This window comes from Chiroxiphia lanceolata, chromosome 6, assembly GCF_009829145.1.
Source record: "Chiroxiphia lanceolata isolate bChiLan1 chromosome 6, bChiLan1.pri, whole genome shotgun sequence".
Classification (NCBI taxonomy): Eukaryota; Metazoa; Chordata; class Aves; order Passeriformes; family Pipridae; genus Chiroxiphia; species Chiroxiphia lanceolata.
The window spans coordinates 41,420,989-41,675,289 of record NC_045642.1 but is presented as its reverse complement, the minus strand read 5'-3'; the positions used below and the strand labels follow the sequence as shown (position 1 = coordinate 41,675,289).

The window sequence follows — 254,301 nt, the reverse complement described above, 5'->3', positions numbered from 1 at the left end:
ATTTCTTTACACGTGACTAAAGAAACAACACACACATAGACAAATCTTTAGCTATATGGGAGACAATTAAGAAACACAAGTTTGATCCTTTGCCTCCCACCAGCCCTACTCCAGACTGGGGTCAGAAACAGTCTATCATCTTGTGTTTTGTTTTAGCCCCACCTTGAGCTCCTAAATTTCTCTCAAAAATCCTTTTATTCGTTACCAACATAGTCTGTAGCAAGTCAGAGCCTGCCAAGTAAGGAGTCATTTGCTCCAATGTCTTAATCCTATCAGAAAAGTAAAATGGTAAATCAAGAATGACTAAAACACAGACCCTGCTGAAAATAACACCTGAAAACAGATGCATGAAAGTGCCCAGCCTGTCAATTGATTTTGAGCCAGACAGGGAAGCAACCCTGGCTCCCCAAAGCCTATTCAGACAAGTATTTTTCATGCCTATAGGCCTACGCTTCCCAGAACTCCTGTCCTCTGATTTCAAGGCTGATTTGTTTTGTTTCTGGTTCTGTGAACTGTTCAATCACCCCTTTACACAATTTGCCAATTTCTAGACTAAAACAAAATCCCTGTGCTTTGCATTTCTTCCTCTCCCCATTGCCACATCTGTTTCTACTCACATGAGCCTCTTTTCCTTCTTGAAGCAACAGAGCAGCTGCTTTTGGATTTCCCTCATCAGAGCATCTTTATATAAAAATTTCTTAGCCATGAAAAATTATTTATATTTCAGGACAACCCCTTGAAGTGGATTTTAAAGCTAGAGAGAAATCTCCTTTACATGGAGATAAACATAAGTGCTAAAAAGCTTATAGAATCCTGTAGCCAAAAGTATCTGTGAAGGTTGGAAGGCATTAAACCAGAGGCAGAAGAAAGACCCACATTAAATGTAATGGTACAGGCCATCAGATAGAGCCTAACCTCTCTGTAATCTTCCCTACTGATGTCAAGAAATCCAACATCTGACTCTCTTGCAATATATGCTGCCTTTATGACCAATGAGTATATGAAATTCCTTTACATTCTGTAAGGACTGAAGAACTTGCCTTCCAACAAGCTCGTTATTCTCAAAGCCCACCCAATAAGTATAAATGCTGGGGATAATGGTGGCAATGATAATCCAGCTTCCTGATTTCTGCATGGCAACAGGGCTCAATGACAAGCAAGACAATATGAATGGGTGGTGGAAATTGGCTTGGAAGTTGTGCAGAAAGCACTGTAGAAAATTATTGTGAAAAGAATAATTCCTTGATGTCTTTTCTACCCCATACTGGATCAGAGGTCCAAGGAGTAGATGGAAAAAAATGAAAGTTGCTAGGGAAAAGCAGGTATTTGAGGATCTACTGAATCTTCCACTTATGCAGTTCTTTAGGCTCCATTTAAATGCGAAGTATCTAAGCTCAAAGGATCACAGGATGTCCCTTGCTTTCAAACTTGCAGCCTTGTGATTTCTGTCTCTAAATTTCATCATTGCACTTACAAAGCCTAACTAGTGCAGCTCTTGGGCAGCTCTATTGCATTTTGACTGATAGCGTTTAGGTCTAGAGGAGCTGTCAGCAGATATCCCATACAACCTTTCACAACAGACATCACAGGGTTAGTGGAGGGAAAAGGTTTCATATTGGGTTCAACACCCAAACTGCTTTAGTGGAATTCTTCAGAGGTCAGGTAGTTGTATCATAAGACCAAATGGCAAGACTCAAATAGCTGGCAGAGCTACTTACTTCTGGGTCACACTTGGATGCAGTCCTCAGCTGGAGACACACGGTGCAGTCCGTGGCAGGGCTGCGGTGCTGGACAAAGCCAGCAGTGTTCCCCTACGGAGCAGGGAAGGCTGTGAGCCCTCTGCTGGCACCTATTCCTTTCTGCATCCCAAGTGCCACCAGAAAGCAGGACCCAGTATACAGCTTATAAATGCTGTGGATTAGTTTATTACTGTAGATTAGATACACCCTAAACCCTTAAGAATCTTTCCTGTTACATTTCTAGTGTAAAGATCTGGGTACATAGACAGTGATTAACAACTCCACTCATTGCAATGCAGTATGCAACCTCTTCAGCAGTCAGAATTTTGCAAAAATTACCTTCCTCTACACAAAACACAATGGCTTGGTTGCACACTCTAAAATCTCATCTAGAGAAGACTGCGGACCTCAGAACCACCAAAGTTGTGCAGGCGCTGACTTTGAGCACCAAACATATCCTGTTCAAAGTTTAAGGCCTTTCAAAAGTATAATTCAAGGAAGGGAAATAATGTTTTGCTCCCCTTCAGCATATTTCATGTGCAGCTCTTGCTCTCTAAGAGCTTCACTGGGGATGCATCACCTACATCCATTTTACAGGGGCACAAGGAGTTACGGTAATTTGCCTGGGTGATTTGCCTGTGGTCCTGCCAGGGGCGTGACTGTTTTTCCAGTCTGATACCTTCCAGCCTGGGCTGCAAGGGCTTTCCCAACAGCAGCCTGAAATACCACCTCTTTGCAAATCCAATCTCCCTGTTCAGAGCCTGGCTTTAACACAGCAGTGACCTTAATTTAACTCTGTCTAGTTCAGGTGTGATGTTTGTGTGGATAAATCATACAGGTCTGAACTGCAAAGAGTACATGGGAAGGCATGACTGAAGTGCTAATTCACTGCTGCCTTTTTGCAGCAAGAAAAAGGTGTAAAAAGGAGTGTGCAGCATGGAAGAGCACTTGCATGCATGGTACCTCTGAAGTGCCAGTTTTTGGTTAGTGCACACCTTTCCAGAGTCAGGGCAGTTACGCTATCTCTACATGGCTTTCTGCGAACAGATATCAACTTGCTCTGCCCCATCTCTGATCTGGCCGGATGAGAACCGGCTCTAATCCAAAAACTGTATTAACTGTTGTTAGTCTGCTGTGCTTCTTGAGCATCTCAGCCCAGCTCTCAACTCTTGCTTTTGAAAAGTTGTGGAGATATAGACAGCTGTGTGGAAAGCTGTGCATAAGCTCTGTCGTTTGAGCAAACCCACCTCACTCCTCTGCTGTGTACCAGGCACACACATGAGACATGAAAATCAGAGTAAAAGAAGTGAAAAAGATCTAGTTAGACTTAAAACTCAGCCACAGTCTAGATTTTCATCCCCAGTACAGATCAGGGTCACAGATTAACCCCAAATACCAAAGCTCTAAGTTTATAAGCCCTTCTTACTCAGCATTCTCCAGCCTCCATTTCAGTGAGTCATATTAGTTCATGCCAATGACATAAAAAAAGGTTTTCATCTTCTATTTCTTGCAGTTGACATCAATTGATAATAAAATGTGCTGGAAATGTGCATGGTCTCACTGCTAAACTCAGGCATGTGCCTCTTCTTTCTCCCACTCACACTGCAGCAAAAGAGACAAACTTGGGAAAAGTCCTGAGGATCATGACACCAAACCATCTCTGTTGTAAGGGCAGAAAAGTTGATTGCATCTTAGGAAAAGAGCACAGAGCTGGTTGGTGCAGAAGTTGGGAAGAATGTGTGCTCTCTCTGCATGGATGTCTGAAGCAGTAGGACTTTCAGGAGCTGCTGTCTGCAACCTCAGCTGCAAGAAAAATTACAGTCTCATGTAATTTTGTAGCTCTGCCCTGGTAAGCAATGAATACACATTCCCTACCATTTAGTAGGGTAGATTTTTTTATTAACCCAAAAAAACTTTATGTATACCCATGTTGCTCAAATCCCCTCCGGATTGCTAATCAATGAGGTGCCAAAACCATGGCAGAACCCAGACAAAGTGAGCACAGTGATGTTTGCTAGGAAAAGTCTCACCATTTCATGCCGTGCTTTGCTTTTTCTCTTCTTGACAGCTTGTGATTTATAAAAATGCTTTGTCTCTTAGCAGTGATTCCTGATCTTCTTTGATGTGTGTGTGCTGAAATATTAGCATCCAGGCAGCAATTCTTGTATGACAAGTGCTGCTTTGGACACTATGATCATTGTAAGAAGCAGAGAGAGGGTCTCTTTTGTGGGCTGCTGCTTTGGTCCAGTATGCAGCAGATTATCCTCTCGCTGATGCAGGCTGGCAGCTCTAACAGAAGTGAATTCTGAGATGGGATTTGTAAAACAAGTGCATAAATACTTTGGAGCCACAGCAAAATGGGCAACAGAGCTGCTTATTCTGTCCTTTGCCAAATGGAAGATGTGCCTCTACTTCTGACTCCATGCAAACTGTGCTTGGGTATTACCCTTTTTGTACCCCTCAAGAAGAAAAATTCACATGTGAATCAGTTTAGAGAAAGGGCATCACAGCGATGACAGCTAAGTTCATAACAGCCTCATACTGTGGAATGAATGCACCTTCCCCTGGACTGGCTAGCTCTGTGTCTCCCCACCTTGGCACCTGCCACACGGAGAGCCTGCAGCTGAGCTGAGGAGTATGAAGCAGAAAGGGAATACCAGGCATAAAAGATTGCCCTGGGCTTTGCATCGGGAGAGATATGTTAAGATTGTGTCAGCACTGAATGTCCTGTCTTTATTTATCTTACCATAAAAGCATGCCTGAAATGCTGATACGGATGGCTTGGAAAGTGCTGAGCCTGTGATTTTAGGGAGACGGAAAGAGAGAAAGTTACAACACCCCCTGTGCTTCATGACTTGCTATCCTTCTGCACAGTTGCCAGGATGCCTCGATCCATGGGAGATATTGAAATTTGGTAAAGGCCATAAAGGAAAATGTAACTCTCTTGTTCCACAGTTGCCTTCTCCATCCTCTGCTTGTGGCAGATGTTTGCCACACATCTCTGTTTTCTCTGCAAAGAAGACACCAGTCAGCAAGTGAATGTGCAGGCAATGGTCACTAAGGCTGGAAAAGCACCCTTGGCAGCTGCCTCACAGTGCCACATTACACCTGCGCTCGGTTCCGGCTGGCTTTGCCCAGTATGCAGCAGAGCCCCAGGGACATGGCTGCTGGGCACAAATACAGCTCAAGTGCTTCTACAAAAGCCTTTCTGGATATCAAAACACTGAAATCTACCATTCTTATCTCAGGTCTTGGTGAAGGTGATTATAGTTAATCAGGGCTGCAGTCAGATCTGTTTATTTTAGCAAGTAGCTCCCTCCACCTGTGATGCTTTTCAGGCTCAGCCCCCACATCCAGCCCAGTGATGCCTGCAAACACCTCTGCAAGCCCCTCGGGAGCTGGGGAAGGTGGGGAACACCAAGCCAAGCTCCCCATACCCTCATGCAACAATGGAAACATGCTGGGACCACAAAGCAGAACAGGTCCCTGGGCCAAGAACAAGATCCTTGGCTAAGGGAGACCGTAGATTAGGTCTTCCACTTGGACATGGACATCCCCTTCAGGCAGCGTTACCCAACACTTGCCATCACACACATTAGCCTTGAGCCGCTCAGTCCTCCCTCTAGTCTGGCAATAGCCAGGCTAACAAACAACCTTCAAACCGACTCTACCAAGAAGAGTGCAGGTGCAGGCTGGGAGCGCTCAGCTTTCGCCCAGCAGAGGCCAGCACGCAAGCAGTGTTTCGGCAGGCTGTGCTCGCAGAAGAGCTGTCTCCCTCCCTGACTGGCCTTCCCCGGCTGGGAAAGAGTCTCTCAACCTCCTGTGACCCCTTATCTATGTACTGCTTGGAGAGAGGTTTTCAGTGAGGGTCGGGTAGCGCAATAGACAGGCGCTGACATCCTGCTGGGTAGGGACAGGCTGCCACAGGACCAGCTATCACCCGGTTTATCCAGTTGTGTTCCCAGAAGTATCCCCTTCCCTTGGAATAGCCAGCAGGACAGTGGTCCTGGAGGCTGGGCATGGCCAGGTAACACAGCACTTGAGAAATGCCAGACGCCGTGGAAATGAATGTCGAAAGGAATTGCACTGCTGGTAGGAGCAGACAATCGAAAGCAATCGGCGATAATTGCCCTGGCCACCTCCCTGCCCTTTGCTCCTCTTTTAGGCTCATTTACAGTTCATTTGAGGACAGCGAGGGCCACACCGAAGAACAGGCACTTGGCTACTTCGAAATCTAAAAGAAGTTGCTTGAAGAGTGGAGAGTAGAGGCCCGGAGCCCAGGAAAAAGAAGCAAGAGACAGCGCCGGTACAGAAGTGAAAGAATCTCCTCACACAGCCTAAATAAGCAGCTTGTGCAGCTCTGCAAGTAGCCTCAGGAAAAGATCTCTTCTCAGCCACTGGTTGAAAGGGCTAATGGTTCTGAAAGGATATGTTGTCCCATGCTGCTTGGGTGATAAGGACATTCCCCCAGGAGAATCATTCTTCATAACAAAGAGAGACTGCCTCCGACACCTCACAATCACTATAAGCAAACAGAAGTCAAAACAGGCTTGAACCGTGCAGATCATCCTCTGTGATCAGGTTTTTGAGGGCAAGCCTGGGGCAAAGACAAGTCAGATTGGAAGATATGTCTCCTAGCACCAGCAGAACACCCAGTGTTTGGCCAAAATGGCTGAGCATAGTGCTGCTGCTAGGAGGCCTTCCAGCTCACATCCAGCCATGCAGAGGAGAGACAGCTTAACTGATGATGCCAAGAACATTGTTTAAGTTTTGGAGAGGATGTTGTTGCAAACCTGTCTTCCAGTCTCACCACTTACCGCTTATTTTCGTTCTGAGTCGCAGTAATAAGTCTGAGACGTTACCAGTGAGTAGTCTAGCAATTCTGTGGGCATTATGTGAGCCCCACCCAGTATGAAGGATCTCAGACCTCGACAGCTCTGCAGCAAAAATATTGGCTTCATGTCTGCGTGGGCATAGTTGACATATACATCAGTGTAGGACCTTCTCCATCTGCAGTTAAAACCAAGCTTAGCATTTTATAGGCATGAGAAAACACAAAGGGCACAACAAGGATGGAGATCTCTTGTTCTAGGTGACACTGTGTTGTCAGTGCAAGCTGTGCTAGGATTCTGTTGCATCCTTCAGTGAGGAGTGTGAGCCTGCAGTTCCCTGCACAGCAAACCCCAAGGAAGGTAGCCAAAGCTTTTTTCTGTGACTGTAACCCAGAAAATATGGAACCATCAGAGCCCTGAGGAACACCAAGTGAAGAATCCAGGAGAAAATCTACCAGAAGCTGAAGGAGCAGAAGCAGAGCCTGTAAAGACAAAGTCCTCTAGAGCTGGAGGACAGTTGTCTCTCTCAGGCTTGAAAGGACAAATCCCAGAGAAGGGATTTGGGAAGGGCCTGTGTAGCCTGGGTGACTCAAAGCATGGCCTGTGCAAGGATCGGCAGCTCTATTTGTTGAATCAGTGGATGGAATGAAGCCTATTGGTGTGAGATCTAGCACAGAGGGCTGGTGTAAGACACAATGAAATTGTTCTTGTAGATGTATTCTGCATGTCCTGTACGCAGAAACCCAGCTGCCTGCCTGGAATAACCACCATCCTTCCCTATGTGTGCACATCCTCCTCGGGGCAAGGGGCAGACCTGCACAGACAGGGAGGGCCAGTGCAATTGCCCATTGCCTCAGCACTGGCAGATGATGGACCAAACCCCATGAAATATGCTGCTTCCCTGTGCCTGAAAGAAGGATATCTACGAATTGAATCTATTTCTCTCATTTAAAAGCCTGCGTCAACAGCACTGCTTGTGCTGAAAAAATTGCAGCTGATGTTCCTTTAAGATGGCAGCAGTCCTGAGCCACCATTAGCAACAGGACCTGCACCAGCAGGTGGGCCTCAGCTTTGTGTATAGAGTGGGGGTGGTAGGTGACTGCTGGCTGGTATAAGGTGTAGAGACCATCTGTATGGACCAGTTTGTGTTTTCCAGTAGATCATACCCAGCAGTACCAACCTAATCTTCTCTGACCTTTCAGGTTTCATCTGTTTCAATGCATGAGGTAGTGCAGTAGTCTTCTGTAGAGCTGTGACTGGTGGGCAAGGGGAAACAGCATAGGCTACAGCTACATACCTTAGCAGGGTGCCTTGAAGCAAGAGTCCTGCTAGGTCCTGCTTCTCCTGTGCACTCCAGCACAGCATCACCACTTCCCTCCATGCCTGAAGGCTCCACCAGCCCACCAAAAGCTGCATGTGAGCTACCATGATATGGCAGTGCACCTCCACTCATGCAAGGGGAACATGTGGAGGTATAGCCATCAGTAGCAGGGAGCCAAGAGGGTCAGCCGGGAAGAGACCTGTGATGTTACATGGCACATCAGATTCATTAGCCAAGTCCAGCCCTACAGCACGGAGGGACCCATCCTCCCCAGGGACCCCATCACTTCACAAACCATTGCTCCTCAGCCTGCCTAGCCTATGCACATGGGCCCCCATTCTAAATGTGAGGCTGCAGTTGCTGGCCCTGGATTAGACCTCTGCATATGCAGGGCTGTTTCTTGGACTCCTAGCTCTCCCTGTCCTGCCACCTGTGTCTTCACTGTATCATGCCAGGATTCACTCAGACCTTATTTTGGAAACAAAGAGTTAAGAATTTTCAATCTTTATTTTACAAAAATAAACCAGTTTTCCCCTGATACTCTGTGGCCCCCAACCTCCTCCACCCCTGCTCCCATTCCTCTTCCTGTAGCTCCAGCTGTTGCATGTCACATCCAGCCACTCTTATGGAGGCTGTCGGTGCTGCACGCTCTTGTGAGTGTGCCCAAACAAGCACCACAGAAGGGGGTTGGTGCCCTTTTGTGACTGCCTCCTCTTCTCAGGATCCAAGCTGGAAACTGTCCCAAGATGCTTTGTGGTGGCTCTGCCATTTCTGCACAGGAAGTAAGTCTTAGGCAAGTCACTCAGAGTACACACTTTAAGAAGGAATGTCCACTTGTCCAATTCCTTCCCTTGGATGGAAAAACGAGCCCCATGAAGTTACTTCTTGCCATCAGTGGAGCTGGCAGGCTGTCGTCCTACTTCCAGCTCAGTGCTGGAAGCGTGGGGAGCTAATGTGGGGCTGGTGAAAGGAGTGTGTGGCGTAAAGCACTTCTGGGGGCGGTGGAGGGGATGTCAGGATGGAGCAGAGTGGTTCATGGGAGCTCAGCATCGAGGTGAAGTGCTTCATCTCCTCTGTCAGCTGCTTGATCTCCCGGCGCAGGGCAGCGTTCTGCCTCTCCAAGTCTTCGCTCTCCTGAGGACACAAAACCACGGGAGCTTCCTCAGTGTGGGAGCCAATGAGCTAGGGACAGGGGGGTTGTGGTCCTGCGCCTCTCTGCCCCACAGAATTTCCAGAATGACATATTTCTGGTAAATTCGTCACAGAGCCCTGCCTGGGCAAACCCTCCTCCCCCAGCTGGCCAGGCCGGGTGCGAGTGCGATGCTGGCGGCCCCAGACACGCTCCCCAGTGCTGACTTACGAGAAGTGACTGTGGCTTGCTCCCGCCCAGGCTTTCTCGCTCCCTCTCATGCACACGCACATCTCCGGGTGCTTCCCGGGCAGCCCAGCCCCCGGGGGAGAGCGAGCTGAATAACCGCCGTCTTTAACCAGAAAACCACCTGTCACAGGAAACCTGTCATTGCCCTGGAAAGAAGAGACTCACTGCTTCCTGCTAGCAGCCGGGGAAAGCAGTGGCACGGTGGGGAGGAGGGGAAGACACTTGAGTCAGAAGAAAAGAGAAACTGAGGCCTCAGAAGAACTGAATCAATACTGTTATTAATGAGAATAACAACAAAGGGGTTAATAAAGATGCTCACCCTCATCTCAAGGATACTGAGAGCATCGAAGCCTTTGCTGCCTCACCTTGTGAAGTTCAGCCAGCTCCAGGTTGGAGCATCGCAGGCACCAACTGACCATGGAGCCAGAAGCCTGGGCAGGACCAGAGGAGGGAGGGAGGATGCAGCAGCAGGCTTTGCAATCTCAGCCGAGACAGCTAAAGCAGGACTCAGCACTTTGAGGCCCTGGAAAGCTGCACCATCACCTTGGCAAAGTGAACATGTCATCCCTCTGCTCACCCCTCCACTGCCATGCTGACTTCTGATGGCTCTCTGCACACGGGTGAAACACACCTACCAGTTACAGCTGCTGTCACTGCAGGAGTCACACAGCATGTCAAGGACATGACCAAATGCTTTGGAAATCATGACTGCTATGGAACTCAGGAACTGATGGGAATCACCCAGAGGCTGGGAGCTCCAGCCTCCCCATGACTCATTCCTCTCAAAACACAAACTACAAAACCCTGGGTCAGATGGAGCTGCTGGCTCCTTTCATACCACCATAGCTTAAGCTAAGCCATGCTTTTCTGGGCAGAACCACTTCAAGGAACCAAAGTCCCTGATTCAGAATCGACCAAAGGCAAAGAGCACTCAGGGAATAAACCCAGGAGCAGCAGGTGTTCACTATCCACCAGGAAATGGAAAAAAAAACTAGCAGAAACTCACCATCCATCCTCTACTTGCTTCTCTGCATTTTTATATCTGTCTGTCAGGATCCAGGACTTAGCTCTGCTGCTCCCATCCCCATGGGAAGGCAAGGACTGTGTGCTATCAATGCCAGCTGAGCAGTAGTAATCTTATATGATTTGCTATCTGCTCTAAGAAAAGCAGTCCAATTCTCGGTGCACAGCTAGGTGGGATTTTCCTGGGGAAGGAACAGAGCCCATATCTACCTCTAGGATTACCTTGGAGAGAGCACTGACCCCAAGGAAAGGGTATTTCTTTACCCCTCTCAGGCACAGTCACCCAGAGCCACTGCTGCTGGCAGATGTAATGCAACCAGCCTAGAGCCATGTCAGCTCTAGAACGATCATCACTTACTGAGAAAAGAGTGAAATCTCTGCCTTAAACCCAACTCCAACCATGCGATGGGGCCACTATGTGAGGAGGAAGGTTCAGGACTGAATTCTCAAGAATTATTCCCAAAAATTGGGATATGGGGGAACATGAAGATTGCTAAGTCAAAGGATGGTTTTTTGAACATGAGCTCAACTACCACTTTTCAAATGACAGCCAAGCCAGTGCAGGGATAAAGATGGTCTCTGTCCACTGCAGGTTGTGTGTTCTTCATCCTGCCCGCCGGTAGCCCAAAACATATGGGACTGCACTTATCACCGTGCAAAATTCAAAGGATCTCAGCCCCTGTGCTCTGACACTGACCATATACTCCTGCCCAAACACACACAGCCAGAAGTGGCCATCCCTTCTGAAAAGCAGACATCTAATTCTTCACACCAAGAAGAGCTGCAAGGGTGCCCAGAGTGCCACAGAAAAGCATCCTTGTATGCTGTTACATCTCTGCATAAATGATGGCATGAATCATAAACCCAGGGAAATTCAGCCCAGGTGAGACTGTGCTTTCAAAGAGCTTCTGAGTGACTCAGTCAGAAGAGACTGGAAAAGGAAATCAGTAATGAAAGACTGAGAGATAAAGATGGATTCAAAACTAGATGCAAAACTAAATGCTTCAGTGGCAGTTGTCCTGGGCTGTGTGCTCTTGCTGTGAGTGCTAACTCCTACATCCTGCCCTGGCCTCAGTTCTCCTGTCCTGCTTACACTGAGCATCTCCACACCAAGTCCCAGGGGAAAAGCACATTGTGTCCTATGTAAGCCCTCAGTACTGAGGACAAAGAAGAGTGGGAGTGCTCACCAAGTGCAGTGTGTCTGCTTTCTGAGTCTGCCTCAGGCGGCTCTTCTGGGCAGCAATACGATTCTTCTCCCTCCTTTGGACTTTTCTCATGTCATCAGAAGAGTCCTAGGGAAACAAGCCATAGAAATAACTGGGGCATTCCCTCCCTCACCCTTCTCCTGCAGGGCAGTAAGTGGGAAGGGGACACAGCAGATAACATGATTGAAGCACAGGACATGAGATACACACCCTCCATACCAGGATAAAGCCATAGCCCAGGGACGTGATGGTTTTGGCACCCTCGTTGTCCAGGAGGGGCACATCTGATACCCTTAGGCATCCCAGTACTGCTAGGAAATGACTACTCTCCCTTCACCAACACCCAGGCCTGGGATATGGATTGATGGACCAGAGTAAGGACCTCCTTCTGGAAGAGAGACAATTTGAATTCTCGTTCAGAAAACCTTTCCCTTCCCTGTCTCTCTGCAGGGTAATGGCAATGTGGACATTTCAGATCCTCAGATAAACCGTTTTTTCCAAAGATACAGTCTGTGTTTTCCTCCTTTCACCCCTGTAGGTCCCTCCTCTCTCCATCACCCTTCTCCCTCAAGCTTTATTTCTTGTGGACCCTCCGAATGCAATGTGGCCTTTGCTTTGTTTGACTAGACAGACTCAGAGCTTTTGTTTTTAACTCAGATCTCATTTGCTTCAGCTCTCTGATCTCTGTGCTTGCTCTTTCCTGGATTCCCTTGATAGCAATGCCTGCAATGCTGACTGCAACACTTCCTTTGGAAGGGGAGAACAGGTCTCCAGGCTCCAGATCATGAGCTTCACAGACCAGCCATTCTCTGCTGAGATCTGGTCCTTCTGCTGCCTTCTGACAGTTGAAACTGTCAAACAGTCTCTTTCATCTTCTATTTTCATATTGCACTGCCCCTTTTGTGGACTCTTTAATATTCACACCACCACTTCTCCACAAGACTACAAAAGTCAGCCACAAAAGTTATCTTCCCAGCCCATCAATCTGTCCACATCCTCTCCCCCCTCCCCCCGCCCAAGATTTTTTTTCTTTGAACCTAACCGTTTTGTCCTTGCTTTCAAGACCCTGAAAATGTCTCAGATACAGCATCTTGCAGGTTCTTCATGAAGTCCAGTCCCTATCCTTTGGCAAACTCTGTGCTTTATCCCTTTCTCTACAAGGATGCCTCCTCATCCTTGGTTGTAAACCAAAAATCATCTGCCCTGATCATCTCCAAGATTTCTGAGCAAAGTCTCAGGTACTTGCCATTGTTGCCAGCCTTAGAGAAATGGCAAATGACAGATATAATAAAGCTTAGCCAGAAAAGGCAGTGGGAACATCTTGGATTTGTGTCAGTATCTGCCAGCAAAAGACCTGCATTAAAGTACACCATGCAACAAACCAAAATCCCTCTGTCAAGCATTACTGAGATGAAAAATCTCTGAGGCTGAACAGAAGAGAAAGGAGATCCAAAGTGTCAGGGCCCTGAGCTGCCCCAGTTCATGGACAGGAGGTGCCTGCACAGGCTCCTTGCCAGAGCACCAACTCTCACGATGAAGCTTCCTGCCTGCCTGGCATGTGTTGCAGGATCCACCATGCCTGGGGTCCTGGCCCCCCAGTTTCCCTGGCACAGCCACAGGTAACCAGGTCTTCTCTCTCCTCCTTTACCCACCTCAGTGGCTAGGGCTCCTGCCAGGGCCCTCGGCTGAGCCCTGGATCCCTCTCCCCACAGCCGTTCTTAGAAAGCTCTGCCATATTGTGCTGTGAAAACAGCAATGGTGGGTGCCACCCTACATCCCACCCATCCATGGCCCACCCCAAAGGACTCTCCATCTGGGGAGACCTGGGGAAGGTCCCTGCTTTACCTGCTTGCTGGGAGGGGGAGACTGGCTGAAGCTGCTGGAATCACTGCTGTCGGAGCTGTGGGGCATGGCTCCTGGCTCTGGCTCCCAGGGTCTCTTCAGCTTCCTTTGTCCTCTTGGTGTGCCTGCCTTCTGTCTTGCTTCTCTGCCTCTCCCCACCCTCCTCTGTCACCCCTGAGATAGCCCCTGGCTTCCCTGCTCTCACCAGTCCCAGAAGCACACTGTCCTCCTGCCCAACACTCCAACACTTTCGCTGCCTCTCCTCTCAGAGGCTCTGCACCTTCCCTTTAGGTCTCAGCCTCCTGTGGTTTCTCAGAACCTCGGGGATGTAAGCTGAAAGTCACGTGGCCGGAAACTTTAAGGCAAAGAAGAAAAGTTACAGAAGAAAAAAAAATTAATAAAAAAGAAGAAGAAAAAAAAGCACATCTGGGAAAAATGAGCTTCAAAATAGCCTGAAAAACCCCCGAAAAACACCTTCAGGCAGTTGAAAAACAACAAGATGGGTTTTCTCTGATACAAACAGCAGAGATGGAAAGGAAGAAAAGCCCCAGCTCTGGCTGTGAAACTTGGACCCTCAAAGGAGGGCAGTGCGGAGGAGGTGCTGCTGGGAGCCCCAGAAATTCCAGAGGCACTGCATGCCATGCCAGCCCCATGCAGGTAGGGGTTCAGTCCAGGCCCAGGCAGCTTCGGTCACCCCAAGCCAGCTGGGGAAATTCCCAGGCAGCCACACATCTCCCCAAAACCCATCGCCTCCTGCCATCCCCGACACCATTAACGTGGGTCCTGAGGAGGGGACGGGTATCCTCAGCAGGTGCCACATAAATGCTGTTTGTGCAGATGGCTCGATGAAGCACCAGTCCTATGAAGGCGGCTCAGGATCATAGAATATTTGGACTGGATTTGGTAGGACTAGTATTTTCTATAAAGCAAAGCTATTTAGCACTTTAGAACATTCATCAGTATGTCACCACTGGCCCATAAGGGGAATATTAACCCTGGCAGACAAATTAAAGTGCCGTAAATGTAAGGATCTATGGATCAGCCCATGCAGACAGCAGCAACGAGAAGTTGCTTTGCATCCCCTTGTTTGTCCCCTGGCTGTGCTCTGTGGGACTACTTCCATCCTTAGCATGAACCTTGGAAGACTGTAGACATGCAAGCAGCCCTTGGGACAGCAGTGCTTCAGTGCTAGTGGCTCTGGAGATGACAATGCAGGAGAAGGGAGTGCCAAAGCAGGGACCATTTATTTTCTCATCTGCTCATGTTATCAGATCCAGCAGGATGAACCAGGACCACACACCAACATAGGCTCTTTACTCTCAGACAGGAGCACATATCTTTGGAGTGACTATGTTCTCACATGCGCTGTAAGGAGCACATATAAAAACAGGCATGAACCCATCCACAGCAACCCTCTCCTGTGGAAAACAGCAATTCACAGTTCCTCCTTACTGGTTTTTGTTGCATATTGGTATTCTGTTTGAGTTTCTCCTGCCTAAAGAAGGAGCAGCTAGCAAGTCTCAGCAGCAGGGCATCAGCAAGGGCACTTGAGATGCAGTGGTCACTACAGCAAGAGTATTGGCAGCTTTGGGTTTGCAGCCATATTGCAGCACAGAAAGTACACATGCTTGGAACGCAGTGCGGACTTGCATGGGCATTGCTGGCATTTCTTCCCATCCTTGCCACTACCCTAGAGCCAACACATGGGTGAATGTGGGGCTGAAAAAGGACCACATGGGGCTGGCTGCAGGCTGAGCGGCTTGGTGAAATGGTCTGGCTTAGCTCCAGTAGCAAAACTGCTCCAGTAGCAAAACTGCTCCATTTTGACCCATTTCCCTCTTTAGAAACATCCTGTGGCACTGGTGCCCTACCCTTGGCTCTACTATCTGAACATTTCACAGCCTTGAGTGTATTTTTTCTCCTGGTGTGCTGTAGAGAAATGTTAGGATCCACCACACTTTCTAACATGGCTGCAAAGGTTTGCTTGCTTGGCATGAACCACCCTGAGGGACCTGATCTCCTGGCAGTACAGCCTCCCTGTAGCAGGCAGGGCTCCTCTGGTGTGGCTGGCTCCAGGCATGGAGTAGCTAAAGGCATTGGTGAGATGAGGGGCATTGAGTTCAGGTTTCCCAAGGCACCAGATAGCAGCACAACTGTTGAAGGATCCATTCACTTGCTGCATTGCTACACTTCCTCTGAACTCTGCAAACCTGAGCAGCACTTCCTTTCCAGGAAGCACAGTGCTGGATTCCCACTCTCCTGAGGAAACCACACTCTTCTGCTGGTGAGTGGGTCTCAGAGACTGCCTGGCCCATCCTGCTCTGCATGCTGCTGTTACTCAGGGCAGGATGGAGGGAGCTTCTTCCTCAGAGAAAAATATCCTTGTTCCATTATTGGGCAAATAAACTGAATTCCTTCCTTTGTATCTAGCAAGGCCAGTATCTGAAGGGAGGCAATCGGGAAGGTGGCAGGTGTGTTGGCAGGAGGTGGTGCAGGGAAGCTGGGAGTCCTGGCAGGAGCTGGACAGTCTGTGCAAAAGTGTCCAGAACATGTCTATGGCAAAGGCTATTCTTTGATCCACAGGAGGAAAGTTTTGAGTTGCACCTTGGTTTGCCCAGAGCTAGGCTTTTATTAACAACTGATGGAGACACCTCAGGAGAGAGCAATAGCAGGGGAGAGGGTTTGGACACTTGGTCTTGCTGAGTGGGACTAAGAGAACATCCCTTTTTCTGCCTTGCCCGAATACACTCCTTGCCCTCAAACTGGCTACAGTGCTGATGAATTCCTGTCACTTATGAGTGAATAAGTGTGCTGTGAGACAGTATCTCCTGGTGGGAAGATGGCAGAGCCTTCACAATGCTCCTCTGGGCTGGGCAGGACCCATGTTGTCTCCTCACAGGCAGTGCCCCGTGCCATTCCTCTGGTCAGAGATGCAATCCCCCAACCCAGAGCAGCAGAAACGACCAGTATGGCTCCACCAGCACCTGCTCACAGCTCTGTGGGAGCTGCCCTGGGCACCTGCTGCAGGCTTGGGAGCTGGTTTCCTGCTGCCCCTCCCCAGGCTCTCCCCTGCTATGAGGGGGAGCCTCAGGAGGCACTCTCCTAATCTTGGTGCTTGACATAGGTGACTAAATTTACAGTGAATAACATCCCCCGAGTTTCTCTCTGGGATCATTTAGGTTTCTTGATCTCGATCATAGTAGCAGTGAAATCACCAGTCAGTGGCATTGGATGAACTCGCAAGTGTTAGGTTACTGCTGGACCAGCAGCTTGATGGAGAAGGTCTAGTTCCAGAGAGTTTGAAAGGAAGTATGCAGCCATCCAGTCCTGCATTTGTCCCTTCTGAATAACAGCACGCTTAAGGCAGTCCTGTTCTTCCGGGACGGAGTGGCTGCAGGGACTTCGGAGGTTGGGCTTAATGTGATCTCAACTGCTGAAGAAATGGTTTGAAAGCAGCAAGATGCAGTTCAGCAAGAACAAATGCAAATATAAAGCAAAGCAAGATGTAGATAGAAGATCTGGGGAATAACCGACCAGGGCAGCAGAATAGCAGGGAAAAATCCAGGGGCTGCAGAGCATTGAAACAAAGCTTTGCCAGCAGCACAGAGGTGTCGCAAAGGAGTTGGGTACAGGTCTAGGGTGCTGGGACAAGGCAAAGGAGATCACTGTCCTGTACTGCCTGTGCAGGGCCAGTACCCATTAAGAGTCCCAGGTCCAAAAGTGGAATAGTCCAGAAGAGAACAATATAAAGGATAAATACATAGAAATATTGCACTAAGAGAAAGGAGTGAAGAAGTTGGGTCCATTTAGCCTAGAAAAGAGGAGTCTTGGGGGTGGGAAGTGGGTGGGAAGGAAGGAGCAGTCTTTCATATGTTGTAATGGAAAAGGTGGTCAGTTGGTTTCTGTGCAGCCAGAGCAGGGTAAGAAGCAACAGGCTCCAACTGCAGCAGGAAAGGTGCAGATCTGAGGTTCAAAGCAAGATGAGCATAGGAAGACCTTGGGATGGGCAGTTCAGGAAAATTATTCAAGCCTTCCATATGAAGTGGCTGGGAAAAAACCTCTATTGGAAAGGGTAGAAGTTGAATCCTGCCTCTGTAGGATGTTATGTTTCCAGGGTTTAAATAAGGAAAAAAATGAAATTAAAAAAAATAAATTAAAAAAAAGGGCTCCTCAGAGAGCACATGGGCCATTTCTCAGCCTTAGCTGCAGCCAGCACCTTTGCCACCAAAATCCATGTCCCCCTGTGTAACTAGCTTCCTCAGCAAGGGTGGGTGCAGGAGTTTCCTTTCAAGCCCTCTCGCTTGCTACAGGCTTATGACAGTAACATTCAAAACTACATCTCACCCCATCCATCTCACTCATCTTGTTTGCACAATCATTCAGTGCATAGCGCTATTTAAAAATCAAGGCTAGAGCAGCTACCAACTTCAGCCTCCTGTAAACCACTGAGATTGCTTCTGCTTCGCATGTAGCATTTTATGCAAATAATTTCTTATAATATTTGGACAATTGCAGCAATTTTCTTATCATTCCCCACATGGGTTTGAAGACCTTTGTGTAGAAATCAGTGCTGATAAGAGATGTCAAGCGAATGTCTGTGTTGAACAAAGTCCCTGCTCTCTACCAGATACTTCTGCCATGTCCTGCTCTGTCAGCATGTATTGGTCCTGTCTGTGATGTGGGCATCTTCCCCAGTTTCAGTCACCAGAGCTATTTCATCCTGGCTGAGTTGAATGAGTGTGAGAAGGAGGTCGTGTCAGGAGAGCTCAAGCATAGTCCCAGCAAATTCATCCCACCCAACAGAGAGCAAACACCCATCACACCAACACTTGTAGTCCTTACTGGATGCAACCTGCCAATGTACAGGAAACAGGCACTTTACAATCTGAATGTCTGATAAATTACCAGTACTGTAAATTAAGCACTCAAAAGTATGGAAATCCCAGAATTAACTCCCTTAAACACACTGTAATTACACCCTCATGCCAAGCAACATGCTGTGCTCTGTAACTTCATGACCCGGTAAGGTTTCTTCCCTGGGAAGACTGTGTTACCTTCATTGCTGTCCTGCAGTCAGAGACTGCTCCAACATCCTGCTTTTCCATTTCCTCATGGATTCTTTCTAGTGCTCATTGCTTCAGTGCTGAGTGAGTTCTTCAGGGTTATTAATTAATCTATCTTCTCAGCCACCTTTTCAGGTTCAGGGTTGGGGGTGGAGTTATCCCTATTTAACAGGTGCAAAAGAAGAGACAAAGAGAGATTCAGGTTGTAAGTACTTCTTCGTTTTGTTTTGAACATGTTTTGAACCAACCAGGATCTAAATTTTTCAGTGGTTTTGGCCCTATATAACACTTAATTTAATCAAACCCCAGATCCTCATGTCTGTGACTGCAGCTGCAAACTTTTAGCACTTCTGTAAAGCAGCTCTGGCAAATGAGGAAGGCACGGCTGCTCCTGTGAAAGCTCTTGCTTATGTGGCTTACCAACTCACAGAGTAACTTCGAGGCAGGGGTAGACACAAACCCAGCTCTCCAGGGAGGCATCAACTGTCTACCAGGAGACCCTCCTTTTCTTTCTGCAATCCCTTGCTTCACCAATTGCATAGGAGTTTCCCAGACCTGCTAAGAAAGGATGCAGCCTAGCTGACCAGCTCTGGGTGCTGGGTCCAGTCTGGGTGCTGAAGAGGTGGCAATCCAGGGCAAAATGCAGGAAGTAATCATACACACAAGACAGCCGAAGTTAGGTTGCCCAGGCAAACCCATTTCTGGCAATTTCTAGCTCTTTGGTACTTGGCTTTGCCAGTTTTAAGCGGGAGGGGGGGTTGGGGGGGTGTTGAATGTCATTAGTAATGCTTTCTTTGGTTCCTATTTTAAAAGAAGAAAGATATAGAAAGGAAATGCCAAATATGTTAGCTTTCCAGATATGGACAACAAGCTCTAGGTAGCTGGGGTACATCTGACCTCACTGGAGGGGGAAAGCAAGCCCGGCTAGAGCTCTCAGTTGAAGGATTGGTAAGAGGTTGTCAGGGTCAGAATTCCAGCATGTACTGGAGTTTCTATGTCAAGACACAGACTTACTAGAGTTCACCCCAGGCTATTTTGAAGAGGTGAACCACATTCTCCTGTCCTATACAAATAAACTGGTTGGGTAATTAGTTGAGCAACCTCTAATCTTCTCCTGGCAAGGACTTTGCAGCTCATGAGCAAGTACTCAGATGTGCACTTACAGGAGTCTCCAGGTTAGCAGATCCCAAACCCTGGTAGAGTACATCTGTTTAAGGCAAAACTTTCTCTCACTGCTGCCTCCATAGGCCCTGTCTAGCTTCTGGGATCTTGTCAGAAATGGACCAGATCACCCAGCCACACTTGGGACACTGAAAAGGCTCAGCTGCCAGACGCCCCCCAGTCAACCAGGGTTCCTTTGCTTCCGCTGCCTGGGCTGAGCCCACCAGTTGAACTATCCAAGCGCATGGACGGGGTGTGCGGAGGGTGCAGATGTTGTCTGACAGTTTGACTCATCTCAGTGGCAGTCTCGTTCGGTGATGACGGGGAAGGCCCAAAGAGGAAGGGCAGTGACCCGTTTAACCAGAAGTGCTGATCCACCCAGGGGTAGACTTACTGGTGTTGGTAAGTGGCTATAGCCCCAGCTTCCTTCATGCTGTCCAGCATGTGCATTTCCAGGCTACCACAAGAGCAGGAGAGGCGCATGTGGCTGTCCAGCCCTGCCACAGTGGCAGCAGGACCCAACCCTGGGCCCCTGCTAGTGCTGCAGTGAATCCAACTGCAGCAACCAAGCAGCAAAAATTGTGCTCCCAGGGGATGACTACAGCCTGATAGAGGATTTGATGTTTACTAGGTATTGGTTGCACCCATGATGCATGGCATGGGGGTGGACGGTGAATGTGTTACTTGTCTCTTAAATTAATACATGATTCTTGAGCATATTACGTTGCTGCTCCATGATGCTATTCAGAGGAAAATGTTCTTCAACACCACCCATCGCCATAAAACATGTTCTTACAGCTAGACTCCAAGACACCCACCTCAGCAGAAGATGGCTGTGAACAACACTCATACTAGTACTGTGTTCCCACCCCAATGGGATCTGCTTCAGTTTTGGATTACATGGATGTATACACTAGTTCTCCCTTCTGCCCACCCCATTTGGTGGGAACGAGCTTCCGCAATACTTCAGCTCATGCAGTGTAGCTGGAGGAGGTATTCAGCACAAGTAGCTGCACTGATGGGTGCACACGCAGTGAGCTTGCGCCCAGGCATGTGTGAGGCTTGTACAAGCAGTCCTGGAGCACAGCGTGTCAGAGGCAGCACGGGGGAGCATGGAGCAGACGAGCTGTGAAGGAGAGGACAAGGGAGCTGTGCAGAAGGTACAATGTGCAAGTAGTGCTGATTGGCAGTACCACACTGGCAGAGTTATCAAAACACAAATATGTGTCCAAGCCCCATCAGCCTGGATGCTCTGCATTGGCGCACACTGGCACACCCACGGCTCTCTCATGCTGCCAGCTCCCTGGGAGACAAGCTATCCCACAGCAGGCTGCCAGGGGAGGCAGCAGCAGGGCTGAGCCCCTGTCCCACACCTGGTCCATCCCTCGGAGCCCCTGCCCAACTCAGGGCTCTTCAATGCCTTTTTGAGAGAAACACGAGGAGGGAGGGAGGCTCATGGTCCAACATCCAAACACAAGGGAGGACCCATTTAGTGCTGGCTATTTCAGAGGGCTTACGAAGTCCCACAGGTTTCCTCAGGGGACTTAGAGCAGCAGAGGGAGGGACGGAGGGAGATGGACAGTTTCACATGACCATCAATCCTGTGCTTTCCATCCTCACACTTCAGCACCCTGGCACGAGAGACAAGCTCCATAACCAGCCTCCTGGGGCATGGCTACTTTTCCCACAGCTTTGGCAGCGGCTGCTAACACCAGTGCCCAGACACAGGTGACCCGCACCTCATCCCTGATAGTGCTTTGGAGGTGGGATGAGGGAGAAGTGCTGTACTCTAAGCCATGCCAGTGGTGCTGCTGCAAGGCCCTGACTTGAAAAGTCAGTCCTCCTGACATAAATAATACTGTCAACATCGGCTTCAAAGAGCGGACAGAAAAAAGATGGAAACTCCTTCCCGCCATTCTTTACCAAACTCCAAATTTGATGTCCAAGAATCATGCCATCTTCTATCTTATTTAAGCCAAACGTTTTAACTTCAGTTTTGGGTATCCTTGTTTTTCATGTTAATACCTGGTTCCTTGTGAGCCCTCCGAAACTGTTGGCCAAAAGGGCATCTTGTCCACCTGCACAAACCACTTTGCTGGCTCTGTGAGAAGTATGTCAGTTTACCAGTCTGAAATGAGTTGTCTTTCCATTTCTTTGAACATCTTGTGAGGGGGTGAGCAAAGGAACAGACTTATCTCTGAGCCAGGCATTGCTCTGTACATCTCTATCACATGGCATTTCACTAGTTTCCACTCTAAACTAGTGGGACTTTTAGTCCCCACATGGGGAAATTTTCCTGCAGCCCTAATTCAGGTCAGTGCCTATCTTTGGATGTCTCCCAACTGTCTGCCACAGTGGGGCAGACAAAAGCAACCACAGCATGCCAGGGAAGCTTCCTCCCTTGTACCATGGCATTACAGTTATAAAGGATGGATTTTCATCCCATTCGTCATGCAGCCTTCCTCCTTTTCCTGCTGCTGCACAGTGAGAGGGACCCATCAGGTAGTTCTATCCTGAATTTGGAGCACAACCTTGTACCCATTGGCACTCTCATCTAAACCACCTAGGTGCCAGCTGGCACTTAGGCATGCTCCAGAGCATGGCTGGGAGAAATGCTGAGGTGCTGCTACCCCAGCATATGAGTCCAGCTGCTGAGCAATGCCAGACTTTGTGGCTGCAGCAGATGGTTGCTATCAGATGTAGAAATGTGCTCCAAAGTCCTGCCTGAGTGAGGTTCCATCTCACGTGCAAGTGGCCAGGTAGGGTACACTGGCAGTTTGCATTGCTCTTAAAACCTGTGCACGTGATCGAGTGACCCGAGGTGTCCAATAGGCAGCAGAACAGATGTCTGCTTCCGCAGCACAGACACAGAGAACACCTTGCACCTGCAGCCAAGGGATTTTGTTTGAACCAATGAGTTTGGTTCTGCCAGTCTGTTACACTGGCAGCATGGGGTGCCATCATCCTGCCTGGTCACATAGCAGTGCCAGTATGCACTAGCACCTATTAGCTACTCATCTATTATCTGCTGGCTGAAGCTGGTGAGTGAATCAGGTCACTTTGCTTGTAGGGAAAGTCTGCACAGAAGAAAAGGGATGCCTCACTCAGTAAATGTCTCCGCAACGCAGCAGTGCCTCTGTCTGGCACCCAGAGAGCTTGCCTCTGTCACAGAAGCCAGTAGCCCGTGTACTGAGAGGCACTTGCAGATACCCACACGTTAGCTCTAGCACAAACCCCCTCTTGCTAACTGGTCACCAGGTGTTCAGCATCACCTTGCAATGAGCTGTCAGTAGCCATTTTATCCTCTATCAGAAACTATTTGTTAGCCTGCCTAGTGACTTGACTGGATTTTGGAGCCCACAGGCCTGCAGCACAGCCTTGCTGCCCACTTCCTCCTGACAACTCCATGCGATTTCAGGACAAGCAGTTGTCCAGCAAATCCAACCAGCCCAGATGATGCTGCTGGAATTGGGGCTATGGCAAAGCAGAGGCAGGAACTGCAGTGTCAGGAGTCAGGACTTCCCCTGACAGTGCCACAGATGACAACTCAGCAAATTCATTCTGCAGAAACTAGATAACATCAGCACAAGGTAGTGGTTACTGGCAAACGATCCTGTTCCTGAAGCTTCATCTGAGACGTGACAGGCAGCAGTGAAACCTCGTTGTCAAACAGTCCCAACCTCTGCTTTTGCTGAAACCTGTGCAAGCTTCTGGAAGTAGCTTCTTGCTGGTATTTCTTAGGAGCTCTAGTTTGCAATTCTGGGAGGCAGGGTTGGAACGGGGCCTTTTTGTCTAGCAGAGTCCCTTGGGCTAGACAGGGATGTGGAGCTATCAGTCCTACCCACATCCTGCCTTGAATGGCAGGAGCTTTTCCTCCTCCACAGGGGCTAACCTTTCATCAAAACCCGTGGCACCCTGCTCACACACTGCGCACAGACAGCAGGATACAGGGCTGGAGAACCAAGAGTCAGTCTGCACAGAAACATTCAGAACAGCTAAGCTGTATTAAAGTTAGAAGTGATTGAAGTTCAGTAAACCCCTTGGCAGATGGTCTTAATCAGAATTAGAGCAGTCCTGATACAAGACAGCTCACTCCCTCCCCCCTTAGGAGGCTTTGCTCACAAAGAGCTTATCACCACAGGCCATCATACCCACTTGCCCACTCTGCTAAATTCATCCCTGGTCTGGAGTCCACTTGAGTTGGTCACTCCAAAACACCAAACCAAAGTAAACCCATTTTAATGCAGCAGCAGGACATCTGGAGGAGGGTTTTTCATCACCACACCAGCCCATCACTTTAGCTAATTGGGAATAACTTCTTGAACACCAGATGCAGAGAAAAGGCAAATCCCAGCCATGCTGTCCGAGGTGCCAGCCCTTCCTGGTGGTCCTGCCCAGCGAGAGCCAGGGAGATCTCCTGGCTGTAGGGAAGGATCTTTTCCTCAGATGGAAAGTGTTGGTGGCAGAAATGCTGGCAGCAAGTCCACTGCCAGTGGGTCCAGCTATACCTCCGACAGCACCTGCCCTGCCTGCCTACATCCCTCAGACGGGAGATGACCCTGGCCACCCCACCAACTGCACGGTGTGTGGAGAATCACACCCTTAATCAGAGACAGGTAACCCAGCCTGCTTTGCCCTCAGGGCAGTTTCCGGAGCCCAGCAGGAGCGTGGTGCCTCCATGCAGGCCCAGGGCTTGTACCTGTGTCACACTGTCTCACGCCCATGCTTCAGTCATCAGCAACCAGTGATCACAAATAAGCAAAAAGTGCACAAAGGCATGGGGAACCAAGTGGTACTTCCAGGCTCAGGGAAGCACTAGTTAGTTTTTCTCATTTCTCTGCAAATATCTTGGCAACATAGTTTTCCCTGGCTCCAGTCCTGCACTCAGTCATGGGCCGTGCTGGTGCCAGTACTGCTCAGCACAGTCTGGCATGCATGGTAACCAAAGCAGTTTTCACGACTCTTGGTAAATATCAAAGCTGGGGATTTTTGGGGCTTATTTTACAGCAAGTTGAGTAGACGAATCAATAAGGACAAAGATAAATGAATACCTGTTGCCCTTGGCTCAAAATGAAACAAGAGAGGCAGGTCACGGGCAAAGGTTAGTTAATACCACTTACCACAGTGTCACGGAGTCACCCTTGGCCCCTGACGAGAAAGGCAGAGGAGGCAGTTTTTCAAATACAAAGTGAGAACAATACTGTGAAAAACTGCAAAGTAACGGCCTCCAAGCATCCTTTGCCTGTGACCAGCTGCAGGCCAAGGGAGATGTTGGATGCGTGCGCTGCTCATGATTGCAGGAGAGAGAGTGAAGAGCTGGCAAGACCAGGGACCCTTCTAGGGAAACTGAGTTCCTGCTGCCCATGGGCCCTGCCACTTCTCAGGGGTCCAGCAAGAAGAAGGGAGTCAGACGTGCAGTGTGGAGCACCCACACCAACCTACTGTAGCTGGATCCTCAGCCCAACATACCTGCAGTGCCTCAGGCCTGGTGCTTTGAGGCAAAGTGGCACCAACCTTTCCCTGGGAGAGAAGAGGTAAGACTGGCTTTGCAGAGGAAACTGGGGTAGTATGTGAAGGACACCAGGGAGCTGCGACAAGCATCTAAGCAATGGAAAAATGATGGGGCTCACCTGCTTGGGATTCAGGAAAAATATTGTACCACATCACCCTGGGGAGAGCTCTGGTCTGAACTAGGGAGTGTGGGAAGGAGCACAAGGGTTATGACCTGAATGTAGATCTCACAAAACAGGAGTTAGGCATGTGCTAGATGAGGCGTTTGGCACATCAGGAGTTCCTGCTGGTGGTCCTGGTTGTTGAGGCACCTCAAGTATCTCAGAAGCAGAGGGATCTGCAGGTGAAATGACCGGGAAGCACCAGTGTTGCTGAGTGGGGTTATGTCTGACAAGAACCATCTGACACCATGAGGTGGCACCATGAACCATAGAATGACAGAAAGGTCTGCGTTGGATGAGATCTTTAAAGGTCATTTAGTTTCAACCCCCATCATGGCCAGGGACACCTTCCTCTAGACCAGGTTGCTCAGAGCTCCATCCAGCCTGACCATGAACACTTCCAGGCTGAGGCATCCACAACTCTGGGCAACTTGTTCCAGTGCCTCACCACCCTCATTTTAAAAAGTTCTTATATCCAATCCAAACCCTTTTCCAACGTAAAACTGTTGCCCCTTGTCCTGTCACAACAGACCCCGGTAAAAAGTCCCTCTCTAGCTTTCTCATAGGCCTTTTAGGTACTGGAAGGTCTCTACAGTCTCCCCAGAGCCTCCTCTCCTCCAGGCTGAACAGCCCCAGCTTCCGCGGTTTTTCCTCAAAGGAGAGGTGCTCCAGCCCTCTGCCCATTCCCGCGGAGCTCCTCTGGACCCGTTCTGACAGCTGCCCGCCAGGCCGAGAGCGGTCAGCACTCGCAGCGCCCTCCTAGGCCGCGCAGCACGCAGGGCGGGCGCTCCGAACCCCGCGCCCGGCCGTGTCCCAGCTGGAGCGGTGCCGGGGTCACCCGCCCGGCCCCGCCCCGCCCGCCCCGCTGCTCCTGCGGCCGCGCGGCGCCTCCTGCCGGCGGTCCCGGCTCCCGCCGCCTCCTCCCGCCCCGCCGGAGCGCAGGGGCAGCCCTGCCCGCGCCCAGGGCAGCAGCGGGGCCGGGGGCAGCCTAAGGGGCACACGCGAACGGGACACGGCGAGGCCACGAGAGCGGCCGGCACGGGGGCACAGGGAGAGGGAGAAGAACCGGCCGCGCGGCCGCTGCCCGGTGCCCGGGCACTGGAGCACCCCGCCCGCCGACGGGCTCCTGCGTGCCTGTCTCCAGCCACTTCGTGTGCGGATTTGCGTGAGCACTAGCGAACCTCTGGTGGAGCAGCCAGCGAGCGAGACAAGAGCTGTGTGCCAGCAGCGGCTGCCGTCTTCAGGGCTCCTGCACCCGGGGCCAGCAACTGCGGCTCTGCCTACAGCCAACTACAGCCACTCACGGAAGGGATCCACGTGTGTGTCTGTGCGCCCATCAGCATGAGGGGTGCAGCCCCCCATCTATCAGGCTATCGGCTCCAGCACCACCATCAGCATACGAGATCCCATCAGCTCCGCCCGGTAGTGGCCCACAGCGCACCTAACACAGGATGTGGTGGTGTGGAATGGTCAGGAGGTGCTTCCAGCCCTTTGAGAAGTGTCCGTTGACTTTTCCAAGCCAATCTACATTACCAGTCCTCGCAGTACCTTCCAGGCGGGAGGACACTGCCACAGGTACAATAATTGCTATTTTGGTTTGGAAGCACGTTCTGGCATGCAGCAACATAGGATGTGCCTGGCATGTGCTCACTGCTCCTCCCCAGGCCCAGAAGATGCCATGGTAAATGCACCAGCCTGAAAGGTGTTCAGCGGGACCACCTCTCCCATGGCAAAACTTGTAACTCTGCTAAGGTGGGACCTGGGTCTCAAAAGGACACATGCTACCAGACTCAGGAACATCAAGTAGCCTGTCTACTACAGCAACCAGGAGGGATTTGCAGCCCTCAGGATTACACAAGAGATGGAGTCTTTTCCATTCAATACTCACAGGCTGTGGCTTAAAGAGGAAGAGGCCCAAACTCTCTACATTAACTCCAATGGGTTATATCCTAACCAAGCCTCCTGAAAAGAAATGCCCTGAACTTCGAGTGGCAAACCCCTTGGTTTGCAGCAGAATGGAATGCAGCAGAAGGTTGTTTGGAGGACAGAATCATGGAGTGGTTTGGGTTAGAAGGGACCTTAAGGATCATCTCATTCTAACCCCTGGGCATTGCCAGGACTCAAATAGCTCCTGCCCAAGCCTTGGCTAAGCATTAAACTGATCCATCCCTCTTCAGCTACTGCCTTTGCCACTGCTTCTAGCATGCTTGGTTTCAAAGGGCACCTTATATTTCTCATCCAAGCCAGCTGTTTTCATAGCAGAAATTTTTACTGCAGTGTGGCTGTTTGCTAGAGAAGGGCCATTGTCTGCCTCCACAGTACTGCCACTGCTTCTGGAAGGTGTGTGACAGCTGACAAGTTCTCCAGGTGAGCAAAAAGCACAAGATGCCTGTGGCTGGATCTAATATTCCACAGGGAGCACCTGCTGACCACAAAATAGAGGAAAGTGATACTTGCAGGAGTCTGGAAATTCATTACCATGTACACTTTGCAGAGGGAAATAAAGTCCTGAAGAGATAAGCAGGCCCAGCAAGGGCTCTGTGTCCTCTCAGCAGAGCTTGATAAGAGACAGAGGTATTGTATTTTTTCAAAGTATGAAGATTGGCTCCTGACAGCAGCTGAGGAATGGGTCACATCTGAGCCACCTACTCCAGGGTCTGGGCAGAAGGAACAGCAGATGTACAGCTGCCCAGCTTCAAGGGCTGCACAGCAGGCAGTGGCAGCCAGGCCAGACACTGTTCTTCTCCACCAGCTTTGTTTCAGGTCCTGCCCTTGCTTATCCCTCTAGAGAACCTCAGCCAACAAGTTCTCCTAGGGCAAAAACCTTGTCTCTAACAGATCTAACATCTTCACGCTAAATAAGGCACCTGGCAGCATTTTGTGAGGTCTCGAAGAAGTTATGGAATGGGAGGGGAAATCCAGGAAGAAAGTATGAAGAAAAGACTAATGTCAGATATCCCCAGAGGTTAAGGATTAGAAAAGGAGGCTACAGAGAGAGAAATATTCACTAGAGAAGTAGTCATGCTCAAGGAAGACCTTCTCCCATGCTGTCGTCACCTTTAGGTCAAGCTCATCTCAAGCTGCTTCAGTGCTCCTGGCTGGAGTGTGCATCTGTACCAGATGCTGAAAGTTTCTTTTCACTTGCAGTTTGCATCAAAGTAGCCTCATCCACAGTGGAAGTGGGTTGGACACTAGGAAAAGACTGAGTGCACCATTGCTCCTCTGAGAGCCCTCAGTGGTGCACATATGTGAAGATGGGGTCTGCCCCAGTCCAGACCACTGCCTTCATACCTTTGAGTCAGGAACATAGCCATACTGTCAGGGCTTGGTTATTCATATGAGGACGCTGATTTTTGAGTTCTAGCACCTGAAGCACACCTGGCTGATTATCTTCTCAACCTCCACACTCCTGTGTTCAGCACTGGCCAAAGCCCAAGGCAAGATTTTAGGAGCTTTCCCAGCATGTCAGTTAGGGGCAAGGCTAGGACCTGGCAGAGACCCAAAGGAACTATTCTACACCCCCATCCATAAAGGGATCACGACCACAAAGACATCTCTTTCTCATCCCTGAAATGAGTTCAAACTGCTGTAACTGGGACTGAAACAAGAAGGACCGGGTAAGGATGAGATGGTGTCCCTCTGCCTTTCCAGCTGGCAAGCCATGCCTGCCTGTCCTCTTTGGTGCAGCACTGAGCTACTTCTTGCTTGACAGCAGTCAGAGCTGCCTCCAAGGCTCCCAACTTCTCTAGGGTGAATTCTCCCAGCCCACAAGTACTAACACAATCACAAAAAACAGCTCTGGGATCTGCTCCACCCTGCCACTCAGCCAGGAATGCACCCAGTATGTTCAGCCCTGGCACATGCTGCCACAGTGCCAAGATCTGCCCAGAGCCCACTGTGGCCTGACCCAAACAGAGCTACAAGAGGACGGCATACACAAACATAACATTTACTGAGAGATACAGAACTGAATATTATGAAGGACATACATGGATGGAGAGGGTAGCGACACCACTGCAGAGGGCAGCTTGGACCCCCTTCCCAGCATGCCAGGAAAGGAGCTGGATGCTACCAGACAAGTGACAGAATGGAGATAACTGCGGCATATGTGTTTGTATCAAACAGACCATCATAACATACATTTCTATGGGATCACGTCTAGTGATTATATAAATCCTTATAGAGATTGCTGTATAAAAACTTTGTAAAAAATACTTTAAAAAAGTGTAAAAATGTGCATTCAAAAGCACGGCCGACACGGACAGCTGGGCTGTAAACATTATACTGAGTGTGCTTGTGAGGGGCGCCTGCGCCACCAAGCCCCGACAGGCCTGCCCACCAGACGGGGCTGCATCAAGTGTTTGTGGTTCTTGGGTTTGGGTTTCCTGCTGGAGCATGCTCCAGGAGCAGCAGCAGCCTCTGGGCAGGGTGCTAGTGGGCACCGTGCAGCTGCCACTCCTCTGCCTGCCGCCCCTGCTACCCACGGGGTGTGTGGTCCTTGCAGGACATGTGGCATCGTGGGTCCCCAGGGCTGCGAGCAGGCTGGAGGGCTGTGGTGAGGTATCACAGGGAGGTTGCCCTCACTGGTGCCACTAGCCCTGCTCCCAGGTTCAGCCTCAGAGTACATGGTTGGCAGGTTCCTGATCTTCTCTGTCCCCATATTTGGTCCATAGTTCCCAAGGAAGCCCACTGGGTCCTCACTGGGTCCGCACCAGGTCTGGGTGCACAGTTCTTCATACAGTACATACATTAGAGACCCTGGAACACCCTGCGCCATTGTCTCCTCCTCCTGGCCCAGTGCCACCTTCACTTCTTCTCTAGCTGCTCCAGCAGTGGGTTAGCTTCGCTCTCGGGAGTCTTGATGCTGTCTGTCCGCACGATGCAGGTGGGACGGTGCCGGTTTAGCATCAGGATCAGCTGCTGCCTCTCCTGTTTCAGCTCTTCTATCTGGGCCTTCAGTTCAGCATTCATGAGCTCTAGACGCTCAGACTCCTAGCAGGACAGGAACACAACCACATGTGACTTTACTCCAGCAGGATGAGATACGAGGAGAAACAATTTGGCCAACAGGCCACCTCTGCTCAGTGCTGCCCCTCAGCCCTTGCAGCATGGGAGCGGACTGAAGACTGCCAAGACACCAGGTCCCTCCACGCAGTTCATCCCCAGCCCTGCTGCCTTGTGCTACCTAGTGCCACCACAAGGAAATACACAGCCACTGCGCAGGTCTCTGCTGCACCACAGTAAAACCTCTGCCTGGCTGCTTTCCGTGGTCTGGAAGGGTGCTTGGGAACAAACCTATGTTTAAATTTTCGCGCCCCGCATCTGCAAGGACCTGCCCTTGTGAAATGACTCCTTGCCCCCCACTGTGTCATTTGCCCACATTTCACCACTCTTTGCAGAAAAACAGCAAGGTGCTGTGACGATTTTTCTGCTTTGGAGTCAGGGGTAAGTGGGCATCTGGCTCTGAACAGGAAGACCTTCAGGAATTCAGGCAAGGGGCCAGCACAGTGCCAGCCCGTCCTGTGCCACGCTCATGTGAGTGCTCCTGCTCCAGCACTGAGGCAGGAACACTATCATCCCTCCCCCACCACAAGCCCAGAGCCCTACTCCAGCCCTGGCACCACAGGTAAGCTCTGCCTTGGCATATACATGGCCACCACCTTCAGAGCCTCATGAAAAGTGGGGGCCTGTATTTTCCCAGAAAGAGGCACAGGAGTAAGGGGAGGCTGAGGGGCAGTTCAGGAGGCAACGTTGCCTACAGCTGTGGCACCTTCCTATGGAGGTCCCTGCTGTGCCCTGGGACAGATTGGGGCACCCACCCGCTGCAGGAACTCCGTCCTCTCCTTCTTCTTGTTACGACATCGTGCTGCTGCTACTTTGTTTTTCTCCCGGCGCCTTTTCCTCCTCTCCTCTTCCTCATCCAGCTGCAACAAGACAGAGAAACCCAGGTCAGAGCCAGCAGATGTGGGTTGGGGCAGGAGGTAGGGGTGAGCATCTTGCAGCCCCTGCAGTGGCAGGGCAAGATGGAAGCCACCCATGTCATTGGCCTCCAGTGACATGATCTAATCCTCACCAGGAGCCAGGTGTGCTGCTGCTACAGCCTCTAACTCCACTTTGTGGGGACACAGAGAGAGAGACCAGTGTGGCATCCACAGCTGAGGGCCTGGCTGACAGGGGACAGACAACCCTTCACAGGGCTTCTCCCTGCCTGAGAAAGGGCAGAGACAAGGAGAACAGAGCCCCTTCCCACAAAGATGAGCAATGTTTGTCACACAGACATCTATAGGCACAGCTCTGTGAGCACAGTCATTCAAAGCATCACACAAGCAGCCAAGGGTAAGAGGTAGAAAAACCTGAAAGATCTGCCAACAGGGCCTGGCTGTTCCCCCCATTCCAATGCCTGGGACTGGTCTGCTGCAGCTGCAGTGCTGGCTGAGTCACAGGGCAACCATGGTAAAGTGGGGACAGGTCTTACATCCCCTGTAAAGAAGCAGGACACAGCAGTACCTGCACTGTTTGCTATGTGCTCTCTGACACAAACCACACAGGCCAGGTCAATAAGCCCTATGGGTTGGAAACCCATAATCAAAGTATTTAGGGATATTTGCTACAAAGCTTGTGTAAACGGCCTATGGCATGCTTACATCCAAGAACCCAAGCCAGCTCCTTCAAGAAAAATCTGAGTGCTGGAAAGCCCTGTGAAGTCAGCATCCAGGTTACACTTTGTAGCATGGATAGAGATGAAAAGGTCCTCAGTGCCTTCATCCACATTTGGCCTGGGACTCTCAAATTTGAGATGTCAGACTGAACTGCCTCACTCCTATTGACTGATACCTGATGGCCAGATCTACCCACATGTAGATGCACCAATGGTTCCTGCTGGTAATGAAAGCTGCAGGTTCCATCATCCACAGTAAACTGCGCACAGTGCTAACATTCATCAAGTCCAAAACACACTAAGCAAAACATCTCAGTGTGATGTGTAAGGACTGGATGAAACATGGACTCAGCAAAGTTAACGTGAAGGGGTACCTCAAGTAAGCTGCATATCTGATACGCAGCATGTGGCATGCTTTAGAAGGCAATGTCCAAGTTTTATAGCACAAATAGATTTTGTATCTTCTCTACCTTACTTCCCAAGCATTATACCAAAGTTGCTATTTTAGCTGGGGCTAAAATATTAAGCAAAGTCAGCACAAGCTATACACAGACTTCCATAATGCCAGGCTGCCACCATTCCTTTGCCAAGGCAGTGTCATGGGGCACCATGTACCACACTTAGGAGAACTAGGATGGGAACTGCACTGATACCCCAAGTCCAGTCAGAAATGGATAGCTCACACTATAACCACATAACTCAGATGTGACAGGTGACAGCAGAAATTATCAGAAGGGCTCTAACTCCATGCTCTGCTGCCAGCTCTTAAAAAACTTCCTCACAGAGTTTAAGAGGAGGTGGACATCAGGGTAGCCACAATCCCCCTCTGCACATTTAACAACCACTCATCTCCCCCTAAGATAGCTTCTTGCGGCAGAGAAGCTCTCTTCTTCAAGAAAACAGGTTTCCTCCTGTCTGCTTCTGCTTGATTTCAGTTCAGAAAGGTGACATGGCCCTGGTGCTGGGGGTTAGGACTCTACTTAGAGGCACAAGGGCCAGTGATGGTATATCACCAAATATTATGTCTCAGCAGTTGATCTGCAGGGGATCACTGTGGGAAGTGTGGGGATGCCTCCTGAATTGTTTCAGTCAGCAGCCTCAGAGACCGAGGTGATCATCCACCTGAGAGGCAGGGCTCTGCCCCAGAGGGAGCACCCTAGGCAGGTTGCAGTGGTAGAAGAGCCCAGAAGCACCTGTCTACAGCTACCCCAAGAAGAGAGCAGCTTGCCCAGTGAGGCTGTCCATCACTCTGTGGGGAATCCAGCACCCAATACCCACCGGGTGGGTTTTGTGTGCACTCTCAGGCACAAACACCCCAAAGCCAGGAGATGCTGGAGCCCCCCCACAGAGCAGAGAGAGCTGCCTGTGCCCAAGCTCACAGGGAGCAATCTGCCCTCCCAGGCACCACACAAAGCATGGCATGCCTGTATCCAGTGCTCATGGGCTCCGGCTCCCTGCAATAGGAAAGTAGCTGTGGGCTGCATTGCAAAATTATGTGTGGGCAGCTTCTTGGCTACTCATGGGATAAGCAGCTACTGCTTCATCTCCCTCAGGCTTTTGCTGCAAAGCCTTGCCAAGGGCAGCTCCATTTGCTGTCTTCAACTCCTCAGATTCACAGGTCATGTAGGGGAGGAACCAGCTGCAGGGAAGGCAGTCATGCAGAGGCTGTCAGTGGATTTCCTCTTATCTTTCCTCCACATGGTGTCTCAAAAACTGGCTCAGAGGACACTCAGCACTTTCAGTACCTACTGTGGGGCAGAACTGCCCTGTCCCTGTTAAGCACATGCCAGTGAGATCACATACCCATGCCCACAAAAAGCAAAAGCAGCTGTTGCAGGGCCAGCTCAGAGGTGCCTGAGATGCCCCAGGAAAGGAGCTGGGCCCAGGAAAACAGCATAGCCACAGACTGCTTCTTTCTTCCCCAACCCATGAAGCAAGGTGGGCATTACAGGCCCATTTGCTGTAGGATACCCAGGCCAAGAGCTTGCAAGAGAATTTGGCTTCAGCTGCAAATCCATGACTGCTTTGTCTATGGAGGGACCAAAGCCACTACCATCCCCCAAGCCCTTACAATGTCCTCTCATGGCACCCTAGCCCAGCTCCTTCCATTGCAGAGCTGCCCAGTCCTTCCTCAGGTGATCTCCAGGCTGCACAAGCTGACTGGACACTCCCTTGGGCACAGAGCTCCTATGCAAGGTGATCAGATGGACTTCATCATACCAGCTCTCCCTGCAGGAGTCCACATCAAGGGGCTAAGGGGAAAGAACAAGGACCCTCCCCACAGGTTGGCCTGGCTGCTGCTCTTCTGCCAAAATAGTTGGTCTAAATTAAGTGTCGGCACCATTTGGAGAGTGGGTTGCTCCCTGGAACTGCTATTTTACCCCCTTCAGCTCACAGGCAGTTTTTCACATCATCTAGCACTTCCTTGCTCCTGTCTCCAGAGAACACACATCACCCCATCCTCACACGGCATCATCCGAAGTAACCTCACATACAAGCAAATGCACTGTTCAGAAGGGCTGTTTATCGGACCTTCTGAGAACACCCCCCCATCCTCACCAACGTGGCACCTCTGAACTGGTGGGTTTCCAGCTCCATCTGCAGGCAGTGGGAGGTGCAAACACTCACCACCTGTACAGCCAGAGTCAAAGACTGGAGAACCAATACATAGGACAACCATGCAAGGAAAATGCTGTGCAAGGGTCTCCCTAGTCCCGTCAGCCTAATTCTGATGTCTGCTGGTACCAAGCAGACATCACCCACCTTCCCCGTGCTAGGAGACTCAAGGTGAAGCAAGGGCCCACCCCAAGCAGGAGGGCAGGGACAGCTCCCACAGCACAGGCTGAGTCACTACTGCCACTTTGCACTGCTTGCCCATGCATGTCATCCCCACTGGAGAGGCAACAGCAATGCCAGAATGACCAAGGCCCTGGTTTGCACAGGTGACAGTTTGTGCAACTCCTCCTTTGGGTGCATGCCCCAACCTAGGGACATGATAGCTGCACCAGACCCCACTCCCCAGGCAGGGTTTGAGTTCAGCCAGCTGCCAATGGCTGCAGGGGACCAGTCAGGTCTGGGACAATGAGGCCACCACTGCCAGCCAGTGCTGCAGGGACAAAAATTCGGGCAGGTGGAAGAGGCAGCTATGGGAGCAGCTACCAACATGCATGCGCATCCAACAGGCAGCGTGACATGCTTATAAAACACACTGCTGGCCAACCTGGTAGGACAGAAAAGCACAGGCAGAAGGGAAACCCAGTCAGGTGCAGACAACAACCCTGCAAGGTCACCTGCAGCCAGCAGCCCCCCCAAGACTCACCTCACTTTTCACAGGCTGGGGTCTCTTCCCAAGCTTCACCTCCAGGAAGTGGAGCGGCGAGATCATGGCCCCGATGTTGCGGATGTCGGCGCACTTCAGCTCCTCGGCAGTCAGGGCTGTGCCAGGCAGTCCTGTCAAAGGGCCGAGCCCAGGCAGCGCGCCAGCCGTCAGGGACGGGTCGGGGATCTGCCCTGGCATCATAGCAGGGGAAACAGCTTCGTAGGCTGGAGGGAGAGTGAGACATCCCATTACAACCCAGCCTCATGACACAGCACAAGACAAATTCATTCTACAGTCCCATCACCTAATGGAGCGAGAACCAGGGAAGGGAGACATCCTTCCCCAGGGATGGCAAAGGCAGAGACTAAGCAAAACCTGCTAACAGAAACCAAAATATATTAATCCTACTAGGAAGAATAGGCTACTAGGATATAGATCAGGAAGGGAAGAGACAAAGCACCAGAAGAACAGGAGCTGGCTGCAATGACAGTAATGACCCCATGGACTACTGGGTTTTGGCACATCTAGTCAGGGCTGGGACACAGCACAGAAAGACCACAGATAAAACTGCAAGATAAAAATCTGCCACTGTACAAACATCTCCCAGCACAGACGTGAGGAAGCAAAGGCTGGAGGGGAAATGGAGCAAGGTGAAAAGACTTGTTCTGTCATAAAAGAAAACCAAAAAGTTGCAGTGTAAGTGAGAATAGGATCAGGACAAACTTTGGCAAGTCACTTATTGGCAGAAGAAAGGAAGTTATCAAGAAATATGAAGAACAAGCAGTAAAGAGATAAAGAAATAAAACTACACCTAAAATGGGAAGCTCCCAGAGCTGGAGCTGTTACATCAGTCCAAAAGCGAAGGAGCAGACGGTTATTGGCTGCAGCACAAGTACATTCCTGCTGTGTAACTGGCCTGGGACACCTACAAGTCACCTATTTACAACACAAGGAGTCAACTTCTGTCTGCACAGCAACCATTTCCCACCCTTCCTCAACTCAACCACATCTCCCAGTGTTGTGCACTGCTCTCCTTGCTCTGCCCAGTCAGACCAGTCTCAGCACACTACAGGAGCCTCCAGACATCCACCCCATCCTGCCCCACTTCAGGAGGCATTGACACAGCTGGGATGAGGACTAGCAATGTCAGGAGAGATAAGCAGGCTAAAGGAGCAAACCCAACCACTGTGCAGCTTCCTGACATCACAAGAGCTAGTCATGAGGCAGGATTCAAGGAATAGTTGGGGAAACTCATGGAAGCTCTCATAGCATGGACTGCCAGAATGAGGAGGTGCATTAAATGAAGAATAACATGTACTTGCCCTGCTCTTTCCAAAGCATCCACTCTCAGCTGCTGAGAGACTAGGTTAGAGGTGATACAGACTTTTGGTCCAGGCAGTATAGTTGTGCTAAGCAGAGACATACACACACTTTGCCAAGCCAGCTGCCACAGTTGCTCAGCACTTGCCATCCTGGGGTGACAAATCTATGTCAGTACCAGACTGAAAATGAATAAAGCTGTGTGTGACACAGGACTGCTGGGTCACAGAGTCACAGAACAGTTGAGGTTGGGCACAACTTCTGGAGATCACCTGGTCCAGCCCCCCTGCTCAAGTGGGGTCAGTGGGAGCAGGCTAAAGACGGTTAATCATAACAAACAGAGAAGTTAAGGATTTCTTGGCACTGGCACATCTCCTTACCTAGGAGATTATATAACATATTTGTTAGTGTGAAGGAACAGGAGATAAGCAGCAGAAGGGAAAGAAAGACAAGCATACATGTTAGTCAAGGGCAGAGAGGCTAATGCAAGCTCCACGGCTTCCAGCATGTCCTGTACAGACAGGAGGATTTGCAGCAGAGTGCGCACAAGCCTCAATGAGCTGTGAGCTGTCATACAGTCTAACCTGCCACCAAAGAGGTCTAGGTGTCAGCATGAGACATCCCCTGGCAGAATTTGCTCAGCTGTGACCAACAGGACTTGAGAAAGAGCATGGAAAAGCAAATGAAGCAAGATAGAGATCATGAAATGGCAAGCAGGAATCAAGCCCTCTGCTCCAGTCACCCTTTAGGAGATCAGAAAGGGGAGAGCAAGCCAGCATTCCGCAGTGCCAGGAGCCCTGCTGTGGGGAGAGGAAGCTGGGCCCAGGGACTGTGATCTGCACAAGATCATTAAAGCATGAAAAGGAGAAGACAGGAAAGAGAGACAAGTAACTTCTGAAGTGAAATGATTCTACTTGATGAAATGGACTCCTGCCCATTTGGTGACATAAAAGAAAGAGAAAATATTTGGTAATGATACTTGACCTCGGAAAAGACTATAGGTCAATTCCTTGAGATTGCAAGGACCTAAACTGATCCAAAGTATTTGCCTTCCACAGTGATTTCTAAACCAGACAGCTGTAATTCCACATCAGCAGTAGTTGCCTTGTACACTGTCTGGAGATGCCGATGCAGCAGGGCTCTGAAGCTGCATGCTACCTCCCTCCCCCTTCCTTTCAGGCCTACACATGACTAAGATGCTTCATCTGTCCAGAAACCAGCACCATCATACCCTTAGGCTGCCCTCCAGACAGAAAAATGCAAGTTATTGTGCCTGAATCCTTACCGTGTTCCTCAGAGACTGCCCCTCTCCAGCAGAAAAGCACTAGGTCAGTGAGGTGGCATGGCAAAGGGGAGGTGACCCCAGAGGCTCTTCCCAGGACACATTGCCACAGGACACAGCTGTTGTGGCATTAAATTAAGTCTACCATTTTGGGATAGCTGCACACACTGCAGATCTAGCCATTTCTCAGATGCTGCCATCAAGGCGACATGCTGTGGCACTGAGGAAGACACCTGCCAATGGCAACACACCCTGGGCCAGCTGCTGCACGACCCTCACCGGCAATCCCATAGATGTCCATACACAGTTTGATCACCTTGAGTTTAAGCAAAAATTTAAAAAATAAAATTAAACTAAAAACACCATCTGAAGTCTCTATCCTAAAAATACCATGTGAACTGCCATGGCACAAACTGATTTGGGGCCTTGACCCACCCTTTCACAGGCTTCAGGTTGGAATTGACTTGAGCCCAGCACTGGATAATGAAATCCATTCTGGACTTGGGGGATCTAGTTTTAATTTATTCATAGAATATGCTGAGTTGGAAGGTACCCATCGGGATCATACAGTCCAACTCCTGGCCCTGCACAGGACAATCCAAGAATCACACTATGTGCCCAAGAGCATTGACCAAACACTTCTTGAACTCTGGCAGGCTTGGTGCTGTGACCACTTTCCTGGGAAGCCTGTTCCAGTACCAAACCACCCTCTGAGTGAAGAACCTTTTCCTAATATCTAACTTAAACCTCACCTTCATGCCATTTCCTAGAGTCCTGTCACTGGTCACAAGAGTAAAGAGATCAGTGTCTGGCCCTCTGCTTCCCCTTGTGAGGAAGTTGTAGACTGCAATGGGATCTCCCATCTCCTCCAGGCTGAACAAACCAACTGACCTCAGCTGCTACTCATAAGGCTTCCCCTCAAGGCCCTTTACCATCCTTTTGGCCCTCCTTTGGATGCTCTCTAATAGCTTTATGCCTTTTTTATATTGTAGGGCTCAAAACTGCACACAGGTGCAGGACTCAAGGTGAAGCTGCACCAGTGCAGAGTAGAGCAAGACAATCACCTCCTTTGATGGGCTGGCAATGCTGTGCTTAACTGTCATCACAACATGCAGCTGACAGCACCCAGGCTGGACAGTACAGGTCCTCAGCCAGACTGAATGCAGAGTCACTGCAATTTATGAAATAAAGAGCAAGGAGAAATGTGTTTTCCAGACTGTGGCACAATCTGGCCACTGAGTATCCTCCCCCCTGCACTCCTGAGCCTGGGGCAGCTCCCTGGGGACAACTGGCTATTTGAGGAAACTGTTTTCTCTGGCACCTTTTCCTTCTACATCTTTGATCTGGTAGCTTAATATGCCTTGAAAGAGCCTCTGTACCAGTGTAACATATGGCACAGGTCAGAGTGAAGGAGCTGGCCCAGTATCCAGTATGCTCTAAAAATGTATCCTGGATCCAGGGACTGCACTGCTAAAGCCCACATTATACCTGCATCAGTGTAAACTAAATCTAAAGCTGATCAAACAAAAGTGCCAGAAGTCACCTGGAAGAACATAAACTCGCACATTAAGATGAGCTGAGAACTAGGTGGAAGGGGGAAAAAGTGACTTCTACAAACAAGATCTTGCTCAGGTGTCAAGAAGCTCAGAAGCACATTGAGAACTCTCAAGAGACAAGTGCTTAGAGAGGAATGTAACACCACTCCCAGCAGGGCTATAACCACGGACATAAGAAAGGAACGAAGAGAGATGTCATCCCTCTCTGCAGAGAAGGGGTGCAGTAATAGATCATCCTGCCCAGTTCTTGATGGCCCTCAGCCCCAGGCATTGTCACTTCCTGGTGATTGGAGGGACTCTCTTGTTCCACTCCTCTTCCTCATGTAAGCACAACTTTTTTTTCATTCCAAGTCCCAGATACTTTCACATTTTTTTCTGGTTAGTTCTAGAGGCAAGAAGTTGTACTTCGATCATGTAAAAAAACCCCAGGGCATGGAATTCTCTTTAATATTTCAGTCTTCTTCCTGAGGCCGTTACCCTGGCAGACATGTCTACCTATAGCGCTAGCATATTTCTACCACATTCACCTGGTAGGGCAGAAATAACTTTGAAGTTCAAGATCTGAGTTTAACCTTTAAATTGCAGTCTTTCAATACCACATCTTGCTGGATGGGGTAAATATGGCTGGTGCCTTGCCAATCCATAATTCCTTTCTATATATTCCCTTGCAGTGTTTGTTATTTCTAAGGCACATGAACCAACTCACCTCTGTATTCCTTCACTTTCTAACACAGTGCTTTAGCTAGGATTCTTATTAGATTTTTTTCTGTTCAGAACTGACTCATAACACAGCCTTTTTTCCTCAATGCCAGGCAGTCTTTCAATGTCTCCTTACATGAGCTTGGAAGTGTCATGTCTCCAGCAAAATCTAGTTTTCTGCTGTCCTACAGCTGAACCACACAATTCTTGCATTGTATCAGCTATGCTTTTTCACATAATGAAGCCGACAGCAAAACAGCAAGGGGAAAGAGAATGTGCAGTCTTACATACAACCCTGGGATCTGCATGACACCAGCTGCTTAAGTTTACATTCACCGTAGCTATGCCTTCTGTTCCAATACTATTCATCAACATGCTCCAGAGTGAATTGGGAGACAGAGAAGCCTTTCTTACAACTTCAGTTTAATGATGAGCATCTTATCTTATTCAGTGCTCTCTTCAGCAACTATCTTTGCAGCAAAAATCTGGTCAACACTTGAGTTCATGGGTCAAAATTCAGTTTGTATATCCTCAGCTTGGACTCTACACTCTCTTTGTTCTGGTTAAAATGCTGTAACGCAAGACTTGACCTCTTGCCGAAATGTCTGTAAACCCTCCTAACTAATGCAGTAACTTTTGCATCCTTGCTTTGGCACTGGTCTTCTTGTGTTCTCAGTCAACTCAGTCATTTTATCAGCAGTCTCATCCCCAAAGAGCTGAAAACAGTACAGCTTCCTTTGTTCACCTTGGTTTTTGCTGCATCTTTCCTACCAGTGTCAACTGTTTCTGTGCTTTGTCCCCCAATTTTGTCCTTATGGTCAGCAGTCTGTGACACTGACTGATTTAATATTTCTTAAAAGCAGCACACATTACTTAGTTTTTCTCCTATTGCTGGAGTCTGTTATCTTCTGGAGCCCACAACTTAGAGGGAAGAAGCTTTATGAAGTTGGTACTGTCCCATACAGTTGCTCAGCTTCCTCAGTGACACTGTCCCCATATGCCCTCCTATTCTTTCTCCTGCAGTTCTAATCTTCATATGCTTGGGTGCTTTTTTGTGGGTTTTTTTTCTTCCCATACTGATTTTGTTGCTGCTTTTTCAGAGGACTCTTTGTTTGGGTTTTGGTTTGTTTTTCTTTTTTTAAAGAAGCTGATGTTTGCACAGCAGTTACGGCATAAATCTAACATGCGTAGGCATAATTCACGTAACCCAGTATCCCTGGGGGCTTGTACTCTGGTTGCTAGCCTGTATTCATACCCCTCTTGCCACCTCCTCACTGCTATTCTTACCCACAGACTAAAACTGGCACAGGAATGCCTACCTGTGTTGAAATCCTACGTTCATTTCCTTGTGCAGAGAGTGCCTCAGTTTGTATCCACCGTTCTCCCACAACTATCCTATGCATCCTCACTTATCCAGAGGTGCTGTTTGTTTCTGTACAAACCCAATGCAGGTGCTACTGTTGCATCAACAGCACCATCCTGTAGAGAGGACTATGACATCCCATAGCAGGCTCTGACAGCCACATTTCAATTTAAACTGCCATTACTGAGTTATCTCTGGTGACAGTTTCCTTGGCAAGAGTGAGGACTATTTGCAAATTTATTTTCAATTTTGCTGTCTATAATATAATCACAGTTTCTTACAACATAAGCTGACATCTGCAGTGGTTGATCCAAGTACCCTTCTGATGCTCAGAGAGCCAGTCTAGCACCTAATATTGCCAGCCAGTAGATTCTGACATTCTGTATATACCAGCATGTTTCTCTTTTCCCCATGTTAAGCACTGCACTAAGACACAGTCTGTCCTACTAGCCCTCCTCTGTGCTGCCTGCAGAACCAAGGCCATGCTTCCCTGCTATTCTCTCACTCCAGGCTTGACCTGGGTGCCTACTGTTACTTGTCAGCTGCTACACATCACAGCACTGCCAAAGTCTGCAAGTCACCATACAAGCAATCTTTGTTCTCTCCATCAGTATGTTACCACCTAACATACTATCACCATTTGTATGTACCTTCTTAGAGCATTTAAGCCACAGCAACTGGTCTTTCATATGCTCCTGACCAATAGGCAACAACAATTCTGCAGTGGAGATCAGAAGCAGTGCTACCATCCACAAGAAGCAACTTTTGGTTCCTTAGATTCTACTACAGCTTTATTACCATTTTTAAACTTTTTTTTAGCTCTTGGCTATCAAATTAACTCAGCCTGTGTGTGATACATTGATCTTTCTAGTTCCTCCTGTTAGCAGAAGGATGATTTATACAAAAGCCCTTTCCTGACATACCCAACTTCTCATGCCCCAACAATGTAACTTCCTAAACAAAGACAGGGCAGTTGGCTACAACTCCTCTGAATCACTGAGCCACTTGCTTTTTTCCATCTGGACTCTTCTCTCTGAGGAAACTGCAAGGTGTTGAGTGTCACTGTAGCCTACAGATCTTCTTCCATCTCAAGGTTCAGGTCCCAGTGAGCACCAAGTTAAGCATGACCAAGGTAAAAGAAGAAAGACTCCATACTCCCAGTGCCACAAGTACCTTGCCATGCAATTATGGCTTTCCTCTGTTGTCTAAAATGTGATAGTCTCCCATTCCCACACAACTGCTATCTGCTTTAGATGCATCTAGTTTTGAGCAGCACTTTACAACAGGTCATCTCTCTCCTATCTAGCTTCTTCTGGACTGCACTGTTAAAAGCAGTAACATGAAGGGCCAGTGCCAAGGGGCATATTGCTCAATGTCAAAGTTATTTGCCAACTATCAGAACACAGCAGCAGACAAGCCCTTTGGAGTAGCCAGTCTTTTTAGATACCCATGCAGTAGTGCTGGTAAACATGAACTTTACCAACAGCCACTGTGTATTCATTCATTCATTTGCTGAACCAGTTGATGCAAAGGAACCCACCACCTGTAGCATACTAAAGAGCTGTAGTGACACCTGCTGGGATAAAAATGTGCATGCTCTCTCTTTACCAAGGATCTGACATTACTGTTTAATGCCATCAGGGAAATTGCCCTTTATTTAAAGGCCAGTTAAAGGCACGATCATTGCACAGCCTACCAAGTGGACCAAGGTGGAGCACACCGCCTCAGTAGGCCAGACACTGTAGTTACCTCACTATCTCCACACTCCACTTCCATTCCAAGAGGGAGAGACAGCTCCTACAACCCAGGTTCTGGATTTGCAGGACCAAAGATGCATCTCTGCCCTCCACAGACACCTCTGGCTGCCACCCTTGCTGTTCCCTTCCTCCCACAGGCAACCTCATGTGGGAGAAGAGTTGCAGTGTTTGTGAACACCCGCTTATGCAACGTCCCACCTCCCAGTTCACAGAGTGGAGTGGGGGGGCCACAATGCTAAAGAGAGGAAGGAGCTGTGAAGAACTGTACCTCAGGAGTTGGAATTCTAAACCCATTTCATGAGTGGGAACATTCTGGCTCGGTCCTGCACATCTAGCTGGCAGGAGGAACATCCAAGTCATTCACAGACAGAAAGCTATGAAAAGCTTTCTAAAAACAGGAATGCAGAGAGCCTTGCTGCCCTTCCTCCTCTCCTCCTTTAGGGAAGCTCACAGCTCCCTACACTGTGCACGTGGGGCAGCCCAGAGCAGAGACAGCCTCTCTTTGGCAGAAATGCTGTTTTGCAACCCCCCATCCAACTGAGTACCACCATTAGGCCCCCACACCTGCCTGTCTAATGCTTTACCTTCTTACCCTTTTTATGAGGAAGGGGGATGGTGGTTCTCCAGTCCTCAACTTTAGAATAACCTTTTTTTGCCACTAGCAAAGCAGTCAACTCACAGTCCTTCTTTCTCCCTGAGCATTTTCCTCCATATCTTCACAGGGTAGTAAAAAGCTCTAGTTTTGCTGCTCCAACCACTGCAATGCAGCAATTGACTTGCAAGCAACCTGTGACAGCAGGGTTGTGTACAGCACCTACCATAGCAAGGCTCCTCTATTGCAACAACTGAAAAAAAAATTGCCATTGATTATCACATTATCTCAATCAATTGAGATTGCAATTAATTATTTTGGGGTTGCACCACCATATGATGGCAGTATGGAGCAGAAAGGTAAAAGTTATCCTATTTCTACCTGAAACAGGTCAAATGGCTTTGAGGAGGAAGGAATATCCTGGTCTGAGAAAGGCTGCGGCTCAGACATTGAGGTTAACAATTGACTTGTTGAAATTCCCCAGGACCTCCCATAACCACATGTGGTCAGGGCTAGAATCTGCTTCAAGAAGACAACCCTACTCTAGCACAGAGCTCTGCCCCAGGGGACAAGGATGGCATCAGAGATGAAAGGCCACCCCCTAAAAACTCTTCAGAATTATGCCCTGAATGCTAGGGTCATCCACAAAGACCTCTAATCCATATAAAGACCAGTTCTGGCTAGTTTGCAACAGCCCTGCTCAGCTGAGAGGCCCGTATGGACCTTCAGCTCCCTGGCTGCATGTTAAAACAGCCTGTGATGTTTGGAGTGATACTTTGGACTGTCCAAGCAACTGAGAAATGCAACCAAAAACAGATGGCATCAGGTTTGCTGTGCCCCCTCCATGCTGCACTGGTACTGCAGGACACATGTGTGCTGGCAAGGAGTCCATGCCGCTCACCATGGCTCTGCCTCCTTTGCTCTTAGGGCCAGGCCCACCACAAAAAGCCCACTGCAGTGAAAAGAGCCTCTTAACAGCTTCACACTCAAGACACTGCGTGCTGCCAAGTACCTGGCCCAGGCAACGCAGCTGAAGTAGCAAACACTAGCACAGGGAAGGTGACCACAAAGCAGATGCTCAACGCTGCCTGTGCTTGAGCAGCCTAGTTGGAGGAGAGGGCAGAAGGAGACAAGAGGTGTGAGGGGGTATTTACTCTTCCTTGGCAAGGAATAGAGCACAAAGACCTTTGCATCCTGTAAGGAGGGAAATGCTCAACTGTGAAGGTGCAGGAAAAGCATCCATAGGTGTCTCTCCAAGGAGACAGAAGCAGCAACCTGCACACTAACTCAGCAGATTTTGTTCATCCCCCAGACCCCAGGAACAACCAATGGCTGCATGACACAGGGATGGTATGGATAGCAGCTCCTGCACCCACACACTCAGCCCCCCAGATGGGTAGGTTTTTGCTTTTTTAAATCATTAGGAGTCATACTAAGAATCTGAACTCCAAAGACTGGCATTCCCAGATGCCCCCACACAAGCATTCACCAACAAATTCCCAGTACAGACTCTGGCAAGAGCCTCCAGATAGAGTTTTTCATGCAAATTTTCCTCAAAACTAGCTAAAAAATCCTGGTCTGAGCTGCAGAAGCATTTGTTTCTGCTGAGCTCTTGGAGTCCAAACACACACACACACACACACTCACAGTTTGGCAGTGGTTGTGTTCCAGGGCTGGTAATGCAAGCCATGGAGCAGGCTGCCAAGACAAGCAAGAGAACGAGCCAGGCCCCGTTTCATTGGCCACCATACACTGCATATGGCCCTGGAACCAGCCAGCAGAGTGTTCTCACCCTCCTTGAAGGCATAGGAGACCCTGTGTTTTCAAATACACCTCCACAGGGCCTTCATTAAAGGAAAATGGAAACATAATGTAGCTCTTGCTCCCTTGGTATTTCTCCCTTTCCCCCAATTTGCTCTCAAACCTATTTCCCTTCCATGGAAAAAGAAAAGTGCCTCCTGGAGCAGACCGTGCAAAAGAATGCAACTTCCATTCAACTCCATGCCTGACTGCTAAAGCGGACTTGGGACCGCGCGGTGGGGGCATCTCCAGGGCCCCTTTCCTTCCCGGGGCCCCGTGGGCTGGGAGCACGGCTCAGCGGCAACCCGCCTCTCCGGCACGGACCGCCGGCCGCGGGGAGTCCGCGCCCCTCACCTGCGCGCCCGGCCGGCAGGTGAAGGGGAGGAGAGGCGGGCGCCCGAAAGCGGGGAGAGGCCGCCCCGCAGCTGATCAGTGCGGGGGCAGCAGCGCTGCTCTGAGCCGCCCATGCGGCTGTGCGCACCCCCGCGGAGGGTCTCCGCGCACCTCCGCGGTGCGCCCGACTGCCCGGAGGGCAGAACCCTGCCCGCTGCCGCGAGATGCCGGGATGCTCCTGCGGGTGCCCTCCGCCCCAGCCCCCGTCGCCGCTGTCCGCCACCCCCGCGGAGCCCCGCGCCGCCGCCCGCCCCCTGCCGCAATCCCGGCCCGCCTGGCGAGCCTCCCGCCCGCGCTCACACCCACCGTGCAGGGGGACCGGGCTGCCGGGGTGCCCGCGGGGCCCGGCCGCAGGGGCCGGGCGCGGGCTGCGGTCTCAGCCCCGCCGCCTCCGCCGCCCGGCTGCGCGGCGCTGCCCCGACCCCCGGGTGCCGATGTCGGTGCCGGCAACCGCCGGGGCGCCTTGGCCCGCCGCCGCCCCCTGCCGCCCTGGTGCGCGCCTCCCGCAGGCTGTGGCAGGCGGCGGGGTGGGTTGCATCAGCCCCGGTTATATAGCGGCCCCTGGGCTGCGGGGAGGGGTCGGGAATGCGGAACCGGCCGGGCTGCCAGCGCCACACGTCAGGGAGGGCGGGGGAGCGGGGCCGCGGGGCGGGGAGCGTCGCGCAGGGGTGGGACCAGCCGGGACACCCCGACATCCCGTACCTCGGCATCCCGCACCCTGCGCCCCGTGGCGCGGCGTCCCGCACCTCACGGCCCGGCATCTCCGCATCCTGCACCCTGGGACTCTGCACCCGCCACTCTTCGGCACCCCAGTGCCCCTGCAGGCGGCATCTCCAGCATGCTCCGGCACCCCTGGACCCCTCCGCACCACGGCGCCCCGGCACCTCGCACCCCCCGACAGGGTGCGCGCCTTGCCCCCGCTCCTATTTGCGCCCCTCCACACTTTCGGCCCCGCGCCTCCCCCGCCCCCTGCGCCCGCCTGGACCCGGTGCCGCCACAGCCGTGCCCGAGCCAGCCCGCTCTGTGCGGAGCCCCCGCTTCTCAGTCCTGCGCCTGGGAAAAAAGGGGCAAAGACCAGAGAGAGTATCCAGGGCAACAAGCATCCCCAGCAGCAAGCCCACCTCGCCCAGGACAGCAAAGGCACAGGGGCAGGGAGGGCTGCAGGATCACCCTGTTGTTGTGTGGGAGGCAAGATACTTCTCATGCCATCCTAGCCCAGCCTGGCCTGCTCACGCCCCACCCAATGCTGTCTCCCTCATACAAGAGTCAACGACTGTCAACGTCAGCTCCACCAGACTGGCATGGAGAGTAGCCAGGAGGAAGCAGAGGGGTTTAAGGCTCCTCTGCCCAGCTGCTTTGTTTTCTTCCCATATCATCACTGGGACATTTGGGAGGGATATTGCCTGAGGCACAGGCACATTCATGGTGCCCAGTGCTCTAGCACCTTGATGTCAGATGGAGATGGTGGAGCAAGTGACATACTGGGCCTTCCTGATAATTGATTTGTGTGTATTTGATTTCTCCCTCCTCTTTCTGACATCAGCCTCTTCCCACCTGCATCTGACAAGACTGTTCTGGGACGCAAAGCTCTTCACAGCCACAGGACCATGCTAGACCTGCCAGAGGTACTAGATGCTCCAGGGCTGTTCTAAACCCTTTCAACATAAAAATGCTTATTTTTCTTTAGAATGAAAAAGTCCTAAGAGAAGTTAGCCAACCAGTCAGGCTGAGCGGCACTACCCAGTTAAGCAATAGTGCCACCTCTCTGACCCACCCAGCTGCCCAGAGAGGCACCATCTACCCTGCCTGTTTTCCTTCCCCTGGCTTTTCAGTCATTGTTTCTTTTCAGCATTTGCCAATTTCATTTTTTTTCACAACTGACAATTCACAGTATTCATCGTCCACAGGGTCTCGGCATCACTACTTCCAGCCTTGTCCTCTTCATCTGTATCTCAGCAAGAGAAAGAGAATTCAGTTGTGGAGAGCTGGGACTGAGCAGGAACAGGGGATCAGAAATGCTGCATTCAATATAGGATATAATCTGCCCAAGTTGTCCTACAGAAATAGGTAACAGCCTGGCTTGGCAGAATACTGCACACATATCCTCATTCTTACTCTTCTCATGCTGTTATTCTTTTATTATTTTTGTTTTTAGAGAGGCAGAATACTTTTTATACACCTTTGCATACAACCCCAGTATTTATTTAATCTTGGCACCTCATCTTGGGGGGAAGGGAGAAATATGAGCTGAGATATATTTTTTCCATATGCATTCCTTCACCTTCCTACATCAGATAGGACAGATTTTTCTAGTGCCTTAAGCTGCAGGTATCCCAATGTGGTTGACAAATAATATCTCTCTCTAGCAAATAAGAAAAGTTGCCTTCAGGGCATGGCAGCTCCCTCACAACTGCTGCATCCTGAGGGAAAGGAGAGGGCAAACTGGGGGGGATTTCATAAGAGGTGGATGACCTGGCTGAGCAAGGTCCAGTCCAGCACATAGTTCCTCCTGCAGCCCTTCCCTGCCCTGGGGAAGGTGGGAAAGTGCTATTTCCCCTTCTCCACCGGGGGCTGGAAGAAAGAGAGCTCTGTCTTCCACTGTTTTTCTCTTTTTCATTTCCCTTTCTCTAGTGGGTAAAGCTGAGAGATCTCATTGCAACATAGACATCTACTGCCCCAGCCTTGAGTACTGGTCTCTTCCCTCCCAGCCAGCCCCCACAGGATGGAAGCAGGGACCCCACACCTACCAGTCTGTATATGACCAGCACTCACAGCATGTTTGCAGTGCACGGATTTCAACACTATGCTGAAGAAGGTTGCAGACTGAGGAGGAGAGCCACTCAGCCTACAATTTGTTTCCTTTCCTGCTTCCCCACTGCAGGTCCTGGGGGCAGCTGAGCCTCCCTTATTATAATAATCCAAATTAGTCCTAACTGGGACTTGTTTAACTTAACTGTTGAAGAGCTAGTTCCAGGGAAGCAATCCTTGTTTGGGACAGTACTTACGCACATGTTTAAAGGGACAAGCTTGCATCATTTTTTCTTTACTTGGGAACTCTTGTCTCACAGGGGAATTTTCCTCGTTCTTGCAGCCGCCTGTGCTTGAACTGTTCTTTTCCCGAGCTGGTTTTGCCTCATGTAAACACCAAATATGTTTACTTTTCAGATAGTTTCATTTTGGCTACAAAAGGCATAACAATTCATTAGGAATTTTTGGCTTCAGTGGATAAAAGTGAACAGAAAAGTCACCAACAACAGGCTGCTTGCTGAAAGATGCAGAGTGGTCAGATAAACACGTCTGGCCCTACCAGAGCCAGTCAGTTTTGCTGCTTGCTGACAGAGGCAAATTAACCAAATGAGAATGGCAGCATCTGCAATGGAGACAGAAGCTGTTGAGAAAGAAAGCAAAAGTGCCACTGCACAGAACATAAAAAGGCTGCCAATACCTTGCTGCTTGGCAGATGGCTTTCTTTTCAGATGAAAGGGATGATTTGCATATTTTTGTCCAAAATAAAGTGTGTGGAAGGTGAAGGCTCATGAATGTGGAAACACAACCCCTGCAATACAACATGGGGACAGAAAGTTATCAGGAACAGAGCGAACTATAGAGCAAAACACAGCTGCACCAGCACAGGAGTTTGACTGTAAGGGAGTTGCTCTCAGTCCTTGGGAACAGTCATTGCTTTTCACCTCTGCCTTCTCTACATGGATGAACTGTGCAGCTCATCGGCTGGATTCAGGCATAAGCCAGGACACCAAAGGACAGCACCGCAGCCATCCTTGTTCTTCTCATCTCTCTCTTCTGGATTGGCTGGTGGCTCTCTCACAGCAGGAGAGGATGCTGCCTGGAGCAGGCCTGTGTCTTCTGAAGGTGGACAGGGAAGGCAGAGTCAGTACTGGTCCCTCTTCCCAGGTTTCTCAGCATCACTCTTTCTGTTAAGCACTGTCCATGGCACAGCGATGAGAGCCAGAGCACTTATAAGGCTCCTGAGGGTCCTCAACATTTAATGTGCCATGTTCAAATGCACTGAGAGCATATTTAAGACCCCAGCAATGGTAGTCCTTTGCTGGCTCTCTGCACCTTCCTAATGCCACCAGTAGTGGAGATGAGCTCCTGGTAACCTGTCTGGGACATTCTTAGCTAAGAAAGCCAATGATACACTAGACCTAAACATCTCTGTTGCATGTCCAAGCACAGTTTTACATGCTTTAAATTAAGTAATATTCTAAGTCAAATCACGATGCTAGCCACCCCAGTTCACCTTCTTTCCGTAAGCTCTTGAGGGCTGACTAGCACAACAATGTGCACATGGGAGATGCCTGGGAAACATAAAGCAACACTGGTGTTCTACATGTAAAATTCTCTCTGGCAGTTCCCCTCTGTGCAGGCTGACAAGGTTAATGATCACCTCCCACCCACTGAGGCTCAGGAAGCTGTGCTGTGGCTCTGCCTAAGTGGGATTCCTCAGACCTGTTCCTTGTTCCCGCACTTGCCATCTAACATTTGCTGCAGGAAATAGTGCTTTTCATCTGTTGCCCATCCACTTAAATCACTCAAATCTTCATGAATCTGCTTCTTTTTTTCCTCATATTTGTCTTCAGTATTAGTATGCAATCCTGATGGCCAGTTCTGGAAACATTCACTGAAGGACATGACCTAGGACTTACACATTCAAACTCACATAACTCAAAGTACAATATCTATCTGCAGCAAGAAAGAGCTTCACCCTGCAGGAGAGGATGGTGGTGATGCAAGTAAAGATGTAGCTGCCCTTCGGCCACCTGTGGCTCCATGTCACACCGTCCCCAGTGGCTACAATTCAGTTCTGACTTAACTGTTCCCTTATGCAACCCTACCTCTGGTAGGGTTTCTATTCTGATTTCTCTTTAAAAAACATTACTTTCAGTCATTTTGCAGAATTGGTCTGGAAAGTGAAGAGAAAAATCACACAGGCAGTAGAAGTGAGAGGATGGTAAACTGCCCCCACGTCACTGGGATAAAGCAGCTGTATCTGAGCTGGTGGCAGCACTGAGGCCTGGGCAGTCAACACCACAGTGGTCAGACAGCACCCTAGTGGATGTACGCTGATGGGCCAATTGATCCTCAGGCTTCCTGTTTAAAAAAATGGGACTGATTAGATACTGGGGCTGACAAATGCTGTGCAAGAGCTTGTCTCTGACAGTGCTAGATCCGTAAGTTAAATAATCTTTATGTTGGACAGTTGTGGAATAACCTCTCCAGAAGGGAATTTCCTTCTTATCTTTGTCAGTTAGGCATTGGCTTAGACTTTGAAATATATAGTATTTCCTAAAAATGTTATAGTTCTGTCTAATTCATATCCCCTCCGCATGTATCTTCTCTGTAAACTGACATGTTGCGTTCCTTGCAATCCCTACTCATGTGGAAGGAGTTTCATCTTTTTAGTAACTTTCTTTATCTGCCTGTATCTCCCTATTTTCTCCAGCAAGGGTGATGAGAAGCACACAAGAGTATTCCAGCAGAATCTATCCCAGACTCGCTATTGTCTGGATTAATTTCCATTCTGCTATAAAGCCACCCTTGCATGGTTCCCAGGGACAGACTGCTCTGAATCTTCAAGGACTATGGTTTCTACTTCTTTGCAGTATTTCACCAGTGCCAGCACAAGTCACCTTGTGGCCACTTAGCCTCATCAAGAAGTTCCTGTGAAAGACACTGCTCCCAGCTTTTTGAACATACACGTCCTGCTGTTATTTCCTACAGCAGGAAACACTCCATAACTTCTAGCAGCTCCAGGAGTATGATTTTCCTTTGCAGACAAAAGTGAGTTGCAAATTTATTGCTGCAATGTAGCAAATCAGGTGAGTGTGGCGGGGACCTGCACATCCTTAATGAGCACTCCTATGTCTGCAATTCCTTGCCTCTCTCTGCCCTCCCCTATTGCTGCACACAACTGTTGCTCTCTAGCACTCTACTCCTCAGGTGCTGGTGCTCAGTCCTGGGGACTGTTGTTTTCTAAGACACCAGCCTTTGCTTTTAGAAGTTCTCACTGCCTGAGGGTGCTTTCTCTGTAGCAACTGAGCTGCACTATTAGGGGCATTTGTCTTTTTTTCTTTTTGGTATACAAATTACTTAGCTTCTCTGCAGTGCCTTAAGCTTCCTTAGCTGCTCTACTTTCTTCCCTGCTCCCAAAACACATCAGCCCTCTCCCAAACTTCCTACGTTCAACAGGCTGAGTGAAGGTCCTATAATTTTTGCTGGGTCTTTATGCTTCACATTTTCTTCTTACCTCCCAGACTTCCATCTAACATTTTCCCTGGTGTAGCCTGTGCACCTACCAGCTGCTTTAGGCTTAGAATCACAGAATCATAGAATAAACCATGTTGGAAAAGACCTCCGAGATCATCAAGTCCAACCCTTGATCCTACACTGTCCTGGTTACTAGACCATGGCACTAAGTGCCACATCCGGTCTCATCTTAAAAACCTCCCGGGACGGTGAATCCACCACCTCCCTGGGCAGCCCATTCCAATGGCTGATTACTCTCTCTGTAAAAAATTTCTTCCTCATATCCAACCTAAACTTTCCCTGGCACAGACTAAGACCATGCCCTCTTGTCCTACTGCTGGTTGCCTGAGAGAAGAGACAGACGCCCACCTGGCTACAACCTTTCAGGTAGTTGTAGGGAGCGATGAGGTCTCCCCTGAGCCTCCTCTTCTCCAGGCTAAAGGATGTTCATTTTCTGAAGGATCTCTTTGCCTGGAATAACCTCTTATGCCTTATGTCCTAGACAGGTTGGGGGTGGGGAGAGGTGGGGATTCCTTGTCTTACTCTGGGTATTGCCGCTTGCTGCAATAGTATTATTAAAAAAAGAACCATTGAAAAAACTCTCCTTGATATTTATCCAAAACTCTTTCTCTCCACAATGCCCTCTATCCTCTTTTCCCATTTCATTTCTCCACCATCTCTTCCTTACCCTGCTCCCCTGCACACTTTTCTTTCTCGCTTTTCTGGCTTTCTTCATCCCTCCCCTTGTACTCCCTCCTTCTTTCACTGCCTCCCTTCTTCCCTCCCTCTCCTTGGCTCAGTATTCAAAATCCCTGCCCATAGCGACGAAAGGAAAAACAACAACACAACACTCCAGCCTGAGGAGGCCAGAACACGGGATTCCTTCCGAGAAAACTCAGAAACCAGGGAAAGGAGGGAAAGCAAACAGTGAGACCAGGACGAATGCTGAAGAAAGCATGGATATTTCAAGGGGGAGGGATGAGCTGGTATCTCAGGGAAACTTGGTGGGGTTTAAGACAAACACAGAGGCATGATCACAGGTCCAACCCAAACACAGCAGAGCAAGTTCTGCTTTCTGGGAGAAGGAGCTGGGTCAAGAATCCCAGTTCACACAGAAAGGGCCCCAGTGCACAGAGGACAGAGATAACTGGACAGATGGGAGGAAAGAGAAAGCAGTGACTTGCTCTAGGGAGTGAATGGGCCAATGCTCTGAGCCACAAGCAGGAGAAATCCCTGCAGTGGAGGAAGAAGGGCTGACTTCCCCAGGAATGGTGGGGAATTCTTCCTACCAAAGGGAGACTGTGCACCTGGGGCTGAAGGGTTAATACCCCACAGGAGGGCCCCAGGGAATCCACTGTAAATAGGTGTGGTTTTCTCTGAAACTCCAAGAGGTATTTTCTTTCTGTACCAGTCTGGACAGGTGAGAAATCGGAAGAAGTTGGAGCCTGTGCTTCCCACTAGCACAAAGCAGGGCTGTTAGTACAGGTCTCACTGTTTGTTTGCACACTCCAGCCTGGCTGCTTAACTCCGTAGTACCCAGTGCCAGGAATCTCTGGCAGTCAGCATGGTGGTCCCCTGGGTACAAGCACCTGCCTGTTAATGGAAAGCCACAGATTAATGGAGCAGCACAAGAAGCCTTAGTGAGTTACTCATTGCAGAAAGGATAATTCAGTGATAAGCAAAAGAGCCAGATACAGCATATGCAGGAACAGCAACTCTCTTCCTTTCTCCTCCTCCCATACCTCATGAGCCTGCACCCCCTACCCCATGACTGCACTTGGTCCTCCTTCCTTGCCTCATCACTCACAACTGCCCTCTCCATGCCACATCTCCACACTAAACTAGAGCAATTTTGTTTCTTTCCACAATCTACCCCCCTCTCTTGCTGCCTGCTACTAGGCAAGAATCAGTTTTCAGTCTCCTTTGCTCCATTTTTCATTTGTAATGCAGACCATTTGAACCTTGAGGATAATTTTCTCTTCTTCAAATGAATTTTAAACATAGCTGGCTCCCAGAAAGGTAGAAGAGACACTGGATCACTAAATCCAGACACAAGCTCTAACAGCATTACTTATACAGTCCCCTTCATAAACTAACCAGGCTAGATCTTGAAACCAATTGGAATTTTGCTCTCCCTGTTCCCACTAGAAAGCTGTTCAAGGATCCTACTGCTTTGAAAGAAGAAATACTCTGTTAATCTCCACCCTAAATTTGCTCAGGCAAGGAAAGACAGCATTTATGCAGCAAAGTGCTGGGTAGGACAGAAGAGAATTCAAACAAATCTGATTGAATCACAAAGAATAACACTGAGGAATGAAAGCAGAACTGTTTGCAAAGCAATTAATCTCAGTCTTGGAAGTGCTGATTCCCCCAGCCATTTCAGATCCTGAAGGCTCCTCAGCCCTAAAGAGTCCCCACATGCCTTCCGTTCCCCAAGTGCAGATTAGAGCCATGACACCAGTGTGTCTCTGACCAATAGCTCTTTTGAAAACTACTTCCAAGCAAAGGTATTTGCATGAAGACCTAGCCCCCAGCCAGTTCCCCTAGTCCTACCTAGCACAGCTGCTGCCAAACTGCAGCTGAGCTTCAGCCCAGGAGAGCTGCAGGAAAGGAGAATGCCAGTGTCTACTGAGAGTAGAAGGTATATATTGTCCAAAGTTCAACATATAAAACAGCAAAATTATGTTACAGAGGGTTGAAAGCTTAAGGATAGATACTATAAAGCTCTGGGAAACAGAAACTGCAGGTATTGAACCTTCCTTTTGTCCACCACTGCTAGACACCATTGCAGTCAGCAAGAAGTTGTTTATTTTGGGCTTTTGGTCAAGTTCCATTTTCAAGAAGCCAAAATAGTGATGTTAGACCCAAAGGCACGTCACATCCCAGCAGATACATGGTTCCCCAACTTACATGGGTAGATGCACCCAGGCCACAGATACTTGCACTGAATCATAGATTCCTGTCATCCAACTGTGGATGAGGATAATGGGAAATACAACAGAAGAGATGGGGTAACCATCTGCTCCTCTCGCTTGATTGCGCTGTGAAACTGTTGGCTCTGTTTGGGATAAACCAGCACTTATTTCCAAGGCAACAAATTGCAGTATCATAAACAACAGAGGACCGCGAGAATCCTGCAGGTTGGAACTGAGAGAAAGAACATCCTTTGTGGAGGCACAGGTGGACCAAGCACAGATGAGGCAGGACTCTCAGCTCTTGCACAGGGTGCTGGTTTTGCCAATGTCACCATTTGAGACCTCTTCCCTGCTCCTCCCAAGGACAAGGCACCCTTGTAGTAGGGTCTCACCACCTTGACCACATAGTACAGCTGGATGTTGTCACAGCCACAGAGGGGCTAACTTGCCTTCCAGTCTTGTGGGTGTATTTATCTACAACGTGACTGAAGGAACAACCATAAAAACCATAGGTGCAGAGGGTCCTTTTGGTGCCCAGCATCTAGAGCTACAAGCAGTTGTGGCCAAGCACAGCAGAGGCATTGCTGGGATAAAACCCATGTATTCTGCTGCACCTTCATGTGACAAGTGCTCAGACCTAAGCAGGGGATCATAAAGCTGGCTCTGATGGCCTGACACAAAGAGGCACCTGTAGGTTAAGGCCCAGAGAAAGGCACAAGGTAAACATAAGCAGAATACATTATATTAGCATGACTTGCTGTAGGATTGTCCTCTCTGCCATTTGGTAACCGTTCTGGACCTGGCGGAGACTGAGATGAATAAAAGCTGGAGGAATAAAACTGCAGCAGAAAGAGAAGCCTTCCTTAGGGGAGGAATGAGGCTGAGCAGGAGGAACAGGAGTGATAAACAAAAGTGACACTGATTTAGGTAAGGCACTCAGTGCTAGAGAGATAATGCCCTGCAGAAGAGTACAATCAGTTCAGGAGAAAAGAGATCAAAAGGAGGAGAGCTGAGCTATTTACTGAGGATGAAGTATGTTCTCTGTGGGGCAGATGGACCAGGTAAGCACATTTAAGTTCAAATCATGGGGCTAAATGTGGGGTGCAATGAAGAGAGAGGAAGCTAGTGGGTGAAGGGAGAGAAGCCAAACCAAGAAGAGGAAATAGAAATGAGACTGCAACAATAGATGGCAGAAGCTGTAATCACAGGAGATATGAGCTGAAGGGATTCTGACAGCTTAGGTGTCTGTTTAAAATGCAGACTTAGGATCCAAAAGACCAGTCTCTGTTGGTCTCTGTACATGCAGCTGCAGAATGGGGGTGCCTTAAATGGCAGGGAGCTTGATGGCTGGTGTGCATCTCTCCCACTGTATCACTGCTGCAGTTCCTGAGATGCTCACCCCATGTCCTCCCAGCAGTCCTGGGATTCTCAATCCTCACATACAGCACAGGCACTCTCATGATGGGACCAGGTGAGTTCTGCTCCTACATAGCAGAGGGCAAACCACAGAGCTGAGGAAAGTCACTCTGCACAGAGGGCAGGAGGAGCAGGAAAAGAGGGTTGGAGAAGCTGCCCTGCTAGGGCACTGAAGAGCTATAGGTAAGAAGAGGTTCATGTGTATGAATGTAGATGGGAAGAATCCCAGGAAGTGACAGAATGAAATGGAGAAGGGTAAGGGACACAGCTGACCTGCTGAGGTTCCACAAGCCAACAAGAAACCCTAGAAACTGGAGTATGAGAGAGGGAAGTGCAGGGGTTGCAACTACCCACAGAGAAGGGAAGACAGCCAGGGAGAAGGCATACTTGCTCACAGGCAACTTTACTGAAGACTCCTCTAAAAAATCATTAGTAGCAGAGTCTCAGAGTAAGAACAGTTAATGGGTTACAGGAAAGATCCCAAGGCAGAATTGGGATGGCACAACCAAAAGATCCCATTGTGCAAGTTCTCAGTGTGGCGAACTACAACCCCTTGATGAGTCTGAGAGTGGAACAAGGGGCAGAGGAGAGAAGAAGAATGCTGTCCCTCGAGACACTTCAGCAATCTGCATGCTCTGGAGTTAACAGGCTGCCAGTAGGGACTGCGTGAGCCAGCACTACTGTACAAGCTGGACTGGACTTTCCAGGAACCAAGGAAAACCACAAACTGTCTTCATGACATGGTCAAAACACGTGGAGTAGAAAAATGGCTTGGCTCATTACAATTGATAGCCATCAATCAGTTTCCCCAAAGGCCGGAACAGATATATCCCATGTGAGACTGGATTCTCCACTGCCACCAATATGTAGGAATAATGAAACCAATTTTAGCCTATGGCAGCAAGGAGGATTCACTGGCCCCTTTTGGGTTTTTCCCCTGAGCAACACACTATCTCCATTTTAGAGTGGGAAACATTTCTGCCCTTCCTTTCCCTGCTCAATTCTTCCATACAAACACCTTCCTGTGTGCACTCTGTGACTCCATCACGGCTTCCTATTAAGAGACACTGTGAAAAAGGAAGTCTTCCTTTTGTGCACAGTCAGCCCTGTGTCACTGCTTGTTGGATTCATGTGCCAACAGGCCTGAGGAAATCCAGCCTGGGATGTGGCTAGATGCTACATGGTCAGATAACATGGCACATAGAGACAATATACAGCTTGCCCTCAGGTGTGTGAGGGGTTAAGTCCACCAAGAAAATGCTTCTGCTGCTTAAACAAAAATTACTCTTTTTCTTCTCTTTTTTTTTTTTTTTTTTTTTTTGTTAAGGAGTTCATGAAAAGGCGAAGAAAAAGAGATGCTATTTGTTTTGCCCCTGCTGGAGCCATGAAGGGAGCTCTGCAGAGTGGACAGTACAGTCACTGTGGCATCGCAGCAGTGAGGGAGCTGAACCGGGAGCTGTGAGGTGAAGGTCCCTGTTTAACAGCTTTCCGTTTGTTTACCAAAAAAATATTGTTCCATCATAAAAATTCCCAAAATAGTTCACGTCTTGACAGACTGACTGGCAGCTACCCAGCTCTGCAGGATCCTGCTAAATGAAAGGAAATAAAAAGAGCTAATCTAGTACCCACGGCCCAGTGCTTGCAGATTGGGAATCTGCACAGTCTCAGGGCTCAGCTGTCCCAGTAGGTGCAGGGTAGGGTAGAGAGTCCTCCGATCAAAGGAACTGGGTTTACTGATGGCATCAGCTTTTCCATGGGTGCTAGGCAGGCTGGTGAGGAAGGCAGTGCTCACCTTGCAATGAATAACCAGCTTCTGCTTTATTTTTATGCCAAGGGTTTTTTCCCCTCCCCCCAGCTCTGTAAAGCTTTACCTTCACAAGACAGGCTGCCCCACACTAATGGCTGTATCTCTCCAAGGTCTTCTATTCCTAAGAGCTACCAATGGCTCCTTTGGGGGAATTTTCATACAGACTTTGTTCTGGATCAGTTTGACTCCTGGCTAGCTAATGTATTGCTTGCTGCTGAGAAGATCTTAGGATGACAACCTACTGTTGCTGCAGATCCCAGTGATCTTATTATTTATAAATGGAAAGTATCAAACAGCACATGGCAGCCAAGTCAAAGATAGTCATCCTCTCTGTAAGAAGAGCAAAAGGCCACTGTGAGGCCCTGCAGCCTGCCACAGTGACCAAAGGACCGTGTACACTGTGACTCACAGCACAGAGGAGCAGCAAACCCAGATTAGGTCATGCAGAATTAGCAGCCTCTGTGGAAAGAACCTATCCTCGCCAAATCGCAGATGTCTCCCCAGCTGCAGAGTTAACTTCTCCATGGCCCCCATGGCGCCCAGGGCAGGGCTGCTTTAGGGAGGGAATGAGGGAAATTTGCACTCCAGATCATTCCCAGTATTGACCTCATGGGACTCTCCATTCATTCCCTAGACATTTTAGTATCCAGCCTTCAAATCAGGTCAGGCTCTAGCAGCAGAGTTGGGGGATGATGGAGGGACAACCATTCCCCCCAGTGCTTGCCCCCAATAGTGGTCTGCAAAGTCAGGCTGGCTTGTGCTGTGGGAAGGGTCAGGTCATATAGGGCTGGGCTGACTGTGGTCGTTCCTCTTCTTGTGACAAGATCACTTTCGCCTCCCACTGCACGACATTCCTGAGTAGTGTCACACCAGCTCAGCAGCCAGATATGGGAGCCGTTTCAGTACAGGTGAGCTCAGGGCTTGCTTGGTTTGGGTACTCCTGTCACAAAAGAGAGCTGAGCTGGTGGAACAACTGGTCAGCTCTCAGCCAGGCCATCCACAAGCCAGACAAAAGTGACAGGTGACATTGCTAATGGATTTCACACAACTCTGAGGTTCCTTTCATACTGCATATGGTGTGCATGCTGCCAGTTGAGGCTCCCTTCACCTATCTGTTGCACCTGGGAGAAAAGCTGACCAGTTTTGACCAGAGGTATGCTGCCATTGTAGCTGGCTCTGTCCCAGGATGGGCCACTCTTTTTGATCCATTTTCACACACTGAGCTGGTGCTGGGTAAGGCATATGGGTTCTTATGATGGAAAACAGACCTGAGAGCATTGGGTACTACTTCCATCATTTCAGCCTCAAGGGCGCAGGGAGCTGAACCCTTCACACCACAGGAAAGAGGAAAAGAGCCTTTAGCTGAGGAAGGGCCATGGAGGAAGAGGGGATATAGTTTACACATCAGGGCAAGTTGGAAGCATCCTTGGAAGCCCTTATAAGTAATACACAGTTTGTAGCCACCCCTTACAAGTCCAGGAAAGCAAAGAGCCTCCATGAGCTTCCAGGTGGATCTCCAAGCAAGCATGCTATTCTTCTCCTGCCCAGACTGGCCACCATATCCAAGTCAGCATCCACTCTTTGCCTTTTCCCCTCTGCATTCAGCTCCCACAAGCTCCACATGGGAGTTTAACAAGTACCTGGCAGGAGCACACAGGGGGTCTTTCATGGGTGCAGACAGCAGGACTAGGAGAAGAGGAAGTGTCTCTGAAATGATGCAGCCTATTTTGGGATAACTGTGAACAATAGCCTTGCTTATCTGGGTGTTGAAGTGCCTGATTCTTATACTTTATTTTTCCTTTGTGTTTACTTTCCTATAGATTGTGAGTGGACTCCTTGTACAGCTGTGGATGTACTCTGACAAATGTGCTTTAGGATAAAAAGTGTCTTCAGCCACCAGCCCCTTTTCTTGTCTTTCTTCCCCATGTTTGCCCATGTCTCACATTTGCACAGTCAGGTGCCTCTGGTCTGACATTTTTGTGTGGTAAGGCTGCTGTAAGGCAGGGCTAGAAAGTGCTCTCCTTCAGCCCTCACAGAGCTTGTTGGGGACAGAGACTCACCACATGGATGGCATTCAGCCACTCTCAGCCAGGACTCTGTAAGGCAGCTGCCACTGCTGTGCTTCCAGGCCCTGAATCACCCATTTCCTCTTCCACTGGTGGGGCAGGTGATGCACAGGACTGGCACAGTTCTCCCAGAGCCTCTGTCATAATCTTCCTCTTATCTTATGATTACCGTTTAGGGCATAATCATCAGCAGATCAAGCGGGTAAGGGCACAAGTGAAGGGTGTTTCCCTTTCACATTTTAATGCCCCAGGGCTGGCACTACAATTCATGCTAAATAAAACCAAGGCTTCAAGTTTGGAAAGAAGACAAAATGCTGCCATCTTGCTCCTGGGTTACCAAACCAAATCAAGGGCTCATCAGTCACCAAAACCAAAACTCTCAAAACATTGGCCTTAACCCCATCTTTTTGAGTGGTGTATAAATTGGAGATGGTTGCTAGTGTCTTTCCAAGAAACTAGCTGCAGAGAAACCTGTGGGCTTGGCCCTGTAATCTGCGTGTCTGGGGCTCACTCAGGTCTATAGACCTAGTTCCTCTTCTCATCTACAGCTCTGCTTGCTCTGTAGGCAGGGCTCCCTTTGCCAGGGTGTTTATAGTCTTGGCCACATCTCAGAGGAGATGATTCTCACATAGTCTTGGATGTGACTTGTCCATTTAAGACCCCATTCCAGCCCTTGGCTCATATCACAGAAGAGCCCCCAACCAAAACATACATTTGCTTTTCTGCATTCTTTGCTAGGACATCCTTCTACTCCAAACAGCATGTGAGTGAATCAAGCTGGTGGGGGCAGGTCTCTGGGATCCCACTGCCAGCAAACAAAGCACAAACTGATCACTGCTGTATCAGACTTCTCCTTCAAATAAAAAAGCTCAGAGAAGGGGCTAGGAATTGAACTTACCTCTGCTCTGAAGTACTGAATAAACAAAAGCCTGAATACAGGCTTTGTGGCTCAAGGAAGTCAGCAGAACTCCCAGGTGCACCCTGTCAGCGTCACAAACCCCTCAAGTCCCACCCTGCTCATCCCCTGGCTTGTGTATTTGGTTGCTATCAGAGAACTCTAGCTCTTTATCAAGACTCATTTTACATTATTTGTTATTGTTACATAGCAAGTAATCAGATTCATTATTGCTGTTTCCATCTTGCTAGATATGGGACTCCCACCCCCTCCCTGGGGAGTCACAGTTCACTTCTAGGAAGTACTTTCCTGATGCTCAGTCTAATTTTTTTCCTTTGCTAATGTAATCCCCATCTCTTCACAGATGTTTGGAGACAGCAATGCTTCCTCCACCTATGTCATCTTTTGGCTAAACTGGTTAGCATTATGCTCAATCTATCTCCCCTGTCTGTCAACACCTCCAATTACCCCCAATTCAGATCATAGTATTTGGTGAACTGTTCGAGAGAGATTCTCACTCCCTTACACAAGAGGAAAATCACACTGGCCTTTCCCGCAGCCATAACGCAACACAGCTCCTCTGCATGACTTGCTCCCCACTGGGGAGCCTTTTGGGGCTGCACTCCAAAAATTAGTGAAAGTTATTAGAAAATCGATTCCATCTCTTATCTTTCTGTTTCCGTATAGATAGGACCATGCTTGCTACAAGTTGCTGCTCACAAGCATAAACAAATTATCACAGCCCTTTTTCAGCCAGTCTGCAGGCAAGTGTCCTTGCTGGAATCAGTGAGTCCAAGACATGAAGTTTTGTAAAAGCCAAAGGGAACAGTTATTACCTGTTTCACCCCTTCCTTGAATTGCCTACAACTTCATCTCTTTTGCAAGTAGGAGGGTGGGAGCTGATCTCATCCATCACAGATTGCAGGAGAAAGACCAGCCCATGCACTAGGGAAGGGGGGAAGCAAGACTATGCATTGGCAATGAGCAGCTGGCTACAGGAAAAAGCTCTCCCATCAAAGCAGATTAACAGGCCCTATTTTCACTTGTTCTCAGCATGACACAGCAGCCCAGTCAGTTTGTAGTAGGTCTTGTTGCATGAAGCTCCAGAGGGAAATATTTCACACACATTCTCTACATTCTGGTTTGAGAAAAATCACAAAGATAGTTGCCTAGTTCAAGCAGTCCCTGGTTGACAACATTCTTCATGCTCCTTGTGCCATGTGGAGTATTGCTTACTTAATTCACATCAACTGGCTCCGCCTTTGGGCTTCTCCTTCCCACTCTCCCAAGGATCCTGTGACAGTGGGTAAAAAAGCAGATAAAAAAGCAGAGCTGAGAGCACCTAAGCAATCTCTGCATGGTATCACTCCCCACCTCCAGAAAAGAGATGCTTTCTTAAGCAGCAGGAAGATGCACTGTGCTGGCCACAGCTGCGATGAACAAGGAATGTCTTACAGTCAAGCAGATCCTCATTGCACGACTTGGAAAGGGCTCTGACAAGGACTAGTGGCCATGTAGGGCATCTGTGGGGTATGGAGAGCTGCAGAGACAGCAGCCACAAAGGAGAAGTAGCATGGGAGAGCTCCTGCAGAACTAAACCTCTTTTTTGTGTGCTCTGTGGCAGCACTAAAAGCACCATTGCTCGTTTATCTCTTCTGGAAGTGGATTAACAAAACTGAAGAATGGTATGCAGAGTTCAGTGTCCTCGCAGAGAGCTCATGCAGAAGAGCCCACTGCTCTCACACTCTTTGCCCTCAGCATTCTCTGCTACGTGTGGTAGAGAGATTGCAGCAGCGAGGAGAATTAAAAAGAACCATCCCTTTTGATGCCTGGTGGTGAGAGAAAGCCATTTCCAAGCAGAGTGATAAGCATGGGAAGAAGGAGTATTAATTCTTCTCTTTTAGAGATCTGGAAAGGACTTGTGAATGTTTCCTGCATTCTGCCATTAACAGTTCTGCAGGGTGATATCATCGGGGCCTTTTCCAAACTCAGAGCGTCTCAGACATTACACCACCAGGTTTTGGCTGCCTATACATATCACCAGCTACACCCACTCCAGCCCCCTCCCTGCAACACCCTCAGAGGGACCAGTGAACCCTCTGCTGCCAGACTCACCAAACCTCTGCTCAGCACCTCAGCAGTCCCCACAAGCCCCCAAGACCTCATCCCCAGGCATTGTACCTACACCTACACAACAGCTTTCAAAAGCAGCTCAGCTAAAAATAGATTCTAATTGCTCCAAAGAGTCTAACATTCTGAGTCCCATTATTTTTAAGACCAAGAAGGCAAGTGGCTCACGATGCCAGGCATCAGGATGCTGACAGGTGGGTTTGGAGGTAGAAGGGGGAAGGAGGAGAGCAGGTGCCTCCGAAGAGTATCTCCAAACAGGCCATGGTCAATGCAAAGGTCCATTTCTCTTGTGCTATAGAGCAAGTACTGGGGAAACTAACAGCTCGCAGTTGAAAACCTGCTCTTGGTGAAGGCACTTGCAAGCTGGAGGAAGGAGAGCAGCTCTCCCTAGTCCCCAACAATTATGTGCTCATGTTCTGCACTTCAGCAAGTTCATCTCTGTTGCACAGATCTTTCTAGCTGCAGCAGGGGAGAGTTGCAGCTCTCCTCTATGTATGGTGGGGCTCGTGTCCAAACTAGTTCTGCGCCAGCATAAAGAGGAAATGTCTCCACTGACATTAATGAAATTAGTCCAGAGTGTCAAGTTAGGCCAAGTGAGAGCAGAATCTGGGTGTCCTGGAGATTTGCAACCACATAGCAGCCTACCAGCACAACAGACAAAAACAGTGGATCAGCGAAGATGTTTTAGTTTCAATTTGTCCAAGAATCACAATAAAGCAGCAGTCATTTAAAAAATGCCTGAGCTGGGTTCCTCAAAATAGTGGGAGTTTCGTTTAGTGCTTACCCCAAGCAGTGTGTTAGCAACACACCCAGGGCGCCTTCTGTAGGGAGCAAAAGTGCCAAAGGCAGAAGAAAAATAAACAAATAAAATGCCTAGGCTGTTCCACTGGCCAGTGCAGATGTCAGATTTGCTGTTAATAATGCCAATGATTTGACCTGCTTCCCTGTTTGCAGTCACGTCCAGGAAGGTGTGAGGAGCCCCAGAGATGCAGAGAGCATGTGCTTGAAGTGTGAGATGGTCCCCTAGTGGGTTTGTATGACAGCCTGGCAGCTCTGCTCTACAGATGTACTCTGTCAGTATAAAACCACGCAGGGCTGTCAGCCTGCTTCCAGCAGCCTCTTCCACTCCCCCTTATGCTTAAGGATCACAGAATTGCAAGGCTTTCTTCTGTTTACTGTAAGGACATGTTGCCTGGATCCTTTTTGGATGGAAACTCTGCTACTTTGCTCTCTAGCAACCTTGGTCAAGGTTCCCTAGAGCTTTTTCCAGCCCACAGGACAGTTTAGTTGCTCCAAAACAAGACTGGTTTGCTTCAAATCCAGTATTTGATCCAATGGCTCAGCTGCATTCCTGCTAGGATATTGCCCTTGGTATCACCACTCTGCCTATTTAGCAAGCAGTCCACAGATGAGAAAGACAAGTGCATGCCAACAGTTACTGGGTTCACCAAAGCAAACTAACCACAAAGGTCTAGAGCTGGCAGCCTTTCATCAAGAAGAGATCTGCTCCTAAGGCTCTGCTCTTCCATTGCTCTGGCAGCTTTCTGCCGCTATTGTTTCCCCTCTCTCTCTTTAGAGATTTATTTTAGTACTGACAGGGACACTGCAAGGACCTTTCTTTCCTTTCTCCATTCTAAGGCACTTCCTTTTTTCTCTCTCTCCCACCCTCTGTGTAGATGAGAGGGCCCATTTCCATGCAGTGATTAATTCCTCTTGGCCCTTACAACTCAAAAAAGATTTTCTGACTGCCGGTTTTGTCCCTCTCTGATTCAACATGCACCTTGCATCATATTAAATAGCTCCAAGCACTTCCCCTTGGGAATATGGGTTAAAATAGGTCCTGAGTCCTCGGAGTAGACACTCAGAGAAGGACATGGGGAGTACGGGTAAACACTGATGCCAGTGCACAGCACTGGCAAAAGCATTACTTCCCTGCTTTAAAAGAGATGTTGACTGCTGGGGAGTGGAGGAGGAAGACAGATTCCAATGGCTGAGAGCTGCACTATTTGCCCCACACTAAGCTCAGCCTGTTTAGCCTCTCAAACAGAAGAAAGTGCCTTTATTCCACTGTAATCCCAGGGAGTAAACATGGGGCACTCAAAAAGTCTTTAATCTCCTGAAGAAAGGAAAAACGGGAACCACAGCCGGATACCATAACCAGGCAACCTCTGATTAGAAATAAAACACTGTTTTGTAGAGTGTGGCTGATCAGCCTGTGTACATGGTAGATTCCCTGTCTCCATTTGATTCTGCACTGAGGCTGGTTAACCTCCCAAAAGCACTGCTGGCAAGCACATATTATTGGGTGTGGGACAAGGGTAACTACTTGAAAAGAAGGGGCCAGTCTTATACAAGAGGTGAGGCTGGATGATTGCCTGTCAAACTTGGGGAGTCTGTGAATTGCCAGAGCTCTCGTTTTGCCTGTGGCATTTCTGTAAACCTGCCACTGGTGCTGGTTCAGTGCTGGCACATGTCCTGGAAGCACACTTTCTCCGAGCTGTTCATTGTTCCAAGTCTGCCGGAGATTTAATTTGCTCCCATGCCTCTGGCAAGAAAATTTCAGCTTTCCTTGTATAACCTTGCAGAAGCAGGGGGCATGGTGACCAAAGGGGGCTGGCTGCACACTCGAGTCACAGACAAGAGGCCATGTGCTCCTGATCTAGCTGGAGAGGAGCGTGGCTAGTGAAGGTAACCCTAGAGTCACAGAGCACACGGACAACCCAGCAAACCAGCTCAGATGAGATACACTGCAGTGTAGCACAGATGAAGGAGGCACTCCCACGGCATGCAAATAATCACAAGGATCCACTGGCAGAAGTTGTACAGCAGGATATCACCTTGCAAAACTGAGCTACAGCCCTTCCAGGGTAATGTGGAAAGGTGCTCCACAAGGCAAAAACTATGGTTCCTGCTTGGGTATGAGGTTGTTTATGCCAAAAAAAAAAAAAAAAAAAAAAAAAAAGGCAAACATACATAAGGCTGTGCATCCACAAAGTTTATGCATAGGCAGCACCCGCGGGAAACTTCAGCTGCTGTGTAGCACCCCCTTAGTTTTTGTTGCTGCATAGATCTGGTGCAAGGGGGCAGCACATACAGACAAGGCAGTGAGGACTTGCCAAGCAAAGAAGCCTTGGAAACTTGCTAAGAATTGATGGGTTGCACCTAAACCCCTGCAAAGTCTCTCAGGATGCAGGCACTGCTTTCAAGCCAAATTAAAGAGGAGCTTAGGATGCAGCCAACCAAGTAAGTCTCACACTCAGTAACTCAGTACATGAAGCTATAGAGGTGTATCTAAACTTTCACTCATGAGCACAGACTGTCTGGATTTCTTTCTGGAATTAAAAAGCACAAGCTGATCTAGATAAGAATCTTAGTACAGAAGAAAACAGCTGGTGAGCCAATTTTCATATTGATGCCCTTTGCCTTTCCTATGCCTCTCCCACACTGCATTGATCCTGGCTTCCTCTTCGCACCTCTCCCATCCCCTGTTCTGGCTAGTCCTGATGTATGTGTGTGCTGGCTGTGATACCAATACACATGCCCTGCGTATACAGGTCACAGTTGCCAGACCAGGGTCCAAACCATCTGCACTCTCCATGCCTGTCCCATGGCACAGCACTGAACTGGGACTGATCTTTCTGTGCACCTGTAGAGCCTCACAAAACCTGTAGAAATGTAACAATCTTGGAAATTTCTACTCTTCTCTCAGATTTGGTTGAAGCTGTCCCTCATGTTCAAAAGTGGCTAGAAGGGCTCCATGGTAAACAGCATGATTACATAGGCTTTGTCACCTTAGGAAACTGTCCAGAAACAGCCAAAAGGCTCATACACTACATCCACAGCCCCACAGGTATCTTGCTGCAAGAGGACATGGCAAGAAGGTGCGCTTTGAGCACAGAGCACAAGCAGCTGCCTGCCAGTGGTGCTTTGCTGCCTTTCCATCTTACCTGCGCATTTATAAGCTCGATGAGAAATAAACTGCTTATTAGGCAGCGACCCCAGGTTTGTCTGGTTTTGTTGATGGTGGGTGTCGATCTTCACTGAGTCATGACTTGACACTATTTTCTGTGCTCTCCCTCTGTCTCCAGCCAGCACACCGGGCATCCTTGGCTCCCAGCCAGGGTGCGGGGGGAGTGTCTCTCACTTGTTTATTGCAGGACTGGGGGATGTTTAAAGGAGGGTGGTGATGGGAATCTTGGGAATTTCACAGCACACATAATGGCAGCTGCAATCCTTCCTGCAGCTGACAAACTCCGCCCAGGCCAGAGTATAGAAATTTTTTTTTGTCTAAAGACAAATCCATTGACCAGCTACTTCTGGAAATGAAGGCACTTTCAGGGATTGTACTAGTTCCAAAGCAAATTTAAAACCCGTAATCACTCATGGCCTCATCTTTAAAAGGCATGAGTCCAAATCAAAAACTATGCGTGCAGCTGCATGCTTAGTAGACACATGCAGCTACCATGATTGCCTGCACAAAGAGAAACACTTTGACAGGAGAAAGAGAGTCTGACCTAACTTGTGGCAAAACCAGGTCCATGCTGAACCACGCAGCTTCAGTGGTGATGGTGTCAGAGTACAGTCACAGCTTTAGAATAAAAAATTCTCCAGCCATTCATTTAGTAAGGAAGCCCTATAGATTATTACTAAAGCTGAAAGAATTTGTTTAGATCCATGCTGTGTTTCACTATGAATGTTTATTTTCTTTCAGCACTCCAGCTTGGACAATGACACCAAGCTAATTAGTTTTACATGTGTCCATACTTTTAAGCTTTTCTCCTTTACAGGATTTCATGACTGCAATACCAAGGTTGTAAGCATGATAAGCAAAGGCATATTTGGGTTTTTTTTGAGAAAGTCTTTGCTTGATCAAGTGATTTTCATCACTTATTTTCTATCAAGTGATTCCAATAAGTTTGCTACTAGCTGAAGATTACACTAAGGGTCAAAGCTGATCTGATCATGTTTCCTTAATTTAAAAAAAAAAACCAAAACCAAAAACAAAACCAAAAATAAAACAAACAAAAAAAACCCCAACCAATCATCCAAAAAAAAAACAAACCTGATTTTTTGGGGGAGACTGAAAAACTTGCAAGCAGAAAAACTCTTGCAGTCAGAGGAAGAGGAATCAACTCTGACATGATACATTATTATTTTCAATGCCTTACTACTCGAAGGTCAGTGGTATACTTGAAGCTTGGAAGGGCACCAAATGCCAAGACACAGCAACACCACACCTATCCACATTCAGGGGCTCTACAGGCCTGTCTGTTAATTATCCTTTTCAAAAAAGTACTTGGACTCCTTACTAGAGTCTCAAATACAGGAGTTTGGGGAACCCCTAAACAAACAATGCACTGGAGTTTTTGAAGCTCCTTTTTTCACAGGCAGTTCTGTCTGATAGTGCAGCTAAGCACTAGTTCAGTGCTGAATTGCTTATTTTATGGCTATGCAGCATCAAACACAGGAGGTCCAGATCCATCACTGGCCATGAGTGTGTCACACAGGACCACTTAAGAAAAGAAAGAACCTGAAAGGCAGAAGGAGCTGGGCAGCAGCAAGCTCTAACTGCTGCATGTGTTTCCCACACTGACATCACAAGCACTACTGTCAGGAGCAGTGGCACAGCAGCCTGGTGCTGAACACTGCATCACTTTACAAGGTCTCAGTTCACCTTACCAGGGACCTGTCATAGCAGTGGAACTCCTGTAGCAGAGCTGGCACCACATGGCATCCTCAAACTGCCAACATGGATCAGCTAATTCCACAGGATAATTCTCAGCTGCATGCTTCTCCCTCGACCCACACCAATAACTCCCCATAAAAGCCAATGTCACACCTCCCTTGCTGTCCTGCAATTACTCCGTACCAATTTTATTTTCTTCTCTCTGCTTCCTTTCCACATTCTGCCACAGCTTCTGTGTCTTGTCTTCAGTAATTTCTACTGATGGACAGTCTTGTTACCCATCAACACCAACCTTTTGGAGAGTAAAAGCTCCATACAGCTATATCACAAGCAACAAGAGATCCTACATTGCATTTATGAAAAATCCAGGGACCAAGCAACTGCGGCTGTCATTACACACGAGAGCTGATCCATGCATTGGCAACAGCCACCTATCCGCATATCAAGAGGCTAGAGGCTGCCACTGCTATTGCTTCACTGTATTGACCTGTGCCACAGCTCTGGCCAAATCACTGGGCTCAACAGATTACCCACAACAGCAGTACAGCTGGCAAGTCTTACCAACTCATGGTACAGCATTGGGGTGACCAGCTGCAGGGGGAGATGAATCCAGGTAAATATGTACCAGCTGACACTGGGGATAACTTGGAAACAAAGTCTAACCTGAACATCACAGAATCTGATGAACCTCTAGAAAAAGGTCCTTCTGACTTGCCTAAAACCCCCTAAATCTTCCTGCTCTGCTGAAGCCTAAAATAAAGAAGAACAAGAAAGTGGGTTCCTTATATCATAAAGCAAGAGACAAAATTCCCCCCAGAAAAAGTGCAGTATTTTCCACACTGGTGGCTGTCTCATCATGGAAAGACATCTGAGACACTTCATTAGTCACCGCCTGCAGTTTGCCTCTTCAAACACATCCCCAAAACAGTAGAGACCAAAAATAAAATGAGAAAAGAGGAATCTCTCTATCTCTTTGAAAATGTGGAATTAACTGGAGTGTAGTTTAGATGCCAGGCAAAGCATTTTCTTTGTATGTTTTATGGGCCAAACCCTGACCTCTTCTCCAGTGCTATTTTCACCTGCAAATATCTCCTCTAGAACGGCGGCCAGATCCAGAACTACACTGCTAAAAAAGCCCAGAAGTAATTTTCTTCAAACAGGTGTCTTTACTAGTAAGTCCAAATCCTGAAAATAATTTAAATCTGCCAGTTCTCACTGGAGCTTCTCTCACAAGTTTGGAGATGTGCTGGTAAAGAAGCCCACATGCTGAAAGCTAGGCCGGATGTAAGTATTAAAAGTCCTGCCAACTGTGCCGCTAAAGGGGGATGCCAGTCTTCACTGGCAGGGTCAACAGAGACCACTGGGAGGAGCCAGAAGAATGGAGAAAGAAGGAGGGGTGGAAGAAGGTACTGCAGTACCTAAAATGCCAAGAAAATGGCTCAGTATCTTTTCTGAATTCTGACAAAGGGCAAAATGACTATGTCAGAGTCTTTTAAGCTCCCTGACGTTCTACATTTTTTATCTGTCATACACTCATCACTTCAAAATCAAGGAATAAAACTGGACCTGTCCTTCCAGCTCTGGCAAAGACTGCATGTAAGAATCATAGAAGTGTTTAGGTTGGAAAAGACCTTTAAGATCATCAAGTCCAACCATTAACCTAGTACAGCCAAGTCCACCACTAAACCATGTCCCTACGTGTCATTTCTACATGTCTTATAAATACGCTCAGGGATGGTGACTCAACCATTTCTCTGGGCAGCCCGTTCCAGTGCTTGACAACCACTTCAGTGAAGAAATTTTTCCTGATATCCACTCTAAACCTCCTCTGTCACAACTTGAGTCCATTTCCTCTTATCCCATCACTTGTCACTTGGGAGAAGAGACCAACTCCCACCTCCCTACAATCTCCTTTCAGGTAGTTGTAGAGAGCAAAAATGGTCTCCCTCAAGCCTCCTTTTGTCCAGGCTAAAAAGCCCCAGTTCCCTCAGCTGCTCCTCTTAAGACTTGTGCTCCAGACCCTTCACCAGCTCCATTGCCCTTCTCTGGACATTCTCCAGCACCTCAATGTCTTTCTTGTAGTGAGAGGTCCAAAACTGAACACAGTACTCGAGGTGTGGCCTTAACAGTGCTGAATACAGAGGGATGATCACTGCCCAAGTTCTGCTGGTCACATTATTTCTGACACAAGCCAGGATGCAATTGGCCTTCTTGGCCACCTGGGCACACTGCTGGCTCACATTCAGTGGCTGTCAACCAGCACCCCCAGGTCCTTTTCTGCCAAGCAGCTTTCCAGTCCCTCTTCCCCAAGCCTGTAGCACTGCCTGGGGCTGTTGTGATCCAAGTGCAGGACTTGACTTTGTTGAACCTTGTACAATTGGCCTTAGCCTATCAATCCAGCTTGTCCCGACTCCCCTGCAGAGCCTTAGTACCCTCCAGCAGACCAACATTCCCACCCAGCTGTGAACTGACTGAGGGAAAGGGTCTTCAGAGCCAGCCAGGCTCACCAGAGCAGGCAGATAACTTGGCAAGGGGAAGGCAAGGTTAATTCACATGTCCTGCCAGTCAACCCACACTCAGCTCTTGCGTGGACATCCCTGCCTGTGACTGACGGAAGGACAATTCCTGTCGACTAAGCCAGGCTGCAGAACACGCCGACGGAGTTGCGAGGCAGCTGCCCGCCCGTGCTCCCCCGGGTGGGGGCAATGCGGCGGCGGGGGCGACTGTCTCCTTCCCTCCCGGCGCCCACAGCCCGTGCCCCGGCTATGCCCAACAGCTCCAGCTCCAGGGCCGCTCACACAAGCCCAGGCCACGCCGTCACCCCTGGTGTTCCCGAGCCGCGGCCCGGCTGAGTGGGCCGGGATGGGCACCGGGAGCGGGAGGCGCGGGGTGAGCGCGGGGCCGGGACCGCCGCCTGCGCCCTCTGCCGGTCACCGCCCGCAGCTGCCACCGCGTCCTGGGACCCCGCCACGCCGCTTCCAGCGCTGGAACGGGATAAAACGCGATGTGGGGCACCTCATTTCAGGCGCCACGAGTGTACCCACGTTCTGGACGGGGCACAGCGGGGAGCTGCTAACGCCACGGCCTCCAGCCAAGCCTCTCTGCCTCCTCTCACTTCTCCCTGGGCAGGGAGCGCTCCACAGGCGAATTCCATGTGCTTGGATTCCCCTTGCGGAAGAGCAGCAGCCCCAGCTCTACCAGGGCAAAGGCTTTGCTTTTGTTGTTACAGCCACTGCAGGCTCCTGGCTTCTGTCACCAAATCTTCATTGCGGGTACTCATCAAGCCCCAAAATAGTGTCACTTCCTAAACCACAAGGCCTGGAGCTCACTTGAAGAGCAAACATCCTGCCACCGGACCATGTGTGTTCATTTTGGTGTGACAGCCTTCACCAGCACAAAGACTAAACCTCTGCTTAGGCACTTACATTGCCCTCAGTTTTCTGCAGCCTCAAAACAGGATCCAAGGAGCTTCCAGAAAGGAAATAAGGCAACAAACATTGAAAAGAAGGCAAGGGAAACAGTGATGAATCATTTTCCTGGTGAGCTAACACCCATTAATTGATCAGCTCCAACTTTCTGTGGTGGTGAGACCCTATACAGGTGCACAGCAGTCCCCACAGCTGGCAAGCCATGGTCTCTGCAGGACAGTCTGCTGTGGGACACACGTTATCAGCCTCAACACAAACAGATTTGCCTTTTTCCTCACCACCCTTCTCCCACAGGGCAGCTTGTAATTCCAAGATGCAGTTAACTGCATGTAAGTGCAGTTAACTACATGCTGCTTGTAATTCCAAGCAGCCAGTTATCTGGAAATGACTAGCTGTAATTTCAGGCTATGATAGATGGCACTCACTGGTAATCCTTCCCTCCCTCTCTCCATTAATACTCCTCCTTCCTCCAGTTACCAGAAAATACAGCAGTGCTTCCTTCTGCCTGCCCCTCTCTCCTCCCTCCAGGCCACTCCTTTGGAGAATTGGATCCACAGCTGGATTGTAAAATAATCCAGCTGTTCCTATGACAACGTGCTGGCAGTGGGCAGAGATGACGCCAGCACGCAGTGTTGGCCCATTCACTACCAACACCCAACTCTGTTTTGGTTTGGGAAGCATTTGTTTTTCTATGCGGGCAGCTCTGCCGAATACATTTCTGAAGGCCGGAGGGGCAGGAGGAGCCACAATCCCAGAGACGCCAAGAAAGTTGCTGGCTCTGTGATTTACCCTTGTTTTGTTTTGGGGTTTTTTTGCCCCAGCTCCATCTGATGTGAGGATAAAAACCCCTCCAGCAATCTTGCAGCTGCACCCAATCTTTGCCAGACTTGATCCAGAGCCTGATTTGAAAGGCACAGTGCAAGACTTTGCGTGTCAGGCTTCTACAAGAAGAAAAAAAAAAAAAGAAAAACCTTGGGTAGAATCAATAGGGGCCACACAGCCTTTATTTTAACATCTTGCCTGTCAGCAGAAGGTTTGCAGGGTAGAGGGAAGCAAAGGAAAAGCTTGCTCCTTGTGAAGCATTAGCCAAACACCTAGCTGGACTCACCCAGCCTCTCCAGCTTTGACAGAAGGTAGCTCATGTACTGAGGGATTTGGGCAGAGCCCATTAGCAGGAGCAGAAGGACCTTGCTGTCAGGCTCAGCAAACAGCAGAGGCTCCTCAGATACTGCAGCTATTAAATCTCCTCAGCAAAGCCCCCTCCTTCAGGGTCGCTGAGGTAATTCTGCATGCACAGCTCTGCAACTCCAATGACAGGGCTCCAAAAGGGAAGAGTAGGAATGTGCTTAACAATCCTCAGGAGAGGAAGACAATTTCCCTGGGACTAATGCCCTCACTCACAAGGAAACTCAGTACAGCAAAATGCCCCTGCTCCCAGCATCAACAAAATAAGAGGCAGCATTTGTTACTGCCTGAACATTTCACTGTCTCCATTTTTATTCTGAAGGTCTTGAGAACAGAGCAGAGTTTATAAGACAGGCAGGACTCTGTAGCTGCATAACTGCTAACAAACTGTTTCCTTTCAAACCCAGGTTATTAGCAACCATTACAAACACAAGAGTGGCCATTTCTATTGCAGGACTGCAATGACCCTCTGGTCTCCCACTGCTCTGCCATCAACATCCTGAATGTCAGCAGACAGGGGTGCAGAAAGGTGGTCCTCAGTGAGAAGATAAAATAGTGAAGTTGCTCATGTTTTCGAAGAGAGATCTCCATGTGCCTTTCTGGCAACAGGACACAAATAGCCAATTAACCCAAGCAAGTGCAGTGAAGGGATTGTATCTCAAACTACACTCTGACCTGGCATGGCGAGCAGCTGGACATAGCAGGCTGTCAGGTACAAGGGAAGTCAAGAGATCAGATTAGCTTAAACCTATAGATGCTTCTTTGATGAGAGCAAGTTAAAAAATACAACTAGAAGAATGACTGTTTCTAGAAATGCCTTAGACATTACAGTCCCAACAAAGCACCATAGTAGCTATCACACAGTTGTAAGCTGTGTTTGGACAGACCTTTACAGGCTCAGGAAGCTACTCTTCCAGTGCTGCACCTGGTATAGCTGTAACACTGATGCTTCAGGGTGCCTCACCTCCTCAGATGTCCACAGCCATTTCCAAATTGCCCTCAGGATCTGTCCCCTGCCCACTCTTCAATTATGTAAAAGTTCTGGCCATCCTGTTGCTGCCTAGTTCAGAAGTCTTCTAACTTGCCTCTCCTCCTCCACTGTAAAGGAGGAAAGACAAGCTAATTTTTAAGAACTGGTTGCAGTGCTGCTGCTCTACTGTACACTTTACCCAAACTCTTATCCAAGTCTTAATCCCAGTTTCCCTTCTCACCACACAAGGATTTCTGCCCTGGGTTCAAAAGATCAGAAATAAATGTCATGAGCTGTATGTTGCTGGGCTTTCTTTCCTGTTATCCATTTTGCAAGGACATAAGTAATTTAATAGCAGTGCAGAAGTTTTGAGGTACCTTCCAGCTGGGATGTATTTTCCTACATTTTTACTTCCTTTAGAAATGACTCACAATGTTTCAATCAAAGAAGCTCTACAGCTTCTGAGCCCTTCAGCCTCAGTGCCACCTGAACATCCAGCACAGTAATTACAGCAAGATACTCCTTCCAGGATCTAGCCTCTGTCAACTGTTCAGTAATGGGCTCTCTCACTGGTCCAAGACAGGTTTAACCCACGATCTCCCTAAGTCCCTTCTGTAGAACACAGCTCAAAGAGTCAAAACCCATTAAAATAAAGACAAGCAAGGCTCTTCCCCTGACTAGCATAGATTGTGGGAGTCCAAGTTCCTTTGTGCTGTGCTTTAGTCTTCAGCACTTCTTACAAGTGCCAGATCCCAGCCCCTCGGTCTCTGCCAGATACCACTCTACAGTCTCTCTCAGACTTTCTACTATTTCCTAGGGCAAAATCTGATAAGAGGTTGCCAGGCCCCTGGTCTGTATGGGGTTTACAGGAACAGACCACTTTGTCCAAAGCTTCGTTAGATAAACTAGACTCAATATCAGCACATGTACATATTTGAGAGGATTAAGAACAAGATTTCATCAAAAAGTATTTAAATTATCAGACTGCACAGAAGATACACAGCAAAGCAAAGGACCCTGAGAGCAAGTCTGGCCATGTATCAACAACCTGTCTGTTCCATGAAAAGTTTACCTGCCTACTTGGTCCCACCCCAGGAAGCACCCTTGTGAGATTTGGCAATCGTGGGAAAGCAGATTGGTGAGAGGAAAGAGGCAGCCTTAGAGCAGTGTGAGTGCAGATGGGAGATGGGATCGGGTGAGTGACTGGGGTAGAGGTTTTGTGGAGAGGACTAGAGGGTCTGTCTGTGGCAGCTGGCAAAGCAGGCTGCTGCACTGGGGATGGAGCATCAGCTCTTTGGTTCTGACTGAGCCAGTAGTTGACTTTAGTGAAGCTCTCAATGCCACCTACCCTAATAACCTTAGAGCCAAATTAGTGAGATAGTCACATATTCACCTAATGAATAATGTGGTGGGTTGGAAACTATACAGATCATCATGTTTAAAGCCAGTCAGCACTACTAAGTCCAAGTGACAGTGGACTTGAGTAGCGTCTCTTAAGGGTCAATACTGGGACCAGTACTGTCTGATGCCTTTATTAACATCCTGAATGATGTGACAAAGCTTACAGACAGCAAATTAATGCACAACACCAAATCACTGGTAGTGTCTGACATGCTTAGAGAGCAGTGCTACCACTTGGAGGAATCCAAATAGGCTGGATGAATGGCTGATAGGAACTTCATGAAGTTCAAAAATAATCAAAGTCCCCCACCTAGGAGGGAATAGCTCCACACAACAGTACTCAGTGCCACCTGGCTGAGGAGCCACTTTGCTGAAAAATTGTTTGGCATTTGTGAAACGTTTGGGAGCGCAGGAGGGAAATACTAACTCTTCAGAAGTTGTGTCCCCAGGATCCTCATTGTTTACATTGTAAGGCAGATCAAACACTGGATCAAGTTGCCCAGAAATATTGTAGAACCTTCATTCCCAGGGACATTCAAAACCCAGCTGGACAACACAGTGAGAAACACACTCTTGTTGGACCTGCATTGAGCCCGGGGTGGCTGGAGTAATGACCTCTGGGGTCAGAGCATTCTAATCCAATTCTCCTTAACTAGGACTAGTCGCTTCTGCTTTTCTCCCCCAGTGCTCAGCTTCCCGGAGACCAGCAGGGAGCAGTGAAAGGCGAGAAATGACGATTTACCCACCAGACCAGCAGCATTCCTGCAAGGCTGCAGACACATGCCGGGACCGCCCAGGGCTGAAGTTCTGAGTGTCCAGCCCGGGGAAGCGGGGCAGGGCCCCGACCAGCCGTCGGCCAAGAGAGGGCACTGCGGGATGCGCTCACCGGGCACAGGGCACGGCGGGGAGCGGCCGCGGGGACGCGAGGGACCGAGCAGCCGAGCGGGAGCGCGGGTGGCGACTCTAGCGGCGACCTGGCCAAGGGACGGAGAGGCCAGGAGCGCTTTTTTACAGCTGGGAGGTCGGGCGGAGGGGGCTGCCCAGCCGGCTCCACCCACAGGTGCCATCCCACGAGACAGATCCCCAGAACTCCTGCGATCCGCCCAATATTGCTGCTGTCAGCATTGGACGTTGCTTGTTGCTTCAAGTATCTGGTGCTACAGGGTTCGTATTGCCTAAGTCTCCTCCTTGATCTTGAGATCTAAACACTGCTTAACAAAACCCAAAATTTAAATTCTTACATAACCACATGACTCCAGGCACTGGGATGATGAAATCCCAAGTAGCAACAAGACTCTTCGACTGACACTGGACCTGGAGAGGGCTGCCAAACCTCAGGAGACACGGACAGCCCCGTGCCATTTTACTGGATAGCTTTGCTACAGCTCAGGATCGTCCTCACATCCATTGTGGAATTAAGCACCAAGGCCACAAAGACATTTACACACTGTTGTCAGTGCCAGTATAAACTATAGCATGTTGGTGTAAGCTATAGCATTTTATCCACAAATGACAAGTATGGAAAATCAGATGCGGGGGGAAAGAAACTCCAGCAAATGGATGTCTTGGGACTCCAAAGATTTGGGTTTACAGGTAGTTGAGTCTAAAAATGGTGCCTCGGGGGTCTGACTGAGGTGGGTGACTCTGATGGGGTGGTTTGAGGCATTCCCATGCAAGTCTCTCCATCCTGGTCTCCTGGCCTGGGCTAACACACCTGTTCCAGGGGAGACAAAAAGAACTGGAAAGTCAGCCTTTGTTACTAGGCATCAGGGAGCTCTGCACAAACCCTTTCCTCAGGCAGTTGGTTAGCTAACAGCACAGGGAATGGGCAAGGGTACAGCACAGGGAATGGGCAAGGGTACAGCACAGGCTATCATCCAGGAGAGCTAGCAACCCACTATAGACAGCAAAGATGGTATTTTAAACTGCTAGTTAAATCTGTCAGAGCGTGTCATCCAGATCTTGGAGATGCTTATACATATACATAGAGCCATTTCATACATCTGGAGTAGCTCCTTGCCACAAACCCTGTTACCACTCAGCTGCTTTCACACACACCACCAGCACATTGCTCTCCCTGACCCAACTGATCCTGCTGATCATACCCTCAGTGCATCAACACAGATTGGAAGGGGTCTCTGGATGCCACCCAACTCATCCCTGCTCAAAGCAGGGCCAGTTAGAGCAGGCAGCTCAGGGCCTCAGCCAGTCAAGTTTTGATGATCTCCTAAGCTGGAGGTTTCTACAACCTCTCCAGGCAACCTGCTCCAGTGTTTGACCACTTTCAAGGTAAAACATAAGGATTTTAATGCATGCTCTGAAGAGTGAGCACTCCAAATTGAATTTAGGCAAACCACTTGCCTATGCCCTCGATATGCTGTTCCATGGGAGTTTATACAGTTCTGTTAGCTACAGCATCTGCTTCTTCCAGTGCTCTGGTATTAGCACTTGACTGGTACTGCAGTAACTTTGGGCAGGAACTCAAACCAGCTGGAACTTAACCCTCCTACATAAATACATTCGTTGTGCCAGTGTAACTTCCTGAACCATTTCATTGAGAGGTCAGACAAGTAACTGTGTAGAACACAGGAATAAAACAGAATCACATATATGGGAACAGAGAAGATAGCAGGACCACACATGTAGATTGATTAAGCTATCCTGAAACTACAGTTTCAACTTCAGTGCCTCAATATACCTACCTATTCTTCACCTGCTTCATATGGTTTGGAGGAACAGATAATTGAATCAGTAAAAAGTAAAGGTTCTCACCTTCAAGGCATCAGTGGCCTGGGACCAGCAAAGAAAAGAAGTCTCCTGAAACACCAAGATAGATAGTATGCAACAACTCTCCCCCTCTGGCACAAGAGGACCCTGCAATAACATAATATTGGCCTTGGCAAGAGACACCATTTTCCAGTTTTCTGTCCAAATTTGGAGAATGAGCTCCCTATGGATCAAGGATCCTTCGGTACCTTCCTGTTCACACTGCAAAGCATGCTGCTTTCACCTGTAATGCAAACACACTGCAACACAAAATCCACGGGGAGGGGGTGGGAGGGGAGGGAAGGAGAATAAACCACACATTTGCATATTAGTAACTTCTGAGGTTAATAGGAAAGTGCTCAGATGCTGCTTTGAATGGTTCATGGTAAGCTGCAAACTAGAACAGAACACTTCAATCATTAGCGCCCATAAGGAGCTCCAAGATCCTCAGGTGGAAATCATTATATAATAAATACTTTGTTATCATAAGTACAGATGATTATTTCAGTGCATAATGTATCTTAAAAGGAAATACAAACCTTTGGTTAAGAGTCAGAGCTGGTCTTTACCACGTTCTGTGCCTGATCACCTGCAGGGCACAATCTGTCATGCAATATCCAGTAATTAAGCTATATTTATGACAAGATTGGAGGCTGTGAAGTCATTCCCCGTGCTATTACACGTGCCTTAAATTAGCTATGATAATCATTCTCACATGCACGCAACAGTTCAGGCCTTCAGCCACAGCCAATGTCTGATGTTACAACAGCAAGTGACAAAGTGGCACGGAGCAGAAAAATATTGGAGACTTTGGTGATAAAGTGGTTTGGAAAAAGGAGATTTTGCTGGGGTTTGACTGCATGGAGTTATACTCTATTCCATACATAAAACAAATGAAATTGGTTGGCACTTTCATTACAAAGTATCACCATTCCAGAACCATCTTATTTATAGTTACTCTATAAGGAATCAGCAAATAAGCTGTGTTTATTTTTGGCCTGAAAATACTTGCACAGTAAAATCCTTCTCAAATTATAGGTTCTAAAAATTACGAAAAAATATTTAATTCTGAAGTGCTAAAGTTTTCTTGGCAAAGATGACTTATGTTTACACTATATGACAGGTTTATTAAGAAGCCATCTTAACACTGCTCTGGTGTAATGAGCAAGAATCTTGCACTCCTGAGGTGCCTTTCTGCAAAAAAGACTAAAGTGACAACAAAAGGAATTTCATTAGGAAGGCAATTAAAAGTTTGGGTCTTAACTAAATGTGTTGGGACTAAGACCCAATGAAGCATTTGCCCTCAATAGGGTCCCTTGGAACCTAGAGGTATTTAGAGTATGCATAAAACTTCTCTCAAATAAATGTTCCTAATTGGGATCATCCCTTCTGGGGTGGGTAGCTTGTGTGACTATCATTTAGTCGTTCTTAAAGCTGTAGAAATCACCCCATCAGCTTGCCATGCCCCTTAGCTTAGCTCAGACAAAACAAAGATCTTGAAGATAAACAACCAGGTAGAGTAATATGTTTCCTTGTGTGTTATTTCACCATGTTTGTCTCCAATTACAGCTACATATCTACCATTCAGTGAAAACCATCAGTTCATCTTTCCCTTAAGTCCCACCCCACATTTAGGATGATTTGGAGATAGTTTACCAAACACCGCAATCATCAGGATTTCTTTTGGAGCACTGAATGTGTTATACAACCCTTCCAGCTTAAATCCTCTAAGCTGCCAGAGCTCATCTATAGACACAGGCACCATCTACAATGCCAAGTGAAGCTGTGCCAGGAACTGTTCTGTGGCAGAAGGGACAGGCAGTACACTCACCACATCCACACTACACAGCACTTGATCTGTGTCACCTCTGAACTACCTGTGGTGTCAAATAAATATTATTTGAGGGGTGTTACTTCAAACACTCAGAACTGAATAAATGATGGCTGTGCTGTAGCCCAGAGGGGTGATTTACAGCGTGAAGCTAAAGGACCTGTCATATATTATATACCAAAGTGCAGAGGTTTGTTTGACAGTGTGAAACCTGCTAAGATATTGCTGCATGACCCAGTAGTCTGAAGGAGGCCCATTTTCACACAGTCTTGCCCACTGCTCGTCGGCCAGATGCTACCTTCTGAACTACACCCAAGTTTCATCTTGGAAGCTGCCAGTTGACACAGGCCAAGACTGTTTCAGGGACCAGAGTTATTACTGTGTAATAAAGCAGAGTGGAAAATCAGCAGTCAAATACCCATATTTGCTTCCTATCCCCTTTGATTTAGCAGCACAAGCATAGCTGAGGAACCCAAGTTTGTGGACCCTGGAACTTGCTGACAAATAGCAAGAAAACAAACAAACAAGGAGGGGAAGGATGGGAGGATCTGAGACTCCCATGAATAGTTAAAGTTTTGAAGAGCTGAATTCTTTGCAAGTCTTAGAGTGAAATCCTTATCTGTGCTGAAAATCCATTCTTGGCTTTGCACTCAGTTCTTATGTAATGACAGCAAATTACTTTGGTTTATCTTCCCTGGTGTCCTCGAGGTTAGTGACACATCATCAATAGGTTACATTACTATTTTAATTCAACTGCCATACCACATGCCTAAATGCTGTAACAGATCTTGTCCTTCTCTCTAGCGTGCACTACTGGCAACTGTCATTTTTCCTACAATTAGAGTTCAAACACTTCATAGCAGGAACTGCATCATTCTCATGCTGAATACTTCAGAGCAGTGTCAAAATAATGTTTTACTTAAAAACCCAAATAACCTTGCAATATCTGAATCTCACGTACCTTTCAGATTATATGCTCGAAGACTAACACTGCTACTGTATTTTATGGGCTTTACAATACCCTTACCTATTCAGGAGAAATATTTAATTTCACAAACAAAACCAGATAAATACTATAAGTTGGTTTCACTTCCCTTATTCCCTAGTATGAGAAGATTCAAGATGGGCTATTTAAAAAGCACTAAATCCTCACCAAGTGAAAGAGGCAATGCAATCAGAATTAAAATTACTCCCTTAATGTTGCAGCTGGTTATCTTTAGCCAACAGAACAAGTTAAAAAACATTTATATAGAAACAGAGTTCAAATATAATCAGTGAGGAGGAGCTGTAAATCTGTTGTTCTGCAGACTAAAGATTCTGGGGGTGCAGAGGGGGATGGGATGACACATAACAGAACACGAGCTCCTTAACTGGAAATAACAAAGATATATTGTCCACATGCTAGTTACGACCTTCTTTTGTTTTCCCATGATATCCTGTTGATATAATATCCAGGTCCCTTGTGGACATCCGCTGTTTCCAAATGAGAAGAATGAGTGTTGTTGGTTTCACTTCAGCACCTCACTGGGTCACCACCAGTCTACCTATGCCTGGAAGGCCTGCCGGAAGCACCGTCAGAGAACAACCTTATCTGCAAAAGATCTGAACAGATAAGGTGCATGGACATATGACATCACATCTTGTGGTAATTTAAACAAATTTCAAATACCACTACAATAAGGAAGCACAGGAAAGAGCAACAGTTCGGCTAAATCCTTAAAGACCTACATATAAATAGTCATATTTGATGAGATCAAGCATAGCTTTTGCCCCTCTCTTTTACCAGCCACAGTCTTCTGGCACTACTTGGCATCAACCACCTGAAGAAAGTAGTAAGGATAAAGTCAGGGTGTAGTGCTGCCTCCCCACAGTATTCCCTAAAGCCCCAAAAATTTCAAAACCAGGACTTCCACAGCCAAAAGGGATATTTGTGTATTTAATAGTCCTCACTAGCTTTTCCTTGTGTTCATTTTCTGGACTTTTCATTCCCAAAAAAACCCTCGTAGTATCCACAAAATCATGCAATAAAATTTACTACAAGTATCCACAATGTGGAATGAGCAAACTTGTCAAGTTTGGTTTTATCCCACATCTTCCCTAAGCTTCATTTGTTATACATCATTCTTGCATTGAAAGAAACCTCCCCTCATTTGTGACTCTGTAAAGCTGAAGAATCCTAGTTAATTTACCTGTTTCTGACCCAGAAGTTGTCCCACACCTCATGGCACTCATTTACTTCTCTGCACCTCTTACAGTGCTCTACATCCTTCTGAAGATCAGAACTGTACACAGGATTCAAAGCACTGGCACACTGTGGATTTGTCCTGTGCCATAATGACACTCTCTGCTTTATTCCTTTCCTCTTATTCCTTATCTCTTAACACTTGATTTGCTCATTTACCAAGCCTCCAGCTGAGGTTTTCGCAGAACTGTTATTATGCCAACATCTTGTTCCCAAATGACAAATCAGCTGCTAGGCTGTTTCTGTATGTTTGAAGTTAGGATTGTTTATCTCCCATTTAAAACACTTTACATGTAAGTACATCAGATTGTATTACCCACTCATTTTGTATTATGACATTTTACTACCTTTCCTTTCAGTTCACAAGCTTCAATTCAGATCCTTTTGGAACTTTGCATATTGACTCCTTCTACTGAGAAACATTTTTGCTCTGTCTTACTGACACCTGGCTTTAATGCAGTGTCATCTACCTGTGTGAAAACTTCTCCTCTTATTCGACAGTTTCTTCAGAAGCTTTTGCTCTGCTTTTTCTCCCTGCACCCACTAGCTCACATTTTTAAACGGTTCTCATTCATTTGCCTGGTACAGATAACAGGCTCATTGCTCAGCAGCTCTCCAGAACTTTTCAGGATGCTTTTTTTTTTAATTGGCATATTAACTATTTTCCCATTCTCTGTTATAAAAGCGCTTCTAAATACAGTGTTATGCAAAGCCATTAGTAAGCAGTTCAGCTATTTAAGTCTTGACTTCTCTTAGAACTCCTTGATCAACATCATGAAGTCCAACTGTTTGTTGCTTTTTATTTTAGCCGTTGGTTACATAACCTTTTCTACAAGCCCTTCACCTTGAAACGTATCCTCTGATAAATCTTTCACAAAATCAAGTATAAGCACAGGAATCTTCTTAAGTACCTCTACAGTGAGCACAGATCAAAATACTAATTTAATTTTTTTCCAGAACTTTATTTCCTCTGAATAATCCATTTATTTTTGACTGGCTCTCACAACTTTTTTGGCAGGCTTCCCGTTCTATTTTGACCGAAAGCAGTAGAGTCAGATTTACTGGCAAAGTAACAACAAAACAAATGACATGAGAACCGGCAGAGCAAGTGTTCAAGGATACAGGTGCCTGGTCACCTGGTACACTGCGGTCATAGCTCTTGTGCTATGTGTATGTAAAAAAAAAAAAAGGTAATTATTTTCTCTCACCTAATGGAGATAAAAGCCAATTGTTCATTATGCGTTTTTATTTTTAATGTTAAGTCAAATTCCATCACCTTTGATTTTCCACCATCACAGGTCAATTCTTCCAGCTCAGAGCTGACTGTGGAGATTTCCAGGTGGAGGGGTGCTGCCAGGGAAACTTAACTTAGGGACAGCAGGAGCTACAAGCCGTTACGCGTAAGCCCGCCTGGGTCTCAGCACCCAGCTGTGGGAAAACCCCCGTTTCTTCTCCGGACACCTCAGCCCACAAAGGGAACGAGAGTGCCGGCGGGGGGGGAGCGGGGACCAGGCTCCCTTGTCAGCCCACCGTGGGCATCCCGGGGCGGGGCCGCCTGTCCCGGTGCCCCCCCCGTCCCCCCGCGCTCCCTCCCGCGCCGTTCCCGCCGCACGCGCCCCGCGCCGCCCCGGGAAGCGCCGCGCTGCCGCTTTGCCATATATGGGCACGGCCGGAAGCGCGCGCGTCACGGCGCTGGCTCGCGGCGTCCCCGCGGGGCGCGGGACGTCACGTCACGTCCCCGGCGCGCCCGCGCGCGCCGCCTCGGCAACCAAACAGTAAACACGGCGGCGCGCATGCGCGGGGGGCCGGGGCGGGGCCGGGGGTGTGGGCATGACCCGCTCTGTGCCCGCCCTGTGCCCGCAGCTCCCGCCGGGAGAGTCCCGCGGGCTGCGGGGCGGCCTCCCCGACGCCGGGAACCGCCGCGCTGATCTCAGGTACCGGCAGCGGCCGCCCCGCCGCGGCCCGGGGTCAGGAGCGCCGGAGGCGGGAGGTGGGGGTACGCAGGACCATGTCGGGGCTGCGGCTGCTGCCAGCACCGAGGCAGCCCTGGATCCGCAGCACCCTGCGGTACCCGGGGTGGCTTAGCTGGGCAGCCCGTCTTTATTCTACCATAAACGCGTTTAAGGATCTTCATGTTGGTTTACACCTCTACTTTTTGTAATTCCTAGTAACAGTTATCCTGTTCCTTGTGTTATTCATGTTGCAATTACATTTCTAAGAATTAATTACCCTACTGCCCTCAGAGGGATCAGGAGCACAGGAGGTGTCAGAAATAACACGAGCGTTTCTTGCTTGCCTTATCTCGTTTCATTGTTTTGTTTCACAAAGCTCTGTGTCGGTATCTGTGTGATGTATCAGATACAGATAGTAATTGAAGCTCATGCGTGCAATCCACTGCAGGCAGAGATTGTTGCTCTGTTGAAGTTAGTGGCAAGATTCCCACTGATTTAAGTGCAACTTCACTACATAATTCTCAAATTCTAGGAAGCAGATAAATCACATTCATGACACACCATAAATTTTATGTAGCGCATCCTGAATTCTGGGTCATTCATGTCTGAAGGCAAGGAGTAGGGCTGGAGCCTGGGGTTAGACATGTAGTGCCACCCCGAGTTTGACATCATTGCGTAACAAATGCAAAACCTGACACACTTGGCACTTGCTGTCACTGCCGTTAAAAAGAAAAGCCTTGGTTAGGAGGCAGGACTGCCGTCTCTCCGAATTCAACACTAGATTTTGCTTTAACCTTTCCGGTGATTGTGAGAGATGATGGGGCCAGGATCACTTTGAGGGGAGTGTGTGGTATTTTGGGACTGTGTGGACCCCTGCTCCTTTCTGCCTCTGCTGGATGTCATGATTTCAACAGCATGCATGGGCTCTTGAAGACCTCTGAATTCTCCAGCTCTGAACCTGATGGTCTTTCAGCAAGATAGTACGTTGTGATTCCAGATTTACTGACTTCACGAGGTTACTTAGCACATAAGTCTGACTCTCTTGCAGCTACACCTACATGATTGCTTCATGGCTCAGTGCTACTGTGCATTTGTTGCACCTGGGTGTTGCCCACATCAACTCAAGTGGCAATGTGAAAGTAGCTCCTTCTCAATAGTAACTGGGGTTATTCTTCATCACTTGTCAGCTCTGCCTCCAGATTATTGTTGAAAGACAGGAAGCTGCAGTGTAATATTTGCTTTTGCACAGGGCAGGCCTTGTTGAGCAAGCCATGGAGCTGCAGTATGTGCTATTGACATGAGGTACATCCTGTGTGTGTTCTGAGTAGGGAAGGGGTGAAGAAAGCAGAGCCTGCTGCAGTGACCAGGAAATGTGTAGTTATAGAAACCCAGCCCTGAATACCAGCCTGCCGAAATTTCCTGAGAGCATGGTGTCAAGGTGGCCTTCAGCTGGACACACATGTCAGTGCAGGTGGCATCTTTCCTTTCATCTTGAGAAAGGAGTTCTGAAGCTGGAGTGACAGGGCTGGAGACTGTCAGCAAAGCCTTGCTGCTCTTATGGGATTCTTCACATGCAGCTATTAGGGAGGGAGCAGACTCATGATCTGCATGCAGGGTGGACCTGGCCCAGCTGCTGTCTGCCAGAGGGGCACAGGTTTCACTGCACAAGCAGTAGGAATGAGAGAGAATAGCAATTCCCCCTAAACTAACTTAGGCAGGAGAGGCAGCATTGCAGAGATCCCAGGGAGGAATCATGTTCCTAGCATGTGTTTGTGCCATTTGCTGTAACTCATTCATTCAAGGACTGGGTTGGCTTTAATGGAAACTGAAGGGCAAGGGCAGTGGTTTGCCTTATACCACTTAGCCTAAAGCGAGAAGCAAGTGCACAAACATTTCTCCTCCTCTCCTGTCCCAAAGAACCAGACCACATCCAGGGGCACCCAGAGCCAGGGTGCATGCCCACTCTTCCCGAGGGAGGAGGAGGAAGTTGGGCTTGTAAGCACATGCAAATGATCATAGGGGCCCCAGCCTGGAGATGGCCTTCCTGATTCAGAGGCACGAACTTTCACCTCCTTTCCAGCAAGACCTCCAGCTAGTTGCTGAAAGGCCACAGCAGGTGACACACAGAGGCACAGGAGGGGACCCGAGCCAGACAGATCAGATGGGAAAAGCCATAAGGAGTGACCCTACTGCCCACTAGGATGGGTGGGAAGGGTGTAACCACAGCCAGCCCTGACTAACACTAGGACAAGGGCAGGGCTGGCCTAAATGGTATTCCCACCCTGATGCATCCTAAGCCTCAGGCAGCTAGCAGCAGTCTGCATTTTATAAAGCCCAGCCCAAATTAGAGGCTGGGGAACCCCTTTGAGGTCACAGGCAAGCTATGCAAAAGGTAACACAAGGACAGGTCCAGCAGTCAACTTAAATGCTTTTATTGACAATGTTTCTGAACAATAATAAGCAAACAATGCTTAAGTTTCATCCAAATTCACTTTCCACATGTCAAAAAAGACCTCAAGGTAGAAAAAAATAAAATAAAAATATAAATATCTGAGAATCCATCTTAATAAATAAATTAAAAACACAATAAAAACGTTTTCATGGAAAACTTATGTCAGAACATTCAGACCACCTCAACAATGCATGATCAGTAAAGTTACAATGAACATCAATGTAGAACTACAGTACATGGATATAGCTATTTATCTACCTACTAGAAAATAAAATAGAGTCTCTTTCCCCCCACGTAAGATGGGTCATTGCTAAGTCATCAGAACACGATATTGCCAGGAACACAGTAGTTATTGTTAATCAGCTGCACTAGATACGAGTTGGAGATACCCAGCACCAGGTTAAATTCCAATCATTTAAAACCAAGAGATTAATTAGTTAATGCTAGTGATACTAAGGAGGGGAGGGAGTCACCTACCCAGCCATGTGGGACATGCTACAGACTACCAGCTCTCATGGATGGGCCACTGGGGACAAGACAAACTCCATGCGATTTGCTACATCTCTGGAAGAGGTGCGAGACCTCGGTGCATGACGCTCTGCCAGGCCCCGGGGCACCAGGCCAGACAGGGGGTGGTGGTGGCAGGGCCCTCCCCAGGCCTGGGGAGCCCCTTGGGGCACAGCTGCAAGTCCGTGGGGGTACATGGGCAGCGGATGGGGCCCAGCAGGTCAGTCAGTGCTGGAGCCCCTCACAAGGCAAGGAGGGTGGGGGAGCTGAGGGAGTCAGATGAGGGCTCATTGCTGCTGCTGCCCTTCCGGTGCGCGGCAGCACAGCTGGGGAAGGCGTCTGCCTCGGGGTAGGTGAAGACGAAGGTGGAGGTGTAGGTGCTGGGACACGGGGTGCAGGTCACCACGGGGGTGCAGAGGGGCTCCAGCTCACCGCTGGTCCCGGCAGTCAGCGACTCCCAGTCCGACGGGTAGAAGGAGGAGGCTCCAGGCAGGTCCATGTCAGGCACGGAGCGGGAGGCCTCCCGCGGCCCCGTGGAGAAGAGCAGCTCGTCGAAAGGCTCGGCCTTGAGCTCCAGCCCGCTACTGCCGGTCTCCTTGGGCGGCACGGCCGGCGGCGCTTCAGGCATCAGCGGCAGAGCAAAGGCAGCCTCCTCTGTCATGGGGGGGCTGGGGGTGCCCAGGTCAAGCGCGGTGGCAGCCCCCAGCTCCTCGTGGAAGCACAACTCCTCGGGCATCTTGCAGGCGGGCCGGTGGGCCGCCAGGATAAACTCCAGCTTCTCCTTCTCCTTCAGCAGGTTAGCGATCTCCGCCTGCAGCGCTGACTTCTCCTCCTCCAGCTGGTCGGTCTCCTGCAGAGAGAGCAGGCTGTCAGCCAAGGCCGGCATCGCTCCCGGCTGGAGTCCCCCTCGTCTTGCCACCCCCGCCCCCTGGGTACCCCCTCTCCCCACGCCCCCACCGCCTCCCGGGCAGCACTTACCGCCTGCAGCGTGTCGGTGAGCTCCCGCCGCCGGTTGCGGCACTTGGCCGCTGCCATCTTGTTCCTTTCCCGGCGAATCCTTCTCTTCTCCTCCTCCTCCGGGGACAGCTGCGGGTAGAGAGAGGCCGCTCAGTCCCGCTGTTAGCCCGGTGTCCCCGGCCGGGGCAGTCCATCAGCCGCGCACCCCCCTACCCCCCATACCCCCAAGAACTCCAGTCCCCACTCACCTGTTCGACTTTGCCCCGGCGGCCGATGCTCTGCCCGCGCCCGCCCGGCGCCTTCAGCACTGCAGGGCGGGAGTAGGTGGCGGGCGCCGAGACGCCGTAGGGGTGCCCGCGGCTCTGGGAGGGGGCCACCGAAGAGATGAGAGTGGGCTGCACCAGCCACTGCAGGTCGGGGCTGGTGGAGATGGCCGTCACCGTGGGCACGAAGCTGGCGCTGGAGGCAGCCAGGTCGGTGCAGAAGTCCTGTAGGTCAGAAGAAAGGGAGGGTGCCGTCAGCGGGGCGCCCGGGCCGCTCCCCGCCGTCCCCGGGGCCGCGGCGCCGCGCTGCCAGCGCCGGCTCCACACGAGAGCGGCCTGTTATAAATATCTCTGACGTCTGCGCTGACGCAGACGCTGCTCCGGAGTCTCCTCAATGAACTCGCGTTTCATCAATGAAGCCGCTTTACACACCCGCCGCAGAGCGCGGCCCGAGCCACGGCACCCCCCGCCCGCCCCGCCTGGGCACCGGGGCCGCTCCCCGCACACAGTCCCCTGCCTGACCTCCTCCGCGGACACCGCGAGCTCCGCGCCGCCCGCTCCCGTCCCGTCCCATCCCCTCCCCTCCCGAGTGCATCTGCCCCACGGCGAGAGTGCAGCCGGCACGTTCGGAGCCTCACCTGTGGATTGACGGGCGATCCCATGCTCGAGAAGGAGTCTGCCGGGGAGGGGTAATAGGTGAGACTGTCCCCGGCCGGGGAAGCGCTACTGCAGCGGGAGGACGCTGCCTCGTACTCTCCGGCGAATCCCTGGTACATCATGTCGGCACGGTGTGTGCAAGCCGGTGGCGAGAGGTGACGCGACGGTAGTGAAGCGTCCTTGGGGATGAAGCGAGGAGGAGTCGGCTGCGTGCGTCCCTGTGCCCGGTCCGCGCCGCACGTCTCTCCGCTTCACCGCCGGGGCTGCCTGGGCTGCTGGAGTACCGCGCCGCGCCTCCCTTTTATACCCTCCCGCCGACGTCACCAGGGCCGCGCCACCCGCGGCCGCGGGGGTGGCCGCCTGCCCCGCGCCCGCCCCGCGCCTCCCCGGGGCCGAGCCGCGCGCTGTCTGCCACCGCCCCCCGCGGGAGAAACCCGCGGCGGGGGGCGGGGGGCGGCGGCGGGGGCATGGGGGCCGCAGGGCAGCGCGGGGGGGGGGCGGCCGCGGGGCTTTCCCCCCCGCGCGGAGTGGTAGGGCCGGGCTCGGGAACCCACTGACGCAGATATCCTTATATGGGATACATCCTGTGCGAGGGGGCGTGACTGACGGGAAGCGCTCCAGGCTGCAGCCAAGTGCGGCGGGCGGGCGGCGCGCGGGACGGGACGGGATGGGAGGGTTCGGGACGCGGCGGCCCCTCCCCCCCTCGCCTGGCGAGGCCCTGCGGGGGTTACGGGGCATTGACACTGCCCCCGGGGGCGCCATCCCCTCGCAGGTGGCCCCTTCCCCTCGGCGAGGCCCTGCACAGCCCCGCCGCGGAGCAAGGTGCCCCCAGGAAGGCGGCGAAGAAGGGGCCCGGCCGGGCAGGGGTACGCTTTGCGCTACAAGGCAAGCCCCATCGCTAGCACTGAGCAGGGTCTGCGCGTAGCTGGGCACGGGTACTCGGCGGACCCCACGCACGGAAAGCCCGACCTACCCCCTTTAGCTGCAGCGAGGAATGCGTTACGCTCATGTGTCACTATTGACTTGTTTATTATGTACGCGAGTAATGGTCGAGAGTGAGAGTAATGGCACAGGGCGGTGGGAAGCCCTGCCAGGGAAGCCTGGGGGGCTGCAGCCCCCCGGCGAGGTTGGGAGAGCTTGGGAGCAGCCCTCCTAGGCGCTGGGATAGCCGCCAAGGGCATGGGCAAGGGGCCAACGGGAAACCACCGACGAGGAGAGAGGGGTGAGGCTCGTCCTTTCCTCCAGTTTGGGCTTTGTTTTGATCCTCGTTGTAGCGAAGCCCGGAGACACCCACCCACGATGGGGATGTCAGGCAGCCCTGGCTCAGGTCAGGCTAAGGTGGGAGCCAGACCGCAGACTCGCCTTGCACGGGAGCCAAGAGATCGCGGCTATAGATAGTAACAGGGAAGCTGCAGCAGCGAGCGTGTTTACAGCAACAAACAGAGCCTGCAGCGCAGTCTCTAGGCAGGAGCGTCACCCAGCCAGGCTGGGATCCTGCTGGCAGCCTCTCCCTCTGTTTGAGCTCATGGGCTAAATGCAGCGCCTGATGCTGCTGCTGTTGCTGTTGCTGCGCGAGCAACCTCCGTTCTTAGAGATCTGGGCCACGGGGGCGGGAGAACTGGGCCAGTTGCTATTTCTGAGCTGCCCGTCAGAGCAGAGGGGACAGCCAAGGACTGCCGCAGCTCACGGCCCACACCGCTCCCTGGGAAAGGACCCGCGGGGGCCAGTGCTGCTCTCACCAGCTCAGCACTGGCCCTTGGGCTAGTCCCTCTCTGAGCAGGCATCAGCCACCCAGGTTCCTGCGTTGCCAAGGGTTCTTCACCCTGACCAGCATTCCCCCCATGCTGGCTGACGAAGTAGCAAGGCGAGCATGGTCTCTTCAGTAGCCCCAGGCTGCAGTGAGGAGGTCCCCCCTCAGTATGGCCCAGAGAAGGGATGTGCCAGCAAATTAGCAAAGCCAGGACCCTGCCACTCCTGCCAGTGGTGAGCAACAGGCCAAACGTCTGCAGCTACGTCCCCAGCAGGGCCTAGGTAGATGCACTGGTTCCCAGCAGGGGCAAGAACCTCCAACACAGTCCGAAGTCCCAGATATTTGCCAGGGATTTCAGAAAATCCCTGTTTAGCCCTGCTGCTGTCTGCAAACTGCCCCAGGGCCTCTCTAGCCAAACTGCCCTCCCCAGAAGAAGTGTCTGGAAATCAGGGAGGGGAACCCACTTCAGCAAAGCCCAGAATATTTTTGTGGTGCCCAAGCAAACCATCTGTTGCCATCTCTGCTGGCGACCAAGCGTGATCTGTTTGTACCAAACGGAAAGTGCACGGACGCCGCACATTTCTAACACATGAAAGCAACAAAACAGAGAAAGCGAAAACACATGACGTGGGTTTGTCGTTTGCTCCAAACACAGCGTGTGCACATTTTACCACAGTGTGTGTGAGAACAAAAAAAGGAAGCAGGTGGTACCGCAGGGACAAAACAGAGTGTGAATCCTCCTGTCTGGGTGACAGGGCTGCCCTCACTAGCATGCCAGCAGAGCGGACTCCTCAACCCCCTTGCCAGCCAGGAATGAGCAGAGACATTAGGCCCTCACAAATTAGCGTGATCTGAGGAATGGACCATGATGGTTCTGTCAGGGCAGAACCCATCCAACGAAGATCTTATCCTACATACCAGTGGGACCCCTCCACCTGTCTGGCCTCCACTTTTCCTCCCACCAAACAGGGAGATGGGAAAGCTTGCATCTCTGAGTCTTACAACAGAGCAATGAGCTCCTCAGCCCCCGAGTGCAGCACTGGAACCTGGCCCTGCTTTCACACCCCTCCTCCATCTGAGCTCGTGACTGAACCTGGCCTAGGAAAACCATGGCAGAAAAGCACCTGAGGTGTGTGGACCAGTACAACCCACACAGCCAAAACCCACTTTGGGCACAGGAGATGGCTGTGCCTAAATTTGGCCATCCACTAGGGGAAGTTCATGCCAGTAGCATGGCCCTTTGGTAGCCACATGACAGTCCCAACCCACTCTCTGTCAGCAGTGCTGATTGCAGCATGGTTCTATGTTCCCTCTCCAAGCACACAATGTCATGGACACTGCCTCCAGCTGACCAGAGGCTGCTGGGGTGAATGGGAAGGAGACCTGGGAATCAGAGTCCAGCAGCAGGGCTGGCACACAAGGGACACTGCTGTGGACACCAAGAAGTAGCTCCTCTGCTCCTCCTGGCCAAGCAACCTGCCCTTACTATCAGAGTATCTGCGCAACAACCTGAGCACCTGTTGTGGTACAGACTTTAAGGGCAGGCCCCAGGGATATTATTGAAATTCCTCTGGCACACCTGCACACCCACTGTTCCCACTGTCCCCCACTGCATTCACTCTCAGGGACCCCCTCAATCCACCCAGCCCCAGGGAAGCTTGTGGAGCCAGGCAGGGTCTGCAGGTGTCAGGAGAAAACAAGATGGAAAAGTAGGAAAGGGGGCTGATAAACTAGCAGGGGGGGCCTGCCCCCTCTGTTGATGTGGGGCCTGAGTTCCTCCCAAGACACACTGAAGCTATCACCCTCCCACCTAGCCTGGGAGCCTCCAAGAGGGCAGGGCTCCCATCTCTGCAGGTCTGAAAAATGCAGCACATATCCAACGCAAAGTATAAACAGTAATTAATATTCACAGCAGGTGGGTGTGTGACAGGGACATCCTAAAGAATAAACACTGCGAGCAGAGACATCCCGGCATCTCGTGGTCGCACAGCCACATGCCACTGGCCACCAATTACTGCAGATGATGCAGCTGAGCCATTCCACCCATTCTTACTATGCTTTGCCTGCACCATGGTGGATGCTAGCTCACCACGCACCGCTGGACCCTGTTCCGCACACCAATGGCACCATGCACCATTCACAGCCAGCAGGTCCGAAAGATGGCTTTGCCCATCACAGCACTTCCTCTGCACCCCTTTGCCCCAGGGCCAGGCTGGCAGCCATCGCCCCACGAGCAAGAGTTCATAACTCGGAGTAATTCAAGCACAAAGTTCTCCAGACAAAACTCCAAAACTCCTGCCATTGCCGCCAGCTTGTGCAACAAAGCCAGAACACCGTGGCCAAGGTGATCTCTTATCTCCCCGCCAGCTCCAGTGCCATAGGCCCATCCCAGGGCATTGTGCATGCTCACGGTTATAATCCCAGGGCACTGACCAACTAGGAGGAGAGGAAACACCTGTAACAAAATGATCCACACATTTTGGAACCACTCAATATTTAGAAGTGAAATCCATGAAATGAAAAGCAATAAGTTGTTCAAACCCAGTGATATACAGGCTGATGCAGGACTTTTCTGATAATCAAACAAGATCCAAACAAGGCAAGCACAGCTGCAATTTCCTTGATGGAAGCCCACAAGATGCCTGCAATAAAACCCCACACAATCGAGAGAAAGCTTGGGCTTTCTGTTGTGTCCGAGAGCTTTCTGAAGGTGGCAGCTGGACAGTCATGTTGCACAAGCTACATGGGCAGCATGCCCAGTCCTGTGGGACTGGGCAGCAGCACCAATCCTTATGCCATGGACTGACTGGGGTCTGGGTAAAGGGTCCTGTTCCTGCATTGGTGCAGTGGCTCTTGAAGAAAATGGGCCAAGGGTAGCAAAGAAGGAAGTGCTGAGAAGAAGGAGGAAAAGGCCACTGTGCTTAGCTAAGGAGATTTTGTTGCGGGTGGAGAACAAAGCAGCTGAAGTGAAGAGAAGGGACAGGATGTTGAAGATTGTTTAGCTCAGAAACCTTCTACTTGTTGTGACTGGGGAGTGCTCTGGGAAAAGGCTCAAGTGGACTTAGGACAAACAAAGGATCACAAAGCTGAAGATCGCCTAGGAGGGAGAAGGACAGCCTGAGCCTTTGCCACTGCCTGGAGAAATAGCTCTGGAGGTAGTCCCCAGATCACCTTCCTCCTGTGCTATTTGGTGTCAGAGACCAGCACACTGGGCGGGCTGCCCCAGAGGACAGCCATGGACACAAGCAAGGTCTCTCTTTTTGAGTCTTCAACTCTTGAAGTGATGGGGCTGTTGCAGGGACTCTCAGACTCAGCCTGCCCTGGCCCCAAGGGAGTCACATTCATTTGGTGCTGCTGAAAGTAAATGTCGAGATTTGAAAGCAAGGTGTTTACTCCCTGATCCGACTGAGCTGCACCTCTGGCTGGACAGTCAGGCTGCACTTGAGGCAGAGGCAGAGCCAAAGGAAGCTGTCAGCTCTGTGGAAAGATCCTGCCACTGCAGGAATAGAGACCCCAGTAATGAAGCAATAGAATAAATAATAAGGCATGGCTACGCAGTGAGTTGGCCTTCGCTGCCCTAGAAAAAAACATTGGGAATACCCCAGGAAGCTGAGGTTCCTTAAATGGTATTTAAGAAATGTAGCAAATAAGAAATTCAATATTATTAAATTATCTGGGGTTAACAGTGCCATGAATATACATACATGTAAACAGTGCAGACCACTGCCAGCCCAGCCCCGAGGCTTTGATCCTTCCCATGGGTCCAGATCTGTCAAGCAATTTGGTTTGGCTAGGAGTAGCTGCTGGGAGGGGAAACATCTTTTGTGTTAACCCGTTCCTAAGTATCTGCACAACCAGTGCTAAGCATATGCTTGTGCAGAGAGACCTGGGAGGAGTAGGACATTTACAGATCATCTGGATGCTCTGCTCCATCTCTGTACAATGAACAGCATCTAGAGGAGAGTCTCTGTTGTTCACTGCTACCAGCTCACAGCTCGTTCTAAGTTGAGAAAAGCACTTGCCATCATCCAGACCCATACCAGCACCTCCATACATCACCCATTTCATTCCTCATTGAGGTCATATGGAAAATATGAAGACAATAGACATGCCAGGGAATATAGGCCTGGAAACACGAAGACCTCCCACAAAAGAGGTTCAGCGATCCACTTTGGCACTGTTTGACTTGGTGATTGCAAAGGGAGGATTTGTCCTCTGTACTCTCCTCCTGGGAGCCTGGCTGCCAGAGGCAGAACTGCCAAGCCAGTGGGGTCAGGTTAACTTGCTTTGTCCCTCTTTGCTTTAGGATCTCAGCAGAGCTCAGTTGGCTGCAAAACTGGCACCTCTCATCTGTGTGAGATAGCACTTGATGGTGCTGGCCTCCATGTGCCAGTGCAGGTGTGGGTAGGCACCAGCCTGGAGAGAAAGGCACACAGAGCCCAGTAAGGTGACCTGGAGGGCTGCCTGACCCTGGTTCCTCTCAGGAACAGGGGTTCTCTCCTGCCTTCCCCAGGCAAACCTGGCATCTCCCAGAGAGCTGGAGGCAGCCTGGCAAGAATGACCCAACACTGGTGAGGAAGTGGAGCATGGACCTTTGAGTTTGGGCTCATGCAACTGAAAAGAAGTGTTGGGCACTTGGCCACTGCAACACACACCACCCTCTCGGGGCCCACCACCTCCCTCCTGCCCCACAGAAGGGCTGTGCAGGACCCCTCCAGGCTGCTGGAAGCCCCTCTGGCACACCTGCACTGGCCACTGGAGTTTTGGGGTGCTTGCTGATGCCAACATCCCAGCCAGGCCTCCATTCTCCCTGCCCTGATGGCCTGCATGTTCAGAGTGGCAGGGTGTGGAGGACTGTATGGGCAAGTACCCAAGACAGTGGACAGCTCCAACATACCTTACCCCTGAAAAAGTGCAGAATTCAGAAAAACTAGTAAAATATTTTAAAAAGCTGTGCTGTCGACCTGGCAACTACAGAGAGACACAAATCACTGCAACGTGTTAGGGTCTGGCATTGGCCAGCGGATGGTGAGCAATTGTATTGTGCATTACTTGTTTGGTTTTCCTTTCCCTTTTTATTATCATAATTATTACTACTTACCATTATTATTGTATTTTCCTTTGGTTTCAATTATTACACTGTTCTTATGTCAACCTAAAAGTTCTATCTCCCCATTTTACCGCCCCCCAAGTTTTACCTCCACCCATTCCACCGGGTAGAGGGGGAGAGAGGGGAGTTGAGCAAAGGGTTGCGTGGTGCTGAATTGCCAGCTGGGCTTGAGCCCCGACAGTCGTGCTTGGCCGTGCTCGGCCTCTCAGCCCGGGGCGGGAGGCAGCAGGGACCACAGGGGACGCAGTCCCGCGCCGCGCACACCGCGCTCCACGCTCCCGGCGCGGCCGCGGGGCGGGGGCGGTGCCAGTCCCGACACGGGCCCCGCCCCCCGCAGCCCCGGCCAATGGCACCGCTGTTGCCGGGGCCGCGCCGGGCGCCTGACGTTGCCCGGGAGACGGCGGGACGTTGACAACACACAGACCCGTGACGTCGGCGCGTGGTTCCCGTGGTAACGGCCCGGGACGTCATCGCCTCCCCCTCCCGCCCCCCCCGCCGGAGTGCGCGTCAGCCGCGCGGCAGGGGCGGGGCCTCGTCCTCACGGCGGTGGGCGGGGCGCGGTCGCCATGGCAGCGGGAGCGGCTGTTGTTTGTTTGGGGGGCGGCAGCCGACCTCGGGCGGGACCTGCGGTGGCCTGGGCCCGTCGGCCGGCGTCCTGCCCACGCGGGTGCCGCCGGGGCACCCCTGCCTGGCCCAACCCGGCCCGACCCGGTCCCGCGAGCAGAAGGGAGAGGTGTGCGGCGGGGCTAGCGGAGGTCCCCTCAGCTGGCAGCCCCCGGGCGGCTTGTGGCTCCTGGGCACCCCCGGCCCGTACGCCAGCAGGGCGCAGGCTGGTAACCTGAGAAGGGAGATGGACCCAGGGTTAAAAATAATGCCGTTGGGAAGGAGGATTTATTTTTAATTGGGGAGCCTGGCCGACAGTGCCAACAGCGCAGCTGCAGGAAGAGTTCGGGGCTGGGACGGGTCGGGAGGGACAAATGGATGGACGGACAGATGGATGGATTGGCCGCAAAGACTACGCTACTCTGAGAGGAGTGAGCATGAGCTCTTGCCGTGCGGCAGGTGCTGGATGAGGACCCCTAGCACATGTGCCACAGGTCTGCTGTGCCTGTCATCCAGATTGCTGGGGGGGAGGGAGGAGTGAAGTGCATGTCCAGCAAGCCTCAGAAATCTAGCCTTGAACCAAACAGTGAGAAGTGAACCTCAGATGGTCCATCTCTTGAAGAGTGGCCTGGTCCCCTCCGCATCCCTTCCTGGAAGCAGCCTCTGAAAAGCCTGCCATGCCAAAATCACCCAGCAGACCCAGTGCCAGCCATGCTTCTGTCACCGGCAGTGGGGGTGCCCGGCAGAAGCCAGACACACTAATTACTTCTCCCGTGCCGGGGCCACAGGGGCTGCTCCAGAGAGCCCTGCTCCTGGCGCCCTGTCTCCTCCCCGGCTGCTGGCCCTTGGGTGTGCTTCGGGCTTCTTTCCCTCTGACATCAGCTTCCTCCCTTACAACGTGTAGCGGCCAGAGCCCTCCTAGGTGAAACACCCCGCAAGGAGGGCGGCTGGAGGAGGGACCCACCCAGCGGGCCCTGGCCTGGGGGAGGCCGGGAATGCCGGTGGGTGGGCCCCTGTGGCGGGGGGCTCCCCGGAAATCCTCAAAGCTGTGTTTGATTTGGGGTTGCTCAGGCGCTGTTGGCAGGCGGTAGAGGAGGGAACCTCAGGGCCGCCCCAGCCTCGGCGTCGGGTGCCTGCGGGGTGGGAACTCCCAGGGACTGCTCCCGCCGCCACCATCTGCTGAGGCCAGCAAACTGGAAACCAGCTGCTTGCCCAACCCTCGCCAACAGCCAGCCTGTTGTCATTGCTGTTTGCTTTACATCAGCTCTGTTTAGTTTGGCAGGCTGAGGGCAGCAGGTTCAATCCGGGCGATTTTACAAGGGCTGGTTCCTGTCCCACACCCTCGCGGTGAACACGGCGTTCGTTGAGGATACCCTCGCCCTGCAGCCCCAGGGCAGGAAAGGGTGCGGCTGAAATTAGTGTTTGCTTCTCAAGGGCAAGCCTGAAGTGCCGGTATTTGGGAAGGTAATCACCGGGCGTGAGAAAAGGCTTTCTGCATGGTCACGGCAGCTCCCCGCATGCCGTGGGTACCCGGTCACCTGCTCATGGAGACTGACGGCTGTGTGGGAAAGTGTAGGTAGGTGGTCAAAGGCAGGGATCACGCCTGGGGTCTGGTGGCTGCAATGCAGAGCATGTCCAAAGTCACCTGCCAGGGCAACTGAGGCCAGTGAGAAGGATGTCCCGCCACGTTGTGTACCCTCCCACAGACCTTACCCCAGGCAGTGCCTGCTACTGACACCCGCACTTGAAGGATGCTCCATTTCCATCTGAGATGCAGGCAGCTGGTACCCATGGTAGGGGGGTGGTTTATTCCTCCATGTTTCACACTGAAGTGAGAAAGGAAACATGTCACTAGTTACTCCTGCTGCTCCCCTTTTACCAGAACAGGCTGTCTGCCCTCTGGCCCCATCCCATCCCAGGGCACAGGCAACAGTGCTGCTGGCACAGGCTCTCACAGCTCCTGGGCTGCAGGGAGCCACAGAGACCCATTAGCTGAGTACCCTTCTCCTCATTATCTCCTGCCTCATGTCATTAAACTGGGCATTGCCAGTGCCCCATCCTGCCAGCCAGGACTGCCTCAGTGCCACCACCCTGTCTGCTGCAGGACCTCACCTGAAGGAAGGGAGCAGTGGGGCAGAGGACAGGGAAGGAGCAGCAGGGCAGAGGACGGAGTTCAACATGCAGTAGTGCCTCTGCCCAGCCCTGCCCCAGCTGCTCCTTCCCAAACCTGCCCTGCCCCGTGGCGCACAGGCCCATCTGAGTGGTGATGAGGGATAAGAATGAGTGGCTGGAGACTTGAGCTGAGCTGTGAGGAGGCAGCCATGTAGCCCTGTGTTACTCCTGGTCCCCTCCTGCCTAGGTCACGTATTTCATTCCCTTGCACTAGACATAGGAGCATGCAGCCATGTGGCAAGCCAGTTCAGAGAGCTGACCTGGCTGGAAACAGAACACTTTATTTCACCAGGTTGGATATTAGCTTGAGCTGCTTGCTGCTCAGGCTTGCCATAGGCTGAGTTTCTGCCAGGGTACTCTCCTCACTGCAGGACCCTGTTCCCACTCCTTGCTAGGTCCAGCTCTCAGTTATGGGGTAAGGACCCTTGTGCAATGCCAGCAGAAAACCCTTTGCCATTTTGTCAATCATTCCTCCACCATTTTACCATTTACTGAGAGCAAAATCAGGAGTCAGCAACCAGTGCAGGGAGAAGGCTGGTCCCATGCCAGGAGGAGTGGGAAAAGCCAGCCTACAGTGGCTCAGCTCAGACTGCTGTGGAGCTGCAACCTGGGCAGATGGGCACTCGCCTGTGTTGGAATGACAAAGGGTGCAGCGCTGGCGGCTGCCCAACTCCCTCTGTATCAGCTGATTGGAATCTGGGAGACACAGCCAGCACCTCCTGAGCTGAGCCAGGGTGCACAGTGCTGTTCAGAAGACTTGCAATGAACTGTGCTGGAAGAGAACTAACCCCATGAAGACAAAAGATGATGGCTTTTCCACCAGAACAGCTCCTGGATATGGTTTGCCAGGCAGTTGTGAATAGTGTTGTGCTGGCACAACAGAGAGGATGTGAGCAAGCTCTGAGGAGTTGGGATTGCTTAGACCACTTCAAACAGCCTTGGCATCAAAAAAGTATAAGCATGGCCACACAGGTAACCTCAAGCTAATAGGGCTCCAGTTCTCTGCAGTCTTTGTGAGTCCAAGCCTGGGACAAGTCTGTACTGAGTGGCTGCACTAGGACAGGAGCACTGGAGCTGAGCTGTTGCAGAAGGGCTTGGGGGTGTCACCTATCCTTTCACACAATATTTGAATGTGTCTGCACTTCCCTGCAGAACTGAGAGGGGGTGAGTTGGCTGCTCTCCCATTCCAGTTTATCCAGAGCCCATGACATTTTCACTCCCTGAAGCATTTTAATTTCTTTGTGCATTTCTTGATTGCTCTAGTGCTAGTTCTGGAGTTTTTTAGTGAGGTCGCCCCCAGGCAGCATTCACGGTGAGGTGCATCCACATCAGTGTTGGAGGGGGCTGAATTACTGTGTTACTGCATAACAGTCCTGTCCTGTCCCTGCTCCCCATCGCACGCTGCCTGGCCAGGACCGTAGGGGATTACAGGGCTGCCGCACTCCCCACAGAAATCACACACTCCCTTCACACACACACACACACACACACTGAATCCACCCGCACAAAACTCAGGATGCTCCCCCGTATCCCAGTTGGGCTACACTCCTCTCGGCTCTGATTGTCCTCTCCCTCTCCAGCAAGTAGGATCACTCTGGAGTGAACTACTCACTGTCATCGTGACTGTTGTGAAACAGTTTATCTTCCTACGGGAGCGGCAGCCCTTGCCTGTCAGCCTGTGCCTGGCGCTCACAACGCCTCCAGCGCTCGCAGCCCCGCTTCCTTCTCCCTGACGTGCACATATGCACGCTCCTGCACGCACACCCCGTCCGTCCTCCGGCATGCCTTCTGCACCCGCCGGTTTCCTCAGGGATCGTGCCAGCGAAGGGGATGCGGTGGTGTGCTGAGGGAACTGGGGCTCCTGGCGCCAGAGAGGGGATGCATGAGGGACAGATATGGGTCCTTTTGAGGACACTCCGAGGATGCAGATCTACGAGCTCAGCCAGCAGCTCCTTGGGTGGGTGGGTGGTGGTTGCACGTGGACCATAGCCCCCTTGTCCTGCGGGTTATCCCTCACCCAGCAGTGCCTCCTCGGGAACGGCCAGGCGGCAGGTATGGGCTTTCAGACAGGCACATGCCCGGAGCGGGAGGGAGGAGGCTCGGCGGTGTTCCCAGGAGGTGACTCTTTAGGAAGTGGGTGCGTCCTGCCGGTGCCACGGCGGGAGGCCCAGCGGGAACTGCGTGGGAGTGAGGAGAGCCACGGAGCAGGCTGGATCCTGGCCTGACCCCCCGGTCATTAGGGAGAGGAAGCTTTGACGTGAATCAGCAGTAGACCTGAGCACAGGGTATGCAGCACCCGGAGACTGGAGGAGCAGGGAGGTGCCAATCGACATCGTGACACGTCGTAATTACTTTAGTTTCCAAATCCACGTTGTGCTATTAAATTTGCTTGCTTGCACAAGAAACAAAAGCAAGAGGCATTCCCCAAAAGTCCCTCCAGGCAGTGGGCTCTAGCACCTAACCTAGATGTGGGCAGACTCTTCCTGTGCCAGACAGAAGGAGTCCCAGTCATGCCGCCTCCTGCCAAAAATTCCCAAGCCAGCAAGCCCAAAGTTTGTTGCCCTGCCTCACCAGCCTGGGACCAAGCATTGGAGCATCACTGATGAAGACACCATCCGGGAGGGCCCACACGGGCGAGAAGCCCTGCGTAATGCCTCGGCCCCCTGCAGTTGGGAAATGGCTATTGCGCGGAGCCTGGGCGCTGCGGTCAGCTAGCACGGGACAGGACCGCCGCCGGCTGCTTACCACGTCGTGCCTTACGTGCGGGAGGGAGGGAGGTAAGCCGAGGGAGCGGCCCCTGGGATGTCACGGGGGCTCAGCCAGTGTCAGACCAAGGTACCACAGAGCACGAGAAAGTACAGATAGCAAGGGCAGGAGCCCTCCACAGCCCCTGCACCCCATGGCAGCACTCTGCCCGGCTCCCAGTGCCAGGTGCTTGGCTGGCCCTGCCGAGCTCCTCTGTGGCCCCACGGGCTTCCAGCACAGCTGCAGAGGTCCAACTGGGAGAGAAGCCTCCTGCTGCTGCTCCTGTGGCTGTGGCTGCTGCTGCCACCTAATGGAGCCGTTCCTCCGCCCCGGGTGAGATGAGAGCGTCAGTGCTCTGCGGCAGCCGGCCACAGCTTGCACATCCCGGGCAGCCTGTGCCCGCTTGAGCCTGTGCACGTGTGATGTGCAGGCGCTGGAATGGGTGAAACCCCTGGGCGCACATCACACTGCACGGCAAGGAGGGGACCCAGTGTCTCCCTATAGATGTTCACTCTTGAATCCCGTTGACACGCTCTGCCTCTCCATACGCACGCACACTCGGCACACGCGACACACATGACACACCTGGCCCACGCGGCCACAGCACGCATGGAGGTCTTGGCTGCCGGGAGTGAGCATCCGAGCCTCTGGTTCTTGGCGGCCAAGACAGGGAATGCAAAGCAGCTCCCAAGCGATGAGGGTCACGGCAAGATGCTTTATATAACCCACAGCCACAGAGAAAACCAAAATAGCTGCCTCCCTGCTGCTCAGTTCGTCTCTCCCATCAAACACGGATAAAATTAGAGCAGGCCATGACGTGCAACTACGTCTGCGCAGGGACTCCAGGGAGACAGAGGGAGCCGGCTCAGGGCTCTACCATTAGTGGCACAGCCTGGCAGAGCTTTCAAGTAAGATCTGTCAGCGAGGCTGGTGTGTGGCCGCAGGGGATAGATGTGTGGAAGAAGAGGAGGCAACAGAGGGGAGCGCAGCTGCCGAAGGCTGGTGAGGACTGCTCCACGCCTCATTGCTGCCTTTTGGGAATGTAGCCTGAGTGCTCACACTCAAGCTGGGCTTCAGCGCTGCACTGACTCTCACTTTTCAGGCACGGACACCGCTGCGGACAGAGCAGGGCTTCTCCAAAGGCTCTGGATTCATAGCCTCTGAGGCCGAGCCCCTGAGGAGACGAGTGCTGGAGCAGGAATACTTCTGTCAGAGCTTTCAAACAAACCTGCTTCTGTGGGTTGGGACCCAGAGCTACTGCTGTCCTCTGGAAGATGACACGCAGAGCTGGCCAACCCCCCTTGTCTGCTGACTTTGCAACCTAGTGGAGCTACAGGATATGTAGTACTGGAGGGAGGTGAAAAGCTGGCTCAGAAAACACTGTGTGGAGACTCAGACTCCTTTAAGAAAAAAAATTAACAGGAAAAAAAAACAGGATAAAAGCCTAGACTAGAAGCTGGAAAACAGTCACCTACATCCCTGTAGACACACAGAAAAGATCTGAGCCTTTTTCTGATGACACGAGGAACCTCAATTGCTCAAAGCTCCTGATTACTAGGTAAAAATAATGGTGTCATTGTTCAAAGGACATGCAGGTGAAGGTGTCTAACTCTCTTTTGGACATGTTGGCTTTGATTTTTATTGCCTGCTTTACTGATCTGAACAGAGGAGAGGGAGCCAGGAATGTGTTTGTCCACTACTCTATGACATTGCTCCGGTCTGTGACTTTGGACACATCTTTCTCTGATGTCCACGTCTGCGTGGGTGCTTTGATGTTGCATCCTCTTCTCTGGGGCTAATGGTCTTCATCCTTGTTCAGCTTACAGGGTAAAGGTTTATGAAGGTGAGCAAGTTAATATTTGTCAAACAGTAAAGATGACAAGAGCCCTGGAGAAAATCTCTATGTTAATCTTTATTTATGGAAAAACAACAACAACAAGGGCAAAAGGTTTAAACTGCTTTCCTGGCCTGAGGGACATGTACCACTTATGAAGGCAATTTATGCCCTGTCACCTGATGCTCTGCCACCTTCCCACCACCACCTCTGTCACATGACACTGCTGGATACATTTCTTTTTGGAGAGGTGGCTCAGCTCCCAGGCAGAGCCTGGAGGCAGGAATCACAGATATATATGGGAGCATGGTAAGAGGTGAGGTAGGCAGTCACAGTAGCAGTTCCTCAGGCTAGGCTCAAAAAAAAAGCCCCAAAACCACATAGAGCAAATGAAATCTGTTCATCTCTCCCATGAGTTCTGGGAGGTGAAAGGCTCATCAGGAGAGAAGTGCCTGGATGAGCGGAGGAATATCTGTGTCACATGGTGGGGTCCCTTCTCACTCAATTCTGCCCTGAGCCTGGTGAGACCACCTGGAAGTTGCTCACACACTGTTTGCTGAGTATCCATCACTGCCTGTTATCTTACCTCACTGATCTCTAAGGAATTGCCCTGCTGCAATCCAAATGTCAACCATACAGTGCAGAACACCCAGTGTGCCCCTGCATCATCTGTTATCTTCTCCTTGGGCCCTTGACAAGTTCACAGGATGGGGAGTCACTGAAGTGGCAGAGGCTGGTTTTGCATTTTCACTAAGGCAGTTCAGAAAGGGTGCTGGGGAATCAAAGGGCTTCATATGACTATGCAGCAAAATCCAGCTTCCTTGTATTGGTACCAAAGTCTGTGTGACTCCCCCCAAGACACCAACATCTGTGTCTGCATGACCTTGTGCCCCTACGATGCTGCCCTGAGCAGGATCCTGCCTAGTGCTGCCCAACTTTGTGTGCAGGCAGAACTCCCAGTGCTACCTGCCTACTGCTGGACAGGGAACATTAATCCTGTAGCTGCCCAGGTTATCAGGTTCCTTTGTTTCACTGAAAGTGCTACTTTATTCATAGTAGAAAGCCTCCGAGAGAGTAGAGAAGACAGAGGTGGAAAGGACCAGCAAGGATGGGACGGAACAGAAGGGCCTACAAAACATGCCCTTTCCCCACAAGCCACAGGTCACCCCTCCTCAAGCCAGGCTGGCTGTTGCAGAATAGTTATGAGACAGGTGAGGCAGCCATGGACCAGCTGCTGGGAAAGTGGAGAGAGGATCACACAGCTCCATGGCACAGAACATCAGAAGTCTTTGATGCTTCCACTGCACTCACACCTCGCCTGTGCCTTCTGCTTCACACTGAGAGGAATGAAAGAAGTAACACATGAACATCAAATATCAGGGGTATTAGTTGCAGGCAAGGGCAGGAGAGCACTGGGATACAGTCTGGGATTCCCCTTGTGGCTGTCGGAGGACTGGTTTTACTAGCAGGATCTCTGCTGGGATGAGATGAATGGGGAGCAGGATTAATTTGCAATCCCTCTTACGTCAACACTTGACGGAAGACTTAATTACTGGGATTTCCCTCTGATTATCCTGGGAGAATTGGAGATCATTTTACAAGCTCTCACCCAGCATCAGGCAAGGAGCCATTCTCAAGCTGTTTGAGTCTTTCTAGATGTCAGGAATAAAAATTGTTTCCTGTGAGCAGCAGCAAGCAACATCCACAACAACTGCGGTCTGCAAAGGATACTTAAAACAGGAGCATCTTTTTCCTCAAACCCTCAGCACATTTCTCTTTCATAACTGTTCTATAGCTCAAAATAACCTGTCCTGGCAGCTGGTGTTACTTGCATAAAGAGGAAGCTGAGGCCCTCAATGAGGTCAAAGGGAAGAGCACCCTGTCTAGACTAACATCCCTGGGGATTTCAGCCCCTGCCTCCTGGAAACCCCCCTGCTCCAGAATTGTCCTGGTGAGTCAGAGCCACTTGCACAAAACCAGCACTGAGGCAAACTCCAGAGCTATTCCATGACTGACAACTCTTGGGAAGGCTTCTGCAGGGCAAAGGAAATTTCCACCTTGCTTTTACCGCTTGATCCTTATCAGCTCTTCCTAGCCATGCTGCAGGCTGGATGAGAACCTGCAATTACACATCCTTTCCATCCTCATTGCTTATTTCCTTTCCCTCCAGCTAGAAGGCCTTCCTTGTGCAGCTCACCAAAAGGCCTGTCTACTGATACTCTCCATATCAGATGTTGCAGGCAACGGTCAGCCAGGTCTTTGATGCTCACTGAGCCTGGCACACTGGCAAGGCTCACATGGCCCACCGGCCTTTGGCACGATGCTTAGGAGTGACTTAGTGACTTCTTGTCTATGGCCAGCAGTGAGAAAGCCAGTATTCCCAAGCTATTTCTTCTGTGGGTTTTGGGGTCCCTCCTGCACCCCCACAGCTCGGTTTGTCCTTGCAGAAGGAACTCCTCTATGCAGAAGTTGCCCATCTGCACTGAGTGGTTGTGGAGGCTGTGGTTTGGATGAGCCATCCTGCCCCCAGAAATCTTGCTGTAGAGGAGTTATTAATACTCCTGTTGCCCATGTGCCATGCTGACTAGCTTCCAGAGATAAGTGCTCTGCTCATGTGCCTGTGGAGAGAGGGGACTTCCCAGGCCTAATTCAATGTTTCCCATTCCTTGCTTTCTTACACACCGATCTCTGCCGAGGCTGCTGAATCAGTGTTCATCCAGCCAACTTCCCTTTTTCACAAGGGGAAATATTTATAATCTAACACTCAAGCCACCACGCAGTGCAGCTGGTGGAAGACATCCAATAAACATCCCATTTAACTGCTGCCTTTGCTGCCAAGCCTCCTCCCAAGAGCTGGCGTCTTCAGTAGCATTCAGCTGCACTGTTGTTGATATACAGGAGATAATATTCGTTATGCCCTTTGTTGGATGCTGACCACTCTGACGAACTGCAGGAAGGAATGTTCCTCATGTTAATCTTCAAATAATCAGCAAGATTGTTCTGAGCTGAAAAAAATCATGTCAGTGTGGCAGAATTCATTAAACTTTGTCCTCAGTGGAGAACCTGGCTTGGTACTTGCCACTGAATCTAGCATGAAGATATTTTTGGAATAGGTAGTGTTGCTGTGCATAAATATCCTCTTTTTATTATTACCAGGTGATATGAGGATAATATCATTCAGAAATTCTGGCTCCATAGCTACAGCTGAGATTAATTTTGTGTTTTAAGTAGAGATTTGAGTACTCTCCTGTTTGATGTTCCCTCCCCAGTGTTCTTATACTTACTTGCTATGTGTAAGAAGGAAAGATCTGAAAACAGACAGATACAAATGTTAAATAGCTGAAAAGTTAAAAATAATTAAAATTAGCCCTTGAAGAAATACAGCCTCTAGTAACAAACCTTTTGGATGTTTAATCATCACCATAGTAGAATAACAAAAAGACTTCAGACTTCCTACACAGTAAAAGCTTCCTGCTATCATGTACAAAACCTACACAAGAATATTTATTTTTTTAATTCCTGGGTATTCTTCACATTACTTATGACATGTGAAAGTCTCTCTGACTGGTTACAGTAAGAATTCAGTTCAGAATTTTTCTTTTAAAAAATGCCACCGAAGTCAGAGCTTGTCTTAAGTGGGGATCATTTGTAAGAGTTGCCCTTAAACACACTGATACACAAGCCTTTCCTCGTACCTACTCATCAATTTCTCTCAGTTGCTGTCTTCTCACAGCTTGGGCAGCCACCTTGCTCGAGAGTGAATGTGACTATATTCCATCAGGTACACCTGGAGGACAGGTTCTGTGACAAATAGGCTTTCAGTTCAAAAAACTGAAATCGATTTTAATGAAATACCTTCACAGACATTGGACAGCAGGTCTGGAAACCATCTGATTAAAGAATTCAGCAATATTAAAAAGCATTGAATGGCTGGCAGGAAAATCCATATTTTTAAAAGTGAATGAATGTTTTAAAAAGGATAGTGAGACTTCTTCTGAGGACCTCTGGTTAGCTCTAACTCATAATGGTTTGATGCTGGAGTAAATATGTCCTGTCTTTCTGCTGTGGGCTTGTCCATTGTCCTATGCCATGTCCATCACTAGCCATTATCAGAGAGAGGACAGTGGAGGAGCTGATCTGTGTGGTCTGGGAGCTGGTCTGGAGGTCACCAGCAGTTGGCAGCAATGAGGTGTCAGGACTCCAGCTGAGCTGCAAGGAGGTGGACCTACCATAGCCTGCCACCTCTTATTTAAGATGCAGTTCATTGGGTGAGGAGGCAGCTCAGTCAGACTTGTACAGAGCAACAATACACAATGTAACTGCTGATTAGACCTCTATGTCAGCATAAATTCAGTTTGAAGAAACATGGGGTAGAATTTACCTCACCAGATTTGGAAGTCTGATTCAGAAGGAGATGACTTCTCTCTAGAATAACATCTTTCTCTCCATTGCTTGGAAAGGGGATGCAGCCCCCATGCCTCATGAGATGAAGAGATGTTCATTTGATCACGTGGATCTCAGCGTTAGTCTTTTAAGAAAAAGTAACTATGAAGTTACGCTCCAAACCTTGAATGTATGCTCTTTTGTGTTGTTGTAAGCTTGCACTGTGTTTCACAACTGAAAGAAAAATAATGGTATGACTTAACACTGGGGAGTTCACCTGTTGAGACATGACAATACCCCAAACTTCTAGGTCTTTTTTAGTTGTGCTTAGGTAACAAAACTGTATGCAACCTTTTGTAGAGATTCTTGAAACCCTGTGTAAACAGCAGTTTGTTACCCTGCCTGAGCAGAGGTATGTGTGTTGCAAAGGTCAGAGGAGAACAGGATGAGGGCTGGGGGGTTGAGAGGAGGTAAGAAGCCAGTTGCTTCTTGCAGAGGGTGGAGGTTTCTAGGTGAGCTCCGTATTGGTGTTTGCTGGGAAAGTTTATCCCAACTCAGTTGCTGGTGAGCAGGAGAGGCCAGCAGGACTCCGTGGGACAGGGAAAGGTGTGCTAGATGTGGCTAGGGCTATGGGAGAAACAGGGCTTCAGCTGGAGCTGCCTCCTGGGAATGGAGAAGGAAACTGGCTTCTCTTGAGCTCCAGGAGTGCAGTAGGTGAAAGTTGCTGGGAAGTGAAGTGGGAGGTTTCCTCAAAAAGCAAGGAGGGAGCCTCACTAGCCTGTTAGGCTGTTGCCTGAAAGCTGAAAACCTGCCTAGCAGCAGGAAAAGCACTGGGGGAAGACGAGAGGAGCACTGTGAATGCTCACTTCCTTAAAGTGGTTTGTGTATGACTGAATCTGGGCTGTCTTTGATGAAGGATGTTTTGTTCCCCTAAATGAGCTCATGTTTTAGATCAAGCAAAAGTAATTAATTTCATGCGTGATTTTTAAGTACTTTACGTAGAAATAACTTTAGTCACTGGGTGAAATGGAAACAGATATGCATAAATATATTGTAACGGTAGTCTGTGTCCTCAAAGGAGTTAACTTATACACTTCTTGATGTCTAAAGGTTATTTTGAACCCATGCCTCTTACCAACATATAGTTTAGCTATATGACCAGCACACAGTATCTGGGGTGTCTGGGACATATTACGGGGAGGCAGAGCAGTGCAACACTGTTTTATGGCTATTTAGCCACTGATTTATTTTTAGTTGATTGGGTAACATCCCTATCTGGATTGTGATCATGATGGTGGCTGTGCTAGTTATATCCAGCAATGGTTCAAACACAGCCCCTTAAAAGAAGTGGCCTAGCACTTCCAGAAGTGATGGATGAATAATTTGCATGGTTAGTAAAAACAGTGATTAGCATCATAAAGCATATGCAGTTTTTATAGAAGTTTCTCAGTAGCTTGTAGTGGATTGCAGGTGCAAGGCAGAATGAAAAAGGATTAGAGCATAAAATTAGGTCAGAATAGTTTTTAAGAGGAACATTGTTTCAACTTTTTATGTCTAAAAAGAAGAAAATGCAGAAATGCCACAACAGCTGACACAGAAACAGTAAAAAAAAAGGTCTGATTATGTAATTCACACACATTCATCCACATTGTTTCACAGAGACAGCAAATCAGTGTTGTTTTCTGCCATTTACCGTAGATAAAAGATACATTTTGGTATGGCGAGAATTGACTACTGGTAACACTGTGTGAACTTTGTCAGTTGAGAAAAAATTAGAAATTTGTTGGGAAAGGGCATATTTTCCTCAGTGGCCTTTGCTGCCTCAAACTGCAGAGATATCCAAACGTTTCCGGGGCTTCTTGGCTAACACAGGACTGAAAGCCGAATAATTCATTGCTCTCTGCATCATTTTCAAGACAGCAATGAAATTGCATTAGGGATATTTGGAAATATAAAAGATGTATACAAAAAAAATTGTTTAAATTTTGGCAATGTGTCGTGATTGGCAGGTGACAGAGTAATGTTTACTTTGGGGATACACCCATTTCTCTGTGGATTAGCAGCAGTGAGAACGAATACCTGCTTCCAGCTGGTTGCCGAGCTTCCACAACGCTTAACAGAAAAGATTAATCTAAAATAGGTCATCGCTTCATCTGGAAAGTTGTGTAACAAGTTATCAATCTCTCCCTCACCCCTATTAAGTGTTTCAGAATTACAGGAAGCATTTAATTTTGCCAGCCTCCACTATGTGGAAATGTTAAGGCATGTCCCTGCAAGACTGTTATTTCCTAACCTGCAGCTGAAAGGATTTTAAAATGCTTTCTCTCTGCTGTAAATTACTTTGCACACTCAAGGGAGATTGCCCCACTGCATGTTTAAGTGCTTTAAAGAGCCAAAAGCTGGGGATTGTGAAGAGACTCACAGCAACTCTGTACTATTTTCTTTCACAACACGCTGAAGCACCAAAGCATCTCTAAGAGGGTTTTATAATTAGATCTGAACTTGCCTGTGCAGCAGTTTCTAGCATAATGCATCCACACGAGAGAAGGCTACAACAGAAACCGAGGATAAATTTGTTTGTCGTAAATGTAACTCATCTAAAAATGGACCATGACAAAACGGCCACATTTGGAAGGGATTTTAGTCAGTTACATATTCCGTCTTGATGGTTGAGTTCACACATTGATTTTAGAAAATCAGGCTACATTAACATGAATGAGCCTCTTTCTCTAAAATTTCCCCCAGAAAATAAGGCATTATTGAATGTTTTAAATGTGCTAGAAGACTGGGACGTATCACTGGTATGAGGACTGTTCTGCATGAAGAGATTTGTCATGTTGTGCATGTTTTATCAGGAACTTTATGCTACAATATTACAACATTTCATATCTTCATATTCTAGTAATCTATGTTTCTTAAAATTTTTATGTCCTTCCATCACTGTACAGTTGGTCTTAGCGCCTGTTCCTGCATATGGAGGGCTTCAGTGCATTGTCTCATTTGAGGATGTGAAAGCACAGAACTGTTCTTTAAAATGCTCTGCAGATGAAGATCTGGGCATTAAGTTCGATGCTTTAAGCCTCTTAAGACTGAAGTTTGTACTAGTTACTTCTTGTCATTAAAGACATGTTTTGCCCAGAGAGAGAACACAACAGGTGATGTTTGAGGAATAAAAGTGGAGCAATGGTGCAACTTTTTTTTTACTCAAGTTAATAAAAATGCTATTCTGCTTTCTAGCAATGTTGCTATCCATGTCTTTCTTCCTGCTTTTCCTTGTATATACATATTTGCAGCTGATGCCAGGAGCTGACTGCAACTGTGGGATCATAACCACACACCTCTGCAATTTTCCTCCTCCCTGTCTGCCTGTGTGAAGGCAGGTTACACCACAGAGCAAGTCACTGCTCGCGCTTGTGCATGTTGTCCCTGGCAGTTCCACTCCCAGGATGGGAGGCTGAGAATGGAGAGGAGTCGATGGTGTGGTGCTAGGGATAGCAGAGGCCCAAAGCTGGTCAGTGGGTTACTCAATGCTATCTTCCTAAAGAGTAAAATATACCAAGAGGAAAGAAAAAAAAAATGGATCTGAGCATATGCTGGAAAAGAAGAGGAAAACGGTAATTCTCTGAGTGTCTTCAAAAGTCATCATAATTTTATTTGCTGTCAGAAACACTCGGATACTTCTGTCGAATGGTATTTGCAGGAGGGTGCTGGTGCAAAGAAGTGAGACATCTGGTAAAACTAAATTTTCTTGGCTGAAGAAGTCAAAATGGAAATTACTCAGAAATTAAAAACCTCATAAAATAAACAGCAAGTCCCTCTCCCAGCAAAGGACTTCAGCTGTAAGGCAGTCTTGAGGAAACTCAGACTGCTTGTCCATCCTCAGTATGCTCCTCTACCTCAGATCACAGTTTAATTTCTTTCTAATTTTCCAGTTCTTTAACGAGCGAAATCATTGTTACTTATTACCATCCGTTATTACTGGGTGAACTTCATTAATCATTTGTTTCATAACTAAATAGCTTACTCGAAGGGACAAGCTTCAGTACCTTACGGCCTACACATGAAGGAGGTGGGTCAGGAGGGCACCGAGCCCCGTTCATGCGGACTCGCGGATCGCCGCTCCCGCCCGCACGGCGGCCCCAGCCCCGCATCCCCCTGCCCCGCATTCCCGCGTTCCAGTCCCGCACACCCCGATTCCTGTCCCATGATCACTCAGCCCGCATTCCTCGGTTCCACTCTCGCAGCCCCCGATTCCTGTCTCGCATCCCCCGTGTCAGTCCCGCACCCCCCGTTCCCGTCCCATACCCCCGGTTCCAGTCCCGGAGCCTCCGTCCCCAGCCTCTCAGCCCCGGCCCCGCCCCGCGGTGACGCAGCGGCGGCGGCGGTCACGTGCAGCGGAGGGAGGCCCGGCCCGCCGCACCCGGAGCGGCCGCCATGCCGATGCCGCCGATGCCGCCGCTGCCCCTGCCCGGCCGCCCCCGCCTCGGGCGGGCCTCGCTCCTGCCGCTACTCCTGCTGCTCCTGCTCGCGGGTCCGGCGCGGCCCATCTCCTTCCAGCTGCCGGGCAAGGCGCGGAAGTGCCTGCGGGAGGAGATCCACCGCGACACGCTGGTCACGGGCGAGTACGAGATCGGCGCCCCGCCGGGCTCCTCCACCGGACCCTCCGCCAACCTCAAGGTGCGGCCCCGGCCGGCCGGGGGGGCGGGGGTGGTCGGGGCGGACGGCGCGGCCCCGCCTCCCCTCCCGGGGCGGGGAAGGAAGGGGTGACGTTCTCCACGCGTGACGCCGGCCACGCGTGGGCTCACGGCCCGGGCCGCACGGCGGGACTCGCCCCGTGCGAGGGGACACCAGCCCGCCCAGGAGCTTCGAGTTTGGGGCAGCGAGGGACCAGGGCAGCACTTTGGCCTAAGCCCAGTACGAGCTTTTTCTCCCCAGAGATCTCGTCGTCTCGTCCCGTCCCATCCAGGCAGCTGCCGTGTAATCCGCACACGATGCGGATTATCCGGCGTCTGGCGAGACGGGCCGCTGCGATAGAGCCATACTAAGGCTGCTAGCACCGTGTAAGTGGGAGAGAATTATGGTGACGTGGCCTTCCAAGGGCTCCCTCCCCACGTAGGGAGGGCCTGGCACAACGGGATCCTGGCACAATGGGATGGGGTCTGAAGAACCACGTTTCGGTGTACAAAATGGCTATTCCCATCTGGATGTGTCAAGGCTCGCCTGGATTTTAAGGAGACAGGCGTTTGGTGCACAGAAGAAAATGATCCTGAAGGATCTTTAGGGAGTACAGAGTCAGCAGAATATACAGGACTAATACACCTATGTGACAAGCAGTTAGCAAAATTTAAACAGCTTCCCTTTAATTCTGCCCACAATCTGCCTTTCCTAAGATTTCTTCAGAATTCCCACCTAGCTGAGTAAGGTTTGTTGCTATGCAGTCAGTTCATGATAGCTTTCTGTCCCTTTTTTGTCTACATTCCCAAAGTTTTCAAAAGTAAGCATGCAAACAAACAAACAGGCTGATCTTCTCAGGACACTTTGAACTCAGTGGTAATGAGTATTTTAGATCTCCTGAAATCAAGTTGCCCTTCCAGCATCTGCCTACTGATGCCTGAAGGCTTTGGGTTATTGGCAGTTGTGCTTGGTTATGGCTAGAGAAGGCTGTTTTTGGAGTCTTGCTTTTTAAAAATTGTTCTGCTGTTCTTGCATCATTTGTAAGAGAAAACTTGCCTGCGCATAGGCAGAGCCAAGCAGCATTAATGCTTTAAAATGCTGCTGGAGTATTTGCCTCATAAGGCTCATGTATTTCAGTTAAAGTGCTATGTTCCCATCTGTCTCTTACCACTTGGTGACCAGGCTTCCTGATTCTCAAGTTGCCCACTCTTAGGTCAGCTGACCCCAAAGTCTCTTCCAAAACTCACTTTTATGACAGAGGACTTGTCTAGGGAGGTGGTGGTGAAGCAATGAATCCAACGTTTGGATCTTAGTCTGGCTTTGCTGATGAAGCTGGTATCCAGGTAGTACTGCTCATGGAAGTTCTATTTTGTTCTAACTGTAAAATAAAATAAAATAAAATTTAAAAGTCCTATATTAGTTTGAAAAGCTACAAAGAAGAAGTAATAGTTTATGTAATTTTTGCTTTCCTTCAGGTATGCTTTGGCCTTCCAGTATGCTGGATCTGTTATAAGTGCTGAAACCCCTCTGCTTTCTCTTTGGTTTGTGTGGGAAAGGTTAGTTCAGGGCATCATGTCTGCAGGTAGTCTCTCTCCTTCTGCACTGGATGGTCCTGCCTTGGCCTCCTGGGTTGGGCCATCGAACAGAGGAGTTTGGTAGTTAATTCTGTCCAGGCTCAGGTGGGTTTCTGCCAGTGAGCTGAATTTATGTGTGTGTGATACCCCAGCACTAACAGTGGCACCCTCTGTTTTGGAGGAATCTGCAGGCTCTGCCAGCTGGCTGCTGAGGCCCCTGCCACGTGCCTCTGCCCCATTGTCGAGGCTGGCACTTTGGGGAACTGTCTCTGTTTGTCAAGAGCGAACAATGCCCTGTCTGTAGGGGATCGCATTACCGTAAGTAACTTTAGAAAAGCATGAAAACTCCCTTTCAGGTCGACTCCCCCACAGGCCGTCTGACTGGGCTATTAGCAGCTTCTCCCGCCCCCGCAGGCCCGTCTCAATGGGCAGTGTATTTGGCTGATTTGGATAGTGCTATTCAGTTCTGATGAAAGCCGATAGCAGAGCTTTTACTGTCCAGAATCCTGTTCATGAGCTGCAAAGGGCAAAAATGGATCAAGCTGCATAATATTCTCTGGATAAAGATTAGCTCTGGTGTCTACAAAGCCCTAAGGGAATAGTGCTCAAAATAATAGGGACCTCTGAGAGCTAAGTTGTTCTGAGAACTTCTTGGGATGGAGAACCCAGTGTGCAGAGTGTGTGGTGTCATGCCGATGAGACATGTTGGTTAATTGAGACCACTCCGCTAAATAGCGTGTGCCATATGGTGGCCAAACCACAGGCTTTTTACACTGTGTCTGCGTGGTCAGACATGGACAGTCCTGTACTCCAGCCTGCTCACTTAGGCCCAGTGCCTCCCAGTAGTCTGGTGGCCTCCAGACAGGAGGTGGCTGTTTTCTGGTGGCGTGTGGCAGGGGGGTGGTAGCACAGCTGGCTGTGCCTGACTGCACAGGTGTGCTTTCATCTGCTTGCTGCTTGAAAACAGGTAGAGCTCTGAGCAGGAACTGCAGCATGGGAGAAGACTGCTCCTTGTTCTCAGATGCGGACAACATATGGTGCAGGGACAGCTACAACAAAGCCCTTAACAGACAATTGTGGGATAATCTGTATGTAGAGGAAGCTTGTTCGTAAAGTCTTGCCTGCAATGGTTTATACCATCAGGCCTGAGGATTTATGTACTTTCTTGTTTTTCCTGCCTCATGCAGCAACTCTCATTATGCATGAGAAGGTCCAGGTTTGTTTTAAGTCCAGCAGGCTGCCAGCATCAGAGGTATCCCATGACAGAGAGTTAATTAGGTGTTCTAATAAGAATAAAGGGTGTTTCCTTAGAATAACTCTGGGTATGTAGCCCTTTTGAAAGGTCTTTGTACAGGGAAGCCAGGCTGTTTTTCCCTCATAAGATGGAGTAAAGTAGAATGTCTGACCTACCTTTTCCATAGCACAAATTATTTTGTGTACTTTTATCTTACATACCTTTAAAATTATTCCCAAGATTTTTAGTCTCTTCATCTCTAAGGCTTTTAAAGACCCCTAGTAACTGTAGCATTTGTGCCTTTTCAGACATACCTGTTGATGGATAGAGTTGAGGGAAACTGGGAGGCATTCCAGTGGAATCACACTGTTGATTTTCATGCAGTGTTGTCATACCTCTGGGTTTTTCCACCCCTCTTCAAGGTCAGAGTGTTTCAACTGGATGGAGCCTCATTAACTGAGCACAGTTATTCTCAAGTTTGTGTCATGAAATGCATGTTCTTTTCTTATACTCTTTGTTGAAGCATTTTTATAGACCTTCCACAGTTTTTGCCTATTCTTAGTAGTTTTATAGACTTAGTGCAAAGCAGTCATTATTCTGTCTGCGTAGTCTGAATAGTCCTCTGAAGTGGCCACTTTTATGGATCTTGGCACCCAAACCTTGTCTACCTCAGAGCCACACTCATGATTCATTTCAAGAGGAATAGATGTGCCCTTCTCCATTTCATCTTCTGGGGAATGAGTCGTCTTTGTCCCATAAGGCTTCTCCATATCTCTGTTGCTATAGGAATGCATGGATTTTGCTTGCAAAATGAAGGCAGCGAATAACCGTTTGGTTCAGCTAGAGTTCCTACATGTAGTCTGTATTTGGGGTTTACAGGAGGAAGAGGAATTAGTGTGGTTTTCAGTTTGGGGTTTTTTTTTTTTGGTTGCTTGGTTGGTTGATTGCTTTTTGGTGGTAGGGTTTTTTTCTTTGGGTGTTTTTTGGATTTGTTTTTTTTGAATCTAAAGAGTCAATAATTACTTTAGAGTCACTCTGGCTGTCGGCTCCTGGAGTGGGGATTACAAACGGAGGAACTGACGTAGTTGTGAAGAAGGAGGGAAACTGTTGAAAGGAGAAAGCATCAGATCCAAAGGGGATTACTAGAATTACTTTCCTGCACAGGCAGCATGAACCCCTGGCAGCAAAGTACTGTTACCATCATTTTCTCTCTTACAGATAATATTTCTTACCATCATTGTCTTACCCTCATTGTCTCTCTTACAGATAACTGACTCAGCTGGGCACATCCTGTACGCCAAGGAGGATGCCACTAAGGGCAAGTTTGCCTTCACCACTGAAGACTATGATATGTTTGAGGCCTGCTTTGAGAGCAAGCTTCCTGTGGGTAAGTGAAAGATCTGTTGGCTGCTTCTAGCTTCTGATCATGATATGTGGATTAGGGATGCAGGTAAAAATGATCCTTAGCGTGGTCCACAGAACACTGTTTGACTTTTAAAGCTGATCCTCAGGGTGTTGTGGGCAGTCTCACTGCAGAGTATCTGCTGTCAGTGTTGCATTTGAAGTTTAATAATTCTCCGTGGCTGTCATGTAGAGTGCTTGGGTTTCCTCTGAAAGGGGAATCAGATGTTCCTCCCACAGCAGTCACCACAGTTTCAATAAGTGGCAGTACCAGGGAGCAAACCACACTTCTTTTGCCAGTTTCATGCTTCTCCCCATCTTGCAGTTGAGTCAGGACAGAGCAAGAGGCCATCATCTCCAGGGCCTGTCTTTCACCCCTGCTGGCCAACTCTTCCCATTTGGTAGAACTTGATCTCTCCCCAAGTGTGTACTTGGCAGCTATCCTGCAATAGGTTGATAACCATTTTCTGGGGTTTAGCTATGCGTGTATAAGGAATGTGGCCTTGATTTGCACCCACAAGTGGTCAGTAAAGGGAAGGGGAAATGAGCAAGGACGTCAACCTTGCATTTGTGCTGCAAGGATGGTTGCCTAACGAGTGCTCAGGCTTGTTTCCTATGAGTGTGACGCATGTGTTGCTTTGAGTGGCTGCACTCAACTTCAGGACAAACGTGCTGAAATTGGCCAACACGTGGGCTCTCATCTCATCTGCAGTGGTGTGAGCGTGTGCAAGTTTGTAGGTGCTACATCTTTTTGGTGTCAGAGTTCTGCTCCCTGGACCCAGTCATTCTTAGGTCTTATCCTGAAAGATCCCGGAGCATTTCACAGAGCAGTCACTAGCAGCATGCCTCGTATCTGTTGAAAGGCAGACACTGTTTTGCTGTTCTGCTCCACGTATAAGATGCAAATAGTTTGCAAGTTGCAGAGAACTTTCCAGAAAGAGAAGGTTATATTCTTTACTGGGACTGGGAGGGATCTGACTTGTAACACCTCTTCTATAGTATTTTACAAATAAGATAGTGACCCCCAATGTTCAGGATTATTCTTTTATTTTACTCCAAAGGTAGGATTTCCAAATGTTCCTTAGCGCATTGAGACATGCAGGCACTAGTGACTCATCTGGGAGTCACTCATGCTGTTTACTTTCCAACACCTGGGTATTTGAGAAGTCTCCAGACAGTCCTGCAGATCCTTTCATAGCTTGCATGTGATCACACACTGAGGTGGGAAAGGCTTCTTCTTTAGTGTGTCTAGACTCTTAGTTTGGTGCTTGTGAGCAGCAGTTTCTTGCCTAGACTGAGCCCCTTACAACTCTTTTGATTGTAGCAAATGTTTATTCCCTGGCTCCCTAGTTGCAAATTTGTTTTAAAGTTTTCAATACTGACGAGGATAAAATATTTCTAAATGCAGCTTCTACCCTGATGATTTGTAGGGCACTGAGGTGCCAAAGTCTAGAGCTCTTCAATTGACCAGCTGGATCCTCTTCTGGAGGCTTTCTCTTTAGGGGCCTTCAGCTACCAGGTTTTTTTGGACCCAGGTGCCCCACATGTCCTTGCCAAAGAGAGATACTGCATGGGGAGTATCTCCAGATTTCCCATGTCTGCTGGAAATCAGGAATAATGAAGTAAGGGAGGTGGCACTGGGGTGTTGAGGGCTTGATCATCTCTGGGACTTGATTAAGGCACTTTGAAAGAAGTAACCAGGTCACAAGGAAGTGCCTGTTTCCTCTATAAGATCAGCATGGGAATGCGGAAACTGACCAAATGTTGTTTAATCCCCTGTTTCTCTTTAAAGTTTAGGGTTTTTTTTCAAAGTCTTATAAAGTAAGTGGTCAGGACTTGTAAGGCGGCAGCCAAGGAGGATGTTGGTGGAGTACCGGAAGAGAAAAACTGTTGGTAGAAGACACCCAGAGCCGTTGGGACCTGAAGGGTCTAAGCACTGGGATTTCTCAATCCCTAACCACAGAAATGAGAAGAGGAAGTAAGAAGGAGATCCTATTTAGAAGGTCCACCTTATCACAGTGGAGGAGCTCTTAGGGTGCTTCTTGGAGCTGTGGGTGTTTGCAAGAGAGGCTTTTTACCCTCTTCCAGGGTAAATGGTCCTGCCTTCCCGACCAGTGCTCTGTTCCCAGGCACATTTACTCTCCCACCCAATGCTAATCTCTAAAATGAACAGCCTGGCCTCGCTGCATTCTCTCCTCTAGGGCTCTTCCTGTGGGCTAATCTGTAATCTTTGCTCCTTCGGTAGTCCTTCTCTTCCCAAACTTTCTTAAGAGTGTCAAGACTCCTTTTTTCTGGAATTCCTGTGGGAAAATTTTTTGACATTCTGTTCAACTACCCTACTTTTCCACTGACTTTGCAAATTAGAGCTTGTCTAATCTCTTGGGGAACAGTTCTATACTCATGTGAGATGACCTTATGAAGACCTGGAGAATGTAGGTATCAGTTTAGTTCAAGATCTCTGAGTCTTGACTGTTTTTCTCTTTGCTGCTGATCCAGCCTGCTCTGGTGAGCCCTGGCTGCAGGAGAAGCAGGTGGTTACTGAGGTATGATGAGTGCAAAGGGAGCTGCCTAGTGACTTGGGCTCAGTAAACTTGTAGGAAGAGCAACTTGAGTTTTTCCAGGCCAGTTCCTGACAATGCTAACCTCTTGCAGAATGTCTGCTCTCCATCCCTTTGCACCCAGGACTTTAACGTTTCTGATTTCTTACTGCCTCTTGGCAGCTCTCCCTTTCAGCCTAACAAATTAATTCTTGCAGTTCTGTTCTTCTTTTCACTGACCTTTTTCATCTTTCTCATCTCTTCCTGCAGCTCCAGCTCTCCACCCAAGTTGCTGTAATTTAAGCAACACTAAAAGAACCTCTCCTGAACTGTGTGCTTTGAATTTTCCTCTGCAACTACTGTTGGCTGCCAGTCTCAACACATGCTGGTACATGTATACCATAAGCAGTCAAAACTCATGGTTGGAGAAAGGAGCACCAGGTGGTTGTATAACAGCCTGTCTGTTAAAGACCAGTGCTGTGATTTTAGTTTGGTTTGGGTTTGTTGTTTTTGTTTTTTTTACAGTACTGGTCTTTTATAAGAAAACAAAAAAAATTAATCCTAATCCTAATTTATCCTTTAGGCTCTTATATAGTGCATTTCCGTTAGGAAATTCAAGAAACAATTGATATGCACCATCTTATCAGTAGGTTATTCATTTTTCTGCTGGTAGTAGAAGGTGGAGGTGATTCTACTGTGATGTTGAAGAGCTGTTCAGTGAGTCGGTAGAGAAAAAATTTGGGGATGTTTGTATCAAAGATATGGAGTATCTTCCAGTATCCAATAGGAGTGACCCAGCATAACCTGTAAGTTGAATTTTTTTGTGAACTGAGGGTATGTCCACCCGGCAGCCTTTTGAGACAAAATATGAGTGTTGAACATGCTCCTGGATAGACACTCTGAAATCCACAGTTTAAATTCAGACATTGTATTTTGCTGGAAACCAGCTGAGAACAGCTATATGCTCCAGCATGCTGGGCTTTGGGAATGTTTTAGGTACAGACATTTTCTTGGTGGGTGGTATAGTGGAGTGTGACACTCAGATCAGCTGACATGCTGCATTTTTTAGAGTATCTGATATGCCTATCCTATATATATGTTGTCCTCGTGTGAACGTTCTCAGATGTGACACTTGTAGCAGTTAAAAGAAGCTGTAAGCCATAGGTGTCCCTAGCCTGGGGGCTACAGCCTTGAAAGATACCTGCTGTGCTGTTGACTGCAGCCTTATGTGCTGTTTGAGCGGCTCCAGCTGGCAGTTCTCTGAGGCAGTGCTTTTCCAGCTTCAGAAGCTTCTTGATGTCTTGGGGTTTGCATAGCAGCGTGGTTCTCAGGTATCTGAGATCACTGGTAAGGGGATTTCCTTGGTTTCTACAGATACTCCAGCATGTGAGGGTCAGTAGTCCCCATATGTCATATTCCTCAGTTGGAGCAGTTTATCTTCTGCTCCTTTTAATGTAAAGTCATTTACAACCCCAGTAACCTTGACAAGTTGCTGGTTCACTTCCTGTTAGGAGGAATGTGAGTCCCTCCGATGACTTGTCTTTCACTAGGCCTGTGTCATAGCAGCTGGTGTTCATGTTCTAATCCTCTACAGTTTTTACAGTGATTTGCATCCTATACACTCTCAGTGTTTTTAGTTACAGCTTGTTCTCATTATCTCTGGGAGGCTCTCCTTCAGCCAGGATTTATTGTGAAGTCTCTGTATTTTTAGGCTGGACTGTGCTGCCTCCGCAGATAGCTGCAGACATGGAGGGAGGGGAGGGAGTTGTGAGTTCTTCCTCAGTGGTGGGAAGAGCTGGTGATTTCCTGGCAGGCTGAATGTTTTGCACAAGGAATCCTTTCATTATGCTTCCAGGAACAGGGAGGATGCCGGACCAGCTCGTGACTCTGGATATGAAGCATGGTGTTGAAGCAAAGAACTACGAGGAGGTATGTCCCCTGGCTGCCTGCACTGCAGGCTCCTCTTTCCCAGTACTCACGTGATGCTGTCTGTAGATCTGGGGCTCGTGATGGGAAGCTCTTTTCCCAGTGGTGATGAAAGCCTGTCTGCAGCCTACAATTGCAGTGAAGCTTTGTGTGTTATGGGAGAAAAAAAAGACAGACATCAACTAGAATTAATTCTGTACTCTGGGAACCGGAGCCTAATATGTGAATTTCTTTGCTAGGACAGCATGACCCAGCTTCTGGGCATAGGCATTAGAGGCAATAAGAGACTGAGAGGTGAAGTTTCCGCAGCCCCAGCAGCAGAGGGCATTTTAGGTTACATCAAATCCTCTTAAAGGTCAAGTTGCGATGTTATCTGTTCTTACCTTCCTGACTATATATGTACTGGCTCAGCAGGCCTGAAATGACGCTTGTGTGTTTCTAAGAACTGGCAGTGTATCAATATAAAGGTGTTTGGCAGAGTATAGCGGCTGTGTAAGGGTATTTGGTTTGAAGGTGTGACACTGCAAATAGGCATAAAGCCTAAACATTTACATCTTAGGAGGGGGTAGGCTTCTTAGACCCAAGAGCTAGCTGTGTAGAATAGCAGTTGCTTTGTGGCTGAGACAGTCCTGGCTGGTGTGGGTGCTGAATTTTGATGGCAGCTACCATGCTTTTGGCTCACTAGAATTTGGGATCAGTCAGCCCCCAGTACAGAGTTTGTGCCTGAGACAATGAGAATTGCTGTTGGAGAAAGATTCCCACAAATGATTGCTGTGTCTACTGCGCACAAGAGCATGGGAGATTCCTTAGGGAGGAGAGTGGGTAGCAGAGGAGGCTGTGCATGGTGCCAGTCAGAAAATGAACAGATTTCTGAAGTGTTTATCATGGTGTTTTTATATCCCTTTGAACTTTGTGCTATCTGGTTCTCTGTTGCTTAAGTCAGTTGAGAGCACATCCTATGTGGAGAGTAAGAAAGTGCTTGGGGTCAGGGAAGAGCAGAACAATCATTCCTTAAGTCAGTCTGGAGCACATCCTACATGGAGAGTAAAAACCTGCTTGGGTTCAGGGAAGAGTGCAGCAGTCATTGGGCCAGCTGTCTGTCAACTGAAGGATTGCAACTGGGATGAATCCCTGGGAGCGTAACTGGGAGGATTATGTTGGCTACATTTACAGAATCCCTTTAAATACTACTCCACAGTATAGTCTAGAGTTGATTACTATAGTGTCACCTAGAAGACCCATATGCAGAAAGGTTTTCTTATGCCCATGTATCTATGCACTCTGGTTATACTGATAAAACTATCTTGGAATAAAGGTATGTATCCATTATGCTCATCAGTGTAGTTACATTGATGGAAAAGTTCTGTGGACAAATACGGGATAAGAATTTAGACTTGCAGTCCCACCCGATACCAAATGCGGATCTTGGCAGCCCTGGCAAGCATCCTTGACTTGTGAGGGCTTCTCATAGTGGCAGGCAGTGTTGAGCAGCGTATATGCAAAGGACTCAAACTGATTTACTGTTTGCACAGCTGCTATAGATGTTTAACTACGCTGCTTTGCAGTGTGTTTTCTTCCATGCTCTCTCTTGCCAGGTTACTGTAGTATTTGGCTTGATAGGTTGCTATAAGGCCTCAGAGGGAAGGACTGTTGCTCAGGTTTCTCTCCTAGAATTGCAGCCTTTTTGAGCCTTTTGCTTGTGACATTCATCTGCTGTTGGCTACCAGTGACCCATTGTACTGCCCAGTTCTTCTTGCTGAATTGCTGCAAGGAGACTTGATTAAGGGAGTTGAACAAGGGTCACTAATACTGTCCTGCTTGTGCATGGATATATGCTGCGAGAGGAGGGGTGGTGTTCAAGTCTGACTTCATAAGCTTTCATAGATCCAGATGTTCTTAGAGCAAAGCAGCTGGAATAGTGAGCTGGTTTAGAAAATCTAACCGCAGTGTCATGCCTTAGTTCCCCGGGTTAGGGAGGAATAACTTTATCCGTTCAATAAGTAGAAATTAAGGTAGGGAAAAGTGAAAAGACTTGTGAGGGCACTAAGAATGCTTGGCGATCTAGGTTCTTTTCCACATCAGCTACTCCTTGTCAATTCTTGACTACAGTGTTTCTCCTTTTATGCTAGGAAGGGTGTTAGACTTCCACAGATCTTTGAATGACCCCTGGGAAGTTGTGGGAGTTGTCTCAGTTCTGATGTAGAATGTTCCTTCTAGGAGGATATTGTTCCACCATCACAGGTGCTTGGTGGGCTTTTTACAAAATCCCTTGGAGCAGCTTGGCCTATTGACTTCATTAGGGATGAAGGAGGCTCCAGGACTGCCCAGGGAGGTGGTGGTCACTGTCCCTGGAGGTGTTTAAGGAAAGAGTGGAAATGGCACTTAGAGCCATGGTCTAGTTGACAGGGCAGTGTTAGGTCATAGGTTGGACTTCATGATCTAGGAGGTCTTCTTCAATGTAATTGATTCTGGGATTCTGTGATTCAGGTTATATGTCTGGGAGCACATGCAGGACTAAAAGCAGGTATTGAATGTTTGTAGCTGCACCTACTAAGAGCAACTGAAGGGATGCAGGATGGTTTTTCCCGGTGGAACCCTTGTAGGGTTCTGTAGGCTTCTGTGAATGAGGAAGTGAGCCCTCAAGGAGGATCATGGAGCTGGTCAGTGCAAGGCTAGCTTGTCAGTAGAGCTCCCCAAGTCCTTCTGTGTGATACAGACCTGCTGCTCTAGCTGTGTTAGCAGAGCCTGGGCCAGGTTTTCAGCAAAGCTCTGCTGGCAGGTATGTGTCCAGGTCACAGGTTTTGTCATTACAGCCTATTGGCTAGAAGGCAGGAGGGGGTCAACCTACTACTTCCTACCCCTCCTGACAAACGCACTTCGAATTGTTGTGCTGGCAGAGCTATAATATACGGCTCACCTCAGCATAAAAATCCCCAGGTGATTGTTTGATGGCTTGCTGCTTGCAAGCATACGTGTGTCACATGGAGATCCTTCAGTGGAATGGCTGATTAGCAAGTACTGGCCTGGTCACAAGCATCTCTGCATCTCTTCAGCTGGGCTCTGATGTGCAGGCAGCTGCCTCTGGAAGTGGTGTTTTGGGGATGCTTGCATGCTAGGTGCCCAGTTGCCTGCCTGTCGGCAGGGACCACTGAGAGATGGCGTCCTGCAGCTTATGTCTGAGAAATCCTGCGTGCCTGTGAGGCTGGTGGTGAGCTGCAGGTGCTCTGTGTGTTCTGTGCAGTTTTCTGTAGCACATCTTTCCTCTGCTGCATTACTTGGGGACACAGCATCTGGCCTTATTGCAGCAGCCTGTCATTTCTTGGTAATAGTGACAAATTCTGTGCAAGATGGAGAGTTACCCAAATCCTACACTGAAGCAGTGGCAGGAATTAGAATTAGCTTCCTGTGAGTGTCCTTGTGTCACAAGGTTTTACATAACTGCTGTGTCAGTTACAGTCAGGACTGGGGCAGGGGCACATTTACATATTCGACTTAAATAGTTGCTGCTGTTGGCTGTGCTTTCTAACTGAAGTTTTCTGTGGATTTTTCTTTTCGGACACCAAGCGTGTGACTTGCTGGGCGGTGGGCCAGGTGTTGCCCAGAAGCTGGGTCCCGCCTGCCGCGGCGTTCGTGAGGGAAGCGGCCGTTCCCGAGGGGAGCGGGCCCGGCCGCGGCCCGGCAGCGCCACCTGGTGGCGAGAGGCGGACGCAGCGCTTGGTGCCCGCGGGGTCCCTGCCGAGGACGTGCTGTCCTGGAGGGTCAGCCCAGGGGTGAAACCCCCGAGCTCTTGTGCGGTACTCAAAACGTTGCTGCTGGGAATCGGGCTGCCCGGGCTTTCTGGGATGTGCGGCAACAGTTAGCAAAGCTAATCTCGGTGCTAATACCCCGTGTGCCTATGGAACAGTATCGTATGCGTATGTAAGTTAGTCACCTGTATCTCAGTCCATGACTTATATTCACTGGAGGTTTAGTCATGTGGCAAGTTCTTCTACCCACTCCTCAGAAGCCAACTGTGAATAAGCTAACATTAAGCCGAATAAGGAAGAAATGTGCTTGTATGCATGCTGTGCTCCTCTGTTGTGTAGGAGGGGTAGTAGGAAAGTGTGTTTCAGAGAACAGGTGGGAGAAGTGATAGTGTTTTATGCAATGGTAGTTTCTGGCTTGTAGAGGTATTTCCCGATGGGAAGGATGCCCCAGATCTGTAGTATGTGGGGAGGAGTGGTTCAAACTGGCAGTAAAAACCCATGCGGGAGCTTTTCTGTTTTGGCTCACTGATTTGACTCTTCTGTTTTCTAGATTGCTAAAGTGGAGAAGTTGAAGCCTCTGGAAGTAGAATTGAGGCGCTTGGAAGATCTTTCAGAGTCCATTGTTAACGACTTTGCCTATATGAAGAAGCGAGAAGAGGAGATGAGGGACACGAATGGTGAGAGACTGTGTACCTCTTCAGAGGGCTGGAGCTCTAAGACCCCTTATTTCTGCTAAATGTGTTATTAGGACAGTACTTGGAGATCAAGTAATTACAGTGGTCTCTGCCTGTTCCTAGTAAGGGAAACTCAGAGCAGTCACTGAGTCTTGTGTGTTCTGTCTCCAGAAATCATTTCTTTCTGTCTCCATTCCTAGTGTGAATTACTCTGTACCGTTTAATGTTGCCCATTAGCCACATCTTCACCTTGTTCTCTCTCGTTATCCTTCTCCTTGTTCCCTCTGCTTTATTCTCAAGTACTGGTGGTTCTCGGGTACCCTTGCCTTCGTGCTGTATACTATCTTGCCTTTGAAGTTTTGCATGGGGGAGGAGAAATCCTGGGAACTTTGCCATCTTGGGGCACATCCTGTGATGTCAGACTCCCGTGCAATGGTTTGTTATCCGTTTCAGAGTCGACAAACACCCGGGTTCTGTACTTCAGCATTTTCTCCATGTGCTGTCTCATCGGACTGGCCACCTGGCAGGTTTTTTACCTGCGTCGCTTCTTCAAGGCCAAGAAGCTGATTGAGTAAAGGAGCAAATCCTCCTCCCCCTCCTCTCAGACCCAGCTGAACACCGCTGGGACCTAGCCATGGCCCCCTGGAGCCATCTCACAGATGATACCCACTGACTGGAGCTTTTCTGGAGGAACTTGGACCCTAAAGGAGGAGGGGAGCCTAAACATTGGAGACAATTGGGGACTTGTGAAATCCTGTTGAATGTTGAGGGTGGGGGAGGTCGTGATGGGTTTGGGTATTCCTGGGACAGCGATTAAATAAAAAAAAGATGTTTCCATGACAGCTGCAGCAAGTTTTTGCGCTGTCTGTTCTCCTTTTATAATCATGGCTTGATGATGTCTCCCATCTGTCTGTGACTGCAGTGTTACTCAGAGCCACTTGACCCTGCTGTGCTCTTTAGGTGCCACACAGCTCGCACTGGAGCAGAGCAGGGGATTCCCTGTTCTGATCATCTGGGATCTAAGCCTCCTGCAAATGGAGATGAGTGCAAAGCAATAGGATTCATCATTCCACCAGGACCTGAGGATAGAGAGTCATCCAGGGTTTGGTCCCTGCTGTGGACTTCTGTGCTTCTCCCCGTGGGAGCTGATGTCTTTGTACTGACAGGTCAGGGCACTTGAGCATATGGTGATTGAGCCTGAAGGAAGGGGAGCCTTGGAAGGAGGGCTTGGGAATGTGTTTGAGCTTGGAAAGAAGCCTGCTTTGCTCAAATAAGCTGTCCAGCCTTGGTCCCACCCTTGCCCCATGTTTGTCTTAGATGTGCCTCTCTTGCTTTGAAATGATGCAGCATCTTTCTTGAAAGCCTTGGTTAGGAACAGCCTTTTGTATAGACAGGAGGCCTCAGATACAGTCACAGAGCAAATGGGAGCAGGTCGTGCTAGGAAACTTGGTCTTACATTGAGCAGGAGACTTCTCTTCTGTCCAGGCAGCTGAGTCCAAGCTGAGTGTCATTTTCTGAGACCTCAAAGCAAGGTGAGCTGATGTTCACATGAAGCATGAGGGCCTGTGCCCTGCATTGAGGTCTGAGGGTACAACAGCGCTGTGCAGGTTAGCAGAGGGGTTGAAAGAATGTGGATGAACTAAAAAAAGCAGTACAGGGTAAGAATAGAGTAATTCTACATCTGGGGGGAGTCTGAACTGTGCCCTCAACAGAACTGTTATTCTCCTATGCGGTACTAGACAGCAAGAGCCAGCAGCTTCTCATCATTTCTCAGCCATCCAGATGGCATGATGTTAAATAAACCAGGCTGGATAAAAACAGGCAGGTTAACTTCCTGGACTTAACCTGCTACAGTTTTTAGGCAATGATAAAAATTCTTGCACCTTCTCTGCGTTCCTCCAAAGCAAGTGGTTCAGCAGCACAGCATTCTGGTGTCCTGTGTCTAGACAATTCTGGCTAGGGAAGGGGTTGTCATGGCCCTGGACCCAGCCTAGCATTTTCAAAAAAACACAGTTTTATAATTTCTGACCTGAGTCTGATCTATTGCTAAGAAGGAAACAGTTGTCCAGGGTGAGGCAATGGGAAAGAGGAGGTAAAGCTGATCTCCTGTCATCTAAATACGTCAGTACTTTGCCTCCTCTTTGCCATTGCCAAGTTACTGGAGTTGTTAGTTCCACTGGCAAGTGCTTAGATTGCTTTTAATTTGTTTGGTTTTTGATAAAGCCATATTAGGAACCTAAGTCTACTCCTCTGCCCTTGCATCTATTTTATCCTTATACATTTTTGAAAGCTGTTACAGTGCAGAACAGCTGTGATGCCACAGGACTGAATTACAGAAGTCATTTGAAGGTGGTTTTAGGTCCTACCGTTTGAAGCCTGTAGATCTGTTAAATTTTTGCTTTTGTTTTTATATAACTTGAAAAGACATTACGAGAAAGGGGCTTTTTTCCGGTCTGTTTTGATATCCTCTCCCCATCCTTACATGAGTGCAAAGATATCTTAAAAATGGTGGCAAGGCCTTAAGTTCCCCAGGTGTCTGTTACACTCTCATCATTCTGGTGTTATGTTTGGCTCTTTACTGTACTGGCATGGTTACTGGGGAGCAGATGTGGGCAACTGGCGTGGATTTACCTGTGATGACTGGTTGGGGGATTTTTGTCAACTTTCTCAAATAAAATTGCTTTGGGGAAAAACAACCCACCTCACCTTGTCGCTGTGAATCTTGTCCTCTTTGTGCATCTTCCTACAAACTGTTGTTTCCTGCAAGTTGACCAATCGCAGGAAGCAGCAAGTACATAAACTCCCCACAAGCCTTTGGGTTTCTCTAGCAGTGGTTAGTTTCTAAAGAATTTGAAAATTCCAGACTTGAGAAGCATGCTCAGGCTTCTCTGTGGAGTGGGACCAGCACAGTAAGTGAGATCTACTACAGGTTACCATTTTTTGCCTTTCTCCCTCCCCCCTTCCTAATTGTATCTCTCTGTATGGAGGAATTTTGAGGCTGATAGTGAAACAGGGCTGGTGCTCTAGAGTATAAGATCCAGTTTTTCACCATCAGCTCCCACATAAATTTTAGTTTATTAAGACAAATGTAAGTACATTACAATTTTGTACTTTAGAGGAAATTTTAAATTGTTGCAAAGATGAGTTGGTCCTATGTGAGTGGCAGATACTGAAGAGAGTGGTTAGGTATTTACTGAACTGCTGTCAGATCTCTGCTGACCCTGCAAGCCTTTAGTCATGCAGTAGCCAAGCGAGATATGCCACATAACAGGACTGGGGGCACATAAATACTACACAACTAGTTAGTATTATCAGGGAGAATTTCAAGAAGGGAAATTCCCAGATCTCTGGATAAGGTTTAGCCTCTGCAAGTTCTTTCCTGGAGGAATATTTGAGTATGTGAAATCGTACAGCTGTTCTCATGTGGTAGGTTGGCAGTGGGTCTGGGCTGTTTTACAGCACTGTGGATGCAGAGCTGGTGTCTTCATTGCATTTCACTTCTGGGAAACGGGCTAAAGTTGAGCTGTTGCAGATCCTTGGGTCTGAGCCCATCTTTGTGTGTGACAGATGCATCACTGGTAGATCTATAATTGCCTGTAGCAAACTGCATCAGATGTTCCAGCCTCTTCCACCCACTTGTCAATGTGACTAACGATTTAATTATCACAGTACTCACGTGAGCATTCCTAAGTAAGGTATCTTTGTGTATTCCCCCTCCTGCTCTGCCAGCGTAGGCTGCAGCCTGCACAGAGTGCCTGCCGCAGCTGCTGTTTGTGTGGATGTGTGAGGGAATGAGCATTTTACACACTGTTGCTCATTTTTTACAAGCTGCTCAGGTATGTGAGAAGTAACCCAAGTGAACAACATCTGTGTAGCACATCAGAGACATTTGACTCAACCTACTTTGGCAACTGGTTGTTAAGATCATGAGGGGATTCCTGCCTGTAATTTCACAGGGTCCTGTGGCAGAGGTTTGGGAAAGTAGTGTGCCCTCTTTACCCCCTCCAATTCATGTGATATTTTTCTCTCGTATCTTTAGTTGTGTCCCTCTTGCTGTACTTGTCTTTCAGATGCGTGAGATGGCCATGCCTTTAGTGAACAAAGTCTTTGGGAAATGAACTTCCCTTACGTTGAAGGTGGCTTGTTGGGAAAGAGACACCACAAACCTGAAATGGGGAAATGTTTCAGAGGGAAAAAAAAAATTGGGTCTGGTGAAGACTGCAGGAGTTCAGCATTGATAGTTTTTTTCTGCTGCCCCTTCTTCAAATGAAAAATTTGTCAGGCTTGTGCTTTTTCTGTTGTTCCTCTCCCAAATCATCAGTGGTGGTGGTATGGTGGGTCTGGCAGGCCACCTTTCTCTGAGGAGGGTGGAAGGAGAAAAGCATTTAGAAAAACTGCCTGTTAGCTTTTCTTGGACCTTTTTGTACACCTGAAACAGGTGAGGCCAAGCTTTTGCTGCAGCACTGAAACACTTGTATTTGCCCAGCAGTGTTTGTACGAAGCCTGTTTTGCTTTGCACTGGAAGTCTATTGCACTGGCAGGAGCTAGGAGTTGCTCTGTTTCACCTGCAGCTGAAGTGACTTAAACTTTCTGCAAAATGGTAGTAACAGATTCCTGATGCTCCTTCTGTTGCCAGAGGTCTATGCGGTTTATCACCTTGAACTCAATGCATTAGCTTTGGCACTTACAGCTCACTGACACAGCCTTAATTTCCTTCCATAGCTGGTACTCTCAAGGTACCTTTCTCCTGAGTTTTTAAATCAGTTGCATTATGTGATCTTTGTATAAACTGCACCAAAATGTTCTGTTGAAATTGTAATGATATGAACTTGTTTTTTCTTGGTTATTTGGTGGATGCTGTTCCTGCAGCTGCCATGTAGGTGAGGCAAGCTGAGGGGAGGGTGTGCTTGTGTTTTCCAGCTATATCCCATGGCAGCTCTGGTCTGATCTGCTCCAGGGTTTTACCCTCTAACGTTTTCTCACCCATACCAGCTGCTTGGGCTTTTATTTCCATCAAATATACTTTGTTTGGAGATCTTTGGAATAAGGTAGATGCTTGCTATGATTTGGTTTAAATGACAGTTTTCCTACCCTTACCTAAATTCATCCTTCAGTACTGATTTTGCAGGAGGCAGAATGGCACATTGCCTCTCATCAGTCTGATTTCTTTAAATGCTTGAGTAAAAAACACAGTGTAAAGTCGGGTATATATTCTTCAGTCATATTCCAGCAAAACTGAGTGGGCAGTGGCTGCTACTTCCCTTAAGGGCATCTTGCTGTGAGAATTACTGCCTGCTTTTTAAAGCATAGTAAAGGCAATGCTGTGGGGCAGCTAAACCTGATTGTAGCTACTACTGTGAGCATTTTATAGAATTTGTATGATACTGTAGTTAATAATGGACAAGATAGCTCTATTGTTCAAATAGGAAAAATAAAGATTGGCTTTTTCAATTAGTATTCTGATTTTCTACAACTGTTCCAGACTCCTTAATCCCATTTTCATGAGATTTTGTCACCTGTTGTTTTTTAAATTACTACTCTTTGCCAGATGACATTTTGCCACGTACTCTCCTTGACATGGAGAGAGCGAATGTTCCTTAGCAGAACACATCTGACCTTTTTTCATCCATTCCTGCAAGCTCCTTTATTATAAAACTGACATGCTGTCTTTGCTGCTTGTAAGGACATCATCTTTGTATGGAAATAGTTATAATGCACAGTAAATAAATGTTGATGTATAAGTTACTTGCTTACAAATAGGTGCATATAATGCTGAGCAGCTCCTCACCACATTGCAAGGAGCCCTGCTGTTTTGTTTCATGCTCTGAGCATCTTCCTGAGGTAGTGAGATAAGAGCTAACAGGGCCTTGTCGTGCCTGGTTTCAGGGATTTGTGCTTCAGCTCCTGATGTCTCCTGTAAGTGTTGATCATCTGTCTTGAAGTGAATGTTCTCCATCATTCAACTTTGCTTTCCTGCCTATGGTTGTGACTGCTGAACTTTGAAAACAGAACATTGAAATGATGGTGTGCATAATCTATGAAGAAAATAAATCACTTTTCTAAGATTAAGATTGCTAATACTTCTTTATGACAGAGAAGTTATTGCAGTTCCAAAGCTAAAATATTTATGAAGCTCTCAGTTTATTTCTTGGTCAGAGAGAGAATCCATGAACTGTGAGTGGCACGGAGAAGAACACCACTGCATTTTATTAGTGGTGTGAAATGTTTACCCACTGCAGGTGCCCTCACCTCTCCAGTAGATCTTTGTCCACGGGATACAGTCGTGGTGTTTATCCGTGTGTGTGTGCTCCCTTGTGCCAACTATTTTTCAGTAATGTATATTATGTGTAGCACAGTTAAGCAAACACAAAAAATATCATCTGTACAATAAGAAACAGTAATTACTTTTTTGATATAAATCAGTTACTTCAGACAGCTTTTTATTACTAAAAGCTTTGTAAGAAAATAACTATGAACACCTGACTCCTGGGGCACTGAGGCCGCCTCCAGCCGCGCTTCCGTGCGCTCCGGGTCCCCTGCGGGCGGGGCGGGGGCCCGGCCCGGCGGGGCGGGAGCGGGGAGGTCGCGGCGGCCCCGGGAAGCGGTTCCGGGTCGTCGTCGGGAGCCGACATGGAGCCCGTGGGGCCGCAGGGGCCGCGCTGAGGGAGCGCCGGGCCGAGCGGGGCCGCCGTCGCCATGTCGTTGGGCGAGTACGAGCGGCACTGCGACTCCATCAGCTCCGACTTCGGCAGCGAGTCCTCGGGCAGGGGCGGCTCCCGCGGCGGCGGCGGCGGCTTGCCCGGCGAGCAGGAGGAGCTGCACTACATCCCCATCCGCACCCTGGGCCGCGGCGCCTTCGGCGAGGCCACCCTGTACCGCCGCACCGAGGTAGGTGGGCTGCCCCGGCGGCGGGAGAGGGGCCTCGCTCCGCCGCCCCTGCGAAGGGGCCCGGGGCCGCTGTCAGGGCGAGCGGGGCGGTCGCCAGAGTCCGGTGCTTGGAGGCCGCGGTGCCCGAGGAACCGCAGCGAGGCTCGGCCCCTGGGGTGACCGACAGGCCCCTGGGTGACACCGACAGCCGCCTGGGGTGACCGGCAGCCCTCACGGTGACAGCTCCCGGCGCCGCTCTGGGAACACCCCGGGTTCGAAGTGACAGCTTCAGCCCTCGGTGTCCAGGGGCACAGGGTCTGGGGTTTGGCACGTTTAAGCACTGTCAGTCTCTCGGTCCCCTGAAGTTTCACAGGGAGATGTGGAGACTCTTCTGATGCTAATATACTCCTAATTTTTCTGTGTTTTGTTCCAGTCACAGAAAACGTGGGGGCATCTCGTACAGGTAACTCTCCCACGTGCTCAGTGTTTCAGCATAATCAGGGGAGACAGGCTGAAAAGCCAGTCCTCCTGTTGCTCCCAAGTGGTTTAATCCCATCCAGTTTCAATTGTAGTTGTGGTTTTTAGCGGCTGTCAAAGAAAAGCGCTTGACTTAGTTGCCAAGGGAAGTTGTTTTTTTTTTTTTTTCTGGCCACCCTGAGGTGTCATGGCTTGGGCAGTTCTAAGTGAAAGCTGTTCACTTAACAGATCACTCAGCATGGCTGACAGTGTGGGTGGGCCTAACAAGGGCAAACTAAATTTATTCTTGTTTCCTTGTTGGATTTTTTTCTTTAGGCTTTTTTTCTTTGTAGTATTTGTGACAGCTTATGGTCTTGTACAATATCCTGCAGTTATAAGGTTGGAAATACACTGTTCTCCCTTTATTGAACTGGAGTATGTTTAGTTTTTATTGAAATAAAACAAACTCTATGTCTTTCCCTTGGTTTGGTGTTTTGTTTTTGTTCCCCCCCCCCTGAAGTGAGTGTTGGCCATCTAGAAAGATGGCTTCAAGCCATTGCTATTTCTAATGACAAACAGCAAACCTCAAAACTTATGTTGTGAAGAATATTTGTGTGAAATCTGTAAGAGACAAGAAAGTCTTTTACCTTCCCTGAAATTTTAATTTCCTGCTATAAAGGCACATACTGTTGTCTTCAGAGCAGTGTGTTTTTAATTAAAAGATGTTTTTGTGTTTCAGGATGACTCACTTGTAGTGTGGAAAGAAGTGGACCTGACCCGGCTGTCAGAAAAGGAGCGTCGTGATGCTTTGAACGAAATCGTTATCCTTGCCCTCTTGCAGCATGAGAACATCATCGCATACTACAATCACTTCATGGATAACACCACGCTGCTGATTGAGCTGGAGTACTGTAATGGTGAGATCCCTGCTCCCATTTACAAAGAGGCACCTGCCACATTTCTGGGTCGCCTTCCTGTAGAACTTGCAGGGAGTATCCCTGGGGGTATCCTCTGGGGAGCAGAGGAGTAGAGGCGAATTCTGCTGTGTACCTCCTTAAAAAGAGATTGAGAACCCTGTTGATTTGTGTCTCAGGTGCCAAAAAAAGAAATCCAGTAGTTAGTGCAGCCAGTTCAGGCTGCAGGTGATTTTCTGAGTCTTCTGAATGGCTGATGTAGTGGAAGAAGTGGGATATTGGTAATGTACACTTGTCGTGCACCTTGCTATGCTGTTTTGGGTGGGCAGTGGGGAAAGACCATGAGAATAATTGAGCCTCTCAGCCAGTACAGAGCAGGGCTGTTTTTTGCAGTAGTGTCACTTAAATAGGTTTATAGTTTGACAATTATAAATCAAAACTTAAAAATCTTCTGTCACACTGCAATCAGGACTTTTTCCTGTCTTCTGCTTTCAGCTTCTACGTTTACTATTAAAACAAAACAAGACAAAAAACCAGCAATAAACTGGGTCCTTCTGGTGGTGGAGAAAATTTTAAAATTCCATCCAAAACCAGTTCGAATGGTGGTGTTTGGAGTTTGCAGGGAAAACAGTCCCAGCTGGGAGGGAGTGATAGAAGGGTTTGGTATGAGGTTCTGACTAGCAACCGCTGTTAGACAGCAGGAAGAGGAGGTCATATACAGGTAATACTGCTGGAACAGAATACCTGTCTAGAACTGCAGTGTGGTTCCTATTTGGATGAGTAACACAGCTCCCCTAGTGAAGTGTCCAGTGTACGTATAGGGCCTGCGTTGTTTTGGCTCATCAGCAGAACCTGTTTTTGCTGGAAAAGTCTATCATCTTGTTGTTATTGCCTTAGACAGGTTGTCTTCACTGGAACAGGTTGGGGAGCACAGGTTGAGTTGTGCAAAGTCTTTTTGAAGGGTGTTAAACACCCTGGTTGGCTAAAGCTGGTTTTGCTTCTCTGCTTTTTGTTCTTATGCAGGGTGGAGTCCAGTAGGGGAATCTTAGTTCTTTGAGGCACCTCTTATTTTAGGGGTACTCTCTCTATGTGAGTTACTTATCTGCCCTGAAAAGACTGCATGCTTGGGGCCATTATAAATTTGTTGGAGGGCACAGAGAGAAGCTGGTTAGGACTGATGTCTGTGAACATTTTTGTTAATGCTCTAAGCTGTTTTACTTCAGGATAATAACCAAGAGATGAGTATAGAGGCTGCACTGCCTTAAGGTACCGAACAAGGGACATGAGAAAGAGGGAATCTTAGTTGGACTTATGCATAATGGTTCTGCCAGTACATTAATAGTTGTCTCTGTGACCTCTTTTACAGTGTACAAGCCCAAGATAATTTGTGAGTAATTTTTAAAGTAAGGCTAGACTAGTCACTGTCAGACACTTCTCGTAATCCAAAGGTTTTACTGTTTAGCTGGCACATCTCTTCTGAAGATCTAGAAAATAGTTTCAAATTTGAGTAAATGTTGCCCCCATTTTACAGAGCAGGAAACCAAGTTATTGATTTATTTGCCTTTAGTTCCATGTGTATCATGGTACCATAAGACTTGGATTTACCATGGGACAACATCAGTGAATACATCTGAAAGAGATTTGGGAAGAAATATCCTATAAAATACATTCGTTGAAGAGAGAATAACATATGTCAGAATGTTAGATGTGATTAGATAAAACAAATAGTAAATGAATTTGATTTTTGTATATGTGTATTGGTTATATGAGTCAGGAGCTAACTTGACTCCTTGTGTAGGATTTTGGCAATGTCATACCTATCGTGCTGCTCTTTGGTTCAGAAAAGCTGCAAAAAAAGATGGGATAAAATGAGAGATGAGGAACAGAATTGACTAAAAGCCTGCATAGTCTGAATCTCTAGGAAAGAGGTTCATAAGAAGAGGCAGACGTGAATATTTTGGTTAAATTATGAATGTGAAGAGTGATTTGTAGATAGTTTGCAAATGTGAACATAGGGCAGAAAAAAGAAATGTTGGGAAGTTATAGCAAAGCTGAATGAGAAGAAATTAAGTGAAGGGAATGTTAATTAGGAACATTTTCCTAACAGGAAAGTCTGAAATAAGTTCCTCAAGGAGGCAAAGGAGCCATTGTGATCTGCTTTGGCCAGGGAGCGCTTGACAGGCCCATGGAAATCATACAGCCAAAAGCTGTCTTGCACCATACCTGTGGGAATGGGAAAGGTCCTGATGATCTGTTATTGTTAGGACATAATATATGATAATTGGGAATTGGAATAGCAACAGGATGTGATCAGAGATTTGGGATTTACTGGTTGGATGCTGATCTGACAGTCTCACTACCTGCAGCCCTCAGCATTGTTTCTTTTAGCTGTCCTTGATTTTCAGTCTGCTGTCTGAAATTATGAGGTGCCCTGAAGATTCTTTGGTGGTGCTGCTGTTGTCAGTGCTTTGTGAATTCTGCATCCATGTATTTGGCAGGGCAGATGAAAGAGAGGCAGGTCAGAGCTGGACAGTAAGTCGGGAAAGGCAGTAAATGGTGCTTCCAGGGACTACTCTGACCTTAAAATTGCTTTATTTCTCTTTTTTTATTTATTTATATATAATGCTGAGAAGGACCATCTCACGTGATTTGATGTACAGGTTGTACATGTTTACATACCCCAAGAAGCACTTACAGGTAAAAAAGTAGGGACTACTAGCCTAGCTTACTGATTTTCTTTTCAGAGTATAAATGGTGGTGTTAAAGAATCATCTCTGCTTAAGCTTAAATATGCCAGTGAAGTTCTTAGATGGAAGAACTTAATTTTGTGAGTACCGATCCAGTTTAAGTGAAGAGTGCTGAGAGAGAGCTGTAGTGGTTGATCAAATCTCTTAGGGGATTTGAGTATTCCCAGCAGCACTTGAGCAAAGTAACTGCTGCCATTAACCTCTCTATCTTTTTCATTAACTTGTAATTACAGGGGGGAACCTCTACGATAAGATTCTGCGACAGAAAGACAAGTTATTTGAAGAAGAGGTAATTTGGACTGGTTTGAGGGAGCAGAGGGGCTGACCTAATGTTCTAGGCATCTGTCTGGTTATTTGAGTATTTCTACAAAATTTTTTCCAGAATGCTGGTAGGGAATTTCTGTGTTTATCTGGGGGCTGGCACCCTTCCTCCCATGTTCAATATTGCGAGCATTTACGGACTGTCCAAAACTTCTTATTTTCCTTTTTGACTGTCTGTAAGAAGTATATATTTCCAAAGGAGGAATAATGAAAGAGAGCAGGCTTTCATCACCTTAACATCTTGGCAAACATTTAACTTTAAAACCTCTTTCTGTGTTTCTTCCTAGTTGGTACTTGATTTCTCTCCCTCCTTAACTGTTTTGTAGGTTTTTTTCAGAGTAATTTCCTTGAATCTTTCTTGCTCTTTTCTTTTTCTTTATTTTATTTAAACTTGGGTTTTTGCTGTCTGCTTTTATCGCATGCTGAGGTGAATAATGATTACACTTACTTGTTTTATATAGTGACTTTTAAGGCTTTCTGGCTCATGGACAATATTAAATGGTCAGAATCCATATTTTGGAGAGCACAACTGTAGGTGTTTCCCATGTGGTCATTAGTTGTCATTTCCAAATCTTTTCACTTACTGAATTCTGCGACACTTGTCAAGACAGACACTATGAATGGCAGTAGCACAACTGACCTTTTGGAATACCTTTTCAGAGATTTCCAAAACAGGAAATTCTAAGTTTTCATACTCTTGAAAGAGCATCTAAATGGTATGGCCAGACCCTCTTGCTGTGCCTCAGTGTGGCAGGTGTGACAGGGACATGTGGGGTTTTGTGGTGGGGTTTTTGGGGGGTGTTTTTTTGAGCCTCACGTAATACTTATATTCGTATCTGTGCAGATGGTGGTTTGGTATCTCTTTCAAATTGCATCAGCTGTGAGCTGCATTCATCGAGCAGGAATTCTTCACAGGTAAGTGAAGCAAATGCAGCAAAACTGAGGTAACCAGTGCAATTCATGTGTGTGAGCGAAGAACTCCTTTGCTTCTATGTTTAAAGCAAGCACTGAGCTTCTCTCCAAAGTGTAGTTGGACTACCTAGATGTTAAGTATCACTTCTGTAAAGGCATTTTATTGGGCTAGAAACTGTCTTGTGTTAAAGGTACAGGAAATCTTGTATTTAAAAATGGAGTTGCAGCTTTGTGAATAAAGAGTTTATCCATATAGGAAGGAAGTAAATTTGCCCTTTATTGCTATAGCACACAAATAATGTTTGCTAAAGTGGGTAGGAAGGGCAGTTACCACAGGCCAAAGGTACTTCCTACCTGCTTCACAATTAATGGCTTCAAGGCAATATGTATCCCTCTATAATTCCTGGAGGATAACAGTGATGAAAACTTTGCGTTACTGCATTGCTGTAATATAACCCATACAAAGATTTGTCCTGCATTTGGCTGAATCTTATTTCTTTGGCATGTTATTTAAGGAAGTAGTCCAGTCTGTTAGCTGGTAGTGGTAATTTTTTTGACAGTGACTCTTGAGATTTTAATGTGTAGCTAATTACCTTTTTTGTTGCCCTTTTGTGTTTGGTAGCAGTAAACTTCATGGCTTATATGTGCTTTAAGGAGGCTATGATGTTCTGGGCAGTGTCATGCATGTAGACAGCCACTTCCAGCACAGTTGGATTGTGTGCTGCACTAAGTTACGGGCATAGCTGTGTGAGGATGTTTTGTGTAGGAAAGCATCTTGGTTGCTGCCATTCTGAATCTTTGGTAATTGGCAAGCCTTGCTAATGAAGAGTTGGTGTCCTATACTCAGTGAAGTAGCACCTGAGTTTTTGACCTGAAGCAGATGTCATGTCTGTTCTGCTTTGCAGTGATTTCCTGCTTACCATGTCTGGGCATGCGTGGCCCTGAATCCTTCCATAATAAGGAATTGAGCAGTTACTTAAACGTTTGCAGTGATTTCCTTCTGCTGCAGACATTGTCAGAGTAACCCAGTACTTTGTGATGCCCCGGGTGGATGAATGCGAAGTGCTGCATTACTTGGTGTTATCCTGATTTACACTTGGAAGTTGCTGATGGTACTTTAGGAAGATAGAGTGTTATGAAGTGTTGGCCATGGGAAGCATGTCATACAGTGAGGGCTTCCTCTCCATTGACAGCCTCTTATATTGATCTGTGAAACTACATAGAGATTATTCTGTCGGGGAGAAAGTGTTTTCAATGAATTTTGGAGTTCAGCATTTTTGTGGACAGTAGCCTTTTGGTCTTCTGGGCATAGTATGTCATAGAATCTTGAAATCATTAAGGTTGGAAAAGACCTCAGAGATCATTGAGTCCAACCTTTGACTGAACAGCACCATATCAACTAAACCACATCACTAAATGCCATGGCCAGTTGTTTCTTGAACAATGCCAGGGATGGTGACTCCACTACTTCCCTGGACAGGCCATTCCAATGCTTAACAACCTTTTCAGTGAAGAAATTCTTCCTGATGTCCAACCTTAACCTCCTCTGGTATAGCTTGAGGCCATTTTCTCTTGTCCTGTCATTAGTTTCCTCCGAGAAGAAGCCAACCCCACCTGGCTACAACTTCCTTTCAGGTAGTTGTAGAGAGCAATAAGGTTTCCCCCGAGCCTTCTCCAGGGTAAACAACCCCAGCTCCCTCAGCTGCTTCTCATCAGACTTACTCTCCAGACCCTTCACCAGCTTTGTTGCCCTTCTCTGGACATGCTCCAGCATTGAGGTCAATGTCTTTCTTATAGTGAGGGGCCCAAAACTGGGCCCAGAACTTGAGGTGTGGTCTCACCAGTGCCAAGTACAGGAGGACAATCATTTCTGTGGCCCTTCCGGCCACGCTATTTTTGATACAGGCCAGGATGCCACTGGCCTTCTTGGCCACCTTAGCACGCTGTTGGCTTATGTCCGTAGCTGCCAACCAGGTCCTTTTCCGCTGGGCAGTTTTCCAACCACTCTTCCCCCAACCTAGAGCACTGCATGGGGCTGTTGTGACTGAAGTGCATGACCTGGCACTTCGCCTTATTGAACCTCATACCATTGGCCTCAGCCCATGGATCCAGCCTATCGAGATCCTCCTTGCAGGGTCTCTCCTGCCCTCCAGCAGATCAACACTCCCACCCAACTTGGAGTTGTCTGCAAACTGACTGAGGGTACATTCAATCCCCTCATCCAGGTCATTGATAAAGATATTAAACAGGACTGGCTGAAATACTGAGCCCTGGGGAACCCCACTAGTGACTGGATGTGGCACCATTCACCACTGCTATCTGGGCCCAGCCATCCAGCCAGTTTTTAACCCAGCAAAGATAGCATCTGTCCAAGCCATGGGCTGCCAGCTTCTCCAGCAGCCTGTTCCTGCACCTCTTAAGATTTCCTTCTTAAAGTATGTCCAGCCTTCCTGGACCCCTTTGTTTTTAAGAGCAGTTTCCCAGGGACTGTCTGGACCAATGTCCTGAAAAGGCCAAAGTCTGCCCTCCAGAAGTCCAAGGGAGAGGTTTTGTTTACTCCCTTCCTTACTTCACCAAGAATTGAAAACTCAGTCATTTCATGGTTGCTACCCAAGACGGCCTCCAGCCGCTACATCTCCCACTAGCCCTTCTCTGTTTGGAAACAGCAGGCACTGCCCCTGGTAGGCTTGCTTACCAGCTGTGTCAGGAAGTTATTTCCCACACATTCCAGGAACCTCCTGGACTGCCTCCTCTCTGCTGTGTCAGGTTTCCAGCAGACATCTAGCAGGTTAAAGTCTCCCACAAAAATTAGCGATTGTGACGTCAGCCAGCTGCTTGTAGAACATCTCATCTGCCTCTTCATCCTGGTTGGGTGGTCTGTAACAGACTCCCACCAGAATGTCTGCCTTGTTGGCCTTCTGATTCTCACCAATAGGCGGTCAACCTTATCACTGTCCTTCAGCTCTACAAAGTCAACACACTCCCTAATGTACAGAGCCACCTCAACACAACACCTCTCTTTCCTCTCGCTTATGAAGAGCTTATAGCCATCCACTGCAACACTTCAGTCATGCAACCACATTTCCACGATGGCAACTGTGTCATAGCTTTCCTGCTGCGCAATGGCTTTCAGCTCCTCCAGTTTGTTATCCAAGCTGTGTGCATTGGTGTAAATGCACTTCAGCTGGGCTATCCATTTCATCCCCAACACTGGCATGCTGCCCCCAGGCTCATCTCTAGCAAACCTGGTCTTATCCCTTGCTCCCTTCAAACCTAGTTTAAAGCCTTCTTAATCAGCCCTGCCAACTCATGGGCTAGAATCCTATGTCATGTTATAAAGAGCTGTTCTTGAGGGGTAAGGACGTTATGCTTAAGTTCTAGAGTGGCATCTGTTTCACACTCTCCGTGTGTGTGTTTATATTTGCATACATACATATTCATACTTACATTTATGTTTTTAGTGAGCTCGGTGACTTCTGGCTTGGGTCTATTTATAAAACCAGGAAAAATAAGACCTGCTTCATGACCTTCATACAAGAAGAAACTGAGAGGGGGGAAAGAACTATCTTTGATCTGTGGCCTTTACATAGGTTCTGAAGACTGAGCTTTTTAAACTATGTTGTATTTGTGTGGGAAATGTGATAAAACCTGTATAACTGCAGTTACTGCCCTGGTATTTGGGGTAAAATTGCCTTTGGAGAGCTCTCTCTCTGTGTGTGTGTGTGTGTGTGTGTGTGTGTGTGTGTGTGAAGGCAAGTGCTGGCAGAGTAGCAAGTACTTCATTCTGGGGGAAGGTATAGTAATGTGTGGAAGACTGAACTCTGGAAATATATTTGAGTGTTTGCATTTCTTTTTCTACTTTCAGAGATATAAAGACATTAAATATCTTTCTAACCAAAGCAAACCTGATTAAATTGGGAGACTATGGGTTGGCAAAGAAGCTGAACTCTGAGTACTCTATGGCTGAGACTGTGAGTATCTGCCTTCTTCACAACACAAACTGAGTTTTGTTTTTCTTTCATCTCTGCATGCCTTGCAGAAGACCAGGGATGCTGTACATTCTTGCTGCTTGCTTTCTCTTATTTTCCTTTCCCTCTCCCTTCAATTTCCCTCAATGTTATAGAATCATAGAATTGTTAAGGTTGGAAGAGACATCTAAGGTCATTGAGTCCAACTGTTAATCCAGCACTGCCATGTTCACCACTAAAACACATCCCCAAGTTCCACATCCACACTTTTTTTTTAACACTTCCAGGGACAGTGACTCAGCTGCTTTCTTGTCTTGTTCCTGTACTTGACCACCCTTTCAGTGAAGAAATTTTTCCTAGTATCTTATCTAAACCTCCCGTGGCACAACATGAGGCCATTTCTTCTTGTCCTGTCACTTATTACCTGGGAAAAGAGACTGACCCCCACCTTGCTACAACTTCACTTCCTAACTTTATCTCACTAACATTGGCATATTTGCGGATGTGTTACAACCTGCAGTCATCCTTGCTCCCAGATTACCTTTTGGAGGTCTGTCTCTCTGCAAAGCAGCAGTAGACTAAAGGTAGGTGCCTCTGTGGGCACAGAATGGTGCCAGTGTAGCTGTGCTAGAGAGCACTGCCCTGCTTTCCCCTAGGCATGGTACTTCCAAAGGTGAACCTGTTTAATATGAAGGCAGTGCTGGCTGAACATACAGAGACAACAGTGTAGTCACATCAGAACAGTGCACTCCTTCTGGTCTAGTTAAGGCCAGCTTAACAAATAAAATTAGTTTTGTCATGATACTGGGCTAACAGGTAAATTTTGCCTCAGGTGGATCTGAAATAGCTTGGATGTGCATGCCTGACATTGCCCTGTTTCATAGGCACATCTCCTATCTCCTTAATATTCAGTCTCTGAACTGAATTGCAAAGAAGCAAGAAAGGTGCTTACAGTGCTTGGTATGGTTACCAGGTGTATGGTTTATTGGTAATGCTGCTGGAGGGGGGCAAAGCTTTGTAGGAGAGATTAATTCTACCAGAAGGCTGTCAAGCTTTTCTTTGTTCCAGACCCTGCCAGAAAGCATTTTCACAGCCAGAGCTATGACACAGGGTAAGCTGTATTGCAGGCACCTGAAAGGCTCAGCTTGGATTTCCCAGCTCCATTAATTTCTGTAGTGAGCGTTAGGCTTGGAAAGGGAGACATTGTCTGGAGCTCCTATCTCCTAAAGGCCTTTATTATAGTTTGGGACACAAGCCAACTCACACTTCCCCTTACCAAGCTGTATTATTAGATTTAATGCCAGGTGTTGGTGTTCTGCTAGGATGTATAGTTAAATATTTGCCAATCCTCCTTCAGAACATGAGCACTATTTTGCAGTTGCACAGTAAGTGGTAATTCAAGGCTACTGCATAAAGCCGTCGCTGAGCTGCACTGCAGCAAAACCACTTCTGTTTCATCACACTTTTCATGGCCTTCTGGCTTTCAGAAAAAATGTGGTCTGTGCTGTGAATTTCAAGGTTTGTTTTTGCCTGTGTTGGCTGTGATCATCTACACCTACACCCACGAGCATTTTTTTTCCTTTTTCACACATGAAAAATTTTGAACTACGCACTTTCAGCTGGATTTCATTCTGTATATGCTGGCCATGTTCTGGGCTGGTTGTTCAATTTGTGATCTAATGACCAGTGGCAGGCTGGAAGTAATTTTTTGGGAAATAAGTGCAAAACATGTTGTCAGTATTTGTAATTGTAACCGTAAAATTGTGATCTGGTAGAATGTTTACATCTTGCTTACTAAACACTGATTTCTTAACTTATCATTCTTTCTCCCATTTACCAAGAAAGATAGAGAAAATATGTCTGTGTCTTATAGAAAGCTTACATTATCCTTGGCTTAAAAAGGATTTGGGTGCAGTATCCTAGTTCTCTATGTGATACTCCAGCTGTCTGGGCTTCTAAACCTTCCTGTGGCTGGGACTCACAGAGCTCTGTAGCTATCACACCCTGTAACAGGAAATGGAAGGGAGATGGCAGATTCTGAAAGTGCCCATTAGGTAAACAGTGAACTGCAAAGGCTTTGTAGCCCTTGGAGGTTTGCTGAGAGAGTTGAAAAGAGGGCATCTATAAATATTTCCCCTTTTTCTAAATTGTGTCTTCCTCATTTTATTTTTCTGTCTAGTTCCTTGCTAAGGAATGAGCTTCATTCATCTGGAAGCTTCATTCTTACATCCTTTACCATGTGTGTTCTGTGTCTCCTTGTGACTTTGAGCTATGCCACTATTTCTGCAGTACCTGGAGGCTTTCTGTATTTGGGTGCTGGGTTTTGGATTTTGTGTGTTGGGGGTGTTTGTTTTACACCAATTGTTCAGGAATGACCACTTCTGAAGTCAAAGCCTTTCAGGTGAGACTCCACCCAGCTTTCTACATACTGACCCAAAAGTAACACCTCTGAGACAGAGCAACTTTTATCTTGGTAGTGTCTTGTGATCAGAGTGGCTTCATAGCCATAGGCTGACATCTGTATTTGAAAGCTTTGCTGGCTACCTTTTCCTTCAACCTCTTGTTAGAGTTTCTGTATGCCTGGTCAGTATGTAAGGCCCTGATTACTTCTAAATGTAATATGTTTAAGAGAGGGGCAAGTCCTTGCTGTGTTCTCATGACTGCTCTGTTGAGAAATATGTACCACATCAGGATCTGAGCAAAGAGGTGTTTAGGATCTTTTAAGAAATTCAGGAACACGCTTGTGGATAAGAAGGGAAGAAGTGTGCTTGTTCCCACCCCTCCAGAACATTGGTGGAGTGTGTCACTTCAATGCTGTGTCAGAGCACTGTCTAGCTCAGATGCTTATGGTCCTGTGTGAATGTGATGGATACAGAGCTCCTGAATTGAAGGCTGCTGGGTCACTTCTGATTTTTAAATGTTATTTTTCCTAGCTGGTGGGAACTCCATATTACATGTCCCCGGAACTCTGCCAGGGTGTGAAATACAACTTCAAATCAGATATTTGGGCTGTGGGCTGTGTCATCTTTGAGCTGCTTACTCTGAAGAGGACCTTTGATGCTACTGTAAGTCTGCCAACCAGGATGGATTAAGTAACCTTATTTTTTTTCATCCTAAGATTCACACTTGGCTCATAGCTTTCTTAAGTCATGTTTTTCTTTCATTGTTGTTTAAATCTGCTGGTTAAGGGAACAGTGGCCGAGAGTGACAGCTATAGCCAGAGAAAATGCCTGCATGATTTTCCTTCGTGCGGATCACCTTTCTGCCTTCATGCAGAAGCTTCTCTGGCTTCTGCCAAACCCATCCTTGTCTGCAGCCCAGGTTTACCAGATGCAGAATACAAAATGTGCTAATTTGTATCATGGTTGTGCATGAAATATCTTTCTCACTACAAGCTGAAAGTTTGTGATTGTAGTCTTCTTGCTTTTTCTGCATTACTAGCTGTGAATTTTCTGTGTAGCATTCTGTAGCAAAAAGTTCCCGCCTTCAAATTTTATAGGATCTAATCCTGTTACTCTTTCTCAAAATTTGGTTGCAAGAAATGTCTGGTCAAGCTGGCATGGGGAGGGTGAAAGGGAGCATTGCTGGCTGACATATGTGATTTGCCAGCTTGTGCCATTAGATGGGAAAAGCTGGTCGTTGCCATAATGCAAGATTTTGTAACCCTGAAAGACACGATGTGAAAATACCATCCTTCCCTGACTTTCTCTCAATATGCTGCATAGGAGATTCCATGCAGAGAGAAACCTATCCTCCCTGCAGTGTTGGAGAATTTGGTGGGAAGCTGAGTCTTGCCACTGAGTCCTGGTTATCAGAGGTACCATTTCTGCAGGAGTTATAATTAGGTTTCTAGGGAACCTGCTAGGCAGGGAAGAAGAGAGATGTGTCCTGATCAGAGATGGAGGAAGAAAATAATGGTGGTCTATAGCATCTCTCCCCATTGGACACATTGTCCAGTTCAATTCCCTTATGGCTGCTTTCTGGCTTCTGCCTAGAATCCCCTGAACCTTTGTGTGAAGATTGTACAGGGAAATCGCGCCATGGAAGTCGATTCCACTGTCTACTCCCGGGAGCTGATCCAGATGGTGAATTCCTGCCTTGATCAGGTTGGTGAAATACTTTTTAATTTTCAGACACCCCTTCCCAGCTGCCTCAGCCATGGAATTCAGGGCTGAAGGGGAATGACATGCCTGTTTCAGCATGTGGGTTGTCGATGCAGGGTAATTTTTGTGAGGCCTGAGGCATCACTAGTGCTGGGCTTTCTCCAGTCCTCTGAAAGCATTGTCTCAAGGTGCCATTCAGTCCTGCAGGCTCTGGAGGGCTGCGGGCTTTACTCTGAGGACAATTATTGAATGGGCTGGCAGAAACACTTATTTTTGAATGCAGTGCTGTCAAGGTGGGAGTATCATCTCAGTAGTCTCTTAGGGTTCTGCCTTTCCATGGGGAATTAATTTTGTGAAAGCAAACATAGTACCTTCAGAGCATGGACGTCCCTCCTGCACATCCATGGCATTTATCCCTATTAATTCTAAATATTTTAATTAATTCCTTTCCCTTCTGAAGGTAGTCAGGAAAGGAGGTCCATGCAGACTTGAATGAGGTCTTCTGGACCAAGATTTTATTATAGATTATGAGTATTTCCCGGAGAATTACTGGTTGCTTCCTTCTTTCAGGACCCAGAGAAGAGACCCACTGCAGATGAATTGCTTGAACATCCCCTTCTCAGCAAACGCAGAAGGTAATCAGATGGTCTTGCCTGAAACCTGGGTGGGTGTCAAGGAAAACAGGAGGCAGTTATTGAAGTACTTCATCCTCTTTAGGAGAGGAGTGCATTCTTACAGTCTTGTCTTCTGACCTGATGTTCTGTTGGTGCATGGGTAAGGTGGGAAAGGTCTCTACATCCTTTGTCGTGGAAACTGTTGTATTGAGAACCTTGAGGCATTCTTTTCTGAGACCCTTTTGAGGAATGCTGGTTCCCTCTCTTCAAATCTCTGAAGGAAGGGTCTCAGAGATCCTCCTATGGTCATCGGAAAAAGCCATTTTGAATATATGTATTCAAAATATCATGCAGTATAGAGGCCCTCACTTTCTCCTTTTGTTGCCTCCCCCTTTGGGAGAGACTTGCATTGAAAGCCCATTTTAGCTTAGTTTGACCATCAGCCTGCACACACTGTCTTTTTATGAAAGGTGGACCATAATTCTGGGCTGTTTCAATCCCACATTGGTTGCTTTGGGAACAGCAGACTTTGTCCTTTATACCAATATTCTTTTACTTTGTGATCAGCAAAGTTTGAGTTTGGTCTTGCTGTCTGCACTGTTAGAAGCCCAAATCCTGATAATATTTAGCCATTTATGGTTGTTCCTGTGCAATATGGGTATTAGTTGGCCATATTCTGTTACATATGTAGTTTGTTGCCCTCAGCTCTTCTCAAAGTTTGTTGGCTGTGTGGTACATTACTTCTGCCCTAGTTACTGTGTATTGCTGCAAGCTGGTAAACAGCTGCCACATTTCCTCCAAGAGGGAGCAGCATTTTATTGGAAAGGAAAGCAGTCCGTGTGTGCTGCCTGTCAGTAAATTGCATTGGGCAATGTTGCTGTTTCCTAAAATGCTTTTTCTCCTTTGGCAGGGAAATGGAAGAGAAAGTCACACTGCTTAATGGGCCAAATAAGCGACCAAGGTAATTATTTAGACATGTGTTTGAAAGGAAGTATGGAGAGACAGCTCCCTAGAGAGGAACTTTGCTCCGAGTATTAGCCTGAGACAACTGTAATGGAATAGTAGTTTAGAAGATCACTGAATGCCAGGAATTTGACACAGTTACATGTTACATGGTTATTGTCCCATGTTTTACTCTGCCTTTTATATCCTGCTAATATGTAAGGTTGGAGCCTTACCTCAGCAGGTCCCATCCAGCTCTAACCTGTACTACTGAGGAGGTAATCTTTACATTCTACATATCTAAGATGTAATGTAGATCACTACTTTCACACAGATACCCTTCAGCAGGAGGAATATGACTGTCCAAATGTTGACTATTAAAGTATCTTCCATAAAACTTGATAGAGCAGAGGTTTTCCACAGTTCCCAGCAAGGAACTGTAAGCAGAGTTGCTCTGTGAAGCAGGTAGCTTCTGTGACATGTATAGCTGGTTTTCTGTTATTTGTCAGATAGAATTTGACGAATTTTTCCTCATAAATTTGGAAGTACTATCACTGTCTGAGCACTTTATGTGAAGTTGTCCCAGTTTATGGGTTGTTCAGTTTGTTGGAAGAACAGTTTGTGAAAATAAAAACCATGAATGGTTGTGAAGAGGAAACTGCTAGACAACAGTAGGAAAATGAGTGATGACAATGAATGCAAACTCATTATTAAAAGCACGTGTGTTTTATCGGGGGGGTCTTGTGCAGGTCAAGTACCATGAACGAGGCTCCCATTGCAGTGGTGACTTCGCGCACTAGTGAGGTGTATGTCTGGGGGGGTGGTAAGTCCACCCCCCAGAAGCTGGATGCCATCAAAAGTGGCTGCAGTGCGCGCCAGGTGTGTGCTGGTAACACTCACTTCGCTGTGGTGACAGTGGAGAAGGAGCTCTACACCTGGGTGGTAAGTGAGAGAAACTGCAGGAAGGGGGTAAGGGTGGGAAAGGAGAGTCCAGGTCCACTGCTGATCATTCACAAGTTTCTCAGAATCAGATGGGCAGGAAACTTGGAAAGTGAGAAATCTGATTGTAGGGGACACTGAGGCCATCTGAGTTGGGACTTACCCAAGCCTCCCAAGGCAAGTGGGTTATGGAGAGTTTTCCACTGTGACAGGAAGGGTATTGGAGACTGTGCACTTGAGGATTGTAGGTAGTAGTCTTGTAGGCCCAAACACTAAGTCAAACATCACTTCATTCCTTTCCTGACTACTAGAAATGCACTGGAGGCTTTGTGATGCTCTGTTGGCTTTGTGTGTTTTTGAGGAGGGTTTTCCAAGACCAGAATAGGTGGGTTGAGTGACCTTTTTGTAATATGGACGTCATCTGTGAGGCAACTTGTGGATGAAAGCAAAGATGTCTTATACTAAACAACTCTGCTTTTTATGATGAATGGAAGTTCTGTAATAATTTAGAGTGAGTTAAAAGTGTTGGCATATAATGCATTTTGAACAACACTTGAAACATCTCAGGCTTAGATGGTCAGTGACATGGAGGTATTCTGTATTTCCAGGCTTCCACGAGCTTTTGTATTGATTATACAGAATCTGTTAAGACAGATTAGAAAATACTGGTAGGTTAGTGAGAAAAGAAAGAGATCCAAATGGGAGGAGAGGAACTTGAAGTAATTTGCTGGATCTCCTTGCAGGAATGGCCACTGAAAAGTTTCATCTGGCTATTACTATTTTAGTTTTAGTTTCAACACTATTTGGTTTGTTTTTCCAGCATAATTGCTAGGTCAGGCCATTTCAGTGACATTTGTTTCACATTATGCATTTCTTTGCAGCCATTAGGATTTAGAAAAGTAGGTCAAAAAGCTGAAGGATGAATTTCAGTCCTGCAGCAGAGAGGGTTCTGTAGCCTTGCAGGTGAGAAAGGATTCCTCCCCAGCTGGTGACCTGAGACTGGATCACTCCTTGTTAGTGCATAACTGCCTGGAAGCCTGTGCTACCGTTGAGAACACTGCCTGCTGTTGTGCCACATAGTCTCTTCCCTAGAGTAGCTACCACACTTTCTCATGTTCCTTGCTGTCTTCTGTTGTTTGTTTGAGGTGCTGTAACTACTGGCACCATCTCTGGGGTTGTGGATATGTAACCTCACCAGATATTTCTGTCTTGCAGAATATGCAGGGAGGCACCAAGTTGCATGGGCAGCTGGGACATGGAGACAGAGCTTCCTACCGGCAGCCAAAACATGTTGAGAAGCTTCAGGGAAAAGCCATTCGCCAGGTGTCCTGTGGAGATGATTTCACAGTGTGCATCACAGGTGAGAGCTGGAAGTCCTTCAGCTCAGACTGTTATGGATGCATTGGCATTGACAAGTCCCCTCACTTTGCAGTGCTGTGGAGGTGTTTGCCTTCACCATAAGAGTAGCAGAGCAGCTTTGTGCACAATGGAGAAAGCCCAATATGTTACTCATCGCTCAGTTTTGAGGATAGCGTTAACATTATTATATTTGAGATAGATCAACATTATTACACAGAGGAAGATATTGACTCCCAGGAAGGATGGGTGTTTTCCTAAGGATGTGCTTGCTCCTTTTTGGTGATGAAGCTGTGTGTTTAGTACAGCTCCTTGTGGCTGTGCAGAGTCCCTGCTTTTACCAGTGAACATGTTGCCTCCATATATGCTCATACTAAAGACAAAATAGCCTGCCATCAAGAATGTAGATGTGTTTCAAACTCTTTTTGGACTGTGTAGGGAAAGAATCATCCAGTGATAAAAGATGATGTGTGTCTGGGATTTGCTGTTCAGTTCAGAGTGCCTGAGTCCTGCAAGCTGCCTCTAGTTCTAACCCTGCTCATAGTTTTAGAGATATGTTAGCTGTGGTGTCTCTTATGGAGGAATTTGAATCTGGCTTTACTCATGCAAATGATTCTCAACAAGGTAGTTTCAAGTTTATTTTGCCAGTGCTGGAAAAGCAGAGATTTTACAGAGAGAAGCTTAGATGCTTTGTGTGGTGGTGAAGTGACATAGGGAGCCACAGGATGAATTTGTGGGTTTCTATTAACGAACTTGGCAGGTCCAACCAAAGATTTTTTGACACTGAAATAGCTGCAGGTTGTCATGTAAGATCATTCATCTTAACATGACCAAAAAAGGACTCCTTAGTATCCTGATGACATGCTTGTGCACTAAAGAGGATGATTGCAGAAAAGAGGTTGCTCTGGCCATGTCTTAAGAGGTTAATATGCAGCCCAACACAAGCTCTGTGTGCTGACTAAGCTTTCCTTTGTGTCCTTCAGATGAGGGCCAAGTGTATGCCTTTGGCTCAGACTATTATGGATGCATCGGTGTTGACAAGGCTTACGGCTCTGAAGTGCTTGAGCCCCTGCAGCTGGATTTCTTTCTTACTAACCCTGTGGAGCAAGTCTCATGTGGAGATAACCACGTGGCAGTGCTGACCAGGAACAGAGAAGTGTACACATGGGGCTGTGGAGAGTACGGTAGGTAGAGTCTCCTCGAAACCTGAAGGCACTGGACCTGCCTGCCCAGAAAGTGGCTTGGTGCAGGTGTGTCGTGTGGCACCTGGGTGAGGGTTGCCTGTATCCCCTGGGGGAAGAGAACATTGTTTATTTGGGGTTTTCTTTCTGTGTAAAAATAGGGATCTGGAGACTGAGCCTTTAGGACTTTGCTCTGGGAGGCTCTAGGGTGCCTCTTGGCTTCCCTGTGTGTAGGACAGTGGTTCTATGAGTGGGGTTGGATTCCCTTGAGGATTGATGGGTGATGCTGAATGTAAGGCAGCAGGTTTATAGTTCTGTAGGGAGATTCTTTTGGGACTGTGCGGAGACAATACCAGTTCTTAGGGATGGGATGGGCACTTTGTGAGGCCATTTCTAACTGCAGTGTTCCCACTCACACAGGGCGCTTGGGCTTGGATTCAGAAGAAGACCACTACACCCCTCAGAAGGTAGAGCTATAACTACTTCTTCTCAAAATATGCCTGAATATAAATCCAAATTAGTTGCTGTTTGGAAATATTAACTCTGAGGCTCAAGTGTTTTTTCTGAGGTACCATAGAGTTTGTGAGGCTTTTAACTATGCTTCCTCACTTCATTTTGCTTCATTTCCCTGTAGAGATCATGGCAGAGGGGCATACCACTCCCAAATCAGACAGCATCATGACTTAGAGCTTCATTGCTATGAATCTCCATGATTGAACTAGAAAAACTAGCTTGATGTTGTGGAAATCATAGTGGGAAATACCAAATGGCATACCTGGGGGCTGTAGAGGAAACTCACAGCAGTGCAGCTGCTGGGAGTCTCTGAATTTGACCTAATGAGTTAAAGATTAGTTGAAAGTAAAACCCTGTTGAAATACAATGCTGGGGGTAATTGAAGTATTCTAACCTATTGGGGCTTAGAAACCTATAAAGATGTACCCAGAAGCACAGTATCACACCCACACAGCACAGACACAGCCCTACTTGCCTAACTAGGTCTGGTGCTTGTAGACCCCAGCTGACCAGGATGCCTATGTTTCTGGCTCCTGTGCTGGTCACTGATGTCTGCCTTGAATTTCCACATTGTGACCAGAGTTTCAGTATGCTACAGACTTTATGATCTTCTTACGCTTTCATTCAAAATAACTGCATTTGTTATTGTCAGTGTCCAGACTAGCTGTACCACTGCTTTAACCCTGTGTGTTTTCCATGTGCCAGCTTCCTGTGTAGTAGGTGTTGGGATTTTTATTTTCTTGGGATATGTTTCTTTCACATAGGTGGATGTTCCAAAGACCTTAAACATTGTGTCCGTTCACTGTGGCTGTGACGGAACTTTCTTGCTCACCCAGACAGGCAAAGTCTTGGCATGTGGACTCAACGAATTCAACAAGCTGGGCCTGAATCAATGCACATCAGGGATAATCAACCATGATGTAAGTGCATTTGGATCCCTGGCTGCAGTTCCCAGCAGTCAGTATTATATGGGGAAATGGAGGTCCTGTGACAAAGCGTTCATTAGCTTCGTGCCAATTTTTTAATTGCAGTCCAAGACAATGGATACTGGGGTTGTAGGAGGGGCAATTTGTTCCTCAGTTTCCTGTCTACCCTGTGGGCTTATGTCAGATCTGAGGTAATGAAACAGAGTGCGCTGCTCTCTGGTGATTTAGCCAGCGATATGGATCCTGGCAGTTCTTTACCATACCTGTGTTGGGACTGTCTAGGTTTAATGTTGTGGTCTACCAGGACCTACTTGAGGAGGTCTTAGCAGATAAATGTGTTATCTTTCACTCTGTGCTTACCCACGTGTGTTTTCTCAGACATACTGTGAGGTGCCATATGCCACTTCCCTCACTTTGGCCAAGCAGCTGTCTTTCTACAAGATCCGTACCATTTCTCCAGGGAAGACACACACAGCTTCCATTGATGGTGAGCCCTCTGCGTTATGAAGTGAATGCTGGTTGCTGAGTTATGTTGCATCAACTTTGCCCTTGACAGAAGCCGAGGGATTCACACTGGGGGTTGTGTTCTTGGTAGCAAGGCTCATGCCTGCTCCAGGAACCCAAGATTCCTGTTTCTCAGCAGTGTTGTTACCTGGCCAGCTGAAGCAGCAACGTCAGCCTTCCGTTTTTTAAAGGGGAAAAAAAAGTTTTGGGAAGACTCATGCTCTGGGCTAGTGGAGGAAACATTTTTGACCAAGTCAGGCTTCGCCCAAGTGACATCAGTCAGAGGGCTGTGAGGAGTCTCAACACCTAGCATCAGAAAAAGGAAATAGTGGGAGAAGGAACTGGGGAGATATTTCCAGGCTGAACCCATTCCTCTTGGCTGGCACTGTCCCCTTCCAGCCTGGCTGGCTGCTCAGCAGAGTCCTTCCTGGTCATGGGCTGTTGCTCATTCTCTGTATGCATGGCCGCTTCTGACGTCGGGCCCTTGCTGTGACTGTCTCCTCATTCTTCCTCTCAGAGCGAGGCCGCCTCCTGACCTTCGGTTCCAACAAGTGCGGACAGCTTGGTGTTGGGGACTATAAGAAGCACCTGGGAATTAACCTGCTGGGAGGCCCCTTGGGGGGTAAGCAGGTGATCAGGGTTTCGTGTGGAGATGAATTCACCATAGCTGCTACTGACGGTGAGTGGGTCTTTGCCGAATTGTGGTGGGTTACTTTAAGCTTGATCTGCAGGGTGGTTAACTGGCTCCCACTGAGCATTTCCTAGACCACCCCCACGGCACTGTGTTGAAATAAATAAGTACTCCTAGAATGGAACTGTCTTGCCCCGTTAGTTGTCTCAGTGCAGCACCGAGTATTTGCTGTCCCTGGGACTGCAGAGTGCTGACTTAGTGGCTGCCTGTTAGGTTTGTTGTTGGTTTGTTCTTCCACTGGCAAAATGGAGCTGATGGATTAGATACTTTGGGATAGCATTAACAGCAGAGAGACTGATCCTTACAGCAATTACATGCCAAGAAGGAGGGAGGGAATTGAGCCTCTGAATTTCTTTTTCCTCAGACAACCATATCTTTGCTTGGGGTAACGGTGGGAATGGGCGTCTGGCAATGACATCGACTGAGAGAGCTCATGGCTCAGATATTTGTACCTCGTGGCCTCGACCAATATTTGGATCATTGCATCACGTTCCAGACCTGTCCTGCCGTGGCTGGCACACCATCATCATTGTTGGTAAGTATAAGTTTAGGATGAAGGTTTGGGATCTTGTTTATGATGATGTATCCCTTGCAAGGACCTAGAGTATAAATCCTGCTCGGGAACAGGCCATATTGCTGAGGGGAATGTGGGAAGCTGCTCCGAGCTATAGGCCAGCAACACTGGCTTTGTAGGAGTTGTCTTTCTTTCTGTGTGGCACTCTAACTGAAACCATGCTTCTCTCCTTGCAGAAAAGGTGTTGAATTCTAAAACAATCCGATCCAATAGCAGTGGCCTGTCCATTGGTACTGGTGAGTAACCTGCCCTGGGGAGCTGTAGTTTAAGTCCTTTCAGTGATTAGTTTGAGTGGATGCAGTCTGGGACTGCAGCATAGTTTCTCTGTGTTTGAAAGGCCTCACAGAAGAGCTCAAAGGGAGGAAATCAAGTCGGTGCTGTACATGGGAAGGGAGGGCCCAAAGCCTAGAAAGCAGCAACTGAAACAGAGGAGAAAGAACATGGTGCAGAGACGCCTTTGTAGTTGTGGAACTTCAATTTTACAAGGAAAAGCTGAGAGGAATTCATTGAAGGGAGCTGATAAGGGAAGCTGATAAGGTAGCTGCTGGAGAGTTGGAATCCAGTTTCTGGGACTTGTGGGATGGCCGGGGCCAAGAAGCTGCAAAAGACTGCTTCACACAAGCCCATGTGGGGAGGCCTGCAGGGAGTGTCGAGGGAGACACCATTATCATGTGCCCTCACCATGACTCTACAGCACAAATTTATGCATCTTCTTTACTCCAGCTGGGGTTTGGCAGCACGAATAGCAGAGGTGGGAAAAGTATAAAGTTTTCTCTCTTGTTTGCTAGTGGCTCAGAGCTGCACAACTGGAGGAGGAGAGGAAGAGGATAATGAACAGGAAGCAGAAACTCCGAACCCCAGTGGAGGCTTTCGGGGAACCATGGAAGCTGATCGTGAGCTGGGGGGCTGGATCAGCACCTCAGAAGCTAAGGGAGGCAGCAGTGCTGACAGCAGCTCCTGCCCTGGTTGGCTGCGGAAGGTAACGGTGGTGTCTCAGAAATGCCTTAAAATGGGGAGCCCTTAAGGCCTTGCTGCCTTTTTAACCACAAGAGGGTGTTGGTGCATTTGTTGAGAAGATGAAACGAGCTGCAGGAAGTTGGCAAGGCCTAACAGTGCTGCTTTTGTGTATCCAGGAGCTGGAGAATGCTGAATTCATCCCCATGCCTGACAGCCCCTTTCCTCTGAGCATGGCATCTTTAGAGCCTGAGAAGGAGACTCTTCCTTACCAGAAACTTCAGGGACTCAAAGTAGCCTCTGAGGAACCTGTTGGATTAAACAAGCCCAAAACGGAGCCCTGGGTAATGTTATCCAAGTGAATGCTTGGCTAAAAGCTCTTGGGGACCATAAATGGCAATGTTTGAATTATGGGGAGAGCTGGAAAGAGGCTGTTAGATTGGCCTAATTCATCTGGATGAAGAAAAGAGGGCTGATGATAATCAGAGATGATGCTGCAAAGAGAACAGTTCACAAATATCTGGAACACAATGCTGGGGCTTGGTCAGATTTAAAGTAATGAGGCCAGTTCTGTGGAAAAATGTCGTTAATGCAATTGGAAAAAAAAAGAGAAGCCAAGGGCCCAGAAGCCTACCAGAAGATAGAAATTTAGAAAGCTGAATTTACTGTGAGATAGGAAGAACTGATATAGAAAATCACTGAGAAATTACAACCTGTGAAACTACCTTATTCCAGGAGTTTTCTGTGCCAAGAGGAGGCATAGATCCCATGTGTAGGGAAAGGGGGTTAAACCAGATGGATTTTGGTGATAGGAGAACAGGAACAACTTTCCCAGTAAAAGGAGGAAGCTAATGATTTTGTACTAAAGATAGAATGACTAGTAGCTTGCTAACCTTGTCTACTAGAAGTTTGGGAAGTCAGGAAACAAGCTGGGATGACATTCTGGGCACGTTTTTTTTCCTGTGGCATATACAGCTCTTGGCCTTGCACTCAAATCTGGCTTGACTTCCCTCCATGTCTCTGCAGCCTACTTGCCTGAGTCCAACCTTGCCGTGTGGTGAAGGGAAGGATGCATCTCCTGTGGCAGGCTGCATGTGCAGTGCTCTGCAAGTGGAGGTGACGCACCTCCGAGGCCTGGTTTTACAGTGTCTGGAAGATCAGAAGAAGCTGCAGCAGGAAACCATTCGTCTGAACGCCCAACTCCAGCAGTTCTGTAGGGGGACAGAGGGAATGCAGCAGGTGAGCGTCCGTCACTTGGGTGCACATCCATGCTCAAGGTTCATCATGCTCCTGTGTAGATTGTGGAGGCTGTGCAGAGGGAAGGAGCTCTTAACAGCCGCCTCTCCTAGGGCAGAATGGGAGACGGGGACTGAGCAGCTTGTATGAGCTGCTGATGCTGCCTCTGGTAGTAGCAAAACAGGAATGAAGCCAAGAAGGAGTTTTCTGTGAGGACAGCCCATTCTTTGAGGGACTTGGGATTCCTCTTTGTATCTCCTCATGAGAAGGGATGGGTAGTCAGAGAGTCCCCAATGGCTGTGGAGAATACAAACTCTACCTTGTATAACTTCTAGCTTTTTAGCAGCTAGTCCTAGAACTGTTTGGGCAACTGCTGCGTGTTTTGGCAGGTGGAGGTTCATTCCAAAGGAACACAGACAGCCAAAGAGGAGGTGGAAGTGGATCCGAAACCTGACTTGGATTCAGATTCCTGGTGTCTCCTGGGAACGGACTCGTGCCGCTCCAGCCTCTAGTCTCCTGAGCCCACTGGGATCCATCTAACTTCACAGCACACTAACCGAATGCAGAGAGCGGCTTTCCTGGCTTCAGGTCACTCGCAGACAAGGAGCGAGGCCGGAGGCTCCAGAGCAGCACCCATGTACGTTTGATATGAACTAGGAGTGAGTTTGAGAGGGAAAGGGCCCCTGAGCTCTAGGCCAGCTCAGTGATTGAAGCAGCAGCAGCTCCTCTTTGTATACCTAATCTGTCAATTCTACACGTGAGGCAGAACGGCCCCATTATGGCAATGGCTCCAGTAGCAGCTTGTGGCCCTTTCATTGTTTCACTGTTTTCTGGGAGCTGCCTTTGGGACCCCAGTATTCATCACTGCACCTCTAGATGAGAGGAGGAAACATGTTTTGTACTGAAGCTGGCTGAACCCTAACACTCGCCACCTTCCCTTCAGAGGGGTGAAGGGCTAAGATCCTCTCCCTACCACATGGTAAGGCCCTGCCAGTGAGGCTGCTTCCTTCTGCTCAGGGGCAGAGGGACCAGCGAACGTCTCATTCTGGAGGCAGTGGAGATGTTCCTCTTAGGGAGGTAATGGTAGACAGCATGTCCCCTGGCCTCGAGGCACAGCTTCTGGTCATATGGCTGTGTCCACTGGTCTGTAGAGACAGAGTTTAAAAGGCTTTGTTCTGGGCGCTGAGGGCTTTCCAACTTGCAGGCAATGCACCAAGATGAGTGAATCAGGTGCCGTTTCCCACAGCAGTAGCAGGGACTGTCTGAGGTGGGATCTCTAGTTCTTGGTTTCAGACCACCTGCTTCCCAACCAGATGCCAAGTGTCTGGCTCTCAGACTAAGTTATCCATTTTTTGCTCCAGCTGTTCAACTTGGTTTGGGTGCCAGAGTTTCTGGTTTCTTGGCACGAGCCTGTAGCTGCTCCCTGCTTGGCTTCTTTTCTGTTCAGCCCCTATGCCTACACTCTCTGTGGGTGTGGGAAGAATCTGTGTTTTTCCACTGAAATGTTTTGATGAAGCTGGAATGCCGTTTCCTACCCAGAATAGGTCATTAATGCAGTGGTCACAGTATGCAGCCTTCCCCGATGACCGTGAATGATCAAATCTCTGTCTGGAATTCACCTTCCTTCAAAAAGTGAGAGGCTTTCCCAAGAAAATTGGAGATGGGAAGAGGTATGGTCTGATGCTCAAGATTTCCTCATTTTCTGTTAGAGAATGAGGTTAACTTTATTCCCCTTAAATTTGTTAGCAAACTGACTTTCTAGTAAGCTTATGGGATTGGTAGGATCCCTGGGAGCAGCTAGCTTCCCCTGCCTTACGTGAAGCCTCTAAGGAGTCCTGAGTTCCTCTCACCTTTGCTGTGAGAGTGGGGTTGTGATTTCATCAGGCTTAAAACATACTCGTCAATGGCATGCTACTAGAATTGCCTTAAGTCTACTGGAGGTGGTTATCCTGTCACCTCTGCTAGACTTCTTTTGAGAGACTGTTCTGGGGAATTCAGCACTCCCCATTTGTCTCTAGAGGTGGATACCAAACCATTTGCTTGTAACTTAACTCCTTAAATACTTCTTTGATGCCTATTGCTAGTGTCTTGGAGCTGAATCAAGTGCGTTCTCTCCAGTGCAGTGTCCAGGGCGAGGATCATACCAGTGTGCCTGTCTGTTGCTACCAAAGGCGGGACAGGAGGAAAGCCCTCCTGGGAGGTGTGAGTGTCAGGCACCCTGGTTCGGCCACGGCGCTTGGCTGCCCTTGTGACTCTGCCCTCCTTTCCCCCACGTGCCTTGGAGCCAGTTCTCAGGTCAGGGTCCCGGCTTGAGGGTTGTTGGTCACATTGCAGCAGTGCCTTTGAGGAATGAAGAGTTGAGCCTGAGCCATGTCCAATAAGCAAGCACCAAGCTGATGGGAGTCGCTCTCCTGCAGTGCACTGCTATCCTCATTTCTCAATGCTCTGCAGTTGGGAAGCTAGGTGCACAGACTGGATTCCCCTTGGATCTAGTGGAGGATTAGGGTTCCTGACAGAGGATGCCCTGTGCTCCGCAATCTCATATGTGCCTTAGAGGATTCACGCTATCCAGGTTGTGCCTGTTACAGACCACAGATTTCACACCAGCCAGCTACGCAACAAAAAAAGCAGTTTAAAGCCAGCACTTTCGTCTCGGGCTGAATACGGAAAGGCAAGTGGGCAGAAGTGCCTTTGAGCAGTTTCAAACCCTTTTTGCTTCTCCCCTTCATGCAGTGCTAGCTCCATATGTGTTGGTCTCCTGCTAGTGTTGCTCCTGAGTTGTTATAGTGGAACACAACTTATGTGTGCTCTGACACTGGCTGAAAACTAGTTTGTCATTGTCTTTTTTTGAAAGGTTAAAGGGTGGAGTGGTTTGGAGTTTCTGTTTAAATAAATGTTTAAACTCATACCCCTGTGTTTGGAGTCTTTTTCTTGGGGTTTTTTGGTTTTTAGGTTTTTTTCCCAAAAGAGTAAAGGGAAATATGCATATAGTCAGCTGGCTTCATGGCATTCTGTTTTTTATTATTTTCTTTTGCTTATATAGAAAGAGGGCCAAGAGGCTTGCAGGTTCTTTGCTACGGGAAAAAAAAAGTCTGTTTCTGTGTCCCTTCATTAAAAAAACCCAACAAACCAACTCTTTTCTCATACTGCTACATCTCCGCCTAATGACATCAGGAGCTTGTGTGTGTGTGTGTGCATGTGTGTATGTGTATGTGTTTATTTTCACAGTTTGAGTGCCAAGTAGGGAAATGAGTAACAGGAAGAGAGGCTCAAAGAGAAGAAGTACCTGTTTCTCTCAGAACAGCTTCTACTGAGCAGTAAGGCCTACAGAAGAGAGAACCTGCCTGACACCTGCTCAGCCAACAGTTCCTGCACATTGTGCTTAATGCCTGTCACTTTTAACTTTCATCAGAGTTTTTATTAATTGCAAAATATCTCGAGAGGCAGAGCAGTGTTAAAGACTTAAAGTTCATCAGAGATTTGGATGCTGAAAATGCATCATGTCTTTGAGAGGGAGATTGTACTGCAGGAGCAGAAGAGGAAGCTAAACTGGTGTGAATAATGTACCTTGAGTAGTGTCAGGGTAACTAACCCTGAAAGCAAAGCAGCACAGCAAATCTCTGTGCCCAGCCTGATACTTTGGCTAAACTGTTACTAAGTTTTAAGCCAGTTATCAGAGACTTTCTGGATACTGAAACAATAGCTCAGCAAATAGGAGTGAACTGCCCACGGTTAGCTCTGAAATGAAGCCTGGTGATTTAATTTCACTAACTTTTGTTTAATCTACAGTTTCAATCTCAGCATTAGCTCTTTGCCTGTCACTTATGAGAAGTCCCCAACAGATGGGTTTATTTTATGACATCAAATACTTTGTGTGTATCCATGTCACCATTTGCACTCTGCTGACCTTTAGAGTCCACTAAATACAGTCAATAAAACATAGCGTGAGGTAAACATTTAACATTACAAGACAGGAAGTGGTGCTGAATTTTTTAGCTACTGTGTTCAATTATACCTCTCATGAATTCATGGAGGCTCGCATAAAGGTTCTAGTTTACCCCTTTCCCACCTCTTGTCACCCCTTGCTGTCCTGTTTTTTGAATATCTGAAGCTATTGGCCTTGCTTTTCCAATCAGTGTTTGGATACAACAAATTATTTTCCCTTGTTTAGAGTCTGTTTTTCCTCTCAGGTTTGTACACACATCACTGGCTGGCACAGTGCAGCACTGACCCTTTCTAGGACCTTCATGTTTCCTCAGGTGTGCCAAGGGATTGAGATTTCTGCCCACATATATATAAGGCAGAAGCCCTCCAACTTCTTTCAGGAGTCAGGTTCACCCATTGAAGACTGGAGTATTTCTGCATATTCAGCTTCTGACTATTCAACCTTAATCTAATTGCTTTTGATCTTTTTGTAGGTTCCCATGAGCTGCTGCTATGTTACCGGAGGACTTGAAAAAGGAGCTGCTGGAATTTTTTTGTTTGTTTGCTTCTTGTTGCAACTTTCTCATACAAAGTAGTCATTCTTACTTTGAGAACACAGACCACTATGTGACCATTTAAAACCACATTTACACAACGGAACCAGTTTAATATATTTAATAATCTGAATGTAGAAAAATAACATCTCAAGAAGAAAACAAAAGCAAGGTTATGTTTTTGTCATAATTCCCTACCATTGCAGCAACCGAGGTGAAAATAAGCAGATGATTCAAGAAAGGGTGCCAGCTTTGTTTTTAGAGTTCCCTAGAAATTTGGCCTATTTTTTTTATATTAAATCTAATTATTGATTGTGATGGTTGTTCTGTTGCCTCAAGGGCCTGGTTGGTTCAGAGTATCTCTGTTGTTCTATGCACATGAATTGACATGTGGATTCAAACAGTAAGTGCCTGCTACTGCTAGCTTTTCTGAACCCCTGAATGTCTGATCCTAACCTTCTTGTGCTGAGGAAAGGGGCATCTCACGTGGGGCAACCCAAGGGCAAAGGTCAAAGTACACAAGTTCTAGTATTCTGCTTATACATCCTGAGCTGTTCACTAACTATACACACAAGCTTGCAGCCAGTCTTGAGACTAGGGAAAGCACAATTGTCTATAGCTGGAAACCTGGCAAAAAAGAGGCAGGGAATTACAGCAGCAGGTACAGTTGGGCACTGCCTCAGCAGCGCCTTCTCTGTGGTGGGGGTGGGGGCCTATTCTTTATGGTTTTGCATTTGGGAATATGTCTCTCAGCTGCTCGGGGAGCAAACTGGCGTCCACAGTAGGTGCAGGCAACATAGTCTGGGTTTTCCATGGGAGGCAATGGAGGCAGGTCAGACATCTTCCCTCCCTTAGTGAGGACTTGCTGCAGCTGGCGGGCCTGGCACACGGTCTGGATGAGAGCCTCATGCTTCTGTTTCCAGTTGTTCCTTCTGGGTGGTGTCTCACTCTGCAGAAGGGAAAGGCAGTCAGAGCAACTGGGACCACTATCAGCTTCCATTCTCAATCTTGCATTTAGAGCCCATCCCAGGTCACCTGTCCCTGGGCATTCCTTGTTGATGTGAAACCCTCCCTGAGAAGCTGAGTCCCACAAAGGGAATCAACAAGACCAGCACCAAGGAGGATGTGAAGGAAATTCTGATGGAAACAACAGGACTTCGAAAGAGCTTGAAAGTAACCAGAAAAACAAGCAGTGGGGCCAAGGAACTGGAGAGGGTTGCTATAGCTGCTTTGCAGGAACAGAGCTGCATGTTTCCTCTGTCTTCATTTTAAGAGACTGTGTTATTACCTGGATTTTCATTCAGCTCCCTGCAGCTCCTGATGTCACAGAGCTTTACTGCAGCAGAGCCAGTCTGCATCTTAACTACAGCAAGGAGTGAGCTTTCTCCAGGAGTACATCCTTAACACATTATAAAGACAAGACAGGACTGCCGCCTCCATCTGTTAGATTTTAAATGGATCTATTTTTCCATTTGTCATAAACCTTTTAGAGGCAATAGCTGGACTGTATGCCTTAGCCCTGCATACATGTGAAGGTGCTCATGTCTCACTCAGAACTAGAAGCTGAGATGGACTGAATGTGAGCAGTAGATGTGGACAAGGGAGGCAAATGGGCTGCACATTACCTGAGGACTCCTTGCGCTCTTCCACTGCTGATACTGTTCCAGTTCTGTTCCCCTAGCTCTGGCCTTGCTGGAGTCAAACACTTTCCTCTCGGAGACTTGGTTCTTGCCACAGATACTCATGTGTTTCTCAAGCCTAGAGCAGAGAAACTTACGATTGCAGAAGCTGCACTGTCCAAGCCCCTCCTGCTCCACAGCATTGGCAGCCTGCACATACAACATCTCTGCAGACAAGCGGTCACCAGAATCTTGGTCTGAGAGGGCGGAGCGAGAAGGGCTATGTTTTGGGGCCAGCTTTGAACAAGAAGCTAAATGCTCCATGGGTATGCTGTCTTGCATTTTGCTGTTATTGGTCACCAGTTGCTCCTTCCTGAGTTTCCCCACAGCCAGCTCTTGGGGGTGGTGAGTGGTGCCAGGCTTGGGGATTATGGCCTCTGCAGACTGTGCCCCACCAAAGACCCCACCACCTGGCCTCACTACAGCTCTGAAAGTTTTCTCTTCAGGGTGCCTTGCAGCCTTTTGCTCATGGGTCCTCTCAGCTCCACTGTCTCTTCTCTGTTCTGCCTTGATAAGCTCCTTCTCTCTTTGAATCCTCCTAAGTGTCTCCTTTGTTCTCCTCAGTTTCTCTTCAAGAAGGGCCTCTTTCTTTTGAATTGCCTCTTCTAGGTTCCTTCCATCTGCCTCCAACTTTAGGATGTAGGCCAGCTCTCTCCTGTATAGATGGGGGGTTGATGGTTCAGGCTCTACTGTCCAAGGACAGAGTGCTGCAGATCTCCCTACTGGAGCCTTCCCTTTGCTCATGGAGCTTGATTTACTATTTGGAGTTTCCTGCATGTATGGGGAACTTCCGAGCTGTGCTGTGTTGAGCACTGGAACACTCACACCGTTGTGGTGAGAAATTGGTTTCAGGGGATATGCACGGTCCACTCCTTCTTTCTGTCTGTCTACTGATGTAGCTGACAGAGTACAGGCCTGCCTGGTGAGGTGCTTACTCTGTAGTCCAGCAGAACAGAAGCCTCCATGCCCATATTGAGTGTTTTCTGCTGAAATAGAATAAGAACATCTTTGGCTCTTTTGGGCACAGGGATCCTTCAAACTTTCCCCTTTGTCAGTTAGGAGTTCATGTTGAAAGTTGTTTTTCTGGTGTTTTAGCTGGGAACCAGGAACAATCTTAGTAGCTGCCACCACAGGAGCCACCGGTGGAAAAAAAGCCATTCAGTGCCTGAGAAAGAGCCTGAGGTTAGAAGCAAAGGCATTACAGACTATCTTATCCAAAACTGGACAAATTTTCTCCTAATAGTCTATGCCTGGAGGCTATAGTGAGAGGTTATAATAAGTATTAGCAAAGGTTCTGTAACTTTTCTGTGTTCTATAAGTCTTTACATTCCTTCCATCTAGGGAGCTCCCATGCTGCCTTTCCCAGTCCAAATCGTTCATGCAGCCAGAAATAACTGGCAAAAAACACTTTTATTTCCCTTTCTGCCTGAGCCCTGCCTTATCGTGGTAGCAACAGAAATATGCCGCACTGACAGAGGAATTGTTACACTCCCCAGGATAACGCGTCCCTTCAGTTTTGGCATTGTGATCCACCTGTGTGCCACACGGGTCTGACACGCAGGCTCCGGTCAAGCTCGGCACAGTCTTCCCGTGGCTCGTTCTACATCCCCCGAGGTGTGCCGGGCGCACACGCCGAGGGGCGAGCGGGGTTACCTGCGGGGCCGCGCCCGGCGCTCCGCCCGGTCTCCCTCCTCGGCGAACTGCGTCGGCCCGAGAGCCCCGGCCCCTCCTGCCGCCGCCGCTGCTGCCCGCGGCCCCCGGGGCCCCGGTATGGAGCCGCACCCGGCGCGGATCCGTGCCTGGCGTGCTGTTGCCTGGAGACTGGCGCGAGACCCAGGATCGCTCCCTCGCCGCGCGAACGCTTCACCGTGGAAGGGGGCGGTGCCTGCGGGGCCCAAATGCATTATTCATGAGGGGGTGCTCTATGCATTATTCATAAGGCGGCGAATGAGCGGTCGGTACGACCCCGAGACCGCTCTTCATTGGCCGCAGGGCCCAGTGAGGCCTCGCCCCCAGCGGCGCGGCGCAGGCGCAGCGGGACGCGGCGGCGGCAGGAGGAGAGGGTGGAGGACGTGCCGCCATGGCGGAAGGCGAGGCATTGGTGTCTGTGGACTACGAGGTGTTCGGCAAGGTGCAGGGCGTGTTCTTTCGCAAGTACACACAGGTGCGTGCCGCGGGCCCGCGGGGCGGTCGGCCCCGCCTGCCAGCATGCGCCGTGCCCACTGCCAGCCCGTCCTGCGGGCGCCTCCGAGGGGCTGAGCCGCGGGCGGGCGGGTCGTGGCCGCGGCCCCGGGTCGGGCTCCAGCCTCTGCCGCAGTGAGGCCGGCATCGCGGTGCTGCTGGCAGCCCGCCCGGGTTATGTAAGCATGGCCGAAGAATGCATCTCAGCCCCAGTTTTTCGCGTGAAAGAATATAATGAGTAGTTGTGCTCCTGTGCTCCTTTCCTGCTGCCTGACCCACAGAAACTTCCTTGGAGGCCTGTGCGTCACCAACAAAATTGGCTCCTGTGTGTGAATGTCGTTTTGTTGCTCTGTTACAGTTTGGATAACCTCATTTTGCTCTGCATTGTCTTCTCAGGGGGAGGCTAAGAGACTAGGACTCGTTGGCTGGGTCCAAAATACCAGCCATGGCACTGTGCAAGGGCAAATCCAGGGCCCAACTGCCAGGGTGCGGGAGCTGCAGGAATGGCTCAGGAAGATAGGAAGTCCCCAGTCCCGCATCAGCCGAGCGGAGTTCAGCAATGAGAAGAAGATTGAGGCTCTAGAGCACAAGGATTTCCAGATTTTGAAGTGACTTTGTCCAGAAAGAAGCAAAATCTGGAGCGGGAGCTACCCTCACGGAACATTTCCTCTCTTCCCTGCTCATTCAGACAGCCAGTATTCAGCTCTAAAGAGTTTTATTTTACTACATTTCTAATTTATTGTTTTGCTGCACTGTTAGTCTGACGCTCAGCCTGTCACGGAATTCTAGTGGGTAGAGGAAGAGCTGTGCTGTCTTTGTTAAAGGGGCTGTTCAGGGGCAGAGCCTCTGTTTCTAAGTGCACACGGTGTGTGGGGTCATACGTGAGTGGAATCTGTAATGTGTAGAGTGTGGCGCTGACGTGAAGAAAGTCACAGGATCAACGTTGACACAGAAAATTGCTAAAAACATCATGTCTGTGCACTAAATGCTTGAGAAACAACTTACTTTGTTCACGTTTTCTGTAGAATAAAGTTGCTTGCAGCTCACCTGCTGTGTGGAATGGGTGTGTTGCTTGGGGGGCTGAGTGGATGGCAGCCCTCGGAGCGGGATCTCGTTGCAGATACCCGCCCTGGTGGGAGAGCGGGGTTGTCCCGAGCAGCCTTCCGGTGCCACTCTGCGGGAATGGCCCGGGGGAAGGCGTGTTTGCCACAGCCGTGCAGAGCTTCCGGTCGGGGCGGGAACTACAACTCCCGGCGTGCCCTTCTAGAGCCCCCTTCTCCCCCTCGTTCGCGCGCAGGTGCGCACGCGCCGTCGGCCTGTGGGAGGAGCTGCACGCGGGCCCGGCGGCCCGGCACGGTTGGTCTCGCGCCGCGCCGGTTGCGGGAGCGCCCCGGTCCGGAGGGTGCTGAGGGAACGGGGCCGGGACGGGGAGGAGAGAGGGCTCTGGACGTGAGGGGAGGGCGCGAACGAACCCGGGCAGCGCGCCCTCCTCAGCCCCCGGGGCCAGGGAGCCTCTGGAGTCCTGTCACAGCGGCGGCGCCGGATCCCCAGAAAGGGCGAAGGCCACTAGTAAACCAGTAGGCGTCAAGGACTGGGAAATAGTGGGTTCCCTTTTGTATGAACAGCTTGCTCACTGCCTGACACCCGTTCCCGAGCCTGCTTTACTCCTTTCCTCGACAAGTAGCAGCAGATGCAATTTGATCAGGATGAGGCACTGTGAATTTATGTGGGGAAAGCAGCTCTCTGCCCAGTTTTTGGTGATATTTATGCGATAATTCTGATGAAAATTGCAGTAGAAGACTCTTGCTTGCAGGTCCTTTGAGTTTTTCCTCGTACGGTAGGAGTTTGGTTTGTGTACATTAAGTTTGAGAACCAAGTATGTTATTAGTGATGAGCTTAGATTCTGGCTCTGGCCATCTGCCCTGAGGGCACTGACAGAGCCTGAGCAGGATAGTAATCACAGAGGAAGCCTCTGAATGTCAGGAAAACTAAGAAAAGTGTATTTATGAGAGTGAATGCAAAAAATGAAAGGTTTTTTCAGGCCTTCAATTTGTATTTCTTTAATTTTATTTTTTTCCCCTTTTCTCTCCACCCAAGGTGTTCTTTTAAGGAACATGGAGCAGTGAGCTCCCCACAGTTTCCTGTGTTTCTCATCTATCAGATTTTGACATGATCAAACCTTTGGTGGAAGATGTGCGAGCCAGGCTGCGTTCTGGAGTGACTGTCAGCTCCCTTGGCCAGTGTGTTGAGGAGCTTGTCCTCAATAGCATTGATGCCAAAGCAACATGTGTAGCTATCAGGGTGGATTTGGAAGCTTTTAAGATCCAGGTGGTGGACAATGGCTCCGGGATGGGGAAAGAGGACTTAAAGGCTATTGGAAAGAGGTACTTCACCAGCAAGTGCAGCTCAGTGGGAGACTTGGAGAAACTAACATTCTATGGCTTCAGAGGGGAGGCTGTGGCAAGTATAGCCAACATGGCCAGTGTAGTGGAAATTTCATCTAAGACCAGCAGGACAGCCAAAACCTTTGTGAAGCTATTTCACAATGGGCAAGCACTGGAAGTATGTGAAGCTGAATTGAACAGACCAAGTGGCGGAACTACAGTCACTGTGTGTAATCTGTTCCATCAGTTACCGGTGAGGAGAAAGTGTATGGATCCTGTGTTAGAGTTTGAAAGAGTGAGACAGAAGGTAGAGGCTGTTTCGCTAATGCATCCTTCTGTTTCCCTTTCTTTAAGGAACGATGTTTCTTGTTGTATGGTGCTTCAGCTCCCTAAGACAAGAGATGTATGCTCTCGGTTTTGTCAAATTTATGGACTGGGCAGATCCCAAAAGTTGCGACAAATAAATCACAAGTCTGGGGGATTCGAGATAAGTGGTTTTATCAGTACTGAGGGACATTACAATAAGAATATGCAGTTCTTGTACGTGAATAGAAGGCTTGTTTTAAAGACAAGAATACATAAATTAATTGATTTTTTATTAAGAAAAGAAAGTGTAATTTGCAAAGCAAAAGGCGTCCCTGCAAGCCGACAGGCTGGTTCAAGTCCTGGCCACCATCGCTGTGGGCCAGAGTTGTATGGGATCTTTATTCTCAATGTGACCTGTGCATACAGTGACTACGATGTGTGCCTGGAACCTGCAAAGACTCTAATTGAGTTCCAGAACTGGGATGTTCTTCTAACTTGCGTAGAGGAAGGAGTGAAAATATTTTTGAAACAAGAACATTTATTTATTGAACCGTGTAGTGAGGACATCAGAGAATTTAATGAAGATAATGACTTTTGTTTGCACAACGCTCCAGTTCTGAAGGCCGCAATCCCTGACAAGAAGAGCATCCAAGAAAGTTTCAAGAAAGCATGTGATGAAATTGTGGATTCCTATGAAATGTGTACCTTGCAATCGAAAGATGTCAAAAGGAAGGCCATTACTGGAAAAAAAAATTCCAGTCTTACAGAGGCAAGTAAAAATGTACAGGAAAATGAAATCACCCCAAATCAGAAGACTGCTGAGTTATCTAACCCATTTAGAAACAATAAAGCAGACATTCCATTGCCCGATGAAGATGACACAGCTTCTGATTTAATTAAATCAAATACCTCAGAACAGGAGCCAAAATACACTAACAGTTCCCAAAAAGCATCTGATACTCATCTGAAACCTTCAGAAAGTCTTCATTCCTCTTTCAGTGGAGGGGCCAGATCAGAAATAAGAGAAATAGACAATTGTGGTGACCTGCAGGATTGTGCTCAGAATAACATAAAAGATGTGGGCAGCCACCAAGGCAAAGTAACACAGAAAAGCAATAAGGTCTGTGTTTTAAATAAGAATGTTATTCAGTCACTGCCCGAGAGAGAAGACCCTACTGAAACAGCAGTGGGACCTGAAACTGTCTCTGGAAATTCAATGATGAGACACTGTAATGCAAGAAGAGGCAGGGAAACAGCTGAAGTGATAGATGATGCCAGAAGAGAGGCTGTTAGTTCAATACCATCAAAGCTGTCCTCTACAGGCCTCATAAGATGTGTTATGCAAAGTGAGCCCCCACATGATTCTGAACAAACAGAAGCAAGTCTTGCATTAAACACACAGTGTAGGCCTGGCTCTGTCAGTGACAAGGATATTTTTGGCCACAAATTGAATGTTGCTATTCAGTCTTTAAATGATAGGGGTGTTTCCAGTAATACAAATAAAGAATATACAGCTTCTTATACCAGAGAAGCATGCATGACTGATGGTAATAGGAACAAAACTTGGTCTCATCAGGTGAGGGGGGAAATAGCCATGCCTACTGCCACTAGTAAAAGAGGTTATGAAACATTGAATGATACAGAATTGCCACTGCCAACTTCTTCAGGTATTCCTCACAAGAAAATTGTTATAAAAAGCACTAGAAGGCAAATAACTGTGCCAAGGCCTCAGTCCTGTAAGAAACTGAGCATGTCCACGCAGCTGGGTTCGTTAGAAAAGTTCAGGAGATACTATGGGAGAGTCGAGTCTATGGTACCAACACCCATGTCACAGCGAAGTGAATTCGATCTCACGGTTCTTAATTCACAAACTAATTGTGACTTTTCAAAGAATGACAGTGTCAATCGCGGTAACTTGAGCACTTGTGAAATTCCACCTGTGGAAGGTACAGATTCTAATAACACTAGCCAAGCTTTTGGTTCTTTGGAAAAGACTTTATTTTGCAGTGGAGAAACATCACAGGACAAACGAACCCTTTGTCAGAGTCCTTTGACATTGTCTGATTATTCCCTGGTTAGTAAAAAAACCCCAAGTTGTAAAAAATCTTCAGGATCTTTATCATCCAAACTGTCTAGACTGAAAACTGACCACAAAGAAGTAGAACAACTGGGTGAACAATTCCAAACAGACTCAAATAGAAAAGATGACCACTCTTTTGATCTTGAATCCTCAAATAATGATTTTTTGTATAACGCTTGTCAAACTTATAAATCCTCGGTGGAAAAAGTGGGAGAACGTAACGACAGTGTTTCTAAGGGGATTGTGTGCTTGCAATCAGATGATGCGGTAGCAGAGTCCGTGAAGAGTTCTGTCAGCTCGTCACCACTCAGCAGTGTAGAAGGGGAATACACAGTCTCTTCAGGCAGTATTTTATCATTGCCTGCTAAAAATGATTGTACTAGCACAATCTGTAAAGATAAAAGTACATTAGATGAATCCTCAGAACAAGATAATAAAGATACTGAGGTTCCCCATGTGACCTTACCAAGTAACTTGGAATTCTCTGCAGACAACACAAGCACAGGCAATTCCAGGAGTGATTTGTGTTGTTCTGTCTGGCTGCAAGATTTTGATGCTTCTTCGGGTAAGACAATATACATCAATAAAGCAACTGGACTGAGCACCTACGGCACTCCTCCTAGTGAAAGATTTCAAGCTGCCTGTATTCAAGATATCACAACAATGGCTGTGAATGTTGTTTCAGAGAATGGTAAGAGGGGTGGGGGTGGTTGTAAAAATGGGATGAGGAAAAGTGTGTAAAATAATCTTGCTGACAGCATCTGGGACTTTATACTGAAATAGGCACTGCCTTACATGTAATAGCTGCATGGAAAAAAGGAAAGTGTTGGGAACTATGGAGACAGTAAAATATTAATGTTAAAGATATAAAAGATAATTTTTAATAAGTGGTAAAAAAATGTCGGTATCACGTCAATTAACAAACAGCTACCTAGTTATCACTGGGCATCATAACATTCACTGTGATCACAGTTATGTGTACTTGTCATATATAATGTGAGAAACATATTTCAGAGTAAATATACCAGAAAAATACTGTGGTTTTTACCATTTTGTCCTAAACAGTTATGTTTCTGAGAATATGTTCTTGCAGAGAGACTTGTATTAAAATGATCTTTTTTCAGTTTGCAGATAAAATTTAAAGCAACCCTTGAAAGATGAACAAAAATCTAACTTCACTGTGAATGTGTAGTTTCCTTTCCATGGAATTTGGAAGGCAGGCTGTTCCTTCACAATTTGTAGCAGATGTTGTACAGCATTGTTGGTGGCTTTTCCATTAGCAAAAGGACACTGCTTTGTATTGGTTTTCCAGGGGTATGGTGTTCATGAGTCTTTGTTGATCTATGTGGCAGGTTTTGACTTTCCACGTCCTTCTGATCTGGCTCAGCAGAATACTGTCTTTGATAATTTTCCCTTCCAGGGATATATCTGTGTTTTTTAAGTTGTTCTTTGTTCTGTCTATAGGCAATTTTAATGCGAAGATGCAGCCATTCCTCATGTAGACTCTATTTTCTACTGCATAATTTGTTTTGAAAAAGTAGTTTGGACTTCTTTCTAGATAGTTCTGTAAAATATTTGTCTAATCAATCCTCATAGCTTCTGGTTTGTTCCATTTTTGTCTGTTACTTCCTTCTTTGTCACTAGTCACAGAAACACTGGTGCAGTAGTGTTGCAATTGATAAGTTATTCCCTTTAAGTGTAATAATTAATGCCAACAATTTTTAATATATATTGTGTTCCATTGAAGAAAATTTCATGCACGTTTTTATTAGGTAAAGCTACTTGCAAGCACAGAGATACACTCCTTGACTAACACTTTTAATTTCTGTGGTTTGCCAATTTTATTACTCACAGTGGTGTTTAGTAGCTGGCCAAAGCCCTGAGTTGTAGAAGTTGACCTTCTATCCAGAATGTTTGGACAGTGCATTCATGTTTATAAAGAGAGTACCTCACGTACCCTTACGCTTTCAGATGATGTATAGTCTCTAGGCTTTCAAGATGTATATTGTATTGTATCTTTTTACCTCACATGGTACCTCCATTGTTCTTTTTTAGCCTCATCATTGGTGTTACTCTCTGTTGTATCAGTGGTGCCAGTCTTTCTTAACCCTGTCACTTTTTTGGTGATGTGTCTGCTTTCTTGCTTTTCTTAGATTGAGGGTCAGACCTCCCAAACCTTCACGAGGTATTTGAACTGTGGCTAGACCCTATAGATCTTAGGTTTTCAAAGTTCAACAGATATGTTCTTTCACATGTTTTTCAAGCAAAGGATAGTCCTTCCTTTGAGCCATAGGAATAAACATAACTGTGTCTTAACACAACATTCGCATCTCCCGACGTTGAGCACAGGAGCAGAATGATTTCTTCACTTGCTATATATGCTTTCAGTTTGCTCTTTAAAGTAGTGTCAATAAGCCCATGGTGTTGACTTAGAATTTCATAACTCCATGATTTATTAAGAACAGCATCTCATATACAATTTTAGGGAAATTAGTTACTGACAGGTAGAAGGAGGTAAGAATGATGCATATCCTCTTTTCCGTGACAGCAGTAGCCATCTGCCATCTTTTCCAGTCACAAGCCACGTGCTCAACAAAGATGCTAGATTTTGTAGGTTAGAGTCTGACATCTTTGTACCGATTAAACTGATCGCTACAGGAAATTTTATCAGGTTTCATTTCACCATCAGATGCCTTTTTGAATAATGCATTTGCAGTAGGATAACATCCCAGTTCAACTTCATCTTCGTTGCTACACCAGCTATGTTTGCAATTTTTGTTACTTATATTATTCTCTGTTTTTACACTAGTATATCCTAATGATCTAATTGAGGAAAGTGAAAATGAATGCTCAAGTATGGTAATTGTACGGGGTTTGCCTGTATAAAGTAGATACATTGTTATCCTCAACACCTTTTTTGATGTTACTTGTCAGAAGAATCATATTAATTATATCTCTGCCAGCTCTGAAATCTCACTGGCCTTTGAGCAAGAAAATCAATCCTAACTTTATGAACAATATATATCCTGAACAAGGATTTTCCCTGCAAGAAGAAACAAGGGGATGACTCTTTACATGTATAAAATACTGGACTTGTGTTGATATAAATGATAGATTCTTGAGAGTTAGTATCTTTCCATGACAGTAGCTATAAAAGTTCTGTCAAAGTCTGAATTAGGCAGCATTCTTCAATTTGCCACAGTTTACCAGGAACCATGTCAGGCCATCTTGTCCTCTGTTCTGGGTTTTGTGACAATGGGATACTGAGTTACTCTCCGGTGCTGGGCTGCTGGTTTGGATTCTCAAAGGACTCTCAGTCCCCAGGGTAGGACCGTCACTGATCCTCACTGGAATGGAGCCAACAGTCAGGAGTCTGTGGCCTGGTCTAAGATCTCATAGAGCCTTTTCACACTGAGCTTATCAGCACACAGCTGCTTTTCTTTGGCGTTATCACTCTGCCACTTTTCCTGAATGCACACCCTTAATTTCTCAGTAGAAAGGAACTTTATTAATTCGTTATTATTTCACAAAGAATAGAAGTCTGAATTGTACTAAAGGAAGGGTGAAATGTTTACCACTGTGCTGGAAATCTGAGCCACTTTTCTTAATACTCTTGATAACAATACAGGTTTGTAATATTAAATCATTTCTGGGTGAGTAGGAACATGTTGTTAGGCTAATTTTGTGATATCTCATGGGGGCTCACTGACTTGTGGTTTTCAGTTTTACAAATTCCTGATAACTGTATTAAATACTGATAGGAATGGTGATATATTGACAGTTTTGCTACTCCTCGATAGAGGGAATTCAACAGTGTTTTAATCTCTGGTAGACTACTATATGTGTCCTCTTTTTCCTTGGGGATGACACTTCTGATTGCACTAATTCTGGAAATAATTGCTACCAGTTTAAAGCAGCAGCCAATTTTTAAGTACAGTCCTGCAGAAGCCATGGTAATATTTCTAAATATGTTTTCTGATGCAGGTGTGTCTGATAATTCTCAACTTTTTACATATGTGTCAATATTGCACAACCTGTGGGATGCTCTAATTTGTGTAGGGCTAAGCACATACTGCTTTATAAGAATATAATAATTGTATAACTTTTAGTAATTTTGCATGCTGTTGATTCTGCAGCAGTACATTTATTTTGTGTTTAGGGTTTCAGTTCAGATGCCATCCTTTTAGAAGTGAGATTGTGTTACCCTTCCTTCCTAGACCTCAAAATGAGAAGACTCAGGCAAGCCAGGATCTGAGAGGTAGGGCCAGCTTTCCAGGACATAGTGTTCTGTGGTAAAAACAAATCAAAGAATTCTCCCAGATGTCCCAACAGGAACCCAGAATTACTCAAGGTCTGTTAACAATGGGACTGTGTGAGTCATCTCAAATCTAGAACTGGAAAAAAAAAAACTTTTAGGGTTGAAGGCAGGTTAGGGGATACTTATTTACAGGATGAAATACCCAGTTCTTTGTTGAATTCTGTCAGTAGTTTAAAGAATAATTACCTAATCCCTTCTTTGTACTCATTCCAACTTTGGAATGTGACAAATAGCTTCAATCCTCACCTTTTTTTTTTTTTTGCAGTGGAAAGGATGAAATAATCTTTTTGGTATGTAACTTTGTCCAGAGGGAGTGGGTAGCTAAACAGGTCTTTCTTTCCCTACACACTGCCCCCCCCCCGCCATTTCCAGGCCTGTTGAATTGTGCTGCAGCATTTTTAGGAGTCAGAAAGCTGCACAGTACCCTTCCTAGTTAAAGCAGACAGTACAGAAGCCTAGTCTCACATTCCCTTATTTATTTGTATACTCTCTCCCTTTTTATGGAAGGAAAAAATTAAATAATACTTGTGTGAGATAGAGGTACCCAACAAACCTTCTGCTGACAGATGGTGATAGTCCCTGTATTATCTATGTGTTCTTTCCTAGATGTTAAAGGGGAGTCTCTCCAGTCATTGCTTTTGGAATGGGATAATCCTGTTTTTGTTCCCTGCCCAGAGGTAAGTATTACCTTGCATCTCATGCTAAAGTAGGAATCATTTTAACCTGTTATTTTCTGACATTGGGACCAAAATTGCAATTATTGTAATTGTTGCATATAAGTTATTCAGAGATATATTAGACAATAGACCTGGCAGATTTGTGTTTTTAGAGACTGTTTAGATGCAAGTCGTTGTGGATTTATTCAAAGTCAGAGATGCAGGTATCAGGCTAATCTTTTACCTTATGTCGTTTTAAAAGCAAAACATTATAAGCTGTCTTCCCTCTACAGAGATAGTTGTCTTAAAATCAAAAGCTACTGAATGGCAACATAGTGATATAGTGTTTGTCCACTTTGTGGACAGAAACCCAGGTTTCTTTCTCTGGGATGCAACGGGTCTTAAAAGTGTATTTTACTATAGCTGTTTTTATAGCCTGGCAGGATTACAGCCTATGAGAGAAAAACAATGTTGGAGCTTTCTGAGAAACTTCCTTTGCTGTCATGAGGTAGCATTATCTTTAATCCTCATGTTGTGTGCATATAAACATATGTATGTAACCATTTCCACCTGCAAACAATAGGGATGGAGCAGCAAACCACCTGCTGGTGAGTTTCTGGAAGGGAACAGTTCTGTTCAGTCCTTTCGGTGACGTGTGCTCTGACTCATTTCAGGGCAACACATCTTTTGTAATGAGATCCACTGAGAGCTCACGTAGGCTGATATTTAACTTCAGCTTTGCTATAGGTACTTGAAATCAGCTGAATGCATTGAAGTTATCAGGTAATATCCAGATGGGAAAAATATTTGGGGATAGAAGCAGAGGGATTGCAGGATGGCTTTTTAGCTAGTGTTATTCTTGTGTAGAAAGCTCGGTTTGGAAGATACAGTTATTTCCAGTTTTTATTAAAACTGGGTTTTTTTGAGTAATCAATATGTGTTTGGGATTTTTTGACATATCCCTTACAGGCTGTTTGATCTGTAATTCTCTTTTTACAGATTGCAGTTGATGTGACCAGTGGTCAGGCCGACAATCTGGCTGTGAAAATTCACAATATCTTGTATCCTTATCGTTTCACTAAAGACATGGTTCATTCAATGCAGGTACAATATAATCTTTTATTACTGGTTTTATTGTATTACTAGCTTTCACCTACAAATTCCCACTCAGCATATAGGATTTGCTGATGTTTGTACCTGGTAGGAAAGACATATTCAGGAAAACAGATCATATTACTAATTTTCACAAGCACTAACAGAATTCTTGGTTGCTGTGTGATGACAGCAGGCACATATGTCATGCCAGATATTAGTATCATCTCATGGTTAATCAGCTATCTGCAAGTGACTCTAAAATTACTTGACTAGTATGGTTAATCAAAATCAAGAGAGAGCCCTGCTACTGCTGCTTGGAAACACTACTAACTAAATGATAGCAATGGACAGTTGTAGGCATTTGTTTAGTTCACATTTATCTGAAATCTCTGTCCTGTATCTTCCATTTTTGTTGACCTTAGAAATTTAATTCCCCAGCAGAGTGATTTCAAAAGCAAATTCCAGATTTAAAACTTGAAATTGCACCTTAAGATTTATATCTGCCCTTAAAAGTGAATTTTAAATATGGCAAAATGGCATCATAACATCAAGTTTAACTGTTTTAGTGCTTTTTTTATCAGTTGTTATGAATATTAACTTAAAAGCAAATGTAAATGTATGGCTTCAACTTACATTCTTTGATAGTTTGCCTGGGTAGAAATGCCAGAGTGGATTCTCTCCCTTTCTTGCATCCCAGTGACAAAAGGCTTACAGGCCCAGTTAGCATTATTCTTATGGAGTCAGGTTGCTGACTTCAAGATTGCAGGTTCTGACTGGGGCATGGTAATGTTGATCTCTAGGGTGGACAAGGATCCACATGATTCCCTTAATTATGTTGTGAGTGCAGGAATAACAGGAGTAAATAAAGTTACTGTAGAGAACAGTTTATGTTTCACAAAGACAGGAGAGGAAAGACGGAAAATGGAAGGTACCATTACTACTTCCCACCTCTGAAAAATCTGAATACAGCCTTCAGTACCCTATAGCAGTTTTGAGAATATCAGTAGAAGAGACCAAAAGCACAAAACATTGTGTCGTGCGACAGGAAAAGAATAAAAAAAATCATTAATGTCTTGCATCCCTGCAAAGAAATAGAATCATCCATTCATTTTTACCTAGCAGGTGAACAATGCACATGTTGTGAGACAGAGAATTCAGAGTGAGCTCTGTCTATATGAGCTGGGGAGAAATTCCTCTGTAACATCTCATCTGAATATTTGAAATCTAACAGTAAGATACTGAAAGCATTGTGCACCCCTTCTCAGTTGCTCTGGTTGATTTCTGATGCTTGAGGGGAAGGTGAAATCAAGACACAGAGGCAAATTCTACATCAAAAAATGAGGAGGAAAAAAGCTTCCTGTCTTCTGCAGATGATCAGCAGGTTAAAAAGGGTTGTTTTCATTCTCTTTTGGTGGTATCAACAATTAAAATACTCTGAGTCACTGTGCACAGCTTTCATTCCCAACTCAAGGAGGTTTCTACAACCTTCAAGAACAACTAGCACGCTTACCCTTATGACTATCTTTGAAAAAATTGATCCAGAATTATTTTTTTTTATATTTTGAAACTTTCTCTTAGCTCCAGATGAAACTGTTTCAGATGAAACTGTTTCACGACCATTTAATGGTAATTTGATCTTCTGCTGGTATTATGTTTTAACTTAAATAATTTCTGCCTTTTCCATGCTTAGTCCCCCACTGTATTTATAAAAAAATAACTATATACCTTCCCAGTCTAGTTTTGCTAGGCCAAATCCTTTAAGCCTTTTGGGTTGGGAAAGATGTGGTTTCCACTCCCCTAGTCGTCCTGCTAGGTATTTGTTGCTCTTGATCCATTTTGATTGTTGTTTCTTTTGTTTGCCTTCATTTTAAAAATAATTTTACTGCTTTGTAATGATTTTTATGAGTATCTTACAGGTTCTTCAGCAAGTGGACAATAAATTTATCGCTTGTTTAATTAACACTAGGAATGAAATGGATAAAAAGGCAGGTAAGAGTGGTTGATAGCATGAAGCTATGTTGACTGTCAAGTGTGGTTAGATTGCAGAGGGAACACTGTTCTCTTTGTAATCTCTTCTTGCTTTGGGATGATATTCTGAGTAGAGGAAAATGTTGGCTTCGCTTGAAATTTCTTGGATCTTCTTTATCTTTATTTTGGATGTTGTTGAGTGTTCCTACTGCCTTTAGATTAATGTTATAAAAATAGATTGTACTCAAATTGCTAACATCTTTCAGACTCAGTTCACAGTGTCTGGACATACTCATTGTTGAAGCTCTCTGAAGCTGTACAAAAAAGGCATTCAAAATCAGTACGTTTTGTAACATTTTAAAAGACTGTATTAAAAAGAACAGTTTGTGGATGACTCAGCTTTCTTTATGAAGTTAGATGAAGATGTCAATAGACAAGAGTTTCTGACTCAATTTAATTACCTTAATTTAACCACCAATTTGGATCACTAAATTTCTGTTCTATAGTGACTTTATGTTCTGCCAACACAGCCTCCTCCTCACTTTGTTTCTGTGAAACAGGCTGATAGTTATCTTCTAAATGTGGCCCTTGGGAAGTGGTTATTCTTCCTGATCCGTGTGGTTGTCTGGTACAAATTTGCCTATTTCTCATCTGTTGTGATACGTTTTTAGATGGAAACCTCTTAATTTTGGTGGACCAACATGCAGCTCATGAACGGATCCGCTTGGAGCAGCTTATTGCAGGTGAGAATTCAGGTGGTCTTAGAAAAAAAGATAATCAGAGCACAGAAAAGTACAGATGAGCTGTCTAGGGTGTATGGAACCAATAAGATATTCATTTGCCATCTTTATCCTGATCCCTAGGAGAGTGCAGACATTCAGTATCTGTAGCAGTCATAATATTGGCAGCTGAAAATTGTTACAGCATTTCCAAAAATAGAAGATATATTCCCTACCCACAGAACTATTGAACTAAAATAGTCCTGACATAATGAAAGAGCAGGAAGACTGATAGGAAAAACAATGAAGAGGAAATAGAACAACATCAATAAGTTTATGTGGTTATGCTGGGAAGAATAAGACGTGGTATGCAGAGTAAAGAGCATAGTTCATTTGGTTCCTTTTTAGCTGAATACTGTGCTTAAAGCTTAAAATTTCCACAGTCTGAAACTGTTTGCAAAGGGATAATAGTCTTCTGTGTAAGCTCATTAGCCATTGGTTTCAGTGTTAAAAAGCACAATAGCCATCCATCAAGTACTTTAAAATCGTTGACCTTCTCTTTCATCAACAAATACTGCGTAGTTCCTGCAAAGAGTGTTCCAGGAACTCTGCTCTTTTTGGTCAGGTACTGAAAAAATTAAAGACTGAAGGGAGAAATGCTTAATGAATAGTATTTTAACTCCATTTATATTGGACTTTTCTGTGAAAAAATTGCTCCACGTTGAACCAAATATATCAGTGGGGTTTTTTTGCTATTTAGGGTGACTCTTTTTTGAAACTGGTGGGAAAAAACAAAGTGGCATTAACCAGCCCTTCCCCAGAGACTGGATGTCTGGTTTGTGACATTCCCAGTCCTCCACAAGTTTCAGGAGAAGGCATTCTGTGGTCACTTTTTAATCCAAGCAGAGGATTACAAGCCAAACCAGAGGGTCATTAAGGGTAATGCCTGCGTAAATATTTTAAGAGGGGATACTTCTAACTGTTTCATTCACAGATTCCTATGAGAAGGAAACTTCAGCATGTGGCAAGAAGAAAATACTGTCGTCCTCCATCTCTCCCCCTTTGGAGATTGAAGTTACAGAAGAGCAAAGAAGATTTCTACGGTTAGTAATGGCAAATAGTTCTAAATTTTTGGGGATGTCTCTGTTGACCAGGAGGATCTCTGTGTATTGCTGGGTTACCATGAAGCTCAGGAGAGAAGTTGTTGATTCTTTCCTGAGCCAAGCCCAATTGGCTCTGTCTGTGCTGAGGAAAATAGATATGCTTCTTCGGCACGTTGTTACAACATCTCGAGTCAAAACCCTGTGGTGTGCCATTTCTGTGCCTTTGTAATGTGCTCTGATTTCCCTGGGAAAATAAACCTTCATGTGTGGGCCAAAGCAGCCTCCAACAGTTCCTGCTGTCTGGGGCTCAGGACTTGGGAGTGCACAATGGAGCGTGGTGCCCATAGTGTCAACTTAGGTACTGATTTTACAGATAATGTTTGAGAAGAGAAGGATGGGGTATGGAAAGTTTGTATTGTGAATCCTTCAAAAATACATTCCTTATTCATAGGCACCTGCCAAGAGTAGTTAATGAACACTGTTTCCCAAATGTTTCAGAATGGTGGCCTCACTACTATTAGGATATTTAACTTTTGTACTGCAACAGTTTAGATACAGATTTGATGTTGGGCTGTTGAAGATCTATTGGACAGTAATCAAACTTTTTTCCCCCCAGATCCCTGTCTGTCACCTGCCACATGCACTTGTGGGGGTTTTTCTCACTGCATTATTCGTTGTTTACAGGTGAAGTTCTATCAGGACTACCTCATTACTGTTCTTTTTTTCTTTTTTGGGATGCCTCTAGTAAATTCAACAGCTTCTAAATCAGACCTTATTAAGATTGTTGCCTGTTAAAGTATACACTTGCTCCGTGTTGTTCATAGTTCAATAATATTTAAATGCTTTCGTTGTTCCCACCTCTTAATGATGATCTTGCTAACATTACAATATTTGTAATGCCTTTAGTTCAACTTTGATTTATTTTTGCACTCATCTGTGAGTGTCTTCCATTTCTGATATATCTACTTTTGAGAATGGATGGCCAAAATTGAAGACAATATACCAAGTGAGGGTATCCCATTGCTTCATACAGTAGCTTTTTAGCTGTGCCCATATTTTTTGTTTATTATATCCACACCTGATATTTTGTCTGCTTTTTTGGCTACTGCTGCTTGCATGAACTATGTATCTGTTGATCATCATGACAGAGAAACACAGAGTTGTGGGGGTTATTTTTTTAATTTTTGCTATTTATGTAGAAACCAACCAAAAGTAGAAATAGATTAAATTATTCTGATAATTTTTATTTATTTTTCTTTAAGAGCGGTTTTTCTGTCATTTTTCATTATTCCTTTTTTGTTCATCCTACAGATTTCATTCATCATTTTTCTACTTCTTTTAAATTCTGATTGAGTTCAACTTTGTCTCTATTCTCAGTTAACCTAAATAATTTCATGTTTTCTAAAAATTTGCTTGCTTGACCATGTCCCTTTTCCATATCATTAATGAAGTCATGAAGATACACATCAAGATTCATGTTGAGCATTGACCATCTGTTGCCAGCATACCTTCTTTCCATAGTTGCTAAATCATGACAAATGTTACTTCTCTGTGCCTGACGACTTTTTCCGTTCCTTTTTTTAGCTGCTTTTAAGAGGCGGCATCAAAGTGTTTTTGAAAGAGCTAATAAATTCTGAGAGCTACTTTTCTTCATCAGCTAAATCACAAATATTCTACAAAAATCAGTAAGAAAGTACATCAGAAAGGCATGTTTTTCTTTTAAGGGCACTGGCTGAATATTCAGCACAGGGGATGCCAGTTGTGATTTTCAGTTAATGTTTAAGATAATTGACTGATAATTGATAAGCAAGAAGATTACTAGTGGTGGGCTATACTGGTGCTGGCTTACTAGTACTTTTATTGTGTGACTTTATAATTTTTTAGTATGTGTTAGCAGTTCATCCCTTTGCAATCACTCTGTGAGACTATCATTACTAAAAGGTAATGAATTAAAAGTATAATGTAAAAATCTAAAGTCTGTTGTTATTGTTACTGGCAGACTATGAATGTATTCTGTGGTAAATTTTGATGTAATGAAATAAATTAACATGTCTAAAAGACCTTTCTCTTCAGCTATGGTTGCAATATAATAGTTCAGCTGGATCTCTGGTTCACCTGCAGCTTTGGTTCTGTTTGTTGACTGAGCATTGTAGTAATGCATTGTTCTGTTGACTCTCTTGAACTTCCTTCTTTATTTTTTCCCTTAATTAAAAAAAAACCCAAACCTGATTGACTTCAATAGCTGCTTGGATTTTGTCATTTTCCTACAATGGGCTTTCTCTGTCTTTCTGTGTGCTCTTCTTTTTTTGGGTAGAATTACACAAGCCATCTCCATATGCAGGCTAATAATTGTATTATTCTCGTGACTGATTTTAGTAAGTTTAGATTAACTTCTTCCTTTGTTCAAAGAATTTCTTTTCTAAAACTGATCTTTACCACCTTTAAGTGAATATTCCCTGAATTAAAAAGATAAAGTTGTTTTCATTTTGAAGATAAGTTCTCATCTGACTGTGAAGTCTCATTTTTGTGTGTATTTTTCCATCCACAGGTTGACATATGTCATCATTAGCTGGAGGTTTTTCTTCCCTGTGTTCTCTTTGCTTACGGAATATAAAGTTCATTAAACCATTATAAATATCTTACAGTATTTTTTCCATTTTAAGTATTTGCTAATACATGTCATTTGAAACCACAGTTGTTTTAGGTTAAAGCAGTCTTAATGCTGTGTAATTTTAATATTTGGAATGTTTGTGTGTTGAACCAGGCACCTTGTGCATCTTCAAAAAAGGGTAGATTTATAAATTTAGACATAAAGCTTCTCTCCAAATAATACAGGAACTCTTAAATCTTGTGCTTGTGGAGCATGAAAAATACATGTTTTATTGGAATGGAAAAACATGTCCGAATGTAGGCTGAAAGGGCAAAAGTACTTGGAATCTCATGATGCATGGATTTTGAGATGGGAAACTGTTATAGGAAGAAATATATGTGGAGTACAGAAATATTTACCTATGCTGTGAAGACATAGCTACTGTGATTGATGTCTTATTTCTGGGTTTTCTTTCCCTCAGATGCTGCAACAAAAATTTGGTGGACTTGGGTCTTGAATTATTGTTTCCTGAGGCAAACAGCTCCTTGATTCTTGTGAGGAAAGTGCCGATGTGTTTTATGGAAAGAGAAGCCAATGAATTACGACGGAAAAGACAACCTATTACTAAAAGTATTGTGGAGGTCAGCTATGGATGTGGGTGAAGTTACAGTACTAGGTCTTGTTCTGTGTTAATGGCCCCGGGTATTACAGTATCTCCGTTAGGAGGGAGACGGTGTCCCTTGGCAATGCGAGTGCCGTTCCTTTCAGTAGCTAAGTAGTCCCACAATGGAAATCACTGACCTATAACTGAAATGATAGGAGACTGTTTCAGACTTGGATAGTGGAAAAGCTAAGAAAAATTATACATAGGACAGATGTTTCAACAGTTTACTGCTTGTAAATGCTGAATGAACAGTAAATGCTTGAAGGAACAGTAAAATTATTAAATTCTAACAAACGGTATTTAGGTATCAGCAATATTAAAGTTCTTTTCTTGAAATCTCTCCATGGGCAGTGCAGCTTCCTAAAAAACACTGTTCCAGATGTTTTGCAGTGTGAGGGAGAAATTTCTGAACTGGTTACTTGCGGTTTCCATTGTAAACCGTCCTCCACAATCACAGCTGCTCTTAAACTTCTTAAAAATTGTTTCTGGAGTACCACATTCAGACATTGGGCTGAGTTGAGAGTCTGTCCAATCTTGCCATACGTCTCTTTTGATATGAAAAGAAGAAACAGAGAAGTTGATTAATTTGATTAAATTTTCTTTTCCAACCTTGCTGTAATCGCTAAGAACTCAAAATGCACTCTCCTGATGTGATTTGGGAGTCAAGAGTATCAGAAGTGGCAGAGGAGGGGATCAGATGTGTGCATTACGAGCACTCATTCTTAGCTGATGCCTCAAGATCTCATGAGCATTTTGGCAGATCTGTTCTGCAGTCCTTTTTATTTTAATTAGATCTTGATGCAGCTAGTCAGGATTAATTATGAATTCATTGCATTTTAGATATCAGAAATGAAATCCACATGGACTAGTTATTATCCAAAGAAGAAAGGGCAGCTATTCAAAGATAACATGCATTTTGTGGCACTCTGAGAGATGAGTTCCATTATGCCTATTCTGCAGATAGGAAAGTGATGCAGAGAGAAACCAAGTGATTGGTCTGAAGTCTGATAGGATACTCGTGAGAGGTCAGGACTTCCACCTAGATCTTTCACACTGTGGTCAGTGTACTATCAAAAGCATAATTTTTCCTGGTTCTGCAGTTACACAGTAAATGATGCACAGATGTGGACAAAGTAGGGTAGAGGGATGAAAGGGAGAAATAACTGATACTACCTTTTTTCTTTTCAGGAGCTTATTCAAGAACAAATTGAGGTGAGTTGCTCTCTGCTTCTTAAGTTGACTGTAACAATCCAAAGCTTACTGCATGAACGAAAGGGAGTGTGTTCAGCCTCAGGTGACAGAGGTGGACTAGATAATCCACTAGCTTGTCCTCATTTTTAGTTGCCTTTGTGTTACAGTTCTTTGTTCTCATATTAAATGGAAAGTAAGATAATGTTCCCTTTCTGCTTTTAGCTAGTGCAGACCACAGGAGGAGGAGCACGAGGGACACTGCCTCTGACGTTTCTGAAGGTGTTAGCTTCCCAGGCCTGTCATGGTAGGGAAACTGTACTTTTCTTTCATTCTTCTCTTTCTTTTTTTGAACCTTTCTGTTTCTATACTACATCCTCCCTGGGGCAGTGTTTTCAGGATGTGTTTGCAGATATAGCAGGAGTATAGACTGTGTATTTCTTAGGGATGAAGAGGTAATAGTCTTATCGTGGACAGCACTGAGGGACAAGCAATACTGCTCTGATTTATTCATGTATGGGCCTAACATACTTTCCAACCTTCACATGAAACATAGGTAGAATACAGTTCTGAGACAGTCATCTCTGTGAACTCTGAACCATTCAAATAACAGCTCTATGAAGTGCCAAGGGGGAATGTGCTGAAATCTGCTTGAAAGCAAGTGGGAAAGAAAACTTAGCTGCTCTTTCCAAACTTTTTATTTCCTTTAAGTATCAAAAGTGCTAGTTTAACTCTGCCTGTGACCTCTCAGGTACTTTTGGAAGGAGTGCAGTAAAATTTACATGTTCTCAGGGACTGTTGCTTTCCAGTACCTGGCAAAGAGCGGACCTTAAAGGTGTAGACTGTAGCAGCTCCAGGCTCTTGCAGCAGTTCTGATGCTATATATAATATCAACAACATCGTGCTGTAGGGGTAAACATGAACCACAAGCATCTGTTTTCTCAAGTGTCACTGCATTCTACAACTGGCAGTCAATACATATTTTTTTTTTAATATCTAAAAAAGTCCCATGGCTGGAAGGCAGATTGCAGATGGTCTTGTGCATCTGTGAAGGCTAAAATATGCAAACACCTCTAAAATGACTCCCTACTGTTCTGCTTGGATTTCCTCTGCATGCCATTAAGTGCTCACCTATGAAAAAGGACTTACTGGCAGGGCTAGCATTTGGTCTCCGAAGTGATGCCTGTCAGTGGCAACCACACAGAACCAATAAAGCCTGTGGAACTGATATTAGCTGCTGTCTTGGTTTAATACTTTTTGATATGTGAACTGGTCTTCAGCCATAACACACACAAAAAAGCAAAAAAGCCCACTTGCTTCCTATGACATCACCTAAAAAAACCAAAACCTAATAATTTTACCATCCATTGAATGTGGATTAGGTGAAAGTTTAGGCCATGGAAAGCTGATCCTTATGCATCAGGCTGTTTAATTGACCCATGCCCCAAGTCTGCCATACTGCAGCCTTTGGGTTGCCTTTGCAGCCTACCAGCTAACCTTTGGGAGATGCCTTGTTGAAAACCACAGTTGTAGAGGGAAGTGGAATTCTCTTTGGCAGCACGTGCAAGAATTTGTATATATTTTTCAGGAGCTATTAAGTTTAATGAGCATTTGACTTTGGAGGAGAGCTGTGGGCTTATTGAAGCTTTGTCATCTTGCAAGCTACCCTTCCAGTGTGCTCATGGAAGACCTTCCATGCTACCTCTTGCAGACATAGACCATCTTCAGCAGGAAGAACAGGTACTGTGTTGGACACACCTCTGGTAATCTGCACTCTGGATTATCAGAGGCACATCACGTAGTGTGTTAGAACTAGAGTAGGCCAGTTTGAAAACCCCTCCACTGGCTTTATATTACTTGACTTTTTACATATTGTTACCAGTCAGAACATTTTAGAACATAAATCATCTGTCCTGTGAACACTTTAGCAAGGATTTTACCATATACCATTTGAATGGTCACATTGGCTTGAATAGTGTCCTTAAGGTTAAGCATACATTTAAAGTAATGGCAGTTTTTAAGTGTAAAACTTAGAAAGCATATGAATTCTGATATTCTACTAGTGGCAAAGATGCTAATTTAAAAAAAAAAAAAGCCTACTTCCTCAAAGTGTAAGATGCTATAAAATGGGGAAAAAACAAAGGAATAGCAACACTTATTATAAAATCATAGAGTGGTTTGGGTTGGAAGAGACTTTAAAGATCATCTAGTTCCAACCCCACCTGCCATGGGCAGGAATGCCTTCCACTAGATCAAGTTACATTTAAATTTAAAACAAAATCATTACTCCTCCCTTTTGCTGTTACTGTGCTTATTGTTATTAATTGGATTCTGTTGAAAGTCAGATGGGACTTTGAATTAGATATTAGAAAAACTTTGGAATGACAGTATTAGGGCAAAGAGTATAGAAACCTTGAAGCTCATTTACTCACTGATGATTTAGTGCTTCTTAATTTTTCTCCCTCCAGCCTAAACCTAATTTGACTAGACTGCGGAAGATGGTGCGAGCATGGCAGCTATTTGGAAAAAAAGGACCCTATTCAAAAAAAGTTAAGACTGTAAGCTGCAACCACTAGAAGTGTTGGTATGATCCATGAGCCTTGTTGTTAAACAATATCCTGTGTGGAGCCAAGTTCTGAGCCAGTGCATTCACCAAAGTTCTGCTCCAGGTACTGACCTAAGAAGCAGAGACCAGCCAGGAGAACATGGCAGGAGAAGCCCACCCCTTGTAGCCTGGAGAAGCATCTTCAACATTAAGGAATTGTGCTCTAAGTCTGGGCGCTTGACTCGTGGATGCAAGGAGTTGCAGAAACTCACAGTTACTAAAGCAAAGCACTTTTTTCCTGCAAGCACAGCATGATTCTGCATAATAGAGAGAGGAATTGAATTTGTGTATTTTATGAAATAGTGTATTTAATGAAAGTGCTTTGAAAATTGGGAGGTATTTCTTAATAAAATTAATACTAAACTCACTCTTTGGGCTCATGGCAGTGGTTGGAATGAGGACCAACCAGCTTCATAGTATATATAGGCCAACTTAGAATCAAAAGAACATTTAACTAGGCAATGAATGACACACCCAGCTGCTTTCTCCAGCTCCTCGGAGTTTGCACTCTTGAGTGAGAGATTTATAAATCCCAGTATAACCCCACAGAAGTAACTAAGTAGTTAAATATCCATTTTGAAGACAACTGCTGATGGATTCCCATTCCTATCACATTTGTATGTGGAAGCACACCATAAAGCGTGCTGCTGCATCATAGGTGCAGGCAACTTATTACACTGGTAAAACTCCTGCTAGTTAAACAAACAAAACAACTGCTTATGGAAAACGTGCTTAACAGTGAGATCACTGTAAACAGCCTTTATTGCAGTGTACTTTGAAGTAACAGCTTAGCTGCCCCAGATTTACACATATGCCTTGCTTCAAAATCAAAGTGGCTTAGCAGCTCCACACAGTTTCTAACACAGCACAGAAGTCAAAATCTGTACACAAGCTCTGCCTTCTGCTGCTTTTGGGTAGGAAAGACATTGCTGAGCAAATTCCCCACTGCTTTCCCACAGCAACCCGTCTTGTAACGTACACTTGAATTAGCTGTTGTACCTTTCTAAAGATAAAGGGAAGAGTCTGGAGAGTAATGTGCTTCAGAGTATTAGAGTTCGTAGTCATCTGGATGGTAGAGCTCGCTCATGAGGCGGTAGATGTAAGAAGGTGCATTACCCCCAATGTTAGAAATGAAGAGAGTAATGAGCTCTGGAGGGACATAGTCAAAAACTGGGCAGTGAACGTTGATCTTTGCCAGGATCTCCCCTGTAAAGTGAATAGCAGCAGTATTAGACTTGAAATACATTTAGCCTTCTGCACATCTTCCTGAGCCCCTAAACAAACTGACTATGCACGTGCCACCCTGAAGTTATTATTTAAAGAAATCCTCACAAGGCCAAAACTAAAAACTGGTGCCGAGCCTGGTGTCTTCATTTCAAAAGTCATCATAACATAGAAATGGGGCTTTTGGAAGAGACTTTGCTATCTAAAAATGGGCTTGGTTGCTGATGCCTTTCTAAAGATGGTGCTTGTGTGGGAAGCTCATTGCAGAGATACTGGGTTTCAAAAAGTTAATACAAGTTATAGAAGAGAACAGAAGCTGCCCTCAGTGTTGGCCATCTGCCCTCTCCCACAGGAAACTGCCACCTGCCTGGCATCATTATCACCATCCTGTAATAAAACACTGACTGTTTCAGAGCTGAAGCAAAACTGCAAAGACAGTGTTCAAAAGAAATCCTTTTTCTGCACTTTCTGTAATAGAAAGTTACAAAATTAGATGGTTCCCAGCACTTTTCTCTGCTGAGGACAACAGGAAAGGATTTTCTGTCCTGGGTTATAGGACAGTCTTACACTTAATTTTTATGTAAGTTATTAAAAAAAAAATTAAAAACTATAGCCTGAAGCAGCTTGACCAGACATATGAAGAAGAACCAGTACCTTCTGTGAATGGCAGCACTTCCTGTGGTGACACAAACTTGTGGAATGAGTCTTCTTCATTAGGGAACTAAAGAAGGAGTACAGGAAGGTCAGGAAAAAAACAACCTACCTGATTATCCTAGTGAAAACAGGTCCTGCCACTGGAGAGAACTACTGGGAGAGGAAGATGACTTGCCAGGTGATATTACATCTGTTTACAGTAATTACATAGTGTCTATGTCTAGAACCTCTCTAAATGTCTAAAGTGAAAGGTTTTTCCTCAGAGCTTTTAGAGCCTTCGGCAAAGCCTACGGAACTGGAACAGTGACTTCCTCAGTCTGCAACTTCATCTGACAATATTGAAAAAGTACTGAGTGTAAGAAACAGTTTCGAGCATCTCATTCTACCTCCTCTGCCTTTCAACACTAATGGCATAAACTGAAATCTGTTGTGGTTGAGGAAAAATAAGTACGGTGATGTCAGTCTCTAGTAGGCAGTGGTCTACATCCTTATACCCAATGCTCTGCTTTGCATATGGGGCAAAAGAGGGAGCTTCAAGGAGATCCTGAGGTATGCCAGATTTGGGTGAGAATCCTTTGTCTGAAGGAACAGTGCCAGATGGGGGAGATGGTTCATTTATCGACCTTGACAGATAGTGCTCTCCAACCTAAGCTCCGACAAGTAAAAGCCCCTGCAGGTACGGTCCTTAAGGGCTGCTGTACTTACCTGCGGTGAAAGCTTGAACATGGGAGCACACACGATGAGCGGAGTAGAGTGGTGTTTAGCTGCCAGTGCCAGAGTGTGAGTCCCACTCACAGCAATCAGGGCACCATTGGCCAGGATTGTCTTTGTACCAATGATGACCTTAAAAGGGCAAATCAGCATTAGAAGATAGCATGTTCCACAGCAAACTGGGGAAGGAACACTTCCTGGCTCGGACCCTGACAGATGAGTTGGAGGAGAAGTGTGTCAGAACAGCCAGCCAGCCAAAGGCTGAAGTTATAGGGCAGCTGGATGCCTGATCTGTTTCATCTGGCACTGGCTCTGCACTGAGATGTTCCTCTCTAACAGGAACATGACTCCAGCATGGTGAAGCCAGCACAGAGAACTTCAGAGGGCAAACGTATGTTCTATTGCAGGGAACACCAAGCCAAAACTGGGCTGTGGTCTCTGTTGTTCTACAAGCCTACAAAGTAAACTTTGTACAAGTAATTTGACTGCTTGCAGTAAAATGGGAATAATGTAAAGCAGCTTAAAATATATAGAAATTAATTAATGTGGCTAGATTTTAATGTTACAAGTACTTTTTTTTTTTTCTTTTTTTTTACTTTGGGGTGCCACATCTTCATCTCTATAGAAGTACAGAACAGGTCTGTTTGAAAAGACACACCCTTCACCAGGGTGATTCCCTTCATCAGCCATCTTGTGTTCCAGGCAAGGGGGGTTTCTTCCCTTTGGAAATGCTGCTTTTTGTTCCATCTTCTTTAAAAATTGAGGTTAATCCTTTGAGGTTCTCTTGTAACTGTTCTGCCTGTAAGCCACTAAACCGGAAAAACCTATCACCATGCAGTCCGTCATCATACTGACTTAGGGTTCCAGACAATCTCCACCCCAGCTGTAAACAGGGACTATTACAATTTTGAGTCTTCAGAAATATATCCATTATTGCTGAGACCAGCATTTAGGAGGCATAAGCATACAACCTGCCATTAATCCCTCCTCTAATGAAGCCCTCCTTACCTTGTTGACTCGAGACATGACAGCAAAAATAGCTGCATCACTCATGACAGTAGTTTCAATATTCTCTTTAGATAGTCGGACAGCCATTTCATGACCCTAAAAAGAGGGAGAATCCAATTGGTCCCCTGGGACAGAGCTCCTGCAGTTCAGTTGTCGAGACAGCAGCACTCAATTCTCGTCTGAATTGCAAAAATACCAAGCAATGGAACACAAATACAGCCCTCTGACTGTAGGATGCCGGGGTAGGATAACAAGCTGTCTCCAGTCTCCCAACTGCAAAGGAACTTCCATAATGTTCAACTTGCCTCTAGGGACAAGCTTTTAGTAAGAATGCGCAGGACAACATGGTGCCTGGAGAAGACAGCCAGCCCAGGCCTTACCTGGCAGAACGGCGCACACTCTGCCACGATGACCTGGAACTTCCGCTTGCGGGCAGCTTCCTTCAGGAAGGCCTCAACAGTGCGCGAGTAGCCGATGGTCATGATCACCTCATTGGAGTGGATGTGCTCCAATGCCTGCATCGCAATGTTATCAGTGGTGCCCTCTGCGACAAAAGGAAGACGTAGGTGGAAAAGCAACACTTGTGCTGCTAGGACTGTCCTCCAACAAGATAATTTTTCACTAGAACCATGTTATGAGCACTAGTAGAGCAGGAGCAGCTTTTCTTCCCATTCTTTTTGCCAGGGGAGAGGGACCAAGAAGCTGGCCTTTGAATGCCCCATGCGTCCTAGCTACGCATAGAAATAGCTCTATTGAAAATTCTGTCATGAGGGGAGTGGATTGTGTCAGCGCTACTCTAGATAACCACCATGCACATAGCCCTTCAACAGTTTTGCAGTTCAATAGCAAGGCAACTTGGGCCTCAGAAGGTGAGTCAGGTCCCTGATCTGTCACAAGTATCACAAATAAAGAAAAATGTGTCACGGTGCTTTGTGACAAGGGTCAGGTTATATGTGCAAAGGGATTAAGTCCAACCTTGGCATATTTTTTAGACTCTTCTTTAGAGGACTCAAGACTTCCCAGAGGACCAAGAGCACAGGCCAACACCCCCCATGCTGTTCCCTTCACAATGTTCCACCCATCTCCCTGTAAAGCAGAGGACTTAGTTTAAGTCATGGTAGCAGCAGGGATTCAGTCCCTTAGTTCCTTCAGATTAAGCCTCCCATATCCTTGCTGTTTTCTTTCCACCTAGAGAAGGGGGAAGCATCAGTCCCATCCCATAAGAAGCTCCTCTCAGGAGCAGTTCAGACCCATCCGTACCTAACTCTATCAGCATCTCATTAATAGCTTCAATAACGTTAGCTCTGAGGGAGGGATAAGGGGTTCTGAAATCCTCGCTCAGTCCTCCAGAAGTCAGGAGTTTGTGCAGGGACTCTTGCTGATCACTTTCCTCGCTGCGCCCATGAAGCCTGTGGAGAGAAGCAGCTCTTCAGCCTCAGGAAAGAGCGCAGGGCCACAGCCAGGCTGAGCAATGTCCCCACAGCACAGCACAGGAGACAGGAAGGAAAGCCACACAGAGGAGGCACACCACACCAACAAGCTTCCCTAGCTGTCTAGGCAGAGAGACACTCAAATCTCTGCCAGAAGTGCTGCCTTAATTCATGTGCAAACACTGCTGTCCACAGATGAGAAGCAGGCTCGAGGCTACTGCTCCAGCAGGATGGACCCTCCTGGGAATAGAAGGAGAGAACAGCCCAAGGTCAGGGCACAGACTGTTCTCATGCACCCACAACACATACACCAGGTGGTTTCTATAGAGGAAATGTCATCAGCCACACTGGAAACAACAGGCTTGCCTTTGATGTTAAACTTGCTCAATCCTTCTCTAAGAAACAGGGGAGAAAGGAGTGATGGAAACTAATGCGGTTTCACAGAAGCAACTGAACATGTTGCGTGGGAGGGCTGTTCTAGGCTTCTAGAGAGATACTGGCAGCAAGAGGGAAAGTTCACCTGCCATACTCCTCACGAATGACCTTCAATACTCGGCGCACCATGTTGCCCACAGTTGTCTCTGACGGCTGCGCTGCCGTCATCCTCTGGCCCTCTGTCCGGATCAGATCCATGAGCTCCCCTGGAAGAGAGGAGGGCCTTGGTTATCGCTGCCCAGAGCAAACCCACGTGAGCATCAAACCAGCGCACCCCCTCAACATCCCAGGGCCAGCGGCTTCTCCGGCACGGGCACCTCAGCACCGAGAACAGCAAGGAGCCCCTCACAGAGTTGCTCGTCCCACGGCGGGTTCTGCAGTGGGAATCGCTTGGACACAATGCGGACTTAGGGAAGACCATAAGCGGTGCATTTAGTGAAAGAGGAAACCACGTGCTGCTGGAAAGGTCCGTGCTCGGACTGACACCGCTGGAAAAGCCAGGCTGGAGCGAGGCAGCTCCTCAGGCAATGCTGTTCGGGAGCACAGCGGGCTGCGAAAGGCCGCGCGGCGGCAGGACAAGCACTGGGAACCCACTGGCCGCTGCCAGCGAGGCTCCAGTTCCCGAGGGCTCCATCACTGCCCCTGCCCCGGCCTCGCTGCTCCCTCCGCACCGACAGCCGCAACCGGGGCGCCGGGCCTCGCAGAAGCTCCCCCGCCACTGCCCTCCTGCCGCCGGGCCCTGCCGCCACCCGGCTCTCACCGGCCCGGCTCCATCGCCCGTGCCCGACGATCTTCCGCAGCAGCGACAGCGTCTGCCGCGCCGTGTCCTCGGAGCGCGGCCGCTCCCCACCGCGCCGCAGCCGCGCCGCGAAGGCCTCGATCTGCTCCGAGAGCTCCGAGCCGCGCTCGGCGGCACCCGGCATGGCGGCGGACCTTCCGCTTCCGCCACGCCGCCGCTCCATTGGCAGGGCTGCCGAGGTACGCCCGCCCCCCAGCGGCGTCCAGCCAATGAGCGGCGGCGCTGCCGTTTCCCGGAAGACGGGCGGGGCCCGGGGCCGCGGGCAGGCCCGCCCGGAGGGGTTTACTTTGGATCGGGCGGCGGGCTGGGGGTGAAGAGCCAAAGCAAATGGGCTGGGAAAGGCGCAGTTCCTGGCAGTCCAATTGTTCTTGCTGGCAGAGACAGAACCGGCCTTGGATAAGGCAGGAATGTAGCTCCTTTGTGTCTGGTTCCTGGAGCAATGTGTTCAAGGAACAGGCAGGAGCCACGGAATGATTCTCATTGCCGTACTGCTTTACTCTGTGGCTCTGATCCGTGTCCTGTTGTTTTAGATTAGGAAATCAAAGCAAACTGGCTTATGCTGGAAGTTTTCAGCAGTTGCTTCACGCAGAGGCCTGTGGGGCCTTGGATGTTCCTCACATCTTTTTTGTGCTTGTCTGGTTCCTTTAGGACTCGCCCTACAGCCAGCTGCCATCCAGCAACTACTGGGTCTCTGGCAAGATACCAACAGCTGGTGTGCTGGCTCTTCAGGACTTAATGCAGGTGATTTGTCATCCAAAACCTGAGGTGGACTGAGAGTCCTTCCAGACCTCTCTCCTCCTCCTTCCTCAAGTGCCCGTGTATGCCTGAAAGCCAGGGCACCCGGCAGCCTGGAAAAGCAAGCTTGCCACATCCCTCCAACACCTGGCAAAAGGCTACGCTTCTGGGTTTGGCTGGATGTGCTTGTGGGGGACTGTGGCCCTGACTGGAATTCAGAGTTTCCCTCCATGAAGAGCTTGTCTTGTCCTTTGCCCCTGGAGAGAGTCAGTGGAGGGTGACAGGATTTGCCCAGCTATTGGCTGTGCTGTGCTGACTGGCCACCTCCTGTTTCCCTGATGCCTTCTCTCCCCCTTCTCTTCCTGTGAGTGTCTGTTTTCTTCAATCACGTGTAAATCAGAGGCTCCCTGGAGCAAGGCCTGCCCAGCTCTGCATCTGTGTGGGGAAACCCCATCCCCCTTTGCCCCTCTGCACAGCCATGTTGCAGGTGGGGCAGGGCAGGGCTGCCCATGCCCATCAGCTGCCTGCTGCTGCCCATGGCTGTGCCCATGCAGTGCCGTGTGCCAGCTGCCTTGGTGAGCAGAAACAGCTCCCACACATGCACCCGGGGACTGGGACATGCAGTGAATTAGCAAAAAAAAAAAAATCATTGCTTTGGAGCTTTCCTTTGTTTACTTATCTTGCTAGTAAACAGAGCAGCTCTTGGAGATTAGGCAGGACAGAGAAGAGGAAGGGAAACTGGGCCCTGAGGTTATGACCTCCTTGTGGGTGCTGGGCTGTTTACATTCCCTGCTCCAGTCTCAGTAACTATTATGGGACAGTTTCTTCCCAGTGCCTTGCCAGGCTGCAGAGCTTTTCCCCTTTTTGTGCTGTTGTTGCCCTGTTCCCTACAGCACTTTCTGCTGGGCACTGCTGCCACAGCTGGCATAAGACAGCTGGCAGTCTGGTGTCCCCTGAGGGGCAGAGTCCTGCACTTGGTCTGTTGCCTTGTGTTTCATGAATGAAAGCCTCCGAATGGGGATTTCAGGAGCTGTTAGCCTTGCATAGCTGAGCTGAGCCAGAACCTGTGCCTCTCTGGAGAGCTGAAAGGCAAAATCCAGGCTGCTCAGGAGGACCGTGGCTACAAGACATCTGGTTGTCATTAGCCAGCAGCTACTATCAGGACCCAGTGAGTTAGACAAGGAGTGCCCAGGAGGAGTGGCAGCAAAGGCAGTGCAGGGACTGTGGGGCAAATGGAGAAGGCAGCTGGAAAGATGCATGTTGGTGTCCTGGTGTACTCTGCTAAAATCTTGCTGCCTTGTAGGCTGTTCTGGCCACTGTGGCAGAAGCAGTAAGATGGGGGGTGTATGTGTGCATCCATAGGCAGCTGGAAGGAGTCTCACCTGGTGGTCCACAGCTGCTGAGTGTTTCAGAGCAGGATGCCCCCTCTGCTGCTACAAACAGCCTCCTCCACAGCACACCCTCCTTCCCTTCCTGGGTGTACCCAGGACTCTGGGGCAGAGTCGATGGCTTCAGCTTCCCAGCTGGTGCACGAGCAAGCAAGGAAGCTGACACAACTGCAGATGGTGCTGGTGCTGGAGACAAAAGAGCTGAGTAGAGGATGAGCTGGCTGGATAAGCATGGCAGCACGTTTTATGGGCCTGCAGTGGGGCTGAAAACTGTCTCACCTCTTTGGAGAGCTGCCAGCCTACCCAGGACAGCATCCTGCTCTGTACCATCAGGGATGGCTGCTGGAGACATTGCTTTCCTCCTCCCAGTGAATTCTGCATCCCTGGAGGCTGAATGTCATCCCCCAAGTGCTCATGTGAGGGAGAACAAGGCAGGATAGAGGCTGGGTAGAGCCTAGGAGCACTGGAACATCATGTACTGGGAGGCTGTTTGGATTAGAAACTCTCAGCGGGTAAGTGGGCTGGACGAAATGCCAGGGAGGGGAATCAGTTTCCTGAACTCTAGTAATTGGACTCATCTGCAACACCAGGGTAAGCAAAGTGAGCTGCTCACGCTCAGCACAGGCAAAAGGAAGGAGCCAGGAGAGGAGAGCCAGCCGAGCCACAGCCCAGCAGGAGCAACAGTGCAGGCTGTCAGCACAGCATGGACTGTGAAGACTGGATGGGCAGCATGGGAAGAAGCAGCGTTACTGCTAGGTGCCTAAGCCACTTGCTGAACACAAGTGACTGAGTTAAGGATGTCACAGTGCATGGGAGTGGGGGGAATATGAAGCACAGTCTAAGAGGAAGGATGCACCAAAGATATCTTTGGTGTGACATGATTGCTCTTTGGAAAGTCCATGCTCAAATGCCTGAGACAAAAACAAGTCAAGCCCAAAGCTCTTGCAGCCACCGATGTAAAGCCAGGAGTGAATGTGCTGAAGGGCTGAGGGAGCCCAAACCAGTGTTTTCGGCATGCTACAGGGGAGAAAGTAGATCACTCAGTAAGTCAAGGGGATGAAAATAATGAGCTGAACTGAGTGTGGAATGCATATTTAAAACTCAAGCTTCTAGGAAAAGAAGACAAACCTCCCAAACAAAGAGCTGGTGATCAAATGCAGGTACATGAATAGCTGGAAAGCTGACCTCTGCAGCTCTGCAGGCGCACGCACACATTGTCTGAGTCATCAACAGTTTTGGCATGCTTGAAATTCGCATCTGACGCTGCAGGTACCAGGGCACGTGTTCTGCTGGTCTTCGCTGATGACCCTGGTAAAAACTGTCTCCTAAACTGGTCATCCTCTGGAAAGCCTGGCTGCCATAACTGCCTGGGTGGCCAAAGAGAAACAGGCATGGCTTGCTTTGGGGAATAGCAGGATGGATTTAGTGCCTCAGGTTAGTGAAGGATTTGATGCAGCTTCTTGCTCGGCCGCCCGTGTGTACGTGCGCTTGTCTCTGCCTGGAAAATGGCTGCTGTCTCATCCTCACGTCAGCACAGCACCCACAGGCAGGCTGATCCCATAGCCAGACCCTTGCAATACCAATGGAGTCCACAATCCCCATGGAAAATGAGTAGGCGGTTCTGAACTTGGCTCAGGAACCATCTCTCCTGCCAGCAAGTTTGCAATTTGCACCCCACTCCTTTTAGGAGCCTTAAAAATAGAGACCAAGGCTGGGAAGCAGGAAGGTTTTTCTAGGGCTTGTTGTGGAAGCAGCCCAGGGTGGGCTGTGTCTCGCCCTTCCCGGCCCCTGGGAGAGGCATGGGAAGCTGGCGTCCGAATGCCTGCCCTGGATGTGGAGCCTCACTTGTCGGCTCATTCATCTATGGCAGTTGCCCAGGTCTCCTCTTGGGATGCAGGCAGCTGGAGGCAGCCAGTTCAAAGGCCAGGCTGTCAGGAAGAGATGAGGGAAGTGTGGGAAGTCCCTGCATGTCATGTAGGAAAATAAACCGTAACAAGGGATGACGGAGCAATGTACAGAGCTGGGCAGGAGGTGCTGTCCTCAGCATCACTAGCAGTGTGCTGGGCCTTCATACCCCGAAAAGGCGTTGACTTTGCCTAGTGCCACCAAAGGCACAAGCACCCAGAAAGCTCAGTGGCATCGTGCAGGTGTTGGCTGTGGCTCTGTCACTGCTCAGAGGATACATGGCATGCTGGCTGGGCCACAGAGGAGGTGATGCTGGAGGCCCATCCCTCCAGGCTGGCTTCAGAGAAGCTCTGGAGCAAACCTGGTGCAGCTGCAGGAAGCCAAGCCCTTGGGGTGAGACAAAGTGTGGCCTGGATGCTTTGTGGTCACCAAGGGGGTCCGTGACACCAGCAGTCTGGGCTGCTTCCTGGTCACCAGCCAGCTCCCCACAGTTCCTCTGCTCACGCGCTCCCGGCAGTGCAGCTGGCCCCGGGATTGCTTTGCTCATTGTCTGCTGTGGGTGATGGCAGCTATTCAGCAGCTGCCAGGTTTCAGGGAAAGGGAGAGATGAGCCACTCCTCCACCCACGTTCTAGGAAAGCCTCTGGGATGAAGCCCTGCCGATGCACACGTTCGTTCCTCAGCAAGGAGAGTGTGCTGTGAAGCCTGCATCCCCCTCTGTCCACATCCCACAGCCCCCTTATCAGCAGGCGTGATGCTGGGGAGCAGAGCTTGGAAGCAGCCCTGGCTGCTGCCCCATCGCACATAATAGTGGCGTCTGCTGCTCCCGTCTCCTTGCCTGTTTGCCTTCCAGAGCCAGGCAGAGTCTTGCCATCACTATTATTTTGCTTTGTGTCAATATTATGACAGCTAAAAGCAGGAGAACTGCATCCACATGATAAGCAGCCAGAAGCTCTGGGCTGGGTGTGGATCGGGTTCCAGTTTGGCAGGGGAGAAAAGTGCCTGGCAGCCCCTGCCCACTGGCTGGCTGGGCCTGGAAAGCTGGGAGGTGAGGGCCAGCAGCAGAGCAGCAGGCAGTTCATGCCTGGGTGCCTCTCCTCTCCATTCAGTGCTCACTGCCCTTTCCCCAGGGTAGATGAAACATGATAAATGTGCAGAATATGCTTTCTTCTCTGGTGGAAAAGTAACCTCTGTTTCCTGGGGAGAGGGCTGCTCTGCTCCCACTGGGAGAGTCTCACCCCTCCCACGGTTACCGTACCCTGTGCCTCCCGCCCCGTGCAGTCCCAGGGTGTTCCATCTCTGCCGGTGGCGGAAGGTCACACACACTGCTACACCAGTCTGTCCTGGCCACAGTCCTTGTTTTTCCCAAACAGCATTCTGCAGCTGCTGGAGAGAAATTTGTGCAGGCTTTCTGGGGTTTGGAGGCTCAGGTCCCACCCGGGGCTTCAGGAGAGGAGCTTGGACAGAAGAGGGTGAGGTGTGCCGTGAGTGCTGTGTCACTGTGGACTCTCAGCAGCTCATGTGCAAGGGGCTTTTGTTTTTGCACAGTGACTGCACTCGCTGTTGGGGCTGCTGACAGAACACTTACGTGTAGGCACCCACGTATGCTCAGGGCTGCAGTTTGTCTCCTCACCCTGCTCCTGGGTTGTGCATTCCTGCAAACACCCATGGTCTGGCCAGTCCCTGCCGCAGGTGGCTGCTCATCCCCTGGACACTGAGCATGGGTGCCCAGCAGGGTGTGCTCCCTAGTCCCCTCCCCACCAGGCACAGCTGACTGATGACTGGGCTGGGAGATGGCTTGTGGTCATTAACCCTCCCATCCACTGCTGGCATTGCTTTGCCATCTTCCCACAGCTTTGCCCTGGTGGAAAGGCAACTCTGTCCCCTGCCCCAGGCTCAGTCTCAGCCCTGAACTAAGCCTGTGCTGAAAGTGGAAGTGCTAAGCTGAACAGTACTGGGTCGACCTGTTCCTGGAGCACTGGCTGGTGAGGGCCATGGCTTCCCAGGGCTTGGATCTGACAATCTCAAGGACCTCCTCCTTGGTGGCACTGTCCATGTCCCCATGGGGGATTTAAGTCATGCCTGGAAGCAGCATCCAGGCTTGCCACAAATTCCCATTGCTCAGGTCCTCTGCCTTGAGTGCTCTCAGATAGCCCTTGTGCCCATCCCATGCCCCTCTGAATCTCTTGTATGACCTAGGCCAGCCCCCAGTGCCTGTGACCCATGGGGACCAGACCCTGCTGTCCCAAGGCATGGGGCTGGACTGTCAGGTGCCTGTGGTTTTGGTTGTGGGTCCCCAGGGAGGCTGAACTCCCCTCCCCAGGAACCAAAACAAACACCAGAGTTCCTGCCACGTGCGGCCGGGGCTGACTAAGGCCGGACGCTTCCGTCTGCCGCGGGCAGCAGTGGCCGGGGCTGTGAGCCACCACCATTGGGGTGCACGGCACAGCCCATTTCCCCCTATTGTCATTCTCCCCCTCAGCAAACACATCCCCCTGTGCACCTGGGCTGGGAGAGGCACTGACGCCACCGTGGCCAGCCGCCAGGGATGAGAGATGTGCTGCCTAGGGCATCTTTTGGAGTCAGATCTGCTGCAGCAGAGCTCTGAGGTGTCCTTAAGGGCCCAGGTGCCCAGGCAGGTTGTTTGCAAGTTGTTTCCTTGAGGAGCAACACTGACCATCCAGGGGTCACTGGTGGAGCCCTGCTTGCCTGCAAGGGCACTAGAGAGCCCCGCATTTCCCAGAAGTCAGCAGCAGTCTCCTGGCAGAGAGGCCTAGGTCCCTACTGTCCAGAGGCTAGGGCTGGGGAGGCCCCTGCCAGACCATTCCTGTCCTCATTCTTACTCTCAAATGCAGGTACAAGCAGCTCCAACAGCCAGTCTTAAGCTCCTCTGTCTTTTACCTTGCATCTCCACTGCAGAGACAAAAGCTGCAGATGATTGATCTGGTTTATCTCAGCATTAGCCATTGGACCAAGCCACTGATATTAGGGCTTAGGAGAGTCTCTTAGGAGAGATCAGGGCCAGGGAAAGCAATCAAATGAAACAGCAAGGGTGAGACATGGGTGCTGTGGGATAAAGGGTAGGTGTGAGGAGCCCAGTGCCTTACATCCTCATGCTGCTTTGACCTCGGGACTGCATTCACAGTGCAGGACATAGGTAGCTGCTGGAGGGGCTCTTGCCCACTAGGGTCAGCCACGTAGAGGGTGACTGTACCAGGCGCTGGAGCACAGAAGGTTTGGCACTTCCCTTGGTGGAAGCCTAAAGCTTTGATGAGACTGACTCTGGTGTCCTAAATAGCAGCAGAACAAAAATAATGCCCTGAGGATTTCAGAGGTGTTCTCTGAGGGCTTCAGGGGTGATGTGGGAGATCCTTAAGCCTACAGTCAGCTTAAGAGTGACTCAGGGACAAGTTGTTGTTGGGCTCTTTCCACATGAGATGCCAAAGGTGGGATTTTGCAGGGGATAAGTTGCCCACAAAGGGATTTTGATGCCGAAATGGGGCTGTTTTACAGAAAAGGTGACTTAGAGGGACCTCGCCTGCGATGCACAGGGTGAGGTTTTGCAGGGGAGAGCAGCTGCCTGCTCTGGGCTCCTTCAGTGCTCATGGGCAGCCAAGGGTCTTGCTCTTGCCCCTTACCCAGAAGATGTAGGCAGCACGGAGGTGACGCTGTTCCCTCGCAGGGATGTGCCATGGCATGCTTGCAGCCGGGTGCCAGGGCTGGCCTTCCCCACTGGACAGCCAGGGTTCACCGGCACCAAGGAGCCACAGCAAGCTTTGTGAGCAGGGCAGGGAGGTGGCACAGACAGGCAGTGGCATATTCAAGGCAATGCTCTCATCCAGCAGCCACTGCATGGGGCTCACCAAAGGGGAGGCATCTGCTCTTTAAGGAAACGTCTCTATTTGCCTTATGTCCCTGGCTGTCCCTTGAGCCTCCTCTGTGCCTTGTTCCCAAAGTGCGTAATACTGCTCCCCAGAGCCGGGTGGGAGGCGGTGCGAGGGACATGCCGGTACATTTATAGAATCGACCTCCAGCCCTATCCTGCAGCTGGGGAGGGGCAGGTTTGGCCCCAGGGATGAAGCATGGCAGAGGGGAAACCAAGCAATTGTGGCCCTAGCCAGCTGGATGTTTCTCCCATAGGCAGGAGGATGTTGCTGGTCACAGGTTACCAGTGTCCAAATATTATTTCTCTTCTCCTGTCTCTGTTCCATGCTGCCTAGAAAGTGGATGCTCATCCCAGGAATGTAAACTCTGCCCAAGGCCTCTGAGGAAACAGCTTCAGACCAGGAACAGGATTGCACTCGGCAATTAAGGGCTGGTCTCCCCAGCCACAGGGCTCCTGGGGGAGAGCCCTTTGCTCCAGCGCCAGAGGCTGGCCTTGTGTCTGAGAAGTGGCCCCAAGGGACCTTCCTGCAAGGACAGGCGTGAGGCCCCGTGTGGTCACGGTCTTTGCAATAACAGGATTCTCTCTGTCCAACGAGTTGGCAGCAGCTGCTGCTCAGGGCAGCCTCTGCTCTTAGGTGGGAGGAAATGCTCCCTTCACCCCCGTCTCACAACTATCCCTGTGGAAGGTGTGTGTGGGGGTCCCCTTGGCCCAGGAGAGTCCATAGGGTGATAGAGGGAGAGCATGAGCATGCTCCAGTCACGATGTTAAGGATGTTACCTGCTCCTTGCTGCTGAGCCAGTGGCGAGAGTATGAACAGGCACCAAAGCCCCCAGCAGCTGCTGAGCTGGTGCTGTGCCGCTGAGTGATGAACTGCAGCGCACCCGGACCCGGACCCGCAGTGGGGCTGGGATTTCTGTGTGCTTATCTCTCCACCATCTCCATGCTAATTTGCCAGGCTTTGCTCCAGCAGCTTTCTCACACACTCAGTAGTACCAATGCCTAGAAGCTCTGGACAGAGCTCAGCTCCCGCTGACGCCTGAGCCGCTGCCACTTGCACGGCCCAACAGGGCTGAGGACAGGCAGCTGGTGTGTCCTGCATACCCACAGGTATGCTGTGGGACAGGCCACTGATGTCCTCATGCTGCAAGGACAGACCTCACACAGTGGTGGGTAGGGAAGCCCTGGAGCAGCCTCCCCACTCTCCCAGGAGGACAGAAACATGAATCCTGGCATGGATACAGAGCCCATTATTTCCCTGGGACCTGCAGCCCACAGGGGATCGTGTTGCGTGCTGGCATCTCTTCACACCTCCCTTAGTTCCAGAGTCCCTGGCCGCTGGGGCTTAAAAATAGAACAGAAAAGGCCACAGAGCTCCTCTGGGCTGGCAGCAGGATTAGGGCCCACACCCGCTGTGCGCCCTTCCCTTCCAAGCTTGAGGGACCCGCCATGGTAGACAGAACCAGGATGCTGTACTTGGGGCTAGTGGGGGCTGGAAACCCTCTGAAAGGGCTCTGGTGGGGCAGGCACGGGGCAGTTTGCCCCACAGAATGGGGTGGGTGGACGGTCACAGGATGTCTGAGTGGGGACAGGACAACAGCAAGGGAATGGGAAGGATGGGTGGGGAAGAGGCTGTCGTGTGGGCACAGGGCAGCCAGGTAGGCGCAGGGTGCGTGACGAGCATGGGGCAGTGAATTCAGCGAGCCGAGGAGCCCAGCACAGCCCCGGGGCTTCCCGCCCGCCGGGGATGCACCGGGCACGGGCCGGTCCCTTGAAGCGCCAGGGTAGCCCGATGGAGAAACGGCCGGAGGCAGCGCGGGGGGCTGGAGAAGGGGGCTCTGCCACGCCCGGGGGCACCGGCCGTCCCCGCTGCCGCCGGGGCAGGGCACCTGCTCCCGCCCCGCGGCGGGGCCGGGGCGGGGCCGCGGCGGGGCGGCGGCGGTGAAATACGGCGACAGAGCGGGGCGCGCTCCCATGGCCCGGCGGCGGCAGAGGCGGCACGGCGGGGCCGGTGGCCCGGCGGCGGGGCGGCTATGCCGGGGGCGGCGGGGCGGGAGCGGCGGCGCTGAGTCGGTGCCGGGGTGGCGGGAGCGGCGATGCGGCTGCTCGGCGCCTTCCTGCGGCTACTGGTGGCCGGGACGCTGGGGGCGCCGCCCGCCCCGGTGAGAGCCGAGGGGTGGGAGGGGGATCGGGGCGGGGGCAGCCCCGTCCCACCGGTGCTGCTGCTCGGGGTGGCCGTGACGGCCGGGGCAGCTCCTCTCGGCGCTGGGCGGGGGAGCGGCGGCGGGTCGCCCCGTGCCCCCCCGCTAGCGCTCGCCTTTCCCTCCCCGCAGGCCCCGGAGGAGCGGGGGACCGCCAGCGCGGAGTCACCCGGTGAGTTGGCTGTGGGCGGCCGCCGGTGCCCCGGCTGGGGGGGGGCGGCAGTTCTGGGAGGACTGTGCGCCGTGCCGGAGGGCGCTCGGTGTTCTCTGGGGTATTTTGCCTCCAGAGCCCCGCGGCGACGCCCGGGGAGGCAGCGGGGAGCTGTGCCGGGGTTCGGTCCCGCAGCTGTTTCCCGCAGCCCGTCCCGGGCGCTTGCGGTACCGGGCACCGCCGCGGGCGGGAGCGGAGCGCAGCCCTGTCTCTGGCTTGCCGTCACTCCGGTGCCGGCGTGCGGGGTCCCGAGTGGGAGCGCTCCGCTCCGGCTGCCTTCTGCTCTCCCCGCTGGGAAGCCCAAGGGGGCGGCTGTCTGCCCGTGGGAGGGCTGGGGAGCGGGGGAGCCCCGCCGCTGCGGGGGCCGCGAGTGAGCAGAGTGCTTGGGGAGGAGACGGAGCTGGCGGGCAGAGGGAGAAAGAGCCCATCGGAGTGGCTGTGGTGGCTGTGCGAGTCCCCGCACCAGTGAGTGATGGACTTTACTGGGCAAAGGGGGTCCTCTGCATCCCTGTGCCCCATGATGGCTGTAGGACCCCACCGCGGCTGCTGCACCTGCCCTGGCGGCCTCTCTGGACGCCTCCTTATAGACCCTGTCCCGGTCTCTTGCAGTCCTGACTTTTCGGGAGATCTGGAATCGTAGTTTCTGCCGGCCGCTGGAGCAGCTGGTAGACGTCACTAACGAATTCCCCAACGAGGTGGAGTACATTTTCAGACCCTCCTGCGTCTCCCTGCAGCGCTGTGGAGGCTGTTGTGGGGACGAGGGTCTCCGCTGCGTCCCCGTGGAGACCAGCACAGTCACCATGCAGGTACGCGCTGCCCCTGCGGGGCCGTGGCTGCTCCGCGGAGGTAGTGGGCTGTTCACCAAGCACCGGGAGGGTGAACTTGCAGACATCGTAACAGCATGACTAACAAGGCAGTGGGCTTACAGCTGCTCACATACATGCCAAGCCAGGAGGGTCCCAATGCCGGCTCTTTGGGCTTACCCCTGAGGCCAAGTGTCACCCCTGGTGGTACTGGCCTCACTCCTTGCTTCCCTGCCCTCTCCTTTTTGTGTAAGCCATCTTGTTCATTGCTATCATCTTTCTAGACCTTCCCTGTCTTGTGATGGTATTGGGTGTCTTCCACTTGCCCATGACTGCCTGCTGGGACAAAGCGGGTGCTGCCCCTGAATCGCAGGGAGAAGTGAGGCTCTCCTGTATCAGGCGATGCCTGTAGTGGTGCTGACAGTGAATGCCTCCACGCTGGGGGCGTGGTGAACATGAAGGGCTGAGCCAGCCACGTTTTCAGTCCCCACTGTGGGAGCTGTGAGATGTGGGATGGAACATCCTGAGCTGGTCAACTCTTCCCCAGGCATTGGGCAGCAGCTGTCCTCACACTGCAGCCCTTCCACTGTGCTGCCAGAGATCAACCTGCTGATGCTGCAGGGAGCAGGGAAAAGCTCTGCTTTGCCATGGATGACAGATTAGAGTGTGCCTGCAATAAATCGTCAATGATTTTGGTCCCTCAGGGTTTGAAAGTGTGGTGGGAAAGGCAGGGTGGGAGTTTCCAAAAACTCTTGGCTGAGGTGGAGCAAGGGCCTGACATGAACAAGAGGTAGCTCCCCAAGCATAGGTCTCCCTCCATGGGAAGGATCCTGCTGCTGTGCACAGGATGGCAATGCCAGACACTTCTGCAGGGGCTAGTGTGAATCACATCAATAGTGAACATACTCTGTGAAGCCCCTGGATGTCTATCCTGAACTTCAGGCTGGGCTGTGGAGTGACACGTGATAGGGCAAATCCTGTACTCCTGGATGGGAGAGTCACTGTGATACTGACTCCAGTCAGTTCACACTCAGTGCTGGGGGAAAGGGGATGGGAGGAGGCAGCAGCAGTGGGAATGGTCTGGAAAACCTGCCGGTGGAGGATATTTCCTTCAGAGAAGGGAGATGCGCAAAGTGGTCAAATATGGGAAAGCTTTCCACAATGGCAGACACTGAAAAATCTCTTCTAAGGCTGGGAAATCCCAAGACCATGGGACTTAAATTAAAGCCTTGAAGACATGGAATGGCACTAGCAGAGCCTCCCAAGCTGCTGGGGCAGCTGGACCTGGCCGGTGCTGCCTACGTGTAGAGATGGAGTCTCTGTTGTTGGAGGTCCTGAGGAACAGGTTAGACATGCGTCTTCCTGGGAGGCTGGGGTGGCAAGGCACTGGCTCAGGAGCCCTTTCAGCCCCCTTCTGCTGCTGGCTGGGAAGTAACCTTTGCTCCTCTTTCAGCTCCTGAAGATAAAGCCAAATGGGGAGGCACCCTACGTGGAGATGGCGTTCACTGAGCATAAGCAGTGCGAGTGCAGGTAGGGACCCCTGGGCTTGTTTTACACCTCCAGCAAGAGTGACCCTGCCAGCTCACCCTGCATGTGGGACAGGAATGCACTGGGAGCACCCTGTCTGTGCTAAGACCCGTTCACACTAGGGTTTGATGGTCCTTATGGCCTTTGTTCAGCTGCAGGCTGCACCACACCTCTGCACCTGCTCCCCACAGCCAAGAGTGTGTGGCATTGTGCCCCAAGGTCAGGCACCACACACTGACTGCAGGGCTGAGGCAACCGTGGCTCTGTGAGGAGGCATGCCTGTGCCCCCCAGCCCTGCGGCTGCCTTGGCATGCCTGTGCTCCTCTGGCCAGAGGATCTGCCTGTGGCTAAAGGAGCAAGGCCAATGGCTCTGAGGCAGGTGTTTGGTGTGTTCAGGCTGGTGGCTCAGAGGGAAGTCCATGGCTTGGCATGCTTGAGTGTGATTATGGCCCAAAGAGAAAGCTCAACAGCTGGGCCTTGGGCCTCCATTTAATGGAGGCTGCTCCAGACAGAGCTGGGAAGCAGAGGTCTACATCCAAGCCAACAAATGAAAGCTTGAAACATGCAGCACCAAGATGGCGTGGATATCCAGCACAGGAATGGATGTGGCACCAACCTGCCACATACTCCTAGTCAACCTAGGCACCTAGTCAACCCCTTGAAGTGCTCACTGTGTCCCAGAAGTGGTGAAAGCTTGGGCAGGATGGGGCCTCTGCCTGGGGACTGCAGTGCAGTGGGAGCAGTGAGCAGCTCTGGTGCTGCCCACATCTGGTCCCTGCCACAGAGCCTCTCCAGCATTGTCTGCGTGGGGAGTCCTGGCAATCACTCTCCATGATCCAAAGGTGATTTAGTATTGCAAAAACTGGGGGATGAATGTCCTGCTGGGCAGCATTAGACATGATCCTTGCCTGGAAGAAGAGCCTGAGGATCCCCGAGTTGGTATTCCCCTGCAATTTTATGAGCAGATGTACTGGAGCAGACCCAGCTCCATGCTCTCTCTAGAGTGTCTGTCACTGAATGCAGAAGGGAGAGTGGGAAGAAGCACATGTGTTACTTCCCCCCCTTCACTTCCAGCTATTTTCCATGCAGGGAATTTCCTAAGCTTTTTGTGTTTTTTCTACCTAGGGTAACTCCCAGGGGATCTCCTATGAGCACTTGTGTAGGCTGCCTTAGAATCTGTGAAAACTTCTTGCTGCAGCTGCTTTTGGCTTCTCCTTAAGCTTCTTCCACACCTGCACATCGCTCCTTTCTGTAGTGCAGGCATGGTAGATGTCCTTGCCTTGACCCCTAAAGGGAATGCTTAAGCCAGGTGTGTTGTGGCTGAGAACCACTACCGAAACTTTGCAGCAAATCCCACGTCTGTTACTCAGGATGTTGCATCTTGTTTAACTATGAGCTATGAAAGCTGTTGCTGAGAGCAGCTGAGACTTAACTTACCTCATTGGCAAAATGTCACATCCCCAGGGGAGTCACCAAAGCTGGCCAGCCTCTTTGTGGTCTCTGCCTTCTCTCTGCCTACTGTAATTAGCTCCTGGCTGAGGAATTGATAAAATGGAGAGAAGTGATATTGGGTCTGTTTTAAGCACAAATGATAACAGGTAGATTGTGCTCTGCACTGGGGCATGTCAATAAGCCACCTCCTGCAGCTCAACATGCAGCACTGCCCAATAACCACTCCACTCTGTCTTTTTCCCACTCTGCAGGCCCCGGCAGGACCTGATGAGGTTGGGAAGGTAAGTAACATCGGGGGCAACATTACTGGCTGAAATTGTGGATCTCGTCTCCCAGACATCAGCCCCTCTTGTGGTACTTTCCTTTTGAAGGAGGAGGTCCAAGAGCCGAGGTAAGAGAAGACAAGACAAGAAGGGACGGAAAGACTGTGAACTGTAAGTGAGCAGGGGCAGGTATGGGTGCTGTCTTGTGGGTTAATTTTTTTGGGATGAGCATCTTCTTTAAACATTTAGATCTTTACTGACACTGTGAGAAGTGAGGGATTTGTGCAGAGCAGACACGGAAGAAAGCAGGAGGGGACAGTGGGCAGCTGTGGGGAGATAGGTTTTTTACTGAGAGCTCAATCGGTGCTTCATAGTCTCCAGGCTCAGCTGCTCAAAGCTGGATGGGGTGGGGATGGATGGACTGTTTGACTTGATGGTGCTTAGCTCTGTCACCATCATAGACCACACTAGGTTTCCTGAATCCATGAATTTCCAGTTTCAGCCTCATGTTGCTGCCAACTGTGTCTTTCCTGCTGTCCTTGACTGGTCATTGTTTGGGTTATTCTACCCTTTCCATCCTTTAGCTCACTTTCTCAATCCCCTTCTATGACAGCACAGACTGGACTCATTGTGGGCACTTCTGAGGTACGTCACCTGTGGCTGGCACTTTCCCCTAGCATTTCCCCATTTTGTCTGAAGCCTGCTGTTAGGGGCTCAACCAGCCCCAGCCCCATCGCTCTCACTCCTCCCCATGAAGAGGCTGCCTGCAGTCCCTACTCCTGCAGTTCGGTGTCAGAGGGGCCAGGCACAGAGAAGGGGGATCCAGAGCAGGGCCTGGGGGTCCAAGTGTCCCTCCATTTCTGGCAGTGTTCACCCCATGCCATGCTCTCTTTGCAGATGTGGCACACCACGCAGGTAGCCTCTGCTCTGCCCCCAGCCTCGATCTTGCTGCCTGGATTTGAGCCAGTTGCATTTCCCCCTGGCATGGGAGACTTGTGGAATCATGTCCCTCCAAGCTGCACTGGGCAGCAGGACTCTGTCAGGGAAGAGCTGACTGGACTCTTGCCTGACCTTGGCGGGAATACAGCCTGGAACCAAGGACTCCCTTGCCCCATCTGCCCTGTTGGCAGCAGGACAAAAGGACCCATGACCAGGTCTGGGGCTGAAGATGAGGAGCTCAAGCCACGTGTTGGTGTTCAAGGGCATCCTGGGGACAGCGAGGAGCAGAGCTGGTGGATGTGCTGCTGGAACTGGCTGGGGAGGACAGCATGATGTGGGAGCAAGCTGAGATGGCTCACAGGGCTGCAAAACTTCTCTGTCCTGTCAGTGCTCTGCAGCTGGGGAGGAAGGAAACCTGGGGCAGGCAAGGCTGCAGGGCTGCATCTGTCCCAGCCTTGGCACGGGACAGCCCAGGAGGGTGCCAGGGAGCTTGCTTGGGAAGCTGTTCTGGTGGGGAATGGGAGGGAACTGGGCTTCTTGCTTCCAGCCACATCCCAGCCTTGCCCTGCTCAATAAAAGCTGGTGGTGAGAAGTGAGAGCTGGCAGTGTGAGCGCTCCTATCTGCTTTCCAGTAGCTGCAGGCAGGACACTTCCCCATGGGCACCCACTCAGGCTGGAGGAGGGCAGTCCTGCAGTGATCCAGGGCTTGTCCCCAGCACCAATCCTTCAGCACCCAAGGGACTGCCCTTGGTTTAATGCTGGAGATGGGCAACCAGCAGGTCAGGACCAAGTTGCTGCCCATGTTGGGACACTACTCATGTGCTGGAATTCAGCTGGGTACTGGGAGACCCTTGGGGGAACTGCCGTTCTCCTCTATACTACGGTGTGACACTGGTACCTCTTCCTATTTACCATCCTGTTTCCCCCACCTCGTCCAAATGTCTGGCTCACTGTTCTGTCCTCCCTGGCAGGGCTGATACAAGATTTAGGGCAGTGTGGGGCAGGCTGCCCATGGGCTTTCCCACTCAGGAAACACTCCACCAAGGCTCGTTTACCTGACATGGGGGGGCAGGCTGGGCTGGGGCCCCCATATCTTACTGGGAATACCCTGAGTGTACAGGGAGCTGGTGGCCCTCATTGAGGTGGCTGCGGGTGCTGCTATTTTCTACTTCCCCCACTCAGCCAGCCCTGTGCCCAGGTCTGGTGGGGAAATCACAGCCCCTGGCTTTCCATGCTTTGAGCAGTATTCCTGGGGCTCTTCCTGTCTTTCCTCCTGCCCCTGCTGCAGGGGCTGCCTGCCAAATGCATCCCATACTGATCTGTGCAAGCCATATCCTGAAGCAGTGCATATGGCTGGAAACCCTAAGGGTGACTTGGGTACCAGCATGTTTGTAGGGCACCCCTGGCACTGGGTTAAAACAAATCAAGGGTCATTCTTGAAAGCTTCAAGCAAAAGACTAGAGGGGAAGATCTGCAAATGCTTCAAGATTACCCTCAAATGATGGGACCTGCAGTTTATCCTGCTCTGAGGAGCAAGAGCGGAGCCTAGTGGAGCAGAAGTTGGGGTCCAATGCAGCTCCTTCCCACATCTGACATGGCTGCATGTAGCAGGGGCAGGCTTGCTCTGAGCTGTAATGCTTGTGCTGCCTGGGGCTGGCACAAGGACATGGGGACAGGGCAAATCCCAGTCAGGGAAAGCTGGTGGTGGGTGTTGAGGAGATGTGAACCTCTATGCTACCACCATGTAGCACGGCATGGACTGGGTGAGTTGCACCTGTGCAGCTGGGCATATCCTTCAGGAGCTTGCTGGATCCTCTTTGGATCCCATTTCCAATTCTGGTATCCACAGTGTCCTGGAGCATAGCCTACATAGGCTCTGCCTCAAAAATGATCCATGAAGTTCCTCCTTCACTACCTCATGGATGAGGGGGACTTGTTGCTTCCCTTCCCACATCACTCAGGGTCTGCGTGGGCCACATGGCACCCTAGCTCCGGAGGCCTGTCCTGGTCCATGCAGGCTCTCCCCATCCCTGTGTGCCATTTCAGCCTGGCTGGTTGCTCTCTAAGGCCAAGGAGAACCACATGCAGCACTTGAGGATGTACATGATGGTTTCTATATTGTTTTTAACATTAAAGTTTCACCTCAGTACTATTAAACTTTTAAAAAGGAGGTTACATAAATCCAAGTATGTTAATTAATAAAAATAAATTTATCAAAAGTGATTATTAAAAAACCCAAGCAAATTCAAACACACTCATGGCCAGCAGCTTTTCCAAACAGTTCCTGGTGTCTGGTGCCCTGCACTGAGATATTCCAGGCAGCTCTGCCCATCAGATTTGGTAGGGCCAGGAGCCTGCCTTGCGTGGCTACCCTGTGTTGCTTCTCCCCCTCCATCACCTGAACCACCTGGGTGCTCTGTGTGACCTTGTCCCTTGTTCCTCCGGTGTCATGGGGTCTTGGGCAACAAGGACACAGGCGTCTGGGATAGACATGGCTGTCCCACTGAAACAGCAACAAGGGCAGGGAGCAGGGGAAGGCATCACTTACACAGGAGGTTTGGGAGCTGCATCTCCAGCTGTCCAGCCTCCCTCTAACTTTGGGGAGGTAATGGGAACCAAATGAGTCCTAGCACCTCCCTGGAGTTCCTGTGGCTGCTGCAGGCATCACATACTCAAGGAAACACCAGCTCCCTTCCCTGACCCTGCCGGAGGGGAGTCCTGCCACTCCCCTCATCCCGAGGGGGAAGGGACTTCCAGCAGGACATCACACCCAGTGGTGGTATGAGGATCAAGGTGGGGGGCTGCAGCCCCAAGGGGAGGAGCAGGGCTCCTGGCCTCAGGGCTTGTGTCCACCACTCATGTTTCCTCTCAAGGAGACCAACCACTGTCTGCCGGTCCCCGCTCTGTTTGCTCCCAGTTGTGCTTTTTTTAGAGGCTTCTACCACTAGCTCCTGGCAGCCCTCCTTGGCCACAGCAGATGTATTACCTGAGCACCCTGACAAGGTCAGCTACATTTACAGAACCTCATGTCCCCCAGGTGCTGTAGTGCCGGCCTGTAGGAGCAGACTGGTGCCATTGTGAAGGGACCATGACAGACCCCAGCCCCAAAGCCAGCAGGGTCCCCCATGGCCAGGTGTAAAACATACCCCAGCCCTGGTTCTCCCAAATTCTCCATCCTTCCCCTGCCTGTGTAAGCCTTGCAGACAGGCAGCTGTCTCACAGGAACAGCACACACTGTGTTATCAGCATCCCTGGGCTCCCTGTGTCTCCCAGCCTTACAGAGCAAAGGTTTGTTTAATAAGGCTTTAGGAGTCAGAAGTGCAGTAAAATGGTTTAGAAGAGTTATGGGGGAGACAAAACATAAACCAGGCTTATGCATCAGGAACAAAATATTACATATTTTTGGGGAAGTACCTGTAAAGGTGATGTGGAGATCGGCCCAGAGACATAGTGTCATAGCTGATGAAGCCCTGACATTAAAGCTTATCCGGTTACCTCCAGCCTCCCCAGTCTTAGGAGGCCACTGGAGCACTGCCTCCCTGCAGCTTCTCCTGGCACATGCCAGTGTAGATGTCTCATGTCTCCATGCAAATAAAGATTCACTGAGGTCTTAACCTCTCACTTTTGACTTACAAGACTTTTGCATCTGAACAAAGTTGGGTATAATCCTTCTGCCTCTGCAGACAGTGATGTTTGCAGTCTCAGCATGTTTTAAGCTTTTGCCAGCTCTCATGTGTCTATTTTAGGCTGTAAGAAAAAAGGCAGCTCTCACTTCGCTCCCTTTATTTGTCTGTGCTAGTTTGTTTTGGGAGTTCCCACTTCCCGTCAAGGGCCACATACTCTTCAACAGGTTAATCTAAAAGTAATCCCCCAAATTTAACATCTGCCATCCAGCACTGACACGGGAACCTGGAAGCCCACAGGTAAGGGCAGCTGTGCCTTAGGACTGGTATGTGTCTTCTCCTCTTGCAAGGCTCTTCCTTGCAAGCCAGTCCTTGGGGCACTTCTTGCTGATGCCTTTGGCTCATGCTCTTCTGGCTGCTTCAGAGGTGTTTGACGATGAATTCAACAGTTTTGTCCCCTCCTAGCAATTCCTCTTCACATATCTCTGTACCACCATCATCTCAATATCCACACCCCTCTACAGATACATTGCGCTGGATTTTGTAATTTACCTGTGCTCTCTGTCCTCTCCAGGCCCACATAGATCTGCTTAAGTCAGGCAGGTGAGCTGTGCCAGCAGCATCCCTGCTCTCATCCAGGGCCCCACCTCACTTGTTTCCTGCTCAGACTTTCTCTTGAGTTTGAAGGAGAAGCCCCCATGCTCTAGTGGGAATTAAAAGGTCCCAGAGACTGGGAGATATAAGCAGATTGGGCAAAAAAAATTGATTTCTGTGATGTAGGGTTTGGTGGGGAAAAGGAACCTGGAAATGTTTTGAGGAGAAATCAAAGAACCAAGCAAGCCGATGATGTCTGGGCAGCCGGTTGCCTCGCAAAGCAGACCCCTTTTTGTCCTGCCAGACCTGCCCTCTGAGACAAAGTTAATACTTTCATACTCCCAAAGAAATGGTCTTCGTTAGAGAGAGTTTGGTTGCTTTCCTGGTCTGTTGTTAACTGACTGGGCTGCGTGAAAGAGCTGCCTGGGGGTGCTGAGCCAGGGAGATCCCCTGCCATCAGTATGCACAGGGTATGAAGTAACCACAGGGCAGCCCCACAACAAGTACTGGCTCCAGCAGCAGCTGAACACAGGGACCGACCAGGCTGGTGTCCTGTGATGGCACAGCACAGGGCCGGCTCCTGTCAAAATGAAACTCTCTTTTTAGAATCACTTCCTGTTGGAATGGGACATGCTGATAGGTTAGCAAGGGATGGACAAAGATGCAGGTGCCTCTCTTTTCCCAACAAATCTTAGTATAGTTTTTCTTAGGATATCCCTGGGATTTAATTCCAGCCCTCCTCCCTTTGCAGGTCCCCTGTCACCCCTCTGGAAAGGTGGTTAGTCAAACTGGGACCAATAATCCAACAGACACAGTAAACTAGTTGGCCTGAGCAGTAACTAATTGAGCACTCCTGGTTCAACAAATCTCCTTCGCTAATAACTGTATTGATCTATTGGGCCCTGCAAGGCCTTTCTGGCCTTCCAAAAAAAAGCGAAGCCAGAAGGGCAGGAATACATGTTTCTAGGCTAAGACAGAGACTGCTATTTTCTACATACTAAATGGTACTAACCACCAGCTGGAATCTCGACTACGATGTCACTTTGCTGTACCTTAATGCATTTGTGCTGATGTTCCCTGTTCTGTACATTTGAAATAAGTTTGTAAAACTCAATGAGTCTACAAGAACTGGTAGAAGGGCCAGCTGAGAGCCCGGCGTCAGGGGCAAGAGCACCCACTTGAAAGATGAAATCAGGAAAAGCCAAGGGTGCCCTGGGCTGACCGTGATGAAGCGGCAAGACACCCAGAACCTTAACGGGGGCAGCGGGGGGGGGGTGGGGGGGAGGGGGTGGGGAGGGCTGCTGGAGTGGGTGCACCCTTCGGGAACCGGCAGAGGCAAAGGCTAATTAAAACACGGCTAATTAAGTGTTATGGGAGGAAGGAAAGGCAGCGGCAAAGGCAGCACTTAACGAACAGGAGCTTGGTTAATTAAGGGCAATTAATGGTGAATAACGATGACAATAAAGCAAGCAGAACGACGGCGCTCACCGCGCGTTAACGGAGCGATGGAGCGCCTGCCTCGGGCAGGGGCGGGACTCCGGTGGGGAGACCCGGGCACAGACCCCGCCGGAGGGGCGATGATGATGATGATGATGATGATGATGATCTCATCCGCAGCCAATCAGCGCCGGCCCTCCCCGCCGCGCCCCTCCCGCCCCTCCCGCCCCTCCCGCGGTGCCGGGATGCTTGGCGGCCACGCTGCCCAGGTGGGGGACCGCGGGGGGCGGCGGGGAGCGGGCCGGGGGGGCCGTGCTGGTGAGCGGCGCCGGGCGGTGCCGGACGAAGGGGCCCTCGCTCCTCGGCTGAGCCCGCGCCCCCCTCCCGCTCTCCCGCGGCGCAGGGCGGCGGCGCGGGGCCATGAGCCGGGCGGAGGCCGAGCCCTGCTCCCGGGCGCTGGCGCAGGCCCGCGTGTACCTGGGGCAGCTGCGGAGCCGCGTCAGCCCGGCGGGCCCCGAGGGCGGAGGGCGGCGGGACTACCTGGTGGAGGCGGCGCGGCAGCTGCGGCTGGCGCTGGAGCGGGACGTCAGCGAGGACTACGAGGAGGCCTTCAACCACTACCAGAACGGCGTGGACGTGCTGCTCCGCGGCGTGCAGGGTGTGTGCGGCCTCCCGGGAACGGGGCACCGGGGCAGCCCTCCGGGGACACCAGCCAGGGGACCAGGGCATCCATCTGGGGGGTGCAGCGAGGGGGTCAGGGTATCCCTCCAGGGAGGATGACAAGGGGGACCGGGACGTCCCTCTAGGGACTGTGATGAGGGCACTGGGGTATCTGTCCGGGGAGTGCAGCCAGGGAGTGCATCCCTTCTGGGAGAAGGGTGAGGGGACTGGGGCATCTCCCTGGGGACTGTGGCCAGGGCACCAGGGGAGCGTGGCAGGCCCCTCACAGCCACTCTTTGCACCAACCACAGTTGACCCCAATAAGGAGCGTCGGGAGGCCGTGAAGCGGAAGATCACACAGTACCTGAGGCGCGCCGAGGAAATCTTCAACTGCCACCTCCAGCGGGCTGCAGGGGGTGGCAACACCACTGCCACGGTGAGGGGCTTGTGTGGGGCAGCATGGGTGGGATGGCAGCGAAGCTGCATCACTGGGAAACCATGGGGGACACAGATAGAGCAGTCCCAGTGAGCCTCTGCCACATGCCACAGTATGATGGTGTAGAGAAAATGACATACACATCAAGCTTCAAAGTGTCCTGGCATGCCAGTGGCTGTGTGGGAGCTGGCAGCTCTTTGCCCTGCCTGGATCAAGGAGCTGACATGGGCCCAGCTTTCCTGGGATGTTTCCAGAACCCCCGCCCCCAAAATGTGTATGCTTAGCTTGCTGTCACCATAGTGAATATGGCCATTTTTGGGAAGACTGAAGCCACTGCAGGTAACCACCTTGTCAAGTGTTAAAAATGTCATCTTCCCTGTCGTTGTTCCCATCCTTATGGAAACCAAAGACAATGGCTGCTTGCTGAATTGTGAGGAGGAGGCGGTTAAAGAAGGGAGAAGGGAGTGAGGCAGGGCAAGGTTGGGGCTTGGTAAGAAGGATGAGGGGAGAAATACAACTACCTTCCATATAGATCCCTTTAGTGTTGAAGCAGTTCAGGTCTAGCTATAAATTTTGAAGTGATTTTACCTCTGCTGCAGGTACAAGCTTTCCCTGAAAAGTTCAGAAATCCAGGGACTGGCCAAGAAAATGGTTCAGCTGATGTTAGGAATGAATCACAGCCATAATTCATTCATTTGGAGTGTTGTCTCTGAATGTTGACCAGGCAGGCAGTATTGCTGCCTCCTCTGGAAAATGCTGGGACTTCTCCCACCCCATGTCATGGACAGTAGCATCTCTAAGTCCTTCATCCTCTTCTCTCACTGCCTTGCAGGGCTATAGCAGCCTGCGCTTCCGGCCCATCAGGACGCTGAGCTCAGCAGTGGAGAACCTGAGACGGTGTAAGGTCGTGGGAGTGATTGATAAGGTAATGGCTTGGTGTGGAACTGGGAGGGTGAGGCTGCGGCTGGACCAAAGGGAGTGTAAACTGGAGGGTCCTAGCAGCTGGGATGGGGGTGCTAGCCCCTAGCAAGCCCACCAGGGAATGTGAGGTTATCCATCCACACCATTCCCACCAAGAATAATTCACAGGACTGGATTGAAGACCCATTAGGAGTTAATTGTGAAATCTGTTCATGTCCCCATTATTTTTGCTTACCAGAGCTCCCAGGTTATTTACAAGGAGGTTGATACGTCCAGTTCTTTCCCACACATGGAATCATGGTTGATGATGGGTGTCGCAATGGTAGATTCCTGTGGGTAATCTGGACTTCAGCAGAAGATGAGATATCTGGATGAATAAACTAGTTACTAGTTTGTGATCTTGGAACGAAGATGCCAGGCTTACTGACCCCATACACACACTACACATTGCTCTCCACTGCCGTTCCCACATCTCAGTTTGTCCGGACTGATGTGGTCTTCCTGTCATGCTGAGGCCCAGATTTGAGCCCAGTGCACTCCACAGAGCTCCTGGAAGGAGCACTGTGAAACCCTTTGGTGTGAAGGAAGGAAAAATGGCATGGGAGTCACCTCTTGTGTTTAATTAACTCTCCGCTTCCTGGCTGCATGGTTGTCTCCTTGCTAATAACCTTCATTTTGTCTTTCAAGAGTAGAGGTTTGAGCCCCACCAAACTCCTCTAGTTGGGTGGTAGTTTTTTAAGTTCCAGAGTTGAGTCTCTTGGGTCATTCCTGTAGGCTGTGTGTTGGGGTGGAAGCAGTGATTGCTTCTGACAAGTACTGTGAATACTGCTTCCAGGTGCAGATCGTCCAGGATCCAGCCACTGGTGGGACCTTTATACTTAAGGTGAGTGTTTTCAGTTTCATCTGCCTGTTTCTCCCTGTCATGCCAGGGCCTCCTTGTTCAAGCCAGTGGCTGGGGCAGGTGAAAGGACCAAAAAATAGCAGCTCTCAGAGGTGTTGGAGGAAGTTCATGGTTCACAAAGCTTCTTCTGGCTGCCTCAGCCATCCTTTGTGATCAGAAGGGAAGTGGTTCTCCTTGGTCATCTGTTTCTCTGCTTTGTAATGCGTCAAACCAAGACTTATGCCCCTGTTAATCTGGTCAACCCCTGAAACAAGTTATGGGTGAGATGTGCTCAATACAAGTTCTAGAACATTTTCCAATCCCCTTGGAACTAACAATAAAGGATTTCAATAATTGGACCAGGAGGATCTGGCATGACAGGGAGAACCATCAGTTCCAGGGGAACAGGAGAAAGGGCTGTCATAGCAGGTTCCTGCCTGAAGGGAGCAGGGGTGGTTGTGAGGTGGTCACTGCTCTGGACCAGCAGTGCCCTCTGGATCCCACAGTACAGGTGGGGAGTGCCATGCCTTGGCAGAGCTTTGCAGAGGGCTGCCTTATCACAGCTGGGTGCTGGGGATGGACAGACCTCTCCGCAAGAGCTGTGCGTTTCCACACATGGGGAGTTCCATTGCAGGTGACACAGTCGAGCAGTCATGGGGCTTGGAAGACGGCACGCTACCTTCTGGCTGGCCTCCAGTCCTGCCACGTGCTAGGCAGCAGGGAGTTCAAGTCCCTGTGCTGTAACACACATTTGCCTGTACCTCCTCAGAGCCTCCCCAAATCCCATGTTGAGACCCGTGAACGACAGACCATCATCCCTCATGGGGTCCCCTTCATGGTCAAGCTGTTGTGCTACTATATGAGTGAGGACTCCATCTTCCTCCACCTGGAGCACGTGCAGGGTGAGTGGGGACAGCCTTGCCTCCTCTGTGAAGCATCTTGGTTTATCCCTAACCTCCCTTTCTTTAAAATCCCAAATACATTTCTCCTACTGTTTTGGGACTAATTTTTATAGTGACAGTGCAAGTCTCCTTCATAGGAGGGTGGTGGGTACCAGGGCTTGAAGACTCAGTGGATGGAGCTGCTCACATGTAGTAGGAATTCTGGAGATTTGATAAGAACTGACTGGGCATATAACCTAGAAATGGGCTTGTGGAGACCTACAAGGAGAAAGAGGTTGTGTGTTGGGGGATGTTATATGGAAACTAGCCTTAGGGAAACTAGCCACCTTGTCTTATGGGAAGGAATGCCTTTAGGTAAAGAAGTTGATGTCATCCAGCATCTTTAAAAGAAAAAACTCTTCATTTACTGGCATTGTCTGAGCATGACAGGAAAGTGATGGAGAACAAAGTGAGGTAGTTCACCTGGATGTTTTAGAACAAAATAATCTTTTGACAAGACCTTTATAAAACATTTTTTGGTTACAAAAGAAGAGATCACACTGGATTGTGAGATCAGACCAAAGAGAGGAGATCGAAAATTGGACATAAAGATCAGGGAGCACATCGGGGTTTGGGTACAACAAGGAGGCATATTTGAGATTGGTCTCAGATCCTGGTGGAGGCTTGTCCCAAGGAACTTCTTTACTCTCTACAGGTTGAATGGATGTGTAGGGGAGAGCAGCTGGAGTCCAGCAATGGCAAGCAGAGGCTGATGTGTGTTGGAGCCTCAACAACTCGTGATTTGCTGTAGGATGAATTTGCAGAAAGCAGCCAGCACTGAATGTAGTGAGGCTGGAAAGCCCTGGCAGGATGCTGTGGGCTCCAGGGCTCACTGCTCTGGCTCATTGCTGACCCACGGGGTCTGGGACATGCTGCAGGAACTCTGGCATCTCTGTCACACAGGAAGGAAAGGATTTCAGGGGAAAGTGGGGATGGCAGTGAGATCAGGGGCATCCGTGAAGATGTGGCTGGTCTGTGACATGGAAGTGGCAGAGCTGGGATCAAGGAGGCTGTGCAGAATGGGGAGCAGGGCTGCTAAAGGAGGAGACTTTGGTGTCCTAGGTCCTTGGGGGAGGTGTGGTGTTGAGCACGGTGTGCTTGTAGGGCTGGGGCATATTCTGCATGGACTTGAGCTTTACTGCAGGGGAGATTAATGATGCTCAGTCACATCCTCAGTATGTGGGCCTTGGCCTGTGCTTGAATGGGCTGTGTCCACAGTGGGAGAACCAGGGATACTTTGTTCCTCATCATTTGTTCTTCTTTCTGATTTCCAGGGGAGACACTGTGGTCTCACCTCCGCTCCAAGTACTGCGTCCAGGAGGACTCTGATTCAAACACCATTCAAGCCCTGAGGGACCGTGGCAGAGAGGATGGTGTGGGAAGCTCCCAGGGTAGCAGCCAAGCTTGGTTAGGCAGTGGCCTCCCAGGCTCTGTGACCCACCAAAACACTGATGCCTCACTCCCTCAGGAGCAGTCCTTTGGGCCCACAGACCCCAGCTCAGGAAACCACCGCCAGCTTCTCCTGGCTCCTGCCAGCAGCATGAGGGCAGCACCTGGAGGACAGGATCCAAGCATGACTGTGTCTGGTGTTGTGGACTATTTTCCAGCAGCATTAGCCAAATGCCCTGGCCACCTCGCTGGCCAGGGCCTGGTTGTCTACCTCTGGGATGATCTAACCAGCAGCACAGGCTGCATATCGGAAAGAACAGCCTCCCAACAAGACTCCAGGCTTCCCCAGGCCCTTGCCCCTGGATCAAAAAGAGGGGGCCAGCCAGGGGCAGGGGAACCACTGCCTCAGAAAGTGTCTGAGGTCTCCTGGGCTCAGCCTCTCCTGATCTTGGGTCAGAGGCAGCTTCCTGCACGAGTTGCCCTGTCCAGCTCTGGCAAGCCCTGTGGGCCTGACCCAGCAGCGTGGGAGCCCTCACGAGAAGCAAGCCTGACCTGTGGCCAGCTCAGCAAGCAACAACCATCAGGACCATGCGGGGCTTTGGCTTCCCACAGACAGAACCAGAGAGCATGGGCTGTGAAGGAGGAGCAGGTGCAGCTGTGGGCAGCAGAAATCCTCCTGGCCTTAGAGGGACTTCACCAACAGGGTGTATTGTGCCGGGACCTCAACCCCAGGAACCTGCTGCTTGATGCAGCTGGTAGGTAGTGCCCCATGCTGCTGCTCTGAGGAGGACAAGGTTGGTCTCTCAGCTGGGAGACTACTGCTTGCCCCATTTCCAGGAAACATGGACTTTTCTTGAGTTTCCTTTGGAGGAGGATGGGAATTTGGAGAGGTTTGAATGTTCCTGAAGTTGGAAGTGTGATCTCAGGTTTTCCAAGTGGTTAGTACAAGATTTGGCTCTGTAGAAGGAGAATCAGGGACTATAGCCACAGGAATGCATTGCCCCTGCTCCCACATGGGGTCTGGCTGCTTGGGAAATCCCAGCATGGGAAAGCTGAGACCAGCTGAGGTTAATGGGACTGCAGTTTTCTCCTCCTAGTTACTGCCTGCTGGGGTGTTCTGGAGCCTTCCCATCCTTTTAAGCTATGGGTACCGCTCTGAGTGCAAGTCATTGCTCAGCTGGCAACATCTGGGGCAAACATCTGGAGAGCTACTAATTGCTTAAGAAAAATGCATAGAGTTTTGCAAGAGGAAAGCTAACCTTCCCCCTCATCCCCCAAAAAACCCCTTCTTTCCTCACCACAGCCTGCACCGAGGTCTGTTAGCTTGGAGCCCATCTAGCCAGTCTCTCCAGCTCCAAGTGCTGCATATCCCAGGCAAGCACTGGAAGGCTGGGGGAAGGTGTGATGCCAGGGGATGCACAGTGCCTCTGTGTTCAGAGCATGACAGGGGCCCAGAACCCTGGCTGTTCCCAGTTGTGGGGATATGGCTTGGCTTAGTGCTCCAAAGTCCCTAGTCTTGTCCTAATCTCCCTGCTTTTGGCGCCGGTGCTGCTCTGCAGGTCATGTCCGTCTCACCTTCTTTGGCCAGTGGACAGAGGTGGAGCCCCAATACTGCAGCCAGGCACGGGAAGAGCTGTACAGTGCTCCAGGTAAGGGATGTGAGCCCTGCCCTGTCCTGCTCTCTGCCCAGTGCCACCAACTGGGGTGAGGGAGCTTCTGCAGGCAGTGAGATGTGCCCAGCATGGTGTGGCCATTTGTGCTCCCTGCTTCCCCCATTAACCCCTCTCTGGCTTTTTCTGCAGAAATTGGAGGGATCATGGAGCCCACTGAAGCAGCTGACTATTGGAGCTTTGGCTCGCTCTTGTATGAGTTGCTGACAGGAGTGGTAAGAGGCTGAGCTGTGCAAGGAGGGTGGGAGAGGTGACACTGTAGCACAAGGGCTTCCTGCTGTGCAGGGGGTGGAAGGCTACCTTGTCCTGCTGGCACCTCAGTGATCTGCCAGGTCGCTTTGGACAAGTGATTCCTAGTGCCTGTGCATAGTCTCTGGGTGTTAAAGGCCCTGGGTTTTAAATCCTGCTGTGTAGGGCTGGATTGTGTAGCAATGAAGGCTCAACGGGGTGCTCCTGCTCTCCTCTGTGCCTCCGCTTACCATCACCCTCTGCCTCCTGCAGCCACTCTCCCAAAACCATCCGGCGGGAATTCAGCCTCACACCCAGCTGCATCTGCCACAGGGGCTCAGCCTGGCTGCTACATCGCTGCTCACCGAGGTGAGGGACTTCGGTGGATGGGAGGGAGGACAGGGCTAGAGGCTGGGGAAAGGCAGACTGGGTTGCTTTTCCAGTGTTCCCATCTACCCCTCCTGCTGTTCCATCCCCTTTCTCTGCAGCTCCTGCAGTACAATCCAAAGCAGCGCTTGGGCTCTGGAGGAGGTGGCATGGCCAAGCTGAAGTCCCACTCCTTCTTCAGCACTGTCCCCTGGAACAAGCTGGTGGGCTAGACAGGCTGTGCTTCCCTCAGGGAGCTGGGCACCTGGCCTCTGTCTGAGCCTCTGTCCCTGGCACTTGTGACCCCAGGTGGCACTGGCAGCTCTGCCTGCTGGGGAAAGTTTGCCTCAAGAGCTGCCCTGGGCTGGGGTACACATGAAGTTTTGCAGCCTTACATGGCCTGTCTCTGCTTGGTTGTTGGCATCTCCAAAGAGGAGGCTGCAGGCTGGGCCAGGCTGTCTTCTCATCCAGGTCCTCCCTAGTGGGAAAGGGAGCCCAGGTGCTCACCCCCCAGGAGAGGCCATGTGCCCCTTCTGGGGCATCCCTTGCTCAGCTTAGCACCGCACCCTGGAACTCCCATTTTTTTATCTCTGCTGCTACCACAGTGACCTTCCTGCTCTGTTATTTTTTGTGGCTTTCAAATGCAGCCCCCTTGGGTACTGCTGGCTGGAGCCCAAGCTCTCTGCCCATCCCTTACTGCATGTGTGTGTGTGTGGGTAATGCCTGCTGCAGGAGTGAGATGGGAGGGAACTCCCTGCTCTTCTCCCCCTCACCCTCTGAAAAAATAAACCACTCATTATTGCTTGAAGAAATGTTCTTTTGTTTCTGAGCTGCACGAGCCAGGCCTAGGCCAAGCATGCTGAGCAAGGGAGAGCCCCAAATCTGTTTCTCAAACCTGCCTGTGAGCACCGGGTTGGTGTCATCCCCTGGCCATCAGCACCATGCAGCCAAAATCCTGAAGCTGGCACTGAGTGCCTGGCCATCTCCCCTTGTGTCCCGCTTGCCTCACAGCCTCTCAGGTTTGCACAGCCAGAGGGCTGCAGTTCAGATTTGGGAGAAATGCAGAGTGCCTGTGTTTTCTTCCAGCCTTGATTTTTGTCATCATTACCTGTTGTGGCTCCAGCCTCCCGTACCTGGTGCTTCTTCCAGCTGGCAGGACAGCAGCCCAGCCCTCCTCATTGCTCTGCTTTGAGCAGTCATCCCTGGTAGACCAGATAGTGAGGGCTTAAAGAGGTGAGCTCTGAAAGCCAGCACAGATGGAAGGAGGCCAAGTGTACATACATTCAAGATGGAACAAAAAGTAGTGTGAACACCGGTGTCTGCTAACAGCCCAAAGCAGAGGCTGCCGTGCTCAGTTGTGCAACTCAAAGCCACTCAAAGGCTGAAGGACAAGCTTGCAATGGCAGCAGTGTAGTTCTGGCCCTCCTCTCCCAGCACTCCCTCACACTGTACACTCATCCCAGATAGTAAGGAATTACTGGCACCAGTGAAACTTCTCTGTGGCTAGCTGGTTCCAGCTCCTGCTTGCCATCAGCAGTAACACCTTGCTGGCTGAGCCTGGCTCTTGGGAAGCAGCAGGAATGCTTGTCCACCAGAGGGAAGCAGAGTCTGGGAGAAACTCATCTGCACCAGCAAAGGTAGGGACACCTTAAAGGCTGTGACAAAATGGGATGACTAAGCAGGGAATGACCACTGATGCCACAAGCAGGCCAGAGAGCAGGAGCAGCTGAGCCTGGGGCTTTTCCTCTCCAGGGCAGCCTGCACTGTCCAAACCATCCAGCTACAGGCTTGTACCCTCGTCCACCAGCCTCCTAGTCCTGTGATTCAGGGGAGGTTCAGGATGAAGGACCCTGTGGCCAAAGTCACAGCATGGCTTCCTGCAACTCAGTGCCATGGGTGTCACCCCGGAGGGTCAAAAGAAAGGAAGCTTCAAGCATGACCCTCTACAGTGAGCCCTGACAGGGCTGGTTAAATAAAACAGTTTGCTAGGCTGCCTCATTTTAAAAGCTTGACTGTACATTCACTCCTTAGTTAGTTCAAAGGCCTCATTTATTGCAGCTCCAGGCAGAATACAGGCATTGCCCTTCCCCAGGCTCACAGGCCCTCCATATCCTAAACCAGCAAGGAGGGCTTGGAGCTAGCAGCATTTTTAAATCAGAACCTTCTCTTTCACTCATTTGCAAGAACAACTAGACCCTTTGCCCTTCCAGAACAGGGAAGGGGTTTTTCCTCTCCTTCTAACCTTCTACCTCAACCAGGGTCAGGGAGAGGAAAGCTGACTCCACACACTGGTTTATCCCTAGCTGCCAAGAAAACGCAGGCAAAAACTGCTCTCCCTTTTGTCAGCCTACCAGCTGTGAGTGCTGTCCTTTTCTGTTAGAAGGGGCTGCCCTCTTCACCCATAGCTGGGAAGGGCAAACCATTCTCTGAAGTTGATGTCAGAGCTGGGAAAACCCTGCCATGATCCAGGAATGATTTTGTATTGTTCCAACAAGGACAGTTCCTTGGGGAAACATTCAGCACGACAGCCAGCTTCTGCTTTACAGTTCTTTGAGCTCCTTTGAGGCTTTGAGCCTCCTTTCTCCTTCTGCAACTCCCAACAGCCTTTTCCCCACTTGCATGATTTACAACTCTCCCCTGTTGTAGCAGTGAAAACCCAACCTGGCTCCACACCTGTACTTTATGAGCCTGTCCCAGGTCTCCCTCTTGGCCATCATGCCCTTTAGCAAACAGTGGGAATTCCTCACCATATGTAACAATTCTGTTGCTAGACCAAGAAAAGGATGATTTCCAGCCCTGAAAACCTCATCTTTGCCGGGAAGAGCCAATTCTTTGGCAGGGAGTTAAAGGACAGTAGAGTTCACAGGCAGAGAAGCCTCAATTTAGTACCACCACTGGTGGGCCCAGCTCCCATTGCCTTTTTTCTCTCACCACCAGGTAACAGGCTTCTTACGCTACACAAGGAATGCTGCTGATTACTGAGTCTTTGCCCAGGAGCCGCTCCCTCAAACACACCCCACCTTGCAGTCATTGCCCACTTTTATTTCATTTAAAATCCGCTGTGTTAAATATTTTAGTTACAAGTTCTGTGTAGGGGGTAAGAGTAATAGACTCTGCAGGCACTAGCAACCCCCTCACCCCTCAATAACATGTGTGCGCTATCAGATTAAGGACTGACCCCTCCCCCCAAAACCAGCACCCATGGGCTGGGATATACATTACAGTGAAAGGCCTGGCCCCCCCAGCTGTGTCTGCTGGAAGCAGGCCAAGCCCCTGCACGCAGGAAGCCAGCAGTCAGATCCACCACCAGTGAGCTGTGATTCAAGGAGAGTTGCTGGGGGCTCGTTCTCACCCCCATGTCAGGCCTGTAATGGTGAAAGGGTTGTCCCCAGGAACAGTGCTACCTCCACAGAGGTCACAGGCGCTGCCCACCTGGACAGGAACATTCACGCCACAGTGACCAGGCTGGTGAGAGACAAACAATCTCCAAGGGAAAGTAGGGGAGCTGCCACCACCACGTTACTGTCTGTGGAGGGAGTGTAACTAGGGCGCTGCCAGAAGCATGACACCTACCTCAAGCCCTGCTCTGGTCAAAACCTCTGCTGCAAGGAGCCTGGGGGTCCCCCAGACTGCTCTTGCAAGGCAGGTGAGTGTGAAATATTTTCAAGCAAAAAATGGACAGGACAGTAGCCTTTCCTTTCCTCTCCCTCCCAGGAACCTTAGTGCTAGGCAATAAAGCTGAACCCGTCATGGAGGGGCGGGGAAAGTACCCTAGCACAGTAGCAGCAAGCAGTTTCCAGTGGTATTGGACAAGCTAGAGGTGAGATTTTGGTGCTGTGAGGGAGAGGATGCTGTACAGATATCTCTGGAAAGGCAGTGCCATTCAGTGGTTGGCCCACTGCATGGCAGTTCTTGAGAGATACTAAACCTTCATTAAACAGAATAGGAAAGGAGGTAGGAGCTATCCCTGTAATTCCCTCTGGGACAGCTCTAATCACAGCGGAGGGAGAGAGACTGGAATGACCCTTGCCAGTTCCTGAATGCCCTGCGTTGTCCCTGCTGGTGCTGCGGCCTGTCCTGGGTGGGTTGTGTGGGGGTGTGACTGCTCTACAGGTCGAGCAGCAGCACGCGGGGATCCTCCACCGCTGCCTTGATCTTGCGCAGGAAGGTCACTGCCTCTCTGCCGTCGATCAGCCGGTGATCGTACGTCAGCGCCACATACATCATAGGCCGCACCTCGATCTGAGAGGCAGGAATAAGACAAGGATTAGTGAGCTCAGCCCTACCGCCTGCATGATCCCCTCCTGTGAATTCAGGGAAGACCCTGAATCCAGGGCTCAAGCCCTCCTGGATTTGTACTGCCTGGCAGGATTACCTAGCCACTCACTCACCCAGGCTTGGTCCACGCCACACACAAGACTAGGTCCCTTTGTGGAGCTGTTCTCTATCACAAAGGCTACAACCTCCTCCTCTCTGCACCTAACCAGATTATGTCCAGTTCTACCCCTCATAGATAGGACAAGGCCCCCTGCACACCTAAGGCTGCCCTACACCCATTAGTCTCTGCTTCTCCTTCACAGTAAAGCCTTTTAGAAGTTGACAACAATCTCTTAGAAAATATGGACTATGGTCCTCAACTCACTGAGCCCTTCCCTCTGTTCACTAAAACCTGCAGTGCAGGTCCACCTACCTTGCCTCCCACAGCCACAGGCCTGTCAAAGATGGCATGCATGCCTAAGATGGCAGACTGGGGTGGGTTAATGATAGGTGTCCCAAAGAGTGACCCAAAAACCCCTCCATTGCTGATTGTGAAAGTGCCACCGTCCATGTCTTCAATGGCCAGTTCGTTCTTCCGTGCCTAGAAGAAAAAGTGAGGTCTCAGAAAGCCACACAGATCACAGAGAGCAAAGGAAAGGGTTTAGACGTTCACTCTCTCCATAAATACTGACTGCAAGAGCTTCGCTTATTGATCTATTCAGCTGAAACCCAGCACAAATTAGTTGAAAATGCATCTGTCTTTAGAGCTGAACATTTAGTGGCTTTAGGGAAGGATTCTCTCGCCTTTGCTTCCAAGTCCTGTTTTTGCAGGAAACAAGACACAGGGACTTCTATCCCAGGGCAGTTAAGCCTCGGCCTCTAAAGACAAACGTAAAGACACACCATGCCACTAATGCATAGTTTGTGGTCTTCTGAAAGGACAACAAGTAGATAGGGTTGTCCTGGAAGGCACAGGCACAGCTACAGATGTAACTGGATCACTCCCCACAGCGCAACTCAGTATGTTAGAGGTCCGAGATGACAACACAGAGAGACCAAATCAATTCATGCCTATCCAGCACTCCCAATTCCTCCCATGCCTCCCAACCCTCTTCAGGAAAACCTCCAACTTTCCTTACCTTCTCCCCCAGCTCGTAGATAGCGCGCTCTATGTCAGCAAAGTTCATGTTTTCTACATTCCTAACCACAGGGACCACCAGACCCTGTGGAGAACCAAACTGCATGAACAGCAAATTCACTGCAGCGACACACAGATAGCTATTATGGGGCAGGAGCCTGGCTGCAGACCCATAGAGTTCCTGCCTTTCCCTCAGTGCACAGCAGGTGGTGGGAAGAGCTGCCTTGCACCCTGGCAGCCTGACGGGAAACCTGGCATGACACACACCAAGGGCTGACACCATAAAGGATATCTTTGTCTTCATTAGCCTGTCTCATAAAATCAACCAGGTCTGTCTGGATCCAGCTCCACATTCATAAAAGCAGGTGAAGCACTGGACAGATTTCAGCTGCCACCTCTTATCTCTGTGAGAAGAGTGGAGTCCCTTTATGCTGGGCCTCCCCTAGGCTTTGGGAGCAGTGACAGAACTTCAGTCCTGGTCCAAACTCTGCCTCACAACAGAATCTTCTAATCAAGAAGGTCATTCACTAATTAACATCTGTATCTCCATTCCATACTCTCCCTGGAGAGGAACATTTCTGTGCAACAGCACAGCAGTGTTAGCCAAAGGACATGACATGCAAAGCTTTTACTATCTATGCTATACCCTCATGGATCCATGACAAAAAAGGGTTTCCCTAACTTAGCCCTACTCATTAACAACTGAGATCTGTATTGACCCTGTTACCACATCTCCTAGTAAGGAGGCAGAACACTCTTGGTCCACCATCTTCTCTCAAAAGCTATCTCAGCAGTCCACAATGTATTAGATGTCTCATTTACGCAATCAGTGTCATCACTTAATTTCTGCTGCAGCACAGTGCAAAGCTGGGTTGGCTCAAAGTGTATGACAATCCCAGACCAAAGGCTGCAGGAAGCAGAGACAAAGCAACCAAGGTACCTACCCGAGGAGTTGCTACAGCAACACTGATGTCCACATAGTCCCTGTACACAATCTCTTTGGTCGTGTCATCAATCACTAGAAAGAGAAAAAAGTTGGGCTACACATGCAGTATCCAAGATCAAGGGTTCAACAGGCCAGAAGCAGCCACAAAATCATAACAACTTGCTCATGCCTAGCTTAGATGTAATTTCAGAGAAGAATAAGCCCTTGCTGCACCTCTGGGAGAAGCATCAGGATAGACAGAGGAAACCCAGTCCACATAGGTCATTACTCAGTTATTTTCCCTTGGTTATTCCGCTCCTCTAGATTTCAGCAAGCACCTCTGACACTCCCCAGGAACTGCACTGTGCCTACAGCAGCTACATGTACACCAAACAGCAGGCTCTGCTCTCTGCGGGCTGTGTACGCATGGCCCCAGCCCCACTCCTGGCCACCCCTTCCTAACAGAGCCCCCCTTGGCAAGCTGTCCTCTATCTACTTGAAATCAGCTGCAGCATGCAGGACTGTCCCCCTTTTTCCTGTGTGTTTGACTTGCTTGTCCAAGCTATTACTCCTGCCATGGACTTGGCCATCTGCCTTCCCCAACTCCGTCACATTCACTGGTGAGACATGCAACTCACCAGCAAGGGTCACCACTCACCTGCATTCACAACAGGCTGGTCCTGCAGAGCAAAAGCTGCAGCTTTCACAAAAGCTGACATGAAACCTAGTTTCAGGTTGTGCTTTTTCAGGAAGGTATCCTTGTGTACAGCTCTCATCTCCCGGATGTTGCTGCAAAATGCATGATAATGCTGGTAAGCAGGGAGTCCAAGAAAACACTGTTCCCTCACTCTGTAACAGATTTCGGTGCCAGCCCCAGGGACTGCAAACCTGTACCACCAAGTGGGAAACCACCACTCTGCTGGAAAACCCTTTGAATGTCATAGGTACTGAACACGGCTCTAAAGCTCCTGCCAAAGGATCAAGATGACAAGGTTAACCTGCATGGCTCACACTGCCAGGCACAGAAACATGATGGGGCATGGCACATTTCCTGCTTAGGCTTGATGTTGCCACTGATTCTCCAGGTACCAGTGCTCATACCCATGCGGCATCACAGACAGCAACTGGCAGGTGTGGCTGGGCTGACACAGAAGGGTGAAAAAACAGGAAATGCCAAAAGCAAAAAAGATGCACAAAGGAAAAGACCTCAATCCCTCTGAAAGTCCAGTACCATCCAGCACAACACCACTTCTGTATCTAACTCTCTGAGTTGACTGTGGGAGTTGAGTGAATATGAAAGAAATCTTCCCTGGAGCTATGGTAGTAGGTGCCAGCCCAATCACAGCTCTCAATCAGACTAATCACGTTTTCCCACTGTGTCTATTTATCAAAATTGAGGCCATTTACAAAAAGTCAACCAAGCTGTGGCTACAAGCTCTGCCTATTCCAGGCTAACACCAGACGCTGTGGAATTGCATGGTCCATCTCTCCCCTCTTCAGACACCCTGAGTCTTTGAAAAGACAGTTTCAGCAAGGAACATGGTTCTCCATGGTTTAGAGTGTTTGTTTTCCTGCGCCTAACCTTGTTTAGAGCTAGGATTACTGCCCAAAGACATTAGTGCCTCCCAAGACACAACTGCATGACTGCAGCAATGAGGAGGTGATTTGCTATGAAACTGTCTTATTATGGCCTCCTCCTTTCAGACACTGATCCCCATGGGAAGCAGGAGGCCCCAGCACAGGTCCTCACAAGTCAACCTCCCAGCAATCTATCCAAACTAGATTACGAGATGCAATGAGAGCCCTATGCTGGCGTAAAGCGACACCTCAATGAGCCTCTGAGAGGAGATAAAGCTGCAGCACTTCCCTCTAATCAAGACTATTTTGCCAGCCTTATTGTTCTGAGACCCAAATATTTACATGTTTTGTCTTAAGGAGCAGAATAGGATTACACAAGGCAATTTGATTTGGGCACAATTTCCCCTTAATGCACTGTAACACAAGCTGCCCACCCTCCAAAGCCATTAGTGTGTTCAGTCCACGCAAGCACTTGAGTCAGGAGACCCCCACCTGCTTGGAGGGGATGGGGAAGGATGCTAGTTTGTCTTTGGAAAGCTGTACCATCTGAGCAGAGACCTCGGACCTATGCAACGCTCACCTGAAAGGCTGATGAACCCTGGAGAACCACCTTACTGGGAATTAAATACCTCCAAAAGCAATAACCTGGCGGGGTGGTAGAAAGCAGATGCTACATCTTGCTGTCTTCTAACAGCCATTACACAAATTATACTAGTCCTTCCTGGTCTTCTGCTTAACATTTACCAGCGCCCCACCAACAAGCACACAGAAGAGGAAGCAGACTACCCCTTTTACAAGCAGCAGATGACTGCTGAGGAATGATAGGAAGATAAGTACCCCTCATACTGCAACACTAACATGGCCCCAAAGAAGCTGTGCAGACTGTGGTACACACCCAGGAGAGAGGTCCCAAAAGACATGTTGTCACTCTCCAAAGAGAATCAGCAAGGTTTTGACTGCCTTCATCTGTTTCTACTCATAAAGGGGAAAAAAAGGTCTGCTCCTCACCTCATATCGATCTCATTGAAAGTGGTCAGCATGGCACAAGTATTCTGAGCCTCTTTCAGCCGCTGAGCAATACGCTGGCGCATCCTATTCATTTTCACCTGAAAATTAAAAAGGTATAAGCAGAAGCTGCCTCAAGTTCATCCAAGGGGTAAAATACACAAAAAACTCAAAAGGTCCTTCCCTTGCCATCTGGCTGACTATTAACAGATGCCTAGGACCAAGGTTTTCACTCCAGGTCTCCCTGAGGAGCACAATGGGCTGAGGAGTTGATTTCCCTGCTCAGCTCAACACACAGTTCACTTGAAAAGCAGTGCTGAAATGCATCACTGTATTCTGTGTTCCTTGGGACCTCCAAGCATGCCTAGCTTTCCAGCATGTGGCTAGTGTGAGAAGAGCAAGACTGCTAAAAAGCAGGTTGCTCAGCCATGTTCTCTTAAGAATGCACAAGGCAGCTGCAGCAGCCTCAGCCCTTTGCTGAGGGCTTGTGGACAGACCAAGCAGATCCACATCAAGTCCTTCTGTCCTCAGTCAGCAGAGCTCAAGACAAGACTTTTGCCTAGAAAAGACCTGCGTCGGACTGGTCCTGGCTCCTCCTCCACCCCACCTGTAAGTGGTTCCTCATGCAGAGAATTTCCCCATCTGTCACACTCCCCCTGAGCTGGGTGTGTACAGGTAGATATGAACACATCCATAAAGCTCAAGGCTTATGCCAGAACAGATTATCACCCAGCAACAGAAGCGCTGGCAATATCCCATTCCTACAACTTACCCTATGCTCTGATCTGACACCTTTGGTGGGCGCTGCCTCCCCAAGAGGGGCTGCCGCTGGGGCTGCAGCCGGCTTCACTGCAGACACTGAGGGGAAAAAAAACATCAGTCATAAAGGGAAGCCACGTAGAAAGGCTGTGAGGTAGAAAGCACGTTCAAGCTCCTTGCTTAAGCAACGCAGCGCAGGAGCAGCCTTGCACTGGGCTTGGACAGTTCCATGAGCATAGCTGAGCTCTCCATACTGGAGTATGCAGGGGAATAACGCGGGAGGCCTTCGCCATAAATGCCAGACTGTTTGCAGTCTTTAATCTTACATGCTCTCCACAAAGAAGAGAGGCTTGAGAACAGGAACGATCAGCTGTTGCCTCACCTGGTTTGCTGTCAATGGGCTGAGTTGACACAGGCGGCACTGGTGGCATCGTTGTGGGAATTGGTGCTGCAGGAGGGGGAGGGGGAGGAGCAGCCGCAGCTACAGGTTCAGGGGCTGAAGGAGGAGGAGGGGCTGCTGCTGGTTTAGCCTTGGCAGGAGCAGCTGAAAGACAAGGAAGAACCACGGTAAATGCAACAGCTTCCAGTGCCAGGGATCTGAGAGTCCAACCAACCTGACAAAAGTTAACCCTCCAGCAGAGTGCCTTTATGTTCTCAGCACTACTGAACTGGCAGGAGTCACCACGAGAGAAAAATCATGGTGAAAGAGTTTCACGCATCAACACCCTTGATCTCCTCACTGTCCAGGAGACTGGATGCTACAGAGAAGAGGGCAGAGAAGGGAGTTTTATTAGGGGAATTCTCAACTAGTTTTAGCTTAGAGCTCAGTCTCCTCCTGAGCGAACAGAAGTTCCCCCCTCAGAAGAATAAAATTATGCTTTTCTAATGGACAACAGAATAGGAGAATTTTCTTCCAGCTACAGAGGCAGACAGAGGAATTATTTAACCTCTCTCAGGATCCCTCTAAATGCTTTCCTTTCATCTTCAGAAAAAGATTGGTGGAAACAGGAAGGCCTGTGCAAGTTACACATGCCTGACTTACCTCCAGTTTTCCTGAGTTTGAACAGAGGTGTCCCTCCTTCCACTTTGCCACCATCGGGTACCAGAAGGGCTTCAATCACACCAGCTGCTGGGGCTGGAACTTGCACTGATGTCTGAAAAAAGAAAAATCAGTGAAATTCCCCCAAACATTGGATGGACAACAAGTGCCCAAGAGAAGATGCCAATATCTGCAGATATGCATTGTAACTTGGCACAGAGAGCAGCTATGTCTCACACCATTTGCACCAGTTTTCACACCCTCCACCAAGATTTTGTGCCAATGAAATTTTAGGAGATGCTGGCAGTGCAACATATAGCCTGATCTCCAGGGTACAGTCAAGAACTGACCTGCTGCCAGAATCTTCCTGACAGCAACACTGAAAGCAGAACTTGGCAGAGAATTTAGCAAGAACTTCAAAGCTTAACAGTCCTTTAAGGGGTGGGTAAATTTAAAGCCTAAATTTAAAACAATTTGAAGACAACCTATGGCTTGCAGATTTCTTCTTTGTTTAAACACAAACAGGTTTCAAAGCTTAGAGCACTCTTGGAATTGGAAGGAGAAGTGGAAATGCACCTCCAACAAACATCAGGACCACTGATAATTAATCAAATGTATGAGTAAGGAAGAATTATTAAAGAATTCTCACTCAAGGAACAGCCAGCTCTCATAGTTGATGAGAAAAGCTTTTCTCCATAAAGGGAGAAGGAGACACAGTCAGGGCCTGCAGGCTGTAGGAGCTCTTAGCAGGAGAGGAACCATACAGGGTATCTGCTACAGAACTAGAAAAAGTTTTGGTCCAGAAAACTCCTACCTTGTCTGTTTCAATCTCACACACCACTTCATCTTCCGCCACTGTGTCTCCAACAGCTGAATGATAGATATGAAGACCACTGTGAGGAGGGAGGTGTGCTCTGGCCTCCCCTCTTTACCCACAGCAGTCTCCCACACTAACCCAGAATTTTTTCACCTCAGCTCTCCACAACTTCTAAAGAAAAGACTAGCTCAAACAATCAATCCACTGCACAGTTAAGAGTCTGATTCCAGCTTAGACATCTCCCTTCACCCAACATCACCCATGACTAGGGCTGACAAGGCAGTAACTGCAATCCTTATCCCTTAGGAGAACTGCAATTAACTGCCTCATTTGTCACAGACTGAAAGGCACACAGCAGGCTGTCAGCCAGTGAACTACAGTGCATCCCTGAGCTGTCCAACGCAGCAGCAATGGTGCTGAGAATTTCAGGGAAGAGGCAAGTGCTTACCTTTCTCCCACCTGACATCTCCTTCTGTGACTGACTCTGCAAAGGCTGGTGTGTTCACTGTAACCACGTCATCCCCTGTGAGAGACACAGATAGATCTGAATGCATTCAGAGCTCAAAACTTATGGCATCGCTTCGTTCTTGTCATCACAATTCTGCTAAAGGGGGTAGGTCAGCAGACATCAATTGCTGGCCTTCTCTTTGCTTCAACACTGATTAACATTTAAACAGCAGAGAAATTTCCATTTGACTGAAAGTCACACTGTGACAGGAATGCCAGATAAAATCCTTAGGGCCCCAGGGATATAAACTCTCAGCTGTCCATGCAGGCAGAGCCATGACCAAGGATGGAAGGTAGCTTCAGCTGTTGCCAAGACAGCAAGAGGTACCAAAAGAAGCATACTGCTAACTCCTGACTTTTTACTTACTACGTACTGCAGTGGTTCTGAAGTACCGGACAGTGAAGACACTGGAGCTATTTACTCTGCAGAAAGAGAGAAAGGTATGAACACAGAAGTATGTTCCTATGCAGGATGCTAGCACCAAGCTCGAGTAAAGAGTTTACATTCGCTTAACTGATTGTCTGTTCCAATATATTTTTTCTAAGGGACTCCTACTTACTGCTCAAGCTGCAACAATCCAGTAAGAAAGGAAACATCACATCCTACCATCACTAGTGCTCTCAGAAACTCAGTAAGAACTGACAAGCATGGAATTTTAATTTAGGGAGACAACTCAACGGAACCCCTGTGGTTTAAACACTGATTAAAGGGTGACTAGACAGCCCACCCTATGTCCAAGACTAGTGCAGTTACCATTTTTTTACCTCCAGATTAGGACTGTCATCTCTACAGAAGCTGTTAGATTGCTCCAAAAAAAAAAAAAGGAAAAGCACCATAAATTGCCTATGGCAACACATTAGAGAGACAGATATTTCTCTCCACCATGTTCTTCACAGGGAGCTGGAAATTCCAAGCATTCCAAAGCATGATTTTTATATCTACTGACATCACATTTGGAAAGCTGAAACAAACATGCTTTAGCATTTCCTCTAGCACAGGCTACTTCATACAAACAGACCAGTACTTTAGGCTTTTATGCATGTGCTCTTATGATTATTTACCCAAATACATTTTTACAAGACCACCTTAGCAATGCAAACCCTGTCATAGGAACAACAGCTTTGTAAATGACCCCATTTCTCCTGACAGAAAACCTATCAGAAGACCATCATAGAGCAAACAACACTTCTAGTCACCAGTTTCCTGATTCCTGTCCCTTCCCTGCCCTTGGTATCTGGTTTCAAAGCTTCTTTTCAGTTCCTGACCTGCAAAACCTAGATTTTGTTAGGGCTATCTCCACGCTCCTAAGATGTGCAAAAGGATTTCATGACAGCCAACCACATTCTGTTTCTCAGCCCCCAAATCTTTTCACGGCTAGAGCAACCCCAGTCTCTCCACATTACAGCTTTCCTGGGGATACTTACAGAAGCTTCCTGCTGTTTGTGTAAGCCAATCCCTGGCTCCCAGCCACACCTGTGAATGAGAAAGGAGTTACCCCACAGGAAAGTTATCCAGCCCTTAAATGTCCCTGTCAGGTAAAAGAATGCAGAGGACACCAGTGTCCACCATGAAAGAAGCTTGGGACTAAAAGCCATGCAGAGACACCTCAGTGCCATCAAACCTGCCCAGAGCTTGCCAGGAACAGTGGTCTTTTCATCTAGATTTACAGGGATGGGAAAAACAGTTATATCTTGATCTCAAAGCTAATAAGGATAACTTTGAAAAGGGCAAACTAAGCAGCAGCCACCTCGCTCAGAAGGAAACCAGGAAACAGTCATGAGGAACACCTCCAGGACTGCTGAGTACAAAGGGCAGGAGCGAAGGAGCCCCCTAAGAGGCACCTCCCAGGAAGCTTCACAGTCGCATGGACAGGTAAGGAGGAAGAAAGAATGAAAAGAGGATGTAGGGCAGAGTAGCCAGCTACCATCATTCCCCTTCTCTGTCCACCCCCTTTCCAGAGAATTTCTTTTCCAAAACTCAAAATAGTACTTGCATAGCTTCTCAGTTTCACATACCCCACTGTCCCCTTCCCACACTGCTCACGTGCCCTGACACTGCAGTTTTTATTAGGAACTGAACTCCTGTCCTTTGTCTCTTATAGGGCACTGGGCAATTTTCCAGACTGATCTTAAAGAGAGTCAGAGTAGTAATTGGAGAATATAATTACCTCAATTACGCAACGCCAGAAGGAAGAACCATTTCCCCATTTGTTTTTTTTTAAAAAAGCAATATAATTTTTACACCATCTCCTACTAAAGAGCTGAACTGGAACTCTAGAAACCAAAAAAGGTAAGAAGATTTAACTGGTTTCTCAAAGTGGAATCAGAAGTGAGTGATGCTATATAAACACAGTACAGCTAGAAGAAACAGAGCTCTAAGGAAAAACAGTTTAGGCACCAAAGTAGAGTTCACAGGTGAATCAGATTTGATACGTCACAATATTCACCTATCATTTCCAAGGGAGTTTATTAGAGACCTGGGGCTCTGCAACAGCACATGGTTCAAGCACTGCAATGCTTGAAATACTCTGTGCTGTGCTGTTGGAATCTTCACCAGAGCCTAAGGGATCAGGCAGCATGTACATTATGCAAGGGAGGCACTCAGAAACTTAGCTCATTTCACTGTTTCTTCATTACATGACTGATTGAAATAAACCCCAATAAAACCTATTACCAACCTCCATCATCAGCTCTGTTCTTTCTAGGTAGTTTGTAAATAAAAGCGTTAGACTCACCAGAGAGAGAGCATCTTGCCAGAGTACAGTTCCCCTGCAAGAGAGAAAAGGATCTATCAGTATTACAAGAAGACAGACCCATCCTAGGAGGACTTTGGTTTTTCCATGAGATCTGAATCAGACACAGGACCCACCATTCCCATGCTCCAGTCTGCAGGCATGCTACTTTCCCATAGTGCGCTAGAGAAGGAAATGGTGAGAGCACCTATACCCTTGTCTTTGCTTTGACTCCTTCGAGGGTGCTTTCTGGTGACAGTGATGTTAAATTTGATGCTTTTGGTTTTCAGCTGTGGCTTCAGCTGTTTTGACCTTCTCATGCACACTTTCCTCTTCAAGATTTCTAATAAAATTTGCTATGAATGAGAAGGTCAAGGGTAGCTACTGGATATGACGAAAAAACATCCCATGATGTTTACTCCTACAGTCACAAATGCAACATCTAGGGTTTTTTAAAATTTGTTCTAAAGCTATGGAGCCTTTGAACTCCAGAAGGCCAGAATTGCCCTCAATGGTAAAATTTCTACCACTATCAGTAAGACAGGAATTCCACCTTCTTTTGATGTTTCACTGCATACCCAAGTAATCATTGACTGCACTCCTAGCTCACCATAACAGTCCTCAAAAGACATTTCAAAGACATTCCAGTTACTTTCCCTATTGTTGTTATACATTTCTCTAGCATCAAACCTCAATGTCTGGAGAACCTAAGAACTCATTAAAAGCAACAGGAAAATGTCGCAGTGACTAAAATGCAGTTGACTGGTTTAGAACAAGTCAGATACTCAAGAGCTCAAAGCACCCTTATCCTCCAGCTAAGGAAAGACGTAAAAGTCAGATTTCCTTCACACCTTCAATATCTGAAGTCTGCATATAAGCCCTGATTTCAGCTTCAGCAGAGCAAGTAGGACAGGATATAACTGATCTTACATATCAGAATAATTTGGGGAGCTGTGTGGTAAGACAACATAGAGACTTAAGCTTGGCACACCATCTACAGGACTGAGTGCTGTAGCATAAAAAAATATATTCAGTGTATAGTTCATATCAAAACTACTAATAGGCCTGGAATTGACCCATTGGCAGTTTAATTATCCAAGTTTATCAATGGATTTGGTTTCTTGGATATTCACACAGAGTCAACTCAATGACAGACGGGCATTTCAAAAGGGTTATGATTAGCTGTGCCGAGGATGCAGGCAGCCAGGCTGACTTGTTCCTAAGGTCCAGCACAGCACCATGCAGCTACCCTGCTTTCTGGTCCACTGCAGAGATCAACGATCCTGGAACAACAGTCCTGCAAAATCAGCTTCTGTCAGGGCTCACTGGAGCCCCTGCCCCAAGTCTACCTGGGCAGGGAAAGCAGGAAGCACTGTGCAGACTTTGCAGAGTCATCTTGAATGCTACGATGCTTAATCTTGGTGCAGCACTGGCCTCTGCTAACTCAGATCTGGTTTGTGTAGAGCCAGGCCTAAGCCAAGATCAGTAAGACAAACTTCAACTGAACTCCACTGGGTCAGCTATCTAAAGCGCCACAATCCTCAGCACATATGGTAGTTCCTGTGTTGATCAAATTCTTCCCACTTTCCGGAGTGTCCCAAATAGAAAACCATGTGACCTAACTTCCCCTCTGCCCACTAATGTTTTCTGGGTGCTTTATTAAAAAGCGGTTAAGGGCATTCCTAGCATGCTAAAAAAATAAATTGTTAAGAAAGGAACAGCCTCAGAATAAAGCAAAACCAGACAATTTTATTTGCTCAGGACCAGTTTACTGTGAAGTTAAAACAAAAAAAAAAGTTCAGAAGGACTGTCCCAAAAACAAATCGCTGTGAGAAAACACATCTGCAGCTCTCTTCCCAAGGCACCAAGTCTGTGTTTCACAACTGCCGCAAAATGAAGGAAAAAAATCAGTACCACTCTATCCTTCTATTTTCTAGGTTAAGAAATGAGGGAAAGAGCTTAATGTGAGGAGAAACCACTAATAAAAAATCCTGAGATTTCTCTGGCTTGCATTCTGCAGAACTGCCGTGTGCCTGCCTTTTAACTATGGTACCTCAGAGATGACATGCAGCTCCAGGAGATGCCTGATAGAGCTGTTCCCCTTCCCTTTTTCCATGAAGGAATCACTGTGATCGCATCTATTCTGGTATCACCTGGCTAAATCTGCCTGCTATTGGAGCTTTTCAGTGAAAATAGAAACATTTTGGTTTTGCTACCTGGCATTAGCACTTTGGGTCATTTTAAAAAGACAGCCTTCGCTTGAAGAAAGAAATCTTAGTCTAATTAGCTAGTGACTCATGTATCAAGTGATTAATTTTTCCCCCTCGTTTCACAAGACTTCTCAGAATTGTTTTTACAACTGCTATTATGCCAAAGTGACCTTGGTACACATCGTCCCAGGCCACACCTTTCAAGGAGCCATCACCTTCCAGTAGGTCACTACACACTGAAATAAATTATGGAATACATCAGCTAAAGCAACAGCCTGTATACCAACAGTGAGATCAGGGACCAGTTCAGGTAAGAACTCTGATGAACAGGACAGTGCAGCTCATTTCAACAGAGGCAAAACAGAAGCCCAGTGCTGGGTAGCTATGACAACAGGCAGAGCATCAATCACTTCTCCAGCCATGGCTTTTTCAGAGCAAAGCAAATGCAGGTTCAACAAGGATGAGCACAAATCACTGCTGCACACGAAAACCCCACTGCAAAGCCTTCATGCATATCAACACTATTATTATATAGCATGGAGGGCAGATGTCAAGGTGGGATGGAGATAACAATGCTAAGTGGTGACGGATACTGTTACTAAGACAACAGGCTGAGAACTCCTCCAGCAGAGAGGAGGATCAAACAGGGAAGAAAAAGTTCTTTACAAACACCTTTCCAGATAAACAGGACTTGATTATCAAAGCACCAAATGCAGCTCCTGATCAAACCATTCTTTTTCAGACTAGCTCTTTTCTGGACTTTTTCAGGTCATCCTTCAACAGCTGCCTGCCCCTGCCCTGACTCTTACATGCTACAGGCTATTGATGCACATTCATGATTTCTACTTGATATATGAGTTCAGGACCTTTTTCTCTTTTACCAACCGTCAACCCTTCCTCACCCTCACTGACTCTACTCTTCTCCCATTCAACCCTCCATTCCTGAATTTTCTACATGTCTACTGTTCTCACTTTTGCCATCAGAAGTTTGCCAAGTTCTGGCATTTCTTTCTGTTTCTCCAAAGAGCTTGTATTATCACTGTCTCAAAACTTACTTCCCATATCACTGCTCTAATGGAAACCAAACTACTACCACTCAACTTTTCCAGTACAACTAACAGGTTAACTAAAAGTATCTCACTTTCCTAGCACTCGGCTAAAACCTCCCGATCTGCTGCTTAGTTCTGTTTTGAATACTCCATCTGACTTCTCCCCTTCTCTGTATAATTGCACAGCACCACTGAGAGCCGACAAAGTGTAAATATTGCTAAAATGCCACTTAAGTTAGTTTGTTTTAAACTGCACTATAATCAATTTGTATCTACATATAACAAACTATACTATACAGTTAGCTATAAGTTGTTTATAGTGCAGTTTTACATGTTTATAAACACAAACCTATTTGTCAAGCCCAAAGACAAGCATTTACCACAGAGCAACCCTATGGGGAAGCATAACATAGTTAATCAGCTGTCAACACTTGCTCGCCTACATTTATACAATGGCTAAAATCAAGTCCCATGCTCTAAGGCTCCAGCTGGTCACCTGGAAGAGAAGTGGTATTTTTCCTCCTGTAGGTGTGCACGTACATGTGTGCACAAAAGGCTGTGCATGTTTGCTATTTAAACGGAAGATGTGTCCAGGAGTCATCGAACACTAGGACCCAGCTGGCCAAGGGCAGCCCCAGGGTTAAGCTGCCATCGGGCTCTGCCACCCGCGGTGCCGCCAGCGCAGGTCACCGCCGTTTGCCACGGTTCAGTGGCTGCTCTGAAGGCCGAGCACAGAAATCAAAAACCAAACCAGACACCGGTTCGTTGCCGTTCCTGCCCCGGGCGGACCCCGCCGGGGGGTCTGTGCCAGCGCAGGCCAGGGGCTGCCAGCAGCGGGGGCCCCAGACGCTGCAGCCGCCGGCGGGCGAGGGCGGCGGCGATCGGAGGGCCTGCCCGGTGCCACCGCCCTTCCCGCCAGGCCGGGCCTGGCCGGGCCGGGCGGGGCGGTGTCGGGGCAGAGGCACCCGCTGGGAAGGGACAGCGTGGCGCCCACCGCGGCCGTTGCAGGGGCAGCCCTGCCGCCCCTCCCCGTGCCCCGCCGGGCCGTGCCCCGGAGCGGCGGCGCCGGGCAGCAGGGGACGCGTCCCGGTGTCCTTGGCGCCGCCGACCTCGCCCGCCCAGCCGCCGCCCTCCCTCGCTGCTCCGCTCCCCGAGGCGCTGCCCGCGGGCCGTACCTGTCGCAGGGCGCGCAGCGAGCGGCCCAGCGCGCGGCCGAGGCAGCGGGACCGCCAGAGCGGCACCATCGCGGCGGCGGCGGCGGTGGCGGCGGGAGGGGCCGCAGGGCGGACACCGGAACCAGGCCCCGCGCGGCACGGAAGCGCGCGGGGCCGCACCAACCGCCGCAGGACGGGGGGAGCGCGGTCGGAGGGGCGGAACCATCGCGGAGGGGGGGGGGGGGGGCAGAGGGAGAAGAGGGCTGAGGGGCAGGGACAGGGACAGGGTGGGGACGGGGGTGTAATAGTAATATTCTTACGTATCACCAGATATGTAATAATAATATACATATATAATAGGTATGTATTGCGTATATACCTATAAACACATACATTTCTGTATATACATATTATTACATGTCGTAATAGATGTACTTGTAATAATAAATATGATAAATACGTAATGATAAATAATCCTCTGTATTACCAAAGAGTGCCGTTTCATGACACACTTCATTGAACCAGCTTCGGATTGCTGGAGGGCAGCTGTACCAGTGGTTTTCCTGCTCACCATGGCAAACCGTGGGGCTCATGTGGAATGACATTGCCGCAAGCGTCAGCCACTGGGATGTTGCATGGTTAGAAATGGGCAATGAAGTCATCTCCCTGTGGCAAACTGGCAAATGAGTCGACTAGTAAGCCCTGTTCCTCAGATGTGGTCTGTATGCCGAAAATATTTGAGAATCCTCCAGCTAGTTTCTGTTTTCTGCCTGTTTCCAGGCGGGGAACCACTGGTGGGAGAAAACCCAATGAACCTATTTGCAGAACCTGAGAATTAGCCTGGGATAGCTATAAACAGCTGTCTTGCAGCCAGGCATCTCTCAAGGAGCCAAGTCTGGGTTATGCACATGTCCTTAATTTATCCATTGCTTAATAATATATGAATGGTGAACTGCAACCTTCAAAATATGGGATCATTTCCAAAGGAAAGAAGTTGAATAAAAATCAACAGGGCTGTTGAGGCTTTGAGGATGTGCTGACTGCTTTAATAAAAGGCAACGGAACCAGAAAGGCTCTCTGCCAGGGATTTCTCTGTGATCTGTTTTTTGACCACCTGATGTCAACTGCTTTTAACCACAGCCTCCTGTCATTCCACTGAATACCCTAAACATTGCCATGCTCAGTAAGCATGTGAAGGCAAAGCAGATGAAGTCCCAGGAGTGGCACATGTGGCTCGGCTTTTGTCCGCCCACCTACAGCTCCTGCAAGAAGTTAAGTGTCTGACAACCACACATGCCCCTGGGGCAGGTAGTTTGTCCTGGGGCTGGTGTTAGGGCGTGCTCAGCTGGGAGGGATGCCAGCTCTGTGGGCTGTGGCACTGTCTCTAAAGCACCCTGTGACAACGGACCCTGTATTGCTGCTCTTCCTGTGTTGTCCCATTTCCTGGCCATGTCCTACACTGCAGACCTCCAGTTCAGCCAAAACGCATCTGTGTCCCCATGGTGGGGGAAATGCCTGGACGCTTTCCATGGGAGATGGGTAGCACCTGGGCTCTGGGCCGGCTCCTTCCTTGCCTGTGGCATTGCTTGTCAGTCTGGTGTATTTGCACTGTCTCAGCAGCGGTTCACCATCCTGGGTCCGGGATGGGGTTTCCAGGCCAAATTGTAGGGAGGAATTGCTCTTCTGGCTCTCTGCCCACTTGGGCAGCCAGCGGTTCAGCAGCAGCCCTTGCCTGTCTGACTCCGGGGGCTATGAGTGTGGGAAATGGCCGTGGCAGGGAAGGTGGCTGGAGCCTGATGCTGGACCTGACCTCCTGGATGTCCATCTGCATATTCAGAAGTCGTTCCCAGCTGGTTGGCTGCCTCCGGCCTCCCCACTCCCTCTTTAAAGGACCTGAGCGCAGCAGGAGGACGCGCTGGCTCTGCAGCATCCCACGGCCCCTGCCTGCGGGACACTGCAGGACACTGTGGGACCCTGCTCCCCGTGCCCCTGGAGCCGAGGTGAGTGGGGCAGAGAGGTGTGAGCTGCAAGGGTTGGGGACCGCCGGCTGAAGACAGGGGGATGTGGCGGCTGGGGAAGGCTCTGGGGGGATTTGCAGTGCTGGAAGGGGTGGCATGGCTGTCTCACTGAGGAGCACCTGGAGAGCCCGTGTGGGTTGGCTCCAGTCTTGGAGAGGGCACACTTGCCTTCTCTTCTAAGCATCTTCACTTCGTTCCTCAGTCTTTTTCTTCAGGTAAGAGGAGCCTCGGCCGCTTTTTAGTGTTCCAGAAGGTGGCACTGGTGAAGGCTGGTAGTAAGAGTAGGAACCGAAGCACGCATCTGCTAAGTTGGCCAGGAAAGGGCTGCATCAGCAGGAGCAGTTTGCTTGGGGCAGCACCTCCTGGCCCCTGCGGTGCTAGTGAGGCTGTGAGGGGGAAATGAGGCCACCCACAGCGAGCTGCCACAAGCTGGGACCGCAGGCTCTGCTCCCTCCCTCCCTCCAGATCTCCAGCAGAAAGATGGTGGTGCTGGAAACCTTAAGCAAGTGGAGGGCTCCTTGCTAGCTCTGAGTTGATCTGCTTACAAGGGGTGTATTGCCCCGGGTTCCTGGGGCTGGGAAGCCTCAGCACAGGGGACAGGTAAGCTCCCTGACATTGCTGTTGAACCCACTAGAAGTGAGGAATTGTGAGCAAGTGCCAAAAGGTGTTTCTGTCACAAAACAAGTGAGGTAGCAGGACTGGCTGTCTTGTGCCCATGCCTTTGCAGAAAGGCTTAAGGGGGGATGGAGTCTATGGCTGCAATCTGTTTGCTGTGTGACTTTCTTGGATGCAGCTGGCATGCTAAGTGGCAACTGCAGGCAATGGTGAAGTTTGTTACACCAGGGCCAGGTGTGATGCTGAGAGCTGCCAGCAGCCTGGCCTTGCACCGGCCATTGATAAACTGAGCAGTTTGAAAGCCCCCACAACAGACTGTTAGGAAAATGAAATACTACTGGTCAAGAGGGGTGGGTAGACAACACAGGAGAGTAACAAGTGGTGTCAGATAACCCAGAAAAGACTTGGTTTGTAAAGACTAGAACTCCAAAAAAGGTAGAGCTCTCCTAGACACCTGCCTGGAATACAGGGCTGTTTGAAGAAAGGCAACCTGCTAAAAAACAGTGAGAAGAAATCCATTTTCTACACTGCCTGGAGACTCGCCGTGGAGCAGACAGTCATGGGGACAGGAGACTGATGGTGTTGAAAATGATCAGACATTTCTGGGTATAGCAAAAGAATCTCAGACTTTAAAGATGTCTGGAAAACACACAAGCTGTCCTAATTCAGTGGTGCAAAGTTACTGCTAATTAATGTGGATGAGAAAGAAGTATCCCAGAGGAACAGTTACTGTGTAATTGCCCAGGATACGAGCTTTTACACCTTCTTTTGAAAAACTGCCTGAGCGAGGGAATGAGTGGGGGGGTGGATCCCTGAGTGGAGTCAGCATGACAATAATAAGCCCAGGGCTGCTGGCTCAGTAGTTTTTCTCTTCCCTGATAATCCCTATCCCCATTCCTTTTATTCATTGTTTTGCCAAGCTCTTAGGAACCCTGTGCTGTGTTAGCCTGAACATCTCAGTGGGTCCTGCTCGCAGCAGGTCACATCACACTTTTACCCTCGCTGTGCCCCTTTCCACCAGCCTGTTTGAGCTGGCCCAGCCCCCCAGTGCTGCCACCCATCCCCATGCCCTGGTGGCTCTGCTGGTGGGTGCTAGGGGCTGGCAGAAGCCAGCAGCAACCATGCCCTGGCGTGAATGCCTTCACCAGGGATGCAGCTGCTGTTCTGTGCTCTGTCAGCACCCAGGAGCACCCAAAACCACCTTTGCCCAGGCATATGTGGCAGAGGGCTCCACCTGGTGCTCACCTCCCTTGTACCTGAGTCCACAAGTCCAGAAGGGAGTTTCCTCAAATGCCTCTGGTGTGGATGCAGCTGGCAGTGTGTTGCCAGGCACATCTGGGGCCCAAACCAGGTAATACATACTCTGGGCACAATGAATGCCTGGCTGGTAGGTGGGAGCTGTGGCAGTGCCCAGGGCATTGCTGCTGTGATCCAACAGCCTGTTCATAGGTTTTGCAGTGCCTGGAGGTTTCTGCCTGGGTCATTCCCTGGTGAAATAGTTTTTGCAGGGGAGCAGTGATGCCACAGAAATCTGTGAGGAAAAATATCTGGCCATGTGCATGGAGAACTACTGTATGAGGTCCTATTTCTTGCTCTTTCTCCAGTTCCACACTGCTAGCAGGCTGAAACATCTAACACCTGGGAAGCCTGCTAGTCTGACACTGGAAATGATCCCCAACCAGCTGAAGGTCAGCTCTCCAGTTTCCAGGCAGGAAGAAGACAAAATGGATGGCAGGACTGGCTTTGAGCAGGACAGAGGCCATGCCACTTCAGGGCATGGCCAGGGGCTGAATTCAGAGCCCTATTTCCAGACTGACTCTCTCTTGCCTTCCTCCAATGCATCCCTCATATCACAGTTCCTCAGCCACCCGATGTTTGGCAGGAGCCTGGATTCCACCATCCTTTTCCCTTCCTCTCAGGCAGTTGCCCTGCCTCAGGACAAATGTGGTGCATCTCCTGGAGAAGGAGCACAAGCCCTGGCTTTCCCCAGGACCCGTGCCTCATCTCCCATGCCCTGTGCTGGTGATGGGGACCAGCTCTCCAACCAGCACCTACGAGCCAAGAGGGCCAGGGTGGAGAGCATCATCCAAGGCATAAGCCTCCCACCAACCCCTCAGGCATTTGACACCAGCTTGGAGGCAGCTTTTAGGCATGAGAGGGAGAGAGGTAGTGAGATACCCCCAGAGAACAAGAGGAAGCCGAGGGTGCCCCAGCAGGGCCTGGGGGTGGCTGGACGAGTGGCCCCCATGGGTGGCAGCTCTCATGCCAAGGGCTGCCAGCAGCTGAAGGAGCAGCTCTGCTTTTTAGAGCAGCAAGTGAGGCGGCTTCAGGAAAAGTTCTACCAGGTCTATGACTCTGCGGATGCTGCTCAAACCCAGGAAGATTCCGAGAAAGTGCAGCCACTTCCTGAAAGGCCTAGAGACAGACTGGATAAGGACAGTGCCACTGTCACCAGCAACCCCTGCAAAGTACCTCTCTGGAGGAGCATCCTGGAGGTGTGTGGGCTGGAGGAGGACGAGGACAAATGTGATGCAGGTGGCCTGCCCACGGCAGTGAGGGTCCTCTCGCAGGCACTGAAACATGAGCTGGCCGGGGTAACGTCCCAGGTGGTAGACTCTGTCCTGAAGACTGTCTGGCCGAAGGCAGCCAGCCACCTCCAGCAGCAGCACAACAGCTGCCTGGTGCTGAGGCCAGATGCCAGGAGAGAGTATTTTACTGGTGGGAAATGCAGAAAGCCACTTGCTAAGCCATCTCCCATGAATGCACCAGGCTCACTGGGCTCAACTCAGGCTAAAGTCCTGTCAGGAACTTTGGAGAAGAGCCTGGGCTCTCATGCTGGCTCCTTCAGTTCAAAGGGCATCAGAAAATCCTCTCAGATACCCAGCATGGCTTATTCACTGGGCCCGGTCACCCCTGTCCAGGACAGCCAGCTGTTGAGCCAGCTGTTGGACTATGGCCAGCACAGCCTCTGGGGCACCGACTCTCATGGGAGCCCATCTGCTCTGGAGAGGTGTCCTCCAGAGCCCCTCAGCTTACACTGGGGAACTGTCAAACTGAGGTCATCAGTCGTGAGACAGCAGCAGCACCATCCCCTGCCCCTGAGCCCTGCCAACATGGAGAGTCTGGCACTGCTGCCGGCTGGCAGGGATGGCCACAGCGACCCGCCAGCTGCGATGGATGGAGCACCCTTTGCCTTGACTCAGATATCCTTTAGGGGCAGCTAGAGAGGTCCCTGGAGAATGTGGTCTCCTTGTCCTTTGGAGCCACAGCTTGGCACAGCCCCTGCCAGTCTCTGCAAGGCCAGGGTCCCTGCTGCTCCACAGGGGGCTAAAAGGGTGTGAGCAAGAAAGAGGTCCTAAGCCATGCAGGGGCACTGCTGGTCCTCAGGGTTGGTTAGATGCTGTAGCGTAGCTGTGGGTCAGGAGCTCCCAAGCCTGTTCTTAGGCCATACTAGTGGTCCTGTAATCCTATGCTATGAACAGGTGTCTCATGAAAATCCCTGTTCCCATTAGCCTGTACAGTGCCAGGGGACCATTAGCTTCTTCAGGGATACTGAAGGGGAAATCCAGTGGCTGCCCAGCCAGAAATGAACCCCCTGTGCCCTGCTGCCAGGTTGTGGGGAGGAGTTGTCATGGGCACTGGGTATGTGTGTGTCAGGGCTGGTGCTCAGGGACACGCTGAGCTGGGGGGCTGCTGCGTGCAGGTTTTCCTTGACCCCAAGGCAGATGCAGGAGGCGCTGACCCCTGGCCACCTGAAGAAGGCCAAGCTGATGTTTTTCTTCACTCGCTACCCCAGCTCCACTCTGCTGAAGACCTACTTCCTTGATGTGCAGGTAAAATGGCAGTCCCCTGGGCTGATGCCCCCATGCAGTGTGGCACTTAGCCTGCCTCACTGGGCAACCATGAGGAAGGGGCTACTCTTGTGTTTCCCTGCCTTGCTGGCAGGAGCCAGGGGACAGCACCCATTTCAGCATGGGCTGCCCTGGAGCAGTTGCTCAGGGCTGTGGCAGAACTGGGTTGCCAAGTCTTCACTCTGTGCAATTGAGGTGTTGGGATTAAAGCATATCATGAATGTGTCTTCCCACTTCAGGGCAGCTGAGATCCAAATCTCGGTGGGGAGAGCACTGTGGACACCCCTGTGTCATTGTCCCAGCTGGTGTTCTGGCAGGCCTGAGGCAGGGCTGGGTTTGGGCCAGGCCAGAATTGTGTAGCTGGGTTCGTGGGGGCTCATGTGTAGCGAGGCTCCAAGCTGACATAACTCATCCTCCTTCTCTCCCTGGCAGTTCAGCCGCTGCATCACCTCCCAGCTCATCAAGTGGTTCAGCAACTTCCGTGAGTTTTACTACATCCAGGTGGAGAAGTTTGCCCGACAGGCCCTGCTAGAGGGTGTTGTGGATGCTTGCACCCTCCAGGTCTCCCGCGACTCAGAGCTTTTCCGTGCCCTTAATATGCACTATAACAAGGGGAACGACTTCGAGGTGAGGAGGGGGAGCTGGGGGATAGGGATGGTGGGGTTTGCAGGGGTAAGGAGGAGCCAGGAACATGGTGGTGCCATGGGCTGATGCCCATCTTGCTGCAGGTGCCAGGGCGGTTCCTGGAGGTGGCCAGTCTGACGCTGCAGGAGTTCTTCAGTGCTGTCAGGGCGGGCAAGGACGCCGACCCCTCCTGGAAGAAACCTATTTACAAAATCATTTCTAAACTGGACAGCGACATCCCAGAAGGGTTCAAAGCTGCTGGCTGCTCCCAGGAACTGCTCCGCAGCTGAGTCTCTGTGAAAGCAGCCCCAGGTCCTGTGTGCAGCCATCATGTGTTTAGTACCTCATGGGCACTGTGCACAGCATACGTTATTCAGAGTACTCTCTCTCTGACCTGTAAGACAGCTCCTTGCTTGAGGCCTGTCACTTGCCTCAGGAGCTGGGATTTTATGCTGTGTTTTCTATTCCCCTGCTCAAAGCCAGTGGGGACCTGCAGAAGGAAGAGACAGAGATGAAACCATCAGGTTGGAGCCTGGGAAGTTGCCCTCTCTCGACTCTCCCCATGACCTTGGCTGAGCACCTTCCTTCTCTCTTCCAAAGGGCCACAGACCAGAGCAAACAGACCTGCTGTTTATAAAGCAGACAGATGTCCTAGTAGTGGGCAGAGTTTTCTTGGCACAGCAGACTGGCGGATGAGCCTGGTCCAACAGCACAACTCGGTTTCTGTCCAGATACAACACGCCAGTGTCCAAAGAAAACAGCTGGTGAATTCCAGCATTTCAAGCACCCCAAGGGGATAGCTGACTCTGTCTGGGAGATGTAAAACCAGTGTTTATTGTAGCCAGCCCAAATAACATTCTCCCCTGCCTCTCCTGTGCTGTTTGACAGGACAGGAGTTTGACACCCCTCAAACAGCTGTGTACTGTGGCCAAGCAGTTGAGTGTATGCTGGTTGCAGGACTGACTGCTTCCCAGTAGTTATCCGTGATGCTGGAAGAGAGCAGGGTGCATGGCTGGCACTGCTCAGCACTGCAAACAGCCCCTATCAGCCTGGGAGGACCTGGGAGAACAGCCCCACATTAAAAACTCACCCATGTCCCCTCACATCATGTTTCTGCAGGCAAAACTGCCCCAAGTATCTCTGCTTTGCAACATGTCCGTGATGAAAGAGAAGCATGCTATTTGGGACCCATCAGTCCCTATGGGTTTAATACAAGCTGGGGAGCTGGGCCCTGAGATCTGCAGCCCCATTGATGTAGTGGGTGTAAACCCAAGGAGGTTTCTTTACCCTGTGACCAGGACTCAGTGGCCACTTTTCCATGTGATAGAGCATGGCAAAGCATTTTCTGTTAAGGGCTCTCTAATCCTGATAGAGGTGGCAGTGGGGAGGGAAAGGCTGTGAAGAGGAGGGAGGTCCTGGGAGAGGCACAGCAGGGAGAGCAGTGATGTGTAACTGTGGATGAGGAACAACATACACATGCAAAACTCACAGGGAGAAGACTGGGAGGAGGCCAAGATGATTTTGGGTGTGCTGCAGTTGTCAGCTGTGTACTAGTGCGCAGCAAGTGACTCGGGAGAGAAAAATCACAGCTCCGGTATCAGAAGAGTGCATGGGGTGATCCGTAGGCAGGGCATCTGCAGGAGTAAGGAAATGTGTGGTATCATCAGGGCATGATGAGAAGGCTCTGGAATAGGGGCAGTTTTACAGTTGTTCCCCCCATGGCGAGTGTGGCCACCCAGATTTCCTGCCTCTGTTTCTATGTTTATTTCTTCAAGTTTGTATATTTTACAACATTAAATTTACTTGACTCATTTTTAAATAAACACATGGTGTAAATTATCCTTTTACATCCCTAGAGACCTTTTTGATGACTTCTATTCTAAAGCATTACACTGAGAATTTCTTGCTTCTTGTTGGGAAAAGACTAAGACTGCAGCAAAAGGGCTTAGTCCACCTGCTGGCATCTCTGTGGGGCCAAGCAGCCCCCACTAACCAACATTAGCTCCTTTAAACCCCAGTGCCTTGTGGTCATTCTGCTCTGAAGTGCAACCTGTTGGGAGGATCAGGAATGGGGGGCTGGAGGCAGATGGAGCCATATCCCAAAGTTTAGGGGTGCCAGACTCAAATGTTCAACATCCACCAAGTGCTGCTGGTGCTGTTTGTGCAGGCAATAACTACCTCAGAGCTTAAGTAATGTGTTGGGTAGGCAAAAACAACACTGCTGGAAAAGGAAATGATGGCCTGGCTCAGGGAAGGGTCAGTAAATTCATCTGGCCATATAATTAGGGAACGTAAGATACAGGTGTACTGGAGGCATCACGCTGACACAAAGCCACACTTTTTACAGAGTCCTTGGGGGCAGCAGTTTCATGCTTCCTTTGGTAACATGCAAGTTCATAAGTGTCAGTAAATCAGCAGGTGAGGGGCTAAGGCAGTGCCCTAAACCACAGTCATGCAGTGGCTGAGGTTGTAGAGGACCTCTGGAGATCATTTTGTCCAACCTCCTGCTCAAGCAGGGCCACTGAGAGCTGGTTGTCCATGACCATATTCAGACAGCTTTTGAGTATCTCCAAGGAGTGAGACTCTACAACCTGATAATTAATGAAGATGTTCAGAGGATCGGACAAAGTATTTGCAGCAGTATTTTTGCTCCAGCGTTTGCCATATAACTGCTAAGAAGTGGGAACTAGGGAGCTGTATATTATTCTAGCTTCCACCTGTTTGGGGAGCCTGGGGTGCAGCTGCCTCCTCTGGGGCCAATTGTTTGCTTGGAGTCAGGGGGGTTGCACTCAGGCAGGCACAACTCTGCTGCACAATGCTAAAGTGGGGAAGCTGAATCACAGCCTTGTGCTCCCATGAGAGCCTTGGAAAGCAGCAGCCAGCTGGCAAAGAAGTTAAGAGGGGACTCAAACTGCCTTCCCTCAATCTAGGTCATAGAAGCACTGATACAGAGAAGGCAGCACATCTGCTAGGAGGTGAGGGGAGCTGGGGTTATTCTGAGGCTGATGGAGCCTGAAGCAGGAGGGAAATAGGGTGTGAATTCCACAGTGCCCAGTCACTAGTGGGGTTCTCCGGGGCTCCATCTTAGGCCCAGTTCTCTTCAACATCTTCATTAACAACTTGGATGTAGGATTCTATGGCATACTAAGTTTGCATATGATGCTAAATTGGGAGAAGCTGTTGACTCCCTTGAGAGCAGAGAGGCCCTGTAGAGAAGCCTTGACAAATTAGAGAGATATGCAATCACCAACCACAGGAAGTTTAACAAAGGCAAGTGCTAGATTGTGCACCTGGGACAGGGCAACCCTGGCTTTGTGTATACACCAGGGAACGAGAGGCTGGAGAGCAGTGCTGCAGAAAGGGACCTGGGAGTCCTGTTCAATGGCAAGCTGAATATGAGTCAGCAGTGCCCTGGCAACTGGGAGGGCCAACTATGTCCTGGGGGCATCAGGCAAAGCATCACCAGCCAGTCGAGGGAGGGGATTGTCCCGCTCTGCTCTGCACTGATGCGGCCTCACCTTGAATACTGTGTGCAGTTTTGGGCACTGCAATATAAGAAAGACATTAAGTTGTTAGAGTGTCCAAAGGAGGGCAACAAGGACGATGAAGAGTTTGGAGGTGAAGCCGTGTGAGGAGTGGCTGAGGTCACTTGGTCTGTTCAGCCTGAAGAAGAGGAGACTGAGGGGAGACCTCATTGCAGTCTACAACTTCCTCATGAGGGGAAGCGGAGGGGCAGATACTGATCTCTTCACTCTTGTGACCAGTGACAGGACTCGAGGAAATGGCATGAAGCTGAGTCAGGGGAGATTGAAGTTAGGTATTAGGAAAAGGTTTTTTACCCTTTGTAAAAGGGATTTGGCACTGGAACAGGCTCCCCGGGGAAGTGTCACAGCACCAAGCCTGTGTGAATTCAAGAAGCATTTGGACACTGTGACTACAGTTTTGACTCTCAGGCTTGGATGGGCTCTTGCTTCATTATTTCCCACTAATTACCTGAGGAAGCAATTTGGGTAGTGTACTCACCTACTGCTGAGTTTCATCTTTAAATAAAAAATCCTTTCCTTCCCTCTATCCAAATTTCTGTGGTATATGCTAAAAGCGCACAGCCATCTTTAACTGTCTCCTCTGGGAACAATTCCTTGAGGCTATCCCTTTACATTTCCAATAGCATTCATAATCCAAGCACAGCAATGCACTCTGCCCATACAGCTGAACAGCACCAAAGGCTGCTAAACATTAGGAACTGCCGATTCCTGCTCCAGGCTGTGGTAGCCAAAAGAGAGAGATGTGACCACACTGACTAAGCTGACAAGGGCTGAGAGCCCTTACGTACTCATCTATGTTAATATTTACCATGAGAGCCCTTATTACTCATGTGCAGCTAATTAGAGCATTAAGAAGTTCCTAGTGAATGTTCACCCTGTGTGTCAAAATAGCTTTGGGGAAACCGACAAGCAATAAAACATACCTGGTTTTTGTTTTCTTCCTTTAATGACTTGGGCCAGTCTACAGTGACTGAACCAGCCCTAGAAGCTCCCAGCTTAAGCGAATGTTTTTGAAAGGGTCCTTCTCTCAAATACACATCTCAGATCCTTATTTGGCATGAGGGAAGCTCATGCTCCAGATAAGCATCCCTTGGTGAGCCTGCTCATGAAACATTGCTCAGCAAAATTTGCTGTCCTATTATATGCATCAGAGGGTCAGATGTAATTCCAGGTTACAGTACGATTACCACATTTGAGAGATCAGACATCACTTTTCATCTCGAGAAGACAGCCCTTCCTCTGCCTCTTGTGCGCAGAGCTGCCCTGTGCCGCAGCACCACTCCTGGGGAAGGTGATGCACAGAGAGACTGTGGAGATCGGTATCAAAGATAAAACAGGGTCCACCAGGGCAGACTGGTATCTCTAGCTGATAGCAAAAGCTTTTTCCCTTTGCACACCATGAAATACAGTACTAGCGTGAACCATGGACCATGGAATGGGAACTGGGTCTGTGCCCAGTGCCAGCTTCACAGCAGCAGCTACATGAACTGTTCTCCTTTGACTTAACAAAAAGCCCTGTTTTAGTGAGACAGTGGCAATGGAGCCACGCAGCCAGGGCTGCATCCTCTTTTTCGGGGGGCCCCAGCTCACCAGCCTGCTGTAGCAGCTCAGGTGGAGACACAACAGCTCAGGTGGAGAGATGAGCTCGGTGAAAATGGGAGCTTCACCCAGACAGGGCAGTTCAGGCGGGCACTGAGACAAGGAGGCCAAGGCATGGCCCAGGGACTTTTGAAGGAGATACTTACTCTGAGCAAGGGTGCACAAAGGAGTGAGAGCACAGTCAGCCTCTGATGGAAGCTGCACGCAGACTTTCCTCCACCACCCAAACCCCACGGGTTGGTGCTCATCTTGGCGTGGGGGCAGTTGGGGTAGGAGAGGATAAGAGGCAGGCTGCCAAGAATAAACACACATGTCTTTGCATATATAAATCCCAAACCAGTAAACCCATTTTTAAAAGCAGGTTTGAGAATGGCTATTCAAGTAAAACCAGGGAGAGCTGTGCATGGATCTCAAGGAAAAGCAGATTTAGGTCAGCATTCAACATCTGTGAGGATACAGTCCATATATATATAATAATTCCTTCTCATCTAACTGTACAAGGAGGTGAAGTCCCATGTCATAAAGTCCCATGATCAACTTTTTTCTTTTTTTATGGTAACATACAAGCATTACAAATACCTAAAATTTGAGAAAGTTTCTATTTTCTTCTTTTGAGATGACTTTCAGCATTTTTACAGCAAGCAGTCACACCAACCATCAACTTTTACAGTATTTCTACAGCCTTCCCAAATTTAGTCATGTTTTTTAACACTAGGCTTTTGATTAAAAGTTCATAGAGCAATTTTAATTTTGTGTATAAGAGTCAATCAATGTTCTTGTTTTTGCTAATCCAATAAAACGGGCATTGTAGATTACCTACTAAGCAACTCTTAATGATACAGCATAAAGTCCAGTTAGAATGAGCCAAATGTGATGGTTTCCTTCCTGGTGTTTATTGCTTTCTCACTATTTGTTCTACTAGACTTAAAAGGATTGTTTTTAAAAGTGCCAGTCTGTACCCAACAGCATCAATCTTTTTGTCTTACCGCAATCATGGAAAATAAGGAGCTAAAATCAAGTGGTGAAGTGAAAAGCTGGGAATATGAAAACTACAAGACAGAGGAAAAAACCTGACTTCAAGGAAAATATTTTACTGGATATCCCACAGCATATAAGTGTCATCCATAGCTTTACATGAAGAACAAAAATTATAAAAAATACTTTATATTATTTAAAAATAAATACCTGAGAACATGCATGTGTATATACATATCTATACATCTGTATATAAAACCTGTTGTCATTTGGTTCTCAGAGAGCAAGCACAGAATATTCAACAGCATAATTGTTTTCCATTTCTAACT

General features: G+C 48.7%; 13 protein-coding genes across 20 annotated transcripts; 7 read left to right on the top strand and 6 right to left on the bottom strand.

Moving 5' to 3' along the window:
* Positions 1–8,380: 8,380 nt before the first annotated feature.
* Positions 8,381–18,491, bottom strand: BATF (basic leucine zipper ATF-like transcription factor). Its single transcript, XM_032691553.1, has 4 exons — positions 18,395–18,491; positions 13,344–13,695; positions 11,481–11,585; positions 8,381–9,026 (listed from the first exon to the last, which is right to left on the bottom strand). Exons 2-4 carry the CDS (start codon positions 13,407–13,409, stop codon positions 8,820–8,822), a joined length of 378 nt encoding a protein of 125 aa, XP_032547444.1. The 5' UTR covers positions 13,410–13,695; positions 18,395–18,491; the 3' UTR covers positions 8,381–8,819.
* An 8-nt stretch (positions 18,492–18,499) lies between these two features.
* On the bottom strand, positions 18,500–46,309 carry JDP2 (Jun dimerization protein 2). Its single transcript, XM_032691552.1, has 6 exons — positions 46,282–46,309; positions 35,214–35,437; positions 31,056–31,160; positions 29,377–30,228; positions 25,195–25,412; positions 18,500–18,564 (listed from the first exon to the last, which is right to left on the bottom strand). Exons 2-4 carry the CDS (start codon positions 35,412–35,414, stop codon positions 30,043–30,045), a joined length of 492 nt encoding a protein of 163 aa, XP_032547443.1. The 5' UTR covers positions 35,415–35,437; positions 46,282–46,309; the 3' UTR covers positions 18,500–18,564; positions 25,195–25,412; positions 29,377–30,042.
* Positions 46,310–87,340: 41,031 nt separating this feature from the next.
* FOS (Fos proto-oncogene, AP-1 transcription factor subunit) lies at positions 87,341–90,038 on the bottom strand. Its single transcript, XM_032691858.1, has 4 exons — positions 89,750–90,038; positions 89,097–89,336; positions 88,870–88,977; positions 87,341–88,741 (listed from the first exon to the last, which is right to left on the bottom strand). Exons 1-4 carry the CDS (start codon positions 89,888–89,890, stop codon positions 88,133–88,135), a joined length of 1,098 nt encoding a protein of 365 aa, XP_032547749.1. The 5' UTR covers positions 89,891–90,038; the 3' UTR covers positions 87,341–88,132.
* A 22,714-nt stretch (positions 90,039–112,752) lies between these two features.
* Positions 112,753–128,836, top strand: TMED10 (transmembrane p24 trafficking protein 10). Its single transcript, XM_032689883.1, has 5 exons — positions 112,753–113,042; positions 117,114–117,234; positions 121,641–121,714; positions 126,008–126,134; positions 126,585–128,836. The coding sequence occupies exons 1-5, from the start codon at positions 112,800–112,802 to the stop codon at positions 126,704–126,706; spliced, it is 687 nt and encodes a 228-aa protein (XP_032545774.1). The 5' UTR covers positions 112,753–112,799; the 3' UTR covers positions 126,707–128,836.
* Positions 128,837–132,734: 3,898 nt separating this feature from the next.
* Positions 132,735–159,757, top strand: NEK9 (NIMA related kinase 9). The gene is made up of 22 exons (XM_032689882.1): positions 132,735–133,019; positions 134,194–134,371; positions 137,349–137,404; positions 138,281–138,351; positions 142,214–142,319; positions 145,250–145,381; positions 146,312–146,422; positions 146,990–147,054; positions 147,944–147,994; positions 148,725–148,917; positions 150,130–150,274; positions 151,254–151,454; positions 151,872–151,918; positions 152,729–152,884; positions 153,269–153,377; positions 153,912–154,073; positions 154,450–154,620; positions 154,836–154,895; positions 155,448–155,638; positions 155,793–155,957; positions 156,640–156,852; positions 157,239–159,757. Exons 1-22 carry the CDS (start codon positions 132,828–132,830, stop codon positions 157,359–157,361), a joined length of 2,898 nt encoding a protein of 965 aa, XP_032545773.1. The 5' UTR covers positions 132,735–132,827; the 3' UTR covers positions 157,362–159,757.
* A 1,675-nt stretch (positions 159,758–161,432) lies between these two features.
* Positions 161,433–164,806, bottom strand: ZC2HC1C (zinc finger C2HC-type containing 1C). The gene is made up of 3 exons (XM_032689964.1): positions 164,660–164,806; positions 162,953–164,171; positions 161,433–162,276 (listed from the first exon to the last, which is right to left on the bottom strand). The coding sequence occupies exons 2-3, from the start codon at positions 164,162–164,164 to the stop codon at positions 162,007–162,009; spliced, it is 1,482 nt and encodes a 493-aa protein (XP_032545855.1). The 5' UTR covers positions 164,165–164,171; positions 164,660–164,806; the 3' UTR covers positions 161,433–162,006.
* Positions 164,807–164,974: 168 nt separating this feature from the next.
* ACYP1 (acylphosphatase 1) lies at positions 164,975–166,233 on the top strand. Its single transcript, XM_032689967.1, has 2 exons — positions 164,975–165,170; positions 165,584–166,233. Exons 1-2 carry the CDS (start codon positions 165,087–165,089, stop codon positions 165,797–165,799), a joined length of 300 nt encoding a protein of 99 aa, XP_032545858.1. The 5' UTR covers positions 164,975–165,086; the 3' UTR covers positions 165,800–166,233.
* Positions 166,234–166,467: 234 nt separating this feature from the next.
* Positions 166,468–187,207, top strand: MLH3 (mutL homolog 3). 5 transcript variants are annotated; one of them, XM_032689962.1, is made up of 13 exons: positions 166,468–166,543; positions 167,285–170,648; positions 174,117–174,215; positions 174,882–174,952; positions 175,931–176,035; positions 177,943–178,015; positions 178,666–178,737; positions 179,708–179,816; positions 182,888–183,047; positions 184,259–184,282; positions 184,484–184,565; positions 185,847–185,998; positions 186,727–187,207. In XM_032689962.1, exons 2-13 carry the CDS (start codon positions 167,357–167,359, stop codon positions 186,832–186,834), a joined length of 4,347 nt encoding a protein of 1,448 aa, XP_032545853.1. In that variant the 5' UTR covers positions 166,468–166,543; positions 167,285–167,356; the 3' UTR covers positions 186,835–187,207. The 5 variants fall into 5 exon arrangements, with proteins under 5 accessions (XP_032545853.1, XP_032545851.1, XP_032545852.1 ...); XM_032689960.1 differs by lacking the exon at positions 166,468–166,543 and adding an exon at positions 166,570–166,764; XM_032689961.1 differs by lacking the exon at positions 166,468–166,543 and adding an exon at positions 166,570–166,788.
* A 378-nt stretch (positions 187,208–187,585) lies between these two features.
* EIF2B2 (eukaryotic translation initiation factor 2B subunit beta) lies at positions 187,586–193,265 on the bottom strand. Of its 2 annotated transcripts, XM_032689965.1 has the most exons (8): positions 193,086–193,265; positions 192,411–192,531; positions 191,721–191,869; positions 190,841–191,004; positions 190,461–190,556; positions 189,447–189,584; positions 188,742–188,808; positions 187,592–188,069 (listed from the first exon to the last, which is right to left on the bottom strand). In XM_032689965.1, the coding sequence occupies exons 1-8, from the start codon at positions 193,246–193,248 to the stop codon at positions 187,912–187,914; spliced, it is 1,056 nt and encodes a 351-aa protein (XP_032545856.1). In that variant the 5' UTR covers positions 193,249–193,265; the 3' UTR covers positions 187,592–187,911. The 2 variants fall into 2 exon arrangements, with proteins under 2 accessions (XP_032545857.1, XP_032545856.1); XM_032689966.1 differs by lacking the exon at positions 189,447–189,584 and having other exon boundaries at positions 187,586–188,069.
* Positions 193,266–203,130: 9,865 nt separating this feature from the next.
* PGF (placental growth factor) lies at positions 203,131–209,244 on the top strand. Its single transcript, XM_032690363.1, has 7 exons — positions 203,131–203,196; positions 203,368–203,407; positions 204,056–204,252; positions 205,703–205,779; positions 207,480–207,509; positions 207,600–207,662; positions 208,389–209,244. The coding sequence occupies exons 1-7, from the start codon at positions 203,131–203,133 to the stop codon at positions 208,408–208,410; spliced, it is 495 nt and encodes a 164-aa protein (XP_032546254.1). The 3' UTR covers positions 208,411–209,244.
* Positions 209,245–214,323: 5,079 nt separating this feature from the next.
* Positions 214,324–222,381, top strand: RPS6KL1 (ribosomal protein S6 kinase like 1). The gene is made up of 10 exons (XM_032690359.1): positions 214,324–214,742; positions 215,056–215,180; positions 216,013–216,105; positions 216,937–216,984; positions 217,751–217,883; positions 219,197–220,066; positions 220,871–220,960; positions 221,114–221,196; positions 221,483–221,578; positions 221,698–222,381. Exons 1-10 carry the CDS (start codon positions 214,505–214,507, stop codon positions 221,806–221,808), a joined length of 1,887 nt encoding a protein of 628 aa, XP_032546250.1. The 5' UTR covers positions 214,324–214,504; the 3' UTR covers positions 221,809–222,381.
* Positions 222,382–223,606: 1,225 nt separating this feature from the next.
* On the bottom strand, positions 223,607–240,872 carry DLST (dihydrolipoamide S-succinyltransferase). 3 transcript variants are annotated; one of them, XM_032690361.1, is made up of 15 exons: positions 240,767–240,872; positions 236,336–236,369; positions 235,026–235,074; positions 233,968–234,023; positions 233,542–233,616; positions 233,091–233,146; positions 232,280–232,391; positions 231,620–231,781; positions 231,251–231,336; positions 230,482–230,579; positions 228,554–228,684; positions 227,915–227,988; positions 226,972–227,055; positions 226,266–226,433; positions 223,607–225,817 (listed from the first exon to the last, which is right to left on the bottom strand). In XM_032690361.1, exons 1-15 carry the CDS (start codon positions 240,833–240,835, stop codon positions 225,683–225,685), a joined length of 1,389 nt encoding a protein of 462 aa, XP_032546252.1. In that variant the 5' UTR covers positions 240,836–240,872; the 3' UTR covers positions 223,607–225,682. The 3 variants fall into 3 exon arrangements, with proteins under 3 accessions (XP_032546252.1, XP_032546251.1, XP_032546253.1); XM_032690360.1 differs by lacking the exon at positions 240,767–240,872 and adding an exon at positions 240,088–240,295; XM_032690362.1 differs by lacking the exon at positions 240,767–240,872 and adding an exon at positions 240,132–240,260.
* Positions 240,873–245,045: 4,173 nt separating this feature from the next.
* On the top strand, positions 245,046–248,322 carry PROX2 (prospero homeobox 2). The gene is made up of 4 exons (XM_032691809.1): positions 245,046–246,584; positions 247,107–247,211; positions 247,662–247,856; positions 247,958–248,322. Exons 1-4 carry the CDS (start codon positions 245,046–245,048, stop codon positions 248,141–248,143), a joined length of 2,025 nt encoding a protein of 674 aa, XP_032547700.1. The 3' UTR covers positions 248,144–248,322.
* The last annotated feature ends 5,979 nt before the right edge of the window (positions 248,323–254,301 follow it).

Excerpts from the sequence above, each read along its gene's own strand:
- TMED10 (XM_032689883.1), top strand. The coding sequence starts at position 112,800 with ATGCCGATGCCGCCGATGCCGCCGCTGCCCCTGCCCGGCCGCCCCCGC. Across the intron at positions 113,043-117,113 it reads GACCCTCCGCCAACCTCAAG|ATAACTGACTCAGCTGGGCA; the intron begins GTGCGGCCCCGG and ends TCTCTCTTACAG. Across the intron at positions 121,715-126,007 it reads AAGCAAAGAACTACGAGGAG|ATTGCTAAAGTGGAGAAGTT; the intron begins GTATGTCCCCTG and ends TCTGTTTTCTAG.
- PGF (XM_032690363.1), top strand. The coding sequence starts at position 203,131 with ATGCGGCTGCTCGGCGCCTTCCTGCGGCTACTGGTGGCCGGGACGCTG. Across the intron at positions 203,197-203,367 it reads TGGGGGCGCCGCCCGCCCCG|GCCCCGGAGGAGCGGGGGAC; the intron begins GTGAGAGCCGAG and ends CCCTCCCCGCAG. Across the intron at positions 204,253-205,702 it reads CCAGCACAGTCACCATGCAG|CTCCTGAAGATAAAGCCAAA; the intron begins GTACGCGCTGCC and ends CTCCTCTTTCAG.
- ZC2HC1C (XM_032689964.1), bottom strand. The coding sequence starts at position 164,164 with ATGGCTTTTTTTCCACCGGTGGCTCCTGTGGTGGCAGCTACTAAGATT. Across the intron at positions 162,277-162,952 it reads AGAGCGCAAGGAGTCCTCAG|AGTGAGACACCACCCAGAAG; the intron begins GTAATGTGCAGC and ends TCCCTTCTGCAG.
- BATF (XM_032691553.1), bottom strand. The coding sequence starts at position 13,409 with ATGCCCCACAGCTCCGACAGCAGTGATTCCAGCAGCTTCAGCCAGTCT. Across the intron at positions 11,586-13,343 it reads CTCCCCCTCCCAGCAAGCAG|GACTCTTCTGATGACATGAG; the intron begins GTAAAGCAGGGA and ends TTGTTTCCCTAG. Across the intron at positions 9,027-11,480 it reads AAGCAGACACACTGCACTTG|GAGAGCGAAGACTTGGAGAG; the intron begins GTGAGCACTCCC and ends TTGTGTCCTCAG.
- RPS6KL1 (XM_032690359.1), top strand. The coding sequence starts at position 214,505 with ATGAGCCGGGCGGAGGCCGAGCCCTGCTCCCGGGCGCTGGCGCAGGCC. Across the intron at positions 214,743-215,055 it reads GCTGCTCCGCGGCGTGCAGG|TTGACCCCAATAAGGAGCGT; the intron begins GTGTGTGCGGCC and ends CACCAACCACAG. Across the intron at positions 217,884-219,196 it reads CCACCTGGAGCACGTGCAGG|GGGAGACACTGTGGTCTCAC; the intron begins GTGAGTGGGGAC and ends TCTGATTTCCAG.
- PROX2 (XM_032691809.1), top strand. The coding sequence starts at position 245,046 with ATGATCCCCAACCAGCTGAAGGTCAGCTCTCCAGTTTCCAGGCAGGAA. Across the intron at positions 246,585-247,106 it reads CCTTTGCCTTGACTCAGATA|CAGGAGGCGCTGACCCCTGG; the intron begins TCCTTTAGGGGC and ends CCAAGGCAGATG. Across the intron at positions 247,212-247,661 it reads CCTACTTCCTTGATGTGCAG|TTCAGCCGCTGCATCACCTC; the intron begins GTAAAATGGCAG and ends TCTCCCTGGCAG.
- DLST (XM_032690360.1), bottom strand. The coding sequence starts at position 240,192 with ATGACTCCTGGACACATCTTCCGTTTAAATAGCAAACATGCACAGCCT. Across the intron at positions 234,024-235,025 it reads ACAAACAGCAGGAAGCTTCT|AGTAAATAGCTCCAGTGTCT; the intron begins GTAAGTATCCCC and ends CTCTTTCTGCAG. Across the intron at positions 232,392-233,090 it reads GTGAGATTGAAACAGACAAG|ACATCAGTGCAAGTTCCAGC; the intron begins GTAGGAGTTTTC and ends TTCTTTTTTCAG.
- ACYP1 (XM_032689967.1), top strand. The coding sequence starts at position 165,087 with ATGGCGGAAGGCGAGGCATTGGTGTCTGTGGACTACGAGGTGTTCGGC. Across the intron at positions 165,171-165,583 it reads TCTTTCGCAAGTACACACAG|GGGGAGGCTAAGAGACTAGG; the intron begins GTGCGTGCCGCG and ends TTGTCTTCTCAG.
- NEK9 (XM_032689882.1), top strand. The coding sequence starts at position 132,828 with ATGTCGTTGGGCGAGTACGAGCGGCACTGCGACTCCATCAGCTCCGAC. Across the intron at positions 137,405-138,280 it reads ACAAGTTATTTGAAGAAGAG|ATGGTGGTTTGGTATCTCTT; the intron begins GTAATTTGGACT and ends GTATCTGTGCAG. Across the intron at positions 151,919-152,728 it reads ACCACTACACCCCTCAGAAG|GTGGATGTTCCAAAGACCTT; the intron begins GTAGAGCTATAA and ends TCTTTCACATAG.
- FOS (XM_032691858.1), bottom strand. The coding sequence starts at position 89,890 with ATGATGTACCAGGGATTCGCCGGAGAGTACGAGGCAGCGTCCTCCCGC. Across the intron at positions 89,337-89,749 it reads GATCGCCCGTCAATCCACAG|GACTTCTGCACCGACCTGGC; the intron begins GTGAGGCTCCGA and ends TCTGACCTACAG. Across the intron at positions 88,978-89,096 it reads GCCGGGGCAAAGTCGAACAG|CTGTCCCCGGAGGAGGAGGA; the intron begins GTGAGTGGGGAC and ends CTCTACCCGCAG.
- JDP2 (XM_032691552.1), bottom strand. The coding sequence starts at position 35,414 with ATGATGCCAGGGCAGATCCCCGACCCGTCCCTGACGGCTGGCGCGCTG. Across the intron at positions 31,161-35,213 it reads CCCAGCCTGTGAAAAGTGAG|CTGGATGAGGAAGAGGAGAG; the intron begins GTGAGTCTTGGG and ends GTCTTGTTGCAG. Across the intron at positions 30,229-31,055 it reads GGACGGAGTTCCTGCAGCGG|GAGTCTGAGCGTCTAGAGCT; the intron begins GTGGGTGCCCCA and ends CTGTCCTGCTAG.
- EIF2B2 (XM_032689965.1), bottom strand. The coding sequence starts at position 193,248 with ATGCCGGGTGCCGCCGAGCGCGGCTCGGAGCTCTCGGAGCAGATCGAG. Across the intron at positions 191,005-191,720 it reads TGAGATGCTGATAGAGTTAG|AGGGCACCACTGATAACATT; the intron begins GTACGGATGGGT and ends CTTTTGTCGCAG. Across the intron at positions 188,070-188,741 it reads AGTGCTGCCATTCACAGAAG|GGGAGATCCTGGCAAAGATC; the intron begins GTACTGGTTCTT and ends TTCACTTTACAG.
- MLH3 (XM_032689962.1), top strand. The coding sequence starts at position 167,357 with ATGATCAAACCTTTGGTGGAAGATGTGCGAGCCAGGCTGCGTTCTGGA. Across the intron at positions 178,738-179,707 it reads CTTGGAGCAGCTTATTGCAG|ATTCCTATGAGAAGGAAACT; the intron begins GTGAGAATTCAG and ends TTTCATTCACAG. Across the intron at positions 184,283-184,483 it reads TTATTCAAGAACAAATTGAG|CTAGTGCAGACCACAGGAGG; the intron begins GTGAGTTGCTCT and ends TTCTGCTTTTAG.